Source organism: Amblyomma americanum, chromosome 6, assembly GCF_052857255.1.
Source record: "Amblyomma americanum isolate KBUSLIRL-KWMA chromosome 6, ASM5285725v1, whole genome shotgun sequence".
Taxonomy (NCBI): Eukaryota; Metazoa; Arthropoda; class Arachnida; order Ixodida; family Ixodidae; genus Amblyomma; species Amblyomma americanum.
In genome coordinates, this window is record NC_135502.1 from 91,823,343 (window position 1) to 92,111,700 (window position 288,358).

The 288,358-nt window shown below is 48.2% G+C and overlaps 6 protein-coding genes, 2 long non-coding RNA genes and 6 pseudogenes across 9 annotated transcripts; 7 read left to right on the top strand and 7 right to left on the bottom strand.

Annotated features, from left to right (window-relative positions):
- The first annotated feature begins 27,929 nt into the window (after positions 1-27,929).
- Positions 27,930-28,900, top strand: LOC144094829 (uncharacterized; annotated as a pseudogene).
- Positions 28,901-38,359: 9,459 nt separating this feature from the next.
- On the bottom strand, positions 38,360-67,798 carry LOC144095371 (uncharacterized). Its single transcript, XM_077629132.1, has 5 exons — positions 67,736-67,798; positions 39,624-39,683; positions 39,470-39,535; positions 39,109-39,263; positions 38,360-38,398 (listed from the first exon to the last, which is right to left on the bottom strand). The coding sequence occupies exons 2-5, from the start codon at positions 39,670-39,672 to the stop codon at positions 38,360-38,362; spliced, it is 309 nt and encodes a 102-aa protein (XP_077485258.1). The 5' UTR covers positions 39,673-39,683; positions 67,736-67,798.
- A 4,384-nt stretch (positions 67,799-72,182) lies between these two features.
- On the top strand, positions 72,183-75,121 carry LOC144095372 (uncharacterized; annotated as a pseudogene).
- A 27,084-nt stretch (positions 75,122-102,205) lies between these two features.
- On the bottom strand, positions 102,206-125,232 carry LOC144094830 (uncharacterized; annotated as a pseudogene).
- A 173-nt stretch (positions 125,233-125,405) lies between these two features.
- LOC144094832 (uncharacterized) lies at positions 125,406-127,786 on the top strand. Its single transcript, XR_013306595.1, has 3 exons — positions 125,406-125,734; positions 127,222-127,315; positions 127,435-127,786. It is a non-coding gene; the product is annotated as an uncharacterized LOC144094832 (long non-coding RNA).
- A 5,698-nt stretch (positions 127,787-133,484) lies between these two features.
- On the bottom strand, positions 133,485-134,848 carry LOC144094833 (uncharacterized). Its single transcript, XR_013306596.1, has 2 exons — positions 134,630-134,848; positions 133,485-134,356 (listed from the first exon to the last, which is right to left on the bottom strand). It is a non-coding gene; the product is annotated as an uncharacterized LOC144094833 (long non-coding RNA).
- A 593-nt stretch (positions 134,849-135,441) lies between these two features.
- On the top strand, positions 135,442-138,456 carry LOC144095373 (uncharacterized). The gene is made up of 3 exons (XM_077629134.1): positions 135,442-136,173; positions 137,021-137,104; positions 138,272-138,456. Exons 1-3 carry the CDS (start codon positions 136,101-136,103, stop codon positions 138,454-138,456), a joined length of 342 nt encoding a protein of 113 aa, XP_077485260.1. The 5' UTR covers positions 135,442-136,100.
- Positions 138,457-142,412: 3,956 nt separating this feature from the next.
- On the bottom strand, positions 142,413-152,456 carry LOC144095374 (uncharacterized; annotated as a pseudogene). The gene is made up of 6 exons (XR_013306723.1): positions 152,256-152,456; positions 151,454-152,096; positions 151,139-151,273; positions 144,787-144,906; positions 143,744-144,004; positions 142,413-142,579 (listed from the first exon to the last, which is right to left on the bottom strand). The product of XR_013306723.1 is annotated as an uncharacterized LOC144095374 (transcript).
- Positions 152,457-174,701: 22,245 nt separating this feature from the next.
- On the bottom strand, positions 174,702-176,528 carry LOC144093849 (uncharacterized). The gene is made up of 3 exons (XM_077627574.1): positions 175,990-176,528; positions 175,508-175,710; positions 174,702-175,126 (listed from the first exon to the last, which is right to left on the bottom strand). Exons 1-3 carry the CDS (start codon positions 176,162-176,164, stop codon positions 174,746-174,748), a joined length of 759 nt encoding a protein of 252 aa, XP_077483700.1. The 5' UTR covers positions 176,165-176,528; the 3' UTR covers positions 174,702-174,745.
- Positions 176,529-177,337: 809 nt separating this feature from the next.
- On the top strand, positions 177,338-181,482 carry LOC144095375 (uncharacterized; annotated as a pseudogene).
- A 10,082-nt stretch (positions 181,483-191,564) lies between these two features.
- Positions 191,565-195,453, bottom strand: LOC144093844 (uncharacterized). The gene is made up of 2 exons (XM_077627566.1): positions 192,100-195,453; positions 191,565-192,028 (listed from the first exon to the last, which is right to left on the bottom strand). The coding sequence occupies exons 1-2, from the start codon at positions 192,132-192,134 to the stop codon at positions 191,746-191,748; spliced, it is 318 nt and encodes a 105-aa protein (XP_077483692.1). The 5' UTR covers positions 192,135-195,453; the 3' UTR covers positions 191,565-191,745.
- A 7-nt stretch (positions 195,454-195,460) lies between these two features.
- On the top strand, positions 195,461-197,500 carry LOC144093845 (uncharacterized; annotated as a pseudogene).
- A 10,778-nt stretch (positions 197,501-208,278) lies between these two features.
- On the bottom strand, positions 208,279-212,789 carry LOC144093847 (uncharacterized). The gene is made up of 4 exons (XM_077627572.1): positions 211,646-212,789; positions 211,362-211,569; positions 209,907-211,300; positions 208,279-209,471 (listed from the first exon to the last, which is right to left on the bottom strand). The coding sequence occupies exons 1-3, from the start codon at positions 212,366-212,368 to the stop codon at positions 211,011-211,013; spliced, it is 1,221 nt and encodes a 406-aa protein (XP_077483698.1). The 5' UTR covers positions 212,369-212,789; the 3' UTR covers positions 208,279-209,471; positions 209,907-211,010.
- A 55,521-nt stretch (positions 212,790-268,310) lies between these two features.
- LOC144095376 (uncharacterized) lies at positions 268,311-270,613 on the top strand. The gene is made up of 4 exons (XM_077629135.1): positions 268,311-269,166; positions 269,219-269,405; positions 269,594-270,226; positions 270,469-270,613. The coding sequence occupies exons 1-4, from the start codon at positions 268,311-268,313 to the stop codon at positions 270,611-270,613; spliced, it is 1,821 nt and encodes a 606-aa protein (XP_077485261.1).
- The last annotated feature ends 17,745 nt before the right edge of the window (positions 270,614-288,358 follow it).

The following is a 288,358-nucleotide window of genomic DNA, read 5'->3' on the forward strand; positions in this document are numbered from 1 at the left end:
TTTCCCCTGTGTAGGAGTGATAGAAGTCTGAGCAGGGGAGTTTATAAATTACGCCGGGAAACTTTCCCTTTTTCAGCTTGTCTTTTACGGCCACCACCTCGTGACGAAGCGTGCGCGCAGGAGCATGAGCCACATGCACATCGTAGGTGCGAAAAACGGGGGCCAATGACTCACTCACGCCTGGCTCATGAGGTATTGCAGCTCGGGCACGGCAAGCTAGGCCGACGGGCTGAGATAGTCTCGCTAGCTGTCTCTCGTATTACAGGGTCCACGAAGTGCTTTGGGTAGCCGCATTTGTTGAGCGCTTGGCGTAGGTCAGAGGCTTTATTTACAGGTTCCGGGCATATGGATGAGGGTAGAAACGACGGAGCACTTGTGGGACGTAGGATGGACCGAGTTAAAATGAAGATACCGGCCTGTGTGCGTGTCCTTTCTGTACAGCTTGAATCATAGGCGGTCATCACGTTGCTCCACCATGACGTCCAGAAAAGGAAGACGGCCAGAAATCCCCTCCTCGATGGTAAACTGAATAGAAACTTCCATGCTGTTCAAATGCTTCGTGAAAAAAGCCAAAGCATTCTTTTTGATTATGCAAAAGCAGTCATCAATGTACCACAGAAAGACCTTCGGGTGTGGCTCGAATGAAGCCAGAGCGCGGCTTTCCAGTGCTTCCGTTGTCAAGTTTGCGGTTGTGACCGAGATAGATGCTCCCATGGCAGTGCCGTGAACCTGTTTATAGACAGTGCCCCGAAAGATGAAGTAGGTGTATTGGAGGCAAAACTGCAGAAGCTTCAAAAGGTGCGGTGGATCGTTAGGTGTCCTTGCACTCAGTCCGTCGTCGTCCTGAAGAGCTGACCCACGAGGACGCCAGTAAACAGTGATCTGACGTCAAACGACACCATATCTCGTCGCTGTCAATCGTGACTTCGCGTAGTTTTTCAATAAAATCGAACGAGTTACGTACGAAAGTCGGTCCCTTGCCAACGAGTGGCGAAAAAATATTATGCAAGCAGCCTGATAGCCGGTACAGTGAAGAGCAGGTAAAATCCACTATTGGTCTCATTGCGACGCTTGGCTTCTGTATCTTCGGGAAGCCATATAAAGCAGGCGCAGATCCATTGTGGCAGAGGAGCGTGATGTACAACGACCTGTGCTGTGGTGGAACAAACTGAAAGACGTCAGCAACTCTCGCTCTACTTTGAGTGTGTAGGGTCCCGCTTGAGCCGCACGTACGTGCCTTCATCCTCCGGATGCCTCGTCATTTTTTCGACGTAGTAGCTGTTGTTTAGCACGACGGTGGCGTTGTTCTTGTCAGTAGGTAGGATTTAACAATATCCGTGTTGCTTCGCAGGCTCTTGACTGTATCACGCTCCTCAGCAAGGAGTGGGGTGGGAAGCCGACATTGCAGCTTGGAGAGTATTCTGATCGCACGGGTACATTAAAGAGACCAGACGAGATTTAGTCAAACCTTAGATTTTAATATATAGACATCTTACGCACGACAAGAGAGAGAAATAACATTTATTAGCACCCGTCAAAAGGTTTACGGGGATCCGGGGCTCACCTCGGTCCCAGCCATGTCCTCCCCTTCAGCCGTCTACCGGGATCTCCTGGATGTCAGCAGCGGTCATGGCGAGGCGGATGACTTCACGTTGTCCCTATTCTTCCTGTTCAAGAAGCAGATCCTCCCAGGACTCATTCGTTCTGTCAGGTTATGAAAACCTAGGACGCGTCCATATCATATGGATCATGTCCGCTATGCCCTCGCAACGCTTGCACCTGAAAATCTCAGGGTGCCATTTGCTATGAAGCTGGCAGTTTGGGAATACTTCGGTTTGTAGCTTACGCCACACAACCTCTTCGCTTTTGGTGAGCTGCGTACGCGCTTTTGGGGGTACCACTCTGCCTAATTTGTAAAATTTGTGCACACAATAAACTTTTGAGTCAAATGACTGTGCTGCAGAAGTTTTACACAGGTGCTGCACACTGAACATCAAACCGAAAAGTCCAAGTGTGGCACTCATGAGTCCAGAAGCCATGTTCCGACCGTTGAGAATACATGCACAGCCGCAGTAAAAAGTTTATTGAAAGCAATATGAGAGAAAGAAAATTTGCCGTCAATTACGTGCTATACCTAAGTTACTGCATTGCAGGAACGCATGCAAGCGGTTCAGTCTCTTGACCTGATGCATACATAAGGAACAACACAACAAAGGTTGACCGTAAAGCCAGCTTTTATGCACACAGCCTGGAGTAGGTGTATGCAGTCTAATTCTGAGTGCGCAATTCACTAACGGAACGATTAAATTTCGAGTAGTGCGCCTAAGCCGCGTGAAAACCAAGTCAAGAATATGAGGTGCACACGCCGAAACACGAAAACAATTTTAAACAAGAAACAGTTTGAGAATTAAAAATACTGCTTTGTAAATTTCGCTCCAAGCGGAAGATTTCGTTTTTTTTTCTGGAGAATTGCCGAGGCACCTCTGTTTCCAGGAGAAATCTGGGAAGCGGAGTTCACTGACTAAAAAGACGGAAAGTTTTTTTTGTTAATCTCGGTGCTTCAGCTGCTATTTGATGCTGAAGATGGGGCTCATTACTGATAGTTTTCATGTGACGTCACGGGCACCATCTTTGGATGCGCACACTAGCTTAGCTTTCACAGTGTACGCGGAACCGGTTGGCGATAAGCAGATTATGAAAACGCCCAGGCTTTCCCCGAACTTCATGGACCCAAATATGGCGACCGCTATGACGTCAGCGCAAGCTGTGGATAGAAAGGGAGCCTAAGAGCACGGAGTCGCGAGCGCTTAGCTGACGCCCTGTCACGGCACCGCAGTCACCGCACGGCTGCAAGAAAAGGACTGTGGTGTGGCCAATCCGTTGCCTTTCGCTCTTTGGACAAGTTGGAAACGAATCAAATAAATAACCGAGAATATATATATACCTACATATACCTTTTTACATTTGTTTCTAATCCTCGAATTACATGCTAATTCTATTTTTTGTTTATAGCCTACCTGACCGTACCTCGTGACGACTCTATGTTTCGAGGGAAATGCATTCTCCATCAGCACTGTCCCGAATAGTGAACGACCCATCTGCCTAGAATTAGCCGGACCTGCGCACGAGCAATGCCCACGAAGACTGCATTCTAAGGAGAAAGCTCACGTCGTCACGGAAGTGCGCTTCTTGAAGCGTTTAGAAGTGAGACTAGACACATTTCGGTTCACTTACATGCGACACGGTCTCGCACAACGCTCCTGATGACGAATGTCTCATTTCTTCCTTTATGTACATTTTTCGTTGATTGTACTTCCTGCGTGTGCCAGCGGAAGAAAGCTATTACAACTGAACTATTAAGTTAACATATGCGCGTTCTCGCACACTCATTTTCCGCGGAATGCGATGTCCGTCTGAGCGCAGATGCACATGCGATCAAAAAATAAAAATGTAGATGAGCGAGAATAGCTGCATAATGACGTAGAAGCACGGCTCAGGCCAATGACAACCGACCGGTCGCGCTTGGCAGAGACGCCGCCGAGACGTCCAAGGGCCTGCCTTCTAACATATTATTTCCTTTCGGCGGGCGCAATGCTCGCGGGAATATGCATGCAATTGCGCCGCTCGGACCAAAATTAGACCCGCTTCGCCTCGCAAATGGCGTCCGAGCCGCCTCTCCACACAGTATGCATGCACCAACGAGCTTATACGGACTCGAAACAAGAAAGGAGACAGTGCAGGCAAGCCGAGCCCGCGGCCGAAGGCGCAATTCTTTTATTTTGATTTCGCGGGCCAAGGCAGGCTGTAATTTATATAATGACGGGCCTGCCGCGCGGCGACTGGAGGACGGGCATGCGGCCAGTGGATTGGCTGCCACACATGCCTGCGGCTGCTGCTCGCGGCATTATCAGCTTCGTCGGACCTGAAAATTACAGAAATACCCTGGCGGCGCGCAGCGACAGAGACAATGCGATGCATGGGAGCGCTTGCGCGCGCACACAAACACGGTCACTCCTACCTCCTGTCCGAGGGCAAGAATCGCTAGGCGCCCCGAGGAACAAACACTGCAGGCGTGCCACTCGTTGTCGGTTCGCCGCGGGTCTACTTATCGAGAAGCCCTTCGACAAGAGAGGGAAAAGGGAGAGGCACACACTTAGGGAAGAAAAGGCGGCGCGCACACGCACGCATTCGTGCGCGCAGTTGTTTTCGCAGTAGACGGTCTGGACGCCGAAACTATAGAAAGAGTTCATGCGGGCGAATCTTTTTTATATACTTTTGTTTTGTTTTGGGCGTGTATACAGTCTAGGGTATATACATGCCTTCCGCGTGCAGAAGACACACACATGTACGGCGTAGTTGCTCGTGAACCGCTTGGGGCGCGACGAGCGATCATAAGCCCCCCCTCCCCTCCCTTCTGCCTCTCAGTTGCCCGCAGCGCCAAGTTCGAAACACAGACGTCGCGCCGCAAAGTGAACCCGCGCACACTGCCCTTCTCAGGGACCGACGACCTGCGCGAGCTGGCGCGCACGCTAACTTAATTCGCTCGCGATTACGCAATTACTTTTCCATCCGTCACGCGGCGCGCACTGCGACTTCAGCGGGCGTGTATACCCGCGTGTGTCCACACAGTGCGGCCATCGGGCTGCCCGCGTTCTCGGAGAAAAACGCTCGCGATTAGGAATGAAACACCGCGGGGCCACTACAGACGTGTCGGTGCACCCGGTCCGACCACGCGAAACGACCGTTGGCGGGTTCGCGAAGGGGGCTTTTATAGATACGCTTGTTTAGACGAGCCCCTTAGCTAGATCAGTGTCTCTGCTCGCCCTCTCTGATGCTTTGCAAGTATATTCTTTTGTTTTTTGTTCCACTTTATCGGTCTGGCGTGCGACGTCAACTTTTTACGCCTCTGCATACCCTTCAATTTAACGTCTGAGAGTGTACGGTTCGTCCTGCCCAAGTGCTCTGCAGAGACATGGATTTTCCGAACTGCATGAAGGGACCACGTTTTACAAGGCGGTATGTTTGCTTCAGCAAAATAATGATACCGTGATGAACTATAAGTTTGCAATATGGATAATTTGGGTAGACAACAGGACTCCTAAAATTTAAGCCTTCGTATCGTCCGCTGCCAACAGAGACAGAGTGACTTGTGATGGGTCCTTCACTACGGTTAGTCAAATACAGTAAGAGCAGAGAGAGTCTACGGTCAACTCCATCACAACCAAAATGGAAACCCATTCCTTAAAGTAAACTGTGAATAAACCAAATGTGCAAGCAGTTATGAAAACCAGGGGAAGCATATGGAGGTCTTTATTGAAAGGGGACACCTAGCAATCATGCGATATGCAACACAAAGATACTCCATTGAACGAACGAAAGAAAAAAAATTACAATTCAAAGAAACGTAAGTGAAGGCCGCGATAACAATTTACGAAACCGAAGAGAATCTATGAGAAAACCCCGTTCTCCGTCCACGAGTGGAGAGCTGGTGTCATATGTATTGAGCACTGCGGACGCCTGACCCTGCAATTAAGTTCCCACCTTTTCGTGCTGCAGCCTGTTTCGTAATACGCATGCGCACAGACTCGGTTCATCGCCGCGACAAGAAGGGTGGCAAATTACTATTGTAATTAACGCTTGATTTTTTACTATAGTAGGATACAACTCAAGAACGAAGCGGCATTTCCCCTGGACCGCCTTCCAGCCAATAGCGTCGGCCGACTCTTATGAACCTGCTAACGAGACAATGCAGGGAGGGAGGGGGGGGGGGGTTCTATCTTTTTTCATCTGCCACTCCCTGCATTGTCAGGCCAGCAGGGTGATGAGAATCGGCCGACGCCCTTGGCTGGAAGGGGGGTTCCCCTTTGACGGGGAAAAGCCGCTTCGTTCTTGAGTTGTATCCGACTGTAATTTCGCCCATTCCACCTTTTTCATTCTGTGCCAAGGGCCAGATGGGCGTGAAGAAGAAGAAGAAGATGATGATGATGAATTTTTATGGCGCAAGGGCAGCTTTGGACAAAGAGCGCTATGGCACAAGGTAGTTTTCATTGCACAAGGTGGGGTCAAAGACCCGTTTGCCAAGCATTTCACCCTAATGAAGCCGAGCACCAGACCAAGGAAGAACTTGTACCCATTGTATTACCGGTGGGTACTCGGCGGCACTGGGGATCGAACCCAGCACCCCCCGCATGCAGGTGGATGCTCAAACCACTAGGCCACCGCTGCGGCCACAAATGGGCGTGAAGGAAGCGTTGTCCTAAGCCCTAGCTGTTAGTTGAAACGACTTGCAACAGATGCCGCAGCAGCTGCGGTTCTTCGCATACGATTTATAGCATACGGATGACATTCAAGTTATCGCAGGTGACATGTCAACAACGCAATAGCGGCGACCTTTAGAGTAGGCACATTTCTGGTCCCTTTGAGGTCGGTGAGTCGGAGTGATTCTCAAGCCTGGATGCTGGTTCTGTGAGAAGAAAAGCAGTCATTCTTCGATACACTTGGTACAACAGACATTCACATAAGCAAAGGAGTCCCATCACAAGTTTTTATTTTAATGAGTTTTAGTAGGCTTTCATTTTATTTTATGGTTTTTATTTTCATGGGAGACATCGCTGTAAATAGAGCAGCTGGTACCATGACGCGGGCAGTACGCCAGGAAAATCAGATATGCCTGATTCCTCTAAAACATGGCGATGCGGAAAGTGTCCGCCGCGACTGGCCAACGCGACTGTTTCGGAAATTCTAGCGGCAGATCAGCATTGCTTCACATGAACCTACCTATACGACTTGACATTTCTATTGATGTCAGCCATTCTGGTGAATCGGTAACACATAGAGCGCGCCTCGGAAGGCATTGAAACGTGAACTTCCAGACTAAATAGGCCAAGTCGACAGTGCGGCATGTCCTTGTGCAGAGCGTGAAAAAGCCTTACAGTACATGCTTCCACAGTGTTTGCCGCAAACATGTCACACATAAACAAAAGCTTGACGCCGCCCTGAACCCTTCGGCAGAAAAAAAAAAAAGATGGTTGGTTCAACAAGCGCTTGACAAAACATGCAAAACGCGCGCTGCTCGATTTCTCAGACGTGTCTAATATTTTTGAAGAACGAGTGTCCTTGCAACGAAACACATGCAAAATCTTGCAGTATTTGCATGCACCTCTGGGCGGTACATACCTCATTTACAGGATTCTAAGCACCCCCCCCCCCCCCCCCCCCTGGTCTTCACAATAAGGATGTCCAAAGTGAGAAGGGGTTCGAAAAATTTATAATAAGCACCCCCCTCCTCGCCCACCATTTCCGCAGTGATATCTCGGCGAGACGGCCGGTGCGAGAACTAAATTTATATTTGCGAAATAACATTGCAAACAAAATGTGTTGCGTTGAGTTTTATGGCACATAAGCAACTGAAGCTATCATGCGCCAAACGTGAGGTTAAGTCTGTTTGTTTATTCATTTGACAAAACCTTTTTCCAATCTGTACTTTGTTTAAAACATTTGTTCCTCTGAAACCTAAAAATACGGGACAAATCAACAAAACTACTTCCGTCTAAGAGCAATGTTGGATGTAATGGTATGTGTTGATTGTAAAACAGCAAGATTTTTTCCTCAGTGTCTTAAGAGATACGTTTAATGGTTAAAAGGGCAAAGAGGTCGGCCGGAAAGAGGCAGATCTGCTAGTCTGCAATGGTTAACGGGAAGAGGAGAAGAAAGAGGGTCGTGATGGGTAACGATGCGCTGAGAACAGAGATGAGAACATATACACGCACATTTGATGTCATCACAACCACGAGTCAAAGTCCGTGTCGCTAAGAAAACGTGAAAACGGCCACACTGTGTGAAAGCGACGTCTAAACGAAGTCTATGCATCAAGCATGCGTGAGTCGGCGGAATCCCATGCAGAACCAAATATCTGATTCCCGGAGGATCTAGTCTTTTAAGGCGGACCTGCCGAGCATCTGGTGGTGGTGAAAACATTTATTGCCAAGCAATACAGAGGGGCTGGCTGGGCCCAGTATCTCGCCGTCGGACTCTTCGTAATGTTCGAAAGAAGACGAGTGGTGTCCGGTCTTGAGAAAGGCACAACTGTATACGGAGGCGATTGCTGAGGGCGCTCTTTGCTACAGCATCGGCCCTCTCATTTCCATCGAGCCCGCAGTGTCCAGGGATCCACTGAAATACTATGCGAAGACCTGCTGGGGCAGATGAATGAAGTTCAGTGATCTCTAGTGCCAGAGACATGGTAGGCGGTGTGCCATATAAAACGCCCTGAAATTTGTAGCTCATGTTTTGAATGTGTGAAATTTAACACTGTTTACCGTTAGCTCACTCTCCGAATGATTCACATACGGCTTGTCTTGTTTTGTTTGCATGAACTTATGAGTAAGGTGTGAGTGTGGCCTATACGAAGCCGTCAAAGAATCGCTTACTTGAAATTCCTGGTGTGTGCAAGACTCCCTTTCACCTAAAACTGGCTTTACAAAGTGTAGTTTGTTATTTGCTTCGTTGTTCCAAGCCGACTGCCATTTTTTCCTTAATTTCCGTTGTACTAAGTTTATGCAATCTTTGAAGGACATATCTGCATTTTTGTTTGCTTGCCACAAGCTTGAGCAGCGCACAAATCTACTCTCTCGTTGCCTTTTATTCGAACATGATTCGGAACCCAGCACAGATTTATATCTTGTCTTTGAGCTCTGGCTGTTACTATGCTGTGTAGGGGCTTATTATGTTTCATTCTTTTTAGATTGACCCAACCTATTATTTGTTACTATCCTGTGTGCCATGTCAACAAGTAGTGGAGTGATTGCATTTCTAAAGTGAAGATCTGTACGCATGCTTGGGGAGTTTGTGTAAATGATACTGTTGGCGAGGTTCTCACTTACTACTTTTTTTTTCACATAGATGGCGTAACATTCGGCAGTGAAGATGGATGACACTATGGAAGTATTACTGTTATATTCCAATTCCCTCTTAACACATGCTCTTCTAATTTAAACATCGGTTTTTGAACCATCAGTATAAAAGTCCGTAAATTAAACCACTGTATGTTTCTTCGAGTGCAAGAAATTCTTCTACGAGATGTTATTGCGGAGTTTGTTTTTTACGGAACTGTGCAAGAGTGAAATCACAGATCGTAGGAAAATTGTACCATGAAGGTAGAGGACCTCGACTTTGCGCAATGCCAGGTAAGTGTCCAGTACGCTAAGATTCTGCAACATCTTTTCAAATCGCAAGAGCACTGGCGCAAGAGCTTGAAGTTTGTTGTTAAACAGTGTTCTAGATGGGCACCTTGAAACTAACAGGTATGTTTCGGTAGTGAATGGATTTTTAGAATGTATGAGCATGCGGGCATGGTTCTTCTGGCTGCAAGTGGGGGTTCATTGGTTTCTACATAGTACAGACAGTTTAGGGGCGACATCCTGTATGCACCAGTTGAAAGACGCAATCCTAAATTTTGTACTGGGTTCGGTCGTTTGAAGAATGACGACCTGGCTGAACGTGCAACAGTAGTCGAAGCAGCAGCGCACAACAAAGCGATAATTTTGTAAAAGAAATGCCCTACCATAACCCCAGTGTTTGCGTGAAAGCACTTCGAAACGGAGTATGTTCAGAGATACAACACACCAGATTAACCCTAGCCGCCAGGAAATATAGAAAGACCAATAAGGGAGGAGAGGACAGCAAAGTATTGAGAAAGAAGGCAAGATATTGAGGAAAAAGGGGAGGGTAGGAAAAGGCGACTGCCGATTTCCCCTTGTCAGGTCAGGCTGGAGCTGCCGTCTACGGGAATGAGGCCGAAGCGGTGTTGCCCCCTCCGAGGGCCCTTACAGGTCCAAACATTCGGCATCGCCTGAACCACCAAGATCCCCCTTTCTCCGGACACGCTTCAGTCACGCACGGCTAAGCGTGGGCGCTCGGGTCCGTGGTGGCGCACTGATCAACAGCATCCCCTTGCGCACGCTCAGGAGCCCGTGCATGGGGACGCACCTCACCATAATCTGCACGTTACAGATGCCCATGGGAGGGCAAAAATAAGGGGCGGAGGAGCGCTTAGATTCAAGTACAAACTTATTCCAGATCTTTTTAAGACAAAACGGGGGATGGGTGCTTAGAATCGCGAAAGTAAGGTGTATACTCGATCCCATGAACTAAGTGTAACCTGGTTAGTTGCGCATCTTGTCCTATGTTTTATAGGAAACATGCGCTGAAGTTCGCAGTGTCGATTGCAGCGCCATAACACACTGACTAGTGAGAACAGCAAGCAGTTTTTGGTGCACTCTTAATGCTTCTCCGGGCCACATTCATGCGCTGATTGGCGTGAGCCTCCGCGCTCTGTCGAAGCCACACGTGCCGTGCGTCAGCTATCTGGGCTACGCTGAGAGAAGCTAGGCAATGAATGCTATCAGCCAAACGCGGGTATCTAATCGTGCAGAATGCGGTCTCGCGTTTGCAGCGGCCCAAGTGGCTGACGCTGACAGTAGCAGTTTTTACTCGCAGAATGGAGCAACTTGAGTGCCACCTGGGCAGCGCAGGTTCCCTATAGACTTCTGTTTTATATAACTACACGTGTATTTCCTTGGTTTAAATGAGTGTTGGCTTCATTCACGAGTGCGCCGTAACGAGCCCTTCACTTCCATACCCATGTTTTCTCAATACACGTGCCTTGTGCGTGATCGGGGTCGCATGTGTTGCGCCTTGCAATGTAGCAGAGTTCGGCTTATGTCTTCGGCACTTTTCACGATTTCTGTGTGCATTGTGTTCTGTGCAAATCCCTTCTGCGCGGAGGACAGATGCGCACAAGGACTGGGCAGGCTTCACATTAGTTTCGGATTTGTGTTCCTGTCGTTTCGGCCCTACACTTGTGTTAATTTATTTTTATGTGGCGGCATGATTATACAACCAGAGAAGGATCGTACGAGTTAGAAGTAGGACACCGGCACCTTCTTAGCACACATCTAACATAAATATTAACGGAAATACTACACCCAACAAGTAGGACAGCATTGTAATAGCTTTGCCGCAGGACCGAAGTGCATAGTGGCGGAGACTGAGCCGAAGATCGCATCTTTTTCGACGACATATAAACAGAGTAAGCGATGTACCGGGGCAGAAATATGAAGATAAACAAAGAAATCGCTACTTTTGTTCGGCCGAAGCGCAACGCATTTTTGATAACCACAGTACAAGCGCCAAGTGTGAAGCATGGCACGGACCGAGGTGCTTGTTCAGGCTCGCGCACTGTGCCACCGTCTTGACCGTGCAACTGTAGCAACTAGAAAACAGACGCTGCAAGCAGCATGGCTGCGCTAATCCACGGTTATCATCTTCCTCGAGCTTATCCTCTTTCTTGACAGTGAGCCTCTTCCTTTCGACGTTCATTTCTAACATCTTACGTATTCTTCATCTCTCCTCATCTCATCACAAAACTAGGGGAGCCTTGAGTCCTGCCACTTCGCCCTTATCACTCTAAACGCGAACACGCCTATATGGGAGCATTGTATAGTAGTGAGCTAGAGAACAACTTACTCCATTTTTACTCCTTTCTGTTTATAGTGATATATTAGCATGCTGATTGCCACTAAGCTGCTAAAACAAAGAAAAAGTTAATAGTATACGATCGTTTCAGGAAAAGAGATATAACAAGAAAGAAAAAAAAAGGAGAAAAGAAAGTCGTAATTTCCGTAGGAGATGAAGTTTCTCTGCAAACGCCAATTCCATCTTTATTCTTGTGCCGATTTCAAGGAAAAATAAATATCGAGGCAGGCAAACAGTTGAGGGCAAATTTTGCCATCACGCCCTGTTTTTTGCGCGTGGCGTGCGCGGAGGGGGCAGCGCGATTAAAGTTGACACTGCGAACACGCGTTTTTCGCAGCAAATAAAACGAACGCAAACAAGACGTTTGCCAGTTTTCACTCCTGCTAAAAGGACGTACGCCGAGCCCCACACGACACGTCACGGCAGAACTTTATTTCTTCCCTTCTCCCTCACGCATGCGAGGGGAACAAACAAACAAAAATATGTCGTTAGCAGTTATGGCGTGGCCGAGAAACGAGGTGTCGCGGGCTGATCACGCGCAAAGTCGCTCGATCGCGTTTTACACGTTCGCACCGCGCGACAACACGGCGACGAAAGACGAATAAGGAGGCGCAGGAAATTAAGATGAGGAAAAAAAACGCAAAGAAAGAAGCAAATAAGAAAGCGACTTTACCAGAACGAACGGTCCTGGGGCTTTTTTGCGTTCGACTCAACCAGGGGCGCCTCACGCGACGCCGTTGGATTGGTATGCAAGCCGCGACGGCTTCGAAGCGAGTACGCGCGTAAAAAGAAAAAAAAATCAAAAGGAAGGAAAGAGGCTTACGACAGAACACACGCCACGAGGCACAGGCGACAGGCAGCCTGCGTTGCCCCGAGAGAAGCAACGTAAACAAAAACAAAATCAAGCAAACACGGGAGCCGGTGGCGGCGACAGCAGCGGTGGGCGGACATGAAAACGTGAATAGACTTCCGTCCGGCGCGCATTGCATGCGGCGGCGACGGCGCTGGCGAATGTATATGCGCTCTGCTGCTACAACACGTGTGCCATGCATGGTATATACGGGCAGCGAGCGTGTCTAGGCGGCAGGCGCTCCGAGGACGCCTGCGTGCTGGCCTGCAGGCTCGCTGGAGCCAAGCAGGCCCACGGCCAAGGCGCAAGCAAGGCGGACAAACTATCGGCGGCGGCGCGGCGGTCCACCCCCCGTTCCGAGCGCGCCACCGGGCGAGCCAATGGTAGCCGCGACGCTGTCTTTGAGCCCCCTATTGATTGGACGGCGCGCAAATAACGCGGGATTTCCGGCACCCCCGCTTCCACCCCCCTCCTACCCCCGACAACCTTCGATGCTGGGCAGTAGTTCGCCGTCGAAGCCTCAGGGAAAAGAAACTGCATACAGAGGAAGGAAGCACAGCGGGAGGGAGGGGGGGGGGGGGGGGGGGGAAGCAAGCGAAAAAGAAAACAGGAGGACGGGCGCTGAAAAAAGACTCGGAATGGCCGGCCGGTGCACGGAGCAGTGGTCGATCCCAAAAAGAGTGACCCGTGTTCTGCGTGAAGATAAAAAAAAAGTTATCTTTCATCCTTTTTCTTTTCTTTGCCGATCGTGGCTGTCGTCACGTGGGCACTCCCACAGTGCCCGCTGTGCTTACGTGCCAGCTTTCCCGCGTAGCAGCGGCACCGTTGGTGAGTGCTTCCAGGTCTCTGTGCGCGAGAGTCGGGCCAATGCGTTGCGTGCCGGGTTTGCATGTTGTTTGATTGCCTGGAGCAACTCTGCTGGCGCTCTAACTTCGGCATCGCAGCTGCAGCCGGGTCCTGCCGTGCTGCCGCCATGGAGACATCCGTTTCTGAAGCTATACGTACGAGCTGGAAAGGGAAAGACTTCTAATTCGCAATTTGTGCTAAACATAGAGTGTGCGCCCTGCGCTGTGCAACTCCATGCTGTCGTCAAGCCACACACACACACACACACACACACACACACACACACACACACACACACACACACACACACACACACACACACACACACATATATATATATATATATATATATATATATATATATATATATATATATATATATATATATATATATATATATATATATATATATATATATATATATATATACACTATTCTCGTCTACGCTTTCCATCTCGCTTGCTTTGATCAGACTTCCTGTGCGCTGGTAAGCACGCTCATGCGAGATACATGCATAACTAGAGGCTTACACGCAACTACAACGTTCACTAGACTATAGATCAATAGATCAGAAGCATAGCAGTGAACTCGTTAGACCTTGTCGCCAGATCACAATTGTCTTCCTTCTTTGCGCGAAAAAAAAAATGAATAAAGAAGAGTCTTTTTAAACTGTCAACGAGAAATGATGTGCACACGCTGTTTGATGTCTCTGATACTGGAAAGATAAAGAAAGATGAACACAGTGAAGCCGAACCAGTGGGTACACTCAGAGCGATTTTTCGCCATTTCATGAGCGACGACAACCGTTAACGTATACGGAGTGAGTCGAAGTTTGGCTAGCGAAAAGACTCATTGCGGAACGAGGCAGCCCTGTGCAGATTTCAAGTAATAAAGTTTGAGCCCTCGCGGAAGCAAACAGACGAACCGAGCAACGAACGACTTGATCGATGCCGCCGGGAGGCATCGAGTAAACGTTGCCACGATCACGGCAGCGCCAGAGCTGGCGCGCCAATAACGACGTCTTTTGAGGTTAAGCCAAGTGGCGAAACGGCTTTTAATACATGGAGATGTTATTAGCTCCAAGCCCTTAGGAGAGGCTGTATTGTGGTCGTGCTTGGCGACCAGAACTTCGCTCCACCTGAGGGGCAGCTTGGCAAAGCATGCAGAATCTATGAAATTTACTCACGCTATATCTGCATACATACGGCGCGCAGTACTAGCCCTATGAAACGACCCGAGTATAAATTCTGTCCGGACGCCATTTCTGATTATGAACTTATACGTTTTGCTTAATTTTGATGCTTATAAATACGTGTTTTCCTCCACCAAGACCGTGTCAATCACTACAGCAGGAAAGCGCAGTGAATCAAGACACCTTTTACAGAAAGTACAACTAGGCCATGGGTGTAGGCTTAAATCCCATGGCTGGCGTCACTTTACTTCCGCCTACTGTTTGCTTCGTTCATTGCAGTGCGTCGCTGTATTTAAGCTTAATGTTAGAGACGCCCAGTCCGGCTACATAGATTGCAGGCCAAGCTCGATGCAGAGGACAAAAGCAGCTGTGTTTTCAGAAACTCACTACGACGTCCATTGATAGGGGTAGGGTTTGGTTTGGTTTATAAGACTTTAACGTCCCAAAGCAACTCAGGCTATGAGGGACGCCGTAGTGAAGGGCTCCGGAAATTTCGACCACCTGGGGTTCTTTTACGTGCACTGACATCGCACAGCACACGGTTCTCTAGAATTTCGCCTCTATCGAAATTCGACCGTCGCGGCCGGGATCGAACCCGCGTCTTTCGCGCCAGCAGCCGAGCGCCATAACCACTGAGCCACCGCGGCAGCCGATAGGAGTAGGGGGCGCAGCACAACGCATTAAAGCAGAACTATTTACTTTTAAGCGCTCTCATTCGTATAGTTTTTGCCCCGTACACCGGAGGGTAAAAATGGCTGTGGTTTAGCTCTGGTTAAACCTGGAGTGACGCGATAGCTACAGCTGGCCGAGTGGAACTCGCTCACTCGAATTGCAAAGTCAGTCTTTCGCCGCTCCGTTTCGCTGGGTGTTCCTTCTTCGTTTTCGTCCCACTTGACCCGGCGCATGCGGACAGCTGTTGTTGCTGTTGCGCGCCGCGCCCAGCAGCACCAGCTGCTCCGCACTACGTGACCAACCACGTGACCAACAGCGCCGCCACGGAGCTCAAGTGATACCACGCTGAAGGGTCGAAGAGGTAGCGTAGTGTAGCTATCGCTACAATAAATGTTTAGATTAAGCTGGAACACTGACGTGGAGACCGGAACGCGGTGGCAAACCTCAGACAACGTCGTCACACGACCTGCTTTTGCTCTCGCAGCGTTGTTTAACGGCCATGCACTGTAAAAAGAATGGCTGCCCCTTGGCAGCTGGTTAATTTTCCAGACTGGACCAAAAGCTCCACGCTTCATGACCTTTGTAGTTTAGTTTATAGCTTATGGGGGTTTAACGTTCCAAAGCGACTCAGGCTACGAGAGACGCCGTACTGAAGGGCTCCGGAAATTTAGACCACCTGGGGTTCTTTAACGTGCACTGACATCGCACAGTACACGCTTCATGATCTTTTGCAGTCTTACACGTTCTGCAGGTATTCTAAAAAGCAAATCTTTTAATGAAATAATAAGACATTGCTATGTCAAAGAAACTTCGACGAGGATTTGCGGGCTGTCACCAAATTGACAGCACACGTCCCGGATAAAAAATCGATACTACCGCGAATAAAGAAATTTCGATCTCTACGAAAAACAGCAAGGATCAATACCGGCATGTTTTGCCGCTGAGAATTTTCACATAAAAGGAATTAAAAACAATCCACTACTGGCAAATTATGCTTGCAAGTAAGCATAAGCAGACAAGGGTAGGGAAATGCGGGGTATGGTCGGAAAATTTTTAAACCCTTAAAGGTGTAACGTTCTTATTCCATGACTAACACCATATGAGACTTCACCCATACCTTGAGGGTGTTCAGAGACCATAAAGGTGCTTACGAACACCTGACAATGTGGGACACCGTTTTACGCCTCTAAGGACGTAACAATTTTAAGAGAGATATGATATTCATATAAAGGAAGCCAAGTCAATGAAACCAAGGAAAGCGCAGAACGTTCTATGTCGCCTGCTATGGACGAAGTTGGCGCTTGTGAACCCTTTCAAGATCAGATTAGCGCATCATAAATACCCCTAAAGTTTGACAGCCGCAGCATCAGCTTACTAGGTAGAACACCGTACGCAACTTACGGATGTCTTGTGTTCGGATCCCGCTGGCGGTATGCGGCTGTTTTTTCTTCTATTTTCTAATTATTTTCGAAGCATAAGATAATTGCCCTGATAATTTGCCATTGATGAATTTTAAAAACAAAAAAGAACATAGACAAAATCCCGTAAGTTTTCCTTGGTTTTGGCTACCGTTGACTAGAAAATTGGTTTTTGAGGAAAGGAAATGGTGCAGCACCTGAACCGCGCCGTAAGAAAAGGGATAAAGGAGGGGATGAACGAAGACAGACAGAAAGAAAGAGGTGCCGTAGAGGAAGTCTCCGGAATAATTTCGACCACCTGGGGATCTTTAACTTGCACCGACATCGCACAGCACACGGGCGCCTTTTGCGTTTCGCCTCCATCGAAACGCGGCCTTCCTTCAAGATTAGAGGGTAAGAGATATACCCTACAGATGAAAAGTCTTCCTAAGTTCTGCCTTGAAAGAAAAGGAACTTTTCTGGCCTCTGCGGTGTCAGTTCTCTTTTTTTTAGTCCTGCAGTGTTCCCAGAACGCATTATATGACGTTAATTACCGCAACATACTACCCCAGGAACAGATCAACGCGGATGGCGCAAGGATCACACTAAACACGCGCCCCATGCCGCGAGCGACGCGGACGATGCCGAGGCGACAGCGCAACCCACACCCGTCACTGTCTGCCACCGCGCAGCTGCCGGTGACGTCAGAGCCTCACTGAGCCCCATCACGCGCTACACGCAACAAACACTGCCGTCGCTCTTACGCAAACAAGAGCGCGTGCGCACGGCTCCCTCGCACACCGCGATGGCGTGGGCGCCTCCCGCATTTCCACACAGCGCAGGCAGGGCGCCGGGAAACGCTGCTCTGCCGCTCATTTTTGTGCATTTTTATTTCATACCCTCATCTCGCTTAGCTCGTTTGCCTCATTTCCGTCCAGAGCGCCAAGCCGTATACTTTTTCTTGCTGGTTTACCGCCTCTCTTGTTTTCTTAGTATTTCCTATGAGCCGTCCGCCGTCTCCGTACCTTGGTGCAGGAGAAGCTCACACGCAGTGCACCGCAGCAAGTCCGGAGAGAGGAAGGTAGAGAGAGAGAGAGAGAGGGGGGGGGGGAAGGGGAGACCCATCGCCGTCCGGCGGCGGCGGGAGGAAGCTCAAACTTGCCAGTTTCCTGTGTGGTTAAAGGCACCCCGCGGTCGGAAGGTGGCCGAGCCGCAGGAACCGAATCCCCGGAATCCATTAATCCCCTTGTTTAACTTGGCCCTCGGCTTACGTCGTCTCGGGAACCCGCTCGAGTGTGTGCGCTCTCTTTAGCGCATTTGCTTGGGCGCGTACATATGTGTGCGCGCGCTCACCACGGTGCTTTTTTTTTCCTTAGATTTTTTTTCCTCACTCCGTATTCTCCTCCGTATTTTCTTTTTCTGCCGTTTTGCGCAGTTGCAGATTTCGGAGCCATAATCGGTGTAGAGAAGGGTGTGAAGTTCGACTCATTTGATGGTTATAAAGAAAACATCAGCCCGTCCATTGAATGTGGCTAGCCATCTTTCTTACGACGAACAGCTCTCAGCCGCTTTTCGAGTTCGATGCTCGTCATCTTTCCACCTGCGCAGTCTGGTTGGCGAGCTACGAATCAACAACGCCGCATGTACCGCATTACGATCTTTATTCTCATGTGCAATTACAGCACTGTAGAACTCGTATGCGGCACAAACTTGCAGCCATTCTGTATAAGGCAGGCAGTAACGCGCATAATTTGGAAGGAATCGCACACAGACAATTTTACAAGCAGCAGCCACATGTTCTTATAACACGCACATTAAACAACGCTCTTCATTCAGTTCTGTTCACAACCGGAACATCAGCTCACTACAAATGAATGCTACCCACACCACTCTAATGAAATATCACTTCGTCTGTGAGCTTGTAAAAACGTTCACACACAAATTTAGAGCTGAAATCTATTGATAATAAAAAAAGTCTGAAATTAAGCAAACAGAAACCAAAGGCACTGAGGTAGAAAAGCAAAATTAACACATTTGTAACAGAAGGAATAAAATCGTGAGCTGCATTTATTTGTGTGCTGACGTCCGAAAGTATATTCAGTTAATTCGTATTGCATGGAGTTAAAGTAGGCTTCACGAATTTTCAAAATATTTTGCCACCATTGAATTTGCAAACTTCATGCAATTTCCGCCCACAAATTTTCAATAATACTGCTTCCCCGGTATTTTACTGAACGAAGACTGAACACAGCCCTTACAAAAACTTCTTTAAACAGTCTGTAGACTGCCCATAGACTTCTGTCTACAAAGTCTATAAACTCTCTACAGACGAACCCTGGAGAACAGTCTATAGGCAGTACAAATACTATATATAGTCTATAGACAATCTATAGATTTATGGCCATACACTTTTAGTAGACTTTTTTCTATAGACAGTCTATAGACTATAAGTAGACAAAATATCTATAGGCAGGCAATACAGTCTATAAGAAGTCTAAAGACTGCCTACAGACCATTCTTATAAAGGTAGTTCCGCATTGTTTTTCGCTTATGGTGTCAAGATAATTTCTCAACTGAAGCTTACCTTTGGTTCGTGCTGTGTTAGACCCCTTATCGTTCTAATATCATCTTTGCACGATAATTTCCCCTGAACTTTTTCACTAGTCTCTATGAGTTGAACAAAATTATTTTTAGCCATGACTATCCATACAAACACAGTGTCCTACACTTTTCGCAGGTCAGTAAGTAAGCCTATGCATTTTTTTTATTAGCGTAGCGAAGATATTCAAAATGATGTTATTTGCAACAATCGACTTATTTCTTGGCCGAACTGTAAACAATTTTTCTTAAATTATTATGCTACAATCGCTTGAGCCGTAAGCCTGTGCTCGTGATATTCTTAATTTCCTTAACACATATTCAACACGGCTACTTGACAAAATTTTGCCACAAAACTCAATAACTAAATGCGTGGTTCTGGTGCTGATTTGATTGCAACACACGAGGATTCAATGAGATTTTAAATACGCAACGTGACAAAGCTGGGCTGTGCGTACTGCTTCCGGGAGCACATCGGCATTGCTTCTGTCTGACCGACGAGCATGAAAACGCTTGCCGTATAATTGCATTAGGTTACTTATGTTCCCTTGACGGTCATTAACTGTGTTACTTGAGTGATTGTTTTCATAATTCCAATTCTCCAGACTGGAGTGGCTGATTACCACTTCCGTGCAGTTCGCAAACTAAAGCGTTCCAAATTCGTTCTTCGCATCAGCAAAATCATTCATGTACAGAAACGTACATGTTCAAGCTCCGGGTACATGTACATGTATGAGCTCCAATTGAGGTACAAACAGGGTTACTTTGCAACAGGCTACATAACTCGGACTTTTTCTTGTAATTTCCTGCACGAAATGGCTGTTTACTATTGGCGCTAGTTTTTGTTCGAGACATAAAATTCTGGATATTGTTGCTCATTATACGTTCATAAACAATGTGGAAATGAAACGTGCACTAAGAACTATTTGCGAAATAAATATTTCTTTTACTTACAGAAATTATTTTATCCCGTACTCTCACCTCGTGTGCTGCACTTCCGTGTCCATGCAAGCAAGACCTTCCTTCCTTTGTAAGTTCCGAAAGCATTCATTCAATATCATATCGAACATTTTAAATGCACCAGTCTCTAGGAGCAGTACGTCGCCATCGCGCGTAGCGCTTGAAACAGTGATTACAATAAGTTAGCACCTGTATTTTTGCCTCTCGCTTACAAAACGCAGTTACCAAATTCATCATCAGATTAAGCTGCGTTACGAACAACAATAGTTAAAGGGGCTTAAATTCGCAAGTTAAAGGTCATACCATTTCGTGGTATCTAAGTGCGCAGCCAAGCACTCGAGCCACGTTAGAGTGAACTTTTCTGCCATATTTGTTGAAATGACAGCTACAAAAATTCTGGAGCATCCGCTATTTGCCATCGTGCAACTTGTATAGGTCGTCTCCGCTGACAGGCGTCAACACGGACTCAATGAGATTGCACGTGTGGAAGTTCGCCAAATCAGGCAGAATTTTTAAGCCTATTTTGCTGCGTCGACTATTTCCTGATGACCGTTCTTTCGACTGAGAGCACTATAGGCACTTCTGCGAGCAGTGGTGTGCCGAGCGCATGAATCTCCAGAACTGCTGTGAACTGAGGGATGGCATACAGCTTCTTCGCGCTGCGATGTATCTCGAACTTGCCGATGATGGCAGCTCTTTTTTTGTTGTTGTTGATGGGTATAGGTGCCCGACGTGGGAGAACCTTGAAATGCAGGGCGCCAGTCTTCCAGGTATAGAGCTAGGCTTGCTAGCCCAGATTGTGCCTTCTTCGGTTACTCCATCTGTGATCTTCCTAATACTGCCCCTTTCATGAAATCTGCGGAGGGCCGGGACAGCTTACATTTAGTCGCACAACGCCGCCGTCGTCAAAACCGAGCTTTCCTCGTTCATCGGCAAGATGACGCAAAGAGTGCATCTCCCATGCATTCTTCTGAGTCAGCGTATAGGTTTTTCGCGTGACAAGTCGGGCGATGACGTGCTTGCTAGGGTCACGTGCCCGATGGTAATGCCAGTCGATAGTTCGCTGGGCTGAACTTGATGTACGCGTTTGTCTGAGCGTACGCCAGTTTGATGCAACTGCGCAGTGACGTAAAGACGATCATGAGACGAACATACCTGGTTCCGACATCCACGGTTACACTAGTGATTTTCCACTGATCAATACAACAAACTAATAAATAAATATATAAAAACATTTCCCTATGGTTTCCTCATTCAGTGCCACTTGGCTTTCTTCTTATGTGTGTCGTCTCGAGCCCTTAAATAAAATGATACGTTGAGCAGAGCGCCCAATAGCCAGCCCTCCACTATTAATCTGGTTTCACATAGGTCGCCGCTAGTAGCTGGTACTGAAGTGAAACTTTCCAAAAAAACGTTTGGTTAATAACTGCAACCGTCTTTCAGATAATACATCCCCAAAGTGTGTGAAACAAAGTTGCGGTTAAGCTTAAAACGCTGCATGAGTAACAGTGTTGCATAATTATGTATCTTGAACACCTTCACGGCTATATTTTGAACACCTTCACGGCTATATTTTGAAGGTTACCACGTGGAACCGGATGGGCTGTTTGGTCCAGTTGAGCTAGGCCTAACGCAAGGTTCCACTACCCTAAGCCAACATTGCGCGCACGCACAACCAGTCTTGCGGTTTAGGGTCTTCACATCGTGTATCTGGCAAGCTGACCATTAGCATCGTTGTCCGTGGAAAACGCCATTACTGGTCAGCGACTTTCCCGTTTGCGTCGACGACGCCATTTCGCCTCACAGAAAGTCCTCCCTGCAGCTACGACTAAAATAAATTTAAAAAGAAGGAGAGACTCAGGTGCTCCTTTCTAACAGTGGCATAATGAGGCCCCCACACCACACCCGCGCGATAGTATCGGCGCGCATAAGCAATCCAGCGAAACGGCGCGTCCGCCTCTTTGCACGCATGCCACCCAGCAGAAGAGAGGCATGCATCCGTTTCGGCGAAACGCCGTGAACGCAGCAGGACCGCGGCGCGGCGCATGCCCACCGCACAGGATGCCGCCGGCGGCCGAGGGCCCTCATTAGGTATTTTCCGCACGCGTTCCTATAGCGCAGCGAGTGGTGCAAAGCAGCAGAAGTAACAGCAGCAGCAGCAGCCAGCCAGTCAGTCGGGTGCGCGGACCCAAAGGCGAACTCGCGGGATCGCTGTAAGAGACCTAGGTATGTGCCGCAGAACACAAGCGGTCCACGTGCGCGGTGCGCAGAGGACCCACCGCGCGCGAGTGTCCGGCAGGATGGAGGGCCTCGCTGCTTCCCCAGCTTGGCTCTGTACCGCGTAGCATTGTTTGTTGAGTTGGACGCCCCGACGATCTCCCAGGCGTCCTCCCAGACTCACACGAAGAGCAGAGCGGCGGGTGAAGAAGAAGTGTTCCCGATTCCGCTCGGCAGATGCCAAGTTTATAAATGGTCGCGCGCCGCGGCAGTGACGGCCCGCTCCTTTGTAACGGCAGTGGGCTTTGATAGAGCGCCTGGCAGGGAACTGCGCCGGACCGGCCACGCGCGAGCGTCGGCTCCGTGGCTACTCGGACTGCCGCCTTCTTTGCTGCTGCTGCCGCTGCGGGCAGGAGGCGGCGAGCCCGAACCTACATATCTGCACAGCAGCGTGCCGAATACGCGGAGCATATCGCTGCCTCCCTCTAGCCCGAAATCCTTCGCTTTGACCCGTGCTGCTGACCCTTGTACGCAGCGGCGGCGCTGGTCATCTGCAGCTCATCGTGCGCTCACCATTACAGGGGAACCGAGAACCCCCGAAATATTGAATGGTGCAGAAAATATCGAAGAAAATAAGCTTTTACTAGCAGTAATACGAAATCTATAAACTGTTCACAGAAGTGTACTGCGACTTCAGCGCCGTGTGCTCCATGGTGTTCAACAAAATGTTTTCTCTGTTTTTTTTAGAACTCTGGTTATTCAGTCCTAGCTTTCTCTATTTTTCACGGACTAAATTACCTAAACCGAAGCTTTAATGATTACAGCGGCTTTATTCTTGCTGATCTGTCGAAGCAGCGTTTGCAAATGGCGCCGGCCAGTAGTCCGCGGTTTGTGAGACCAGTTCACATGGTGCACTGGTTGTTCCCGAATACTTCCTTGTTTTGGCGTGTGTTATCAGCCATGAGCATACGTGCAGTGGTGCGCCGTTCTTTTGTCAGACCATGGCTGTGACCTTCACAGCCATGGTGTGATTTCGTTCAAAACTCTGGGCAGCATTGAACTATAAATGTGGTAGTTTGGGCAAACACTAACGTGCTTAAGAACGACGAGGGACCGATGATGGTCAGGTTCAACACAGTCATGTGTTGTGATTGCAGGGCCTCATTACTATGTCTCAGAAGAGCTAATCGGAGATTGGATACTCTGCAATGTCTGAAAAGGCAACGTGTCAAGGAGTGGATGTGGTTAGAGACTCTCCACAAATCTATCCGTTGAAGTGTTAAGGCCGAAGAGTCTGCCATCGAAAAACGCTCGCACGAAAGATTAGAACGCAAACCACTCGCACTTACTGAACAAGTTCGATGCGGCAGCTCCGTCACTTGCAGAGAACGGTATAGACGGCGAAAATCATGTAGATAGTTCTAAGACACGTATTCGTGCCTCCTTGACGGCGGCTCGAATCTCGGTGGCTGATTATGACAGGACGACGACTACATATTACGCGACAGCGGAAGGAGGTCGTTCTGCTGAAAACCCGACGTCGCCATCCGTCGTTAGTGGGAAAAAATCTCAGAAGTTTGGAATGAATCCAACGAATCGGGGGAGGGTCCAAATGAAGCCGAAATTGGCGGAGTGGTACCTCTAATATGAATCCGAAATTGGCGGGGTGGTACCTCTAATGAGGGTATTTCACAATATAGAAGTAATTCGTTAAAAGAAATCAGTCGGCACTAGGGCTCGAACCTCCACCCTCTGCGTACCAGGCGGGCAAGTAGCGCATAGGCCACGAATGGTCGCTGGATCAAGCGTGTTAGAGGGGCGCCTAGTGAACGCATTGTGGTGTGTATGACTTAGCACAGCATGTGTTTGGGATGTGTACTGCTGACGTTATAGTAACTAAAAGAATAAAACCAAATATAAATATACTAATAAGGTTCAGAAATTGCGCGGAACGAAAAGGCGGTCTTACGGTGCTTCATTGTGCCGAAAGTGTGTATGCAGCAAAAATGAGAAAAAAAAAAGAGAAGAAAAGGGGAGAGGCGCTATCGCGTCTACTGTTAAGGCGAAGTTTATGTGCCCTTTTAATTTTTATAAGAAAAATTGGCGGGCGGTCATGAAACCTCATGCGAGAAAGCTGTTTACTCTTGATGATTACTTTGATGCATTAGCTCTAATTAATGATTTTATGCGTTGGTGGTGGTGGGGTAATGAGGCGACTGGTGCCTCTGGACGGCGGCTGGTTTTTCCACTGCGTCTTCGAATTTGATTTCCCCGTGGATTTTTCGTTCACCTGCTTCGTGGGCTTCTAGCGGTTGGAGGCCATGTGATAGGTGGAGGTATAGGTTTGTTGCTGGTGGGCGGAGCGCGGTGCTTGTGGAGGGTGACATGGGATGGGGTGGTTGGATCGAGGGTGTCGGTGAGTAGATGGGCATCCCCCTACAATCTGAACAGAAAGGTGTAAGCTGAAAGGTGTAAGCTGTCCTCTAACCCACTCTCATTTATAAAATGCAGTGCACTAGAGGAGAGTTTACTCCCTTTTTTACACCCATATAGGCATAATCGTGTTTAGAGTGCAGCCACGACGATTCAGTGGGGAAGTGACTGGTGGGTGGTGCTTTTGGGGGACGGAGGCTTCATTCGCCGGTCTTCACACAGATAACGCCACATATTTCGCAAAGTGTCACTGTTAGTGCATTAGCTATAAAAAGCCATCTCTGCTCACACTCCAAGTGATTTTTTGTCCTTTCGGACGAAAAGAGGCACGGGGGATGGTCCTTTCGGGACGAACTGACTTGCCGAAATTAGATCTTCTAGACACTAATTGTAGAGGGTATTAACGTTAGACCTGAATTTTGAAGACCATTCGGAGTAGCGAACGAGAAAGGCGTTTGGCATCGTGTCGTTTCCCTGCAATTTCTTGAGCAACAAAATTAAGCAGCAAAGACAATTAACGCACTTTCCTCGATAACGTTCATTTCAGAGATGGCAGAAATAAGTGCCAAAGCGCCCAACACTGGACACTACACGACCACCTTTGGCAAATACAGAAGAGAACAATGATTTAGTGCTTCAGCAGTTTGTGCTTCATTCATTACAGCGACCTCGTTTATGCAAAGAATAGGTACAATTTCCGTTGCGAGGATGTCGCCAAAATTTAGCAGCAGCAACAAAAGAAAAAAGATTTTCAGTGACACGCTTTGGAAATTATTTTCGGCTTTCTTAATTTGCTCTTTCAGCATTTCCTGCACGTTGCATAGTTTAACTGCGGTAGGTGAGGAGGGATGTCGGTTGTGTTGTTTTATTAGTTTTCAAAAGTTCCCTCTTTAATCTCATTGTTTCTTTTGTCATCGAGAGAATAATGTTCTATTGCTTTTTGGATTGTTTAAAAGGAACGTAGTTTTTATGCATGCTAGAACCTAGTGCTTCAAAAAGCACCGTAAATAGTCAGCTGTGTGTTCGCTTGAGTAGCCAAAGGAGGCGGAGACAGCGTATGAGCTCTTAAGTATGTTTATCATATTAGCATCGCTAGAGCCCATGAACACTGCAACTAATCGCTAATTTTCATGCAGGTTGCAGATGGAGTTTATGTCCAATGTCAAAAACACGAAGTTTGTGTTATTTTTGGTATGGCGTTGTGAACACGACGAGACGAACACAGGAAAGAGTAGGACAACAGAAAGAGCGCAAGGCGCTCTGAAATTCCTTCGACTGCTTCAATTCACTGGTTTCCGCGAAGGATTCCATCGTTAGTGAGAAAAAGGTCAAGGACTAAGCCTGTACATTTCTGAACGCAGGCAGATTCTTTTACCAGCTGGTTCAGATCATGAAATGAATAAGATCAACGAAGGGATCGAGGACACTATACGCCTCTTCACGGGCTCATAGCCGCCAGGGGGAGCCACAGCGCCGCAAACCGGATGGACACCCAGGAAACTTCCGGTCTCCCCGCGAAGCGAGCGAGCGAGCCGCAGGGTCGAGGCGAGTTTTTCTTTTGTGTTTGTAGCACGGCCAAAGTACGGCGCGGTCGCCCTGTTGCATTATGTTTTCGGGTGGAAAAACATCTTCCGTGACCCCATCACGACGTGGACCGTGCTGTTGTGTGCCAGGTTGCAGCTTGCGACCTGGAACCAACCTCCTGTCGCAGGTGCGCACTTTCAGGTTTCCGGCAGACGCCGAGCGTAGAAACGCTTGGATAGCAGCAGTTCGGCGGGACCGATGGATGCCTACGAAAAGCTCCCATGTTTGTTCTGCTCATTTCGTTCAAGGTGAGAACAGATTTATGATGTCTGCTTGTGCCGCAGCTAATTCCTGCACGTCTTATGTGCGCTTTGAGATTGAACGTTGACTGGATTGAACGTTGCGGGTTGGCAATCGTCGCGATTGCATTCGCCTAATCAGCGGCTGCATCTCTAGCAGTAAAAATTGCACTGTGAAGTAAGGAAACACTGTTTTGCGGTTAGTTGTGCGTGCAAGGCGTCGTTTAGCCATTTCCAGGGCAATTAGCCAGCTTGTGACGCTTGCAGTGCAGTTTCGATCATGCAGCAATGCGAGTGTGTGTGATTTACGGGCATTTAAAGTCCCGAAGTAACTCAGCCTATGATAAACGGCGTAGTTGAGTGCTCCAGAATAATTTAGACCACCTGAGGGTTTTGAATGTGTACTGAATTTGCACAGCACACGGTCGCTTTCTAGACGCGTGTCGCGTCAATCAAAACTCTGCCGCTATGGCCGGGATCGAACCCAGGTATACCAGCTTAGTAATCGAGCTCTTAGTTGATGCTTAGTTTATGAGCGGCACTTTTTGCTGCGATGCGGGCCCAACAATCTTATTGTTGTAATGCCTAACTCGGTTGGTGTTCTTTTATGCGCATATCTGGCGCGATTGCTCAGGCGTCTGTTGCTAACCTTCTGGTCGTGTGTTCGATCCCGTTCGCTGCATCAACTTTTCTACAGGGACGAAATCCAAAAACGCTGGAGTATCATTCGATGCACTTTTTGTTCTACTATTCTCAGCGGCTGGAGAAATTCATTCGATCGCCTGCAAGTGCTGGTAAAAAGAGTAAAATGCTTCCAACTCGCTTGATTCAGTATTTTTGTGCAGTTTCTTACTTACAAATGCCGAACGTAAAGTATGTAATCATACCAAGAAACCCTTAGTGTTTCTTCCTTTTCCTAGAGAAGTCCTGGGCAATATTGCTTTGGTCCATTTCAGCGTTTTTTTTGTTTTTTTTTGTTTTGCATTTGGGAGTGCACATGTGGCTACTAATTTTCAAACATTCTTTTCTTTCTTTAGGTAAACCATCATCTGAGCCCACACATCCCGACTATATCCCCTCCATATTTCCTTATCGTGCCTCGGGAAATGTGGCCCAGAAAATTTCTAGGTTCCAACGCGCTGCTCGAAAGGATGGATTGAAGGAAGCATCCAGACCTGCTGCATGTAATCCTGGGCCAAGTGTGCTTGACTGTGGGCTCAACACGACTGGCGCAGGACAAGACGCGGATGATACTGCACTATCTGCGACTGCAACTGTTTCCGTGGTAGAAAATTGCCACATGGAAACAGAAACTGATCTCAGCATGCAGAATATATCCCATCTTATTGAAGAGAATGGCAGGTTTAAGCAGCGTTTGGCCTCTCTGGAGGAAGAGTGTTCAGCAGCTAAGCAAAAGGCTGCTGAACTTGAAAACAAGCATACAAACCATGCTATTATAACCAAAGAAGTGGTAATGCAGTCAGCCAAAACAGTAAAGTTTTACACAGGGTTTGTATCCACAGCCATGTTCACTGCTTTCCTGCAGTTTGTGCTGTCAGCATGGAAGCCGTCATGTGCCACATGGCTTGATGCAGAAACACAACTCATCATGGTACTCATGAGACTTCGTTTGTGTCTCCTTACCCAAGATTTGTCATGCCGATTTGGCATCTCAAATGGCACTGTCAGTTCAATTTTTCATGCATGGCTTGATATTCTTGCTGCAAACATGACAAAGTTGATAATCTGGCCTTCCCGACAGACACTTCAAGCTAATCGGCCAGCGGCGTTTCAGGACCCTTTTTTTGATGGTGTAACTGGCATCATTGATTGTACCGAAGTATTCACACAAAGGCCGATATTAATGACAGCAAGGAGCCAGACATATTCTCATTACAAACACCATAATACAGTAAAAATACTAGTTGTAATATCACCTTCAGGAGCAATAACTTTCGTATCAAAAGCATGGGGAGGCAGGACGCCTGACAAAGAGATTACTCTACGCAGTGGTCTCCTAGACAAGGTCAAGGAAGGGGATGTTTTTCTTGTTGACCGAGGATTTTGATGCGGTGAGATGTTTGCTGCACGAGGTGCAACACTTCTCATGCCATCACTGACTAAGAATCGTGCCCAGCTACCTGGTGCTGAGGTCACAACGTCTAGGAAAGTCTCTAGCGTGCGCATCCATGTTGAAAGGGCCATACAAAGATTGAAAGTTTTCAGAATTTTCCAGACTGTGCTGCCTTTGAACTTCGTGAAGAGGACTGGCGACAAGAACCTCGCAACCATAGATAAAGTGGTGGTGGTGTGCTCTGCTTTAGTTAATCTGCAAACCCCTATCATTAAGAATTCTCAGCGCAGAAGTGCTTCATAACTCTCTTCCACGAAAGTGCGGTTCTGTGAGGAAACATGAATACAGACATGCTGTGATAGAACAGCAAGTGCTCATGTGTGTGTGACCATGCTTTTCATTGCATGTATTTATCTTTTCTACTACATCCAATGTGTCTGCACTGTGTGCACACAATAATTCATGTTGTTGATGTTGCCCACATTGATCTTTTCACATTTGTTTATTCTATTTTCTTGCACTCTCTGCAGTCAATTACTGCATACTGTTTGACTCAGTTTTTAGGTATTTCCTGTTGCTTGTTCTCACATGTTGAGAATTGGGCTTTTTGTTTTCTGCTTGTATAGTTATTCTGTCCTCAGAGCAGGTGTTCAAATTTTTACTTGCTGTTTGCTTCTGTATCAGTTTTTTTTTATATATTCCCTGCATGGGACGTGAAGGCGTACTGTATTTAAAATCTATTATATTTGAGTTTGCACATCCGACAAATGCATCCGACATTAGTCCTTGAAGTGAACATATTTTGTCAAACAAGCAGTGTTTATCTGCCTTTCGAGTGTGATAAAATATAACACTTGGGGTGTTCAGCAAAAAAAAAGAAAAGCTTGTGCTTAAGTTGAGATGCTGTAAGCTACAGGGTTAGCCTTGAGGTTTCTGCCTACAATTGCTCCACCGTAGCGGCGCCTACAGTAACTAAATTACATAATCTGGCACGAGCGCGACCTGTATGCGAGGCCACCCATTGGACATTGGAAGCGTATAGAGAAGCCTCTGCTGCTCAGATTATGCAACAAACTTAGACCGCTAAGACGCAAAGCATCAGTAGGGAACCCACACTCTAACCTTTGAAGGGCAGATTTTTATTCCGGCAGGATAACAACAGGTTGAGCCGTACAAGACCCTAGCTTCTTGAGAGCTGCCTGAATGGCAACGCTTTCAGCTGTTGTGGAGGACACGACTTCAGTAAAGCGAACAGACCCGGTACACTTCAAAGAGGGAATGTGAAAAGCAGCAGCACTAGCTCCTCTGGCCTTGTCCTTACTCATCAGCAGTCTGCCCATTATGTTGACATGCAGTGCAAATCCATTGTCGAGGTGTGCGTCTAAGTTTTACACACTTGAGGTGAAACGTTGCCTCACAGAGTGAGCATTCCACAATGTGGCCCAACTTGGTGCCTCGGCAGTGACATGTCTTCTTTGCACGTTCGATTTGACTGAAGATGTGCATTGACTGTAGTTCCGGGAATATGTGGGTGAAAAAAAAGTTTGCTGCCTTGAGTTTAGTAGCTGCCCAAAATGTCTCGTCAAAGCTTATGATTTCTTTTGTTAGAGAGGAACTTGTAAATACCACAAAATATGCCTGACACAGCCCAGTTAGAGCCATTTGAGCCTGAATTTGTGTGTAATAGGCATGGTTATGCTTGAGCTGCAAGTCTTCATTCAGATATTCCAGTTTAGTTAAGCCCTTCGTCAGTGAAGCATCTTTCATAGTTGCAGGGCATTTCACTTCTAGTACTGATTTTGGACAGCATGAACAAGACACTAGTGCATCTGGAGGTGCTCCAATAAAAGGCATGCTCCTTGCAATAAAAAGACCACAGTCTCGAAGACTGAAGTCCACATGTTTTTGAGACTCCGTTTCTATAAATGCCTGCACAGCTTTCTTCTCTGTCTCGGAGCCCCACCGCAGGTTGGAAACTTGAGGCGTCTTCACGTATCCCATAATCTCCGCAACAAGGCCTGCTGCACCTGTGCTGCATGCTGCGACACGGTGCATTACAGAGGCAGTGATCCTCCCTCGACGTTCTTGTAACCATCTTGGTGACCTTGCTTGGCCTCGAGTAGCTTCCTCAATTTCACTACAGCATGCAGCTGTCAGTTCCACTTTTTTTTCCCTCGTCTATGTCGAGGTCTTGGTATATTTCAGCAAGGGGCGGTTTCGCAGAGAGTTGCTTGCATCTGCCCACTCGTACAGGTTCCAGGGCAGCTGTCTCAGGGGCAGAATCTGTGTCCTCGCTGTCAGAGATTGAAGTCAGGATCAAAGTGTTTGGTGCAATTTCCTGAAAAAACAGTATTAGAATTAGTGCCCTATTTGCAATGTCAGTGGATCTGGTTCTTTACAGTTGCACAAACAGTGAGCATTTTTTGTGTGTGTCCTTTCTCTACGTATGTATCAAAATTTATTTAATGAGAATTCCTTACCTTCACTTGATGAAGAAACCTTGACACTTGCTCATCCGTGAGCACTGGTACTGAGTAGTCTGGTGCCTCGCTGACTTGGGGTGGTGCACGACCTATTTTGGGCTTAAAAAATTCAATCTCCGAGACTGGTGCTGCCTGTGGAAAGTTCAGTGTCAATTACAATTTTGCTCACAACTCTGTTCATGGCAGAATGAAAACAAAGACTTACTGTGCTTCCCTTTGATGCCTCAATCCATTTACATGCAACATCAGTTGGGGACGGGTCATTCACGCCATTCTGCGCAGTTGCCTCAACTCTAAACAAGAGTGCAGCCACGTGTGTGCAGCATTCCCCAAGGCTGAAAAATAAGTAGGAAACATGAGAAATAAAAAGTTCACAAACAACTGTAATTATTGGTGAGAAGTGTGGCCCTTGAAAAAGTTTAAATGCCTTGTACAAAAGAATGCTGGAGGGTGAGATTTGACGACTTTTGTCATCCACAAGGCAACTCGATTAGGATGAATGCAACGTCATGCAGTCAAGCATCGACAAATGATCTGGCTAACTATGACATGAATATTGTCGCAAAGTAGTGGCTTTAATAAAGCAGACTTGCATGGAGACCAATAACAGCTGCCTGAACAAACGGATTATTGGGCTGAGTTGCGCCCCACGAATGAATAATATGCGTCGGTGATCACAAGCGCTCTCGGCGATCCTCGAAATAGACTACTGACAGCACTGGGCCGAGTTGAATTTAAAGACAGTATGGAAAGTTACAGATAACATGTTACAAATGACAAGTACAATCTAGAACAGCCCAGATGCGGCAGCGTGTCACAAACAAAACGAGATAATTCTGGACAAATCTGCCATAGCGATAAAGCCGCGCTCGGGCGGCTGTTAGCACAGGAAACAGTTTACAATGACGAATTACGGCAGTATGGCAAACATTTCATTACACGCGCATAGTTAGGCGAACAGTAGCGCTTTTCTGCGCTGTAACGCAACTAGTACATAATTTTCGAAAACGGGAAAGTCTCCATTCTTTGTGGTTTGATTAATAAAAATGAAAAATAAGGCAAGGTAAAGGCTCATGGCATTGTAGCTCTTATTATGATTCGCCTACTTACCCGGCCATGCAAGTGCAATGCGCACTTTCGATGGTTCCATCCTCCTTCACGATGCAGCACGCCTTGTAAGACTTCGAAGGCGTTTGACTGGCTTCCACAGTCGCCGCAATAACAACGCCGTCTCCGTGCGCTCCCGCCTTGAAAGATTTCACTTGCTTCACCTTCCCGCATATGAATGCGTTGTACGCATCTTCAAGTTTGTAAGACTTAAACTGTTCGTTCGTTTAAAAACACACGCCTTCCACAAGATACAAATAAATATCTGCTGCTGTCACAGGCGGCAGATTTCGTGGGCCCGATGTAAAGGCGAACCGGACAACGTCGTCGTCGGGAGCGTCAGGCAGCTCCTCGCCTCTGAACGAAAGTTTCGCGCGGTACCGCACTTGCGCCTGGTGTCCAGCTTCTTAAAATAATCACTTGACATTATTTTTGTACAAGCGACGCACAATGAACGTAAGCACAGCCTCAAAACACGCACGGATAGTCGGGGTCTCCGTATCGCGCCGCCTGAACAACACTGCCGGAAGTTCTTCGCCGGAAGTTTAGTGGGAGCAGCCAATGAGCGCCAGAGGCGCGTGTTTGTAAACAGTGAAACGGAGAATAAAGGGCATTTAGTCTATAGATATTGGACATCAATGTCGCCAGTCAACAGTAAACTGCAGGAGTGGTTCCTGTAGGCACACAAGAACTTACTGACTTTGTCACAAAATGCACCGTTATTGTTCGGGGGACGGTAAAACGCGCCAGTGATCATGTTAGTCGGTTTGGCTTATGGGGTTTAACGTCCCAAGGCGACTCAGGCGATGAGGTATACGCCGTAGTGGAGGGCTCCGGATAATTTCGACCACCTAGAGTTCTTTAACGCGCACTGACATCGCACAGTAGATGGGCCTCTGGCATTTCGCCTCCATCGAAATGCGACCGCCTCGGCCGCGATCGAACCCGCGTCTTCCGGGTCAGCAGCCGAGCGCCATAACAGTGTGCGTGACGTCAAGTGCATGCCGTCGTCTCACTCTCCAGTTCGGTGGCTGGACGACGGCTGTTGCGACGCCATCTTTTTGGGAGCACCTTTCGGCCTCAACAAAAACAATGACGGTCGCCGACAGAATTTCGTCTCATGGGGATAGTAAGGTTTTCGCCTTAATATATCGCTGCGGCACACAATTTTCTTGAATATGATGATGCTAGGTTTTTATGGCGCAAGGGCATCTAAGGCCACAGAGCGCCAAACATTTTCTTGAATAAAGTGCCTGGGAAGTGCTTACCTAAACGCACTTGAGATGAGCGATGGACAGGAAGTCATGCAGCTTAGCATTCAAGTCGCGCCGGATTTGGAACTTCCAGGCTGTGTCTAGGCCTTCTCGGGATTGAAGAAGCCCGTGAGAGAGGAGAGCGCTGCCTGTGTATAAAGTAAATCCTTCGCGGACTATATTTGCGAGGCGAACGAGATGGTGATATGCTGAGCATGCTTCTTTAAAACCACATTAATAACAAGGGGCGACTAGAATTATGCGGGGCGTAGGAACGATCACAGAATGGGCGCGGGCTACACAGATCCACTTTTCGCCACAGCCCTCGTTGCGTTATCGCTCGAATGATATTCTGCTGACACATGCTAGCGCTACCAGGCGCGTTGGCGCAGTGGCGCGGGCGTCTCGCACCGCGTGTTATCTTGTCCTATCGGGGCCATCACTTCGCAGCTCTCGCGGTTGCACACTGTCACTTCAGGACAGGCGCTTGATAAAACTTGCAGAGTAGCGACCCACGGAGATGAGATGAGATTCTTGATAGCAAAGCCCACATTTAGACCACACCGAACATTTTGCGGGGACACAAGACGCAGAAATTGAAGTGAGCCCTACGAAGATATCGGCGAGGGTGTCTTGGGAAGTTGAAAAATAATTCACTGCAAATCTGAGAACGGCGACTACACGTATACGTACCAGCCGAGTTGTAAAGAGAACCCGAATTCTAGCTTGTGCTGTGCCGGCGAAACTTTCGGTATGCTGCCCCGTCAACTGCTAGCTGTTTTTGGTGATGTGCCCGCCTGACGCGCAGGCAAGCGGCCGTGGCGAACCTCATCGATTACACCAAAAGGTACGTCGAGTGCTGAGCGCGATAGCTACATTACAAAAGCCAGAAAATGCGGCGGCGACGACTCGCTGACATTGGCCGACGGCGAGCTGACCGACAAAGTGGAGCTGTATCCACGTGTAGAGGCAGCGGACATTAGCAATTACCTAATTCGCAGCAGAAACCTGGTGGCTATATGGAGCAAATAAACTTGCAAAAAATCGCTGCAGTCGCACAGCTACCTCACGAGCTGCTTGGTGTGGCGGCCAGAGGTAAAAGCGCTGCGCACTCTAAGCAGAAATGAGTAAAAAGGGAGTAAAACTGTACACTAGAGCGCACCCCTTTATAAAAGGGAGGGCGCTAGAGGACAGCTTACTCCGTTTTTTACTCCCACATAGGTGTATTCGTGTTCGTGCACGAGCAAGGAAACTGCCCGGTTGCAACCACAGATGCTGAACTTGGAGTGCGGGCCCTTCGCGGACATGGACTTTTCATCACCTTATAGTGTGGAGAAAAACGTCGCCTGGATGACGACGAATCTGCGAAAAAACGAAGTGGCTAAGAGAAGAGCTCACCTGTAGCGCCAACAGGGAGAAGAAATGGATGCATTTCCCTCAAAAGCAAGTCCAGTAGTCGTCATGTGCTACTTTCCCTTTTGTCCATGACTGCAGTTTTCGGGACAACGTTGCCTCAAATACTGCTATAAAACCTTCCCCGTGATAGCTGTCCCCGACTGTAGAAGGAAGCCTTACATGAGTGCCGCATCACTTTTGAAAACTTCCCGATTTGCCCCGAGGCATGCATAATTGACGTCGTGCTGTTTGCATGGTCGAAAGATACTCGTCTCACTAAACATATTTGGATGTACACATCAGCACTGTGCTCATGTCACTTTTAATTTTGTTTTTTAGCATAGCAGTTTATGTAATGGCCATCGTTGAAGTTCACTTGGTACTCAACAGGATCCAAGCAAGAAAAATGAAATCGTGCGTCGACATGATTTTAATCTGACTGCCTAGCGTTCTTTAATATGCACTCAATGAGAAAATATATCACAGATTACTAATTCTCTTGCAGGGATGCGCTCTGATTGGAAAACACACTCGGACCCAGGCAACACAGAGGAAGTGGCAACGGTTTCGTATTGACCGCATAAGCGCATCGATTGCCGGAGCAGTGTCTACAACTTCAATGACCAACTTTCTCAGAGGCTCCTAAATAAAATATGCCAGCCAGAGAAATGCAAGTTCGATATACCTGCTAAAGATAATGTAGGCAGCTGGAAGAACCATGTACGAGCGGCCATGGCGACCCACCATGCGAGCTTTCAGTGCGAGCTCTTGAGGCTACACATTCCATTTCCTATCTGCAACACCGGACGGACTTGCTGACTGTGCTCTTTGTGGTAGTGGCTTTCTCGAAGTGAAGTGTCCGTATTCTGCCAGGGATTCGTGCATTGAAGAACTTCAGAAAAAAAAGTGCTCCTATTTCGTTTACGAAGATGCGGATGTCAAGCTCTCAAGGCGCTACCACTATTACTGCCAGATTCAAATGCGTATGTTTCTCTGCAAACGAATTTACCGATTTCATTGTCCGGACGAACGACGACCTGTTCACTGAGAAAATCTCTCTTCATGAGAGTTTTCGCTCAGAAATGTTGGAGAAGCGCACACTTTATTTCGAGAGAATGGTCTTGCCACAGCTTTGCTTTTGTTATTGGAGCAGAACTGCTCAGATTAAAGGGGAACATTTTGAAGACTGTGAGGATAATGAGAAATTGCTGCTATTTTGAGCAACTCGGGTATGGCGACAAGGCGAAGTGTGATGGCAAGAACTGTTCACGAAAGTGGTTCCATTTTGGATGTGTGAAACTGAAGAGGACAGCTGCCAAAATCACGAAACTGGTTCCGCAATGAAAGCAAGCAACGAAGTTCTAAATAAATGCGATTGAGTGTGGCCAAGCCCCTCTAACTCTAGCTGGCTACACATTCTTACATTCGTTAGTGTGTTAGCTGTAACAGCACCAAGCAACTTGATAGGATGCACACAAAAAAATAAAGGGGGGGGGGGGGGGGCAATTAGGCACTTTTTTGTCAACAGCATGCGTCCATTCAGGCACATCACAATATGCAGCCTCTGTAGCTGACGCCCGAAATCATAGCAACAAAGGCTATGTATGTGGCATTATTGATCCTCGTGTGATAGCATCTATCATAGCAAGTGTACGTGTAGTGTACCCTTGTGATGCTCGGCGTATATATATGCGTGACGCGCTCGATGTCTGTGTATATACTTGTCATGTGGCAATAAAGCGGGGCCTTCTCCCTCTGGCGTGGGCCTGGGGGGCCAACGCACGAATCTTCATTGAGGCGTCGTCCTGCGAAACACCACAAAGTAGGTGCTTACGTGCAAACCTGTGGCCATTTTTGTATTCTATGTGCTTAACAGTGACATCAGTGGTGATATCTTAACCCATAAGAAACGAGACGCCAAGGACTTGAGAAATTACAGACCGACCAGGTTATTGTCTGTTGCCTGCAAGATATACTAAAGTAATCGCTGATAAAGTAGGGGCAACCTCAGACTATAATCAACCAAATCATCAGGCAGGTTTCCGTAAGGCTACTCGACAATAGACCGCATTCAAACTATCAATCAGGTGATGAAGAAATGCGCAGTATATAACCAGCCCCTTATATAGCTTTTATAGATTACGAGAACCATTTGACTAAGTCGAAACCTCAGCAGTCATACAGGCATTGCGGAATCAGGGTGTAGATGAGCATTATATAAAAACACTGGAAGATATCTAGCAGCTGCACAGCCAGCGTAGTCCTCCACAAATTTAGCAATAAAATTCTGATGATGATTATGGATTTTTATGGCGCAAGGGCATCTACGGCCGAAGAGCGCCATGACACAAGGTATTTTCCATTTCTCAAGGCGGGGGTCAAAGACCCATTTCCCAAGCATTTCACCCTAAAGAAGCCGAGCACCAGACCAGGGGAAAGCCTGTACCCATTGTATCACCGGAGGTTTCCCGGCTGCACTGGGGATCGAACCCCGCACCTCCCGCATGCGAAATAAAATTCTAATTAGGAAGGGTGCCATGCAGAGAGACGCAATCTCGCCAACGCTACTCACCGCCTGTTTACAGGATATATACAAAGGCCAGAACTGGAAACAGTAACAGGATGATTAACAGGATAAGTAACAGGGTTAACTGGAGAGATATATGGGAGAGGCTTTTGTCCTGCAGTGGGCGTAGTCAGGCTGATGATGATGACCCTTAGAAGGCATTCTGCACTTGGATATCATTAATACAATGCCAAGTGCTTGTTTAGTGCAATAACCCACGAAGGTCTGATTGCAAAGAACATCAGAATCACTTTATTCACAAAATTAAGTCAGACAATAGGGGCAACTAAAAAAATAAGTTAGTCAAAAGGGACAACGGATTCGAACAAATTAGTCATAGCAGCACTGACAAGTGCAATCCCGTCAAGGGTGGTGGCATTCTTGCGATCAGTAACTTCGGGGCTAAAAGAAATGAACGGGAAGAGTGCCCTTTAGTATGGTATAATTATTTCTGACCAATCTAATAACTCGTTCCGCATGTATGCGGACATTTGCGAACCCTTTTTGCCTCAATAGCCCAAGAAGGCAGTTGTGCCTTTTCTTTAGGGAAAGCTGGCACCTCCTGCTTAGCACAGCGCATGCCCACAGCTTTCGAAATTGTGAAGTCACGGTCAGGGACGTGTACGACAAAGTCCGCGGGTAGTGAGTTATCTAATATGGCCGGGACTCCGTCAGCTCCCGGTCCCTTGTGCGCCTGCCCCATCCTTTAGATATACAGGTAATAACACTCTGTGGCGCAATTCCAATCACATCCTTTACAGTATTATGATGCTTGTATATGTACCATGTTAGTGAGCGTGGATCCATAAATGATGCCCGCTCCATAAATACTGCAAAGCAGTCTAAGATGGCTCAAATATTCTTTTCACAGCTCCCCTGGAAAGCTATAGGCACCGTTTTGTGCAGATCTTCCCTCTCTGGCCACCTCACCAGCTCCCTTACTCTTGAGTAATCTGCATCAAAAATACTTGATGCTGTCGACTGAGAAGTCCCAAACCTGAAATATGAAAGTCGTCGTATTGTTATGAAGTCAAACGACAGTGATACAGAAAGACTGCGTAGCGTGCTGAATACTATTACTGTATTAGACTACCTCAAACACAATTATTGGTTTGGGTTATGGGGGTTTAACGTCCCAAAGCGACTCAGGCTATGAGAGACGCCGTAGTGAAAGGCTCCGGAAATTTCGACCATCTGGGTGGTTCTTTAACGTGCACTGACATCGCACAGCACACGGGCCTCTAGAATTTGGGCTCCATCGAAATTCGACCGCCGCGGCCGGGATCGAACCCGCGTCTTTCGGGCCAGCAACCGAGCGCCATAACCGCTCAGCCACCGCGGCGGCTAAACACATTTATTATTTAGTCCGCATGCATGCACTGAAAGAATTTAAAGAGCCGTTTAAAATTTAGAACTAACAGTTGTTTTTATATGCTTGTTTCGTCAAGGGAAGGAAGGTGCTCGGTTAGAATAGCTGACGTGCGTGAAGCAGAGAGAATGCAGATGGGGAGGAAAGTTGTTGCAAGGAGATCAGAACGTTGTAAGTTTACCTGTACGCAAGATCTTACAAGTACAAGTTAAGGCACAACTTTATCAAGATGAGCAACATCCCTTGAAATTTCGTGACGTATGCCTCACATTACATTATACGAGGTCGCACAAGCCTCTTAAGATTGCATAATAGAGTAGCCCTGTGTAAAAGGCTACCATGCTGTCATCGTTCTTGACGGACTCTTCATTTAGACGTCTCTCTGAAAGCTTGCTCTGAGGAGCATATAGGTCCCCCTTGAGCCGAGAAATCTCTTCAAGATGAGATATGTGAGACGCTTGAAGGTCTTCTGCAGCTTCTTGACTCTTCAGCCCTGCATGGTAAAGTTCACTTTGTACAGATATCCAGTGAAGCTCATAATCTCCCCGCAGGGAATTAAATGAAGCAGGACATGAAATATTCTGCTCTGTTCTCTGTGCTTATAACCTGAAAGCACGCAGAGGTCTTGAATGCATGTGTAAGCACAAATGTATGCTTAAAAGGAACAACGCAACAATGGAACTGCAGAAATTCACTTACTATTACTTTGTGTTTCCATGGGAGTTTCATGGTTCACAGGCTGCAAAGCCATAGTCAATTCAGTGGCTGAAAAAAAAAATAAGAGCACGTTTAGATACAGGTTATTTCAGACTCATCCAATTAAGGCGTTCCACGGAACGTACTGCAGACTTACCTTGCATTTCGTCAGAGAAAACTTTCGCTTCAGAAGGCTGCAGGCGCATTGGACCTGCGGCTGGATAGAAAAATGAAAAAAAAAACGTTAAGAATCGTTCGACTACTACAGTTCTCTCCACAAATATACCGAAAGGTTCCATATCGGCGTTCATAGTGTCTACAGCGCCATAGTGTCTACGCCCACTGCAGGGCAAAGGCCTCGCCCATGTGTCTCCAATTAACCCTGTCATTTGGCAGCTGCGCCCACCGTATATCCGCAAACTTCTTAATCTCATCCGCGCACCTAACATTCTGCCTTCCCCTGCTACGCTTGCCTTCTCTTCGAATCCGCTCCGTTACCCTTAAGGACCAGCGGTTATCTCGCCTTCGCATTACATGCCCTGCCCAAGCCTATTTATTCCTCTTGGTTTTGACGAGGATGTTATTAAACATTCTTTGTTCCCTCACCCACTCTGTCCGCTTTTTAACGTTACACCTATTTTTTTTATTTTTTTTTCGATTGCTACACAATATGCTGTCAAGAAAAATAAGTTATCGAAATCAGTAGAAAAGTGTGCTATAATTTCTTTTAATAAAATGATTAAAATTTCGAAACCACAATCAAAACAGAAAACAGAGCATTACCAAATGTTTCACGAAGCTGCTGCCACAGTATCTGTTTTAATTATTTTTTTAATATTTTTTAAATTGTACCTAACAACTTCAGCGAGAACACAGACGTCTTGTTAATCTCAGGGAATTTTAGTTCCTTCCATATATCCTTCAATGTAATAAAAAGAAAATAAACAATCATGGCTCAATCGGTACAGGATCTCCTCTACAGGATACCAAGGTCGACGGTTGGAGCCCTTTATCGCCCAGCTGTCTGTGATTGTCCCTCGGCTGATGGTGACCGTAACACGCCGTTTACGGCCAAGGATCTTCGGCAGGTCGAAACAGTCTTTGCCGTGGCAGCCTCAGAGATATTTCAAGCTTCACGAAACATACAACACAGAGACACGGCATCACACGAATGGTGTCTCAGGCGCCTGCGGCTGGTGGAAGGCACGGAAGCGGCGGCCCCGGCCGACAGAGTGCCAGAGCCGGCAGTATACCGGGAACACGACCGCCTGCGTCAACAAAGGCCATCCCCATGAAAGGCTCTTCGCATGCAGTGGCTTTATATTTCGTTTTCTTCCCTTCTTCATTGCCTTTTTTTCCTCGCCTCTGGTTTCTTCTGTTTTCCTTGTTGCACTCTCTCCCTCTCACCCCGTGTTTGAACAAATGGCCCCTTTGTCTCCCCACGACAAACAGAGCGTTTTCTTTCTCCTTGGCATGGTGCCGTGCCCTCAACCTGCCAGTTATTTAATCGCTATACGGAAAGGCGGCAAGAAAGGCGACGGTGTCAGCCTATACTGTAGACATGCAGACATGTTCCCACGTACACATCAGGTCCTGTGCACTGCACGTAGTTTGTACATACGAATCGAGCCTTTGCTTTCCCTGGAAAGAACGCTGCAGAGGACTATCCAATTGCTTTATCTTTGTAAAAATCAGTCATATGTATGCGTATGGCGATGTGTGTCAGGCACCACAAGGCGCATTTATTGCTGAAGATAACTGCATTTAATATTTTCCGACCACTAAATTGAAACTCGGGGCCCTAAGACAGAAAACGCCTCCGTGACTGCCGTTTCCAAGTGACTGGCGGTGTAGCCTAGCCTCAGGTATCCTCGTTGCGTCTTGATGCCCCGCAGTTCGCCTGCTAAAACGGCCAGAGGATGGTGACACCTGCGTTTCATTTTTTTTCTGTTCTAGCTTAGAAAAGCTCCGTTCCCAGTGTGAGTACAGCGTCTTCGTCGTTATAATACAGTAATTAAAAGATACAAGCAAACTTCAATTTGACCTCACGCAGTGTGACCTTAGTCTGATGTTTCTATGCGTGCAAGGCTGGAATAAAGAAGGGTGCTATGAGTTGCACGTAAAGGTATCAACATTACCCGAATCCTATGAACGTACAGGCATATTGGGCTGTTGCTATTGAAGTTTGTGGCACTGCTCTATTCAGGGCGCACAATTAATAACCAGTCTACGCCCAGCGAGAGTGTCTCAAAGACCGCCATATACCTCAGAAGAAACCTGTCAGCTACGGTTAATACTATCCAAAAACAGCGATAGAAAAATGCGCATTTTACAGTCACATTTTCTATAATGGCCCCATCGCACACCGAAGCTGTAGCTATAGCGTGAAAGTGACAATAATCAACACTATACGACCACATATAAACACTTTTATTAAACAGACACCGCGCGGATAGGCAGTGCAGCACACTGCACTTGTTACACAAAGGCTGTTACTTCAGACGGTGATTACAGGTGACGAGCACAACACAGAAAAAATGAAGGTTCAAGAAAGAAACGCTGTAAAAAAAGAAACACGCGCACAACCTGCATGGCTCTTTTCTCAAAGCCGGCTTTCTTGAGCCCCAAATTTTCACCGTACTAGACAATACGTTTCCTCTTCTTTTGTGGCCAACAAGAACCAAAAGGTGGGCTTATTGCTGCAGTGTCCTTTCTTCCGCACTTATGCATATGCGGGATCAATGACATTTGCATGGGCATCCAACGGCGGGCTGTGCGACCGTGGGCTTTTTCTGTTTTTTTTTTATCGAATAGAATTAAACGACAATGCAAACGAAGCCTTCGTGGTCTGTGCACATAGCTTTTGCATCACCTGGTGGCATCTATATCTTTTTCGATTAATTAGCTGGTTCTTCAGAAAGCTTCTAGTTAAAAAAACAAAACGCACCACATTAAGTTGGCTGTGAGGCATGCATGTACATGAAATGGAGCGATCGAATTTCGACTGAACTCCTCCTTTGGCAACGTGGTAGAAACAATATTTGGTTAATAATAATAATATTTGGTTTTTGGGGAAAGGAAATGGCGCAGTATCTGTCTCATATATCATTGGACACCTGAACCGCGCCGTAAGGGAAGGGATAAAGGAGGGAGTGAAAGAAGAAAGGAAGAATAGGTGCCGTAGTGGAGGGCTCCGGAATAATTTCGACCACCTGGGGATCTTTAACGTGCACTGACATCGCACAGCACACGGGCGCCTTAGCGTTTTGCTGTGCGATGTCAGTGCACGTTAAAGATCCCCAGGTGGTCGAAATTATTCCGGAGCCCTCCACTACGGCACCTATTCTTTCTTTCTTCTTTCACTCCCTCCTTTATCTGGTTGCAAAAGCTCATTTCCTACTTCTCAGAGCGCATATAACGGCTATATAGTTAAGCTGGAGAACGTTACTACGAGATGTCCATACCGCTTTTTTTCTCCTCTCTGTGACACGCCTAATAGAAGTTTTTTTTTCTTTTGCGCAAATGCTGGTCAGAAAAAAAAGAAGTCGTATTTCAGCTAGAGAAGAAAAGTCTCACAGCGCCTGAAGAGCCAGCGGGTTTTTTCCTCGCCAACTCGAAAGAGCCAGCGCAAGCGCGGTGTGGCAGACGCATTCAGAACTACCCTCTCGCCTATGGACGAACGGAAACACCTACCAACCGAGTGGCAAAACCGTTGCAAATAACGCAAGCGCACTGTCGCCCAACAGACAAAATGGAGCACGCACAATGATGTATACGGGACCATAGAGCGCGACATATATAGGCTTCGCGTTTTCAAGAGGTCGGGCCGGGGAACAGCTACAGGGGGCAAGCAAGGAAGTGAACGATCAGAAAAAGGAAAAAAAAGGAAACAACACGACATTCCCACATGTCCACACACACACACATGCAGACGCGTGCGCACGCAGCAACACGCACACCACCGGGCCTGACGACACAAATCGAAGCTGCCAGGCGGCGCTGGAGAGCAACTCGCCCCCCAAAAAAACCTTGCCCGCGGTCCCCCGGGGCGCCATCCTTCACCTTCAGTCGACCGGAGATTAGGGAAAACGACGTCGCGTCGGCGCTGGTAGACCCTCCCAATTTTCTCCCAGCCGCACCGCGCTTCTTCCCCACTGCCGCCAACTACACAGACAGAGCAGAACCCCAGAGACCTCCTTCCCTTTCTTCTCTTCCTTTACTGCTATTCTCTACACCGAGGCGCGTTTTCTTCAAGTGCACGCTCATCGACTCGGCTTTCGGCCTTCCTGCGATCGCAGCGCCTCTCAGCGGCCAACTCATCTCTTTCTAATTTTGCGGCGTAAGCAATACCACGAATAAGATGAAAGAAACAACGAAGTTAGAAAGGACAAAAAGCGGAAAGAGAAGCGCATGCGAGCCTTGTCCCCATTTCGGGAGCGGGTGCCCGCACGCGGGATGCCTGCATAACGAACCGCCGCCCGCGACGTCGAAAACCCTTCCACTCCCATGCCTTTTTTCCCCCATCGTCGTCGTTATGCGGCTTCTCGGAAAAGCGGCCCCGAAACACGCGTCGTAAGGGGGGCAGAAGATTAAAGCGCAGGAGGAGTGAGGGAGTGGGCCGAACAATGGGCTCGGCAACTCCTTTTTACACCTGTCAGCAACGAATGAAGAGGTCGTAAATCAAAAACCCGTCAGTTTTTTTTCCTTCTCTCATCGCGAGTGTTCTCTCTTCTTCCTCTCCCCAAACGGGCTTAGTTCCTTTTTCTTTATTTTTTCCCACTCTTAGGCAGGGCGCGGTGGAGGTTCGCATACTCTGCTTTCCAGGAATGCGCCGGTCCCGTTTATCGCATGCATGCGCGTGCGTTCGTGTTCTGGAGCCCGACGCCTACGGACGGACCGTGAACACTCGCAGGTGGGCACAGCTCGCGAGCGGTGCGCCTTTTAGTGGCATTCCCGCCATCTCATAGTGACCGGATGTGGACCAGTGAGTTGCTAGATATGGCGACAGAGCAGGGCTTAACCACGGCGCAGGAAAAACGCTGCAACACCCGCTAACAAATGAGCGTTGTTTGTGCATTTGTTTTCCCCTTCGCGTGTATTTTGCGGTGCATAAGCTGATGGTGTTCTGGCTAAACCATTTGTAACGGTAGGTAAACGCGTCTATACCGGAAGAAATAAAAAGGGGGGGGGGGGGGGGGGAGAAAGAATAGTGCAAAAAGAGCAAAAGTTTCAAAAACGCATGCGTAGCGGAACGCCGACTTCAGTCTGGTGCTTGGTGCACGGGGGGCACGACCTGAAGCGCTTGGCAACGTTCAGAGGGTCGGGATAAGTAGCGAGCTCTGGCAAGAAGGCGACCCACCATCTGGGGTCTTAGTGTAATTAATTGCACTATAAAGTTATTCTGACTGACCGATATCCCCAGATGTCTTCCTTCCGCCACTGCTATCCGACAGTAAGGTACAGACTGTATTGTCTAGCGGTGCGTACTCAACGAACCAGAAATAATCTAACTTCTCGTGTGAATCAAAACCCATTGTTTTTTCACCACGCTACCGTCTTTTTCGACCACCGACAAGAATAAGAGGAAGGGACATAATTGGCGCCCCCGAAGCAGATTTTTGCTAGAAAGTTGTTTTTCGCTGATATATGCGCCGTTTCTTTCACAACTGGAAACGTCTCAAATAGGCGACATGCGTCTCCAGCATTACGGCTAATGTTATTGCTTGCCGGGTAGGGGCTTCTGAGTTACAGAGCTAAGAGCTGTCAAACTAGAAGAGAAATAAAATTGCCTTCACCACTACGGGAAATATAAAGCAATTGATTTCTTCCCATCCGTGAAAAAGCGCCTCCTAACTTCTGGAAGCGTTAAACTATTGTTCCTCCGTAATATGTGCGCATGCTCTCAAGCCCGCATGCAGTGCAAAATAGGAGCATGCGAGACACAGATAGTGGGGGAAAAATAAACGAGAGCAAGCTATGGCGGAGAAAAGCGTACAACGCATGCGGGAGCAGCACTGGGCTTGCAGACTAGACCTATTGCGACCCCGATGTCTTCGTACAAGGGGAAGCGAAGAGGGCACAGCGGAAAACTGGGTAGGGGGCAAACTTTGCACAGGGGCGATGGCAGCGACAGCGGACTCTGCCCGACGGGACTCGCGTCAGAACGCGGGAACTCGGTTTGATTTATCACCGCACCCTCCCTCACACAGGGAGAAGGGAAAAAAAGATAGGTGAGTGCGTATGTATGTGCTTGAGCACGAACCGGGGGGGGGGGGGGGGGTGAAGGTAGTCGACATATTTTGTCCTTTTCGGCTACGAGCACCGCGCCTGCTTCCCACCCCTGCAGTCAGCAGCGCATTCCCAAAGGCTCCGAGCAAAAAGCAACGAACACCTTCAAACGCAGATGAACGTAGTCAAAGTGAAGTCACTCAGGTGCAATAAAAAAGGCGAAGCAACGGAGTTGCGGTTGGCCAAGGAGCGCGCCGCGGATAGCAAGAACCGTAGACAAGCCAAGCGACGGTCCCGTGAGGGTCACCGCGCAGCAGCAAACGACGCGGCATTCAACGAGCAAGCGCTTGTGACGGTGGCCGCCCCCTGCCTTTCTTCCTTCTCACCTACTTCCCCACCTCCCGCCGCCACGACGCATCGACTCTGCTGTACTCCTCTGAACTACACAGTTGTCGTAGTAGTCGTGCTAGTCAATCATCATCTCGCATTCAGCACCGGAGCGCCACAGAGAACGCGACATGCACGCCTCATCACCTAAATCGCGCGGGCCTGCACCGTCGATGCGATGTGTATGCGTCCTTCCTGAAACCGCCTCTTCCCTTGGCTTCCGATCCTCGAGGACCACGGCGCCAGGAGCGGACGCAGTTTTAACCCGTTCCCGCAATCCTTTCCGACGCCTCGCTCCGCCTTGTGTTCGAGTCGTCGTCGGTCCGCTCGTTAAACTCTCAAGACCGGCGCCTGCACGGCTTGGGAACGTGGGAACAGCGACACCAGGAGGAGTGAGTGACCAGGCTCCAGGAGCCGAGAGAAGAGGGAGAGGAGGGAGTTACAGGCCAGTCGAGCTAGTGGAGTCTTGGAAGTGGGGTGAGGAGGGAGGCAGGGGTATCCCGGCGAAGGAAGACTGGAAGGAACAAAAGAACGCTTGAAGTCAAGAGCATGAGCGAGTGGTCGTCCACTGGAACCGATCGCCTTCCAAAGGGGCTGGCGGTGGTGCTTTGCTTCGGAATCGCAGTCGAGCCGACGGACGAAGCGCCGCGCAAGGACACATACGTACGCACACACTCACAGACAAGACACCCCAACGGACAGAAACCCGCCGTCCGCGAAGCTCGCACTCAGCGGAACTGGAAATCTCGACTCTGGGGAGGGCTGCTTGCAGGTCCCATACGTATACACTGGTGAGCGAAATGATCAAGGACAGTTATCGCTCATTTGGCGGCCCGGTGACAAGAACGGACCACCCGGAAAGACTCTCTCCGCCGCTGCGCTAAGCAAGAAGGATCGCGCGCACTGCGCACACACACACACTTGGCGGCGCGCGCGGCCGGTGCCCGAGAATGCCGTCCCTATATAATGCTGCGGCTCGAAGCATATTAAACCTGGCCGCCGCGCGCGATCTCGCCTTTTCTCTTGCGCGTTTATTAGCGCGCCGAATTATTTCTCGTTTTTTCTCTCGCTTTGTCCCCACGGGGGTGCGCTGCCTTCCATACGCGTCCCCCCCCCCCCCCCACCCCCCACCCCCCTCGCGCGATAAGCATCCGCTGTAATGCGAGCCCCTGATAGCACTTCCATCTCGGCCCGGCTCGAATTCCCCGCCGCCGGAGATGCGGGCATCGATTGGGACTCGCTAGGTGTGCGCCTATGGCGTTCGTTGGCTCGGCCGCTGGTGGGGGAAGCCGAGGCGCATATAAGAGCCGGTGCTGCTTGCGATGACGTAAAGCGGGGACCGGGGCGTTTAAATGGAAGCGCCGATGCAAATGCGCGTGAACCGAGTGTCCAGATTTATAAGCCAAACATGTTTCGTTTTTCTTTCTCTCTCTCTCTCTTTTTAAACGTGATGCAGAGTGGTCAGACCGCACATCTCCGATGCCTTGAACACGCAGTCAGGCACCTTTATGCACGGGATCGTGTACCACAGCGTGACCTATACACCAATCGTCGTTAGTCTGCGCTTTATTTAGTGTCGTAGAACACAGACACATCGATGCGAGCTAAAACGAGGAATATATCGGGAACGAAGTTAAACTGCTTAAAACGGCTTCGTCGACCTATAGTGCGGACAACTTTGCAGGCGAACTGGTGGATCGCTGCGTGTTTTGCAAGTGGTGAACCGCACAGTGCCTTTTTTTTTTACGTTTTTGCGTGTCTATTTATTTCACACAAATTATGACCGACGTATTAAGAGCAGCGTGCTTTCCTAACTATAAGAAAATTTTCGCCCTGCGTTAAGGAGTGGTGCAGAACACGCATGCGTCTCACGATGTAGTGGAAAGGAGAATGGTGGCTTATCTTCAGCAATGCGTGTTGCACCCACCTGGCCTATATGGTTAGCACTGCATCTGAAAATGGCACATAAAGAAATAGTGTCCACATTTTCACATTTTGTTCCACAGGGCTTTGCAATGCCGACACGTTTATATAAAACTGTTTAATACTTCATTACACGCACGGAAAATAGAACACGACATCGTGCTAATACAATGCTTCCACTCTCTAGAAGCAGCGTGTTTCTGCACTGGAGAATTGAGTGTGAAGCGCCGGAAACGTAACTGCACATAGCTGGTTTTCAATATGGAGCATATGATCAGCATTGAAATACTTGCTTGGGCGTGTGTGGTGCTTGGGAAGCGGTACAATAAGACAGCCAAAAGCCAATCGACAGTTTCAACTTCACCAGTACACGAGGCGAACGTCATGGCAACGTGGAAATACTTAGTGATGGTGCCAGCATGACATGTGTGTCGGCGTTATTATAGATGCACCCACTGCTATTTTGATTCGAACAAAAATAGCCCTGACAATTAATACACCTCTACGCGGTAGCTGCCTAATTAAACGCGCACATCGAAAATAGGCATTTATACAAAATACGCAACCAATGTAGCTTTTTAATGCTCCCGAACTCTCGTTGGTATAAATAGTAAGCATAATAAGGTGCGAAAGAGAGGCGTATACGAGAAGTTGGCCTAAATTTGGGTTTATAAGATGGCTCAGACGCTTATTCATGGCATTACGTGTGTGAGTGTACATGATCTGGCGCGAAGTCGTGAGTATTGTGATTTGTGAAAATAGCTGAGTATGTGTTCATGCGCGTAAAGTCATCGCAAAACGTGGTATGGGTTTAACGTAGCTAAAACGAGTAGACGTGCGAATGCAATTGTTTATTCTTCAATTGGAACGTACATTTCAGCTCCGCCTTAAAGGTATGATGAGATAGCTCTAGTGGGTCAATGCCCATATATGTAGAACTGGTCATTCTCTACTTCACATTCATAGACAGCGGCAAGTCCACACACCACTACCAGCTCAGTGGCGCCACGATTAAAGGAGCTCTCAAAGGGGCTCTCATAAAGTTACGGTAGGCTTGAATGTCTGCGCTTGGGTGGATGCCAATGGGTAATCATTTCGCTACTACTATACAGTCACAGCGTATAGTCTCTGAAGGCGTTAAAATTCTTAACGGAGCACATTCTGTCTTAAATGTGTATGACATATTTCATATCAACTTTTTTGTTGAGAGCACAGCGGCCCTCTAGAACGCTGCTCTCACACATTCTGCGATCTAAAAGCTAACAAGACGACTCCGGGGGTAGTCGATAAATGCGCAGTGACCGAATCAGGCTGCCTTTACACACTTTTGTCAGCGCTTTAATTTCCTTACAAACCGAGAAGGTATATTTTTCCGCTAGAAGGATTTGCTAAGGTCTCAGGATACCATGGCACAAAATTTCTGGGAATCGGCGTTTGCAAGTGGAGCGAAGATTAACTGAGGCGTCAGTGCTGCCAACCTTCGAAGACACTTCGCGCACCATTTTCAACGGAAAATTCGACAGATGGGAAATATAATGGTCAGGTGTAAAAAAAAAAAAGACGCCGAGGTTAGCACAAGTCGATTTACTTTGCAGAGGCCCGTTTTCCACAAAATATCTGTAAACTTGAAACTAATTATTTGAAATTTTTATAAACGCTGTTTATTTATTGCACAGTAGGGTGCAAGCAGTAGTGACCACGAAAGAATTTATGACTTGCGCTTTGGAATGTTTTTTGTGCGCATGGTTGTGCGTTCTTGCCAAACAACCCGTGAAATAAGATAAACAACTAACACAGACACGTATACTTCACGTAGAAACCGCAGGGAAGGGACTGCTTATAGAAAAGAAAAGAAATAACACATACTCCAGCGCAGGTATGCATTACCTACACAAAGAACATATTTAACATTTCAGTAACAAAACATTCCAATCACACATTGTGCACTTAGGCTTGCGGTTCACTGGGACACCAAAATGGGAAAGAAGGCCGCAAGTCCCTAATGTGCACAAATAGGGGCGCAAACCAATAAACATGCACTAAAACACAGAAGGCATTTTTCAGCTGGGTGTCCGATTGCAGTTCACTCATGCATATACATGTCTTTTTTTCCATGCGGCCTATGAAGCGTTGTTTCAAAGTTGTGTTTGCTCCTCCGAAGACCTGCTTGCCAGGAAGAATAGCTGGTGTAGCGTTTCTGTCGCCGATCTATTGCTATCTTCATGAGAGAGCACCATCTCCAATGTTGTACCGGAGTGTGGCGAACAAAGAAGCATTCCAATAGAATCGCTGAGCATGAAGAAAATTGCGCTCCCATCCCTTGTCCAAAAGTGCTGAACTTCCGCATCTGCCGGCCGGTTCAGGTTCGTGTTGCGGAGCAGCCTCCAATCTGCGTCAATCTGATTCCCGTTCTTCTTGCCAACAGAAGGAAACTAGCTTGCGAGTGGAGCAATATAGAAGAAACACACTTCTTTATAATAACCTGCAGATCGGTTGCCTCTGGTGTCTTCATCTGGATGTTTTCCGCTGGGAAGCTCGTTAATATCTGGGTAGCCGCTTCTATATAGAACTCGACGCATATGAGGCGAAAGTTCTGTATAACGGCCGCGTCTCCATGAGGCCCCGACAGTGGCGGCATCTCCATTCCCCCGTCCTGCATTTCATCAAGGGGAACGAAATTGGTTGGGTTGGGTATCGCAGACGCAGAGCCCGTACAAACCGCAAACACTGCGGCTTTATATATATATGCTCCCTCGACGGTCTTCAGAACCGCGGGTACACAATCCCGCAGCATGTGATTTCTTATTTCTTCGAATTGCATCTCCTTTCTTGGTTTACGGCGCGGTGGCTCAGTGGTTAGGGCGCTCGACTACTGATCCGGAGTTCCCGGGTTCGAACCCGACCGCGGCGGCTGCGTTTTTATGGAGGAAAAACGCTAAGGCGCCCGTGTGCTGTGCGATGTCTGTGCACGTTAAAGATCCCCAGGTGGTCGAAATTATTCCGGAGCCCTCCACTACGGCACCTCTCTCTTCCTTTCTTCTTTCACTCCCTCCTTTATTCCTTCCCTTACGGCGCGGTTCAGGTGTCCAACGATATATGAGACAGATACTGCGCCATTTCCTTTCCCCAAAAACCAATTATTATTATTATTATTCATGGGGGTTTAATGTCCCAAAGCGGCTCAGGCTATGAGGGACGCCGTATAGTGAAGAAATCCGCAAATTTCGACCACCTGGGTTTCTTTAACGTGCACTGACATCGCACAGTACACGGGCCTCAAGCATTTCGCCTTCACCGAAATGCTACAGCCGCGACCCACGTCTTTCGGGTCAGCAGCCGAGCGCCATAGCCACAGAGCCACCGCGGCGGCTCAATGTCCTTTCTAAGAGCGGTGGACAGCGGAAGAAGATAGTTGGAGGTAGAGCTTTGTCAATGGGTCCTTGAGTTTGCTTATGATGGAGCTGGCAGCTCTATTCTCGCGGTTCTCGACAAACACGACGAGAGAAGGACAATGTTCAAAGAGCTGTCCCACAACAGTATGGAGGGGGCGCCAACCTGTTTGTGAGAGGTGTGGAATCCCGTGAGGCTTCGCGTCTAGGAGCTCCTGCACAAACTGATAAGCGGCTCAATGTCCTTTCTTAGAGCGGTGGACAGCGGAAGAAGATAGTTGGAGGTAGAGCTTTGTAAATGGGTCCTTCAGTTTGTTTATGATGGAGCCGGCAGCTAAAAGTCTATTTTCGTGGTTCTCGACGAACACGACGAGGAAGGACACTGTTCAAAGAGCCGTTCCACAAAAGGGTGGAGGGAGCGCCAACGTGTTTGTGAGAGGTGTGGAATCTGTGAGGCTTCGCGTCTAGGAGCTCCTGCACAAACTGATAAGCCACCGCTTGCTTCTACGGCAGAAAGTAATAATAAACGTTCCGGGCTTAGACCGCACGTCACTGCGTGCGGGTCGTCTGATAAGAGTGCGGTGCACATAGCTGAAATGAATGACACACTCACTTGATGAACAGTCCGGAGATGTCACCGTTCAGAAATGACGACAGTGAGTTCCTATAGCCCCTGTCATGACCTTAGGGCGTTGGTTGAAAAGTCAGTCATGTTCTCCATGTAGTGGAGCTGAGTTGTGAAGAAATCACACAGTATTGCTTGTGGAAACCGGGAGCAGTAGCCTTCTGAACAACAAGCGAAGACAAGACGTCCAGCACGTGTCTTCCCCTTCTCTAGTCACCCTAGCCGCGAAAGAAAGGCTACTCACTCCGGCTACAAAGGAAAGCTGTTCCCAGTTCGAGCTATTGATCAGTTCGCTCTTGCCCTACCATAAGCTTGCCGACCTGCTTAGCTCAGTAGGTAGAACGACTGCTCCGCTGAAGCGGTGGTCCCGGGTTTGAACACCGGACCAGGACGAATTTTTCTTTAACTACGAAGTTTGTGAGAAAGGTGTACAGCTTTCCTTTGTACAGAAGAGCAAGGTTCCGGGCTAGTTGGTAATGCATTTTAGGGGAGAAACAGCGCAATAAAACACGGACACACGAAGAACGGACACACACGAGCGCTGTTTTGCGAGAGTGCATAACAGGGCTGCTGCAGCGATAACCGCCAATCAGTGTGGTCGCGTCACAAAATTTCCAAAAACAGCAACGAAAGAAGTAAGTGATAAAAAACGGTGTAAAGGGCCGCAAAAAGGTGGTCAGGTGACAGTAACAATAACAAGACCAAGGGGGGGGGGGGGCATTAAAACCATGAGGGACACAGATGTGAAAATACAGGTGAAACATGAAAATGAAAGACGTACAGGCTTTAAAAGCGTGCCCAAAAAGGGGAGGGGGAGATAAAAGCGGTAAAATCTTAAGACGCAGCGAAGGATAAAACAAGATAAAGGCACTACCAACAAGGGATCACAGAATCATTAGGCTATAGGTTGCACAAGAAAAATTAAGTGTTCATCAGGCCACCCAGAAAATTTAGCTCTTTTTCCGACAAGGAGAGGGATGCAGTGCTCACGCATTGTTCACCAGCTTGATGAATTTGGAGGGCTTCTAGGATTTCCCTCGTCAACCTATCTCGTCCTCGGCCGATAGTGGTGCAGCGATTAAAGTCGGGGGTGCAGATTCTTTCAGTGTCGTCTTCTGTGATTTTGCACTTCTTACAGTGCTTAGCCAGGTGCCCAGAAATTGCTATACTATTTACGTTGTTTTGATGTTCTTGTAGGCGGATATTGATGCACCTTCCCGTTTGACCGATGTACCTCTTCCCGCATGACACTGGGATGGAGTAAATTATTTCTAGATCACAGGGGACATATTGATCAGAGTGTGCCACCCTACACCCTCGGGTTTTCGGCGGGTTATTCACTTTGGAACAGAGGGCGGAAAGCTTGTTGGGAGCCGTGAAGAACACATCCACACATATTGCTGCCCTTGAGTGGATGAGAATCTGTACTTATTATCTTATTGCAATTCTACCCCACCTGATGGACTCCCCCTAAATATTTGGCCCAACTGTATAATAGCTAACTTGTCTTTAACGAGTTCAGCAGGAGAAGTCAGGTGTGTCCCGATAAGGAGGTGCCAAAAGTGCTTCGGTATTTTCTACTGTTGCCAGTGAACACTAATACAATTAGATATATATTTAAATTTATTCTGCATACGCGTTTACGAAAAGTCATAAAAATTTGTGTACGGTGCAACAAAACGCATCTGTCGACGTGCTGTGGCAACGCCGTTGTTCCCCAAGACACTAGCTTCCACACTAGTTTCAGACCTCTCTGGACAAATATATATATATATATATATATATATATATATATATATATATATATATATATATATATATATATATATATAAAGTGTGCCCTGCTCGCAGGATGGACGCGCTTGTTAGTCTAGAAATCACCATGCGCCTTTCCCAAGCGTGTCGCTTCCACGTCTCCGGGCATACCATTGCATGTAGTGTGCGCAGGTTGCTGTAGCCTGAGCAGCATGGTCATTTCACGGATTGCTCAAAATGGCCCTTGTTTATTAAAAATATCTGTTTCTGCGGACCATACATAGAAACAGTTACATTTCAAAGAAGTTACACTAATTATGTCATGTTTTCGTTTACTGGTAAGAGTACTTCGCGGTACCATTTCAGCAGCATTTCAGCAAATCACCCATGTTTGCTTGCACGTTACATGTTCATGGGTTGTGTGTCAAACATTTTTATGCATTACCGTCACGTCCGAGATATTATGATATTATTATAACGTATGTCCTTTCTTATTGTTTATTATTCATTTATTGCATTTTTAGATCATTTATCACTTGCCGCGATAACGACTTATTATTGCATGTAGTTTATTTTCCAATTAATTTAGCATTTCTAATGTGTGTATTGTATTCTCTGTCTTGTGTGTTGTAGTTGTGTCTTGTTTTATATCATGTCGCCAGTACCAGTGTGGTTCATTCCCTTATGTGAAAAGGAATAGCGGGAGCCAATGCCAGGCACCGACCTCTCCTTACATGTTCCTGTGAACAATAATTAAAAAAAAACGCATGTCCATTTTTCGCTCCACACTTCTCCAACTTGAACTGACAGCGGCGATGGCGACACAGGCAGCGCAAAGCCTTGAGAAAAGCCTGCTTTTTATTTCGTGAAGAATTACACAGGAAAGAATGAAGAGGAGTTAAAATGTGAAATGACAGCTTGCGATGGCGCAAAGTGTGCTCTCATAGAAGATGTCCAGTTTGAAGGAACGGTGCATCTGGAATAGAACTACGCCGCAGGAAGCCGTTTATTCCAAAAGAAATTTTTTGACAAGTCGAAAATTTACTTCAAACTATTGTCGCTAATATGTGGGAGAAACTATAACGCAACAAAATTACTTTTACTACGTGATAATTATATAAGCTACCTAATTTGTTTTACCGAAATATAAACCAATGAAATTTAATATAGTTCTACACAATGCGTTTGAGCGTGTGAGTGAACCAGTGCATGCGTGTACGTCTGAGAAATAGGTTGCAGTGGGCTAACTAGACTAACACTTAGTTTCCGCATAGAGCACGTAAGGGCCACTTATCTTTGCACACTGAAATTGCCCAATATTTCTGCAAAGCCGGTGAACCCGTGCGTGGCCCCCAACGGTTCACTCATACCCCGAAATTCTGGGAAAACGCATTCTTCAAAAGGAAGTTCTTCATGAACGCATTTCTTTCGCATATTCTAAGACTGCACCATGACAATCAATATATTCGCAGATGTCTCCTCAGGACGGTTCTAGTTTTTTTTAATTAATTGTCAAAAACGGACTGCAGTAATTTCTTACGGCAGTGCGAGTGCGGAACTTTAAAAGCAAGAAATTTCTAGGCATCCGAAGATTAGGCTATTCCACAACAATGTTCAGTCATAACAGTATCTTACAATATTCTAAAGCTGCCCCACGATTAAAACTGGTGTTCAAGACAGCTGGGCTTGGTATGCACTCTTGAGGCCGGTTATCACATAGACGGAAACCTCGCATCGCTGGTGACTGGTGGCCATGTGACTAAAACCTAGCGCGTTATATAGTTTATTTGATAAGAAACTGCAAACAGCACGTTAGTTAAATTATAATGTTTTCCTCTGAAAGAGCCAAGACCCCGATCCAAACTAAAACGCGATGCTGTGGGAAGCGTCACAGTTTGGTTAGCATATAACCCTTGATTACTCCTGCTCGTTAAGGCGCGCTGAGCATTTTATTCACACAATTTTATTCTCAGGGAAAGAGAACTTCCTAGCGTTTACTTCTAAGAACAGCGCCTACACGGGGATCCGAAGCAGGGCTCCCCGATGGTACCGGCGAATGCAACTGCCGACGTGTGGCGCCATCTAGTAGTCTTCTGCGGAACTCGCTTTGCACGCTTCGTACTATGGAGGTTTTCACGGCGTTCAGCTTGCGACTCCATTCCCTTTATTCGCTCGTTTGTTCGTGTGGCTATACACACCACGCCGAGTTATCTCAGTCTGGGCATCGCACGTGCCTGAGCCTGACTCACGCGGCGGAATGAGTCGGTAAGGCGTAACATCCAATCGACTCGGACGCCGTAACGAGTTTCTTGGGCTGCGGCTAGGCCCGTGTTTAAATGTACGCCCCAACCTGCGCTCTGGAAGATTGTTGAGGGCCAGATATAATCCCAGAAAATATTGAATGCCACAACTACACGTGAAACAACTTCAATAGCTTGAGATAAAAAAAAGGAAACAAGTCCTTACCTGCTGATTGAGAGAGAGCAAATTTGTACATGGTTCAATCTTTGTGACTTCTGGAAACAGCAACATTAATAGCAGCAATAAATATTGCTGATAATTTTTGACTTCCTCATTTTGTGTAGACTGAATGGAAACACGTATTGTACGTTTTCGATTATTCGTGCTTCGATTCTATTTCTGGGAGCTAATTTGTAGCGCCGTTTCAACTTGTCCAATCACTGACGCAGCACTAGCGAGGCCAATTCAAACAGCCACGTGCAGACGCGGCACAGACCCTCATGCTGTATCGTGACTTTCACAGGCAACTTAGCTCTTCACCTACCATCTAGTACAGGATTTCATTACCAGCTAGCTCTTTACCATGCTTCCAAATTTCTTTTGATTCAAACATTTCGAGGCATAGAATTCAGAACTTTTGAACTGTTATTTGTTCTGGGGCATTCGCTAAACCCCTTCTTGCTTTTTTCTCACAGTAATTTTGGCCTTTTGCAATTGTTTATTTTTGTTACAGCAATATCTGTTTATCGAGATGTAACACTGGCCGCCGCGGTGGCTGAGTGGTTATGGCGCTCGGCTGCTGGCCCGAAAGACGCGGGTTCGATCCCGGCCGCGGCGGTAGAATTCCGATTGAGGCCAAATTCTAGAGGACCGTGTGCTGTGCGATGTCACTGTACGTTTTTAAAGAGCCTGAGGTGATCGAAATCTCTGGAGCCCTTCACTACGGCGTCTCTCATAGCCTCCACAGACTGCGACATATTACTAGCGTTAAAATACAAAAGGACAAAGAGCAGAAACACGCAGGACAGACGCTAGACTTCAACTCCCGTTTATTGCACACCTAGGAGAAGAAATCACTATGCGCATCTGGGCACGCTCGATATACAAGACAAATTTGATTAACACGATCGCTGGTTATCGCCGAATATAGAGTACAAAAGAAAAGCACGCCACGCGGTTTGTTAACTGCATCATTGGAGTGGTCTATCTGATACCACTGTCTTGTGGCAAGTGCTACATAGGCCAGACGGGCCAGTGCCTGGGGTCAGATCCCACTGCGGTTCCGTCCGGGAACCAGTTCCTTTCGCCTCCTCTCATTGGCCGTCCGTCGTCACGTCCGGCGTGACGAAAAACTTCCGGAGGCGGCTCCGCGTTTTTCGTCTACGTCACGGGGCGTGGCCACGGCACCGAAAGGAACCGTTTCGCCGGCCGGCACAAGAACCGCGGCGAGTAGGTCCGTTTCGCGGGAACCGCTGCTGCACGCTTGTAAACAAACATGGCGGCGCCCATGACCCCGTATCTTTTCGCGGCTCTTTGCGGCCGCACTGGGCAGAGAAGACCCAGAAACAGGGAAGATGCCTTCGACCTGCCGGAGTAAGATTTCCGCCGCCATTTTAGGATGAGTAAGGCGCTGGTGCGTAGGCTGTGTGCTGATCTTGAGGGCGAAATCGGGGCAAAGGGGCCGAGCGGACTGCCGACAGAAGCGAAAGTTCTCTGCCCGCTTCGGTTTTTTTTTGCAACCGGGAGCTTTCAGACTTCTGTCGGCAGTTAGGTGACCATCCAACTCTCGCAATCCTCAATGAGCCGCTGCATCAGCGCAGTAGCGCTAGCTGTAACTCGCGACGTAGGCAAGCGAAAAGGGTGGGTAACCTTTACGTCCACGCCAGCGGAAAAACAACAGGCAGTGGCAGAATTTTTGCACCGCGGCCGAATTTTTGTTGGTGTTGTTGGCTGCATCGATGGAACCCTCGTTGCCATCAGTCAGCCCAAAGGCCTCAGCCCTGGTGAAACGCAGGCATTCATGACCAGAAAGGGCTACTACACCCTAAATTAACACGATGTTGGTAAGTATTACAAGTCTGTCCACTCGTTAAAACAAAATCATAATTCGCGAATTTCAGCCGCCTGCGTGGGTTTCGTGCTTTTGCATGCTTAAATTTTAATGCACTCAAAATCGGAGTGAGGAAACGTCATTTACATTGTCGGGTAGCATGTTAACGATACTTATGACAAACAAATTCTGCCGAGGTTTCCACATTACTTTCTCAATATATTGCATTCTGCGTCGCAATACAGTTATTGAGGCCCTACATGAAAACAGTTAAAATTTATATATATATATATATATATATATATATATATATATATATATATATATATATATATATATATATATATATATATATATATATATATATATATATATATATATATATAACAGCGATACTCGGCAAGGCAACATATAAATGGCGTCATTTATTATTATAATAATTTCTGGCGTCAAAACATACGACCCTTTCACGAGCCACAGGGGTTCATTCATTAACTCTACAAGCAGAGTACGCTGTCGCGGCGAAATATGGGGCCCAAGAGGCCGGCGAGTAGCTGCTTCTGCCATTGCGAGTCTTCTTGTCAGAAACGGGACCAAAGGCAGACAAAACTTCAACGCGCGCCAAAAAGCACATGTTTTCCCAGACGGCAACGCGCGCGCGCGTATGCGACACCATCTACCGACAGAAAAGAGAAACATGTACCAAAAGAAACGTCAAAAAAGTTTTTTACTGCACTCTCTTGCACGTGCTGCGACTTCTTATTAAATAATATGTACTACCATTTATTTGTAATATTTGATTTCTTTTTAAAACAACCTATTTTTTAGTGTACGGCCCCCGAAAAAGCCAGGCAGTCGTGGGCCGGGCTCCCGCGAGGTCGCGCGCTCACCGATTGGCCGTTGGCTTCCCCTTCTTTCTCCTCCCGTACTTCGCTGTCGTCATTTTGACGTCACTCCGAAAAGGAACGGTTCGGAAACGGAACCGAAGTGGAATCTGGCCCCTGAATGAAAGATTGCGGTAGCATTGAACAACAGTCGCAGCGCTGATGGGAGGTGGCCATTTGGCGGCCCATTGCCGCAAGTGCGAAACGACGAAAGACGGCGAAATAGAGGAGGAAGAGTGCACCCGTCTTTTTCGCAGCACTCGCGTGCTGAGGCGGTTCGACAAGCAAATTGATAGGGAAATATTTGAGGCTTTCTGTATCGATAAAGTAGGAGAGAAATGCGTGAGCTCCCCTTCAATAGCCCTCACGAGTAAAGAAATTTCATGCCTGGCAAAAAGCACGCACTTCAATCTATTGTGAATTTACTTTTCTTTTTTCTTTTGTACTCTATATTCGGCGATAACCAGCGGTCGTGTTAATCAAATTTGTCTTGTATATCGAGCATGCGCAGATGCGCATAGTGATTCCTTCTCCTACGTGTGCAATAAACGGCAGTTGAAGTCTAGCGTCTGTCCTGTGTGTTTCTGCTCTTTGTCCTTTGTGTTTTAACGCTAGTAATATGTCGCAGTCTGTGGATCAAAAGCACCAACTAGCCCAACTTAATTCTTTAATAATCTCTCATAGCCTGAGTTGCTTTGGGACGTTAAACCCCTATAAACCAAACCAAACCGAGATGTAACAGTCCACATCCAGAACGCTGTCTGAATGCCTTATTCAAATAGTGAACACAGGACGAGTGACATTGGAAAGGTGTGGAGTTACACGTATACCGTATCCGCCTTTGCCATGGCTTGATGGCCATGAGCCACTTCTTTTTGGAGGCCGAACTACAAACGACACGCATGGGGATCAAATACAACCTGCCAAATGATTTTAAATTTCCCGCCAAGTGTGAAAGGTGCTAACATTTTTTTTTTTTTCCTGGATGGAAACCTTAGAGAAAACAGCGTCCATGCTGTAGAAAAGCCTTAAAAACAAACCAGTAAAAGAGAAGAGCCGCTTGGACGCCCTAGCAGGTGCAGCAAAGTAGTAAATTAAACAACTGAACAGCACCGCGCTTGACAGCGCAGCTGGACGGATGCAGCTCTAGTCGAAAGTGCCACGCCTCGTGATAAATGGATTCCTTATCAGCTGAAAACATACGGAAAAATTCGCCTACTGATATGAAGCACGCAACAAAATGAAAGTAAACGGAGCTAAAACAAATGAAGTTCGGGGGCGCGGACGTGACTGGAAAAAATAGGTTCAAAAGTTGAGTGACGCTGTGAACAAAACGCTCGCTCTACTCCACACGGCTTACCAATAATCCTTCGCTGATGATGACGGATGAAAGTTAAATGGTGCGAGGGCTACATAGTAAATGAGCGCCAGGGCAACAATCAAAGGTCTACAACGTTAAGAAACTAAGCAGCCTTAATGCCAGAGCTTCGTGCCATTAATTTGGATGGCAGATGATTAACAGCACAAAACGACTGCTCGAAATGCGCTAATGTCACGCATGCACGACAAATTAACTATGCGCATAGACCTAAACAATTTTCACCGAAACTTCATTCAGGAACTGTGGTCGCATATGCAGGTCTGAGAAAAGTTCCCAGGCCACAGGGTCTCCATTTCAGCATTATGAGTCTGACAATTAAAACGCCTATGAAGCTACCAGGATTTTCAGAGGGGGATAAGGATACTTCTATCCTCTGCAACGATTTTGAGGTTCCGGGCTGTCGTAAATGCCCCAGCTGCACAGCTCAAAAGCGGACCATGTGGCCTGGGAACTTCTGATGTACCCTGTACGCGACAATTAATTGAAGCGCACGTTGCGATGACTCTGTACATGCGCATGTAGCCATATAAATGAGAAAATCCGCAACAGAGTCACGGAAAGAGACTCCAGTGACTCCGTGGCATGCAGTATGCAGGGCAGCCGTCGTAAGACGTTTATGAAACGACACTTTGGAGGAGACCCGTAATCTCTTCGAATCTAGTGGCGCCTCGTTAAGAGGATTAATGGTGCACTGTTTAATACGGATACTCGGAATAGGGCTGCTTATGTCTATTTCAGGCCGAGTGCACAGAAAAAAGTAGAGTTTTTTTTTTCGCAAGTGTCACGTCCTATAAACTTTTTGGTTGCAGGTGTACATGGCGTTTTCATCACACGCTCATCTGCTGCTAACCGAGGTCAAAAATGAACCAGCCTCTAGCCTCTCAAGTAGCTTGATAGTGCTCTTTTTGAAGCTCAATATTTCGCTAATTCGGGTAAAGTGGTAATTTCACAAAATTTTGTGAGCAGTACTAAATCTGGCGAAACAGAGGTGATGATCCCCTTAGCGCTTTTACGCAAATTATTCTGGGGACCAATTTTTCGCAAGGTCTCTATGATGCGCGAAAAACGCGAAGACTAAGTCGTTTACAGTATTTACGCCGGCCGCAACTCCGGTGCCTGCTATTGCCGCAATCGCCGGGGCCGGCAGTATCTTTTTTTTTTCATTTTTATATTTTAATAAACCAGAACTACTACTGCTACTATGGGAGGCTGCCTTTTCTTATCGATATGAACAGGAAAGCAGTAACGAGAAACAACACTGCTCTTTGAGGATGGGCACTCTTTATATATATCGATTTACAGCAACTGTTCAGACTTCGCCATTACAGGCAAATATAACGATAGCACGAAGCAAATAAACACTAAAAATAAAAGCAACAAGAGAAGCCGGAGGAAATCAATATTGCGAGAATCATCGACACAATAAGCAGTGGAGACGTCACACTATACCGTATTCTCATAACAAGGGATCCACAAAACACGCAGCTCACGCGCCCGTCGTTTCAAAACCTATCGTCAGTTGAACATATACTGGGCTTAGTGTATCTGTCTACTCAGGCGCCATCATTACAGCCAGTTAGCTTTTGTGCTGGCGTTGAAAGGTGGGTGTACACCGTGGCCGTCGAAAAAGTGAGCTATTTGCGGTCTGCAGACAGGGACCATCGCACGGTAGCACAAAGCAGCACAACCCGCAGTGAGGATCATTTTTCAAAGTCGCTTATTGAGCCGCAGGTTAGGGAGGCCAAAGCCATTAGCACCACTCCGCTAAACGGGGAACAGAGAAAGGGAAAGAGAGATGGGGTGCACCGCCAGAGTCCCTCCTCCGCAGTGAATGTTTTGGCCGTGCAAAAAGGGAGAGTTCAACAGTCGGGGGCGCAGTAGACTGAAGAAAAACCACCGAGTACCCTTTTTTGGCACGCGCACATGGAAATAGTTTCATGACACACACACACACACACACACACACACACACACACACACACACACACACACACACACACACACACACACACACACACACACACACACACACACACACACACACACACACACACACACACACACACACACACACACACACACACACACACACACACACACACACACACACACGCACACACGCACGCACGCACGCACACTCACGCGCACACACACACACACGCACACTCACGCGCACACACACGCACGCACGCACGCACGCACACTCACGCACACACACACACGCGCGCGCACGCACAAACACACACACACGCACGCACGCACACACGCACGCACACGCACGCACACGCACACACACACACACGCACGCACGCACGCACGCACACACACACGCACACACACACACACACACACACACACACACGCACGCACACACACACACACACACACACACACACACACACACACACACACACACACACACACACACACACACACACACACACACACACACACACACACACACACACACACACACACACGCGCGCGCGCGCGCGTCATGTAGCTACATACTAGGACTGATCGATGTAGGTTGCGAAGAAACCTGCGTCCACAAACTTGACTTTCGTCACATGGGATAGCCAATCGCGACCTGCACACTGGACTACGTGGCACAGGCTCATTGTTTCAAGCCTAGGGCGCCCGCAGCTTACGAAGGACTGTGCCCGCGTTGACCAAACACTCTCTGCACCTCGATGACTTCGAATTTATTCTAATTTGTTACCACATTTGGCCGATTATCCTAATCAGCGGCGATGGTACGTCGTTGCGCTTAATGCTGTCACCGGCACGTATGCTCCCTCCTAATCAGCGTTGTATGTCACGAAAAGCGTTTGTATAAGGAGTTCGCTGGAAGCTAAAGAATTGATAATTTCATCAACATTATCTGGGCTCGATATCGCAGTTTCTCTTTCCTCGACTTTTGCGCACGCCCAAGCGATGCCTCGCGAATTTGATGGCTCAATTTATTACCCTCTCCGTGTCTCACGTTTGCCAAACTATCTGCGACCGCGACAGAGGTGCGTCCCACAGCGTAAGAATCGCATGAGAACATTAGAAACGCCACATTCCATTTCGAATTTTCGTTTTAGTCCGAGACGGCGAGACGTTTCTATTAACTTTCATGTGACCAACGCTGCGAACTTGACACTTTATCGTTAGAGGCAGCACCGCCGTCATTAATCATACGCATCTAGGTCTGCCCCGACAGAGTCTTGCCCTCACGCGTCGGATGCGCGCGGTCACTTGTGGACTTGCATATCGCAAGCGTTGTGGCGCGGCTTTGACAGCTTGCGGCGGGACAAACGAGGCGGGGCGGCCATTTTTCAGCTCTGACAGCCAGTGGAGCTAGCGGACATGCGCTGCTACTGAGGCCGGCGCAGCTGCAACACGCGACGATTTCTAACGAAGCGACCGACCGTCCCAGACACTGGCCGTAGCTTGCTGCCATGCATTATTAAACAAGGTAGGGGCATTTCCGAGATTCCTTCTCCTGTACGCTTCGCCGAAAGAGAACAGTGTTTTAACCACATTTTTTTCTGGTTATCTCACAGGCTAACGCGGATATCTCCACGGCAAGAAAAAAAAATAAATAGACAGGGAAGGAAGCTATTTCATTCATAAATCACCCCGCACATACAAGATATCGATATGTTTCTGCCCACTGGAGAGATCTCACAAGAGCGGCTTTAAAACGATGTCGTACGCGGCAGAACGTGTCGGGAAACTAATTACACGGTTTTCGCCTTAAGCAAAAGGAAAAGTAAGTAAATGACTCTGCAAAACGAAACTCAGCGAAAGCAACAAAAAGTGAAGGGAGGAAGCGGAACAGTGGCCAACAGCTTTGCTCTTTCAAGTTAATCGACTTTTACGAGCAAAGTTGTGCTATGTAAAATGCCGCAGATGGGCTCCTTAGGTTTATTCCGATTAGGAGGTGCTTTAAACGTCCACCAGAATCTAAGGGACTCTATTCTTTTCCCATTTCGAATTTCGCCTCTGCTAAAATGCGATTCCTATGGCTCTAACCCACAACCTTCCGCTTTTCAGCGTGCGTACTTTGAACATTTAATAGAGCTCTCCCCAGTGCCTTTAATAGCAAACAGTGTTTTAGGTCCCTTATCCTGCCCTAGGCAATAGAGACACGCAATGAACTTTTTGTTTGCGTACTTAAAGGACATTAGACATCTTGACAAGTTGCGATTTCCCCTTGCATGTTGTTGCCCTCATGCATTCTTCACGCTGTGAACTTTGTTAGCTCATTTTTCGGACTGTGCACTTCATCATTTCATATTTTACATAATTTCTCGCTGATGCACCTTAGTAAGCATTTATTGGCTGCATTTTATGTTTTCCCTTTGTATCTTCTTCTGTCTTTATCTCCGAAGTTCCATTCTCCGCGCAGAATAGCATGCCAGCGATTTTTAAACTCTGGCTAAATTATCTGCTTTTTCAGTAATGGGTTTCTCCCCCCCCCCCCCTCTCTCTCTCGGCAGTGTTTGCATGGGGGCCGGTTTGCTCCTGTTTTCAAGGCGCAATTCTTTTTAGCGCAACACATAAAGGGGACAATGTCTTGCACGTGCTCTTTATGGGTTGCGCTAAAAAGAATTCCGCCTTGAAAACCTTGTACTTTAGTAGCGGAACGTAATAGCCATTGAGCTACCACGCCAAGTGAAATTTATATTTACGGATCGCGACGGTACCCAGGTAGCGTCGAAACATTACGGAAATGTTATATTTTTGTTTTGCTCAAATGTTAATTACATGCTTTTACAGTCTTTTTTTTTTCAAAGTTGTTGTAATGTTACGAATAAACGTTCGAATAACCTTTCCCTAACATTACATAAACATTTAAGAACGCAAATAAAACATTCCCTAGAACGGTGAAGCAACCCCTGCACGAGCATGCAGGCTCGCCGTTGTGGCAGCACAAAAGTTACAACGCTTTGCAAGAACCAACTAAAGGGGTGCACTTCAGGTCCACAGTACAGCACAACATGCAACTCGCATGCATGCACTCGCCTCCGAATGGATACCATGGAGTCAATCTTATACGCCCATTACAGAGGGGTGTCCCAAGACTGATAGTGGCGAATGGGTAATAAGCAGAGTTTTTGAAGAAAACGATAGGGCTGTGCATGCAATTTTAGGCACGCACAACCTAAGAGATGTAGATATATTATACTGCTGGTTAAATTACATATTTACAGTAAGAAAAGTGGGAAGAGTTCTGGGACCCAGTGTTTGAAATATATTTGTAATGTTGTTTTTAATTATGATTCAAACATTATAGCAACGTTCAGAAGACGATGTTAAAACTTTATTTGGAACGTTAAGCTAGGTTTATGATTCAACACCAATTATGTGGTGATTTTTAACATTGATAATATTTAAAAGTCAGCATTAGAATAACGTTTACCTTCAATGCTAAGCTAAGGTTTCAGATATTGACTAATTGATTGATTGATTGTTCTTTACTTTGAAGACGAAGGCACACGGCCGCTGTGGGGGCAAATGGGGATAGAACGTTAGTCGCATGTCAAGGTCCGAGTCAGTGTACTGTTCATTTTGCTATGGATGGATACGAACAGAAAGGCTTTAGTCGGCACCCTTACGCCGCCCTGATCAGGCCTCTTTGGCTTCCATATACAGCCAATGGGAGCTGTGTATCGGTATCCGTGAGCAGCGTGTTACGGCATTCTGTGTGCTGGATAGTCTGCATGGCCATTCTCCAAGTTTAAAATGCAGTGCAATGCCAGAGTAAATGGGTAAGGTCCGGGCGGCAATGGAGCCCGCAATGCGAGCACGTTACCGCGGTGATGTCGGGCCGTCGTGATTTCGTATGGGGTATATGCCGAGTCAGCATGCACCTTATTGACGAAGACCTCTTTGGAACGATATAATATATAACGTTGATATGTTAATTTTTGTCTTTAACGTAACATTAAAGTCCAACAAATTACGTTGTGCCAATTACATAACATTTTAATAGCATTAATATAATGTTCCGTGCTACCCGAGTAATACGTTACTAGGTTCTTGTAGGTGATTGTTTACAATGCGTCGAAGACAGCCGACCGGCACCGCTTCTGAAAAAAAAAGTAATCATAATATACTCACAACAGGACAGGAAACATGGGAGAGAAGTGTCTCGTCTCTACTCGAATGCTTACCTGGCCACTGCAATTGTAACATTGACTGGCAGTTTTGTTTGTCACCAACTCTTTTGCAGTATTGGTACTCGGTATGTTTAAGGCATAGCGCTTGACGGCTTCACTCTACTGTATAAGAATACAGCGCGACTATATAAAAAAAGCTGCAAAACTAGAAAAGCATGCCGACGGTAGCAAACCCCGACACAAAGCACTGACACGAAAACACGCTCAAAACGACTCCGACGTTCGAATACACAAGCAACCACTGCCAAACGTAGACCCATGCAGATACCGGCTCCCGGAAAATTGATAGCTCGCCGACAGCACTTCGGACAAGAGGCGCGACGGCCCTCGAAAGTTGCTCTCGGAGAGCGGTAAAGAGCACGCCATCCGCGCGTGTGCCGCCGCTCTTTTCACGACCTGCAGGAGCCATCAACGCGACGAGCAGCCTCACGCGACGGCTCGGCACCTAGCGGTGGTGCCCTCCAAGCCCGCGTCTGTTCGCGCATCGGCGCGGTCCTGGCCGCCGTACAAGACGAATAACGACGACGAGCAGATCAGCGTGGCGGTGATCTGTTTGAGTGCTGACAGCCGAGCTGGATCGGCGGAATCGGTCATCATTAGGGACAGCGGCACAAAGGCCCCGGCCGCTGTGATTGAGCACGACCATACCGGTCGCGCGGGAGCACTTGGACGAGACAAGAAGAAGCAAAAAAAAAAAAAAAGAAAACGCGTGAGTGTCGTTACATCCGTTAACCGGGACTTCAAGCACATCGTAGATTTCATAGCGCGTGGGTGGACGTCGGAGAGACCTGACGCGTCAGAGAGAGAAAGGGGATATGTCCACATTCGTGTTTGAACCGGGGGCACGGTACGCCCGGAAGCTCCGATTCCGAGGTGCATTACAAGAAAAAAAGTGAGCTCACCTAAGTAATCAGCCACCCTCTGTACCTCTAAATGCCCCTATTCGCGAAAAATTAAGCCAACGTCGGCCGTCGCATACTACGGCAAGTGAATGCATGATATCTCATGCAACGTTGTCGTTGCGGAGGAGCAAGGCAAGAGGTCTGTACATATATCTCCAAGATAGTTGTAAAAAGTGAAGCACAGAATTCGCAACTCGAAATGCATGTTGCAGGTACAATTGTCAATTGTGCCGGCACTCATTCCCAGGCTCCAATAGCTGCAATCACTATATGGGGCAGGAAGGCCTCGCACTGGGATAGTAAAATTCAATTTTACGCCTGCCATGCTTACCATCGAAGCCCCAACAACAATCGTCGATATGTCCAGACTTTTTCGTGATGCACTTCGTTGGGAAGCTTCGGTTAGCGTCGCAAAGTCGACTCAAGAGCCTCCCTTCGAAAAATAACCCCACAGCGAAGTGGCGGCATCTATCGAGAGGCACCGGAACTACTCTCTTGATCGGTGTCCCGGCATGCCAGCGCCTTCAAACGCGTGTTCTAATTTCAGCTACTGAGGTGGATGGAATCTACGGAGACTAAGTCAAGGGCACGATGAAAGCAACGTGGGGTGTAATGGGATGTATTCATTGTAGAATGTTGTAATATAATTTTTCTTCGTTTGTTGAAGTTTTCTACATGAAATAATAATGTGAAATAATAATCTGAACTCGTCGCCACACATTTCGCAGAAAGGTTTGTCTTGTTTACTCAGTAAATATTTGTGTGTAAGGTGCGTGTGTCCCATGCGTAGACGACATAAAATAACTTTGTAAAACGTTCTTGGTGTTTACATGATTTCGATTCTCCTAAAATGGGCTTTACAGCACGCAGTTTGTTGCTGACCTGCACTTCCCATGCAACCTGCAACGTAGTTCTCAGTTTACTGCACATTATAAACAGTCCCTGTGCGGTATGTTAGCGTGTTTTATTTGATCAAATCATGCCTGTACTGAGCATGCATCAGCGTTTTCATTACACGCAATTCCGACATGGCTAGGTAACCTCCGTAGCTATCCTTAGCTGGGCAACGATATCGAGGCTCCCAACCAATAAAAATAAAAACCTCAGCCTTCTTCTGAGCCATGAGAAAGTGGTTGAGGTGTATTAGAATTCAAACAGACCAGTGGGTAAAAAATTTAGAGTCTCTTGAGAAATCCAGTTTCTTTAATAAAGGTAAGAACACATGATATATTAACATTTGCGTCATCTCCTAAAAGCAGTGCTGGATGGAGAGGAGTGTATTCGTTACAAAATTGAGTAATGTACTGTTTCCCTAGTTTTTCCAGTTTCGCTCAAGAGAATAAAATGTGGTTAATCGTGACTTCATCTCCGCATTCTTCGCAAATAGGTTGATCTTGTTTTGTCAGTAGGAAATTGTGTGTCAGGTGCGAGTGTCGTATACGAAGACAACAGATAATCACTTCCTTAAAACGTTCCTAGTGGGTGCAAGACTTCTATTCACTTATAACTGGTTTTACATTGTGTAGTTTATTTACTTCATTGTTCCACGCGGACTGTCATTTCTGACTTATCTTACGATGAACTAAGTTAACACAATCTTTTAGCGGAATATTTACTTTGCGCTTGTCACTAGCTTGAGCAGCGCATAAATCTACTCTCTCATTGACTTTGGTTTGGTTTATGTGATTTAACATCCCAAAGCGACTCCGGCTATGAGGGACGCCGTAGTGGAGGGCTCCGGAAATTTCGACCACCTGGGCTCACTGACATCGCACAGTACACGGGTCTCTAGAATTTCGCCTCCATCGAAATTCGACCGCCGCGGCCGGGATCGAACCCGCGCCTTTCGGGCCAGCAGCCGAGCGCCATAACCACTCAGCCACCGCGGCGGCTTTAATACCGATATGGCCTGGTACCGAGCAGTTTTATGTTTTGTCCTAGAGCTGTGGCTCTTCCTGTGTTGTGTGTTATGACGCCAAGTATAGGAGTGATTGCATTTCTAGAGTGGAGAACAGTAAGTAAACTTAAGGAGTCTGTGTAAATAATAGACAGTTTTAGCTGTGCGTACGCAAAGAGTTAGCGTACGCGAGGAGTTTGCGGGGACGGTAGTGCGCATGCGCAGAACGCAAGCGCAAGCCTTGCGTCTTGCGTACGGTAGCCTTGCGTACGCTAGCCAGCGGAGTTTGCGTTGCGGCGCTTGCGTGGCTTGCGTACGCTAACTTTGACAAGATGGCGGCGCCCTGCTCGCCCGCTTCGGTATAAATACATGTCGCCGCTGGATTCTCCGACGCAATAGCTCGCTAAAATGGTAGCGGTTCGCTTTTATTTCGCCTAATCTTGCCCACACGTAGCGGTATAAGCGATAACTAGCCCCTGTTTTTCAGATAATTTGGCGATCTTCAAGCTCCTAGGCCTAACTATATTCAGTGTGTTTTCCTCGTAGCAACGACACCTGGCGAAGCAGTTTTCTAACTTTTAGCCAGATCTTGCATTTTCTTCGGTTTGCATAGTTTTTCTTCTTGGAACAAAAAAGGCTCCCAATGCACTCACAGTAGTTATCAGTAATCACGGATGAAATTTTCTTCAACCGAGCGTTGATGTGGTTTGACTTCTTGTCACTAGATGGCGCCACGTGCGCCTGAGGGACGCTACGGCAAGGTCAGCTAAAACTATACTTCGGAGCGGACAGCGTAACGCACGCAGCGCCGTAGCTCTTTGCGTACGCAAGCACTTTCGTACGGACAGCTAAAACTGTCTAATACTAGACAGTTTTAGCTGTGCGTACGCAGAGTTAGCGTACGCGAGGAGCTTGCGGGGACGGTAGTGCGCATGCGTAGAACGCAAGCGCAAGCCTTGCGTCTTGCGTACGGTAGCCTTGCGTGCGCTAGCCAGCGGAGTTTGCGTTGCGGCGCTTGCGTGGCTTGCGTACGCTAACTTTGACAAGATGGCGGCGCCCTGCTCGCCCGCTTCGGAATAAATACATGTCGCCGCTGGATTCTCCGACGCAATAGCTCGCTAAAATGGTAGCGGTTCGCTTTTATTTCGCCTAATCTTGCCCACACGTAGCGGTATAAGCGATAACTAGCCCCTGTTTTTCAGATAATTAGGCGATCTTCAAGCTCCTAGGCCTAACTATATTCAGTGTGTTTTCCTCGTAGCAACGACACCTGGCGAAGCAGTTTTCTAACTTTTAGCCACATCTTGCATTTTCTTCGGTTTGCATAGTTTTTCTTCTTGGAACAAAAAAGGCTCCCAATGCACTCACAGTAGTTATCAGTAATCACGGATGAAATTTTCTTCAACCGAGCGTTGATGTGGTTTGACTTCTTGTCACTAGATGGCGCCACGTGCGCCTGAGGGACGCTACGGCACGGTCAGCTAAAACTATTACTTCGGAGCGGACAGCGTAACGCACGCATCGCCGTAGCTCTTTGCGTACGCAAGCACTTGCGTACGCACAGCTAAAACTGTCTACTGTTTGTGAGGTTCGCGTATACTATTTGTTAAATGGCTACACAGATGGCGTAACATTCGGCAGTGCAAATTGATGCACACTGTGGTAGCCTCACTATATGATTGCAATTTCCTTGTACGACTGCACTTCCAACGTAAGAATCTGTTTTTGAACCATCTGTATAAAAAGCAGTGCCATTACTGTTTTTCCCCGAGTGCAAGAAATTCTTGTGTAAGAGTGAAATCTTAGATTTTAGGAAATTGTACAATGGCGGCAGTGGATCTCGTCTTCCAGCAATGCCAGCTAATGTGTCAAGTACACCGAGATTTTAGCACATCTCATCAAAACGCAAGAGCAGTGGCCTGGTACTTGCATGCCAGTTTGTTGTTGCGAACAGTATTCTAGATGAGCACTTTGTGACTATTTGGTGACAGATGTGTTTAGGTAGTGAACGAATTTTTAGAATGTATGAACACGTGAGCATCGTTCTTCTGTCTGCAAGTGATGGCTCGTTCGTTTCTACATACAGACTGTTTACGGGCGACCTCCTGTATGCACCAGTGGAAAGACGCAAACCTAAATTATGCACCGGATCCAGTCATTTAAGATGCGATGGTCTCGCTGACCAATAAACTATATACATCCATAATCAAAGGTAGAGCGTATTACAGAGCGATAAATTTGTAGAAGACATGTCCTATCAGAACCCCAGTGTTTTCGGGAAAGTACTTTGAGTATGTTCAAGGATCGGGAAGCTCTCTTTTTTTAGAGCAGCATTGATGTGATGTAAGAATGTCAGTTTTGTGTCGAAAATAACGCCTACAAATTTTATTTCATTTTTTTACAAGTAGTTCGGTGTTTAGATGTAAAGTGGGGTTGGGTTGTAGGCCTCGTTTTAGTGTGAATAGAACACTCACTGTTTTCTGTGTGGAGAACTGGAAACCATTTTTGTCTGCCCATGTCTGCAGTTTGTTTTGTCAACCGTATTTGTCTCTCACCTGTTGCTACGTTGGCGGACTTGCAGGCTATTTGCAGATCGTCCACTTATACTGAGTACATAATGGATTTCAGAATTATTTTGTGCTACATCGCAATGACGTCACGCCAGATTACGGCGTGACTCACACTTACGGCAACTGTTATCGCCACTGTCCTCCTCACACTCCTTCTCTAACCGTTTCGCACAACGCCTATATTAACACGCTTCAAAGCAATAAACGTTGTCTTGGCCCAGCCACCGCTGTGTATGGTGCGGATTCTTCAGTGGCGACGAGGATGGGATGACAACGGGCCGCCCTCTTAGTACGCCGCAGCCTTCGCCACCATGGGAGGATATGCCAGCCCGCCACAGTTTGACGAGACGAGCGACAAGTGGCCAGCTTACCAATTTCGACTGGAGGCTTTCTTTGAAGGCAATCGCGTCACAGACGACAAGAAAAAGCGGGCCCTGTTGGTTGCAGCGCTGACGACCTACACCGTGGATTTACTTAGCGGTCGATGCGCGCCAGACAAGGTGAACGAACTTTCGTACGCTCAAGTGGTAGCTTTGTTGCAGCAGCACTTTTCGCCGCAACTAAACGAAATAGCACAGTCGTACAAGTTCTTTACACGCGGCCAGCTGCGAGGCGATACTGCCAAAGATTTTATAGTTGCCATTCGTCAAATAGCGGACACATGCAATTTTGGCGCAACGTTGGATCGCATGCTGCGAGATCGCATCGTTTGTGGGCTGCAAAGCGCAGGAGTGCGTCGACAGTTGCTGGCGAAGTCGCAGCTGACGAGGCTACCAGTTGAAATGGCAGAAGCGAGCGCCCTGCAGATAAGGAGCCACGCCGCTGAAGGAAACGTACATGCAATGGGAGGACAGGCGTATCGCCCAAGAAACCGGCCACGGATTATTTCGTGCAACCGCTGTGGAGCGAAAGGGCAGGAATCAGAGGATTGCCGGTTCCGTTCGGCAACATGCTTCAAGTACCAACAGCGGGGCCATATCGCCCGAGCCTGTTTCCGTCGAGAGGGAGAGTTCATTGAAGGGCCACTAGGCCTGTCGCGTCAGGTAAAATACCCTGTCGTCTCGGGAGGAGAGCACATCTCTGGGCACGGACGGTATATTGGCGTTGGAAGCTGCGGACAGTCATGTAAGCCACGTCGGCATCACGCAACCCATTGTACGCACATTGAATTGTGGGGGCGTTCCAGTGGACATGCAAGTCGATAGAGGGTCACCAGTGTCAGTCATCACATGGCCCACCTATGAGCAAAACAAGACAGTGTGGCCCAAGCTGCGTGATTCGCAATTGAAACTGACTTGCTTCCTGAGAAGACTTCCCGTTCGGGGAAAACTCAAGCTCAAGGTTTCGTGCGGAAACCGGTCGATGGACGGATCCCTCACAGTCCTCGGTTGCTCCGGCCCCAACCTGTGCGGACGCGACATGATCCAGGCGTTCAACATGCTAGAGGCGCCAGTAATGAACGTGAACACGACGGGTGAGCGCAAGCATTTCGTCGCGACGGACGATGTTAACGTGCACCGGTTGGTAACAGAATTCGCTGACGCGTTCGCGTCAGGCCTAGGTCTCATCAGGGGTCCGCCGGTACACTTTGAGATGCAAGACAACCTGGTACTGAAATTCTGGAAAGCACGCGAAGTTCCGTACGCCTTTCACATCGCAAAAACTCTACACACTCGGCTGACAACTACTGAATATGGTTTTCAGCGAAGCATACGGATAATTCTTTTTCACAAACAGCCATCCAATTTGGCAAAAGGTAAGGTGCGTCGACCTGGCACCTCACCGCTGTAAAACATTGTCATGCACACACAGAAAGGCGACTACTCAGGCATTTGCACATTCGCCTGCCTTTCGCAGATGTTCTGCACTCAAATTGTAAGGGGTGGAACATCTGGTAAAGGCAATCGGGATCTTGTTCTCATTGCTATCCATTTTAACAGGACAAAAATACACGGGTCCCAATGAGCTCCGTGCATTTTCACCCTGTCCATTGTCCAGACAGCGAGTTTCCGTATTAACGAGGCGTAAATACACTGAAAAATTTGGTCCCCAGAAAAACTGTCCATAATTCGAGTTTTCCATATTAATGGGGGTCGTATTATCGGGGCACGACTGTAAATGTGTCATGTGAATTTTGCATGAGGAGTATTTGCGCAGACTTCAGATGTGTACGCAATACTTGAAGTGAAGGGGCCATTTCGATACGCGAGTCACTCCAAGAATGTTGCGTGTGACAGACTCTGTCTTTTACCAACGTTTGTGTGCTATATATTGCACATACATGCTTCAGGATCTCTCCAAGCCATGAGCTCTTTAGCTTGGTGCCTTGGCACCTCCATCAAAGTAGTTGAGCATGGCTGACAAGCCTTTTCAGCTGCACTGTTGAAAAAAAACAAACGTCATAACAGTGCAAAGTGATAGCTGTAAACGAAGGAGCACTCGAGTTTGCAGAAATTGCAAGAAAATAAAATTATGGGTGAAGACAGCCTCGGCAAAGTATCAGGATGTGTAAGCTGTGTGTTTTCACGGTCAATAAAAATTCTAAGTGCATACAAATCTGACAGCTGCACAGAAGGGTTGCCAAACGAAATCAGTGAAAAAATTATTTAATTTCATCACCACAATATGTGAAGTTTCAGAAAAGCAAACAACAACAGCCCATGCCCCCGCTGGCCCATAATGAAGACAATCGACTTCTGCTGCTGTAAATTTCTCTCGGCATGTATTTTGACGTACATGTCGTTCGAGTCAACGTTCGAGTAGCATGTAAACACCTGTTTACTGGTAGACATATCTGAGCGGAATGCCTGCGTAAGCGATAGCGCTTGAGGCCCCCGCTCGGGAACGAGTTTATGGTATCCAATAGCTGCGGTGGATACACAAGCGAAAAAGAAAGGTTATGCAGCACGCAGACTTTTCGCGAATATCACCTATCATGTATCACCCCCATGTAAGAGATCTAGGCTTTGACTTCTGCCACCTCCGCTTTCTCAACTTTCTCTGAAGGATTACCATCTTTGATTTAGCATTAGCACAGGCAAACTAACGCCACCGAGAGAGGCAGCCCACACGATCGATCGCGCAAAAAATTTTGTGGGACTACTTCGGCGAAAATGCACTGTGAGCGCTCTATCCATGCACAAGACCGAATCTCTATCTTTGAAAGCATGTTTATCTTTGTGCGATCGCGTTGTACACTTACATTCCGACTTATTTTGCTTCTCCCTTCTCGACGCAGATAGCTGCATAATCTCAACTGAGAACATAACATACCGTCGACTCGACGTGTCCATTGCTGACTGCTATACCAAAAAGTTAGCGGCAAAAAACGCGGCACATAAACAGCGCGACGACCGGAGTCACTTCCGGCGAACGCGGCGTTTTCGTTCCACTAAATAATAGCAAAGCCAAGGTCCTTACCTGTAGTAACGGATAAACACGGTGCCAACACGTTTCCGTTTTTCACAGACCCTGGCGACGCAGGAACACATCGCCTTCTCCACGGCAGATTCAGTAATGACGTTCCTCTGTTAGCGCGATTTTGCGAGTATCGACAGTCACGGTGTCGCCCCAAATTAGGTCTGATAGTCTCTGGTGGCCACAGAAAATGTCAAAATTAAGTGCTTAACGTCAAAGATGCGATTATCCCTCCACAAAACCGCGATAATTACGGCACAAGCAAGCAACGCCCATAAATTCATAAGCGACGAGTTATGTGGGGACATGTGTGGGGACCTCCACTGATGCCATGCTGCCAGACTTCACAGCGCCCCATGAAGTTGAGTTTAGTCGCGAGTAGACACCTAACTTTTTGGTGAGTGTTTTCTTGTTAAGGCTTTATTATACAGGGATTACCACCTGGTATTCTCCTACGACCGCTAAATAATTTAAAATCGAATTGGGAAGGCTGACTTCAACACTGTATTGAATTAACACGAGGATGCAGAGATTATATGGACGCTTTTCCATGCCTCACGTGACACAAAAGCACTCTGACGTCACAAACATCATTCGGCTGTTGAAACCGAAACAGCGTGACAGAAAAATTCGTTATAAATTATTTAGCGCTGATTCAAGTGTAGTAGTGTCTTCCGTATCATTGTAGACGAGAAGACATGCCATTAAAATTAGGTGTCTAAACTCCTTTAAGATTATGTAAAATTATTCTTTAAAGCAGCTTCTGCTCTAAAAAGTTGCCAGTCTGCTAGATGAATGAATTAATGAGCTGGTTATTTAGAAAGGGAGGCTCAAGGACGTTTGTTGGGGAATTGGGTTAAGGAAGGGAAAGTAGGGGTCTGTTGATACATGAAGGGACTGTATGGGTGGTCTAGCCACGCTTTGTAGAGGCCACTTAGCATTTTTGCCAATATGTTCCCAGATGCGGTTCGCTCCGGCTCTGGTCAATGCACGAAATTCATCACCATCGGTGGGAAAACCATGCTTGGCAACGAGGTCGTCGCGTCCCTTGCGGAACTCTAAACAATGCCAAACTAGGTGGTACAGGTCAGATGAAGCTTCCAACGTCGCGGTTTTGATGGGATGACTTGTGGTGGTGATGTTAAACTGATTAGTACAGGGAGGCGATCGCTAATATAAGGGTTGGCGGTGGCATTCCATTTAAAATCGATAAAAATGCCTGAACTAAATGACAAATATAAGCAACTCCTTTTTCCTGACGTTGGGGAACGATATGCGGGTTTACCAGAGTCCAACAAATACTACTGTTTAGAATAAAATCCTCTAATTTAACCTCTCGTATCTGTTTCTGCAGCGAGAGCAACACTATAGTGCCTAGAATATACTGGCTAGTGTGCCGAGCGCGCCCGCAGGAGTGGCGCGGAGGGCAATGAATGCCACCGGCAGCCGTGCGGGGGCGCTGCTATGCAAGAGCTGCTATGCGCGTCGCCGGATTAAGCCTGGACTCAATGTACGCGAAAACTCACGCGAACGCGAGAGAGAGAGAGAGAGAGAGAAACAACTTTATTGCCATAGATTGGCGGGATTTAGGGCAGGTGGGCTTGGTGTGGCCCCCAGGTGGGGGCGACTTCCTGGGCCCACGAAATGAGTGCCAGTTGGATGCTCTTGTCTGGCCTTTTGAGGAGTTCGTTCCATCCATCTTCGGAGGGAGCTGGCAGTAGGGTTCGAGGGGGCGGATTTCCCGCGCAACCCCAGAGGATGTGAGCCTGGGTGGCGATTTCTCCCTGGTAACAATTTTGGCAGACGGGGTCGTATTCCCCGTCTGTGATGAGTGAAAGTCTAGAATGGCTAAGGATAGAGTGTGTCTGCAACCTGCGGAGCAAGGTGGCTTGCGCTCGGTTCAAGTCGGGGTGTGGAGGCGGGAACTGGCGTCTCATCTCTCTGTAGAGGTTGGTAATTTCGGCAAAGGTCTGGGGAGCCTCGGCAAGAGCGTCTGGGTCCGTGGGGCCGGCCGCCCGGTTGGTTAGTCCTCGGGCTAGTCGGTCGACCCCTTCGTTTCCAGAGTTTCCCGCGTGGGCGGGTACCCAGACCAGGTTGATCTTATGGTCGGGAGTGCAGCCGCGAAGGATACGTGCAGCGGGGTGGCAGATAAAACCTGCCGAGTAATTTTGTATTGCTCTTTTGGAGTCGCTGAGGACTGTGCGCGTACGTGGGTCAGCGATGGCCAGCGCGATGGCGGTTTCTTCTGCCGCTGTCGGAGAGTGAGCTACTACTGTGGCGGCGGTGACGAGAGTAGACTGTGGCGTGGCTGCACAAGCCACGTATGTGTTTGCACTTTGCCGTGCAGCATCTACGTATATTGCGTGTTCGTCGGCAAGGTATGTGGCATCTAGTGCTTGGGCTTTCAGCTGACGGCGCGTATCATGGCGGCCAGGTAGCATGTTTTTGGAGATTGGTTTTATAACTAGGCGGCTATAGACCCCTATCGGAATGGGCGTCGTGGGGTGGACGTCGCCTATGGGGTTGATGTTGAGACGGTCAAGTATGAGCCGCCCGTGTTTAGTGCGGGAGAGGCGGTGGATTTGGGCGGTCTTGTGTGCCTCTATGAGTTCTGTGAGCGTGTTGTAGATGCCGAGTTGGAGGAGGTGCTGTGTGCTGGCGTACTGAGGTAGCCCCAGTGCCGCTTTGTAAGCTGAACGTATAATGCTGTTCACAGCTTCCTCGTCCTTCCGGCGGAGGTGATAGTAGGGGTAGGAGTAGACTATCCTGCTGATGAGGAAAGCTTGCGTGAGCCGACAGAGGTCATCCTCCTTCATACCTCTGCGGCGGGTGCTGATGCGGCGGATAAGGCCGTTGATCTGGTTGGCTGTGGTGCGGAGGCGCTGAATGGCCTCCGAGTTTTGCGTGTTGTTCTGTATTAACATACCCAGAACGCGAATAGTGCGGACCGGAGGTATGGGATGTGTGTCGACTTGAAGCACAATAGGTTCTTGCGGGTCGGGGACAGGCAGGCGAGCTCGTCTGTCCCTGATGACTAGTAATTCGGACTTCGTGGAGGAGCATGTGAGCCCGTTCGCCTGTACAAAGGAGTGTACTTTATCGATTGCTGTTTGGAGGGAGTTTTGGATTTCCCCGTCAGAGCCAGAGTTGGTCCACAGGGTAATGTCGTCGGCATATATTGAGTGTTTGATGTGAGGTATCTTTTCCAGGAGCAGAGGGAGGCCTCTCATTGTAGTGTTGAAAAGGAACGGAGATAGGACTGCTCCTTGTGGTGTTCCTCGGGTGCCTAGTGTGATCTTCTCACTGTGGAGGTCTGCAATATGAAGTTCTGCTGTACGGTTATGAAGAAAGTCGGCGATGTAGTTGTAAGTGCGAGTGCCTACATTCATTTGTGAGAGGTTTGCCAGGATGGAAGCATGTGACACGTTGTCGAAAGCCTTGCTGACATCTAGGCTTAGGATGGTTCGTGTAGCTCGGATGGGTCTCGGATCGAGGATGTCGTGTTGGATTTGCCACATAATGTCTTGAGTGGAGAGGCCGGTTCTGAAGCCGATCATAGTGGGGGGGAAAAGGTCCTCTTGGTCTACGTGAGTGTGGAGTCTATTGAGTATGACGTGTTCCATGACCTTTCCCAGGCAGGACGTGAGCGAGATGGGCCGAAGGTTGCCCAGGTCGAGTCGTTTGCCTGGCTTAGGTATGAAAATCACTTTGGCATGCTTCCAAGTGTCTGGAAGGCGACCCTCATGCCAATGTTGGTTGAAGAGGTCAGTGAGTGCTTCGACGGACTGATCTTCGAGGTTGCGAAGCATCTTGTTGGTTATGTGGTCGTCGCCAGCGGCCGCGGTGGTTTTAATCTGGTTGAGGGCGGCGCGGACTTCTCCTGCCGTGATGTCGGCGTCCATGTTGGTGTTCTGAGCACCCGTGTATCCTGAAGGGATGGGAATTTCAGTGGAAGTATTGATGTATTTGTCTTTCAGGGTAGCGAGGAGTTCCTCATTTGTTCCCTGAAAAGCGTGTATGACACGGGTGAGGTTCTTGTGAGATGTGGATTTGGTGTGAGTTGGGTCCAGTAAATGTCTGAGCAAGAACCACGAGTTTTTGCATCCTAACTGGCCGTTAAGACGGTCGCAGGTTTGATGCCATTGCTCCTGACTCAGTTTGACGGAGTAAGCTTCGATCTTTCGCTCGAGGCGAACGAGACGGAGCTTCAGGGGTCGATTGTGCTTTTGGCGGAGCCAGCGAGCCCTAAGACTGCGCTGGGCCTCCCACATGTGTATTAGTTTGGCGTCGGGAGAGGGGCCATCCTCGTTCTGGGTAGTCGTGGAGGTGGCATTGGCGGTGTCTTCGAGAAGTGCGTTAGCCCATGCGTCCAGGTCGTCTATGGGGGCCGAAGTGCGTTTGGCGCGCACGTATCGGAAGGCGTCCCAGTTAGTGTGCCTGATTGTTCGGTTGGGGGCTTTGCTGTGTGTAGCCGTGAAGGTTGTGCTGAGAACATAATGGTCGCTACCTATGTTCATGCCGAGGTTTTCCCAGCGTGCGTCTGGGATGTTGCGGGCGAAAGTGAGATCGGGGCAGCTGTCCTGTGTGACACTGTTTCCAATGCGAGTAGGCCTGTCGGGGTCTAGGAGTAGTGTCAGGCCCAGTGTTTGGGCTGTCTCCCACACTTTGGCTCCATTACGACCGCATGCTTTGCGGGGGTAGCCCCACTCGGTATGCGGCGCGTTGAAGTCACCTAAGATGAGTAGCATCCCTGTTTGTGCAGTCGCGCAGGCCTTACGAACGAGGGTTGCCACTCGTGTGCTTTTGTCGCTAGGGGGGCTGTAGACGTTAAGGATGTGGAGCGGGGCTTGTGAGCGACTGTTCGGTAGGACCTGTACGAAAGTGTGCGGAACCTCGGGGTAACTAAGGTCTATATGATTAGCTGCTAAATTTCGGTGGACCAGGATGGCGGTGTTGGGCCGTTGGTCTGGTGTCGTTTGTTGGTTATATGCGGCGTAGCTGGTAAGTTTCGTGTCCATGTATGTTTCCTGAAGTGCGATGATGTGGGGGGTGTGCGGCTGGGCCTGCAGGGTGTGCTCCAAGGCTCGCCGCTTCGCCTTGAAGCCCCTGCAGTTCCATTGCCAAACTGTGAAGGGGGAGCTAGCCATCGCGTTTCCCGTAGGGTTCGGGGCGCTGTGATAGCGCGACGGGTGATTTAAGAATGCCGCCTGCACGTGAGCGCGCGGTTGCACTCTCCGATGTGGCGACAATAATGGGTGCTGGGTAGTTAGGAGGGGTTGGCGACTGCAAGGGGGTTGCTGATGTCGGGGGATTCGTGAGGGTATCGAGCCTGGCATGAAGGGTTTGGATGTTGGCTGCCATTGTGGCGCAGCTTTCTACTAGACGGTCAATGGTGGGGGCGAGTCGAAGGAGGGCGCCCTCGAATTGGGCCATTCGCGCATCAGCTGCCTCGAATTTGGCATCTATGTCTGCTTGTGAGGAGGGGAGAGGTGCTTTACGCTTCGTGCGCTTAGGCTGCTCAGTGTCCATGCGTGGATCACCTACAGGGTCGGATGTGGGAGCGTGAGCCACCTGCTGTGGTTGCAATTTGGGGTTTGCCTGTGCTGATTCTAGGCTATGAATTTTAGCGTTTGCTTTGGCCAATTGTAGCTGTAGTTCCTTGACCATATCTGCCAGCTCCCTTACCTGTGAATCTGGTGGAGAAGCGGTGACTTGTGCAGGAGTCTTCCATCCAACTTGTTTGGCTGCTTTGGTCCCCGGCCGGGCTTGAGAGCTGGCCCGAGAGCTGGGTGAGGCGGATGTGGAACGGCTGCGAGTGCGGCTGGAAGGGCGGTCGCTGCCGTCGCTGCCAAGCGGGGGGAAGGAGCCGTCCCGCAGTAGGTTGTCGTCGCCGCGTTTGCGGTCTCGGGACCGGGACTGGCGTCCGGGGTTTGCCAAGTTGGAGCCGGTATTGGTGTCAGTGACCGACGGGGAAGACTTGGGCCGAGTGGAGGACGTGAACCGGTATTTGCAGCTTCTGCTGCCTGTAGGGTGGGCACCTTTGCAGACGATGCATGAGGCTTGGCACGTGGGCGGTTGGCCAGCTGGAGGAGGGTCATGGGCTGCGCCACAGCGTCGGCAGGTCGGTTGTCGCGGGTGGGGGCACACATCCGCCCTGTGGCCTAGCTTCCGGCAGTTGAAGCATGCCTCCGGACGGCGTTTGTAGGGGTACACCTCAAAAGTGAAGCCGAGATACCTCACGTAGCGGGGTAGCTTGGCATTGGCGATAGTCACCACGAAATGTCGTGTGCGGCCCATGCGGCGTGCGGCGACTACGGGGAGATCAGGGTTTCGAGCTTGGAGCTCAGCGAGGATCTCAGAGTCGGTCTCGTGACTGTAGGCTCTGTATATGATTCCTCGAACGGAGTCATCGGGGGCTGGGGCGTACGTGGCTACCCGGATGGCATTGGAGTCAATGGTTAACGTTTGTATTTTAGCATACAGGAACGCCCGTTCTTTTTCCGGTGTGCTGATGGTAACAGTGTTGTTTGTGGGGTGGATGCGGACTTGGTCGGCGGTGATTGCAAGGCGGCCGTCGATCTTGGCGGCGTTGTAGATGGCCATCGCCAATTTGGCCGGGCCGACTGCGTTGAGGTCGACGGTACCTTGCGGTCGGAAGACGATTTTGTAGTCCTCTGTAGGCAGGCGAGGAAGTGGTCGTTTTTTAGTCGGCGGTGGTGGACGGCCGCGGGGTCGTTGGTCTGACAGGACAGTGTTGGCTGCAGGCGTTTGGGTGTTGGCCGGCGGCGTTGCCGGTGGTGGCGGGCGTCTGTAGCGGCGTTGCATTTCGAGCGCCGTCCAAGTGCCATCGGCCAGCTCCGCGGCGGTAACATCCGTGCCGGTGACTGTGTACTGCATCTTTAAATGCAGGGAAGCGCCGTCGAGGCGAAGCGGGCGTCGCCGCCGCAGGTGGGAGCAGAGCACGCACTAGGCGTGCTGAGCCGTTAGGCCTAGCTCCCGCGGTCGGGCGTTGCCGCAAATCGGCCGTAAAGTTGAAGACACTCGCCTGAAAGTAGTTAAAAGTCCCACAGGTGACGCCGGATGGGTGGCGGGCCGTCCTGTGAAAAATTGGTGGCTGTAAATAGCCGGAAACTGGTGAAATCGCCGGAAAATCGCAGACCGCATATAAGATGCGTCCGCTCGCTCCGAGCGCAGTCGGCGTTCACCACGCGAACGCGACGGCGGCAAGCGAACGAGCGACGCCGTCGCGCGAAGCAAAATGCATGTGCCGCTTGCCGTGTCGCTCGAATCTGCACCCACAGAAAATTTCGCTCGTCGCCCTGAAGTTGCTTACGCGATTAGCCAATAGCAGCTAAGGCAGCGTACGTCACGGCCGGTAATTTCGCGCGCTTTCTCGAAAGTGCCACATTGTTGGCAAGTTTTTTCGAGTGCTCGTAGGTGTATCAGATTTGCGCTACCATGGCACACGCTCAAGCACAAGCCTTCAATGAAAAACTCATCGACGCCGTGGAGTGCGAGCGGGTCCTTTGGGACCTGCAGCAAAAAAACTATAAGGCCCGCAACGTTTCGGAAGCGGCGTGGCGCCGAGTAGCCGAAGCCGTCGGTGCAACAGGTGAGGTTTTGTAAACAAAGCACTCTGTCGGTGCCATTGACTATACGAAATGCTGACCGTACGCCGAGTGCCGCGTTTCGCAATTGCCGTGTTTTACGACGTGGCAAGTTGTGTAACGTCGAGCGATCGTTATCGTTCGCTAGAAAATGCACTCTGCCGGGCAGCAGATTTGCATGCCAAATCGATACAGGCTTTCACCTGATAGCCGATTATTATTGCGCTTTTCATGCCTTCGCAGTTCCTGACGTGAAGCACCGTTGGAAAAATCTGCGCGACACATTCAGGAGGGTTTTTAAACGGCTCCGCCAATCAAAAAAGAGCGGGACTGGGGCAGACGAGGTTGAAGAGACAACCTGGCCTTTCTTCGAAAGGCTGCTCTTCCTGCGGGACACGATGCTCAGCAGACCGTAAGTCCATTTGGAGGTTATCATTACATTTCACTGAATGTATGCTGTTTTATGTGCAGTTTCGCCGCTGATTTACCGTTTTGCACAGAACAAGAAAACCAAGGCCCAATATTATTTCCTGTCTGCCGTGTTGAAAATTATTGTAGCAAATTATTTGTACTTGCTGCCTCTTCAATAATTCGAGCAGACCATTGTCTTCAAGTGCATTAAACTTTAAAGGGCCTCATTTTCCCGATTGAAACTGGAGGTACTTACTTATCTTTTACCTTACTGGGGGCCACGACGCTGCCACAATGTCTCGTCGCTCATCATCTGTATTTCTACAGGTTCTGCTGCTGCCACTCCTGGGACAGCTGTTGTCGCTGCCCGCAGTACAGCTAGCTGATACCCGTGACGAAGAACCGTGCGTGCGCAAATTCCGTGGCCTGGATGAACCGCCAATCTGCTGCGACTTATCTTCGAGTCTGCTGCTCCGACCGCCGCCGTTTCTGGACACGTTCACTTTGCTCGTCGGGCAACGTGGGACGATGCTACCTACTCCGACCCTTGAAAAGCGCGCACGCTTGGACGACGCTCTGGGCCACGACGCTGCCACAATGTCTCGTCGCTCATCATCTGTATTTCTACAGGTTAGTTATCTCCAAACTCGGTGTTACCGATGCAATGATGTTTGCCTTTTGGCAGTGTCGTGGCCGCCCAGCCCTTTCAAGCGTGCTTGCTCTGCTATTGTTTGTGTTCTGCGCTTGTTGCTTCTCAGTGGGGACGTAGAAGTAAACCCAGGGCCCATGACAAAGGCGCAGGAAGAGAAATTAGACACCGTGGCAGAAACCGTATTACGACTTGAAGCGAGCAACGCCACTCTTATTGAAGCGGTAACAAAAGTGCTAAACATTCATGCGACACTGAAAACAGACCTTGAAAATCTAACCAAACGTGTTCAAGAACTTGAAACAAAACTTGAATTGGCTTCATCTGTTAGTACTTCTGCAAATCACGAAAGTGGGTTATCTAACATCGTCAATAAAATTGATGACTTAGAAAACCGGTCGCGCCGTTCAAATGTTCTGTTTTATGGTATCGCCGATAGTGACTCGTCTGAAAGTTGGGAGACGTCAGAGCAACTTGTCAACGACTTCTGCCTCGATAAGCTTGGAGTCACTGTTACTTCCGTTGCTAGGGCGCATCGTGTGGGCCGTTTCTCGACCGAGAAGGCACGGCCAATTATAGCGAAGTTTATCAACGATAAAGAAATTGAAGCCATTCTAAGTAACGGCCGCAAGCTAAAGGAAACAAATTTTAGCATCGGACGTGATTATTCGCTTGCTGTCCGTAACAAACGTCGACAGCTGCTGCAGTTCTCGAAAACGATTAAAAAAGATGGTGACCGCGTGCGTTTGGCTTTCGATAAATTGCATATCAATAAGGACACGTATCTGTGGGATGTCGCCAGTGGCCGAGCGGTGCCAGTTAGTCTTTCCACGACCGTCTGACCGGTTCCAACGGCCACCTCATCTTTTCTAGCGTCTTCATGCTCGTTGAACACTCGTCTTAATTCAGAGAATAGCAGTAGTTTCCTTTTCACTAATATCCGAAGTGTACTTTCAAAATCTGTTGCCCTTTCTTCCCTCGTCGATTCAACGTGCGCTTCACTTCTGATATTAACTGAAACTTGGTTGGACGATACTATTCCGGATGCTAGCATTCTTCTCAGTGAATCCGAATTTTGCTTTTTTCGTTGTGATAGAAAAAATAGAAAAGGGGGTGGCGTCCTTATTGCTACAAAGAAACAAATATCTGCTGTCCCGATCACTGTCACTACTTTTCTTGAATGTGTTTGGATACGATGCAAAATTGGTATTGCTGATGTTGTTATTGCTGCCTTCTACCGACCGCCAGATATGACTGCCACATTTTCAGGTGAATTTCATAGAATATTGAGTGACTTATACGTGCGTTTTCCTAACTCCATTTTCCTTGTATTTGGTGATTTTAACTTCCCAAACATTGATTGGCCTAATCTTACGGTTAACCCCAGTGACCAGGAAGCCCACATGTTCCTTCATACTTGCTTAGATTTTTCGCTTGTTCAACTTATCACTGATCCTACCCGCCGCTCCGCCACAACGGCAAATATTCTTGATCTCGTCCTAACAAATAACCCTGAGGTTTGTTTCGATATCTTGCATTTACAAGGCCTATCCGATCATGAAATCATCACCGGGTACATCACTCGTCCATTTGGTAGAAAGAAAACATCCACTAAGCGAATTCATTGCTATAACCGCGCTAATTTCGATGGGATTAACTCTGCACTGCAATCATTTTCGGAGGACTTCCTAGCTCACTGTTCATCTCGCTCTGTCGAAACAAATTGGAAATCACTTAAAGACACATTAACTAATCTTGTTGACAAGTTTGTGCCGGTCATCACCATCAGATATCATAAAAATGCACCATGGTTCACAAATCGCCTTCGTCGTCTTAATAATAAGAAAAAACGCTTGTACCGCCAAGCAGTCAAAACAGGTCTTCCATCATCATGGACAAAGTACAGGCATTGCGATCATGAATATCAGTCACTGCTTAATACAACTCGTCATCATTTCTTCAGTCATGACCTGTCCACCATGTTAACCAATAACTGTCATAGATTTTGGCGCGTCATTAATCCGAGTTCCCACCCCGAAATCGTACTAACTAATCCTGACGGTGATCCTGTAACTGAAACTGAGTGTGCACAGCTTCTTAACGACGCATTCGTCTCAGTGTTCACCCATGAAGATACCACTTCCTCGCCCATGTTACAGTCATCTTCCGTCACTTCCATGCCAGAAATTACCATTAACGAATCAGGAATTCTAGCCCTTTTGAATAACCTCAAAGTTACTACTAGCTCTGATCACCTTGGATTTAATAACAAAATACTAAAGAATGCCTCTCTAAACCTCTATCAAGTATTGACATCACTTTTTTCACAATCATTATCATCTGGTACAATTCCTGACGACTGGCGTACAGCGAAAGTAATACCCATTTTCAAATCCGGAGACCGCACCATTCCACTTAACTATCGCCCTATCTCATTAACCAGCAACATCTGTAAACTCCTGGAACACATAATTCATACTCAAGTAATTAATTATCTAGAGGAGCACGATATCATTTTCAAATACCAGCACGGTTTTCGCAGGGGTTATTCATGCGACACACAACTCACTGGATTTACTAACGACATATTTTCCGCAGTAGACGCTGGCTTACAGGTTGACGCAGTATTTTTAGACTATTCTAAAGCTTTTGATCGCGTTCCCCATCACAGGCTCCTAACCAAATTGACGAACTTAAATCTCCATCCCAGCGTTATTTCATGGATAAAACAATTCCTCGATAACAGAAAACAATTCACCTCTGTCAACGGCTTTAACTCGTCTTCTGTCCCCGTAACATCTGGAGTCCCCCAGGGAAGTGTACTTGGCCCTCTGCTCTTTTTAATTTTTATTAACGATCTACCCAAGTGTGTATCGTCTCAAATTAGGTTATTCGCGGATGATTGTGTAATATATCGTAATATTACTAATGAAACCGACCGCCAATCACTTCAAACTGATCTTGACGCTGTAACGGCTTGGTGTTCTTCCTGGCTAATGTCTCTAAATGCATCTAAAACAAAGTTAATGTCGTTTACTAACCGTTCCACTCGAATTGCTACAACATACTTCCTCAATAACGATAAAGTTGAACTTACAACAACTTACAAGTACCTAGGAGTTCACTTTCAGTCTGACCTAACTTGGCATTACCATATTAACACAATCTTAGCATCAGCAAATCGCGCACTCGGCCTTCTTAGGCGTAATCTCAAACACGCGCCTTCACACTTAAAAAAACTTGCTTACATCACGCTAATCCGCCCGAAAGTTGAGTATGCGTCTGCCATATGGGACCCTCATCAAGCTTACATCATAAACAACCTTGAATCCCTGCAAAACCGTGCTGTTCGCTTCATCTTTTCAGATTATTCACGCTTCACCAGTGTCACAGCATTAAAACAACGTGCCGAGTTGGAACCGCTATCATGTCGACGCCATTTCGCTCGCCTAACCTTGCTTCACAAACTGTATCACCATCCCACCCTCCACGACGACTTCTTTTTGCCACACCCTGCAGTCTTTCCTCGCCGCGACCACGTTAACAAAATAAAACGCGTCACATGCCGTTCATTGCTCTACTCGAAATCATTCATTCCTCGCACTATAATAGATTGGAATAACTTGCCATCACACATAGCTACTGAGGTTAACCCACAATCGTTTCAGCATTCGTTAAAACAAACCATGGACTAACAGATTTGGTATTTTTGTTGTATTATGTGCATTTACTGAGTATTTTCTTCTGCGTTGTTTGTTGTTGTTATTTGTGTACATTACTAGTTTTTAATTAATTATTACGTGTATTTTGTTTCTAATGCCTGTGCCATATTTTTATGCTTGTATCGCCCCCCCCTATGTAATACCCTCGCACGAGGGCCCTTAGGGGTATTGTAAATAAAATAAATAAATAAAGACCTCGGGCAACTTGGAACCGCTGCCGCATGCGGAAGCGGTATATATTGTGCCCGAAGAAAACATCGGCGACAGGCCACAGGGAAGTGCAGAGGCGATTTTTCAACAAATGTTTGCCGAGTCTGCCTCTTTGCCATCAAGTTCTGGGACAAGCGCAGCACCAACAGCAAATGCCCCAAATGCCCCAAGTGCCAGTGTTGAGCTTGTGGCTGAAATGCCCAGCACAGGCTCACGTAAAAAAAGGAGCAGAATAGAGAAGTATGATAGTCAGATTGATATGCTTGGAGAAGTGCTAAAAAAAAAAAACAACCGGACAGCCTCGATCATTTCGGAGCATACTTAGTCGACAAAATGAGGGAAGTGCCAGAGAGGCAGCAGAATGAAATGCAGATAAGTTATTGCAGTGTGTATTTGAATTCATACCGGAGAAGTAATTTACTTGATTTATCCTGAGAACTGCTGGAAGCAATATGAGGGGGAACACAGGAGCATGGGGCCTCCGTACTTTGCAAAGTGCAGCCACCAACAGACTACAACAGGTGGCATCAGGGTCATGCTCGGGAAGGATAGGCGGCCATGCTTACTTTGCGTGCGCCTTTTACACTGACAATTCTCGCCTTCTGTCCCTGACAGTACTTTGCAAAGCAAGAAGGCCACACGCTCCCATGTTCCCTCTTATATTGCTTCTAGCTATACATCATGCATGGGAGATCATATGAAGGAAGCTAACAGTCACTGAAAGCAAGGAAAGCATAGGGAACTAGATGCATATACATTTCTTCATATTGTGGTATTGCTCATTGAGAAATTATTACTGTAATATGGTTATGCCTGAAAGATAACAGATTACAAATTGGTTTGGTTTGGTTTATGGGGGTTTAACGTCCCAAAGCAATTCAGACTATGAGAGACGCCATAGTGAAGGGCTCCCTAAAAGGACCACCAGGGGTTCTTTAACGTGCATTGACACTGCGCAGTGCATTGACATTGCACAGTACATGGGCCTCTAGAATTTCGCCTTCATTAAAATTCGACCGCCGCATCCGGGATCGAACCCGCATCTTTCGGGCCGGCAGCCGAGCGTCATAACCACTCAGCCACCGTGGCGGCTGGATTACAAATTGGAACAAAGGCAAGCAATTGCCACCATTGCGATCCGAACCAACGACCCCCATGTCGTGTACGGTCGCGAGCTTGGTTCCCATTGCTGGCATATTCATGTTTTTGATCCGACTTGTAATCAGTTACCTTTCAGGCATAACGAGATTACAGTACTTATTTCCAAGCGAGCAGTACCACAATACGAAGAAATGGAGAACAGTATATGTATACAAACTCACTATGCTTTCCTTCCTTTCGGTGACTGTTGGTGTCACTCGTTTTGAACTGTACTATAGTGATGCTGTGATAACTCTGAATACTGTAGCTTTTACACGTTTGTGCAATAATCGAAATTATATTCCTTTATGGTTTCTTTATTTTATTTTAAAGTCAACTCTGTAATTGCAGTTGCAATGATTGGTTTGATTACTTAGGAGTCTGCATTTTTGTGAAATACAAGTTTTCTCATTTTAGTGTATGATTAGTAATGCCAGACTATAGTGATGCTGTGATAACTCTGATTACTGCAGCTTTTACACTTTTGCGCCGTAATCAGTTATGTTTCTGTACTTATTTCTTATTTTAAAGTCAACTCTGAAATTGCAGTAGCAATGATTGGTTCGATTACTTAGGAGTCTGCATTTTTGTGAAGTACAAGTTTTCTCATTTTAGTGTATTAGTAATACCCGACTATAGTGATGCTGTGATAACTCTGATTACTGCAGCTTTTGCACAGTAATCACTGTTACGTTCCTGTATGTATTTCTTATTTTGAAGTCAACTCTGTAATTGCAGTTGCAATGATTGGTTTGATTACTTAGGAGTCTGCATTTTTGTGAAGTACAAGTTTTGTCATTTTAGTGTATGACTAGTAATGCCCGACTATAGTGATGCTGTGATAACTCTGATTACTGCAGCTTTTGCACAGTAATCAGTTACGTTTCTGTACTTATTTGTTATTTTAAAGTCAACTCTGAAATTGCAGTAGCAATGATTGGTTCGATTACTTAGGAGTCTGCATTTTTGTGAAGTACAAGTTTTCTCATTTTAGTGTATGATTAGTAATACCCGACTATAGTGATGTTGTGATAACTCTGATTACTGCAGCTTTTACACTTTTGAACAGTAATCAGCTATGTTTCTGTACTTATTTCTTATTTTAAAGTCAACTCTGTAATTGCAGTTGCAATGATTGGTTTGATTACTTAGGAGTCTGCATTTTTGTGAAGTACAAGTTTTCTCATTTTAGTGTATGATTAGTAATACCCGACTATAGTGATGCTGTGATAACTCTGATTACTGCAGCTTTTGCACAGTAATCAGTTACGTTTCTGTACTTGTTTGTTATTTTAAAGTCAACTCTGAAATTGCAGTAGCAATGATTGGTTCGATTACTTAGGGGTCTGCATTTTTGTGAAGTACAAGTTTTCTCATTTTAGTGTATTAGTAATACCCGACTATAGTGATGCTGTGATAACTCTGATTACTGCAGCTTTAATCAGTTATGTTATGCGCAGTAATCAGTTATGTTTCTGTGGTTATTTCTTATTTTAAAGTCAACTCTGAAATTGCAGTAGCAATGATTGATTCGATTACTTAGGAGTCTGCATTTTTCTGAAGTACAAGTTTTCTCATTTTAGTGTATGATTAGTCATACCCAACTATAGTGATGTGATAACTGAATACTGCAGCTTTTACACTTTTGTGCAATAATCAAGGTTATGTTCCTGTATGCATTTTTATTCACAGTCAGCTTTGCCACTGTAGACATTGCAGTGGTCATTTTGAATGCTTACATGTCTGCATTGCTGTGAAGTAAAAGGAGTCTTTAAAGTTTCTCATTTTATTGTGCGCTTAGTGATATCTGACTGCAGTGATGCTGCAATAACTGTGAATGCAGCAGCTTTTACACTTTTGTGCAATCAAGGTTACATTCCGTTATGCATTTTTTATTTATAGTCAGCTTTGCCACTGTAGACATTGCGGTTGCAGTGGTCATTTTCAATGCTTACATGTCCGCATTTTTGTGAAATAAAAGGCGTCTGTAAAGTTTCTAAATTTAGTGTGTGGATACAGTGATCTATTACAATCACAAAGAGAACAGTGTGTTTACAAATTCATTTCTTTCCATCAGAAATACGGGGCGAAGCAAAAAGCTGCAGCAGCAGCTTGACTAGTCGTGGCATCTAGCAAGTTACTGCTTTCGAACTCCCTGATTACTGAAGAGGTTGGAAAACATAATGGCATAATGGATTCTTTGCATGGCAATGTAAAGAATGAAGTGTGCAGAGCTTTTATGGTACAAAAATTTAATACACAAGGACATATTCATAAGATGTAAAGGTACATAATCTGAATGCAGAGGCTCACATGCAAAATAAAAGAAAGTCTTCAAATGTAAGAAAATAATTTCCCAATATTTACACACACACGCACTTGAGGCTGTAAATTATCGATATCCAACAAAGTTCGCTGGGGAAAAAAGACAATGTAATACAGAGAATGCAGATGGTCAAACATAATTGCGCTTTTGAACTGACTGGGGACAACAGGGGCGACACAAGCACGGGTGCGCAAACAGTCAACTGAAGTTTATTGCGGTTTGCACACATATGTAAGGGTCACATGTCAAAACATAAATAAAAGAAAACATTGAAAGCAGCAACTTTCCTATCGTATCAACAAGCATCAAAAAAACTCTCCCAGCAGATCGGATATTACTTTTACTCCTTTGATATTACTTTTCCAAGATTTGCTTTTCTTGTTTGGAAAGCAAAAATGAAGGGTCTCTTACACAAGTCCCCACTTTTCACGATTCCAAGCATAAGCTTCCCACAGCTCCCTGATTGTCTTATCTCTGGCATTATGTTTGACCATGTTAACTACCAACTAGCAGAATTTGAAACTCTCTCAATGCAGGTGCATTGCTGCATGGTACTGGTACCCATCTTGTTCAGCGACTTCAGTTACCCTATTACCGTCTCCATTTTGTCTGTCCAGTACATGAGCACAATCTAGGCAATTTTTGAGCCTAGTACAGGATCACTACCTTCAGGGAGCGATGATATGGCCCTCCTGTTGACATCAACCCCTGATAATGTAACAAGTATAAATCTGATAACTGTTATCAGCGATCACAACCTCCTCAAATTTCAAATTAAAATTCATCTTCATTTTCAACATTTCACAATGTTGACGGTCTTACAGGCAAAAAGCTGTGGGGACAGCTTGACGAGGCCTGAAAGCCGGCGGCAGGCAACAGTGACAGCCGTACAAAAGAAAAGTTCTACATGTTCTGCTGCTTCGAAAAAGACACATTTTATCATAAATGTACAAAAATAAGAGCAGAAGTAAGAGTAAAAAAAGACATGAAGCCATTATACAAAGACTAGCGTATGCATGCACACAAGCTTACAACAAACCCGATCACTGCATTCAAGTTAGACATAAAGCTAAGTTAGTTAGTTATATTGATTTTAATGGCGCAAAAGCAACTATGGCTATGATGCGCCAAACACAAGGTTAGGTTCTTGTTAAATGTTACACTTTTTATACCTAGAGTTTGTTTAAAACATTGGCTTCATTAAGAAACTTAAAAATACTTGAAAGATCAACCAGTGCTTGATCACCTAAAAGCAACTTGGGGTGCAATGGGATGTATTCATTGTAGAGTGTTGTAAAATATTTTTTCTCAGTTGTTCCAGTTTTCTGCATGAAATTAAAATGTGGTTTACAGTGAGTACATCGCCGCACATTTCGCAGAGAGGTTTGTCTTGTTCTGTGAGTAAAAAGTTGTGTGTAAGGTGTGTGTGCCCAATGCGTAGCCGACATAAAATAACTTCAGTAAAACGTTCTTGATGTCTACATGATTTCCATTCTCCTAAAACGGGTTTTATAGAATGCAGTTTGTTGTTTGCCTGTTCTTCCCATGAAGCCTGCCACTTAATTCTGAGTTTACTGTGCACTAATTTCAAAAAATCCCTGTGTGGTATGTTATCTTGTTTTATTTGATCAATTCGAGCTTGTGCTGCGCATGCATCTGCTCTCTCATTACCTACCATTCCAACATGGCTGGGCACCCAGCAGAATATAATGTTATGATTTTGTTTTTTTATTTTAATTATGTTATGTATGATGTTTCCTATAATGGGTTCAGCGGCGTTTCTACAGTGCAGCGCATTGAGCATACTCAGTGAATCGGTGTAAATGACGCTATTTTTAATGTTTTCTTTTACTCTTTGGTCTACGGCTACAAAGACTGCATAACTCTCGGCAGTAAAAACCGATGCATACTGTGGCAGTCGTATCATTTTTTCATTTTTGTCTTGAATTACTGCACATCCAACATGACTTTCTGTTTTTGACCCATCAGTGTAAAATTCAGTGAAGGTGTCATATTTTTCTTGTAGTTCAAAGAATTCTTGTAGTATGAGCTGATGTGGCATTTCCTTTTTATGTATGTGTGTCAGTGTGAAGTCGCACACTGAAGGCAGGTTGTACCATGGTGGTAAATTTTCATATTTTTGTGCAATATTCGGCAGGGCATACAGTACTCCTAACTCTTCACATTTATCTTCAAAGCGCATTATTAGTGGCCGGATGGATTGTGGTTTATTGTTAAATAATCTTTTGGATGGGCACTTGGTAACAATGGGATGGCAGAGATGTTTAGGAAGAGTACGGGTTTTTAGGACGTATGCGCATGTCAGTGTGACTCTTCTATCCTCTAGTGCAGGCTCATTAGCTTCAATATAAAGACTGTTTACCGGGGATGTTCTATATGCTCCAGTTGATAGTCGCAGACCAAGATTATGAACAGGGTCCAGTCTTTTCAAGTAGGATGCTCTTGCTGAACCGTACACTATGCACCCATAGTCCAGCTTGGAGCGTACCAGAGAGCGATAGATGTGTAATAGGCATGTTCTATCGGACCCTCACCGTTTTCGCGAGAGCACCTTTATTACATTGAGGGCTTGGGATGCTTTCTTTTTAAGGTTGTTAATGTGTGGTAGAAATGTGAGTTTCTTGTCAAAAGTGAGTCCTAAAAATTTATGTTCTGGTTTAATTGGTAGTGTGGCTTGATTCAAGTACAGGTTGGGATTGAATTGTAGGCCTCGTCGCAATGAGAACAGAACAGCTACTGTTTTTTGAGGAGAGAACTTGAACCCATTTATCTCTGCCCAAGCAGCTAGTTTATTTAGTGTGATTTGTATTTGTCTCTCGCAGGACGATATGCCGGAGGAAGTGCATGCTATCTGTAGGTCATCTACATAAACCGAATACATTATGGACTTGGGTATTACTTTGGCTAACGAATTCATTTTTACTACGAAGAGTGTCGTGCTTAGAATGCAACCTTGGGGCACGCCATTCTCTTGGGTGAAAGTCATGGAGAGAGTTGTTCCTAGGCGGACCCTAAATGTGCGGTTAGCCAGGAAGTCGTTCAAGCAGTTCAGCATCCTGCCTCGGATACCTAGCTCTGCTAGGTCGCGGAGGATGCCGAACTTCCACGTGGTATCGTATGCCTTCTCCATGTCGAAGAAGACCCCGATACACTGCTGCTTGTGGATGAACGCCTCCCGTATGGTGTTCTCTAGGCGGACAAGGTGATCGGTCGTTGAGCATGCTTTTCTGAATCCACATTGATGAACATCTAATAGTTGCCGAGATTCGAGTACAAAGGTGAGTCTAATGTTTATTACACTTTCAAAAGATTTAGCAATGCAGCTGGTGAGGGCTATTGGTCTGTAATTGTCAGGACTTGTTGGTGATTTTCCGGATTTCAGAAAAGGTACTATTACTGCTTTCTTCCACTCCTCAGGTATTCTGCCAGTCATCCATATTTTATTGAAGAATTTTAACAGTGCCTGTACGGCTGTATCAGAGAGATGGGCAAGCATATTGTAATGCACATTGTCTGGGCCTGGTGCTGTCTTTTTACCGGAAGATAATACACTATTTAATTCCTGGAGCGTAATGGGCTGGTTGTAGTCTTCCTGCATGCCTGTTCCGAATGGAAGTTTTTGTTTTTCAGCTATAGCTTTGTGTTTCTGGAATGCGTTTGTGTAGTGGGACGACCTTGAGACTTCAGCAAAGTGCTCGCCCAATAAATTGGCCTGTTCTTCCAACGATGTTTGTGTACCGGGTGTTGTCAAAAATGGAAGTGTGAAGGAAGTACGGTCACCATTGAAGTTAAGAACTTTGTCCCACATTTTTTTTGAGGTTATTGAGCTGTTTATAGAGGCCACATATTTCTGCCAGGAGGTTTTCTCAGCATTCCTGCGCACGTACCGCGATCTCGCCTTGGCCCTTTTAAAAATGAGTAAGTTCTCTGCCGTGGGGTACCGGCGCAAGGTGCCCCATGCTTTATTTTGCTGTTTTTTTGCAAATGTACATTCTTCTGTCCACCATACTTTGTGTTTCTTCTGTACGAGTCCTGTTGTTTGTGGTATAGCGAGTGTTGCAGCAGATATTATGCATGTAGTAAATCTTTCATTAATTTCATCTATGCTGAGGTCTTCAGAAAATTCTTTATCTAGAGTGGCACTTTCTGTAAAAAGTGACCAGTCGGCGAGGTGAAATTTCCAGCGCCGTGGTCTCGTGGGGATGACTGGAGTGGAAGACGAGAGCCTGATGACAGTGGGTAGGTGATCACTTCCCAGAGGATCATTTAAAACATCCCATTTAAAATCGGTAAAAAGAGACGGTGATGTGAAAGCTAAATCAAGGAAGCTCATTTTTGCTGAGCTTGGGCAACAATATGTGGCCTTTCCTGTGTTTAAAAGACAGACATTATTCCAGAGTAGAAAATCTTCGATTATTTTGCCCCTAGAGTCACAGCGTTCGCTTCCCCAAAAAGGGGAGTGAGCGTTAAAATCGCCAACTACCAGATATGGCTCCGGCAATTCATTGATCAGGCCTTCTAAATCTTGTATTGTTAATGTGATGTGTGGGGGGAGATATAAAGAGCAAATTGTTATTGTTTTGTAGGTAACGACGCTAACTGCAACTGCCTCAAGTTTTGTGTAAAGTTTGATTTCTTGAGCAGGTACGCCGCTTTGAAGGACAATCGCGACGCCTCCCGAGAGTCGATTTGCCTGCTCGCGATCGCGTCTAAAAATGTTAAAATGTTTAAGGATATGCACATGTTGTGGACCAAGATTGGTCTCCTGAAGACATAAAACTGTGGGTAGCATTGACCCTAAAATATGTGTTACGTCGCTGTAGTTCCGCATAATTCCTCTACAATTCCACTGAATTAAGAAAGCCATGTTAATTTTTGGGGTGAGAACGCTAAGGCGTTTACTTATGCTCAGGGCCCGTTATGAGGGGTCTGTCTTTTTTTCGCTCAAGAGAGCTGTTCCGCCGCTGCAAAGCGGGCGGACTGGGAGTTGTATCCATCACCTCGCCAGAGGTGCTGGAGGACCGCGCAGCCGCGGTTGTGTTAGTTTCAGGCCTCCCCTGACGGGGGGAAGTCCTGCGGGATGCCGACCCATGGACCGGCGCTCCCTGCTGTGAAAATGGCAGGGCAGCTTTCGCTGACCCTGCCTGGGGCGTGGATGGCCCTGCCATAGGCTCGGTGGAAGTGGCCTCGGCAGGTGCCGGAGTGCTGTGTGGTGCTACACCCCTGCGCACCACATCAGCGAAGTTTGGTTTCGCTGTGAACGAGAATGTGTTGGTTAGTGCAAAACGCCTCCTGGCTTCTTTAAATGAAATGTTTTCTTTGGTCTTTATAGTGATAATTTCTTTCTCCTTTTTCCAGGACGGACACGCCCTGGAGTACGCAGCGTGGTCTCCTTCGCAATTTGCGCAGCGCAGTGCTGAGTCACATTCCTCTGAATTGTGGTCCTTAGAAGCGCATTTCGCACAGGTTTTGCGGCCGCGGCAACTCTGAGAGCCGTGCCCGAATCTCTGACAGTTGAAGCATCTGCGTGGGTTAGGAATGTAGTGCCTGACATTAACTTTAAGGTATCCGACTTCGATGGTTTCAGGTAATGTGCTTGTGCTGAATGTGAGTACCAGGTGTTTAGTATCTATTTCTTTGTTGTCTTTGCGGATTTTAATTCGATAGACATCTGTGACATTTTGGTCGCTGAGACCTTCTAGCATTTCTTTTTCTGTTAGATGAATGAAGTCGTTTTCTGAGATGACACCACGGACGGTATTGAGGGATCTGTGGGCTGTTATGGAGACTGGGATGTCTCCAATAGAGAGAATGTCTGAGATCTTGGAGTTTTGGGTATGGTCACGGATTTCTAGTAATAAGTCGCCACTGGCCATTTTTGATAGCTTATATCCGGGGCCCAGTGCATCTGTTAGGCACTTTGACATAAGAAAGGGTGATAGTATTCTTGCCTGTTTTCCTTCTACTGTACTATGTATGACGTGGAACTTTGGGAAGGTTGTTTTCTTTTTCGGGAAAAAGTCTGTTGCTTCGTTCCGCCCTCTTTTCGGAGAGCGATCAGGTTTTGAAAGGGGGGGAGCCATAAAGAAAATTTAGTTATTCGGTCATGGTGCCAGCCACCCACCACGGAGTCCAACAAGGGGACGGGACAGGAACTTGAAAGCAAGTCCTGCCCACGCCAGCTGTACACCTCAACTATAACCAAATATGACTCAACTCAGGGTAGTTGGTCACACAAGGTTAACCCTCGCCGCCAGGAAAACAGGAAAAACCAAGGAGTGAGTAGGATATAGGAGAGTTGTGAGACAGAGATAGGAAAGTGAAAGATGGAGAGGAGGATAGGAAAAGGCGACTGCCGATTCCCCCCGGTCGGGTCAGGCCGGAGGTGCCGTCTGCAGGAAGCTGGGGCCAAAGTGGTGTGTTGCCTTTGCCAAGGGGCCTTAAGGGTCCAAACGCTCGGCATCGGCTCAACCACCAGGATCCCCTTTTCCCCGGACACGGCGATGCCACGCACGGCGAGGCGCGGGTGCTCGGGTCCGTGGTGATGCACAGTTCACCATCATCCCCTTGCGGGGATGTCCCTGCGGATGCTCGGGAACCCGCGGTGTCGCCACTCACCGTCGCGACGCCTGCAAGCTGCAGGCGCCCCCCTGCGGGGCAGACATAAAGCTAAGATTATTATGTTTATAGCACGAAAGCGCAAGTCATTCTAGAAATATTTAACGCAAAACTTTGCGGGTTATTAAAGGATTAAAAGAACTGGGTACATTGAGCTTATTGAGTAACACTGGCATGTATAGCTTAATGACTGCAGAAGGTAATTTGTTCGGCGGTGTAATAATAATAATTGGTTTTTGGGGGAAAGGAAATGGCGCAGTATCTGTCTCATATATCGTTGGACACCTGAACCGCGCCGTAAGGGAAGGGATAAAGGAGGGAATGAAAGAAGAAAGGAAGAAGAGGTGCCGTAGTGGAGGGCTCCGGAATAATTTCGACCACCTGGGGATCATTAACGTGCACTGACATCGCACAGCACACGGGCGCCTTAGCGTTTTTCCTCCATAAAAACGCAGCCGCCGCGGTCGGGTTCGAACCCGGGAACTCCGGATCTGTAGTCGAGCGCCCTAACCACTGAGCCACCGCGGCGGGGCGTTCGGCGGTGTGCAATTTCCCATTTTTCAGGCACGCGTTTTAAAAATATTGCAGCATAACATTGCACCTGAAAGTGTCAATAAGAATTCTTTATACTTTGCATTACCAAAATGAAACTGGTGGAGGAGACGGTAATTATAAAGGGAGTGAATATTGATTATATGATGCTGACTAAATAGCTCGGCTGAGGGATGTAAATATGATACATAGTTTAAGCAACGTATGACTTTTTTTTATATCAGTATTCCTTTTCTATCACACCACTTTTTCATTATCAATGAAAAGCAGACCACCTTCTAGAAAAATACCAGATTATGGCAGATCAAACAATGAAATCATTAATGGTACCCTTCGCAGTGGCTTAGTGGTTAAGGCACTCATCTACTAAGCCGGAGTATCCGGGTTCGAACCCGACCGCAGCGGCCGCATTTCAATGGAGGCAAATGCACAAGGCGCCCGTGTGCTGTGTGATGTCAGTGCACGTGAAAGAACCCCAGGTGGTCGAAATTATTCCGGAGGCCTTCACTACGGCGTCCCTCATAGCCTGAGTCGCTTTGGGACATTAAACCCTCATAAAACCATAAAGCTAATGCAAGATGATGATAGACTGTCATCTAAGAGAATGGATGAGAAGGAAACGTGCAACTACAATTAGTAGTCTGCACTCGACACACACATGGCTGAGCCACTGCCCAAGCCTTACGGCTTGCTGACACCAGGCAAGCTCCACTGCCAGGGTACTTGGCCTTCAGTACTAAAAAACTCCAAAAATGTGTTGCGCACAACAGTGGCACCCTGTGCACAGTTGCGTGCCCTCGTCCTCCGCAACTGGAACATTGCAGAGGTAGACGCAGCCTCCCGCCAGGAGCCCTCGTGAACATTTCCGAACGTGTCGGTGCAGTCAGCGTAGCCAGGAGGGCAGTAGTAGCTAGCGGAACTGCTCTCCATACAAAGAAAATTATGGAGCACACATGTTGCCTTTACTACACTGTCCACATTTTTGGGCTCGAGGTTGATCTTTCTCTCGAAGATGCGCCACCGAGACACCATGATGCCGAATGCATTTTCGACACATCTTCTGTAAAAGAAACAATCACAATTTTGCTTGCAAAACTAATATGCGTCTCACTTTTCTCACACCAAGCAAAGCCCTTTTTGTGACTCAATAGGCTGGTTTTAGCACTTATAAAATATCGCATGCCTGCAAGTCAATGATGCTAACTGGTGACTGAGTGAGGCTAGAAACACAGTTAAATTTACTGTTAGGTTCTCACTTGAGTGATACATACCGTGCTCGGCTGAGGCGGTAGTTGAACACCACCTCTTTGGCGTCTGTGCGGCTCCCGGGCAGTGGCCGCATGAAATCTGGGAGCAACTGGAAGGCCTCATCGCCAACGAAAACATGAGGGCACACCTTCTCCGACTTTGGCAGTCGAGCTGCACGAGGCAGATTGAGCTTGCCCTCATGCAGACGTTGGCCAATGGGGGAATCTTTAAAGATGCCCCCATCACTGAGTCTTCCAGGTGCGCCCACGTCCACCAGCCGAAAATGATACCTGCTGTCCACCACGGCCAGCAGAACAATAGAATGGGTACCCTGCGAATAAGTGCGAATACAAACACTGAAGGCTGGGGTCCACAGGTGTCACCAGAGTGAGCAGTAGCAAGTGCGGTGATATGGCATGTCATCCCACCCTCTACCACGTCCTGATGATCGCTCTGCACCCACAGCAGTTGACCCTCCCCTCGTACTGAGTTTACTGCTGGGGTGTCATGAACTTTGTTTCTTGCAGTGCGTTACAATTATTATTGCAATGCAGTAGTTTTCGCAAAAAAAAAGACTGCCTCCTCAGAATACACACTTGCAATCACGCCACACAAAACACCAGCTCAGTGTGACTGTTTCACAGTCAGATGTGACCCTTTCCACAATGCTCTTTGGGCCTTGACAGCAGTGCAACAAATGGATTACTCCCTTTTTTACATCACAACATACAAATACTTTGCTTTCATACCTTGTAGTTGAAATAAAGGCTTCCAGCATTCTTGGGGCATTTGATTTCAACGTGCTTCCCATCAACGGCTCCCAGGCAGTTCGGAAATTGCCACAGACTCCAGAAGTCTGCAGCAATTTCCCTCCACTCGTTCTCTGTTGGAGCCTGCAATACGGAGGACTAGTGGTTAATGAAAACTGAAATGCCTATATCGTAGCTGTACTGTACTAGAGGGCAAAATTAATTGACACACCTTCATGTAAATTGGAGCAAGCACCTCCCAGAGCACTGTGCATGTCAGATGGATTGCCCGTCTGGCTGTTTCGATCCCCACCCTGAACGCCATTGCGGCATCTTTAATCAGCATTCCGTCTGGCTGTTTCGATCCCCACCCTGAACGCCATTGCGGCATCTTTAATCAGCATTCCTGATGACAGGTACCTGAAAATATAGACAATAACAAGAATTCCATCAAGTTCCAAAACGCACGCACACGCGCACGCGCTGTGCTACTCTGTGAATTATTACAGGCAAGCAATCTCCTGTACAATGTCCACAAACAACCGTCGCCTGCTCAGAGGCGCTCGTCGCACAGCGTCCCTTCAGAAACAGTACGTCCTTACCGCAGCATCAGGGCGAGGCGCTCGCCACACGATATGGGCTCTCTGCACAGCCACTCTTTTGTTAGACGACTTGCAGCCATTGAGTGGAGGAGGTTAAATGTCTCCGGGGACATGCGGTAAAACTTGTGGAACAGCGATGCGTCCCCGTCTTGCATCACCTTCATCTGCAAGAATGCATTGAACCATATGCAGTTGCGCTGCTTTGATTTCTTCGCCAGGAACAACTTACCGCTGTAAAGAATTCGCTTTCCTCAGCGCGCCGCTCCCAGACTGGTCGAACCCAGTACTTGCGTGTAAGGGCCTTCTTTCTTTTCAAAATTAGGCGCAGACGTAGAGCTGCTACTTTCTGCTGCCACTCCATTTCGATCGGGGAAAAGCGCGGGGAAAAGCGCGCGGGGAAAACAGCCGAAAACAAACTCCACAACCAAGTGCCAAAAAGTTACGTGAGTGTTCAGTTAAACAGTCTACACTCAATGCACAAAGCTGTAAACACATTTTATTTTGAATTTCATGCGCAATATTTTAAACCTTGCACATAATGTGACTCTTGTTATAGGCGCAAACAGCGTTGTGGTGTATTATGCCAGCAACACTGATCGTCGTCGCCATTTCGCGTTCGCGTCTGTTTCGCGCATGGAGCTTGGCCGGTGGGCGACGGAGCGAACGCCAGCCGTCGCCGCCGCCGTCGCCTTCGCGTTCGCGTGAGTTTTCGCGTACATGGAGTCCAGGCTTTATGCTGTTAGATGCGGGTGCCAGGTTGCAAACAATGTTCTCAGGCGTTATGAACAGTTTCTGTCAGCACCGCTGAGTCACTGGCGGCATTGTAGGTGTCTTTATATACTCGGGGTACTGACGCGGCGTTGTACCTGCGTCAGGACCCAAATTTTTATCTTCTTCCACCCTTATTGGAAAAAGCAGCTATAGGCGATACACCTACCGATGGCTGTTGTCAGCACGGCCATTCCACTTTGTGTTTGCATATTTAACGATAACATGGACACGAACGAAAAATGGGGCCCGAAATAATTAAACATTTTATTTCATAGCCATAGAATGTTTTTTTAAATCTCAACACAAGACAAAGAAGCTAAATACAAATATGAAAACCTGCATCCAAATCTTTAGCACCAATTTGAACAAGGACAAATTATTGGCAGTGCAGCAACTTGCAGCCTTTGTCCTTCGCACTCTCTGTTCAAACCCTTTACAAATAATCGAAATCTTAAAAGCATACAGAACTTCAGGACAGCTCCTAAAGTTTTTTCCATGCTCGGCACACCTCAATGGAGGAAATGTCAGACTGGAGAATCTGCACAAACTCCTGCATGCTTTCCTCATGTAGCTTGTTTTTACTAAAGAAACTAGTGAATGCATCCTCCATGACCGTTAGTCTTTGCAAGGCCATCCGCGGGATAAATAAGCCCGCCGTTGTCAAAATGAACTGTGAACCAAGAGTTCGCATCTTTCCTTGCTTCTTTTTGCGGTGCACACAACTGGGCTGCACAGCTTGTACATGCATTTTTAGCGACAGCCTTTCTAGCCACGTAATCCGCAGCATACTACACTAAAACCGAATTGCTCTTCTTTTGAGAAAATCCCTCATGATCGTCTTCAGACTGAATGGACTGAAGAACATCCTCTGCTTCGTCAATGTTCCCATTGTCGAGAAGGCGGTCCAAAGTGCACGAAAGGCACTCGCCTGTCACTTCAGGAACATCATCAGTAGTCAGGAGCGATTTAACTACTGCAGGAGAGCAATTGTCGCCTTTTGGTGACTTTTCAAGGTTATAAAGACTGAAGGTTGACAGTTACTAAAAGCTGCGATACAGTAGGGTGGTCATTGCCCACTGCAGACTGATTATCCCAAAAAGATTTTCTAATTTATCCTGGCTCAACCGAGCAATTAGAAGGTATTTGAAGCCTGCAACAGAGTTCAGGTAGGATAACAGGTCTAGAGTACTTTTAATTGGGACCCTCAGCCCTGCAGCTGTACTTCCAGTCAAGAAGCCCCCTCAAGCTGGCTTTGCATGAGTCTCCCACTGAGCAGGTACGCTAAAAATTTCTTCAAGAACATTGCATTTCGACTGTCAGGCCTCAGTTTTATCATGTTCACTCTTGCGGTCATAATATGGATGAGTTTGTTGAACTCTTGAATAATGCCTTCAGTTGGCTGCACGGTTCTATACAATGAAGTGACATATGAGTTCTGTGCACAATGTTGGGATTCAGGTAGCGTGACTGGGCCGGAGAAGAGACGAGGACGATCGGAGGAAGAAAACTTGGAAAACTTTATACAAGGACTATTTACATTATGTACAAGTACGAGCAATTGAGAGGGCTTCTCAGTAAAGAGAGCTTAGGAGTTGGGAGTCTCTTATAGCTCTCAAAAAGGGGGCTCCCTCTGGCATCAAACCAGCAGCTCCTTAAATACTCTTCGTATTCCCCAGATTCCTAGCTGGGGAATACAGTTCGAAGACTGATGTCCAATCACACGATGGCACTCATGGTACCACCCACGGCAGGGCGGTCCTGATGTTTCTTCTCAGCTCGGTCGAGGGAAAGGGAACAGGACCCGGTCACGTTGTCGTCCCCGCGGCTTCCAGGTGGCCGCGCACGTGCGTCCGGGGGCACCTGCATGACACAAGAATGCAGGCTGTCTCCCCGAAGGCGTCGAAAGAGCTTGACTGGTGACCGGAACGCGGAGGCTCTGTCGCAGGTGCGGCGCTCGGGCAATTGTTCAAATCCAGCGTGACTGAAGGGGACCACACTGATACCGCACTTCGTCGTGGCGAGGACCGGAACGAATACGCTTATGGTCGTCGCTGGCATTCCTGTTGAACGCTATCGTCGCTGCTTCCGGCATTCCTGTTCGAACACGTGGGGACGCTATTGTCGTCGTTCCCTCTGGCACACCCACCCTCGCGGTGGTCTTCAGGAAATCCTCTCCATGCCCAACTTCGCCGAATTCCACAGCAGGAAGGAAGCGCGAGCACAACAGCACCCCCGCCGCCAGATATATTGCGCCCGGAAGATGAACTTCTCGCACGTAGCTCGGCTGACTGGGCATGCCAGGAACCAGATGCTCTTTGGGAGTCTTCTGATGACCTTCAGTGCCGAAGCTCGGCATCGCTTCCCCTCGTCAGATGGCCGTTTTGAGAAATTCTGTGCAATGCTAGCCTAAAGGCATCACAGACGCCAAACCACACCTGACAAAAGCACGTGCCCTCAGAACCCCCTCATCCCGCCAGACCAAAACTCAGGGCCAAAACTGCACTTAGCAAAAAAGTTCAACTAAAACTTGAAGAGATCAAATGTTTTGCCTGAATGAACACATCGTGTCCCCCGACGAGTAGAATTGACACGGCACCTGTCCAAGGCGTGTGCTCCCGTTCGAGGCGCACTTGATAGGAAAAAAATTTCGCTAAATGAAATCAGGTTGGTGCTTAGAGGGCACGCGGTACGGGAATAGGTGACTTGATTTGGCCGACGTGGCGTTCAATTTTGCCCGCCCCAATACCTAGAGTCAAGGTACGTTACACCACTCGCTCTTACTTATCCTTGGCCGAAATAAGAAAACGTACTCCTAGGTATGTTACTTCATTATGAACAACATTACTGCGAAGAAAGTGGGAGAAATGCGCTCTCCATTAGGAAGAGAATATGAAATAAACCTCCAAAGCTACAAATTTGGGGGACATCCCCTTTTGTAAAATCTTTACTAGCTAAAAGGCTCGGCTTACTTCGTCGGAATTTGTGTGGAACTTGCCTTTCTTGTAGCGAACCTCGAAGCTGCGGTGCTGGAGTGCCAGGCTCCACCTCAGTAGACGACCATTTTTGGGCGACATATTGTGCAGCCGTCAAAGGGCAATGGTCCGTTTCTACTGTGAAACGGCACCCGGAGACGTAGCATGCCAGTTTGTCTATCGCCCAAACGAGGCATGCGCATTCTTTTTCAGACGTGCTATACGCCTCTTTCCGCGTGCTGAGCTTGCGGCTCAAGTAAAGGACAGGCCGTGTGTGCCTGCCATCGCTTTCCTGGCAAAGAATAGCGCTTAACCCGCGGTCGCTGGCATCACATTGTATGATAAAGGGTTTCGAGAAATCTGGCGCAGCCAGTATCGGGCGCTCGCTTAGGGCCTTTTTCACTCTGAAATGCCTTCTCTTTCTTTTGGTCCCAAGAAAGATTGGCAGGCCCACTTTTTCTCAGCGCGTCGGTCAGGGGGCTGGTTAAATCAGAGTAGCCCTTTACGTAATGCTGATAATAGCCTGCTAGGCCAAGAAAAGCCCTGAGTTCCGATTTTGTGGGTGGGCGACGGTACTCCACCACGGCAGGCAGTTTAAGTTCTGCAGGTCTGCGTTGGCCTCATCCAACCACGTGCCCAAGATAGTTCACTTCGGCGCACCCCAGGTGGCATTTTCCCGCCCTTACCGTTAAACCAGCCTCAAGCATTCGGCTCAACACAATACGCAGGTGTTCAATGTGCTCCTCCCTATTTTGTGAGAAAACGGCCACGTCGTCAAGGTAGGGGAGAGCGAAATCTGCAAGTCCCCGCAGCACTTGGTCCATTAACTTTGAAGAACAGTACGGAGAATTTTTCAAGCCAAAGCTCAACATTACAGGGCGAAACGTGCCCGCGGGGGACACGAATGCTGCGTACCTGCTGGCGCGCTCAGTGAGTGGCACCTGCCAGTAACCACGAACTAAATCCAGTGTGGATATATATTCTGAGTTAGCGACTGTTTCAACCCTCTCCTCGATGTTCGGAATGGGGTAGGTCTAGTCCACTGTGATTGAATTCAGTCTCCGGTAGTCCACGCAAGGTCTCGGATCCTTGCCTGGAACCTCTACAATAATGATTGGTGACGTATAGTCAATTTCACAGGGCACTATGACGCCAAGTTCGCACATACGGCGGACCTCCGTCTCAATGATTTCTTTTTGTTTTGGAGAGACACGGTACGTTTTGCTCCTGATTGGCTGTCCGCTGGACAGCTGAATGTCGTGTTGGACGAGGGTTGTTTTTCCTGGCTTGTTTGAAAACACCTCCTCAAAGTCGCGGACGACATTTTTCATGTCTTCTCGTTGATTTTCCCACAAACGTGGCTCTCTGTCGATTGAATTTAGCAGCTCATTCGTTGCCTGCTCGTCCTCATGTATGACATAAAGTATGTCTGAGATCTCTTCCTCTGGCATGTTCAGCGCCATGTTAACCATGGCCTGACGCTGCACATAAGGCTTCATCAAATTACTGTGGATTATCCGATTGTTTGTTCTTAAATTTGACCTCATAATTGGTGTCCGAAAGCTTGGACACCACCTTAGCTGGCCCTTCCCATTCCACCTCAAGCTTGTTCCTTTTTGACGGACGCAGCAACATCACCTGGTCACCAGGTTGAAAGGTGCGCTTGCGTGCCGATTTGTCGTAGTACACTTAAGACAGTGAATGCGCTGCTCTGACATTTGCTTCCACGAGGTCTCTGGTTTTCGCAAGGCTTTCCAGTAGTTTCAGGACGTATTCCACTACACAGGGATCCTCTCCGTAACCCTCCCATGACTGCCTTAGCATGCGCAATGGGGTCCTCAAGTCACGCCCGTAGACTAGTTCAGCGGGGCTAAATCTGTGCTATCGTGGGGGACGGATCTCATTGCAAAGAGTGCTGCTTGTGGGTTTCTCAGTAGGCACAGGCCACTACCCACCGCGGGTTCGAGCTTCGCGCGAGCCAAGGGCCCCGATCAGCCGTCACCACACGCACCCTGGGGCACCGCTGCGGCGGCGTTCAACCTCTGAAGAGAGGAGAGCGGCTCGCCGCAAGAAACAGGCCTCCAAGTTCACGAAGGAGACGTTTATTGACGCCGTCCTCCAGCGGTACATACACACACTCAACAGTCACCCCGTCCCGGGGCGCGCTCAGAGCAAGGCTCCGGTGCGCGCTCGGGGCAACAAGAGAAATGCGCGCCGCTAGCACGCCGCTGCAGGAGATTGTCCCCGCGGCAGTGCTGTGATCTCTCTCGTGTCGGCCGATGGGCCGTTTGCGAGAGAGAGTGGGCAGTCAACGCAAGGTGCGCCTGTCAGAGGTCGTTGGACCCCTGGACAGGCTCGAGCCGCGGCGGATCAAGGACCCACGCTGGCGAGCTCGAGTATGAACTGGTCCGAACGGCAGAGGCCGGCTCGGACGAACAGTAACGTACGCACCTTACGCTGTCTCGGAGGGGTCTCCTCTCTCTGGGCCCCGCTCGGAAGGTCGCGCGACCACCCCAAACGGGTCCCGAATTCCCGCCAAAAGTCACCAATGGCAAAGGCCCTTGGGAAGCCGGGGGCGGAGCTGCGGCCGAATGACAGCGATTAGCCACCAGCCGTCTCTCCGCCGCCCGAGGCGGGAGAAAGGGAAAGAGAGCGACGCGGGATGCCGCGCAGACGCCACGGCGGGAATCTAGCAGGCTTCCCACATCCTCCTCTCCTTAAATGCCCTCCTACCCATCGGCGAAAGCATGCGGCGAAATAAAAAAAGAAAAAATTAAAAAATTAATCCATATAAAACTACCACACTTCAGTTCCAGCCATACACTCAAAAGACAAACAAACAAGAACAGAAAACAAACAACACTTGCATACGTTCCAAGGAGAAAAAAAAAAAAACTAACTACACTGTACACTGTACACAAGGCCAGCTTACAGGTGGCCTGCAGCCTCATAATGTTCGATGGCGCGGCCCATTGGGCCTGTCGGCGGCCAACTCACGCTTTTGCTGCCTTCAGGGTCCTGGTAGACGATTTATCGACGGCGGTCCCATGTCCTCTACAAGGTCGTCAAAGTTGAGCATGAGGACGTCGACGACGCTCGACGATCCCGAAGAGGACCCGCAGCCCGACACCTCCTCGCCTGGAGCTTCCGATCCCGGTGGACCACTTGCCTGGCCGCCGCTAGGCGCCGGCACTCCGGGCGCCAACAGCGCGGCGAACGCCGGGCTGGCCTCCGCCCGCCGGCGGCACAGCGCCGCAAGCTCGACGTCAGACTACAGCGACCTTCGGTGCTGTCCTTCCTGCCCCCCTCTCGGCGTTGCCTTTGATCTTGGGAACACGCACATCATCCAGGCACGCACCGGCACAGAAGCGGACATTCATCAGTCACAACGACCCGCTTGTCGGAATCGTCCCGAGGCGCCGTGGCAGGGGTCAAAGGTCACTCTTCAGACGCACTCTTCACACAAAAACCATTCCGCGAGACACTCGCTCCTTAACGAGCAAACCACTCCCCAGCCGGAAGGGGAGACTTTCGCCGACCCCTCCGCGAACCAGCCGGTCCCGTGTTCGCAAGGAAGGCCGCACCGGTGGGGTCAGAACATAAATGAAAACCAAGGCGCGCTGTACAAAAGAAGGCCATCTCTGCGCTACAAGAAAAATGCAATCGCGAGTAGGCTGAACTTTACATATGTACAAGTCTGGTTTAAAAAAACTGAACGCCAACGCAAACGTATATTACATATGTACAGATCTCAGAACGTTAGAAGAAACAACGAATAAACTGGAAACAAAAATATGCTACAGACTGACTAAAACAAACAAACGACTAAATAACTGCACAAGGCTGGAACTGAGCATGCGGAAAACAAAACAAAAAAGAAATCGCCGTGCTTCACCTGGGGTAGGGCCCGGCGAGAAAGCTCGCCAGCTAGCTGAGGCTGCGTGCCTTCGGTTGCGGAAGAGTCCGCCATTCGGCATCAATCACATCGGTGACCGTCGCCTCAGATTGTACCGGTGCTCGGTACGAGTGCGTTCCGCAGCACCAGTTGTGCCTTTGCGCTTGCTTGTGATACCAATGGGTACCGACGCAAACTCGTCAGACCGTGACGCATAGGCCTTCAGGTCTGCGATGTGGGCACGGCTGGTTTTCCCCGTAATGGGATCCTCCAGCAGGTACGCGAGCGGCGACCAGACTCTGACCACTCGGTACGGACCAAGCCACTTAGGAGCGAGCGAGGCTGAGAACCCCTTGCTCGCATCACTAAGAACGTGGTTACGCTTCAGGACAAGATCGCCCGCCTGAAAAGTCAGGCTGCGGTGCTTGCGGTCATACTGAGCCTTCTGTTGGGCTCTGGCTGCCGCCAAACTCTGCCTTGCTCTATTGAGAGCCCGACCAAGCCGGTCCCGAAGCGTCGACGCATAAGCAGAGCAGTCTGCCCGCGTCTGCTCATCCCCGAGCTGGCTCTGCACGACGTTTGACATCGGATTCGCCAGCTCCCTCCCGAAATTGAGGAAGGCGGGAGAGAAACCAGTTGAGCGATTCTCAGCGGTTCGAATGGCGAACGCAAATTCGCTCAAATGGTCTGCCCAGTCCTTTTGACACTCGGCAAAGGCCGCCAGCATTGGCTTGAGCGTTCGGTTGATTCGCTCGGTCAAGTTGGACTGGGGATGGTAGGGTGAAGTGGTGTAGTGCTCGATTCCGAGGGAACGGCACGTGTTACCGAACACCCGAGCGGTGAAATAGGACGCATTGTCCGTGATCAGTCTTTCCGGAAAGCCGAACCGACAGAACACTTCCTGGAGTTTATCCAGCACCGCTCGTGCTGACACTTTCCGAAGCGGGTACAACTCGACCCATTTGGAAAAATGGTCAGCTACTACCATCAGGTGAATGAACCCCTGCTTACTCCTGGGGAAAGGCCCCATCAGATCGCAGGTGGCCATCTGCCACGGACGCACACTGTCAATTGGTTTCATCATTCCGGGCGGCTTGCCGCCCCTTGACTTCACCGCTTGACAGACATGGCAGGAACGGCAATAGCGGAAAATGTCACGCTTCATGCCGGGCCACGTCACCGATTGACTCAGTTTTGCAAAAACTTTGGAGCCACTCAGGTGACCGGCCAGTGGTTCGTCATGAGAAAATCGCAACAGTGCGCCTCTCAGACTTTTGGGGATAACCACCTTGAACGGGTCAATGGACTCATCATCGGTGGCTATGTATTTCAGCACGAGCCCGTCATGGCCCAGCAAATATGAATCCCCCGGGGCTCGCCGCGACACACGCTGGCTTTCACCCCCTGCGCCCGCTACAATACAAGTAGCGTCCCGGCGCTCCGTCTCCCTGAGACCGTCGCTCATCTCGCGACTTGCCCGCTAAGGGCCGTTGTACGATCGTTTTGGAGCGCCTTCCGCCTCGTCCGTTTCGGGAGCGGTCCGCCAGTTTTCGGCCGCCAGGCGGACGTGAGGCGGAAAGGTGTTGTACGATCACTTTGGCGCTTGCGAGCGAGACGGATGGTCCCAGCATGCCGATTGGCGCGCCGGGCATATCCGTCTGTCCAATAGCCTTCTCCGGCTGGTGGCAACCTAGCCGGCGCGAGCGCACCGCCAGCATCGCTCCACGCGCCGAAACGGGCTCCCGCATCCCAAGGGGCAGATCGGTATGCGCCCGACTACCTTGCACGGTACTCTAATGGAAATGTTGAAGGTGATGGTCTATCCCTTCAGTGTCTTGTAAGTTTTCCATCGCTCGCATCGGCCAGTTGACGATACCAAAACGTTAATAGCAAGCCTGTAGATGCGTGATTGTTATAGCCAAATATTCCAATATAAGAAAAAATGTGTCTATGCACCCCTCTTCGTTAGAAACGAAACACTTTTTTTGCCAGTAAAGCCCTGCGCCAGTCCAGTCCGGGAATGCGAAATATTGTTTTGGAGACTGACATCAACAGCTGCGTTATGCAGACGCATGTGAGACAAGGGCAATGATCGGCTTATTGTTCCGGCGTGTGATGCCCGGCTTAATTTCCGAAGTTACTTAACTACATCTAAACAATTACTAAAAGTAAAAGTAGTCGAAATGTCTGCTTGCACTTGAATGAGCATTTGCATATCAGCGACGGCTCTGCACATTCATCGTTTTGGGGATACGCGTACGCTGTGATCGGCATTAAAATAAAAACACCAGCCGTTTATCTCAGTGGTAGATTAACTTTAGATCATTTTTCCGTTAGCCATAAGCGAGCAGCTGCTAGGCGCATTTCGTGAGTGTTTTAGTTTTTCTCTTCAGCCTCGCGTATCGCCTTATGGGCACTTCATTTTATGCTGAAATAAAAAAATATTGCAATTCTTATGCAGCGAAGAACGAAACGAAATGCCAACTATTTCGCCAACAGAGTTGCGTGCACCGACCTGCTCAGCCACACCTACAAAATTAAGTATTTTGCGAAAATGACCGCCCCAAAACAGAAAAGGTATTCACTTTGAATTCCACATTCCCTTTACTTTTTCTCTCCTTTTTTTTTCCCTTTTCTTTTTTTCAAGTTCGCGCTGGGAAAAGAAATGCGAAGCTGCGTTCTCTCCCTCGCGTGCTCGCGAGGGACCGATGCATAGGCGCCCCCCCCCCCCCCCCCCCCCCTCCGCTCCCCAAGAGTGATGCCCAAAGGAACGACATGCGTCGGGACCAGATCCCCCTCCCCCCCTTCATAGCAACAACCACCACCACCACCACCACCGCTGCCACTGCCCAGGCCGCGCTCCCCAGTTCAGTCGACGGATGGCCATTTTGCCCCGGCAGGCCGGGGCAGAGCAGAACCGAGGCGGAGGGAGGAGGGGCTCGGACGTCACTGACGTCACGGGAAAAGCAGCCAATAGCTGCAATCCGGTCCCCGGCCGGATGCGCTCGTCCGCCAGAAAGTTGAAGTTCACCAACTTTCCATCCGTTCGCCGAACGAGGCGGATCCGCCAGCTCCGCTCGCGAAACGGACGAGGCGGAAGGCGCTCCAAAACGATCGTACAACGGCCCTAACGGCTGCAGAGGCAGCGTGTGCGGGTGGTCGCCGGTTGGGTAGGGGCATGGCCCCTCTCCATGCACAGCGTGGCTCGAGGGCCTCGCTTGCCGGCGGTGGCGGACGATAGGCGCGCGCGGCGAGAATGTCGCCTTGAATGCGCTTTGCCTCGGCGGCCAGCTCCTCAAAATCTCGGAACCGGCCTCCGCGCAGGTATGCCGAAAAAGTCGGATGTGCCTGCCTGATCGTCCTTTCCACACGTTCCTCGTTCGAGGCTCTGGGCTCGGCGATTGAGAAAAGGTCCTCCATCGCACGTACGTACTCCAGCAGTGACTCATCCGGAGCCTGTGTACGGAGCTCCAACTCTCGCCGCATCCTACGCTCATAGTCAGCGGGCAGGAATTAGCGCAAGAATGCTGCACGGAACTCCTCGAGAGTCGCTGCCCGGTGGCCGGAAAGCCGATGCCACCTAGCTGCGGTGTCAGTCAGTGCTGCGGGGATGATGTGTGCAAGCACAACCTGATCAGTGAGACCCAAAGCTCTCTGGTAATGGGTGAGGGACTCAAGGAAATCCCGGGCACTGAGGAGGTCATCATACCCGCGGTATGTTGGCATGGGCAACTTGACCGCGGGGTGAGACACCTTCGGCGCGGCCAAAAGCGTCTCAACCGCCCCTGACAGCGACTGAATCATCTGGGCAGCACTTTTTAGCAGCGACTGCGCCCCGGCCTCAGAGGAGGCTTGGGCGGGCTGCACGAACGCAGGAGGCAAGGCGCCCAGTTCGATGAGCGGCGCGGTTTCCACAGGGAGCCGGGCCAGCGCCTCACCGTTCCCAGAGCAGAATTGACTGCTCGCGGGGCACGGCTGCTGCTGTGCAGGACGGCCGGTTGCGGCAGCGTCGCACGCACCGCTTTCGCACTGGGTGCAGAGCACGCACAGCGGAGGCATGTGATTGACGGGTGCACCGCAGGGTGCTCCCGATACAGCTCCAATGGGAGCTGCGTGATCGACGTTGGGGATTGTAGCGCCGTATGCCCCAATGGGGGCCGCGGCCAACCACGGTGTCTGGCTATTCGAAGAAACAGCCGCCAACGGATCAAAGGACGCTTCGACTCCTAAGGGAGCCGACACGTAGCTGCCGAGTGCCCCGATGGGGGTGCGCAAGCGTGATCGTCAAGGCGACCTGCTCGGCAAATGTGCTATCAAAGGCTAAGAGCCAGTGACTTAGCACGTTGGGCGCCAGTTGTGGGTTTCTCAGTAGGCAAAGGCCACTACCCACCGCGGGTTCGAGCTTCGCGCGAGCCAAGGGCCCCGATCAGCCGTCACCACACGCACCCTGGGGCACCGCTGCGGCGGCGTTCAACCTCTGAAGAGAGGAGAGCGGCTCGCCGCAAGAAACAGGCCTCCAAGTTCACGAAGGAGACGTTTATTGACGCCGTCCTCCAGCGGTACATACACACACTCAACAGTCACCCCGTCCCGGGGCGCGCTCAGAGCAAGGCTCCGGTGCGCGCTCGGGGCAACAAGAGAAATGCGCGCCGCTAGCACGCCGCTGCAGGAGATTGTCCCCGCGGCAGTGCTGTGATCTCTCTCGTGTCGGCCGATGGGCCGTTTGCGAGAGAGAGTGGGCAGTCAACGCAAGGTGCGCCTGTCAGAGGTCGTTGGACCCCTGGACAGGCTCGAGCCGCGGCGGATCAAGGACCCACGCTGGCGAGCTCGAGTATGAACTGGTCCGAACGGCAGAGGCCGGCTCGGACGAACAGTAACGTACGCACCTTACGCTGTCTCGGAGGGGTCTCCTCTCTCTGGGCCCCGCTCGGAAGGTCGCGCGACCACCCCAAACGGGTCCCGAATTCCCGCCAAAAGTCACCAATGGCAAAGGCCCTTGGGAAGCCGGGGGCGGAGCTGCGGCCGAATGACAGCGATTAGCCACCAGCCGTCTCTCCGCCGCCCGAGGCGGGAGAAAGGGAAAGAGAGCGACACGGGATGCCGCGCAGACGCCACGGCGGGAATCTAGCAGGCTTCCCACATGCTGGAATGCAGCCTTCCCAATCTCCCTTATGCTCAAAACACAGAGACCTAAGTATCCGCTTTAGCACTGAGTGCATATGCTCGACTGGATTTGACTGAGGGTGGTGAATGGAACTGCGGATTATTTTAATCCCACACTGTTCAAAGAACGTTGTTGTCAAGCATCTTGTGAACACGCTCCCGTTATCGCTTTGTATCTCTGCAGGGAACCCCACGCGAGAGAAAATTGACAAAAGGGCGTCTACAACACATGCGAAACTTAGCTCCTTCAAGGGAATGGCCTCGGGAAATTTGGTTGCCACGCACTGTGAGGTCAGAATGTAGCGACAGCCAGAGTTGGACGCTGGCAGTGGGCCGACAGTATATATTACAAGATGCCGAAAGGGCTCTGTAATTATGGGAACTAGTGTCATGGGTGCTTTCCATTTATCCGTCGACTTGCCGACCTGCTGGCAGGTGTCGCAAGATCTAACAAGCTGTCCCACATATTTGCAGCAGCGAGGCCAGTATAATATTCGAGGGCTAATCTAGCTTTTCTTTATGCCCGGGTGGCCCGCCCATGCATTTCCGTGTGCGAGCTCTAGAAGCTGCCGCCGGCACTTCTCAGGCACTAGGAGTTGCTCATATGCACGTCCCTTTGAGTCGCAGTATTTCCGGTACTGAAGTCCTGATTTCTCATGAAAGCTGATGTTCTTTCTGGCGACTCCCTCGCTCACCTTATTGCTTAGAGCTCTTAACGATGGGTTGTTTTTCTGCTCTGCAATAAGTGCTTTCCTATCAACCTTAGTCAACTCCTCCCAACAAGTCGAAGCAGGTGTTAATGTCGAACCCTTCGCGTTGGTTCCTGTTGCCCCATTCTCTATGGAATCGGCAGTTCCTTGGATTTCATGAGCTACCGCTTGTTCGGGAACACCTTCATGGTCATGGTCATGCGGTTTAGACGGATCAGTTTTTCTGCAAGGATCCCCCGGCTGGTCGGGAGAGTGGTTCGGTGCCTGCTCATTTATCGGAGCGCAGTCGAGTTTCTTTGCGAGCTTTCGCGCTCGAGAACGTGTTAGCGCCATGCAAGCCAAGCCCGAGGTGAAAGAGAGACCTTTCTCTTTCAGCAGCTGCTCAGATTTGTTCGGAAACAGGTAGGGCAAGTGTGTCGGAAAGTTTGCGCTAACTGCCGCTTCTTTGTCTAGCCTGCCAAAAGTGCCCTCTAGGGTCACCTTCGCTATAGGCAAGCATGCACTCTGTTCTTCGGCGACCTGCTTAGGCGCATTCGCCGGTGTAGTCCGTGGAGGAAACACAGGACGGGTGAGCAACATCCATGGTAGCCGCTGAATCCCGCAGTGCCCTGAATTTCTTGTCATTTATAACCACGTCCCGCATGTATGGCTCCAGCAATTTAAGGTTTTCCTCCGACTCTCGCAAGCACGCGAACGCCATCTTTTGCTGCTTGCAGGTCACTGAGATGTGACCCTCCTTGTTGCAATTATAGCAGACAATGGGCTTTCGCGCTTCAAACGCGCGAGCTCCAGGTACCTGCTGTTTCGGCGAATCGGCTCATTTGGGTGACTCCATCTTGTTTTCGGTACCTCCTCCTTTTGATCCCGCTTCCTCTATTTGGTGATCTCGGCGAGCTCGTGGCACCCTTCGGTCGGGGATTCTCTTTAAATAGGTTTCTCCCTTTCTTAACCTGCTATCGTACCCTGCCTTGCTTTGGAGGTTTCGGCGAACGTAATACTCGTCTGCGAGCTGTGCTGCTTTGTCTAGGTCTATATCTGTTAGCCTATCTTGCAGCCATATCCTCGGATCTTCTGGAATCGCGCTATAGTACTGCTCTAGTGCATGCACTCCAGTACCTTGTCATGACTTCCGTGCACCTCAGCGGTCTTAAGCCACTCGTTTAGGTTGACTTTAAGCCGGTACGCGAAGTCAGTATGCGACTCTCCGCCTTTCTTTGCCTGCCCGAATCGCTGCCCTAAAGGCTTCAGCAGAAAGCCGGTACTTTCTAAGCAATGCGCTATTTACCTTCTCGTAGTCATCCCACTCTTCCCGTGGGAGGCGAGCCACCACTTCGGCCGCCTCGCACGGAAGGAGAGGAAGTAACTTCTCAGACCAAGCGCTCTTGTCGATGTGCACCTTCCCGCATGCGCGCTCGAAATTTACCAAAAAGAGTGCAATATCGCCTCCCACGCGGTATGGTGAGACGAGATCCTGAAATCTCTGCCTCCCTTGCTCTTCTACCGAAGCTACAGGGCTAAGACGCGCCATATTCCCTCCGTTCGACACGATTTCGAGCTCGTTCATTTTTCGAGCATGTTCACGGACTTCCTGTCTCTCTTGAGCCAACCGAAGCTCTTTTCTTTCTTGCGTCCAACAATCGTTTCCAAAGCCTCGTCGACCTCCTCAGTAGTCACCTCCTCCTGCCGCATAACCTCGAGAATTTTTTTTCTTCTCGCAGAACGTAGCGAAATCTCCAGCTCCTGGCAAATTTCGAGCAGGCCCTGCACATTTAACTTCTCCATCGTGAGTTCCACCATGCGTTAGCAAGCCCACTAAAACAAAAGCCCTAGCTTGAAGTGGACAAAACAGTGGTGGTGGTGGTGGTAGTGGTTTTGTTAAAATAATAGTAAAAAGGAAGGAAAAGATTTTTGCTAGCCTCGGCATCTGCCATCGATACTGAAGCACCTGAGCTGGGGCAGCGGAAATAAAGGACAGCAGGCAGAATGGAGAAATGAAATGAAAGAGGTGAGGGGACAGGAATAGCGGATAGGGGGAGAATTAATATAGGCCGAGAGGCGACGCACTGTATGGTCACTCCCGAAAAAGACCGGTCCCCCGATCGAAACGTCGAGCAAAACAAAACTGTTTCCTTAAATGAAGTGTATACTTCGATGTATATTATTTTAAGCAACCAAGTACCTCACGTTTTCGCAACTATATATATATATATATATATATATATATATATATATATATATATATATATATATATATATATATATATATATATATATATATATATATATATATATATATATATAGCAGACAAGGTAAAGGAAATGAGGGACTCGTTTAGACAAACTTAGGTAGGGAGCCAACAGTCACCGAAACAAAGCAGTTTCCCTAAATCAATTTTCCAGACAACAGGAATCCACACCTAGCATTTGCCTGTGCTAGTACGGTCTGGCGAAGTGAACGGAACATTGGGCACTCACCCTGCCAATGTATAGCTGACGCCTGTCAGTCCCGTAGCTGCCGAGGTCCGTAGGAGCCGGTAACTTCACGTGGACGTCCCACAGCTGCAATCCAGTTGTTGGGATTCAGGTAGCGTGACTGGGCCGGAGAAGAGACGAGGACGATCGGAGGAAGAAAACTTGGAAAACTTTATACAAGGACTATTTACATAATGTACAAGCACGGGCAACTGAGAGTGCTTCTCAGTAAAGAGAGATTCTTAGGAGTCGCTAGTCTCTGATACCTCTCAAGAAGGGGGCTCCCTCTGGCATTAAACCAGCAGCTCCTTAAATACTCTTCGTATTCCCCAGATCCCTAGCTAGGGGATACAGTTCGAAGAATGACGTCCAATCACACGATGGCACTGATGGTACCACCCACGGCAGGGCGGTCCTGATGCTTCTTCGCAGCTCGGTCGAGGGAAAGGGAACAGGACCCGGTCACGTTGTCGTCCCCGCGGCTTCCAGGTGGCCGCGCACGTGTGTCCGGGGGCACCTGCATGACACAGGAATGCAGGCTGTCTCCCCGAAGGCGTCGAAAGAGCTTGACTGGTGACCGGAACGCGGAGGCTCTGTCGCAGGTGCGGCGCTCGGGCAATTGTTCAAATCCAGCGTGACTGAAGGGGACCACACTGATACCGCACTTCGTCGTGGCGAGGACCGGAACGAATACGCTTATGGTCGTCGCTGGCATTCCTGTTGAACGCTATCGTCGCTGCTTCCGGCATTCCTGTTCGAACACGTGGGGACGCTATTGTCGTCGTTCCCTCTGGCAGCCCTGCAGTCACGCCTCCCCCAGAGGGCTCACCCACCCTCGCGGTGGTCTTCAGGAAATCCTCTCCATGCCCAACTTCGCCGAATTCCACAGCAGGAAGGAAGCGCGAGTACAACAACAAAGAGCCCCTTGATAACTTCGTCCCCGAAAAGCTGAAAAGCAATATCAACTTTCATTGTCTCGAAGCAGTTAGGCTTGAGATGTGCGTGTAATACTAGGCATGGCCTTTAGCGTTACGTTTCCGCGATCCATATCCCAAGCGGCCTGTATTATACCGCTGTGAACTGGCCCAGGTGGTGTTAAATAGCCCTTTGCAACAATTACGTTCCTAACATTCTTAATAAGACGAGTGAAATCCGAAATGAAGATCTGCCTCTTTGGGTCCACAAGGTGCCATGTGCTGTTCCTGATGCGGCCATCTGGAGACTAAAATAAATGGGTGGTAATTAGTTTCCTTTCACTAATTGCTTTTAACATCACTTCAAAAATACAAGGAACTATTATTAAGCAGTTTTAGTAATAATTCATATATAGACAAATTACCTAAGGGACTCTACAGTGGAACAACTTGCAGAAGAAAACAACATCCACTTGAATGCAGATACAGAACAACAAAGGGGAGCCGCCGCGGTGGCTGAGTGGTTACGGCGCTCGGCTGCTGGCCCCAAAGACGCGGGTTCGATCCCGGCCGCGGTGGTCGAATTTCGATGGAGGTGAAATTCTAGAGGCCCGTGTACTGTGCGATGCCACTGCACGTTAAAAAACCCCAGGCGGACGAAATTTCCGGAGACCTTCACTACGGCGTCCCTCATAGCCTGAGTCGCTTTGGGACGTTAAACCGCGATAAACCAGAACAACAAAGGCATATCAAGCAGCTTATAAATCTTGTAAACAAACGTACCGTGATAATTTTTTTGCACTATTAAATTTAGTTAAAAGTTATACGGCTGTCCTTATGTGAATGACGATTCATTGATGAATGTCACACATAATTCAATATACTTGATACAAGGTACAGCATCGAGCAAGTGCTCAATTAAAAACTAATAATTAACACTGTATAAAGCGGTAACGATTTCCTATATTCTTTCCTGGCTACTTTTTTAACCCGCTACAAATCTACATGACACTCTTACCTTGTACACCGAAGTGCCGCCACATGCTCTGGTTAGAGCTGGCGCCGTCGCAAGTTAGACAGTCAACAAATAAGCCAGGTTGTTCTGCAAGAATTGTGGCTTCTATAATGATCTTGGCCAGAATGGGTGCCTTCACGTTCCCTCTGGAGGCAAAACTCCAAGTATCTGTGTCCGGTTTCCTGGGACAAGTAGGATTAATATGGGGTATATTGTTGGCAAGTCTTCAAGTTATAGCTCAAAAGGAATGCATATTGAATGCAGGTTGCCTGTGAATGGCTGGAAGAGAACAGCCATACCGTGATCAGCCACAATGCCTTTCCGGTTACTTGACGATTGGTCGCCAAGATCAACGAAGCCCTCAATGCCACCTGAATTGGAAAAAAACACAAAAATATTCAGTCGTTTATTTTCCCTTACACTATTTACAAATATTGCCTAGCCGCAAATTCAGATTAAGCATATATTGATGAAAATATGATTTTAACGTGCTTTCCGTACTGGACATCAACAAATTTTATTAATGCTTTCATGTAGTAACACGCTATATTTCAGTAGCGTTCCGGACACACCAAACTCACCATTAGATTTCACATCAAGGTGCTCTGATAACTTCAGCTCGTCTATTACAGGACCACCATGGCAGCTGAATTGATCCATGTTCTTTTTTTTTTCCTTCAAAGCAGCATACAGTTTAGCGATTTTCGTTGAGCAGCAATGAGGCAGTTCTTCACAGCAAGTTGCTGTTTCTGAGGGAGGGCCCGAATCCTTGCTTCCAGTGCCTCTTAGGTGATTGATTTTTTTCATTCATTCATTATTTATTGCATATCTTGCGAAATACAAACACTGATGGACTCATAGCCACTGGCCAGTAACAGGTCCATAATCAACATAGGATACAAAATAAATAAAAATAAATAAAAAGCACGCGAACAAATGAAACAAGAAATACAATCCATAACACAATAACTCATAACATGCATAGTTTATGCAAAAACGAATATTAAGTCACTTATTCACAATATTTCTGAAAAAAGAACCTCTTTAAACGAGGAGTAAAATTAGGGGCTTGTTTTATGTTTAGTCGCAAAATATTCCAAATAAGAGCGCCGCTAAGTTCTAAGAGCCTTTTCCCGTACAGGTTCTGACATGGAGGTAGATTAAAACTTTGGTTTGTGGCAGCTCGTGTTTAGTAACGGAATTTTGAACAAAGTGATGGGAAGTGGATCAATAGTTGCTATGATTCTATGAATGATCTTAGCAATTTTGAATTCGTACAGTGCATTTAGTGGCAGAACATGGAGAATTCTTAATGCGCACTTTTGTAGAGAGAATACAGGTTCCAGGTAAGTAGTAAAGGTGTTTCCCCATGACTCAATGCAGTAACTGAGGTGACTTTGAATAAAGGAAAAGTTAAGAATGCGTAGGATCGGGTACTGGAAACATTCACGAGCCTAAGTAAAATAAAACATCCGTATGTCAGCTTCGAACAAAGATGTGTAATATGTATTTTCCAATGCATGTCAGATTCAAAAGATACACCTAAGTACTTGTAGGAGACGACTTGTTAATGTTTTGTTCCGTGTAATGATATATTGACTTCAATATTCAATTGTTTTTTCCTTGAATGAAAAATTGTGTATTTTGTTTTACTAAGATTTAAGGTCCATTGATTAGACGTGAACCACCTAAAAACATTTTCTAACTCAGCAGAGAGTTTATCTTGAATTTCACGCAAATTCTCTCCAGTAAACAGAAGAGCTGTGTCGTCGGCATACAATAACGGTTGACTGTACTTTTAAGGTTGCAGGGAAATCATTTATGTAAAGTGAAAAGAATACGGGCCCAAGAACTGAACCCTGCGGCACGCCAGTTACAACAGTTTGAGACGTAGAGGTAATTTTTCTTATTACTGTATGCTGTTGACGGTCGCTGAGGTAGCTTTGAATTAAGTTAAGGATTTTACCCTGAACCCATAGTTGTTAATCTTTCTCAGTAATACCTGGTGGTTAACTGTGTCAAAGGCTTTTTTATATTGAGATACACCATGACAGCAATCTTATTCTGGTGGAGAACTGTATTTAGCATTTGTGTAAGAGCAAGAACAGCGGTGGAGGTAGATTTATGACGTCGGAAACCGTGTTGGTGGGGGCTCAGGATGTTGTATTTGGATAAGAATTTATTTATGTGCGCGCAGAGAATCTTCAGAAACTGTGTTGATAACACTAATAATTGATATCGGCCTATAACCTGATGAATTGGAGCGATCCCCGTCTTTAAAAATTGGAACAACCTTAGCTAAGTTTAGTTCAGAAGGATAAATTTCGCATTCAAGGGAGCGATTGAACAGATGAAGGAGGGGGTCTGCTAATATGTCTATATTGTCCTTAACCAGCTTTACCGCAACTTGATCAAGCCCTGCTACCTTGCTGGTTCTTGTGGGTTTCTCAGTAGGCACAGGCCACTACCCACCGCGGCAGGCGATCAAGAAAACGGTGCAGCGCAGGCTGTCCGTCTCCTGTAGGAGTAGGGATCGAGAGCTCTATCGCTCAACTCCCATACTTCGTATTGCCCGCTAACGGCTGCAGAGGCAGCGTGTGCGGGTGGTCGCCGGTTGGGTAGGGGCATGGCCCCTCTCCATGCACAGCGTGGCTCGAGGGCCTCGTTTGCCGGCGGTGGCGGACGATAGGCGCGCGCGGCGAGAATGTCGCCTTGAAAGCGCTTTGCCTCGGCGGCCAGCTCCTCAAAATCTCGGAACCGGCCTCCGCGCAGGTATGCCGAAAAAGTCGGATGTGCCTGCCTGATCGTCCTTTCCACACGTTCCTCGTTCGAGGCTCTGGGCTCGGCGATTGAGAAAAGGTCCTCCATCGCACGTACGTACTCCAGGAGTGACTCATCCGGAGCCTGCGTACGGAGCTCCAACTCTCGCCGCATCCTACGCTCATAGTCAGCGGGCAGGAATTCGCGCAAGAATGCTGCACGGAACTCCTCGAGAGTCGCTGCCCGGTGGCCGGAAAGCCGATGCCACCTAGCTGCTGTGTCAGTCAGTGCTGCGGGGATGCGGGGATGATGTGTGCAAGCACAACCTGATCAGTGAGACCCATAGCTCTCTGGTAATGGGTGAGGGACTCAAAAATCCCGTGCACTGAGGAGGTCATCATACCCGCGGTATGTTGGCATGGGCAACTTGACCGCGGGGTGAGACACCTTCGGCGCGGCCAAAAGCGTCTCAACCGCCCCTGACAGCGACTGAATCATCTGGGCAGCACTTCTTAGCAGCGACTGCGCCCCGGCCTCAGAGGAGGCTTGGGCGGGCTGCACGAACGCAGGAGGCAAGGCGCCCAGTTCGATGAGCGGCGCGGTTTCCACAGGGAGCCGGGCCAGCGCCTCACCGTTCCCAGAGCAGAATTGACCGCTCGCGGGGCACGGCTGTTGCTGTGCAGGACGGCCGGTTGCGGCAGCGTCGCACACACCGCTTTCGCACGGGGCGCAAAGCACGCACAGCGGAGGCATGTGATTGACGGGTGCACCGCAGGGTGCTCCCGATACAGCTCCAATGGGAGCTGCGTGATCGACGTTGGGGGTTGTACCGCCGTATGCCCCAATGGGGGCCGCGGCCAACAACGGTGTTTGGCTATTTGAAGAAACAGCCGCCAACGGATCAAAGGACGCTACGACTCCTAAGGGAGCCGACACGTAGCTGCCGAGTGCCCCGATGGGTGTGGCAGACATGGTGCGCAAGCGTGATCGTCAAGGCGACCTGCTCGGCAAATGTGCTATCAAAGGCTAAGAGCCAGTGACTTAGCACGTTGGGCGCCAGTTGTGGGTTTCTCAGTAGGCACAGGCCACTACCCACCGCGGGTTCGAGCTTGGCGCGAGCCAAGGGCCCCGATCAGCCGTCACCACACGCACCCTGGGGCACCGCTGCGGCGGCGTTCAACCTCTGCAGAGAGGAGAGCGGCTCGCCGCAAGAAACAGGCCTCCAAGTTCACAAAGGAGACGTTTATTGACGCCGTCCTCCAGCGGTACATACACACACTCAACAGTCACCCCGTCCCGGGGCGCGCTCAGAGCAAGGCTCCGGTGCGCGCTCGGGGCAACAAGAGAAATGCGCGCCGCTAGCACGCCGCTGCAGGAGATTGTCCCCGCGGCAGTGCTGTGATCTCTCTCGTGTCGGCCGTTGGGCCGTTTGCGAGAGAGAGTGGGCAGTCAACGCAAGGTGCGCCTGTCAGAGGTCGTTGGACCCCTGGACAGGCTCGAGCCGCGGCGGATCGAGGACCCACGCTAGTGAGCTCGAGTATGAACTGGTCCGAACGGCAGAGGCCGGCCTGGACGAATAGTAAGGTACGCACCTTACGCTGTCTCGGAGGGGTCTCTCTCTCTGGGCCCCGCTCGGACGGTGGCGCGCCGCGCGACCACCCCAAACGGGTCCCGAATTCCCGCCAAAAGTCACCAATGGCAAAGGCCCTTGGGAAGCCGGGGGCGGAGCTGCAGCCGAATGACAGCGATTAGCCACCAGCCGTCTCTCCGCCGCCCGAGGCGGGATAAAGGGAAAGAGAGCGACGCGGGATGCAGCGCAGACGCCACGGCGGGAATCTAGCAGGCTTCCCACATTCTTAACTGTTTAACTACTGCTATTATTCCGTCCAAGGAAATATCCTCAAAAACAAAAGTATTGACAACCGATTTCATTGACTGCATGTATTCAGTGACTGGTGGTAGTTAGGCCTCCAGTTGTGGCCCAAAATTGAAAAATATTCATGAAACTCATCTGATGTTTGATCATTAAAATCAGGCAGCATGCGTTCGTCTGAACGGAGCTCCAATGCGCCTGTTACGATATTCCAGATTTTATTTGTGTTGCCATGAGCGTTATGAATAAGAGATGAATAGTATTGTCGTTTCCTTTCTCGAACTAGAGATACTGACAGGTTTCTTAAACGTTTAAATTGCTTTAAATAAGTATTAGTTTTAACACGTTTCCATTTATCATGCCATTTTTCTTTCTCCTTTAGTACGCCCAAGATTTCGCTAGTCATCCACGTTTCGTTAGTCATCTTCCTTCATTCGAGCCACTTGTGCCTGCACACTGGCCAGCTTCTTTTTTGCTCTTCTCAGGTTGCGGGAGATGTTATGGAATTAATCTTTTTTCATTGCTGCTCCCCTTCTCTTTTTTCATCTGGTTTTGAGCAAGCACTCGCTGATATTTGCATTCGGCACAGGAATCTCCTTCAGTTTCTGCAGTTAATAAGCACCTTGCAGCAAAGAACATTTTCCTATGCGTGGAATACTTTCCTGATACTGGCTTTATGCCACGCCCACAGCAAAGCGCCATCGTAGAAGTCTTCTGTACCAGTAATTCTGCTCCGCCACGTGTTGTAAGCACGTGCTTCTAGTGCTCCCTTCCTCGCAGGTGCACGGTAGCTAAAACAGTCCTCCCATCGGGCAAGGGCTTGCTAAAGGTAACCATTCTTTCAATGACCAGGTTTCCAAAATCATTCGCTTCGGCATAGCAGAGTGCATAGGACAAATTGTCACTACACGCATTTGGGACTTTCATCTACGTTACAGGGATAGCGATTCCACTAAATGGGTGACCACTCTCGGCTGATGGTTGCTGTGCAGGCTGGCTGACACTTTACGAGGGTGAAACCACTCTTCCACTGAGTCGACGCTTTCGTTGTGTTTGCTGCACGCGGTTGCATCCTCAGAACAGGCGGAACTTTCAATCTCACCTATTGCACTGTTGTCTATCACATCCAGCGGCCCGGATTTGTCTCTGCGTCTTTTTGGAGGCGGATCTTGCATGCAAATGCTCCTTTCCCTCCTCTTGAGTGCTGTTTTGGGCACTAGATGCTTGGGATATAGTTCAAATAATGTTGACACTGCACTGGGCTTCAAACGCTGCTTTTCTCGAGCGATCTCGCTCACCACGCCGTTTACACTGATCGTGAACGAACATTCAATTCAATCCTCCTCAAAATGTTTCTCACATACCACAGATGTAGGTGTTAACCTTCTGTCTTCTCTTTTTATCTCTCTTTCCCACTCCGTCAATCGCGTAGTGTCGGTGGGCGCCCTGAACAAAGAAACACGCTGCTTATTTGAACGGTAGCCACTCGTGCACATCGGAACAAAACACGTTCGCTCCTTGCTCTGTGTCTTTGGCATGGACATGTTGTGCCTACAATACTCGAAGTAGCATCAAAAGCAAGCGCTTTGCCTCGGTGAACAAAAAAGACACGCACAAGCAAAACAATCACGGGCGCACACGCGGCTTTACGATGCGATGGCAGCGAGTGAGTAGTTTTCTGCTGCAGCAGACAACTATAGGTGCCTAGGGTGCCTCGATGCCAGCGCCGCCGTCCAGGGTGGTGACACGCTTTGGCATGCGCCGCGCCGCCGTCTTCTCCGCGCTCGCCATCTTGGGGCAAGTCGCTTTTCGTGCCGCTGCTGTGGAGGGTTCGAAGCCGTGTTTTGCGCTGGATTCTGAGCTGATGAACTGCTTTAATTCACGAAAAATAGCATGCCAGGGTGTTGTGTTCCATTGTGTGCCGGCTCGGCGAAGAAAGGAGCGCGATGTTTTCGTTTTCCACGGGATGAGGGACGGAGAAAAATATGGGAGGCGAAAGTGAAGCGTGAGAACTGGAAGGCGAATGACAACGCGAAGATCTGCGAGGTAAGCCACAATGTCTGTGCTCTTTTTATGCATCATTAAAACTTCAATTTTTGGCTAGTTTGTTCATATAGATAATGTAAAAAAATTTAGCGCGAACAGACACAGACCACGAGGAAGATGAGACACACACACAAGCGCTTGTGTTTGTGTGCCGTCTTTCTCGTGGTCGTTGTCTGCGCTAAAGCTTTTAGATCTTTTTCTAAATGTCGCTCACAGTTATGTGCTTTCAGTAGGAATAACATTATACCACACCGCTTCGCCCATCCGCTCGTAAGCACTGACTTTGTGCGGTTTGAATACATGTTTTTGCCTTGTTCACCAATCTCGCACTGTGCGCAACAGGAATTTTTGTGTGCCTTCAAAGCTGCAGCTCGAAGCCTAGTTAGAAACGTGAGTACAGCACGTGTTGCATCGCATTGCCTGGCATTGGAAGTAGCGCGCTTTGTTCTTGAGGCGGAGCATTTTGAATTACCAGTTATGTGAAGGCTTACAAGCTAAATATATGAATCATTGCGTCTTTTCACTTTCAGTGAGCTACACTGAACTTCCGTATCATTCACGGAGTGTCTCACGATGATCTTTACTCTCTCGCGATCGAACATTTTTTTTTGTTCAGAGCCGCGGTGAAAACATGTGAAGCAGGTGGACCCCGGTATTTGTCGAAGGAATGCGCCATTGTACTCTTTCAACAGCTGCCCTTTACACTCGATCTTGAAAGCTGGTAGCAGCCGTCGAGGCTTCCGGTTCACGCAGATTAAGGAGCATTCCCCTCTCCTTTTCAAAAAAGAATATAATAGAGGCTGACGGGTGAACCTCCCACGTGCTACCTACCCACTTTTGTGGCCAGAGTAGGAAGTGAAAATGTAGTCTATGAACAGGCAGTTTCGGTTGCAAAAACCTGCCTACGAGTCAGCCGTTCTGGAATTTTGCAAGTGGTCTTTTCGCAAGTGTTTAATTCTGCGCAGCACAAATAATAGGCCCCTTCACTTTCCTTTTCTCAAATTATTCACGGGAATAATTTTTCAAGGTATTTGCGATTCACAACGAACCCAAAGTTAGGCCCTCGCGAAAATTAAGTCGTTTACAGTATATGGCTGGCAATTCGACTAGTCGCGAAGAAACTTCTGTTGTGAACTGTCCGTCGCTTTAAGAAAGCGGTCGCGAGGAAGCAAGGTGCCTGCGCAGTACAGAAGTTCATCCCGAATACAGCTCTTTCTTCTCCATGTAATGACACATCGCGAGGCGAAGTGCACCGTTGTCAAACGCGCAAATACAGGTCCGAGGTTAAGCCAAATTTAAGTGAAGTTAAATTTGCCCGTCCGACACCCGAATTAGTGCTGTCGCTTGGTTGGCGTCCACAGAAATACTTCGTGATCCTGTGCTTGTAATATCGCACCGCTTCCTTAACGTTTTTTTATTATCTCATTTGTTTGCGTGCACACGACCAGAGGCGCGAAATGACAGTTTCATCGTCTCTCTCATTTTAGCGCCACTTCGAGGAAGATCAGTTTGAGGGCAACAGAATGGATGGACGGCGGCTCCTCAAGTCAACGGCTGTCCCGACGTTGTTTGATTTTAGACGTAAGTGTTTGTCCCCATTCGGTTTGCTAGCCTAGTATCCGCATCAGATAATCTGAGGAGCACTAGAGCCTCGGATATGTTTAGGTACTGATGAATTAATTTCTTTCTTGCGCGAACAGCTGAGCCGAAGCGAAGAAAGCCGCCTGCACCGCGGCTTTTTCCTGGTAGTTCTACACCTGACGCTACAAAAGGCTCTTCGCCAACCCCTGAGACGACACCTGACCAGGAAGAGACCCTAGCGATGCCTGAAAACACGCGTGAAGATTCAGGAGAACAAATCGACATTTTCTCGCTGTCCACAAGTGAGCTGCGAAAAGAGCTGCAAGACGAAAAAAGAAAACGCAGCCAGTTAGAAGAAAGTTTGTTGCAGGCAAACAAAAAGCTGAAAAAAGCTGCAAAAAGAACAAAGCAGCTCGAAGAAAACCTTACAACGTTGACGGCAAATTTGAGCTTCCTAAACCAGGACCAAAAGGCTGCTTTGGAAAAGAAAAACCGGAAGAATTGCTCCTGGGGTGCCAACACGATCAAGAAGGCGCTACAGCTTAAGTTTGCATGTGGTTCGGCCGGTTACGACCTTTTATTGGAACAAGGGCAGCCGCTTCCATCTAGAAGGACTCTGTGCCGGAGACTGCAACACTTAACCTTCCTACCTGGTGTGCTAACAGAAATTCTAACTTTAATGGAAGCCAAAGTGGCTGCAATGTCTGAGATTGAAAGGGACTGCGTCCTTTTCCTAGATGAGCTGGAAATTCGGAGAGGTGTGGAGCTGGACCGTAGCAGTGACTGCTTTCTTGGCAAGACCACGCTCCCCGAAAGTGACCAGCCTGCCAACCATGCCCTTGTTTTCATGGTAGGTGGTTTGAATACCAGATTGAAGCAAGTAATAGCCTACCACTACACAGGTGCGTTTGTCAGTGGAGATAAGCTCAAAGACTTTGTCTTTCATTTAATACAGTTGTGCACCCAGATATCACTGCGCGTGGTATGTGTCACTTGCGACATGGGTAGTTCAAATCGTTCCATGTGGAGGTCACTGAACCTGTCGAGTTCTCGCAGTTCTGCAACTGTTTGTTCTGTGCCACATCCATGTGACAGCGAAAATGTTTTGTATTTCATGCCAGACCCTGCGCATGTGCTAAAAAATTTGAGAGGGCATTTGGTGCGAAAAGATGTGATGCACCTTAACGATGCCATCGTCGCAAGGTTCAAGTTGCCCAGCAATGAAGTGTCGATCGCGCATGTGGAGGCTGTTTTAAAACTCGACACAAACCAGTTGCAGGTCGCATCGAACTTGAGCAACATCCACATATCTAACGGTCATTTTACAAAAATGAAGGTAGGGATAGCGGTTCAGCTGTTTCGTGAAGCCCCAGCAGCGATTAGATATTACATCGAAATCGGGAAGCTGTCACCTGAAGCAGAAACAACTGCGTGGTTTTTTGGAGTAATTTTTAAATGGTTCACAATAATGACTGCTCGCCATCCCTCTGTCGCTCTCAGTTTGAAGAATGAGAGTAAATATGAGGAAGCCATTGCACATCTCAAACTCACAATGGAAGTCATCGAAGGCTTGGGAATAGGAGTAAGAAAAGTGTGGAAGCCAAGCCAGGCAGGGGTGCTCATGTCAACAACAGTAGTCCTGCAGCTGCACATCTTTCTGCTGAAAGAACGCCGGTACAGTTTTGTTTTGACTGGGAGGATGGTCCAAGATTGTTTGGAAAACCTTTTTTCGGTCATCAGAATGATTTCACCTGTGCCGAGCCCATACGACCTAAAAAATGCACTCAAGATTGTAACTGTCAGCCAGTTCCTCAAAGTTCCGAAAACTTCAGGCTACGACATCGATGACAGCACTTACCTGGTTGATTTTTTTTCGGCCGAAATCAAAGAAGTTCAGCACGAAGCTGAAGTGCACGAAGGACTTTCAGCATGTGATGAAATTGAAGCAATAGAGTCATTGACAAGAGCTGAAATCGACATCGTCGCTCACCTGGCCGGGTTCTTGGTAAGGCCCCTTGCGCTTTCCGCAAGGTCCTGCGCCCCGTGCACACGAATGCTTCTTTCTGAAGAGGTACGAGAGGAGCATACCCTAGTGCAGTTAAAAGAATATAATGCTGGAGCCCGTAACCTTGTATATGTGAGCGAGCAAGTTCTTGACTTTGTTTCTTCGTGCGAAAGTCTCTTTAAAAACCTATCGGAACAAAAAGACATCTGTCGTTTGAAGAGTCCAATGAAGACCATTAAATGCCTTATCGAACAAATCGTTCCCATTCCGGCGGTTGATTGCGCGGAACACCCAAATCTTATGAACAGACTGTTAGAGCGGTTTGTGACGATGCGCCTGCGCATTTACTTGCGTTGGCTAAGCCAGCCAGAAGAATCGGATGATGGGTACGGCAGCAAAACTGTCGCTGGCACAAACCTTGAATAAACTGTTTAAGAGATGTCTCCTCCTAGGCATGCAGCCAGAGGCAGCTTCAAGCGGTTGATTATTTTGAAATAAAATGCTGTGTACATCACCGTGTGGCAGGAGTCAAAGTTTGGTCTACTCATCACGGATAATCTTTTTCTGCTGCGTCTATTTTACTGTCTACAATAGATGACTGCGATGCAAAATATTTTTGATATGCGCGGCTGAATAAAACGTCAACTAGTTGTTCATCTGCATCAACAGACGCAGTTAAAGCCGTTTGCATGTCATGCACCTTATAAACTCCGTCATGTTCTGGCAGTACAAAAGGCGTTGCTCTATAAAACAGTCACTTCAGTTAAAATAACCGCTTTGAGCATCTGAGAAGGCCAAAAAGTAAGTGCTGTCCTAGCTGCACAGTGGTCATTTGCTCTAAAAGCTGCGCTTGCAAGCAAACGCTAGCTCTTTTTTCATTTATATCACTAAGCAAAAAGTGCTCAGAACTGTGAGCATATATGCAGAAACCTTATACAGCTCAGCCTGCTAGCGAAAGCGCCTTCTAAAGAAGGATACCGGCCGACGCTCCGTAGCCCCGCATTTCAGCGCTTGCCCCAAGATGGCGCCCACGAAGGTCGTGTCTCCACCCTGTACGGCGCACCGCTGGCATCGAGGCACCCTATAGGTGCCATAATGCGAGCGCCCTCTTGGAAGGTGGAGTCATTCGAGAGTTCTAGTTTCGCGTACGCAGAGGCTTCACGTACGTAGAGCTCTTACGGGTGACCAGTGCGCATGCACAGGTCTCACGTACTACGTGAGATTCGGATTTTTACGTTGCGGTCTTTGCGTTGCTTGCGTACGTAGCGTTGACAAACATGGCGGCGCCCTGCCCGACGCTTCACAGCGATAACAGGTTCGTCGCTAATCCCTTGACGCGATATTGTGTTCTAAACTGTTGTATTCGCCATCGATTTGCCCATTCTTACCCTCGCATAAAGTTTCAAGCGACAACTAGCTTTTGTTTTTCAGACACAAGGGCGATTTTTCAGCTGTTAAGCCTGACGAAGTAGAGTTGGTCGTCGTCATAGCAACGGTCTCATGAGATCTCGAACTGAGAGTTCTAAACCAGCCAAATATATCAAAACCGCCAAACACAAATCGGCAGCCGAGACGTGCACAAAGATGAGTGGGGCAGTTCCACGCCTTCGTTTTGCTAAAAGCGACGATTTGGATCTGTTGCGCGATGTAAGGGATTGCAACCCCAACGAGGACAACATGCGATATGCAGGGCGATGGATGAAATCGCTCTGCGCCTATCAGAGAAGAAAAAATAAAGTTTTCACCGCCCGCACTGTGCCGACTGCACGGACCTGCTGCTTGCGCAGTACGCACATATGGATCGACGAAGCCTCCGCAGGTAAGTTACTTTGCCACTTTGCTTCAGTGCACAGTGCAATATGACGACAGGAAATGCCAGAACAAACTTTTCTTTTCATTGGTGCCACTTCTTAGGTCCGGAACCGAGGAGGAATACTCGGAACAGGACCAGCTCCTTGAGGAAATCTTCGCAATCGCTAAAGAGAACGGCTACAAAATCAGAGTGTGTAAGAAAGCCCTAGTAAGCTCTGGGGGCCGAAGTCATCTACGGGCACGAAACGCGCAGCGGCATCTGCGAGGAACTAGGCAGCGGAGGCTCACATGGCAGGAAGCGTCCTCAGCACTGCCGGCTTGCGTGCAGAATGTAAGTCTGTCATTCTTCCCTCGACGTTTTTGCATAAAACGCGTCTGCATCAGGTTTCACGGCTTTTATTGGTACGATTCCAGCTCCTGGCGGAACCACGACGTCCCAGGTGTTCGCCGAAATCGTAAACGGCAACAACGATCAGGACTCCGTCCGGGAGGCACCTCAGCAGTCACTGCTCGCCAGGGACGACGTTCTGGCCGAGCTCGGCGTGGACGACGTTTTGCCCGCGTCCAGCCCAACGCCTTCGCCTGGAAGCATTGCTCGTCAGGCAATGGAGGACGATGTCTATACGTCGCGGTCAGCTATAGGAGCGAGCCGACACGAAAACCCGGTCTCTTTCCCAGGTAGCCAGCTGTAACTTTTCAGCCGCACATATGCAATGATTTTCTATCTGCACTGTAGAACATGTTGACTTCAGCAATTTTCTCAAAGGCAAACATAAAGGCATCTTGTGAATTGGTCTAGCTTAACATAACAGCACATTATGATGTAATAGTCATTAAGCACTCAATGAATGCTGTGTATTTTCGGTAATTGAAGGTGGCACATGTGGCCAACCATGACTTTGAACCTTGTGTACAGCCATCAACCATCAACATAACTTAGGGCATCTAACTTAATTTTGTATTCACAGCACCCATTTTTGATATATTCTTAAGCATAGAATGTGCCTAACTTCATCCTGCATTGCTGTTACCTTGCTTGAAGCACAAGTGTATGTAAAAAGCAGTTTATTATGCTTGTGCAGCATTGAACTTTGCCTCAAGCAATGTGACCACATTTAAAGGGACACTTAGGAGAAATTGAAGTTGGCTTGTATCGATAGAATAGCAGCTCCTGATCACAAAAACGCTACTCTTACTGAAAACAAAGCTCTTGTAATGTAGAAAATAGCAAGAACGAAAATACAGGTGTCGCCGCCACAGGCCAATCTCGCAAGTACAAGCGTGATGACTTCCTAGGACAAGAGGCGCCACCTTGGAGGAATTTTCCTTACTTCATGGAAGCCACGAATTTCTGAGGCTGGCAAAGGAAGGTTGCGCACTGCACCGCTAGCTGTCAGAAATCACGGAGTCTGCATTTACGTCACGTATCACGCCACTCCGTTCTGAGACGTCATAAGAGTTGGCGTGGCGTCATAAGAGTTCCCCGAGTTTGAATCAGAGAGGCGGGAAAAACTTTTTCATCTTCGAATCCAAATTGCTTTGAAATAAATGCATCTTTCGCGCCCGGAAAAGCGGCAACAAAGCCATGAAATGCTGAACTATCAGATTTTGCTAACAAAAAAGAATGATAGAGTTCTCCTCAGTGCCCCTTTATTGCAGTGTGATCTCATTTGCTTTTTGCTGCATGTACGAGAAACTGAACAACAGTGCTTGTTTTTAACCTAGAAATGAATACAGCTGGCAGAAATTCAGCTTAAAGGAAATCAAATGTGTGCAGTTATGTTTATGCCTCATTACTGAGCCTGCAGTTTTTTGTCACTGCTGCCCCCTACAAGGAAAAGGACTCAAGCTGCGAAGCAAGAGCAGCCAGATTATGAATTCATAGAAAAAAGAATGCAACATGATGAATTCATTAAAGAAAGAGACTTCTTGATAGAATCTAGGTGCACTGTGGTAGAAGAACGTCTCGCCTGGGAGAAGGAGAAAACCCTAAAAGAACTGGAACTGAAGGAAAACGAAATGAAGCAAAAAGCCCAAGACCAGGCAGAAGAGCGAGCTGAGGAAAGGTGTGAGAGGGCAGGAGAGCGCCGCATGGCTGCAGCCCAACAGGTAACTTTTGTTGGCCTGATGGAAAATCTGCTGAACAAGATGGGAACCCTTGAAAATATGATGACAAAGGGTAAATAAAAAGGCTGTGGATATTGACACTGCAGAAAGCCATCTGAACATTGTATACGTCTTAAAATTCACTCTTTATTACAGCAGCTGCACGCAGGGGTATGCTTGACACTGACACCAATTAGAAAAAAAAACTTGAACAAAGAATGGACTAGGCGACAGGTGTGCCCACACAGACTCACATTTAATATACCCTACGTGACACAAACACTAGCACGCAAAACTAACAAAACAAACATAAAGACTACAAATACACACGACCCGGGAACACCCAGTCTACTAGTGCCCGGTGTTCGTGCTCACGGTTCAGTGCTGATGAAGCGCTGCATGGGTCGTCAGTGGCATCCAGGTAGCCAGCGTCAAGGTGGAGGTCGAAGTGCTCAGGCTGGTGTCGCTGATGGTGTCGTACGAGCTCCCGGTCCTAGTGCCCGTGGGAGCGATGCTGGTGATGTTGGCGTTGTGGGCACCACCCTGATTCTTGGGTCATACACGTCATGCTTATCGCCATCCTCGACGTCTTCTCCAAACTTCGTTAGTTCATACTTCTAACACAAACTTCCCACCACATGTGACGATAGTTGTAAAATAACTTGCACAAACAAGAACAACAATTTGCCAAGTGCTACAAATGTAAAAAATACATTTATGTGCGTGGCATGGAATGTGACCCGAGGTACTCAAAAGGCTATGAGGATCAACTCCAAACTACTGCGACACCTGACTGCCATACATGCATGTATGGCAGTTTGTAAGGATAGTGGCAGCTTACGCATATTGTTGGCGCAGAAGCTCTTGATTTTTTTTGTAGTGCAAGAACGCAAATTCAGCCACCACCTTCCCAATGCCCCACTCAACGGACTGGCGAACCCAACTCATGCTATAACTGAATGCCAGCTGTGTGGCTGTCAAGGAGGAGCCGCCACCATAGGGTTTTATTAGGAGCGTATTCAAGGGATAAGCAGGGTCGCCATATATGACAAAGTCATGCGTCCCTCGTCCCATCAGCCTCTACAGTTTTGCATACAGGCCGCTGCTTTTGAGTATGCCTGCGATAAAAAAGAGTTCAGTTGAGTCACTTAATGAGAAAACTACACGAGCAGTGTTAAGGAGAAAAAGGTCCACCACCAGAGCTGCCTCTATTTGTGCTTTCCTTTTGTAAACAATTGTTGTATGTGTGGAATATTTATAATGTGATGTAAATAAGCACTGCCCATGCTTCTCCATGACACACAGTAAGTGTCACTGATGAGTCTGAATCATTACACCTATGATGGTTATGACTTAATAGATTCTTTTACAGCGGAGACAACACAACCCACCTGCATCATGACGCCTTCCAGGGTATGGGCCATCCAGTTGGCATACAATGCCATTCGGGCACATGATGGACTGATATTTCACACAGTGCACCCGCTTGTGGCCGGAAAAGTAGTCCCGCTGGTTCCTCGTAGGCCGGCATATGGGGCGTGTGGTTCCACCGATGAACCCCCAGCAGTTAGGCAGTGCTGCACCACGACTGTGGACGGCCTGCGACATGATACAAGAAGACACACACTCCAAGTCGTTGGCCGTAAAATAGGAGCATCATTTCCTTTTAGGTAAGCTCTGTCACAAAATCTTGTGCTATACATGACACATACCCTAACACAAATACACACGTTAATAACAAGTAAATTTCATACTTTGCAATGCCAACAAGCAATAATAACATATAAATCAATTGGCATGGCTAAATTTATGTAAAGCTTGCTCACGTAAAACGTTGAGATTATAAAACAGTTTTCAAGCGTAGGGGAATTGTGCGTGACACACTACTGCTGTGTATGCCTCATGTCTCAAGTTCAGGAATTTTTCTAAGAAATGCAACACTATGCCATGTGGTGTGTGTGGTTATTTTTTCTGTATAATTTGCCCTGCCACATGTTGACAGCAATTTGCGAGACTTGGGATTTACGTTTCGATGTCTTCCGTTCCCATATACTGTCGCCAGCTGAGATGCCAAGCATTTAAGCAAAAAATAATTCATGAAGACAAGGCGGGATATCCTGCAGTGTAAAAAAAAATTGGGCCTTGCGGCTCCGTGCAGACTGCTGCAAAAGGGTTATAACAAAGTTAACTTACCTTTGCAAGCTCTCCAAGGTGAGCAGGAGACAACCAGGCATGATTGTTGCAGTTGTTAAGCAGATGCCTGAATCCATTTGCAATATGAGAAATCACCTGTGAGGCCACACTATCTGTTGCGTAAGCAAGGTGCCGAAGCGTGATGCACAATGCTTCCCGACCAGGCACAGTCACGTTTTGTGCGCTCTTCATAGTCTCCGGCACGAGGAGCGCACTAAACAGTTCATCCAAGTGCACCTTCTCAAACCTAAACTGCTGCCTAAAAAGTGTGGGCTCTATACTTCCAATGTCGAGCAGTCCTTGGCGCGACCAGTAGCGAAACACCTCCGACTCTCTGCTGCGCCGCAAGTGGCACTCCACGTCGTCGAGTGAGCCATACAAAAGCTGTCGCTCCGCCCCGTGTGTGTGTGTGTGTGTAATACCCCTGCCACACGGCAGATTTAATGTCATTCCCATCGAATGCCATTCGTTTGACTTATGGCGTCTTCGGCTGGTCGCTTTGAGGCTCCAAATCAGAGCAACCCAGGAGCAAACCAATCTGCGGGCGGGTCATGATCCGAGCCGGAGGCACGGCACCACAGCCGAACACAAGGGTGCATTTCGGAGCGGCCGGAAGCGCTCGACAGCAGCGCCAACATTTCGCGGTTTCGCCACTCAGCAACAAACAACATGGCGTCCTTTTACGGTGGTGGGGATTCGAGTCCGTCTACGGCAGAACAGCTACTGTACGCAATGCTGGACGGTAAGTTTACAGCGACTGCAATGCATTCATTTTAAACTCAGAACCAGTTGCTTTGATGTAAACGTGCAAACACGAGTGCTGGCACCAAATTTCTTATGTGTAGCAAGAACTCGTTGTGGCGTTGGCGCCTAAATGGTGGGCTATTTTCAAGAAAGAAGATGTTCTGCGCAAGCGACATACGGAAGGTTAATTTGCATCTAAACCCCAGACGCATATGTTTGCGTTTGGATGAATCATTTTTGCTCTCTTCCTACTTTGCCGGTGTTCGCCTGCGCTTCCACTTGCGTGCTCCGTAGCACGTTATATGCAGGCGCGTTTCGTCAAGCTCACTGCTTTTCATTTTTTGTTGATACTCCTCAATGACGTGGCATATTAGGGCCTTCACAACAGACTGATAGATGATAGATACAGTTGTCAGCGTTAACCATAAATTACGAAATAATACTTATCTAGCGGTTACAGTGACAAGATCGCTGCGTGGGAAAGCTAATGACCCCGCTTGTATTTCCTTGCCAGCATTTAATTTTTGTTTGTTTTCGCTTTATTTTTCCTTAACTGCTCACCCAGTTTTTTTACGCGCATGTAAAGATATTTGCAAATAAAAAAAATCATGCTATTGCCTTAAAAAGTGGCCACTTTGTGTCGTTCACATCGCTGAAAAAATGTATCAGATTTGTTTTCTTCAGCTGTATTGATATCATCTTATAGGCATATTTATAGGTCGGGACCAATTAATGCTGCTCTTCCTCACACACTGATGTTGGTAAAGATAGAACACGGTGTGGGTGAGGGTCGTTGCATTGAGCGATCATATGATGACTCTCCTGCCTTCTTTATGTTCTCTCAGGTAGCCAGCCAAGCACATCTGATGAGCCTCAGTACTCAAGCCCAGAGCATGGACAGCCAAGTAGCATGGATGCTCCACCAAATGGTATGCTGAAGCGTCTTCATGGTCTAGCCTGTTTCCACGGACTTCATTTGCTAATATGGAGATGGTGGACTATTTCAAATGCAGCACTAGTGCGCCCTTCCCCACGTTTACTTCTTCGTCTATTTGTGTTATCTATCGTATTAGGCATCTACTTCCACTACAGGTTAGAAGACAATTATACTTTGCCCTTGTTCATTCCCATCGTGTGTATACTGCAACCTGGTGTGGGGAACTTGCAACAAGACTGATTCGTATAAATTGCTTTCTCTTCAGAAAAGAGCTCTATGCTCATTATGTTCAAGCCCAGTTGTCGAAAATAATCTTTTCGAAACATTTCATGTTCGCACTTTCTTTCATTCCTACAATTTGAGTTTGGCTGTTCACATTTTTTATAAAGTAAACCATAATTTCAGGTCTTTCCAAAATGCTTATAATTCAAGAAATGTTACGTATGGTTTACGTGCGGTCGCCTTATCCACTGAAAGACCTAGAACAAACTATGGAAAACAAACTATAGATAACCAAATTGTAACATTGTGTAATGCTTATCAGTCTCTAATAAAAATCGCCGTAGAAAGTCATAGTGTATCTGGTTTTAAGAAAAAACTGAAGATTCTTTTTCCTCTATAAATTCAGCTAACTTTGTATATTTTGTCTTTTGCGTTGCTTCCTTTACTGCCGAGTGTGCGTATCGTGTTTTATGCCAATTGCTGTTTATTATCTTTGCATCGTTTTTTCAGTGTTTGCTATTTCTATCGTATAACTTTTGTTGCTTGTTTTGAAAGTGTTTTTTTTTCATGCGGCCACTGTTCGATGTATTATTCGGGGTGTAGGCCTCGTCAGAAAGTTTGCCTCGTCTTCCTCCTTTTGCCTCGCCTCGAGGGCATATTGTATTATATGGTCAAATAAAAATACTACTACTACTACTTATTTAATATTTTCCATGGCCATATTAGAGCAGTTGGGCTTTGTGCACTTAAAAAGTTGTGCATTGCAGGGAATAATGTGAAGCTGCTGTGCATGAAATCGATTTTATTGTACTGCAGTAGCATTAAGCATGTACTGCAGTAGCTGGCATTAAGTAGCTGTTCAATTTCTGCGTCACTGTTTTGCCGAGGCCCGCAAGTACACCCAAATGTATTAGTATTCTCTTTGTTTTCCACACAGCGCCCTGGACCTTTGGGGAAACGAAGTACCTCCTTGACAAATATGCGCTGTATAGGCCGAAAGTGGGTCCACTGATGAGGTTCCGGACAAAGCGCGCCATGTACGAGCAGATTGCTCGTGAGATAGAGGAGGTCCTTGGAACCAAGCGCACTGCAATGCAGTGTGAAACTCGATTTAAAACGTAGCTAAAAGAAAGAAGAGCGAAGAGAAGGTCAACAGAACGTCGAGACAAGCTCTCTGTCGGCCAACTTTTGAAGAGGAATTTTCCGCTATAAGGGCCATTGATGATAGCTTGGAGCCCGAGGTGCTACGAGGCATTGGAAATGTCCGTTACAAAAACACAGCAACACATGTGCAAAGTTCATCCCATAGTAGTCAGGGCTCTGCAGAGCTTGATACTACATCTGAGGGTTTGTTAGCCGAGGATCTGTGTCAAAGTAATTTGGAGGAACCAGATACAGTCAGGCCGTGCAAAAAGCGCAAAGCAGATAGAAGCATGCGGCCAAGTACTTCATGAGCAAAGCACATGGACTTATTTTTTGAGAAAATGAGAGAAATTGTCCAAGAAAACGAAGCCAAAAAAGAAGAAAGAGAGAAGAGAGAAGAACGTCATAAGGAATTGCTTAGGGCACATGCAGAGCACATGGAAACGCTGAAGAAAATTTTGCATCACGAAGGCTGAGAAGACATTGTCACATCGTGGCAATGTTTACACTACTAGTCTACTATTACAATAGTCAGCATATTTATCAATATTTTATTTATTGCTGTTAAGCTACAGTTGTTACTTTATCCTTTTCTTGTTTACACAGAGTTGTGGAGCAGTTCACAGCTGTTTTTAACTTTTCCATCCACAACCATATGTTACGAATTCCTACTTTATTTTTTACAGCTTGTTTTGTTTGTGTTTGGAGCACAATTGAATATTGTCATTTCACCTCTTTGCAATAAAGTACTGTGAAGCAGAAAGTGAGTTGAATAATACACTGCAACTGCATTGCTAAGAATGAAACAGCCAGGTGCAATTTATTGACTGCAATTTCTAAGGTCAGTGTGAAGGCAAATGTAAAGAGCACAGTATAACAGCTTGCACAAAATAAGATAACATTTAACTCAAAAATAAAAGTGATAAACTAATGCCTTAATGAATGTAAAGAGAAAGCCACAGCCCTGTACACGGGTGCAAACAAGGGGAGCATTGACTAGTTTGCATCATGCTGCACCCTCATTCTAGCACGTCTTAGGAAGAGGTAGGCTAGCTTCTCTCGTTTCAGCGCCCCCAGATGACGTAGCACACTTTCACGTGTCGTCTGACCCGCTCTACATTGCTCAGGGTCCACTTCATTTTGCCATGAGTGCTGGGCGAAGTGTAGTGCTCTTTCTACCACCTCCTCCTCTGTTAACCGATCATCTGTAGAGTCTCCAGCATCAATGCAAACATTGTGAAGGACACAGCATGCTATTATAAGCTGTGTTATCTTGCCAATCGTGGTTAGCTCAATGTATCTGAGTTGCCGAAACCTCTGTTTTAGCAGCCCAAACGAATTTTCTATTTTCACTCTCGTGGCTGTGTGGCGGTTATTGTAAGCAATTTTTGCTGCAGTAAGGTTGCCATAGTCTCTATATGGGGTGAGCAAATGCTCCCTGACAGGGTAAGCCGCATCACCGAGCAGATGATATTTGTTTACTTCACAAATTTTTGGAAGATCACTACTGATAGAGGATAGCCTTAGCACTCTAGCATCGTGAATTTTTCCAGACGTGCCAGTAAACACATCTTCAAATCTTGCATTTGCATCACATATGCCTTGCATAGTGAGAGACACCTGGCCGTGCCGGTTTCCATATGTGGACCGCACTTTGTTCTTTGGGCAGCGCATGGGTATGTAGGTGCCGTCTACACATCCTATCACATTGGGGAAGCCAGCAACCTGGAAAAGGTAAGAAAATCAAGAAGATAAAAACGATACCTTGTGCTATTACGCATGCAAATATTTTTCGTCCATAATGTAATTGCGGTACCTTCAAATGAAGCGTTGAAAGCGTTTGCATATCAGTGCTGCTCTAGAAAGTGATTTTTGTGCAAGATAGGTCGTTAACTACACTAGATACTTTGAGCTACCTCAACCTTCACCAGGCTGTCAAGTCTACTGCCTGCGCTTGCATAGTGCTACTCAATAGAACAGTAAGTGTACATACTTTTTCAAAATCCTTAGCGATGGCATCCTTGTCGGTTCCGAAGTTGATGACTTCTGGTGCTATAGGACAGAGAAACTGAAGAACTCTGTCTATCACTGCCATCTGTGTTGATTCTGCCATGTTAAAGAGTACTGCAACCTCTCGCATGGATGCTTTGTTACTTGCATACCTGAAAAACAAGAGTAAAGCCGTTATTTACCGCATTCTTGAGTATGTTGATGCATTGCAAGTGCTACATAAAATTAAGATTGCTTTGATGCGATTACAATTATAAAGCAATGTTACTCATGCACGTCGCACGTTTTATGAGTTATCAATGTAAAAGTAACCCCTTTAGGCCGACGTGTGGGCTATTTAACTGGGTTGGATTCAGGAAAGCAGTGCACTAGCGACGAAAAATTCTAATCACTGCAGTACCAACTAGTCAGCTTATTATGCTGTAGATTGCCCACTTTTAAACATAGCCAACCAAGCAAATGACACAGTCCAAGAAATCTAGCTACAGACAAAGAATGCTTTAAAGATGTTTTCAGGCGGCAATTCAGCTCGAACCCGGCAAGAATGCCTAGTTGTAAATTCAAATCGCGTGGAGCAAGAACACTGTTTCACTACTTATCATGCTGGGGAAATTTCAGAAAACTTACCAAAGAAACGAAAGAAGATGCTCCTCTGCCGTCTTGGCGGGTGAGCCACCGTGATTTCTGCTTGAAGGATAGAATTTGGAGCCCTCGAACTTAGAGACAAGCTCGTAGCAAGCCTTGTGCGGAAGGCGAAAATTCCTGCGGAACTGTTGGACATGTAAATTAGCGCTAGCAATATTGACCGCACCTTGGCGCTTACCTCTGATTCAGAATAATGTCGCACCGTCGTGTCCACGTAACTTGTAACTTTGGGTATTTTAGCCGGCACAGTGAACAACTCTGTGAACATCGCTGTATACACGTGAGTGTCATCTTCGTCGGAACTGCTGTCGGTGCTGTCATTTGCAGCTAACAAAAGAACTGATGGCTTTGCTAACGCCTACCGCTTCTACATGATGCTGCGAAACTGCGTGCACTCAGCAGAGCTAAAACAACCAAGAAGTTTAGCACAGCGGTACCCGGTACACAACTTCGGTGCAGGGGCAACTCGATCTGTTCATGCGTTGGCGCCAAATTTTGCAGCAGGTTAGGGAACTGGCTTGGCCTGACTTGGCACGGATTCCTACACCGGAAAACGTGGCTATCACGTGATGCGATCTCCAGCCGAGCTTTCGTTGCTCCGTGGGGAAAGTGAGAGCAACTCGGAGCCCTCTGGCACAGAGCGCTTCAAGTCAGAGGCGCTCGAAAAGAACCAGCCGAATACATGTCAATTGCTCTTTTTCGACCAGCCGAATACAACCACCCGTTTCGTAGCGCTCTAGAGCGCTCAAAAACGACCAGCCGAAGACACCATAAGTGCTCTGCCAGATGAGACAAAGCACTCTTTGATGTGCGGTGGTGCAGCATCCCTGTCTGCAATGATTATTGGTCTGCACATCAAGACGCAAATTTTGGCCTCTAGTAATAATATTTTTTCGATGCGCTCGTATGAGCCACTGCATGTTTTGATGAATGTTGAGTCAGAACGGGATGGTCGCTAGTATGCAGCGCTATGAAAGACCTGCTTTGCTTGTACAAAGCGCTCGTACTGAAGTGCTGTAAATGTACTCGTGCCTAAGCGATTATTCACAGCATCCTGCTCTTCAGCGCTTAGAGCAACGTCTTTTCCCTTGCCTAAAAGGCACAACTTGCCAACATGTGTAGCCTTCTGTAAACGGGGATACCCAAAGGTCTCCATGCAAAACTCTTTCTCGTGGAGACACAGAAAGCTGCTGCTCATCACCTTGCGCAGTTGTTGATGCATAATAATGCATTCAACAATTTGCTGAGGGATGCCATTTGCAGCTGACACCTGCCGAACTATGTGTCCATTTCCACCTTCAAAAACAAAAGCAGAATGTGCCCACAGTGGCCCAAGTGACCGAGCACAATTAGCCAAATGAAGAAGCACATGAACATTAAATGTCAAGCTGGCAACCCCATATAATCTCTTGCACTGAATGACGATCGAAGCTCTCCAGAAGCAGCTCTGAAAATAAAAAGTAACAAATATTAGGTGAAGTTGAGAGCCATTAAAAATTTCCTCGACAAACACAGTCAAGTTATTCTCAATCCACCTCATTGCAAGATTTTTTTTCTTCATGCTTTCTATGCAAAGGTTCATTGAAAACAAGCAGTTCCATGTTCAGGAACATGAAATCTCTCTATTCCAGAAAGAGCACACTATAAGATTGCATGACACTAGCTGATAAGCAAAAGCTGCACACGGCTAAGCCAACATAATTCGTCTTTAAAGGTGGCTCCTACCTCTAATTTGGCCCTGCATTACAGACACAGCGAACTTAGCAATTCTAACCCGTTGGACAAAAATGCATGTGTACCTGTGTTCAATAGTACAAACATTCTGTATAGGCATTCCAATCAGCTAACGAGGGAATTATCAGAGGCATATCATATTCACAAAAACTCTGACATATGCGTCAGCACACCATCTGTTGTAATCCATGATTGTGAAATTCGGTATCTTAATTCAACACAGTGATTCGTTTTGTCATTTTGGGGGTAGGCGCATGCACTGCTGGCTGCCTTGCGTGAGCTATTTAACCTTGTGTTTTTTTCCAATAAACTTCAGTTGATAGTAGCGCTTGTCCTTCGTGTCTTTCTCTTTGTGTCCCCTGTCACAGCGCTTTCTAAAGTTTTCAAAGATTTAGCAACTAGCTCAATTGTCTGTGTTACTGCAAAAGAATCATTACCCAATTTACCACATCACAACTTTTAACAGGCAAGCAATGGATAATGTTTCAGGAGTGTTGTAGTTAACTACAAGAACAAATAGCAGAAAAACAGAACTATATATCTAACATGACGAATACTATGACATTGGAGAATATGAAAGGCACTCTAAAGAAGAGGAAAGGGGGTTACAAGATGGCAGGAGTTATTTTTGAAGTTTATGCACCAACCAGTTCGTGCCTTCTGTGAATATTTTAGAACCACAGTTCACAAAATTAACTATTCTGAATATACTATGCAGGAAGAACATATGATTGTAAATAATATTTCAAAATGGTTTGCAGACAGTTGTACAAGAGTGTAAAAAGTTCAAAATCTTACATAGTCAAAAAAATTATATGATTACCTCAGTTACTTTACAGCTATGCCATATTCGCAAATGAGACCTGTAATAAGTTACCTGCTTTGGCAATTTCAGACAGAGTGAGCTCCTCTCGCAAAAGGATGTGGAGAGCCTCTGACAGTTTGCGGAGGTGCCTCCAATAGTCCAGGTGCAGGATACCTTCTAGGCACGGCAGAGCATAAAACAGTATCCACTGCCTCCACTCAGATGCTTTCCAATGTCCTCGTTCTCTAATTGGCCTAGGCAGCCTTGTCACACAGTGTGGAGGTTTGATGGCCAACAGCCGTGAATCAATGTCTTCAAGTGTAGAAGGACGACCTGCAAAATAAATGTGCATACTTTTGTTGTGAGCAGAGAGAATAAGGCAAGGTGATAATACCCTGTAGAATACGAAAATCCCAACAGATGAAAGGAAAAAAATTAAAGGCAGAAGCACTGCTATACACACTATATAAATACCTGTACATGCATATGGTCGCAACTTGCTTCTACCAATTAAAATAAGATTAAATGCTGAGTACACTGTAAAGAAGATTCAGCATTTTATTTTATGCAGCACGTTTTCCTACCCAGCAGTTACCAGCAGCCTACTAGGCCCTAAGTGTGCCGGTTGATAATGAAATATGCTACCACCATCTTATGTCATCATGGTTTCTCAAAATATGTCCAATAGGAAGCCAGCTTAGTAGTAAGTACTAAACGGCTGCATCATACTATTTCACCACATTTTGTACACTATGTAGAGGCACCATCAACAGTGCCTTCCACTAATCATACTCAGTAAAGCCAAGGCCACAGATTATAGCATGTGCATGGTCTACGATCTCTCAGCTGCCATTTCCCTGCCATAAGATACACATTTGAAAAAGTGACGATAATCAGTAATAAATGCAGTGCCACAAAAAAGCAGTAATATCTCGGCAACTTCCACAAGTAAGTTTTAATTTTAGTTTATAGGGGTTTAACGTCCCAAAGTGACTCAGGCTATGAGAGACGCCGTAGTGAAGGGCTCCAGAAATTTCGACCACCTGGGGTTCTTTAATGTGCCCTGTCACTAGTAAGTGAATCACGAATGAACCGCTTTGTGTGCATTGCCTTACCAACATAGAAGTGTTGACCCGAGTTCGACGTTGACAAAATTGTCTCGGTCACTTGTCTTACAACGCCTAGCAGGACGGAGTGCATATATTCCACACTGAACCCATTGACAAGGTCTAGACCTGAAATAAAAGAGAACGGCTAATATCAGTAAAAATACAGCACAATTCCATGAGATAAAGTACAGGAATGAGCAGGGGCTGTAGAAACTAAATACTGGAAGCAACCAATTTTGCATTGAGTGTTGCACAGTTTAATAAACAAGGCAGCAGCCTGATGCTATCGTTTTATAGCTGACGAAAACCATGGCCTGGTGGAGACATTTGGAATGCGTAGAAAACCCCGGGGATAAAAAGCAAGTGAAGCTCCTCCTTTTTGAGGTAGAAAGGCTGGAGCATTGGGAAAGCATGCAGGCGAAATCTCTTGTGCTTATGTAAATGCTGCACTGATCTAGGCTTGTGTATATGACAGGCTTGGCTGCCTTGGTGCACCACAAATCCGGCATAATGACGTGGAAAAATGGCACATATCATGGCAAGCACTGCCACCCAAGGGAGTTTCCATGAGTAACTAAGGAAAGAATTCGCAGGTTACACATTACCTCTCACCACCTAAATGGATGTAGTTTGCATCACTGTTCTTAATGCTCAAAACAAGAAATGAACTTGATCATGCAGGAATTTAAATGTATAGTGAGGGCAATTAACCTTATTTTCCTTTTTACTAAGCGACCGTTCATACCTCGGACATGTTTTGCCACATATGTAGTAGTTGTGACATCGGTCAGTCCATGCCAGCTAGAGAAGAAAGGAAGAAAGGAGAAAAATGCCCTTACCTCCCAAATTCATGAGTGCAGATGGCCCTTTGTTGTTGTTGTTGTATGGGGTTTTATGGCGCATAAGCAACTATGGCTATCATGCGCCAAACACAAGGTTAGATGATGCTATGTCAAGTGTACAGAGGTTACATTATAATAGATTTAAAACACTGGCTTTCTTTAGAAACTTACAAACAAGTGAAAATTCGACGAGTGTTTGCTCGCCTAAAAGCAATGCGGGATGAAATGGAATGTGTTCATTGTAAAATACTGTAAAAACTTTTTGCCTAAGTTCTTCGAGATGCGAACATGAAATTAAAATGTGATTTACTGTGAGCTCTTAACCACACATTTCACACACAGGTTTGTCTTTTTTTGTTAATAAGAAATTATGGGTGATGTGTGTGTGACCTATGCGTAAACGACATAAAATTACTTCGATAAAACGCTCTTTATGGTGGCATGATTTCCATTCTTTTATAATGGGCTTTATGGTATGCAGCTTGTTGTGTCCTTCATTTTCCCAAGAAGCTTGCCACTTGTCTCTTAGTCTGCTATGCACTAACTTCATGTAATCCCTAGGAGGCAAATTCACATGTTTTATTTCCATGGTTCTGGTTTGTGCAGCACACATGTCGGCTCTCTCATTGTCCTGAATGCCAACGTGACTGGGAACCCAGCACAATTTTATAGCATGTTTTTGTGTTGTGACCTTTACTATATTATGTATGATGCTTCCAATCAGTGGTTCCGTGGCATTTTTAGAGTTTAATGCTGTAAGGACGCTCAGTGAATCTGTATAGATGATGCTGTTTTTGATGTTTTCATTTGTTATTTTCTGCACCGCAACACTAATAGCATAACACTCCGCGGTGAAAACTGTAGCACATGAGGGAAGTCGTACTGCATTTTCATTTTTTTCTTGTATTACTGCGCTTCCTACATGAGCATGAGTTTTTGACCCGTCAGTATAAAATGGAGTGTAATTTCTGTATTTTTCTTGTAGTGCTAGATATTCTTGTATTATCTGGTCGTGTGGTGTACAAGTTTTCCTGAGGCGTGTTAGTGTGACGTCACACACTGTGGGAAGAGTGTACCACGGTGGTAGCGCTTCGCATCTTGGGGCAATATTTTTAATTTCATTTAGTATGTTTAGTGCTTGGCATTTTTCTTCGAAGTGCAAGAGCAACGGCTTAATTGCGTGAGGCTTGTTGTTGAAGAGTATTCTGGATGGGCATTTCGTGACGATTGAGTAACAGAGATGTTTGGGGTGAGAAAGGATTTTGAGGATGTATGTACAAGTTAGTGCAGTTCTTCGATCTTCTAAGGAAGGTTCATTCGTTTCCACATACAGACTTGCTATTGGTGAAGTTCTGTAAGCACCGGAAGACAACCTTAAACCAAGATTGTGGATAGGATCTAGTCGTTTTATGTAGGACGGTCTTGCTGAGCCATATACTATGCACCCATAGTCTAACTTAGAGCGAACAAGAGAACGATAGATATGTAATAGGCATGCCCTATCAGATCCCCAGCGTTTTCTTGACAGTAGTTTTAGCACATTGAGGGCTTGGGAAGCTTTTTTCTTTAAGGTGTTTATATGTGGCAAGAAAGTGAGCTTTTTATCGAAAGTTATCCCTAGAAATTTATGCTCTTGTTTGACAGGTAATTGGGTTTGGTTTAGATATATTGTGGGGTTGGCCTGTAGGCCTCGTCTCAAAGAGAACAGAACCGCTACTGTTTTCTGAGGGGAAAATCTAAATCCGTTTCTATCTGCCCAGGTAGCCAGTTTATTTATTGTTATTTGTATCTGTCGCTCACAGGTGGGTATGCTGGATGACGTGCATGCTATTTGGAGGTCGTCTACGTAAACAGAGTACATTATGGATTTTGGGATTACTTTTCCTATTGAAGTCATTTTGATGATGAATAAGGTCGTGCTGAGGATGCACCCCTGGGGTACGCCAGTTTCTTGTGTAAAAGTGTTGGAGAAGGTTGCACCTAGGCGGACTCGGAACGTGCGGTTGGTTAGGAAGTCATTCAAACAGCTCAGCATCCTGCCGCGGATACCTAGGTCCGCTAGGTCACGGAGGATACCGAACCTCCACGTGGTATCGTAAGCCTTTTCCATGTCGAAGAAGACCCCGATACAGTGCTGGTTGTGGATGAACGCTTCCCGAACTGTGTTCTCAAAGCGAACGATGTGATCGGTTGTGGAACATGTCTTTTTAAAACCGCACTGGTGTATATCTAAAAGTTGCCGGGACTGAAGTATGAAGGTTAGTCTGATGTTTAGAATGCTTTCGAATGATTTTGCTATACAGCTAGTGAGTGCTATTGGCCTGTAACTGGTGGGAGTAGTTGGTGGTTTGCCAGGTTTTAGGAAGGGTACTATGATTGCTTCTTTCCATGCTTGGGGGATTTCTCCACTCATCCATATTTTATTGAAAAATTTTAGGAGAGCCTCTATGGCAGTCTCAGAGAGGTGAGCAAGCATGGCATAATGTATATTGTCTGGGCCTGGTGCTGTCATTTTACCGGATGTTAGTACTGTGTTTAGTTCCTGCATTGTAATAACCTGATTGTAGTCTTCGTGTATGCATGTTCCAAAGGGAAGTTTTTGTTTTTCTACTATTGTTTTGTGCTTTTGAAATGTTTGTGTATAGTTGGATGAGCTTGAAACTGTGGAAAAATGCTCACCCAATATGTTGGCCTGTTCTTCTAATGTTGTTTGAGTACCGGGTGTTGTTAGCATTGGAAATGTGAATGGAGTAAAATTTCCAGTGAATTTCCGCACCTGCTCCCACATTTTCTTGGATGTTATTGAGCTGTTTATGGAGGATATGTACTGTTGCCATGATGCCCTTTCTGTGTTGCGTCTGATGTATCGTGCTTTGGCTCTAGCCCTTTTGAAGATGAGCAAGTTTCCTGCAGTGGGATATCTGCGAAGGTTGCCCCAAGCCTTGTTTTGCTGCTTTTTAGCCGATGAGCATTCGTTTGACCACCAAACTTTATGTGTTTTTCGTGCAATTTCAGACGTTTGTGGGATGGCTTCTATTGCTGCAGATATTAAGCATGTGACAAATTTTTCATTTAGTTCTTCTATAGTAAGGGTTTCGGCATATTCTTTTTCTAGTGTGGCCTTCGTTCTGAAATGTCCCCAATCGGCGAGGTGAATTTTCCATCGCCGTGGCTTCGTAGGGATGATGGATGTAGCTGATGTTAGCTTTAAAACTGTAGGTAAGTGATCACTTCCCCGAGGGTCGTCTAAAACATCCCAAATAAAATCATTAAAAACCGATGGTGATGCAAACGCTAAATCTAGGCAGGTCATTTTTCCAGAGCTGGGGCAGCAGTACGTTGCTTTTCCAGTGTTCATTAAACATATGCTATTTGAAAGAATAAAATCCTCGATGAGCTGACCCCTGGAATCAGTATGCTCACTTCCCCAGAATGAGGAGTGTGCGTTAAAATCTCCAATTATGACATATGGCTCAGGCAACTGTCCCAGAAGTTCTTCTAGGTCATGCATAGTAATTGTGTTGTGTGGTGGCATGTACACAGAACATATTGTTATTGTTTTATGGCTAATGATGTTTACTGCGACCGCTTCTAAGTTCGTCTTTAATGATACCTCTCTTGCAGGGACATCGCTTTGCGTAATGATAGCGACGCCTCCTGAGAGTCGGCTAGCTTGTTCTCGGTCTTTCCGGAAAATATTATATTTTTTTAAGATGTTTGTGTGCTGTGGCCCAAGGTTCGTTTCTTGCAGGCACACAGCTGTAGGTGCCATTGTTTTGAGCATATCGGTTATGTCTGTGTAGTTTCTGTGTAGACCTCTACAGTTCCATTGTATTAGATATGCCATTGTGAGAAGTTGGGGATTGGGGAAAGTCACTTATTTTCAGGAGCAGTGATTCGTGGTTTCCCTTTTTTCTCTAGGGAGTCTCGCCGCCGCTGTAGCGGTGGCGAACTAGGAGTTGTATCCATCGCCACTTTCGTGGCGCCGGATTTCTGCGGAGATTCCGCGGATGCGTGTTTTTTAGATGTCCGCGGACTTTCGCTGACATCCATCTCCTCCACGGTGGACGTGGAGGATGCTTCTTGGTTGCGATGGCCCGTGGCCTTCGCATTCGTCTTTTTTGCTGGCACCGCTGAACCAGGCCCTGCTCCAGCGGCAGAGTCTTTTGGGCCAGTAGTTGCCTTCTTATAGGGGTGGGGCGACAGGTCCAGTTCAGCATAGCTGTTCTGGGTGTCTATCGCCGAGGATGCCACTGCTGAAAGTAGGGCCTGAGGGCCTCCGGCGAGGATCGCGTGGTCTTCCCGCGAAATTTTCAGCCCTGTGGACTGTGTCATTGACTTCTGTGGTGGGGACTTGGTTGTCGACCCCAGGTCCTTCGGATCGACCTGTGTGCCGACAGAAACCGAAGGCGGCGGCGGTCCCCGCGTCACCGCTTCGGAGTATGTCCCTTTCTGTTGGAAAGAGACGCGTTTTTTTGCTTCAAAGTAGGACAGGTTTTCTGTGGTCTTCAAAGTTATGATTTGTTTTTCTGTTTTCCAAACTGGGCACGACCTGGAGTACGCGCCATGTGCGCCATTGCAGTTGATGCATTTTGGAGTGCGTTCGCATCTTTCTTCTGTATGTGCGTCTTCTGCGCATGTGACACACGTGGGTTTGCCCCGGCAAGCCAACATGCTGTGTCCAAAGCGCTGGCACTTGAAACATCGTCTCGGATTTGGTATGTATGGGCGGACTTTACAATGGAGGTATGCGGCGTGGATGGAATCAGGGAGAGTTGTACTATTGAAAGTTAGGACGATGTGTTTTGTCTTGATTTCAGCATTATTTCTCCGGATGGTTATTCGTCGGGCTGCTATTACTCCTTGTTCAGCTAGTTCTTCTTCCATTTCCGCATCCGTACTCTGTAGGAGTTCATATTCAGATATGACGCCCTTTGAGTGGTTCAGGGTGCGGTGCGGGGTTACCTGTACGCTCATTTCTCCAAGATTCTGTAAAGACATCAGTTTCGCGCTCTGTTCTTTTGTGTTTATTTCTACAAGGAGATCTCCGGTTCGCTGCTTTTTTGCTTTGTAGTTTTTGCCTACACAGCTTTTTAGGGTGTTGGCGATGACAAATGCAGACAGGTTGGCTACCGGTTCATCAGTGTTTGAGTGAACCATGAAAAACTTCGGAAACGTTTCTGGTTTCTGTGGCATCAATTGTTTCGCATCGGTGCGACTCCTTTTTGGGAGCCGATCAGATTTTTTTGAAAATTTTTCCATACGGCATGTACTGGCTAAGGGTTCCAAATACTTTGTCGCCTCTGATTCACCCTTATACACAGAGGAAGGTCCCGGGACTCCCCCCCTGGTAGACAGACGAGGAGCCCATCGGCCGAGGATTGACCACTTCCTCGACCGCCACCGTTCAAGGTTCCTTCCCTCTACCTTTCAACCTATCGCCACGGTACGGATGACAGCTTCGGTATGGGGGCTAAGGGTCCGTGGTGGCGCCAAGCACCAACACCTCGTTACACAAGGTGCCCTTGCGGGAGATGGCCCTTTGAAGCCATTGATTATGTCATCATAACCTTCTGCAAGCTTCATGTCGCGTATAACCATGTACGTGGTTCTGGCTTCTGGCTGTTCTTTTATGATGTACCGCATGCTCCCTTCAGGCAGCAAGATAATACAGCACTTAAGCACATGAACAGTACTTTCCATAAGCTGGCACCCTTAAAAAAAAAAGGCTCTTCTGATTTCGGTTCTGCTGATACCTCTGATAACTGTTCAGTGTTCAGCAATCACCCAAACCACTGTCGAGCTGTTAAGAACCATCAGGTACTGCTCACCTTCAACATGCTCCCCTCGGACGAAGCACCAGGGGCATCCAAAGTACCCGTTGAAGGGGACCATATTCAGTACCGCTGCCCTTGCTGGCGCATCGACTGAGCAACACAACACAGCTGGTTTAGAGTAGTGTGTAGTTGTCAGATATGTCCACTTAACTACTTCGGTAGTGTTGACTTCAATTACAAACTTCTTCAAGAAAAGTTGCATGTTCGGATGTTTCTTGCCGAACCAGAGCCCAGCAAGTACAGGATGCTTAAACCGCAAGTGCGGTGGCAGTTCATTCACAATGAACTGTAAGAGCCACACTGAGGTCTTTGACGATTTCCAAACTGGACTCCCGACAGTGTTGATAGTGAGAGTGAGCTAATCTTTTGGAAGCCTTTCCCGCATTCTGCTGTAGCACTGAGCACTTGTAACGTCAGAAATGACAGACTGTGGCTCTTGTAGCTTCTCCGTGCTTTCAATTGCAAAGCTGAGTTGCTTATGCAGATTCACAATGATGAAAAATGAGCCGCGGTCCTTGAGCTTCTGCAGGGCACTGGTGTACCGGCAGTTGGGGCACTGTGCCGACTTCTCAATCACATTTAGAAGAGCACCGCATGTCTCGCAAAAATAATGGTACTGCACAATGTCTTGTTTTTCCTTGCACCAAAGTTTGCGAAAAGCATATGTGCTTTGGGGCAAGACATTTTGTCCAAATAGGAAATTTATTAGCTTTATTAAGTCCCCTAAAGCAGCCCATGTTAGGCCATAAGATACTGCATATGCCATAACAGCTGCTATAGCGCCCATCTAGGTCACCTCTGCATTTGGCAACTTTTCGTTACTGAATTGTGCAAAGGATGACGGCAACCCATCATCTCCATCTTCAGAACTCTCAGATTCTTCAGTGAGACTGCCACTGCTGAGGCCAATGTCACCACCCACATCAGAACTGGCTCTGCTGCAGGTGTCACTTTCTGGTTGTAGCTCATCATTTTCAAAGTCGTAGTCACTGTTCATGCCAACGTCACTACTCATATTAGAACTGGCGTCGGTGCAAGAATCACTTTCTGGTTGCAACTAGTCATTTTGAAAGCCGCCGTAGCTTGGAGGCTCTGCGTCAGCCGCTGCACCACTGGCTCCGTTTTGCGCGGCACCTTCAATGGGCAGAACGTCTGGGTAGTCAGTGGAGTGCACGTCATCCCTCGGCTCCGTACTGCCCGCTACGTCGTACGTGTTGTCCCACGCGGTGCTTTCAGTGGAAGGTGCGCTTGGTTGACCGCTGGAGGCACTTCCATTACTTGTAGGTTTGACCGTGAGCACGGTGGCACTTAATGGACCGACAACGGCTGCCCCAAAATGGCCCTTTTGACGCCTGTAGAGAGTTGTGCTCAGCACGTCAAAGTAAGCGCCGAGCTCCAGATACTGCTTACGCCGTTTCTTCAGAGCAGATCCCGACATCGTCAACGTCAGTAAACCTCAGGTACGTATGACCAGCAGAGTACGATCTCGGTGGATTTCGCAATCGCGGATGTTGAGAGTTCGCACCGGCGGAAGGCTACTGGCAACCTAGCAGACGCTTTTATACACACAGCTTCGGCCACGAAATAGTAGCTGCCAGCACGTTTCGTACACGACCGGCTTTTCCAGCTTGCCTGCCCTCAATACTCAATCGCGATGCCGTAATGGGCGCTTTCTAATCTGAGCAGTACACCATTGAACGCGTTTTTTCAATTGTTTCAAAGGATTAATTTCATCAGTTATACGCACTAAATTTTTAATTAGCATCATCATGCTTTTCAACCTCCCTTTTCATAATACTTATTTTATTTTTAATTAATCAAATAAAAACAATGACTTGATTAACTTGTCATTGCCCATCACATGGCAATCAATTATCAAATACTAGAGCCGCCAGTTACCATGATAAGTTTTTTTTACGCAGTCCCTGAATATAGGTCGCTAGTTCGAATCCCTGACGCATGCTATAGGCTTTAACTTGACTAGTAACTTTATGCTGCACGAAACGCTGAATCGTATGACGCCATCCGGAACAGCAGACTGTTAGCATGATTCGAGTTTTTTTTAAGCAGCACCCGATTATTTGCGACACGCACTCGCGCCGACAGCTTTTCGACGAAACGATCGTTCCTGTCGCGTAATATGAAAATTTGTCTGCGTGTATTTAAAGCACCCTTGTTGTCAAAAATGCCAAGAATGGTTGAATAACTACAGTTCACGCTTCACGCACAGCGCCTTCTTCCACGCTCAAGGAAGGAACTGCAGCACATTTATGCGAAATTAATTTCAGTATCATTCCAAGCTGTTTTCGCAAAAAAAAATCAGCTGCAGTGTCCTTTACTAAATCATTCCGTCACGTTAGAGAGGAAAGAAGTTACTCCGCCAGACAGCACTCATTTTTATTACCTGAGTACAGGTGAATAGCCACCCGATTCTTGGCCGATCCCCCAGTGTGGGTATGTGCCATCTTTTGATAGCCTAACAACAACAACACTTCCAACAACAGCAGCACTTCCCAGGCCTGCTGCAGGAATTTGTGGTGTCCGTCTAATTTGCTTTGGAAAGGCATTTCTATAGTGCTCTAGAATACTTTGTGTCCAGCAGACATTTTAAACACAGGCGGCACCACCGACTTCGTGAAAACGACGCTAGGCGCTTCGAGAAAACATGTGAAAAGTTGCTTGCACTAACGCAGACACCGTGCCACAAAGGGCTACAGAGTTGCGGCGCGAGCACTGCGTTATTTAATATGATCACCGCGGTAAAGTCCTCGTACTGCACTGCATTTGAAACCGGGAGAATGGCCATACAGTCACTCCAGCAAATAAATTAATTGCCGCACCACGCTGCTATGCTCACGGATACCGACACACGTACAGCCCCTATTTGCTACATACATGGCAGCCAGAGTGGCCTGATCAGGGCGGTATAAAGGTGCCGACTAAACTACACTGTCTCGGACCTCGAGTGTGATTAACGTATATTTCCCCATTTCCCCCCACAGGCTTTGTGCCTTCCTCTCAAAATAAAGGACGTTTACTCAGTTATTATTAACGAATTATTAAAGTATAGCATGCCTCCTCTCTTTGCCCTAGCTCTGCAGTTCAACGTACCCCAAAGTTCTTTGAAGGCTCAGCCTCTGTGGGGTTATTTAGAGCACACTGACATATGTACCCCTGTCCAAGGCAAGAATCAAGTTCAGGAAATGAGTCATTAATTGTACCAGCGCACGAGTAAAATCCTCTCTTTACCTAGAATCGGTATGCATGTTGTCGTGGACATACTGGACTCGTTTTCATGTCATGCAATGTATACATGGGACGCTCCCTTGTACTTATGGCGAATTCCACTGGTGGATCTGAAGCGAGGCGCTCGAATCGCAAAAGAGCGCCCCAAACCGCCTCGGAGCACAGCGACCGTTGTCGACCAGCGCTCCGTATTGAACGGAGTTGCTCCAAACAACCAGCGGAATTCGCGCGGTCGATCCAGGTCAACCAGTGGAACTCGAATTTGTCGTCGCGGAGCTAGAAAAGCTGCTCCAGCACGACCAGTGGAAATCGCATTAGATGATTTGATATCTACAAGGAGTAGAATTTTCTGTGTGTCAACCTGACTATGTACTGCACTGATATTCGTGACGAATGTACCGGAGCTTTATTGATAATGTTCAGTCCGCGTATCAATACTAGCAAAGCAGAACCGAATTGAGGTATGGGTACAGTAGCCACTGCAGTATGGTTCCAAATACCGAACGCAGCCATTCAGGGATGTAGCCGTAGCCATGCCGTAGCCGAAACGCATTGTCACCGTCGTTCAGAGGCAACGACACTCGTGCTTTTTCTTTCATAATGCTTGCATTTGTGAGATACGAGGACAGAGTGAAAGCAATAGTGCCGGTGGCACTAATTAAGCGATTTTCGCCTACGAATGAAGGCGACTTCAACAGTGAGAAAAAACATGAAATATATTGATGTAGTGAAGACGGAGCGGTACTAGGGTACTACCCAGCGTACGTTCTCGCGCTTGCAGGTAAGCCTGCCTTTGTATGATTTGCTTAACCGTATCTGGAGAGAGCTTAGCCTGTGCCAGCACTTGTTTAGAGCGCGCGAGCTGTTTGCTCCAATCCTGAGTAGCAATTGCCGTTGGCCGCAAATGTGCCTTGAACATGCCTGTCACCTGCCGGCCTGTGGTTGGCTGTGTGCGCTTTGCTTCTGTTGGCTGTGCAGACTCAATCAGAGGTACTGAAATTCACTAGTAACATTTGCGTTCGAGCGCAGTCGAGTGGACAATTTATAAATTTTAATTTGTGGGGGTAAACGTACCGAAGCGACACATGGACGATGAGGGATAAAGGAGGGCTCCGGATTAATTCAGACCTTCCGGGGTTCTTTAACATGCGCGTACATCGCAAAACTCTAGGCCGATTTGTACTTAGCCTCCATCGCAATACGGCCACCACGACCGAACGCCAAAGCCACCAAGCCACGAAGGGGGGGGGGGGGGGGGGGGTCCGAATAGACATGCAAACCGTACAGGTACAGTTTGGCCCTAGCAGATCAGCTACACTAATGCATCGCTTCATTTGCTTCTAAGCACACCACTCGAGCACTCTTCACAAGTGTAGTGCGGTCCTGTTCTGTACTTGTTTGCGGTCCCAGGCGCCAGGCCGCAAGGCATTGAATACGGCTGTAGCGATGCAGCACCACTACAGCCGTGTTCGCCTTGCAGTCGTGGTCAAATGGCTGCCATCGAATGTGTTTAGCTATTTGTCCACTGCTGAGAGCACGATGACCAGGCGAAGTGCAAGCAGTAATGTTCCGCTCTTGCGTTCCCAACACGTGGCTGTACCTACAATAAACGATACCTACAGTGTACAGAATGTGTTCTCTACCTCAAAAATTGATACCACCATACTGATGGTCAATGTACAGCTGCACAGATGGTGTAATATTGTGACGTTTTGAGTAAGGCACATTTGGTGTTGCCAAGTTGTGAAGCTTTGCGTCTGTGCCGAGTTCTGTTGATGGCAGCTTGATCAGGAGCACAAAAGCAACAAAGTTTCTCATCTCATAGCTGTATTAAAGCTAGAAAGTTACCCCATTTTAACCCATGAATGCAACAAATTCAAATCTGGACAACATTCTCTTTTCAGATACATTCGATTCATTAAGGAAAAAAATAAAACTGATGCGGGAACCGCTGCCGCGTTTCACTGAAAAAGCGGAAGAAAGGGTGCCAGGCGATGAAACGGTGCCAGGTGAAAAGAGGGTGAGTATGCAGTCACTCATGTGTATTCTTTGTATTCTGTAGGCTTGCACCAAGCGCCTTTGGCATACATAACCACCTATCTTGTAGGTCTATCTCAACACTATTGCTTATTCAAAAAAGGCAAAAACCATGCAGAATTGAGACTTATAGTACAACAAATAAAGTCACCGTATTTTCTATACCAGAGCTTGCCACAAAGAAAGGAAGCTGTCAAGAAGCAGAAAGCTGCGAGCAGCAGCCTTCATTCTGAAATTATTGAGGAGCACGAGCAAAAGGTAAATTTATTGGAGGATTTTTTTATTTTACGAGTAGCATCACTGGCGGCAATATATTGGTGCACATTATTTCTGTTGTCTACGTTATTGTTCTTGTGCATTCTAAATTTTAGACTGCAGAGTTCGGCAGCATAAAGGATGCCCTGGCCCGAAAAGATAAAGAAAACAGGTGCCTGCGTAGGGAATTGCAGGCTGCCAATGAATTAAATAGGCAGCTTACGAGTACCCTGCTGGCAAAAATTGGTAAGCACCTTTGGTTTTATTTTTGTGAGTCGGTTGGCATAATACTTTAAACTTCAGTGAATTACACAATTCATGCTGTACTCAGATGCGTCTCTTAGCACATATTGACCCTTTGGTCTCACCGAGCATCAGGTATGGTTTCACTGATGGAGCACAGGTTGAAGGAACGCAGGCAGGGCACAGGCAGCAGGAGTAGAAAGAGGCAAACTATTCACTTATTTATAGCATGGCTCAAGATGGAGACACGTCACGTTTTCTCTCCTTGAGGTTTTTCGTCCACTCTTGCAGACTGCATTTTTGGCCGGTGGTCACGATATCCCCCATCCAGCTGAGTTGTGACCCTTGAAGCCATTAGCAGCAGGTTGCAGTAGGCGATCATGTAGAAGCGCAAAAAACAGGGACAAAGAAGGACTGGACAACATGAGCGCTTCGTGTTGTCCAGTCCTTCTTTGTCCATGTTTTTTGCGCTTCTACATGATTGCAATGCAACAACTCGCCCAAAGGTCTGTGCTCCTGTGCAGTAGGCCTCCCAGTTCCACATCATACGAGTCCTAGGCCCATGTACTGTGCGATGTCGGTGCACGTTAAAGAACCCTAGGTGGTCAAAATTTCCGTAGCCCTTCCCTACGGCGTCCTTCATAGCCCTTGTTCCTTTGGGACGTAAACAGCCATAAACCAAACCAAACCAGTTCGACATCATCCGAGGGAACAATTCCCGGGAGGTTCTCCTTCAAACTGGCCACCCTCTGGGCCCACAGGTCACCCAGAATATGGCCCAGAATGTTCACTGAGCAGCACATAAGGTTCTTCTCTCCCACATGCCGAGGCCGCCCAATTTTCCCATCGTCGCACTGTCACGGTATCTGTGTGACTTCTGAAAGAATCTTACCAATAGCCATTTCTTAGCAGATATACGCAGATGCATGAAATAGAGGAGGGCGTGAGTTTGAAAAAAATGGTGGATGATGTAGCGTGGTTAGGCCAAATTCAAATTAGCTGCACTAGCACTCCTGTTTTTAGTTTCGGTTTTCAAGGTCAAGGTGGCATAAGTGAAAGATTGGCGAAATTGTTGAGTGAGGGCCTATTGCTAGCGTACTAAAACTGGTTGAGACACTTAAGCTCTGCCTTAAGGGTATGACACGACAGTGCTAATGAATTATTGCCCAAATATGCGAATTGTTTGTACTATATTTTACATTCATAGATCACTAGGAATCTTGATACCATTCCTGGCACAGTGGTTAAGCAATGCGCCACTGCCTTGTGATAGCACATGCTGACACTGGTGGGGCTTGAGAGCCCCAGAGCAACTTCTCGTGACAAATCATTAATGAAATTGCTACGGTAGGCATGATGGGATTGGGACTGACAGTGGCCAAACCAGCGAGTAGATTCTGTAGTGGTAGCACACTACAAGTTACCAGAATTCGCTTGCAAACTTTGGCAGTCCCAAGAAGTTTTAGGGGGAAAAGCCTCCGAAACAACAACCCAAACACTGGGGCCTCGCCGAGGGCTTCTCAGCTGGCGATTTATGATGACGGCTTTCGTCAATTTAGTTCCTTCGTTAGCACTTGGACATCTGCTGTGCGATGGGCGCGGAAGGCTCAAGGTACAGCCACAAAGCCTCTGCTTATGGAAAAATGGGCCGTTTCCTCTAAGATGAGCACAATAACACATGCCTTGGAAGAACAGGAAATAGAAGCTGTTTGTTTCTCAGCTTGCTTGGACAGATGCAGTAGTTGCTTCCAGCCAGAGTACTCGCTTTGTCATAAACATTTCAGTATTCACGAGGCCCTGCAAGTGTAAATATAAAGTGCAGCAAATTTTTGGCATTTTTTGGCCTAATGATTGCTTTAATATTACTGGGAATGCTCAAACTATGCTCCCTTCTTTATCTCAATCTTGCTTCATGCAAATAAACAGGCACGAGGCACTAACTTTCTTCTGGAACTTTGCACTGCGGTTGGGATGTGCTCAGGAAACGCTCTGTATTGGTGAAGGCAATGCATAGATCGCTCGGACATTTGCATTTCAGATTTTAATTGCCAAAGTGCTTGCCTGTGTTTAATTTGCTATATTTTCATTAGCCAGAAATGCAGTGAAGTGGTGTACAGTATTTTTTTTTTGACAATGGTTTTGTTTGTTTAGATGTTGACTCGGTCCTGGCTTGCGTGTCTCCAACTGAAGCTGATGTACATTGTGGTGAGTGTTGGATTTCTCTCGATCCATTAGTGACCAGTTCTGAGATTGGTTTTGTTTCATGGTGATTCAGCCCCGCCTTCTACATCTCCAGAGGTGCTGTACCTTGTGGTGAGTCTAGTATTTTGCTCATTCATTAGACCCATTTATCCAGCAAATTTCGGAAGAAAAAACAATTGTGCAATTGTTCACCATAAAATGAATTTCCAACTATTCTGAAAAAAAGCTCTGTGAACCATTAAAATCAAGCACACATGCTTGTTTTGATTTATTTGCATCATTTTCTTTTACAATGAAAGCTCGTTAAATCTAACCCGAAGGGGACTGGAAAATTGTTTGAATTAAGCGAAGTTCGAATTATCGAATGGCAGCAGGAATGAGCCGTCATTGCGTCCTATCACACGGGTTGAATTCTAAGCAGTCGCACCTGTACTCATTATCACGATCTAGGCGCTACTATAAGTTTGTGGCGGGCAATTCTGAGAATCAAATTCATGCGGTCCTGATGGCAAATAAAATTGATTGGCCAGTTATGCACCAGAAACAAGTACTAAAATGCATACGCATAAGCAGCAAGCTTTAGTGCTACAATATAGGACACTATTTATGCTCCAAAGCATGCTTATTGATGGGGAAGGGTTTTCAAAATTAAAAGTAATCGGTGATGTGCATTTGCTTGTGTTCCTTCTGCTGAGGCTCCATCAGCATCATTTGGAGCTTGCCCAAGAGCTCCAGTGCAACGTCAGAGTTCTCATTGGCAGAGAAGTAGCGTGCTGCAACATCGAGTGCCGACACTATTGCACATGCGAGTGGAACCTAGAAAGCTTTGTTTCCTCTTCTCTTTTTTTACTGAAAGAGCACTGCCCGCATCCTGCACAATGGGCGAGTTGCAGAAATCCTGAAGTCTGCTACCGTGCACAGTGAATACTCCTTAACCATGGTGACTAGACCTGTTTTGGCTGAAGAAATTGGGTGCAGCACTGGAGACTTAGGGAGGCACAGAAATGTTGCACATCTTTTCTGCACGCTCCTGCTGTATGTTGTGATAAAAGGATTAAGCACACCCGTGCTAAGCCATTACTTGCGATGGGAGATGAAGCAGAGCTGTTCCTACCTGCTGCTTGTCACATGCATGTGGGGCATAAGGCGATCATCTCCAGCACTGCACCCAACTTCTGCGTGCAGGGCAACACGTGCCATGACGGAGTTCTTGCTTTGCTGGGTAGCTGACTTCCAGATTTCTGCAGCCCATCATCGAGTTATGATCATGGTTTCTGAGTTGGCCAAACTGCATTTCATGTCAAAAGTGCGATGTCTTCTGACCTCAATATGTGCAGAGGACACTACTCAAGCAAAGGCTCCTGCGACCCTGCCACTAAACACACTTGATGCCGTGAATGGACAGGTGAGCATGTACATGTTTATTTCAGTAGCAAGAGATTGCAAGTTGCATATCATACTAAACCCATTTCACAATAAGTCGTTAAGACTGCTTTGTTTTGTTGCATAGGGGTGCATAAAAAAATGCTTTCTTTCCTGGAAGCACAGCTGACTATTCTGTTGGTTCTGGCAGCTTTTGCACAAAGGCACACTAGGCTGGCTACTGTCACTTGCCACTGTCATTCCTTGATGAGAAAGAAGACGCACAACATTGTTCTGGCATGTTTGTTGCTGCAGCCACAGGATGGCTTGCCTTGGGGTAAACACCGTGACTGCTGCCTAAGCGGCCAATCGGTGGTATTTTGGCTACCAACTTCTTTCTGGGCAAGTTGGTGCATTCTGAGCCTAAGAAATGTAACAGCCCTAACTCATGCATCCACAGAACGAGAGGAGAAATACGAGGCACAAACGCCGACTGTCAACTTAAATTTTATTGATGGAAGGCAGGCACCTTATAAAGGCGAGGAACAGGTAAGAAAAGGATGGCAGCGATACAGCTGGGGATAACTACAGCATCGAAGAATGCACACGCTAGCAAGCAGTATAAGAAAATCAATCCATACCAAAACACGCACAAAAAAGAAAATTGTTGGCCACTTGTCAAAAGTTGACCTCTGGAGCAAAGAACAATAAAGAGTGGTGCTAATGCACCTACTGCCATATTTCTTATATGGTATGCTTCCAGGCTGACATGCGCTGTCTTGTCGGCACTCTTAACGAGAATCTTGGTCTCTGAGCGAAGCCACGCACCCTTTGCACTTCCTAGCCTGCATGCATAACCAAATGAATGTACTTGTCCTTTAAATCACTTAAATTTTGGGCATGCTCCCCCAGACGTTCCCGATGCACCGGCCAGTTTGGCTGACAAAGCTTTCCACATGTCAAGGCAATGGCGTAGACCACTCATGTGGAACACTTGAACTGAGTTTCATGTTTTACCTAGCATCCACATTTTTTGGAACTGAAGCGATTTAAAGAGGCGAGTACATAGGTTTGGCTGTGCACGTTGGTTAGTGCAAAGGATGCATGGCTTGGTTGGGAGAGATCTGGATTCTCTGTAATAGTGCAGACAAAATGGCGTGTCAGCTTTGAAGTACACCATGTAAGGCAGTAGGCGCATTAGCAGCCTGTCTTTATAACTCTGCAGCAGATGTCGGCTTTTAGAAGTGGCCAACAAAATGAGTTTTTTCCTTTGTTTTGCTTTTTCTTATGTTGCTTGCTTGTGCTTACATTTTTTGTTGCTGTTATCCCCGACTGCATCGCTCCCATTTTTTTCCCATCTGTTCCTCACTGCTATACGGCATCTGCCATCCATCAATAAAATTTCAGTTGACAGCCAGAGCTTCTGTCTCGTATTTCTCCTCTCATTCTGTGAATGCATGTGTTAGCACTGTTATATTTCTTAGACAGTTGCTGTTGCTGGTGCAGCAGAATGTCAAAATGGCATGTTGCAGGCACGTAACCAAGATTGTCAACACTTTTACATGCAACTCAAGTCTTTAATGCAGTTTTTGCCATCTCCAACCAAGTGTTAACATGCGCTGTGGAGAAAAATTTCCATGAGGACTGACAGACAGAAAAACTTTATTTCTGCAAGTGAGTTTTAGAACCTGCTGGGTCCCTGGGCCACTGCGCGGTCCTGCACTGCATCATGTAGATCATGTCGGGACACGACGTTGGCAGCCCGAGTCACCGCAGCAAGCTGCGATGTCAAGTCTGCAGATGTGAGCAGGACCTCCCAGTCCTCTCAGCTCGAGATGCCGTGCTGTCCTTGCGGGGGAGGGTCAGTAGGGCAGCCGAAAAGGATGTGGGGGAGTGTGGCCTGAGGGTCACCGCATAGGGAGCATGCAGGGGACGTGCCACAATAGTGGGATAACAGCTGAGGGGATGACAGAGAGCGGGTCTGGAGGCGTCTGAAGACGATCTGTTGGAAGCACGGTGCAAGAATACTGAGGTGTTGACACTGCGCCCGCTGGAGCGTCTCGATTATGTTCGGCCATGGCGGAGTGCGCCATGCAGTTTGGCTGCAAGCCGACAGATGGCGCCGATGTCAGCGGGCCCAGTTGAGCGGTTCTGGCGCCTTGAGATTCCGCTGCCCAAGCTCGATTTTCGCTTTGGTGGCGTGAATTGAATTCAAAACACAAAAGAAATTCGTTGCTTAAAATTAAAATCAGTAGTGTAGCAGTCATAAAATTTTGTTTGCATGAAATTATCTTGTCCAAAGCAGTTAATGATATGGGCTCAGTCGAGCAGCACTCGAAGCTCATTCACGTTTCGCTTCCTCGCTCAATTCATGTTTCATTCGATCTAATCATAATAAAGATAAGTGGGGGTCCTCGTGCCCTTTTACGCTCACAAGGGCAGAAAATTATTGCACCAGAAAGTTTTTGCTTGACGCTTATCGTTGCTTCTTCGCTCTGTATGAAGACCGTTCAAACATTGTTTCGTTGAGTGGGCTAATTTTCAAAATGCAGAGCACTAGTATAGCGCGAAGCTATTTACAACTCGTTTTAGGTAAAAACTTTCTCACGCTGGAAATGTATCAGACGGGATGAAAGGGTGCGTCGTATTGTGTACAATAACCCAACGCGAAAGCTTGAGAAAAAAGCATTTTTATTCCGATGCAAATTATCATAGAACGGGCACATTTTTCAATAAGCTCCTTTCCACTGGACGCTAAATGGCGATGCGGTGTATTTGTTGAAGCACCATCAAGTGCAGGCATCAGAGTGGAAGAGTCAGAGTCAAATTGCTGTCGCTTAACCGATGGCTACAAGGCTGTTCCCTTATTTGCAGGCATCACAGCATGCAAGGAAGCTTGGAGAGGCTGCATCGCCTTGTTGTTGCCGACCTTCGGCTCACGTAGCTTGGATGCTTGCGCAGGAGGTCTCTTCCGGGGTCGTTTTCTATGTCTCTGTGGCCGTGTAAGATGTCCTGTGGCCGTGTGAGATACTTAAGACAGTTCGGAAACACAGTCACCGACCAATTTTTTGTAATCGAAGGGACCCGGAAAATGGTCCGAATAATCGAACAGACCGAAAAATCCGTGAAGTACAAAAAAACCACTTTATTGAGATGAAATCGGCTTAAAAACTTCACTGATTTTACCTCGCGACAAGTTTCTCTTGCTGGCGACGATTTGCGCCTGTATTTGCTCCAAACTTGTGCTTTCACTGTATACGCTAGACAGCAAGGTCACTACATTTAGTTGGAATACTTCCCACACTTCTTTGATGGACCCGGCAGTGCCATGTTGTCCACAACCCGAGTGTGCACCACATTGCTCGTCAAACACACGCAAAGATAAGGCACTTTTCATTCAAAGAGGCGGAACCGCCGGACGCAATCACAAAACGGCGAACGGATGTAACTTCGTGAAGACAGAGCGCCACTCGGTCGACGCGGTCAGAGAAACCTAAGTGACAAAACGACGAATGGCAAACGTATGAGACCCGCCACGGTGGCTTAGTGGTTAGGGCGCTCGGCTACTGATCCGGAGTACCCGGGTTGGATCCTGACCACGGTGGCTGCGTTTCGATGGAGGTGAAACGCTAAGGCGCCCGTGTGCTGTGCGATGTTAAAGATCCCCAGGTAGTCTAAATTATTTCGGAGCCCTCCATTACGGCACCTCTTTCTTCCTTCTCTCAGTCCCTCCTTTATTCCTTCCGGCCGAGATGCGAGATAGCTCCTACACAATTTCCTTCCCCCAACAACCAATTTTCAACGTATGGGACAAGCAATAATTGCCCGCGACAACGTCGGCGACAGAAACAAGTTGACAGCGATGACAATCTGGCTGCAACCTCGAAGTGTCGGAGATCGCAGGGACCTCTACTGGCAACAATGAGGTACCGAAAGTATGTCAAGCCAATCCAACTGCACCGTAAATCCACCTCAATCCAAGATGGCACCTTTTGTACAGTGCTCTAGAATATGGGTAGTGGGTTCAGGAGCCGGCGCGCTCCATGCGATGCGGTGAGGCGGCGAGTGTCGACAGGTCCCGGATGTAAGCGGTGGCGCTGTTGTAGCGTGGGCTGTAGGCTCGGCGCGCCCGCGTGCGCGGCTAGCAGTCCCTCCAAGCTGCCTGCAGCTGTTTGTTGCTTTTTGTGCGGTGCATTTTTCCTCTTGGTGAGTTCGCGGCGTTAAGACTACGGTCATGCCGAATCGTCGGCGTCAACGGTATTGTTTTGCTCCCGGGTGCAAAACGGGATACCAGTGGACGAAAGGCGATCAGCCGTCGCTCTTCGCTGTGCCAAAGGATGAGAACCGACGGAAGCAGTGGGAACGCAACCTTCATCGAAAAGATAAGGTTTTGGACAAAACCTGCTGTGTGTGTGAGCTACATTTCGAGCCATCATGCATTGTGAGGGACTTTATACATGTCATTGACGGCAAAGAAGTCCCCATCCGACGTGGAAAGCCGGAACTTTTACCCGATGCGGTGCCAACTTTGCTGCCGAACGCGCCGAGCTATCTGTCAAAGAAAACACCGCTACAGAGACCACCTAGAAAGAGGAAAAGCACAAGTACATATCCTAATGAAGTGAAAAGACCACAAAGTAATGCTTCCGACGTTAACAAGGAATCGAGGTGTCCGGGCATTGACACTGAGAGTAGCGTGTTGGCGAACGACCAAGACCCTTGTGAAGTTGACGAAGCATCTGTGCCGGACGATTTTTCTAAGCTGGATGTTCCTTCAGAATACTGGAGCTGCCATCGCATACCTGATTACAGTGGTACTGTGTACTGCAAGCTAAGAATGGGCGAAAATCAATGCGTGGAGTCAGAGAGGGTGGTGATGCTTTCACGCGATGATGGGCCCGGCGCCACATATAGTGCGCTCCTTTGCGGCCACTTAGTAGAAACGGGGCGCAGTGTCGACCTATACCGCCTATGTAAAGGAGCACTCTCCGTTAGCAGCATGCCGAAAAACAGCCTTACCAAAGGACTTCAAGCGCAGTTTACAGTACACGACGGCACATACTTCAGTAAACGATGCGCCGGAAAGGAGCCATCTGAAGGTGTGCAAATTTCTTTCAAATTAATTATTTCAATTTTGCTTCGAACTTCACAAATGTAATGCATGTACGATTAGAGCCGACGTTGTGGTCAGTTATTTTTCCTCTGTTTTGTTCTACTTCGCAGGACAGGCATGCGTATCCTGCCGCTACCTCAGAAAGGCCTTACTGACGCGGTGTTCAAGGGTAAAGCGGTCAGTTAGAAAGACTGTGCAAAGTACAACGCAGAAGCTGCGTTCAGTGCGACAAAAGAACCGGAGGCTATCATCACGAATGAGTGACCTGAAAGATGAGCTCTGCAAGATGCAAGAGAAAAATGCTTCTAAGCCTATGGAAGTGATCGAGGCAGAGATCTCAGCCCTGGATCCTAAACAGCAAGAATGCGTGAGACAATGTTTCTCAGCAGCGAAAAAAAAAGCAGCAAGGGAAATGTGTACAGTAAAGCTTGGATTCTAGAATGCATATTAATGAAGATGAAAAGTGCCAAGTTGTATGAACATCTCCGAAATCACAACATTATTTGCCTGCCAAGCAAGAGTACACTAAAGCGCTATTTACGGGCTTACAAAACCACTTTTGGGTTCAGCCACTGAGTACTTTTCCAACTGAAGAAAAAAACTCGACGCATGGTTAGCTTCAAACTTCGTGGCGGCCTTTTGGTTGATGAAATCAAATTGTCTGAACACCTAAATGTGACATCATCTGGTCGTATTGAAGGATTTGTTGACTTGGGCCCGTTTACAACTGACGGACAGAATGTTCCATCTGACCATGGGATGGTCGTAATGTTTGTGCCCTTTACTGGACGATGGTCGGAAGTTATTGGCACTTTTGCTACTAGCGGCAATGTCAAGGCTGAAATGCTGGCAAAAATTCTAATAGAAGCCACAATTGTCGCCGAGGCCAGTGGACTTCTGGTTGATTTCATTACATGTGATGGTGCGCCATGGAATCGTATGTGAAACCTATTGGGAATTGGCGTAAAAAATGGAAATATTACGTGCAGCCGAGAACACCCTGTGGACCCTTCTCGACAGCTGTTTTTCCTATCGGATTTTCCACATCTCCTAAAATGCCTGAGGAACTCTCTACTCAAAGGTCCCCTGAACACTCCAACTGGTATGGTAAGTGCCCATCCTTGTATAATAGCAGTTGTCCTAGCAAGTCTTATGAAAGCTGCGTTCTAGCTACTACATTTTTTGACAGCTCAACATGTGGTATGTTAACTGTTCCAGGTTTCCATCCAGCCTGTAAAACAGGCCTTCAAGCTCGACTCGAGCCAGCTCACTCTAAAGGCAATGCCTGGCTTGACATCTGCACACTTGGAACCTAATGGGTTTGAAAAGATGAGGGTGACACTTGCATTCCAGCTATTTGGAAATCGTGTTATCAATGGCCTACACTTCTACAAGGTTAGTTAGTTATATTGATTTTAATGGCGCAAAAGCAACTGAGGCTATGATGCGCCAAACACACGGTTAAAGCTTTTGTTAAAGGTTACACTTTTTATGTCTAAAGTTTGTATAAAACATTGGCTTCTCTGAGAAATTTAAAAATGCTGGAAAAATCAACCAGTGCTTGATCTCCTAAAAGTAACATGGGGTGTAGTGGGATGTATTCATTGTACAATGTTGTGAAATATTTTTTCCTCGGTTGTTCGTTTTTTGCATACAATTAAAATGTGGTTTACCGTGAGTTCATCGCCACACATTTCGCAGAGAGGTTTGTCTTTTTTTGTCAGTAAGAAGTTGTGAGTAAGGTGTGTGTGTGTGTCCAATGCGTAGTCGACACAAAATAACTTCTATGAAACGCTCCTGATGTGTACATGATCTCCATTCTCCCAAAACAGGTTTTATAGAATGTAGTTTGTTGTTTGTTTGTTCGTCCCATGTAATCTGCCACTTATTCCTGAGTTTACTGTGCAGTAATTTAGAAAAATCCCTCTGTGGTAGGCTAACTTGTTTTATATGGCCAATTCTAGCTTGTGCTGCGCAAGCATCTGCTCTCACATTACCTAAAATTCCAACATGGCTAGGGACCCAGCAGAATATAATGTTATGTTTTTGCTTTGTAATTCTAACTATGTTATGTATGATTTTTCCTATTATGGGTTCAGCAGCGTTTGTAGAATACAGCGCTTTTAGCATACTCAGTGAATCGGTGTAACTGATGCTATTTTTTATGTTTTGTTTTACTATTTGTTCTGCAGCTACAAAGATGGCATAACACTCCGCAGTAAATACCGATGCATACTGTGGCAATCGTATCATTTTTTCATTTGTTCCTTGAATTACTGCACTTCCGACATGACTTTCTGTTTTTGAGCCATCAGTGTAAAATTCAGTGTAAGTGTCATATTTTTCTTGTAGTGCAAAGAACTCTTGCAGTATGTGCTCATGTGGTATTTTCTCTTTGTTTACATGTGTCAATGTGAAGTCACACACCGAAGGAAGGCTGTACCATGGTGGTAGATATTCATGTCTTTATGCAATATTAGGTAGGGCGTCCAGCACTGCTAAGTCTTCACATTTATCTTCAAAGCGCATTATTAGTGGCCTGATAAAATGTGGTTTATTATTGAATAATCTTCTAGATGGGCACTTGGCAACAATGGGATAGCAGAGATGTTTAGGGAGAGAACGGGCTTTTAGGATGTACGTGCATGTTAGTGTGACTCTTCTATCCTCTAGTGTGGGCTCATTAGCTTCAACGTAAAGACTATTTACCGGGGATGTTCTATATGCTCGAGTTGATAGGCGCAAACCAAGATTATGAACAGGGTCCAGTCGTTTCAAGTAGGATGCTCTTGCCGAACCATATACAACACACCCGTAGTCCAGCTTGGAGCGTACCAAAGAGAGATATATTTGCAATAGGCATGCTCTATCGGACCCCCACCGTTTTCGCGAGAGTACCTTTAATACATTGAGGGCTTGGGATGCTTTCTTTTCCAGGTTGTTAATGTGTGACAGAAATGTAAGTTTCTTGTCAAAAGTGACGCCTAAAAATTTATGTTCCTGTTTGACTGGCAGTGTGGTTTGATTCAAGCACAGATTGGGATCGACCTGTAGGCCTCATCGTAATGAGAATAAAGCAGCTACCGTTTTTTGAGGGGAGAACTTGAATCCATTTTTCTCTGCCCAAGCAGCCAGTTTATTTAGTGTGATTTGTATTTGTCTCTCGCAGGACAGTATGTTGGAAGAAGTGTATGCTACCTGTATGTCATCTACATAAACTGAATACATTACGGACTTAGGTATCACTTTGGCCAAAGAATTCATTTTTACTATAAAGAGTGTCATACTTAAAATGCATCCCTGGGGTACGCCATTCTCTTGGGTGAATGTCGTTGATAGAGTTGCTCCCAGACGGACTCTGAATGTGCGGTTAGTCAGGAAGTCGTTCAAGCAGTTCAGCATCCTGCCGCATATCCCTAGCTCTGCTAGGTCATGGAGGATGCCGAACTTCCACGCGGTATCATATGCCTTCTCCAAATCGAAGAAGACCCCGATACAGTGCTGTTTGTGGATGAACGCCTCCCAGATGGTGTTTTCTAGGCGGACAAGGTGATCAGTGGTCGAGCATGCTTTCTTAAATCCACATTGATGTAAATCTAAGAGTCGACGAGATTCAAATGTGAAGGTCAGTCTAATGTTTATTATGCTTTCGAAAGATTTAGCGATGCAGCTGGTGAGGGCTATCGGTCTGTAATTGTTAGGACTTGTTGGTTGTTTTCCGGGTTTCAGAATAGGTACTATTATTGCTTTCTTCCACTCCTCAGGTATATTGCCAGTGTCCATATTTTGTTAAAGAAGTTCAACAATGCCTGCACGGCATCCTCAGAGAGACGGGCGAGCATAGCGTAATGCACATTATCTGGGCCTGTTGCTGTCTTTTTACCAGAAGATAATACCCAAATCAATTCCTGGAGTGTGATGGGTTGATTGTAGTCCTCGTGCATACCTGCTGCAAATGGAAGTTTTTGTTTTTCTGCTATTGCTTTGTGCTTCTGGAACGTGTTTGCGTAATTGGACGAACTGGAAACTTAGCAAAATGCTCACCTAGTATGTTGGCCTGTTCTTCTAATGATGTTTGTGTCCCGGGTGTAGTCAATAGAGGAAGTGTGAAAGGGGCATGGTCACTACTGAATCTTCGAACCTTTTCCCACATTTTTTTTTAGGTTATTGAGCTGTTTATTGAGGACACATATTTCTGCCATGAGGATTTCTCCGCATTTCTCCGAACGAATCGCGCTCTGGCCTTGGCCCTCTTAAAGGCAATCAAGTTCTCCGCTGTGGGATACCGACGCAGAGAGCCCCAAGCTTTATTTTGTTGTTTTTTTGCCAATGTGCATTCTTGCGTCCACCATACTTTGTTTTTTTGTGTACGAGTCCTGTTGTTTGTGGTATGGCTAGTGTAGCGGCCGATATTATGCATGTAGTAAACTTTCCATTAATTTCATCTATGCTGAGATCTTCACAAAATTTTTTTTCTAGTGTGGCACTTGCTGTAAAAAGTGACCAGTCGGCGAGGTGAAGTTTCCAGCGCCGTGGTCTTGTGGGGATGACTGCAGTAGACGATGAGAGGCTGATGATAATAGGTAGGTGATCACTTCCCAGAGGGTCATTTAAAACATCCCATTTAAAATCGTTAAAAAGCGATGGTGATGCGAAAGCTAAATCGAGAAAGCTCATTTTTGCCGAGCTTGGGCGACAATAAGTTGCTTTTCCTGTATTTAAAAGACAGATGTTATTTGAGAGGATAAAATCTTCGATTGTTTGCCCCCTAGAGTCGCATCGCTCGCTTCCCCAAAAAGGGGAGTGAGCGTTAAAATCCCCAACTACCAGATATGGCTCTGGAAGTTCATCTATCAATTCTTCTAGATCATGGACTGTTAATGTAAAATGTGGAGGAATGTATACGGAACAGATTTTTAGTGTTTTATAGCCGACGATGCTGACTGCAACCGTCTCAAGTTTTGTATTGAGCTTGATTTCTCGAGCAGGGACGCCGCTTTGGACGACAATTGCGACGCTTCCTGAGAGTCGATTTGCCTGCTCGCGATCGCGTCTAAAAGTTTGATAATGTTTCAGGATATGTACATGTTGTGGACCAAGATTGGTCTCCTGAAGACATAAAACTATGGGTAACATTGACCCTAAAATATGTGTTATGTCACTATAATTCTGCATAAGTCCTCTGCAATTCCATTGAATTAAAAAAGCCATGCTTGTGTTTTTGAGAGAAAATGAAAGGAGATTTACTTATGTGGTGGGCCCGTTATGAGGGGCCTGTCTTTTTTCCGCTCAAGAGAGCTGTTCCGCCTCTGTAGTGGAGGCGGAGTGGGTGCTGTATCCATCACCTCAACCGAGGTGCTGGAGGACCGCGGAGGGCCCGCGGTTGTGTTAGTTTCAGGCCTCTCCCGACGGGGGGAGGTCCTGCGGGATGCCGACCCATGGACCGGCGCTCCCTGCTTTGATGGTGGCAGAGCAGCCTTCGCTGTCCCTGCCTGGGGCGTGGATGGCCCTGCCACTGGCTCTGTGAAAGCAGCCTCGGCAGGTGCAGTAGTGCTGTGTGGTGCTACGCCCCCGCGCACCACATCAGCGAAGTTGGGTTTTGCAGTGAAAGAGAATGTGTTCGTAAGCGCAAAACGCCTCCTTGCTTCTTTGAATGAAATGTTTTCTTTTGTCTTTATGGTAATTATTTCCTTTTCTTTTTTCCAGGACGGACATGCCCTGGAGTACGCTGCATGGTCTCCTTCGCAGTTTGCGCAGCGCAGTGCTGCGTCACATTCCTCAGAATGCTGGTCTTTCGAAGCGCATTTCGCGCAGGTTTTGCGGCCGCGGCAACTTTGTGAGCCGTGGCCAAACTTTTGACAGTCGAAACATCGGCGGGGATTGGGTATATAATGTCTGACGTTGACTTTCAAGTATCCAACTTCGATCGTTTTGGGCAAGGTACTGGTATTAAATGTGGGGACCATGTGTTTGGTATCTATTTGTTTGTTATCCCTGCGGATCTTGATTCGGTGAACGTCGATTACATTCTGGTCGGTAAGCCATTCAAGCATTTCAGCTTCTGTGATATGGATAAAGTCTGATTTCGAGATTACACCTCGGACTGTGTTTAGAGATCGGTGGGGGGTTACAGAGACAGAGATGTCCCCTATAGACGCAATGTTGGAGAGTTTTGAACACTGGATGCTGTCGCGCAGCTCAAGAAGTAAGTCGCTGCTGGACATTTTTGAGACCTTGTAGCCAGGGCCCAAGGTATCGGTTAAGCATTTTGACACAAGGAATGGGGATATTATTCTTGCCTGTATTCCGTCACTTTCACTGTGGATTACGTGGAACTTTGAAAATGTTTGTCTCTTTTTTGAGAAAAAATCAGCTGCTTCGTTCCGCCCTCTTTTTAGAGAGCGATCAGGTTTGGATAAGGGTGGAGCCATGAAAAAATTTAGTTTTTCGGTCATGGTGCCAGCCACCCACCACGGAGTCCAACAAGGGGACGGGACAGGAACTTGAAAGCAAGTCCTGCCCACGCCAGCTGTACACCTTAACTATAACCAAATATGACTCAACTCAGGGTAGTTGGTCGCACACAAGGTTAACCCTCGCCGCCAGGAAAACAGGAAAACCCAAGAAGTGAGTAAGATATAGGAGAGTTGTGAGACAGAGATAGGAAAGTGAAAGATGAAGAGGAGGATAGGAAAAGGCGACTGCCGATTCCCCCCCGGTCGGGTCAGGTAGGAGGTGCCGTCTGCAGGAAGCTGGGGCCAAAGTGGTGTGTTGCCTCCGCCAAGGGGCCTTAAGCGGTATTCACACGGGGGACCTCGGCGTGGAGGGACGGGGAGACGAGGCGCGCTACGTCACCGGCCGGCCAAACCCCTCCCCCGCTCCAAAATTTAGTATTCACACGGGCAGCGGGGAGCCGCCGCGGGGGATCTAGATGCGCGAAGCGGCCGGGCGGCGTGGGAGGGGTTAAAGAAAGGGCCGGACGGCCAGTTTTGCTGTTCTTTGAAGACAGCGAAGGCTAAAAAAAAATAATAAAGATTGAAGGGAGATAAGAGGGAAAAGAAACCGAAAAAGGGAAACAAACAGACAGTTCCCAGCACCGGAGCTGAATACACGTCGAACTTTCTGGCGCTAGAGGATCCAGAGCAGGAAATGGACGTCGCAAAAAGGCGCAAGTACGTGTTGTTGGCGGCTCTGCTTGAAACCGAGGATGACGACGATCTTTTCAAGAAAAAGCGGCGGTGCTGGGTGAAGCCATGGATGCAAGAAAAGTCCCTTGGTGTGCAGCACAGTCTGTATAACACGCTCCGTGAAGATGACCCGGACGAATACCAGAAACTGCTTCGTGTGCCGCATGAAGTTTTCTTGTGGATGCTGGAACGCATCAGACACCGGATTGAAAAGCAGAGCACAAACATGCGGACCACCGTCAGCGCGAGAACACGTCTTGAAGTGACGCTACGTTTTTTAGCATCGGGTGAGTGTTTGGCTTCGTTTGTTGGGATAAGCGAGCTATTGACAGGGGTAGCAAGAAACTGTAAATGTGACATCGTTGCTTTGCTCTTTTTTTTTTGCAGGAGAAAGTCAGTTCTCGCTAAGCCGGCAGTTTCGGTTGGGCCACAGCACTGTTAACAGCGTAATATCAACAACATGCCAAGCAATCTGTGATGAATTCAAGGCAGAGACTTTGAGAGCACCCAAATCTGAGGCTGACTGGTCGCTTTTAGCTGAGGCTTTTAGAGATCGTTGGCAGTTCCCTAATTGTGTGGGTGCTATCGACGGTAAGCACGTCGCAATTGTGAAGCCAGCAAAATCGGGCTCATTGTATTTTAATTACAAGAAGACCTTCAGCATCATACTGTTCGCTCTTGTTGATGCCGACTGCAAGTTCTTGTATCTTGATGTTGGGGCACCAGGATCAAAAGGAGATGGGGCAATATGGCAGATAACACCACTGCAGAAAGCCATCGCATGCAAGAAGGCAAATATGCCCGATCTTGTATCTATGTGGAGTTCCACAAACCTGCAGCTTCCGCCTGTTCTGGTGGGCGACGACGCTTTTCCCCTGTCACAGAACCTGATGAAGCCTTTTAGTGGAACTCAGCTCTCTTCTGAACAAAAGGTCTTCAACTACCGGTAATGCACCTCTTTCTGCTACTCTTGTGTTAATAACATGAAAAATTAATATTAGATAACAATGATGATATATAATGATATACAATAACAGAAATAAACATAGGCAGTTGCGTGATTGATGTGGAATTTCAGCGCAATTGATTCTTAATTTCGCTTTTTATATTTTGTTTAGGTTGTCAAGGGCCCGACGAGTGTCTGAAAACGCTTTCGGCATTTTAGCTCACCGATTTCGATTCCTTCTGACTACAGTTCATGCCAAGCCGGAGAAGGTGACAATTATGGTCGAAGCAGCTTGTGTGATTCACAATATCCTTAAAGGACATCATCTTGAGCGGCCAGAAAGCATAAATACAGGGGAAAATCCTCAAGCATTTTTCGCCTTGCAACCGTGCCGGTCTCGCCCAAGTTCTCTCGCTGCAGCTGTGCGCGAACGGCTGTGCGACTACTTCAACGGAGACGGCGCTGTGAGTTGGCAAAACACCCGTGCGGGCGTTGACATCAGCAATTTAAGGAGGAGTGTTTAGGTTAACATGGTTGGCATTCTGCGTTGAAATGGCCAGCTTGAAATGACCAATTGATGTCACTCAATGAAGACACTCTTCTACAGCATGATGGAAATTGAAATGTTTGTTTATTCTGAATTAGCTTGTACTCTCAATGAAGTTGAATAAACTTACACCATTTATGCACTTGACTTACGACTCATCCTCTAAGTAAGTTTTCATTAAAGTCAGGACTGCTGCCTGGCACTTCGCCCTTTTAGCTAGCGGCAACTTCCTGAAATAATGAGCTAGTACAGAAGCGAATGCGCTGCAATCGTCCGGACTAGAATTGTCAAGGGTCTTGGCCATCTTGGACAGCGTGTCAGTCCGCTGCTGCAGAAGAGCAAGCTGGTGGTCTGCAATTCTTTTTCTTTTCGGAGCTGCCTGGTTTGCGTTAGCCAGAGCCACCGCTGATTGTGCCTCGGATGCTTGTGGCACAGGTGCTTCTGCCGCCGCTGTGTTGGACACTGACGCGTCGACCGCCGGGTCCTGAGATTCCACAACAAGGCTGTTCTCTGGAGATTGCCCATATTCCTGCAAAGAAATTACCGCAGTTAACACAAACAGTGATTTGAACAATGTAGCGTTTGCATGTAAAACAGATCAGTTCTTCTGTATCTGAACAATTTAAATGTCATGAATTCTTGCACGCTAGAGGAAGGTTGGGATGGGGTAGCGGCTGTGATCAACGAACAGAAGCGCAGTAAGAAAGAGGCTTTCAAAATATTCTACGGTTAAGCTCAGAAAAGGCGGGAACAAAAAGTACGAAGCAGCATGCAAAGACGCTCTCATTTTCGCGCGAGAAGTACGTGGAGAGAAAAGCAGGGCTAGCGACCGAACAAATTTCTCAGATTGCGGCTGGAAGAACAAGTGTAGCTTCCGATGAAGGAAGGAGTGCGTATACCGCTTTCTCACCTCTTCTGTGGCCATCCCGTACGTTTCTGTGTACGTTCGGCTCTCGGCTGGGGCTCCATTGTCTATGAACATCATTGCTTTAAAGAATTTCCACTTCCCTATGTACACATCATCTGCCCCTTGGCCACTCTTCGTATAGAGCATTTTCTTTTTCTCTTCTCTGTACGTCCTCCGTTTGTTCTTTAACAGTGTTTTTACGTAGTCTGTACACAAGGAGAGGGAAAAGGACATTCGTTAGAAGGGCAACACTCCACACACATACACACACGCCAAAAAATAGTACATTTTTGCTCTCGCCATGGCCTGTGAGGCACGAGGACAAGGAGAATGGACAGCAAGTGCAGTTGTCACAACAAATTCCCTTTGCCCCTAAAGAAAACCTGGTTGTCATGCTGCGGTAAGATATGTGGTCAACACGAAGACTTAGACACATCAAATACATGATGCGGCCGTATTTACTAAGACAAAGCAATTGTACTCACCAACAGTGTACGGCTCAAACTGGGGGAAACGAGTTGCCATCTCCCGACAGATATTCTCCCAGACGGAGGCTTTCAAGCGTGTCTTGTTGTAGTCGCTGTTGCTGACATCCCACAGTGAAGGATACTGCTCAACTAACGACAAGAAGAAAAGCATTGCTTCGTCGCTCCAATGCATCTTTCGCTTCTGGCGCACGCTGAAGAAAGGCACAAAAATCGACGCACGAAGCTCGACAGGAACGTTGACGTACACAAGACAGGCGCTTCTGAAAACGAACGAATACTGACTACACAGCGAAATATTGCAGGAAAGACCGGAGGTTCAGCACAGCTGGTCCAGTTCGTTCACAGAAAGGCCAACTGCGAAGCGTAGCTGGTCTGAGTCCCCACGAGAAGCTTGGAAACCATGCGCACTGCGAACGTCAAACTGATGGGAACTATTCCGTTCCCACGCTGGTGCCGACAGCAAGCAATTCGACAAGGGAGATTATAAGTCTGCGAAGACACAGCTCAAAGGGTTGAAAAGGAAAGAAGGGGCTGTCTGGTGTACCTTATCGTTCCTATCGTGTTTCATGCGTCTCGAATTTTGTGCATTCCTTCATTAGGGAGAGGGGGGGGGGGTTAAAATGCTAAGATGCTTTGCAGCGACGAGGCAGTTATTTTTTTTTTTTACAACAAAAGCCGCCATCTGGGTTTACCATGCTCAAGGAGCGGGGCTGTGCTGATCTGAGGAGGGAAAATGCCGACAGTCGAGGGGGGAAAAATTAGACGAAAAAAAAGAGATGCGTGAAAGATAGAAGAGAAGAAACTCTGAGAAGATGCAGACAAACACAAAGACGACGTATGCCACAAAACGCATCTTGCTCTAACCAGTTCATAAATATTGGACTTCAAAAATGTTTTTATTAGTGCACGCATTCCTCTTCGTCCAACGTGCGCAAAATCCACGGCAAGAAGTAATACAGCTCCGTCGACAGCGCAGCGCCACTCACAGCGACCCCAACGCGCGCCCTGCCAAGTGCCGCCTAATCTCCCGGGGACGCGGGGACTGAACGTAGCGGCCGAGCGAACGGTCCCCTCCCCCGTCGGCGGCGGCCGCCGGACCAAAACCGGAAACTGCGTCGCCGCGAGCACTCTCGAAGGCGTGACGTGTACGCAGCCGCCGTCAGTTCGGGAGGGATTCCATCCCCCGTGTGAATACCCCTTAAGGGTCCAAACGCTCGGCATCGGCTCAACCACCAGGATCCCCTTTTCCCCGGACACGGCGATGCCACGCACGGCGAGGCGCGGGTGCTCGGGTCCGTGGTGATGCACAGTTCACCATCATCCCCTTGCGGAGATGTCCCTGCGGATGCTCGGGACCCCGCGGTGTCGCCACTCACCGTCGCGACGCCTGCAAACTGCAGGCACCCCCCTGCGGGGACGACGCGAACTGTGGTCGCGAAATATCAAACGTGCTGACAAGGAGCTAACAACAGAGTGTGTCGTTTGTGAACGCCACTTCGAAGTGAAGTACATCGAAAGGGCCTTTCGGCATGTGATAAATGGGGACGTAGTCGATATTCCACGTGATCGGCCACAGCTGACTGACGACGCTATCCCTACTGTCTTTCTGGATGCCCCCAAATACTTCACCAAGAAAGCACCCGTCAAACGGAAGGAGAGGAATTTGTGCAACCAAGACATAAAATGTTCAAAACGCAAAAGGATAGGCACGGCCAACGACGCGCAGTTGGCGCAGTCATCGGATCCGCTCGACATAGCCGTCTTGTCAACGGGCCAGTCACAAGCACAGGACAAGAACGAGGCAACTGTAGAGAGCATTTTCCAAAACCTTCAGCTGCCAGATAGCTCCTGGAGCAAACTGAGATTCGCAGCCGAACCGCACTTTGCGTTCTTCGGCGTTTGCGAGCGAGACGGAGATGAGATATGTCGCATGCGGCTGCCAAAAGCAATCAAGTTTCAAGAAGACAACAACCAGCTGGGATCAATTCTGTGCTGTGACTATGTGCGAGGTGTAAAGCACTCGGAGCGCATCGTTAAATCCTCTGTTGAAGCTCAAGCAGTCCTCGACGCTACTCACTTGCTTGTGATGTGCACAGATTGTGGACTTACCCCCGAAAAATCAAGCAAGTATGTATTGTTTGCTGGCGCCCACTTTTCCTCCATATGCTTTCTCACATGCGAAGTGCCGAGACCCTGTATCCACTGTAAATATTTAAGGAAGCTGATTCAAAACCAGCAGTCACGGAGAAAACGGCCGCGTGCGGCAATAAGTCGGCTAAAAAAGCACGCAAATACACGCCGTCGCTTGCAAGCCGCGCAAAAAAAACTGCGCAACACAGCGAGGTTGCTAGAGGCTATGAGGCAGGCAAATGAGCAAATGGGGGATGAAGTGCTCAGTGACCGCATCAAAGCATTGCCTCTTAAACCACGAATAGCCATTAGGACCTGCTTCAAAGCAGGAACAAGAAAGTCGACGTCTGGCATGTATTATGAGAAAGAATGGATTCTTGAATGCGTACTCTTACGTATGAAAAGCCCTAAACTCTATGAATACCTTCGAAAACAGAAGATCCTGATCCTACCCAGCCGGACCTGCCTACAGCGCTATGTTCAAAACTTTAAAAGTGGCTTTGGCTTTAGTGAAAATGTATTTGAGGCCATCGCTCTGAAAACTGAGCATATGGACACGAATTGTGCACGGTGGCATAGTGTTCGACCAAATGAAGTTGTGCGAGCACTTCAGTGTCAACACTGCAGGTAAGCACAGCCACTGCAACTACCCCTCCCATGACAGTTGGTATCTCTAGCATGGTAGCATTGTAATAAAATATGACATGCAGCACTGTGTAGTCATGGAATTTTATAATTTCAGGTGCAGTACAAGGTTTCGTAGACCTCGGAAGACATACACCCGAAGAAGAAAGAACTGTTCCAGCAGATCACAGAATGGTGATGCTCTTCCAACCATTTCAAGGTTTGTAATGCTGCTTATTTTGACTTGTATGTGCTTATAGGCCTTGTGTGCCACTCCGTTTTGTTGCGCACAAAGAGAAGTGGTTTCCCAGTCTTCATTTACTGCAGCCTTGTTGTAGTAAGGAGTGTTAGCCCCAGCTACACACACAAAATAAGCACTAAGCAGAGACAAGGTCTCCATTATGGTTGATTCAATAAACATTCTGTGCCGCTGACTGAATATACAAACAGTGTTCCTAGAATAAGTTATGCATGCTGCCTATGTGGTTTTTTTATTTTTGTGCAGGTGACTGGACCCAAATACTTGGTGTCTTTGCGTCAAAAGGCAACATCAAGGGCGAAATGCTTGCAAAGCTTTTGCTGGAAGCAATAGTGCTGGCTGAACGGGCTGGACTGTTTGTCGACTTTTTGACTTGTGACGGAGTATCATGGAACCGCAGCATGTGGAGGTCATTTGGAATTGGTGGTAAGAAACCACTTGGTGTTCGATTTATTTGGCATGGCACTCCAAGGCTGGAGTGCAGTAATCTGGAGAACACATCTTGATCTAAACATCTAGAGGACATACGACAAGAGTTGGCTCTAAATACCTCCATTTCTCTTTCAGCATCCTCAAGCCATGTCACATTCAAGAAACGACATCCTGTAGACTCTACAAGAGAGCTTCATTTCTGCTCAGATTTTCCGCATTTAGTGAAATGTGTTAGAAACGCATTTGTAACCACTGGTTTCTTAACTCCAGATGGCCGAGCATGTGTAGAGCATATAGAACTAGCATGGGAAAAGGATAAAAGCCCTTTAACGCTGAAGGCAATGCCACATATAACCAGTGCACACATCAGACCCAACTCGTTCGAAAAAATGAAAGCAAATTTAGCCTTCACACTCTTTAGCGAAGAAGTGATAAAAGGCCTCTTTATACTTAAAGCACACCTAAAGCACTCTTATGATTCAATTACGCCGACAGAAAAGCTTGTGAAGTGCATGAGTGGCCTCATATCCCTTCTCACGTCAAGGTTTCCATGCAGTGGACTAAGACCATCCTCTCAGGGTGTTGCCGACCTGGCGGCTTTTCTGGACTATTTAGATAAATGGGAAGATGTGGCAAAGAGAGTTGGAGGTGGCTTTCTTAGCAAGAGCACTGCTGAAGGACTGCGCGTTACAATTCGAAGCACGCTGTCACTTTTGACTTGCCTAGCGTCTTTAGGTTTCAAATACCTATTGACGTCAAGGCTAAGTCAGGACAAGTTGGAAAACTTGTTCGGTATTATCAGGCAGTACTCGGGGACAAATGATCATCGAAGCCCTGCACAGTTTCTCGTAACTGTGAATTGCCTCAGTTTCTATAACCTTGCTCGTCTGCCCAAGTCAGGAAACAGTCCAGCCCAGCTTGTTAATGCCCTCCTTAGTTCACCAAGTGGTGAAAATAAGTATACATTTAGCATGTAGGACATAATTGAGGACATGCTGGAGGTTGGCAACATTGATGATGCTGGCTCTGTGATGCAGCAGTGCCTCAGTTCGGACCACAACAGCTATGTGGTTGAGATAAGTGATAGCCGGCTTGTCTTTTACATGGCGGGATATGTGGCCAGGAAGTTTAGTGACAAAATTTCTTGCCAACGTTGTGCTTCTGGCCTCACGGTCACCAGAGAAGCAGCTGAATGTAATGCAGACAGTGTGTTCACTCAACAATTTGATAGGGGAGGCCTGTTGTACCCTGGCGATGAGTTGGCCACGCTCATTAAAGTGCTAGAGGGTGCATTCACATTGTTTTTCTCAACAGAGAAGCTTTATGCTTTCAGTGTGCATGATTTTATGCAATTTCTGAGCAGTCTGACGCTCCACCAAGTAGGATGCGAGCTTCATCGCAAAGAACTTACTGCCAGAATTATTCAGTTTGTGGTGCTAACTAGGCTGCATTTTTTTACAAAATCCTTAAATACGGACAAGGTTGTTCAGAGGGAGCGCCAGAAACATTTGAAGTTAAGAAGAGTGAAGTAGAGCACACTGCTCCACTCGGTCTGATGTGTGCATATGGTTATATGGTTTGCTGCACTGTTAAATAAAAATCATTTATTCTCTTGTGGACATTGAAGTGTTTCCTCTGGCCTTGTGGGCCTGTACAACAAAAGCAGTGACGGAAAATATTTACTGCATATTGAAGTTTGCCTCTGCATCCACATAAGCACCTAATTTTTTTTTTGTTTTCACAAAGCTAAAGCTTCTGGTGCTGGCGAATGCTGACGCGGACAGAACAGAACGAAGATTTGGTGATGTCGCCGAGTTTTATTGCGCGCGGCCACAACGTAGTATTTGCCTGTTTCCTTGTGCGTATTTTTTTTTCTGTGGCCACTGACTATATTACGGCGGATGTGTGAATGACAAAGTTGAAAAGCGTTCCGAGTCGTTCGTGTTTGCTGTCCATGTTCGCTTGGGTTAACACCATGTCTTTTCTTGGAAACCAAGGCGTCCAGCAAGTCAAGGTTCTACTTTGCGTTCAAGTGCAAAATATAATCCTTTTTTTTTTAAGTCGCACGTCTAAGCTCCTGCTGCGCGTTACGATGAAGCAAATTACGCCTCGTTTTATTCTTTGCTCTCCAAAGAAGCTTCACTCTTCTTATTAATGAATCTGAGCAGAAAACAGCTTGTAGTACTTGCGCCGCGCATCATTTGTTCTTAAGCGACTATTAAAAAATGCGACGCTAGCTAGACGGGCGTCCTAGCTGCCCAGCGCCGCCCCCTGAAACAGGCGCGATGGCTGCACACCAGCTGCAGGTAGCGCCATCTACAACTTTCATCGCTCTTCTGGGCGCCCCGCCTGCTCCTGCCCGTCACACTGCCCCCTTCCAGCCACCATACTTTTGCGCCGGCGGAAAGCCGATAAGATGGCCGATTTTGGCTCGCAGGTGACTGAAATTAGTCCGAAAAATCGAGCTTTTGGACTTTTGATATCCGAAATATCCGTCGCGAATATGTATGTGCTTCTATGGGGTGACTGACGGCGCCTCATTGAGGTCCGAGATATCCGACAAGACCGAAGTTTTGGAGTCCGAATTACCCGTCGGCTACTGTAATGTAGGAACTGCATCTCTGGAAAGCACGGGCATTTCTTCCGCGGAAAGTAGCACTTTTATCGAGCTCCGCATAATATGCCCGGGATATCGCATCCTCTGCAAAATGCTTGGCGCAGACATGGTCAGTGGGCATTAATGTCTGGTCTCCCTAGGAATCGCACGGCGCCACTTCTCCAAACGAACATTGTCGGACGGAGCTTTGAATAATGGCACACACTCCGCACATGTCTGGTAGCCCGAATTGCAGTTCGGCACGAAGCACTTTCTTCCCATTGCGCTGCACTCACCTGCTGTGGGCTACTCTGCCGACGATAGCCAAACACAAGGTCTTGGTGCAAAATAAAACAACTTGTTAAAAACAGCACAGCAGCGCAGCTGCACACTCCGAAATGTGCCAAAAGCACGTGCTCAGTGCCGCGCCACGCCGGACCGAGCCGCCCAGCGTGGGCCCGCCTTTCGCATCACCTTTTAAGTTAGCGACCGGTTCCCATGGCAACACTTCCCTCTCCCCCCGAACATATTGTGGCTGCGAGTGGGCGGTGCTCTTGGGCACGGCGGGGGGAGAGTGTCAACACCTCCATATGCTATCCTTAAACCGTGGTTGGGAGTGTGTGAGAGGGGTGGGGAGACGGGTAAGTCCGACGGTCCAAACGCGGTATTTGCGTGAGCTCCGCAAAGGTGTGCGCCCACTCCCTTGATTGATTGTTGTGGAAGTGCAGCTTTTTCTAGCTTCATTGCTGGTTTTTCACGGCTGTGTTGCTCAACTAGGATGTGTTTTCACGGTCAATATTGCTTTTCGTTGTTTCCTCTTCCTTGCTGTGGTGACCTCTAAATTGGTGTCCCCAAATTAACATGTATGGAAAATACTGATAAGGTAGGTGAGGATCTGGAATATGGAAGGTGGCTGAACGTTCTGGCGTTAGGTGTGCCCCAAAGATCTTGGCAGGACTCCTGTACCATGTTTCCTCACATTATTCCGTGTTGCCGTGGATATCGCAGCCAGTGAACTGCTTCTGTGAAAAGGTGCATAACGTTCAATAGGTAGCATGCTTTCACTGTCACTTTGTGCATTGTCCTCTTGATCGATGTCTGTTTGTTTCTGTCATTTGTGTTTTATTCAGACCTTGCCATCGGCTGTTACCATTCACAAGGTACACTGGCAGACTGCTTCATTGCCCTCGCACTGCTTGTGACTGACAGCGTTTTCAAAACCTCTGTACAATTGCCATAAAGTGCTGTAAGGAAAAATGCGACTGATTGTTCTTTAATGACTGCAGGTGCAGGTACTCCCGGGACTTATCATCACAGAGGCCAAGTGGAATTTCCTGCTGAAAAATTAGGCCAAGTGGAATTTCCTGCTGAAAAATCGCTCCGATGTGAAATTCACACTTGAACTGGCACGTGTAGTTTGGTCGCGGGAGGAGGCTGCTGCACGCAGTCTCACCGGCGAAGCATGCAGGAGCATGGCAGGCTCATTGAGAAAAATGCCTGCCACACCGGAGAAGGTAGAGGCAGTTGCAAGTAAGCACACTTTGGAAGTTGAAGTCCTACTGTGGGCACTATTGCATCTTTGTTCCCCCTTTTTTATTGTTTTTATTCAATCTTTCTCTTAAATCTGTACAGCTTTTTCTGATGTCACAGTGCATCCTTTATAAGAATATTGTGATGGCACCTTGGAAATAATTGTTAGTGTGTGCGTGTGTTGTCCTTTCTGAGAAAAATTAGTAATTCACGCAGTGATCGAGGAACTATCCATTGACTGCGAAAGCATTAGTGAGCAGTGCCAAATCTATTATCATTCTGGTAAAATAAGCCTCCGTGCACAGCAGTCTAGTGCAGTAACAGCATATTTTTTGTCTTTCTAATCGCTCCCTGCATGTATGTTGCCTTCCATGTTGATACATTTGTCATCTTGCACGTGGCTGTGCCGTGTCCTGTGTAGTTCCATGTTGACAAAATTTGCCCAAAATGTGCCAATGTGGCTGCGTAAAAATAATAGTTTGATTCAGTTACAATTGGTGTTTGAGCATTCTGTTAGACCTCTTTCTATTCTGCTCGTGATACAGCAAGAGCTCGTTAATTCAAACTCTGTTCATTCGAACTGTTGCCTGGGTTCTGGCACAACCCTGTGTATTTCAGTGGGGGAAACTCGATATTTCGAACAAGTTGGCATCTGCAAAAATTAATTCAAACTAGGAGCTCATGGCTGACATCGCTTCTCATAGCTAGAAGTTGACCCACAGTGGTTACAGTGCGCTGCAAATTTACTAGAGATGCAAAGCAATGAAAAATTAAAAAAAGCCAAGCGCACGATGCTGGCGCAGCCCGCACTCCGGTGCTTGCCATAGCAGGTTTTCGCTGCAGGGGCACTCGCCCGTGCTGCTAAAGCTTCGGCACAAGCCGTTCCTGGTTTTATTTGTGCCGCAGTCCCTGCGTCACTATCACATGGTGTGCACAAAGCAGTTCGGCCGCCGCTGTCATGCTCTTTGTGCCGCAAACTACACGGACAGCGGTGTGGAGACATTGAAACCCTTGAGTGACGCCGATATAATTGAGATTGCATGCTGTCAGCAGACGCCGCAGGGCTCTCCGGCGGTGAGAAGGACCGACAGTGATGAGGCAGATAGCAGCGACGGCCTATGCCACTGTCAGGTGCATGTGAAGAATGTCAGTGCTTGATGTTGCAGCATGCTACTTCTCTGCCAGTGAGAACTCCGAGTTGCGCTGGAGCTCTTGGGCAAGCTGCAGTTGAAGCTGAAGGCGTCTCAGCAGAAGAAACACTAGCAAATGCTGATCACTTATTACTTTTAATAGTGACAACCCTTCCCTGTAAATAAACGTGTTTTGGAGCATAGATGCTGTCATCTTTTCCAGCACTAAACCTCACTACTCACGTGAATGCACCCCAATACTTGTTCTTGGTGCATAACGCAAGAATTCTCAGAATAGCGGCCACTAACGTGTAGTAGCGGCTAGCTCGCGATGTGTGACTGCATGTGTCTGCTTCGGGTGCTACCTGTGTAGTGGGCGCAACGACCGCTGACTGTAGCGCCCATCCGATAATTGGAACTTCGCTTAATTTGGACATTTTTCCGGTCTTCTTCGAGTTCGAATTAATGAGATTTTACTGTATTTCACTCTAAATGCCATTATGATACAGCCGCACATTTCTTTACAATGAGCACTGCATGTTTTGATGCTGTTTACTGCTAATTTTTGTCGTGTGTGTGTTGATAAATTATTCATAGGCCATATTTTCTTAAAAAGATGAAGTTGAGACCCAATTTGTGTTATCTGCATTGCTCTTTCAGATTGCTTGCAGAAATACGTGGAACTGCATCCTGCTGCCAAACCACCTGTACATTCCAGGGTTGGGGCAGCAAGGAAGTATTTGCGCAGCTTTTTCACGGAAGCCGGTCGACAGGGAAAGCGCGGCAAAGCAGTAAAAACCAAATCCGCTGTTGAAGTTTTGGAAAATGCATAACTTTCTTTTGCAGTCATGTGGTAGTGCTCGGATGGTACCTCGTAGTAAATTTATAATAAACCAGTCGTGAGCTCTGAACCTCAAAAATTGGTGTGCTTCCTTTTACTGCTACATGTCACCTCAAGAACAATCACATCCAACGGCTGAAGTGTGGCTAGTCCGTCACTATTCCAGCATTCAGCTTGCCGGCATAGTCGCTTGCCATTATGCCAGCAACCAGCTTGCCATATGCTGGCATAATGGTTTGCCATTATGCCAACATTCAGCAGTTCCCACTACCATAATCCATCAAGATGGTGGTTTCCACTTCATCCACCACTGGCCAGATTTCTGACAGGCATTGCAATGATGTGCTTGCGTTGATTTTCCTGCTTTGCATGAGCACTGGCACTGAAAAAAAGAGGGGGGGATTGCAAATCAAATACTGCAACTGAGCTGCCACAATGGCTGAGTGGTCATGATGCTCAGCTGCTGAGCTGAAGAACGTGATTTCGATCAAGGCCGCGGCAGTCGCATTTCGCTTATGTGCGATGTCAGTGCACGAATCCCGGGTAGTAGAAATCACGGAGTGCTCCACTACGGTGTCTCTGATAGCCTTGAGTCGCTTTGAGACGTTAAACCCTATAAACCAAACCAAATACTGAAACTGCTCGCAAACGGCAATGATTTTCATTCAATTTTGCGTGCATGCCTTTCTCCCCTAACACCTCTGCAAGCGGAAACATCGTTACGGGTGCCGCGAACGTGTATGCACGGCAATGATTTTCATTCGATTTTGCAACGTAGTAAATGTAGAGCACTCGAAGTGGCGTGCTGTAGAGCAAGTGAACTTAAACCATATCGCGGCACTCTTGGCTGTGCGGTTATTTCTGCTCGGCTGCGCTCGTGCGCAAATATCAGTACTTACTTTAGAATTTCGCTTCATTTCACCCGCACAGCACAACTCGCGTGATCGAGAGAGAGTAATGTGCATATCCGCTGCTGCATGCACGCGCTTTCACTGCGATTCGGGCACCGCTTGAGACCGCACTGCCTATGAAACGAGATCTGGCCTCAGTTATCGCAGGGTCGTTTCACATGATGCGATTGTTGCCGCAGTGCAGTGCGATTTATGCCGCTGTGCGACAGAAATGCGTGTCGTTCTCGTCGCAGGGCCACTGCGACAGACTTTCAACAAGGTGGTCGCACTGTCGCAGCGACGGCCACAGTAGTCAGCCTGGTTGTCTGCTTTGGAAAGGTGAAAACGTATTACTGAACATAATAATACATCATGGCTCGATATTATTACCCATGATTACGAAATCAACGCTTGCCACGATGTTTGACATTTATTGCAGCCGAAGAATTTTCGGCCACTGAAAGGCCGCACCGACGCTAGGGCGCTGGTGCCGATGGCACCGACTAAATTCATCGTTGTCATGTGAAGGGCGGTTCACATGCAAGCGATTGAGCGAACTCAGCAACCAGCAGCATGGCGCAGCGATGCTTTTCGCAGGGTTCCGTTTCACATGCGTCGCTCCACAGCGTTTACTGCCGCTGCGAATCTCAGTGTTGCCGGCAAAGAATACGAGCTCGCGGTTGGTTTCGGTGGTTTGCAAACATCAACATGGACAATGTTTATGCATTATTTTGCCACGATTACTCAAATTTTGTTAAGAAATAAAGAACTCTTCTTTTTTAAATATCAACTACTTCTTATCTTGATGGTAATAACATCATTTTTTAAGTCCGTACGTGCGGTGTAACTGGCGCCGTTGCAAAATTCTGGTCATTTGCAAACATGAACGATCGTGCAATCGGAGGGGCAGACGGCGGAGCAGACGTGGAGTCGTCCGAAATGGATGTATGCGAAACATTTGAGTCGTCGTACACCCATCTCCTCTTGCTAGAGGAATACTTTCAAGAAAAAAGGCGTTGCTGGAGCTCCCAATGCCGCGGCGCTGGTGGGTGCGGCCCGTCTGGGAGAACCGCAAGCAAGAATCCGGGTACTACACCGCGGTGAGTTGCATGTTGTAGTTTGCCTGATACTGGTGCCTTAAACTGCAAAGTTTTCTGTACAGATTCCACTCCTCATGAGCGGAGACAGTGAGTACTTCCACAAGTACTATAAGATGTCCCCAAGCAAGTTCGAGGAACTTCACACCCTTGTTGAGGGGCCTCTCACAAAGCAGTACGTTATACGGGAGCCGATACCATCACGAGCAAGGTTTGCCATGACACTGAGGTACTATAAACGCGTTTCATTGACGACTACCTGACCATTGCATGCAAACGGATATTGTTTTTGCGATTCCTTCTAGGTACTTGGCATTGGGAATGCAGATCCAGGATGTTGCCATGGCGTTCCGCGTGGGCATCTCCACTGCGAACGGCATCAACTGCGATACCTGCAAGCTGCTTTGGGAAGTCCTCCAGCCGATTTGCCTCAAGTGCGTTGCAGCTGGAGTGAAATACTCATTAAGGCGAAGGGAATCTCGATAGAGGGGAAATTCTAGAGGCCCGTGTACTGTGCGATGTCAGTGCATGGTAAGGAACCCCAGGCGGTCGAAATTTCCGGAGCCCTCCGTTGCAGCGTCCTTCATAGCCCGAGGCGCTTTGGGACATTAAACCCCCATAAAACCATGAAATCTTTCAGGCGAAGCCTGCTGTGCTTACTGGGATCTTGCGACCTATGTGTTGCTACCATTTAAAATGAATAGTATATTTAATGACTACTGCAGCTTACATGCCTTCCCCTTGCTGTCAAAAAGGAAAAGAAATTTTACACGAGCAGTTGCTTGAAGTACTGAAAACATCTGAGTAGTGCATGTTGCTGCGCTCGTTTTGTACTACAGGGAAAATGGGCACAAACTGAAGGCACGCATTGGCAGAGAAGACCGGATGAATGCTTCTCACTGCACCGTCGTTTTGCTGCTACTAGTTTTAGACTAAAAATACTTTCATGTTTCTACTTCATTGCCACTGCAGATACCAACCATTGCTGACTAGGAGAAGGTTGCCTCCGGATTTTGTCAAAAGTGGAATTTTCCACACTGTGTTGGTGCCGTGGATGGCAAACATGTACAAATTCAGGCCCCACCACATTCAGGCAGCCTTTATTTCAACTATAAGGTAATGTACACATTGAATGGTCTTTTTTCAATTAATTATTTTTCTGTATATATAAACTCTTGTCATTACAGGGTATGTACTCAATAGTACTGATGGCTGTGGCCGACAGCAATCTCAAGTTCGTCATGGTTGACGTTGGGGCTTATGGGAGGAAGAGCGATGGAGGGACCCTTAGCGCATCAAGGATGGGAAAATGCCTTGAGCATGGCCTCCTGAATCTGCCACTTCCTAAATTGCTACCAAGAACATCGACAGTGGCACCTCATGTTTTTCTTGGAGACGAGGCGTTCCAGCTGCGCCGATTTTCTGCGACCCTACCCGGGCAGGGGCCTGGACGACTCTTAACGAATATTCAATTACAGGCTCAGCCGTGCAAGGTTTGTTGCGGCACAAAATTGATCTACTGCATGGATTTCATCACTATCCTGGTGGCAATGAATGCAGATACTTTTCATGTGTGTGTGCAGTTGACAGAAAAACAAAGCACTCAGTGATGTTTCATTCTTTCCAGAAGGTGCGTTGAAAACGCCTTTTTCGTTATGGCGTCCCGGTTCCGGATCTTCCGCCGCATCATTATTCTCCTTCCGGAAAACGCTGAATACGTTGTCATGGCATCATGCGTTCTTCATAACTTTCTTGTGGAGGATGGCAACTATATGCCGGAAAACTATGCCGACGTGGAAGATGCCTATGGCAATGTTACTGCAGGCCAGTGGCGGGCAGCAGCAGAAGACGCAGCCGTGCTCAATCTTGAGCCACCTGTAGGGCACAACTACAGTCGTTCCGCAGCCGAGACAAGACATTTGTTCAAATCTTAATTTGAGTAGCCAAGGAGCAGTGTCATGGCATTGGGCATCAGCTGGGCTGCGGCGATGATGATGATACACTGCTGATTGTCATCATCAGCCTTACTACACCAATGGGAGACACGGGAGAGGCAAAGGCCTCTCCCATGTCTCTCCAATTAACTCTGTCCTTTGCCAGCTGCGCCCACCCTGTGCCTGCAAACTTCCTAATCTCATCTGCCCACCTAACCTCCTGCCGCCCCCTGCTACGCTTACCGTCTCTTGGAATCCGCTCCGTTTCCCTTAAGGACCAGCGGTTATCGTGCCTTTGCAGTACATGCCCTGCCCAAGTCTATTTCTTCCTCTTGATTTCGACTCTGCTGTCATTAACACACGTTTGTTCCCTCACCCACTCTGCCCGCTTCCGGTGTCTTTAAGGTTACACCTATCATTTTCCTTTCCGTGGCTCGCTGTGTTGTCCTTAAGCTGGACCCTTTTCTTTACCCTCCATGTTTCTGCCCTGTAGGTGAGTATCAGTGAGATACAGCTGTTGTGCACTTTTCTCTTGAGAGATATTGGTAACCTGCCATTCATGATCCGAGAGAACCTGCCATATGCGCTCCATCCCATTCTTATCCTTCTAGTTACTTCTTTCTCATGATCCGGATCGGCTGTCACTACCTGCCCGAAGTAGACGTCCTTTACTACTTCAAGCCCCTCGCTGCCAATTGGGAACTGTCGTTCCCTTGCTAGACTGTTGAACATTGCTTTGGTTTTCTGCATGTTAAATTTTAGACCCACCGTTCTCTGCCTGTCTAACTCATTAATCATGATTTGCAGTTCACGTCCTAAGAGACTCAGTAAGGCAATGTTGTAAGTGAATCGCAGATTATTTAGGTATTCTCCATTAACTAGCTTTTATCCCCAACTGTTCCCAATTCAGGCCTCAGAATACCTCCTGTAAACGGGCGGTGAGTAGCATTGGCAAGATCATGTCTCCCTGCCTGACGCCCTTCCTTATTGGAATTTTACTGCAGACTTTATGGAGGACTATGGTACCTGTGCAGTTTATATATCTTTCAGTATTTTGACATAACGCTCTTCTACACCGATTCTGCAATGCCTGTATGACTGCTGAGGTTTCCACTGAAAACCTCAACTTGATGTGTGTATTCTGCTTTTCATGTATATACATGTTTAAAATATGTATTACTGAACGTAAAGTTCATTTTTGTGATTATATTACATAAGCATTTCTTAATTACGTATTCTTTTGCACTATATGAGGCTAGAAGTTATAGTTTTAATCATACAGTTGTATGTATTAAGTGTACTGATTGTTTGTATTTGATAGTGTATATTTGTTCTCCTTTGTTGTATCTTTATTATGTTCATTTCCATCAGCTGATATTTCGAACCCACTGCTATGCTATGTAAAGGTTTTCTGGGCCTAGTCAAGCTGCAAAGCAGCTTTTTGCCTGGAAATCCTTCCAGTTGTTCTGGAGAAATAAAGTTAATTCAATTCAAATGTTTTCTCGTAATCAATGAAGGCTATATATAGGGGTTGGTTATATTCTGCACATTTTTCTGTCATCTGATTGATAGTGTGAATGTGATATATTGTGGAATATCCTTTATGAAAGCCTACCTGGTCATTTGGTTGATTAAAGTCTAAGGTTGCCCTGACTCTATTAGCGATTACCTTAGTAAATACTTTGTAGGCAACGGACAGTAAGCTGATCAGTCTAATTTTTCAAGTCTTTGGCATCTCCTTTTTTATGAATTAAGATTATATTTGCGTTCTTCCAAGCTTCTGGTACGGTCGAGGTCATATGACATTGTGTATACAGGGTGCCTGGTTTTTATAGCAGAATCTCCCCTCCGTCTTTCAGCAGGTCTGCTGTTACCTGATCCTCACCAGCTGCTTTTCACCTTTGCATTGCTCCTAAGGCTTTATTTACTCTTTTGTTACGGGCGGGACGTCCCACTGCTGTGTGCTACTGTCTCTATCATTAACATTCTGATTAAACTGGCTACTGTATATATGTGTGTTGAATTCTTGTATGCATGTGTGACATGTATGCTTCTGTGGTAGAACAACTGCAGCAAAAAATAAACAGACATACAAAAATTAATGCTCATTTATTTCCTTATGCACAGCCAGGTTAGAAGGGTATTCACCCTGGCTGTACAAATGGCAAATATGTAGTAACTCCATCTTAAGATGCACGAGCATGTGTGGTGGAGTTGCCTCCAATTGCGGCCGCAGGGACAGAAGAAAATGGCTGCAGGCATCCATTGGCCTGTGCGCTGCAATTGCACTTTACACGGCCTGAAAGTCCCTGTCAGCAGCCTCCACTTCCTGCCACCTTTTCTTCTGTCGCTTGTTTCCCCTATGTGGGAGAACCTCTGGTGAAGTTGCTGCCATACAGGATGGTCCTGGTTCAACAGGAAGACCTGGGACACTATACATGCTTTCAAATTCATTTGGCAATGCTTCTACTTCTTTCGAGCCTGGCGATGCTGGGCTGCAGCTGGCATGGCTCGTCTCGGCTGCTGCGCTGGCCACCTGCACGTGGCTCACTGCGTCGAGGTTGCAGAAGCTCCTGAGTAGAATGTACAGGCTGTTAATTGCTGTCACACATTCAATTCATCATTAGTATTAGTCATTGCTTACCGTCTCGTTTCCATGGAGTCCCTCAGGAACTCCATCTGCTTTAAATGTGGCCAGGCCGTCTTTGCAGTGGCTCCTGACCCACTCTTCCCATCTTTTTCGTCTTTTTTTGCCTGTACGTATCTTTTAGATTTTTCCACCGAGCAATAATCTCAACTGTTACTGAAATATGGAGCAGTATAGAGCATAATGTTAAACAAGCAAATTAGGAAACAATGGCAGACATGTGGCCCAAAGTTTAGCATGAACATGTACAAATGCTACTCAACCTCAAAACTAAAGCGTCCGCTGGACCTGACGGGATACCAAATATTTTTTTGCGCCGTTATGCAGAAGCCATCACAGAGTTCCTGGTTGTTATTTTCCGCAAACCATTTGAAACAGGAAACATTCCTTCCGACTGGAGGAAAGCGCGGATTGTGGCCGTGCTGAAAAAGGGTGATCCTGCCTTGATTGCTAATTATCGTCCCATATCAATAAGTTCCACATGTTGCAAACTTGCTGAGCATATCATAGCTAACTACATAACTACATTTCTAAACGATAATAAGGTACTTACCCCCCATCAGCACGGGTTTCGAAAAGGCTTTTCCACTGTCACTCAGCTAACTTCTGTCATTCATACTTTTGCAAGTGTACTAAATAGCGCTGGTCAAATGGATGTTATTTTTTTAGACTTCAGCAAAGCCTTTGATGTTATTTCTCATGCCAAACTAATTTACAAACTTGAACTTAATGGTCTTTCTAATTTCATAATTCGTTGGATTTCCTCATACCTTTCTGACCGCACACAATTTGTTTGTATTGATGATTGCTATTCAAACCACCTGCCGGTCACTTCAGGCGTCCCACAGGGAAGCGTCCTCGGACCTCTTCTCTTTTTGATATATATCAATGACATTACTAACGTTATAACTACCCCTGTTCAAATTAGATTATTTGCAGATGACTGCGTTTTATTTCACCAAATTACTTGCCAAGATGATCAAGTTTTACTAAACTCCAATCTTCAGAACATACATACATGGTGTAATAAATGGGACATGAAGCTAAATTTAGAGAAAACAGTATACATGACAATAACTAACAAAAAGGCTTCCTTCTCATTTCCTTACAATATTTCATCTCACCTTCTGACCGAAGTCAGCGAGTACAAGTATCTAGGAGTTACAATAACGAAAAACCTTAGCTGGAATAAACATGTATCAAACGTATGCTCCTCAGCCTTTTGTAAACTTTGCTTTCTTAGACATAAACTAAAACTTGCCCCACCTGAACTTAAAAAATTAACCTACTTTTCAATAACAAGGCCATCACTAGAATATGCATGCACCGTCTGGGATCCCTACACTAAACGTAACATCGAGGCCCTTGAAATGATTCAACGCAAAGCCATCCGTTTTATTTTTTCAAAGTATCGTGTAACTGACTCACCAACAACCCTCATGCAAACTCACGGTATTGAAACATTACAGATGCGCCGGAAAATTCAAAGACTGAAACTACTTTTCTTACTAAAAAACCATAAACTGTCTATGAATGCAGACCCCTTCCTTAAACCTAACACTACGTGCCAAACACGAAATCATCATACACAATCATTAACCCCTTACAGTGCTAGGATTAACGCCTTTAAATACTCATTTTTTCCACGCACCATTGAGGAGTGGAACAGGTGTTCACCAGATCTTTTAACCAGAGCTGATTCTTTTGACTCAATGTTTTCTTCACAGCATTTAATTTGAGAGCCGTTCACTTTTTGTATTTTGCATCTGAGCCTTGTATTTATTGCTGTATTTTGTGTTACAACTTGTATTTAATATTTTTTCAATTTTGCTAAACCTGTTCTTTTTTGCATATATTATGTACTCGCCCCACCTGCTTGGGCCTACTGTAGGCCTGCAGTATGTTCTAAGTAAGTAAAGTAAAATTCTCATCTGTTAGCACACAAGAATATTGCAGAAAATGTTTACAACACACGATTCAGTACGGAAGCACGAGTTTTTTTTTCTTCTAAAAGGCAGTTTTACTGATTATGCATGCATGCATGACTGAACTGAGACACACACATGATGAATGATTTATTTTGCGGACATGCACGAGATGATTTTGCGCGGTTCAGAAGCTGCAGATTAATGCTACGTACAAGACTACGATGAGCGGGCGGTGCCGCGGGATGGAGCGCTCGCTCTACATACACGCAAGAGACGATTTTACTAGGCTCTCAGCGCCCCGATTAATTTCACGCCTGAGAAAGGTCTCCTCCCGCATTTACAAACGTAGCTGAGAACATGAAAACGTGCACGTCGTGCATTTCACGATTGAAGTGAAGGGTACAAAATGATGCAGCTAGCGTGTCTTAGGAACCAAAAACATTTCCTCACAGCTGCGTGATGCCGACAATTTTCATACAGCTGATCTACGCACAATAGCCGGCGCACCGAAAAAAAAAACACCGAGCAGTACGCAGGAATGCGCGGGGACATAAAACAGTTTTTGACACGCTGCAGAATCCTGCCAGTGTGACGAGGAAAATTTGTTGGCTGCACAATGAAAAAATATGGCTGATAATCTTCGAGCTCGCCACAAAGCGTGCTTTCACTTACTGGTGTCGTCAATTGCTCGAATTGCGTCCCTCACTTCTTCCCAAAGGGACTCCTTGGTCGACTTATTGGGGAAGTTGTTATTTTTAACATCCCATAGAAGTGGGCGCTTGGATACTTCGATGATCAGCACCTCATTGAACAGTACACGCGACATGTTGTCGTGGTGTTGGAAGCACGTGTAGCAAACAAACATTGTCGTCTTTCCCACATGAATCCTCTTCTTGTCACGTGGCTTTTCCGCTGTGCAGTCATTGGTCAGAGGGCGGAGCTATCGCTCTGTCGCTGCGAAAATTTCCAACTTGTTGGAACCCCGTCGCTCCGGCCCGCCGAGCCGCCGCGACGGGTCGAAACAGGTTTTTCCGTCGCTGCGACAGGATTCGCTGGCATTTTCGCATTTTCGCTTGCATGTGAAACGGGCTTGAAACGGCGGCTGCGATTACCGTCGCAACGACAGTGCGACCGGGCCTTTTTTTTTCATTCGCGTCGCACCATACTACAATTTGTATGCAAAATGTACTCACATACCTGCAACGAGGCATCAATTCCATAAACGCACTTCACTTTGTGCGGCTTCTGCTTCCCGTGCGATGTTTGCAAGCAGAGGCCTTGCACTGTCGCAGACGCAGGGGAGCAATCCTTCAGGCCACAGCAGATCAGGCGGCCAGCGTTGAGGACTTCTTCGCCTTCAATCAAACACCGGATTCGTCTTTTCTCTTGTCCAATATGTTTCATTATGTCTCCTAGACACAATGGCCGAAGGTGGCGTGGTTGCTAGCGAGCGAAGAGCACAACAAAGAGACCAGCCGTACGCTGCGCTTATGGACTAGACCAGCAATGCGGCCGCACCAAGGAGGATATATAAAACTTGCTGGAGTGGAGAGGGCGTGCTCCGACCGAAGCCTTCGTCCGCCATCTTACCAGAGGCAGAAAGCGCGCTCGGCGCCAGCGGCACCGGCTTGCGCTGCTGTTTTCGTGAATTGGTCTGCAGTGCAAGTTGATGTGCGGGGCATGTAAACACCATCGATTTGATTATGGTTGCCTCTTGCGTTGCCTACGGATGTGCGAACAGGCTGAAGAAGGGTTGTGGCCTCACGTTTCACCTGTTAAGTATACGAGAACACGTTCATTGAGCCACTACACTCGCGTTGCCGATGGATGTCAACTGATAAGTTGTGTGTGTGTGCAACGACTAATAGTCCTGGAATTGCCGACAGGTTTCCAAAAGATCCGGAGCTGCGGAGCCTGTGGGAGCGAGCTGTTCGCCAGGAAAGGCAGCATGCGAAAGATGGAGATCGCCTTTGCTGTGTGCATTTCGCGCCGGAGTGCTTCGACCACACCGGACAGACAACGCGACTGCGTGCGGGTAGTGTTCCTTCTGTGTTCCCTGCGTTTCCGGAGCATCTACAGAAGCCCGTGAGTATGTTAGAACGTCGCGCGATGTATTTGTGGCGGTCTCATTTTCGTTGAAAAGAGTTTCTCGAGCTCATTAGAACGCGGATGTCGTTTTCAACTAATGTCATTAAATTTACCATTGTCACATCTAATGAAGGGCATTACCTTTGAATGACATTCTATGAAAATTACATCAAATTTTCCGTCTGGCAGGGTCGCCTCAGCTAGGCTGTAACCATGACATTGGATAGAGACCGCTATTGCGCCTAGAATTTGCACAGCTTCAATTTTTTTTTTCATTTTCATAGGATAAAAAGTACGAAAACTGCTACTCATAACCGTAGGCTGCAGATGCGGCTTCAGTCTGCAAATCTGTTCAGTAAGCGTGCGTCGGTGGTGACGTGAAGAGATTTAATTAATATGCAAGCTCAGATGCTAAACAAAATAAACAGACTAATGATTTGAAAAGATGGTTAAGCGAAATTTGAAAATAACATACATCCACCTTTATGAAGCAGTAAGTTTTGTTAGCAAACGAGGCATAGCTTTACAACAGCTCTTATTTTTCTGTGACTTGAGACTCATCAGATGTACATATGGCGTCTATTTCAGGTGAAAAGGAAGCGTCCAGGCCGCAAGCATGAAGACACCCCAGCCAATAACTGCTCACCGCAGCATGAAAAGTCTGAAGCTGAAGAAGAGCCGCCTGTGCCTTCACCCACCAAACAATGGTACAAAGAAAAAGTCAGTGCCTCTGAGGAAGAAATAACTCAGCTGAAAAAGAAAGTTAAAACTTTGCAGCAAACGAAGCGAAGACTCACAAAGAGAAATGAGACAGCAAGAAATTATCAAGGAAATCAGAGATCAAAAACTCCTTTCAGAAGAAAGATCACAGGTGTTCACGTCTTCATTTTCAAGTGATATTCAGAAGCTTCTGAACAAAGCGGGCAACAAGCAAAAGGGTGTATACACACCCGAGCTCCGCGCGTTCGCGCTGACTTTGCATTTTTATTCCCCGGCCGCGTATGACTACGTCAGGTCCAAATTCAATGATGCCCTTCCTTCACAGCGGACACTTAGGCAATGGTATCGCTCAGTCCACGGAGCTCCTGGCTTTACAGATGAAGCATTTTGCTTCCTTCAAAAATTTACACAATCACGGAATGAGCCATTCTACTGCGTTCTGATCGTGGACGACATGCCCATAAGAAAACCTGTAGAACTTGTTGGAAACAAAATAGTCGGGTATGTGGACTTTGGAACAGGGCTAGATGACGACAGTCTCCCTGAAGCGAGAAATGTGTGTGTACATGATTTTTGGTGTAAATGTCAGAATCAAGATGCCTGTCGCTTACTTTTTGATCGACACACTCACTGGTGCAGAGAGGGCGGAGCTGACTAAGCAGTGCATTGACAAGCTTGAGTCAGTGCATGCTAATGACATCTGTCTTACATTTGATGGTGCCTCCTATAACTTCAATATGGCGAAATGTTTAGGCGCTGAGCTTCTACCGTGTTCTCCCCGGTTTTCTACAAGCTTTGTCAACCCTGCTGACTGCACCAAAAACATTCAGTTTATCTTAGATGCCTGTCACATGATTAAGCTTGTGCGGAACTCATTGGCAACTGTAAGCCACCTTACTGACATGGAAGGAAATCACGTGAAGTGGGCTTACCGTATTTATTCGAATCTAGGCCGATAGTTTTTTCAAAAAAAACGAGATGTAGAACTCTTATGTCGGCTTAGATTCGAGGATTTCGTTTCGAGGTTTCGTATTCGTAAAATACGAATAAATGTAGCACGCAGGTGGCGCCCCCACAAAACGCCAACGAAAGACAGCACTGTAGCCGTTGCTATCCGTAGCCGATACTGATCAAAGCACACATGAGCACTGGCTGCCATTTTGGCCTTGTTCTGTTCTCGTGCGGTGGCGTGAGCACATTCGCAGCAGTGAAGTTTTCGTGCGTAGTTTTTATCACCAACACCATGGCACCAAACAGGCGGTGCCATTATAGTGCCGCCTTCAAGCGGAAAGTTATAGTTGCTGCAGAGCAGTCGTCAAATCTTCAAGCCGGGCGGGACTTCGGCGTGGATGAGAAGAATGTTCGCGACGTAAGAACAGTCGTGTCGCATCATAAAAATAATTGTGATAATGAGGTATAAACAGTGTTGTTTTTTCGGCCGGCCTACAATCGAGGTAAGTTTTTTTTTTCTGTGGCCTTCAACTTTCGGGTCTCGGCTTAGAATCGTGGCCGGCCTAGATTCGAGTAAATACGGTATATACTGGCATTGGAGGCATTGCAACGTGGAGAAGGGTTGCGGCTTGGAAACAAGCTCACAAAGGTGCATGTCCAGTGGGAAAAGCAAAAAATGAAAGTATGATATGCAGTACAAGCATTGAGTGCTTCAGTTGCTGACGCCTTGGACTTCTGCGAACAAGTGCACCCCGAACGTGTTCCTAAAATATCGGGTAAAACCCGATTTTTCCCGATTTCTGAAACAACTCTGCCCACGAAATTGCTATGCCTCCAGTTGGCGCGCAGGCGAGAGGCGGCCAAAGTGGCCGACAGACAGACAATCGTTGACTGCAGGCCCCGTGGCGCCATCTAACGTCGGAGTCCCGAACACAGCGCCTGCAGCTTGGGCACGCGCAGCGGCGGTGGGCGGGTTTACGGCCAGCGGAGCGGGCCAGCGGGGACGCCACTGCGCATGCGGACAACGCTGAGGAAGCGAGCGGGTTTACGCAGCGGCGCTTACGTCCGCTGGGCGGCCTTTCCCAGCGGAGCGTACGCGTCGCGTGAGCGTCTCCCAGCGCGCGGGGTTTTTCCCCGTGTTGCGAGAGCGTGCGGACGTGTTTCGCATGAGCTTTGAGGATTACGGCTACCACCCGTGGAATAGCCCTCGACCGGCTGCTGAAACCTTTACTAACGCCTTCAGGATCTCGTCCGGACCACGAGGACGACCGGTGTTTACGTGCAAGTGCTCGTGTGCCTATTTTTCGGCGCATTTTGCGTCGACCACGTTTTTTCCGCCGCTAGGCCTAATAGGCCTAGCACGAGTACGGCCGCCTGGCGGTAACCACTCCCGACGACCTCGGCTCCCCGGAGGGAGCTGACACGCCTGCAACATGGAAGTCACCGTCGAGGGTGAACCGATCACAGAACATGATTTGAACGACGGAACATGGACCTCCATGGCACTCAAGAACCAGCAACGATTCCGCCGGCGCAGCGTCGACAAAGAAGACGGACGCTCGGCGCCGGGCCGAGCCGCCATCGGGACGCCCGGCGTTGAGGACGAGGCCGCCGCCATTACTGGCGCCCAAGGCTACGCGAAGAAAGGCAAGCCCCTTGACCCTACCCATAGGAAGCCTAGGCCTCCCCATAGAAGAAGACCCCCGATCCCGAGGCTACCGGCAGAGCATTACAAAATTGTAATCAGACCGCAGTCTCCCCTTGACCTTCCCACCCATGACGGAGCGCTACTGCTCGAAGCGTTTCGTCAAGCCGCCAAAATTACCGACAACAACACCCTTACCGAAGATATACTTCAGAAACACCCAGTAAACCACACCTTCACGATAAGCACGCCCAACGAGAAACGTGCGAACGCTTACCTCAACCTGCAAGCGTTCGTCATGGGGGAAAAGAAGTACCCCATCAAAGCTTACGCGCCTTCCCCGGATCTCTCTGTAAAAGGCCTCATCCACAACGAGTATTGTGGCGAAATGGACGCGCAGCTTGTTCATAACTACAACACCTACAACCCCGACTGGACTATCCTATCGGCAAGACGGTATGGGAGAACAAATCATATCATCATTACGGTAGCTGGAACGGAGCTCCCCCGACTGCTCCGATACCCCGGCACAAGACATAAAGTGGTCCTCTTTCTCAACCGAGCAGAGGCCTGCTTCAACTGCCGCAAGACAGGACACCGACAAGACGTCTGCCCACAAACAAAAAACAAAACGAACCCGCTGCGTCAGGTGCGGAGAAGAGCACCCCCCACCACATGAGGGACAACCACCAACCTGCGTCCCCGTTTGCATCGTCTGCACGGGGGCGCACAGAACCGGGAGCACCAGCTGCAAGTTCAAATTCGTGAAGCAGCAAGCCACCCAGAAACCCGACCTGGCCAGGAACGCCGACCAAAACGCCGGGCAGAGAGACACCTTCGGATGCCAATCGAGGGACAGAACCCGACAAAAAGAGACGCTGACCCTAGGCGACGAGAGGGAGGAGTCCTTCCCGCCGCTGCCACGAAGTAGAAGCAAGTCTGCTACACGACGCAGCCAGTCGCAAGACCTTCGACAGGACCTACCATCGTCCAGCCGGAAGCGGGACCCCAAGAACCCCTGGACAAAGACAGAAGAAAAGGCTCTCAAGTGGCAGGAAGATCCGGAGAAGCAGGCACTTTGCAATCAGGTGAGGGAGCAAGCCATTTTAATAGAACGCATGCAGTCCCAGATCAGTGAGCTAGGCAGTAAACTCGCGAGCCTCACGCAAATTTAACAGGTCTCAATCCCTCCCTCCTTCCGAAGGTGCGGGTATGGACATAGAACAACCGAAGGCTCAAAAAAGACAGGCCCCAAAAGACCAGCAAGAGGCCCAGAATCCCAAGAAGCGAATTGAAACAGACGCGGCGTCCCAACCGACGTCAACTTTCGCTGTTAAAGCCAAGCTAGCTCTCCAGCAGAATGAGAGGGTCAACAAACTGGAAGCCCGAGCAGATAGGCTAGACGCGACATGCACAGATATCTCCAAGAACCTACAACAGACCAGAGAAATGATGGACGCCATCAAGACATTACAAGCCCAAGTGAGCGCAATAGCGAGCGCCGTTACGCAGCTGACAGTGCCCCAACATGGCAGCTCGTAATCAAGATATCATCATCTGGCAATGAAACTGTAGAGGTTTTCGAGGCAAAAAAATCCAATCTGCAGCTTTATATTCAAAACTTAGAAGTCAAACCGGACATTATTACGATCCAAGAACCGATGGGACCCGTTAGTTTACCAGGATACAAAACCATATCACAAAAAAACATACCACACAAAGCAGCAATGACAGCCACGCTAGTGGGTAACCAACTCACGGTCATTCAATATGAATTCGACGATTCTCAAGCAGACTACACGCTCACCGAAATTATTCCCGCCAGAAAGAGGCAGTGGAGCCTATACGTTCTTAACCTATACAGCTCCCCAAAAGATCAATCCAGAGAAATCCCGGCATTACTAGAGTCCACCACGAAATTAGCCAAGAATGGGCAGCTAGTGATTACGGGCGACTTCAACGCGCCACACGTAGAGTGGGGATACCAGAAGTCAAGCAAGAAAGGCAACATCCTCTGGAACAAAATCCAAGGATTAGGACTCTCGCTACTAAACGATCCTAGCACAGTGACCAGAACTGGCAACAGCGTTAGTCGAGACACCACCCCGGACCTCACGCTAGCCAGGAATGTGCAGAACCCCGCCTGGCGAAACACAGGCAGGGATCTAAACAGCGATCACTACATCCTGGCCATTACGCTTCGCACCGAGATTCGGAAGAAGGGCTGGAAGGTAACGAAATTTACAGACTGGGAAAAATTTCGGAAAGAACGGGATCAAACGGCCCCGACTGAAATCGAAGACATCCAAGATTGGGTTAAATCAATATGTAAGGATGTAGAGTCGCACACAAGCGAAATAACAACAGAGGCCGCACAACCTAACCTCGATTCAAGATTGGCACACATGTGGGAGGCAAAAAATAGTCTTATGAAGAGGTGGAAGAGACAGCGACTCAACAAAAGGCTACGAAGTCGAATCGCCCAACTCGAAAGAGAAATTGAACAATATGCGATAGAACTTACCCGGCAACAATGGTATCAAACCTGCGACAGCCTGAACAGACAACTGGGTAGTAAGAGGGCGTGGCACCTGCTCCGCCACCTTCTCGACCCCACACAGTCCAAGTCGGCTGCGCAAGGACAGCTCGCTAAAGTCATCCATCAACACCCCGGGGACGAACACTACTTCTTGGACCTCCTCAGGGACAAATACCTAAATACCGCATACGACGGAGAAACGAGCCCACAGTATTCGGGACAACCAAATCCGCAGCTGGACGAGCCGTTCAGTGATGCAGAAGTCTGGGCAGCGCTGGGCCAGCTTAGAACAACCTCAGCGGCAGGACCAGATCTGATTACGAATAAGGTCCTCCGTAACCTGGACCTGAAATCTGTCACTGCAGTCACAGATTACTTCAACGTATGCTGGGAGACAGGAATCATTCCCAGCAGCTGCAAACATGCCCGAGTGACATTTATTCCAAAACCCAACAAGAAACTCAACGTGGACAACGTAAGACCCATTTCCCTCACATCCTGTCTCGGGAAACTCATGGAGCACGTGGTTCTGAACAGACTACGGGACTACACCGAAGGCCGCAACCTCATGCCACACTCCATGGTGGGCTTCAGAAGAGGACTCTCCACCCAAGACGTCATGCTCCAGCTATCACGTGACATACTCGACCCATCCATTAAGAACACAAGAGCAATATTGAGCCTCGATCTCAAAAAGGCATTCGACAACGTGTCACACAATACCATTCTGAAACACCTAGCCGACCTCAACCCAGGTGAACGGGCGTACAATTATGTTAAAGCCTTCCTAGAAAATAGAACGGTGGAGATCACCGTTGGACCCCTGAAATCCACCCCAATCAGGCTCGGAAACAGAGGGACACCACAAGGAGCAGTCTTGTCGCCCTTCCTCTTTAATCTGGCTTTAATCAAGCTTCCAGACAGGCTCAACGCAATTCAAAACATCCATCACACTCTGTACGCAGACGACATAACTATCTGGACGAACCGCGGCTCCGATGGACAAATTGAAGAAGCTATCCAAGCAGCGGCTGAAACGGTTGAGTTGGAGGCAAGGAGAGCCGGCCTCGAGTGTTCCCAACCAAAATCAGAACTCCTAATCGTACGGCGGAGCAAGAAACCTGAAGACAGGATCCCCATCAACATTACGATCCAACGCAAAAACATAGATGAAGTGGAGAACATACGGGTCTTAGGACTCCACATCTCCAACACCTCCCGCAACACTGTAGCACTGGGGCGACTCGAAAGCTCAGTACACCGGGTGGCGCGCATGATCAGGCGCATCGCCAACAAGAGACGAGGCATGAAGGAGCACGACCTATACAAACTCCTTCAAGCATTCGTCATCAGCAAAATTACATATGCCTTCCCACATCTCCATCTCAAGAAAGGAGAAGAACAAAAGATCGATACCCTAATACGGCATGCATACAAAACGGCATTTGGCCTTCCTAAATTCACAGCCAACGAGAAACTCCTCGCCCTGGGAGTACACAATACCTTTTCTGAACTTAAGGAAGCCCACCTAACAACACAGACGGCTCGACTCTCCAGCACTGCAGTGGGCAGAGTCATCCTGGACAGACTTGGCATCGAAGGGGAGCCTATGGCGGACCATTTAGGCCCCGCTCCTAGCCATATCCAAAAAAAGATAAAAATATTACCTCTACCCAAGAACATGAACCCGCAAACCCAACAGGGTCGGCGGGAAGCAAGAGCCAGAGCTCTGCATCGACGCTTGCAGTCTTCCAGACGTCATCTACGTCGATGCAGCCAACTACCAAGACAGCCCCCACAGATTCGCCATCTGTGGGGTATCTCATCCTCAGGATCCGGACCCGGCCACTCCACTCATGGCCGCTACAGTATTTACCAAGAACGCGGAAACCGCGGAAGAAGCTGCAATTGCAGCTGCTATCGCCTTTACGGACGCTACAGCCATCGTTAGCGACTCCAAATATGCCATTGCGAACTTTGCCAAAGGCCGCATCTCACTCACGGCCAGAAATATCCTGGAAAATGTTAAAGACACATCCCCCCTCCGAGACATTGACCTGGTATGGGCCCCGGCGCACGCCGGAAACCTGGGAAACGAGGCCGCCAACGCACAAGCTCGAGTTAAAGCCGGCCGAGCAGTACACGGTCCGAACCCGGAGGCAACCGGTGAAGCGCTAACCTCCTATCACGACCACACCACCCATTTTAGACTCGCACGTAGGCAGTTCCCGCTGCCGCACCCCTCCCTGTCAAGGGAGCAGCAGGTGGCGTGGAGAAGACTACAAACCGACTTTTTCCCCAACCCAAATGTGTACTCGCACATATTTATTACAACCTCCAGCCCTAACTGCCGCTTCTGTGGTGCAAAAACTACTTTAGACCACATAATCTGGGACTGTAAAGCACATCCCCCACCCCCCGATCTCATGGCTGCTCCCTCACCTGACGCGTGGCTTTCAGTAAAGGTCAGCGACGACCGAGGCACTCAAGTCAAGGCTGTCGAATGGGCCTGTGCGGTACGAGACCTACATGGTCTGGACCTCACTTACTGACCACGAATCTACACTTTCTTTCAATAAAGTTTTTACTCACTCACTCACTCCCAGCGCGCGCGGGCGTGTATGGGTAATTCAACATGGCGGCCTGCTACACAGACGCATCGCCGACTGCGCGGACCGCGGCGCAGGCCTGTTTGCAAGCGAAGAAGTCGCGTAAGTGCTACACCGCGCAGGAAGACCTCTGTCTGATACGCGAAGTTGCAGCGACGAGGCCATTTGGTGATGACATCAAGTGGATGACTGTAATCGCAAATGTAAAGCAAGCGATAAGCCGCGAGCTTACACTGCGCGGTGTGAGAGACCGGATCGATCTCCTCATAGGATATTGGAGGCAACAAGACGCAAAAAACCTGAAGTGAGTTTTGTTGTTCTTTACAGCAAAAATGGTCATGCGCTCTAGTGCACTTGTTTGTGTGACGTGCATGTTGTGCATTCAGGTCGGGGACTGAGGAGCAGTACTCCGAGAAGGAACAGATTCTGCAGGACCTGTCGGATTACGCCCAGGATATAAACTATGAGCCCCGGATAATTCCCAGAAGTGGCGGCAGTGTACTTAACAGGAAGCGACAAGCAACTACTGACCGCACTACCTCCGTGAAGAGGTCCGTAATGGACACACGGGCAGGTAGCACCACCCTGGTGCAGGCAGCGGAAGGTGACTGCAGTGCTTCTGTCGCGGCGCCTTCTCAGAGTTGCATGCTTGGAGAGATAGCTGGTAAGTCTTGTCACGCGCACGTCCAGTTTCGCACGTTTCGGCTTTTGATTTTCGCCGGCTGAAATTTAAAAGCGCATGGAAAACGCAAAAGTTGTGGGTCTTAATCAGGAATATGTCTTTGTACAAATGAAACACTGGACTTCAAGGGCTTCGTCTGTGTCGCATGCATGTTCATACAGCCGAAAAAAACGCATTGAGGTGTGTGGACAGTCTTTGTAAGCCCTACTTCCAAGACGGCTAGCCTTAATGTTTAACTTGTATTCTTGTGGGGTTATGCAATTGTAATTATGGTTCTGTAATTATAAAGTGGGCTCACTTAATACTCGGCTGTTGAGGCTTGGAAGAATTAATAGGCGAGCTAGAGTGTGCGAGTGTGCTTATTTTTATGGGATCGAGTCGCAGGAAAAGATGCTGTCAGGATGACTGCTATCATTTCGCCTCTCCTTTTTCTCGTACATTAGAGTCAGAATCTCCTGCTGCTCGGCTCCTTTTAAGCACGATTGGGCAAAATCCTCCGGATACGCCACCTCCTGCTGATACTGCTGCTTATGGAGAGGCCGAGCAGCCAGAGACAGATGGACGAGAAGGTTCGCCCTCAACAGGTGGCCTTCAGCAGCAGCAGCAGCAGCACCATGACTCCGCAGGGCAATCCCACCAGCAGACAAGTGGATCAGCCAGAGGGCCGCACCAGTCTTCAGCTGGGCGACAGCTTCTGCCTGTCACGACTACAGGCAAGACATGAAAGAATATTTTTCCACTGCGTGTACAGTCGGTGACAAAAATCTCTGGACGGCTCGGATAGAAATTTATGAACATAGCTGCCATGTATGTTAGCAATCGTATCATTCCGCTACCACAGAGTACAAAATGCGAGTTTGTCTTTGCCTTGCACAAGTGTTCTCTTATGTAGCGGCTAGTAAGGGAGAAATTGGCGTTTGTCATTCACACATTCTGGCGACTTTCGTTCCCGACTGTGCATGGCAGAATGACGTATATAGAAGCACCATAAACGCAAATTTAAATGACGTCGTCATTACGGTTTCTGCAGTTAGCACACAGGACACACTGCAAGTGAAACTCTGTTGACTGAAATCATAATGAAAATGTCACACAAGCAGAAACACAGGAATTGTAATATTTTTACTGTTCTTGCTACACAATTTTTTTCCCCATTTTATGCATGTTCATATTGTAATACACATTGCATACAAACAAGCTGAGCTCAGCTGCACTTGTAGCCTGCCAACTCATTATGGCTGGTCGAAAAACACTATGGCAGCTATTTTGCTCCAGTGGATGCACTTCCTTGAAATAAAGATTGAACTAACCCTGTCTGCCTGTCTTTGCAGGAATCCGAGGACTACAGAACTTAGGACTTCAGCTGCTAAAAATGCACGAGGCTAATGAGTACGAACTACGCCAGAGGGAGATTCAAAATGAAAAAGAAAAGATTGCTATTGAGAAACAAAAAAACGGACAATGAAACACGGCGCATCGCTCTAGAGGAGCGGAAATTGGACCTCGAAGAGCGTAAGCACCAGTTGGAAGTTTCTCGGCATGAAAGAGATAATGGGCTTCTTCGATTATCAGTCCCGGACTCACCGCGGACTCGCCATGACGCCAGACCGACGCTCGTTTTTCTCCGGCAGGGCGCGAAGCTCCGCCCACCAGTCCGCTGCCTGCCGGAAGCGCGCTCGATTTTCTCCGTCCGGCTCACCGTGGACTGCCGGAGCTGCCGGCACCCGCATGAGCCGGCAGCTAGCAGACGACGCTGCCAGAGACGATAGCAGACGATCGATTCACGCGCTTGCGCATTTGGCGCCTCTGCGCTCATTTACGCGCGCTTTCGCTCCTTTGTTTGCTCCTTTGTTTTGACGTGAATGGTTGCGCGACATGGCTGCTGAAATCGTTGTGCTGGACGGAGTGCAGACGCTCGTGTACCCGGAGCTTGGCCCGGACGGCATGCCCGTCTTTGAAGAAGGATTGCCAGTTTATGTCACTGATGGTACGTACTGCTTTTCATGCGTTTGCCTCCTGCTTGGACTATCATAATTCTTGTCGCACTTATGAGCTAAGCATCGCATTTGCAGGTGGCGTTCGACTGCGGCTTGCAATTCGCAAGCAGGAAGCTGCAGGTGCAGTTGGCTCAGACAGCGCCGAATCTCGCGAGCAGGAAGCAGCAGCTGTCAGCTCAGACAGTGCTCAGACAGATGAGCTTTGGCCGAAGCAGAAGACTCTGCTCCTCATTCAACTCTATAAGGAGTTCAAAGAGAGCCCCGGGAGGCGACTAAAGACCAAGAAACAAATGTGGGAGATGCTGGCGGCGAAGATTACCGAGGTTTTCGGAGGCAACCTGACACCAAGTCAAATCGAAAATAAGTGGCGAACGCTAGAGCGGGGTTACAAGCGACTGCGGGAGCACAATTCTCGTTCTGGCAACGACCGTAGGTCGTGCGAGTTTGAAGAGTGAGTCCACTCTCATGATTTTCCTCTGAGTTGACACGTATTTAAGCATTAATTCGAATCACTCCTTTAAAACTGACGCGCCTGCTAACGTAGGTGGGTGTCATTTGTTATGCCCAGGGAGTTCAGTGAGCTGCTAGATAAAAGCCACGCCGTGAACCCGCCGTGTTTGCTGGGGCCCGGAGTTGCGCGGACCCAAAGCGAGTAAGTTTATTACTCTTTATCGCCCAATCACTGGTTTTATTTAGTCATATATGTTTCTTCCGGGAGTTGAAGCAGTCGAAAGAAACGTCAGAGAAATGCTGGGATTTTGATAGTGATTATCCGGGAATTTTCGTTTACTCTTTTTTTTTTGAAGTTGGTCGATAAATTTGAATAACTGTTCCGTAAGCCCACTTAGTTTTATCCTCACAGTGCTAATTTATTTAGTTTTTTAAATTTATTTTTCTCCTCACCTACAGTGCTAACACGAATGAAATTTAGGTTGTCGATACTCCTTTAAAGAAGCACTATAAGGGTTTTTATAAGGGTTTTTAAGCTGTAAATCATGGACATAGCTAGATTCATGAAAAAAAAGATAAGTTTTCTTCAAGATCATTCAATTAATATCAGCTTTACTCAAGTGAGATTTTTTCATTGGCACTGAACATTTACTACCTACATTTACTATCATCTCTGCAACCTGCACCCGTCAGCGTTCAGCAGAGTCTGGCTTCGGCAGTAGGAGACGAAAGCACCGGTGGCAGGGATGTACCCGTTGAGTGTCCATCCCAAGACCGACCAACTGCTGCAAAGAGGGTCCGCCTGGACTCAACACGTGCCGTGGTACAAGGCTTCTTCAACCACCTCCGCGAAGTTGAACAGAACCGACAAAAAAGGCACGAGGACCGCATGGCTGCTCGCAGGCAGGCCCACGTTGATGGTCTTGCTGCGCTCGAAAAATTTGCTGCAAGATTCGAGCGTCAGCCACCAGATGTTGAGCCTGAAAATGAGTAGGCTAATTGCTTACAGTTTGGGTTTGTTTTCTTACAATTACAGGGTGACAAATAAGGCAGCTTGACTGGTCCGTCTCCCTTATTAAGGCAATCCGTGATTTGTTCCTCAGTTATATACGTTGCGTATTCGTAGTTACTGTTTTGGTTTGTTGCTGTTCAATCATCTCACGCATAGAGTTCCATGCAGGAAGTACAAATTTTATTTCCATTTCTGTTTGCTGTCAGTTTACATTGCACTGTGACTGCAAACGGTATTATTTACATGTTCAATAAAAATATTGCACAATAGTTTTGGCTCAGTCTTGAGTGCATATCTGAAAATATTCACTGGGGCACTTCACATGCAAGTTCTGCACAAGAAGCCTCCGTTGGACTACCGCACAGATTTTGCGCTATGCTGTCCCTTAAAGCAACAGCAAAAGCAGGTGCTTCGTTTGTTTCAACGGAATCAGTGGATTCAACGTCGGCGTCAATGTCTGTGGCATCTGGCAAATCCTTCAGTGCATCAGCACGGCGCCTTGCCATATTGTGGAGCACACATGCTGCCAAGACAACATACGCAGCCTTCGATGTATCCCACACATCTATGTAGTTCAAGCGCTGAAATCGAGCTTTGACGAGGCCAAATGTACCTTCAATGACTACTCGTTGCCTAGTATGGGCACTGTTGAAAGTAGCCATCCATGGCTGCCAAGCTCCTGTCTGGCGATATGGAGGCAGAAGCCATGGCAGTAGTGGGTAAGCTGAGTCTCCTAGCAGGTAGCCGCCTGGAAATGATGCAGATTAATTGTTACCATGACCCTGAGCTATTGTATATACTATGCAAAAATAGCACACAAATTCTATGCTAAATATTTTGATCCTTGAAAGACCTTTCAGCCACTCTAACCACGAACTGAGTTTTGGTTTGCAGTTTTTGATGCTTTAAAATTATTTAATTGTGCTTTGACAAATGGGTCGTGATATGGAGAGAAGAGAACGGTCACCAAACAATGTCAACTCGAAATGTTTGAAACAACACCCCGAAGATGCATTTGAAACAGGAACTGGGACAGAGAGTCAAAAGTGAAAAAAAATGAACATAAAGCCCCTTCTCGCACTCTTACTTGTGTGTGGCTACCCCCCCCCCTTTTTTTTCTTATTCTCTTCATACTGTTTCTACAAAGCGCCCTTAAGTTGCCAAGTTATAAAATGCTCCTTACCTTCGCATTTCAAAGCTGCGACCTCGAACAGGAAGCTGTGCCGTAGGACTCGGGCGTCATGAGCACTCCCAGGGAAACCGATGAACACGTCCGTGAACATCATGTCCGCATTGCACACGCCTTGCAGTAATATTGAGTGAAATTTCTTCCTGTTGTAGTAGCTCTCTTCCGATTCGGTTGGCCTCGAAATGCGAACATGGCACCCGTCAATTGCGCCGATCACGTCTGGCAGGCCAGTTGGCTCCCCTTGGCGAGTTAGCAGAGCTCGAAATGCTCGCTTGTTTCTCGCCTGCTCTTCTCGATCCGGCCAGCAGATCTCCCGTGCACTTATGGACCACAGAAAGTCCAGTACTCGGCTTACAGCGACATGAGCTGTTGACTCACTGACATCAAACTTGTCAGCGATCTGATATAGCGCCCACTGCGTCCCGATGTAAGTAAGCGCTATAAGAACAGTCTTCTCGGCCGATATTTTTGGCCTCCCTCTCAGGCCCTCGGGATAGAAACACGAGCGCTGAAACTCCTCCACTAGAGTAGCTGCTGTAGAGCGAGAAAGGCGAAAAAGCTTGCTGAACTCAAAATCCAAGTAGCGCGGCACAACCTCTTCGACATATAATTGCACTCTGTGCCGGTTCTGCCGTTCCAGTTGTGCAAGTAGAAGGCACATTATAAATGTGTCGCCAAAATCCTCCTCGTCGGAATCTTCCGAGTCGGAACTATCGGACTCCAGCAAGTGGTCTGCTCCGAAAAGCGCGCCAAATTCCTCGACCGGCATTCTCGCGCCCCTCCTCATTTTTTTCTGACTGCTGACTGCGCCGACTGCCCGCGGACGGCCGGCTGGCACCGCTCGCACGTGATCATGACGTAGCTTCCTGCTTGACAGGAAACCGCGAGCTGCCCGAGGACTATCAGAGCCCGGTAAATCGAAGAAGCCCAATGAGAAACTGCTTGACAGCATACAAAAAATGTTCAATGCACAACACAATGAAATGCTGGAATTTTTGAATGGAAATCATACTTAAAATGAATGTCATGAATAAAGCCACCATTTCTGCAACTGTGTGTTACTACAGAGAGGTGAGGCAAGTCTCAAGTTCTGGTGGATCAACGCCAAAGTAGTGCGATACCTGGGCACCATACAAGCAGCTTTTGGTTTTCTTTAAAGACGACAAAGGCGAACAGTCCCGCAATTTTGCAAAACCCCCACTCCACAGCCTGCCTCACACCACTCATTGCCTTGTTGAATTCGCATTGCTCCGGAGTCAGGGACACACCGCCATAGGGCGTCAGCAGAAGTGGTCGCAGTGAATAAGCAGGGTCTCCGTAAATGCAATAACTCTGGCCCTGAACAAGCTTTTCTAGCTTTGAGTAGACCTTGCTGATCCCGAAGTTACCTGAAAGAGTAAAAATAAATTGTACATTATGATGTAACGGGGCTGCTCGTTATTTACTTACCAGCATCATGTTTGCTGCCGGGGTAGGATCCATCCAACTGGCAAATGATCCCATTAGGGCACATTATTGATTGGTACTTCAAAGCATGGAAGCGCTTGTGGCCACTGAAATAAAGTTTTTGATCTCTTGATGGCCGGCATATCGCCCGTGCGGTGCCGTCGATGAACGCCCAGCAATTAGTCAGAGGGGCACCTTTAGCATGAATGGCCTGAAGAATGAGCAAATGTGTTAGAAATGTCGACACACGAAATTCTGACCCTAAATATTTTGTATTTGCGACTTACCTGCGAGAATTTCTCAAGCGTGTTCAGGTTCAGCCACTTGTGATTATTGAAGTCGTCCAGCAAGTGGAAGAAGCACTCGTCGACGTGCCAGAGAACTTCGTTTGTCAGGGACGATAGCGCTGAGCTGTGCCGCCCGAAAAGGTCCTCGAGGTCGCACAGGCGGTTCGGATAAGCCAGCCGTCGAAGGGTTGTACACAGAGCCTCGTGCCCAGGAACTGACACTTTCTGCGGAGTTACCACCATTTCAGGAATGCGCAAAGCCGACTGCAGTTTGCGTAAATCGTCCTTTTCGAAACGAAAATACATCCTGAAGACGCCACTGTCCATAGCATCAATGTTGATAAGTCCACGAACTGACAGCGGGTCACGCCGTGTTTCACCAAACACCTCTAGGCACAGCAGATCTTCAATCTTGGACCATTTTAGTCGAGAAAGAAGCAGCGGGTCCTGCAGTATGCTCTTCGGCATCGTGCAAGCAGCTGTAGCTGTAAGCAGCAACAACCCGAAGAAACAAAAAAAGCAGCTTCTTTGGCGGCTGCGGCTTGACTGCACTGTTTCAGTGCTCAACACTTTTCTAACATACCATCCTCGCGATAACATACAATACAACACTATTATAAAGCAATGTTTAAAAGAAAACGCCACAACACAGTTCTCTAATCCGCTCGTCTTCGCCATGCAGGTGCTCTCGCCCCTCATCGTCTGCGTCATGCTCCCTGGCATGTTTTGCGCTCCCTGGTCGAGCGCGATCGAGCATGCGCCCCTGCACGACGCAGCTTACGGAGGTCCCATCAACAAGGCAACCAAAAACGCCCCTTTTCCTGCAATATCGGCTCAAAACAACTGGATCCTCAGACCAGATTGGAAGGCCCCATCGTCAGCGACTACATTCAATGTGTCAACTATAAATGAACAGTGACCGTCACCGGCACTCTGTGGGCTCGGTGGCTGTGCCACAACACAGTTCTCTAATCCGCTCGTCTTCGCCATGCAGGTGCTCTCGCCCCTCATCGTCTGCGTCATGCTCCCTGGCAAGTTTTGCGCTCCCTGGTCGAGCGTGTTCGAGCATGCGCCCCTGCACGACGCAGCTTATGGAGGTCCCATCAACAAGGCAACCAAAAACGCCCCTTTTCCTGCAATATCGGCTCAAAACAACTGGATCCTCAGACCAAGGCCCCATCGTCAGCGACTACATTCAACGCGTCAACTATAAATGAACAGCGACCGTCACCGGCACTCTGTGGGCTCGGTGGCTGTGCCACAACACAGTTCTCTAATCCCCTCGTCTTCGCCATGCAGGTTGGTGGCCATTACAGTCTCTTTTCGAAGAAAATGAGTAACTATTTTTTGGTGCAGCTTTCGAGCCCTCAGTGCTGCCTTGTTATCAGTGTTGAGTGTCTTCACATTGTTCATTCTTTGTTACTGTCGTGTGGTGATATTGAGAGCAACCCCGGTCCTGACAAGCTAGACATTATTCTTGACGAACTAAAAAAGATGTCTTCTGGCCAGACCACATTAGTAACTGAAGTGCAGGAGCTTAAGAGCCATCTTCTCTCAATGGACCAAAAAAATGGCAGATTTCACCACCCGTCTCAGCACTTTAGAAACTCACTGCGGAAATCTGTCTACAATGCGCACTGACCTAGAAGCAATCCAAACCACTACAACCGAAACGACTCGCCTAGTTAGTGTGCTAGAGGCTTGCCTGGAAGACGTTGAAAACAGCTCCCGGCGAAACAACCTAATTTTCTATGGTTTACCTGATACCAACCCCTCTGAAACCTATTCGCAATCCGAAGAAATAATCACTCGCCACTGCTCTCAATACCTTGATATCCAGTTAAGCCCAATCGAAATTGAACGTGCTCACCGCCTCGGAAGACACTCTCAGGATCGGCAACGCCCGATTATCGTCAAATTTACATACAAGTTTTATTCTCCACAAAGAAGTGGAAGGAGGCGGAGGGAAAAGCCGTACATTTGCGGCTTCAAAACATCCTTCAAAACAAAAGAATCAGTTCTTTCCAAAGGTCCAAAGTTCAAAGATACAGGCTACAGCGTAGGTGAAGATTTTTCGCGCCGCGTCCAGATTTTCCGAAAACAGCTTATAGCTTTCGCTAAGGCAAAGTCTGTGTCTTATTCCCTGCGGTTTAAAAAGCTGCATATCGGCCCAAAGCGTTACATTTTTGATGAAAGTTCTGAAACTGTTAAAGAAATATCTTAACAATCAACTCACCCCTGCCGGCCACCGCATTATTCCCCACCTACTCCTCGTGCCAACTTTTCCCTATCGGTTATCTTTACTAACATCCGCAGCTTCTTGCCGAAACGCGATATCGTGCCAAACCTTATTTCATCATCAGGCAGCGATCTACTTGTATTAACCGAAACGTGGTTGAACAGCGATATAAATGACTCAGAGATCTTGTTTGATTTGCCAAATTTTCGTCTTTTTCGCGCCGATAGGAAAGAAGCCCGCGGAGGGGGAGTTCTAATTGCCGTCAAAGAAAAGTTATCATGCTCCGTCATTAATGTCTGCTCGGACTTGGAAATACTATGGCTCATGTGCCGTGCTTCACCCCTGTCACTTCTAATTGGGGTGTGCTATAGACCACCTCGAAGTAGTCCCGACTTTCCTCGCAAGCTTCACAATATCCTAAATCAACTGGTTTCAAAGCTCCCTAAGGCACATATCCTCCTATTTGGGGAATTCAACTACCCCAATATCGACTGGAATAGTCAACCTCAGCCCATGGTCAGTCAGGAAGGGTCGAGAGAATTCCTTGATGTCATTCTTAATTTTAATTTGACCCAATTAGTATCTGAACCAACACGTGTCGCAGGAGAAGCAGCTAACACTCTCGACCTCATTCTGACCACTCATCCAGATAGCTTAGAATCCCTTACGTACCTCCGCGAAATCAGCGACCGTAAAGTAATTCATGTCACTTTCAGCTTTACACCTGTGTTAAAAGAACCTTCCCGGAAAACTATTATGCTCTACGACAAGGAAAACTACGAAGCAATCAGCAATGAATTAAATAACTTCTTGTCAATGTTTGAAACATCCTTTCATAGCAGAAGTTAGTTAGTTATATTGATTTTAATGGCGCAAAAGCAACTGAGGCTATGATGTGCCAAACACACGGTTAGAGCTTTTGTTAAAGGTTACGCTTTTTATATCTAAAGTTTGTATAAAACACTGGCTTCTGTGAGAAATTTAAAAATGCTGGAAAAATCAACCAGTGCTTGATCTCCTAAAAGTAACATGGGGTGTAGTGGGATGTATTCATTGTACAATGTTGTGAAATATTTTTTCCTCAGTTGTTCCAGTTCCTTGCATACAATTAAATGTGGTTTACCGTGAGTTCATCGCCACACATTTCGCAGAGAGGTTTGCCTTTTTTTGTCACTAAGAAGTTGTGAGTAAGGTGTGTGTCCAATGCGTAGTCGACACAAAATAACTTCTATGAAACGCTCCTGATGTGTACATGATCTCCATTCTCCCAAAACAGGTTTTATAGAATGTAGTTTGTTGTTTGTTTGTTCGTCCCATGCAATCTGCCACTTATTCCTGAGTTTACTGTGCAGTAATTTAGAAAAATCCCTCTGTGGTAGGCTAACTTGTTTTATATGGCCAATTCTAGCTTGTGCTGCGCAAGCATCTGCTCTCTCATTACCTAAAATTCCAACATGGCTAGGGACCCAGCAGAATATGATGTTATGTTTTTGCTTTGTAATTTTAACTATGTTATGTATGATTTTTCCTATTATGGGTTCAGCAGCGTTTGTAGAATGCAGCGCTTTTAGCATACTCAGTGAATCGGTGTAAATGATGCTATTTTTTATGTTTTGTTTTACTATTTGTTCTACAGCTATAAAGATGGCATACCATTCCGCAGTAAATACCGATGCATACTGTGGCAATCGTATCATTTTTTCTTTTGTTCCTTGAATTACTGCACTTCCGACATGACTTTCTGTTTTTGAGCCATCAGTGTAAAATTCGGTGTAAGTGTCATATTTTTCTTGTAATGCAAAGAACTCTTGCAGTATGTGCTCGTGTGGTATTTTCTCTTTGTTTACGTGTGTCAATGTGAAGTCACACACTGAAGGAAGGCTGTACCATGGTGGTAGATATTCATGTCTTTGTGCAATATTAGGTAGGGCGTCCAGCACTGCTAAGTCTTCACATTTATCTTCAAAGCGCATTATTAGTGGCCTGATAAAATGTGGTTTATTATTGAATAATCTCCTAGATGGGCACTTGGTAACAATGGGATAGCAGAGATGTTTAGGGAGAGAACGGGTTTTTAGGATGTACGTGCATGTTAGTATGACTCTTCTATCCTCTAGTGTGGGCTCATTAGCTTCAACGTAAAGACTCTTTACCGGGGATGTTCTATAAGCTCCAGTTGATAGGCGCAAACCAAGATTATGAACAGGGTCCAGTCGTTTCAAGTAGGATGCTCTTGCCGAACCATATACCACACACCCGTAGTCCAGCTTGGAGCGCACCAAAGAGCAATATATTTGCAATAGGCATGCTCTATCGGACCCCCACCGTTTTCGCGAGAGTACCTTTAATACACTGAGGGCTTGGGATGCTTTCTTTTTCAGGTTGTTAATGTGTGACAGAAATGTAAGTTTCTTGTCAAAAGTGACGCCTAAAAATTTATGTTCCTGTTTGACTGGCAGTGTGGTTTGATTCAAGCACAGATTGGGATCGACCTGTAGGCCTCGTCGTAATGAGAATAAAACAGCTATTATTTTCTCAGGGGAGAACTTGAATCCATTTTTCTCTGCCCAAGCAGCCAGTTTATTTAGTGTGATTTGTATTTGTCTCTCGCAGGACAGTATGTTGGATGAAGTGTATGCTATCTGTATGTCATCTACATAAACTGAATACATTACGGACTTAGGTATTACTTTGGCCAAAGAATTCATTTTTACTATAAAGAGTGTCGTACTTAAAATGCATCCCTGGGGTACGCCATTCTCTTGGGTGAATGTCGCTGATAGAGTTGCTCCCAGACGGACTCTGAATGTGCGGTTAGTCAGGAAGTCGTTCAAGCAGTTCAGCATTCTGCCGCGGATCCCTAGATCTGCTAGGTCATGGAGGATGCCGAACTTCCACGCGGTATCATATGCCTTCTCCAAATCGAAGAAGACACCGATACAGTGCTGTTTGTGGATGAACGCCTCTCGGATGGTGTTTTCTAGGCGGACAAGGTGATCAGTGGTCGAGCATGCTTTCTTAAATCCACATTGATGTAAATCTAAGAGTCGACGAGATTCAAGTGTGAAGGTCAGTCTAATGTTTACTATGCTTTCGAAAGATTTAGCGATGCAGCTAGTGAGGGCTATCGGTCTGTAATTGTTAGGACTTGTTGGTTGTTTTCCGGGTTTCAGAAAAGGTACTATTATTGCTTTCTTCCACTCCTCAGGTATTCTGCCAGTCATCCATATTTTGTTAAAGAAGTTCAACAATGCCTGCACGGCAGCCTCAGAGAGATGGGCAAGCATAGCGTAATGCACATTATCTGGGCCTGTTGCTGTCTTTTTACCAGAAGATAATGCCTTAATCAATTCCTGGAGTGTGATGGGTTGATTGTAGTCCTCGTGCATACCTGCTGCAAATGGAAGTTTTTGTTTTTCTGCTATTGCTTTGTACTTCTGGAACGTGTTTGTGTAATTGGACGAACTGGAAACTTCAGCAAAATGCTCACCTAGTATGTTGGCCTGTTCTTCTAATGATGTTTGTGTCCCGGGTGTAGTCAATAGAGGAAGTGTGAAAGGGGTATGGTCACTACTGAATCTTCGAACTTTTTCCCACATTTTTTTTGAGGCTATTGAGCTGTTTATAGAGGACACATATTTCTGCCACGAGGATTTCTCGGCGTTTCTCCGAACGAATCGCGCTCTGGCCTTGGCCCTCTTAAAGGCTATCAAGTTCTCCGCTGTGGGATACCGACGCAGAGAGCCCCAAGCTTTATTTTGTTGTTTTTTTGCCAATGTGCATTCTTGTGTCCACCATACTTTATGTTTTTTGTGTACGAGTCCTGTTGTTTGTGGTATGGCTAGTGTAGCGGCCGATATTATGCATGTAGTAAATTTTCCATTAATTTCGTCTATGCCGAGATCTTCACAAAATTCTTTTTCTAGTGTGGCACTTGCTGTAAAAAGTGACCAGTCGGCGAGGTGAAGTTTCCAGCGCCGTGGTCTTGTGGGGATGACTGCAGTAGACGATGAGAGGCTGATGATAATAGGAAGGTGATCACTTCCCAGAGGGTCATTTAAAACATCCCATTTAAAATCGGTAAAAAGCGATGGTGATGCGAAAGCTAAATCGAGAAAGCTCATTTTTGCCGAGCTTGGGCAACAATAAGTTGCTTTTCCTGTATTTAAAAGACAGATGTTATTTGAGAGGATAAAATCTTCGATTGTTTGCCCCCTAGAGTCGCAGCGCTCGCTTCCCCAAAAAGGGGAGTGAGCATTAAAATCCCCAACTACCAGATATGGCTCTGGAAGTTCATCTATCAATTCTTCTAGATCATGGACTGTTAGTGTAAAATGTGGAGGAATGTATACGGAACAGATTGTTAGTGTTTTATAACTGACGATGCTGACTGCAACCGCCTCAAGTTTTGTATTGAGCTTGATTTCTCGAGCAGGGACGCCGCTTTGGACGACAATTGCGACGCCTCCTGAAAGTCGATTTGCCTGCTCGCGATCGCGTCTAAAAGTTTGATAATGTTTCAGGATATGTACATGTTGTGGACCAAGATTGGTCTCCTGAAGACATAAAACTATCGGTAACATTGACCCTCAAATATGTGTTATGTCACTATAATTCCGCATAAGTCCTCTGCAATTCCATTGAATTAAAAAAGCCATGCTTGTGTTTTTGAGTGAAAATAAAAGGAGATTTACTTATGAGGTGGGCCCGTTATGAGGGGCCTGTCTTTTTTCCGCTCAAGAGAGCTGTTCCGCCTCTGTAGTGGAGGCGGAGTGGGTGCTGTATCCATCACCTCAACCGAGGTGCTGGAGAACCGCGGAGGGCCCGCGGTTGTGTTAGTTTCAGGCCTCTCCCGACGGGGGGAGGTCCTGCGGGATGCCGACCCATGGACCGGCGTTCCCTGCTTTGAGGGTGGCAGAGCAGCCTTCGCTGTCCCTGCCTGGGGCGTGGATGGCCCTGCCACTGGCTCTGTGAAAGCAGCCTCGGCAGGTGCCGTAGAGCTGTGTGGTGCTACGCCCCCGCGCACCACATCAGCGAAGTTGGGTTTTGCTGTGAAAGAGAAGGTGTTCGTAAGCGCAAAACGCCTCCTTGCTTCTTTGAATGAAATGTTTTCTTTTGTCTTTATGGTAATTATTTCCTTTTCTTTTTTCCAGGACGGACATGCCCTGGAGTACGCTGCATGGTCTCCTTCGCAGTTTACGCAGCGCAGTGCTGCGTCACATTCTTCAGAATGCTGGTCTTTCGAAGCGCATTTCGCGCAGGTTTTGCGGCCGCGGCAACTTTGTGAGCCGTGGCCAAACTTTTGACAGTTGAAACATCGGCGGGGATTGGGTATATAATGTCTGACGTTGACTTTCAAGTATCCAACTTCGATCGTTTCGGGCAAGGTACTGGTATTAAATGTGAGGACCATGTGTTTGGTATCTATTTCTTTGTTATCCCTGCGGATCTTGATTCGGTGAACATCGATTACATTCTGGTCGGTAAGCCCTTCAAGCATTTCAGCTTCTGTGATATGGATAAAGTCTGATTCCGAGATTACACCTCGGACTGTGTTTAGAGATCGGTGGGGGGTTACAGAGACAGAGATGTCCCCTATAGACGCAATGTTGGAGAGTTTTGAACACTGGATGCTGTCGCGCAGCTCAAGAAGTAAGTCACCGCTGGACATTTTTGAGACCTTGTAGCCAGGGCCCAAGGTATCGGTTAAGCATTTTGACACAAGGAATGGGGATATTATTTTTGCCTGTATTCTGTCACTTTCACTGTGGATTACGTGGAACTTTGAAAATGTTTGTCTCTTTCTTGAGAAAAAATCAGCTGCTTCGTTCCGCCCTCTCTTGAGAGAGCGATCGGGTTTTGAAAGGGGGGGAGCCATAAAAAATGAAGTTTTTCAGTCATGGTGCCAGCCACCCACCATGGAGTCCAACAAGGGGACGGGACAGGAACTTGAAAGCAAGTCCTGCCCACGCCAGCTGTACACCTTAACTATAACCAAATATGACTCAACTCAGGGTAGTTGGTCACACAAGGTTAACCCTCGCCGCCAGGAAAACAGGAATAACCAAGAAGTGAGTAGGATATAGAAGAGTTGTGAGACAGAGATAGGAAAGTGAAAGATGGAGAGGAGGATAGGAAAAGGCGACTGCCGATTCCCCCCGGTCGGGTCAGGCCGGAGGTGCCGTCTGCAGGAAGCTGGGGCCAAAGTGGTGTGTTGCCTCCTCCAAGGGGCCTTAAGGGTCCAAACGCTCGGCATCGGCTCAACCACCAGGATCCCCTTTTCCCCGGACACGGCGATGCCACGCACGGCGTGGCGCGGGTGCTCCGGTCCGTGGTGATGCACAGTTCACCATCATCCCCTTGCGGGGATGTCCCTGCGGATGCTCGGGAACCCGCGGTGTCGCCACTCACCGTCGCGACGCCTGCAAGCTGCAGGCGCCCCCCTGCGGGGCATAGCAGAAGTGTAAATGAAAACTGGACACTCTTCAAACATAAAATAGCTGACGTAACCAATAAATATATCCCGACGTGCAGTTTTAGGAAGCGTAATCAAAAGCCGTGGTTCACGAAAACACTAAAAAGACTCGAAAATAAGAAAAAATGCACATTTCGTACAGCGAAGCGACAAGGGAACCCAAATGCGTGGGTAAAATACCATGAAGTGGAACACTTGTACTTGGCCGCGATTGTTAAAGCTAAGCGCTCCTTCTACGAAGTCGACCTACCAAAAATGATAATCAATAACCCCAAAAAATTCTGGAAAGTGATAAACCCAAAAGAAACGCGCGCTATCACCCTCACTAACAATGCCGGTATTACAATGACTGATACCGAATGTGCAAACGCATTTAACACTGCTTTTTCGTCCGTTTTTACTGACGAATCCGAATTGCCCTGTTCTACACTACCACTTGTTATCACCACAGCCATGGAACCCATAACTTTCAACAGTAGCGGAATTTCATGCATAATTGATAAAATAAAGAACTCATCCGCTACCGGCATAGATGATATAAACTCAAAAATTTTAAAGAACGCTAAACTAGCTTGCTCCAGTATCCTTTGTGCACTGTTTACGCAATCATTGTCTGAAGGAACCATACCTGACTGGAAAGTGGGGAAGGTCGTTCCCATCCACAAAACAGGTACTACTGACTCACCTCTTAATTATCGCCCTATTTCATTACCAAGTGTACCCTGCAAATTAATGGAACATGTCATTTACAGCCAAATCATACAATTCCTAGATTCCAATCACTTCTTCCATCCGTTCCAGCATGGATTTCGGAAAGGTTTTTCCTGCGAAACTCAGCTAGCCATTTTTCTTCATGACATTAACGCCAACCTTGACACTAACCTACAAACTGATGCCATATTCCTAGACTTTGCTAAGGCTTTCGACAAAGTACCTCATCAACGCTTGCTTCTCAAACTCTCTCAGCTGAACCTAGATCCAAACATCATCGCGTGGATTAAAGAATTCCTCACGCATCGTTCTCAGTCTGTCTTCATTAATAATCAGCCCTCCCACCCGCTTCCAGTAACCTCCGGCGTCCCGCAGGGTTCCGTTCTCGGTCCTTTGTTATTCCTTATTTAGATTAACGACCTACCCTAGCACGTATCTTGTCATATCCGTCTGTTTGCTGATGACTGCGTTATTTATCGTTCAGTCACTAACCCTTCTGACCAAAATCCCTACAGGCTGACCTAAACCATGTGCAAAACTGGTGTTTGCAGCGGCTGATGACACTCAACCCTAACAAATGTAAGTATATGTCTTTTCACCGCCGCCGAAATCCTTTTGTTTTCCAGTACACAATTTCTAACTCCTCTGTCGACTTCGTCCAGTCGTACAAATACTTAGGTATCACCATTTCTAATGATTTATCCTGGCGTCTGCATGTGACTAACCTGATATCATCAGCTAATAAAACACTTGGCTTCTTGAAACGTCACCTGCGGGATGCCCCCCAAAATGTAAGACTACAAGCATACATTTCACTCATCAGAACTAAACTTAGTTAGTTAGTTATATTGATTTTAATGGCGCAAAAGCAACTGAGGCTATGATGCGCCAAACACACGGTTACAGCTTTTGTTAAAGGTTACGCTTTTTTTATCTAAAGTTTGTATAAAACATTGGCTTCTCTGGAAATTTAAAAATGCTGGAAAAATCAACCAGTGCTTGATCTCCTAAAAGTAACATGGGGTGTAGTGGGATGTATTCATTGTACAATGTTGTGAAATATTTTTTCCTCAGTTGTTCCAGTTCTTTGCATACAATTAAAACGTGGTTTACCGTGAGTTCATCGCCACACATTTCGCAGAGAGGTTTGCCTTTTTTTGTCAGTAAGAAGTTGTGAGTAAGGTGTGTGTGTCCAATGCGTAGTCGACACAAAATAACTTCTATGAAACGCTCCTGATGTGTACATGATCTCCATTCTCCCAAAACAGGCTTTATAGAATGTAGTTTGTTGTTTGTTTGTTCGTCCCATGCAATCTGCCACTTATTCCTGAGTTTACTGTGCAGTAATTTAGAAAAATCCCTCTGTGGTATGTTAACTTGTTTTATATGGCCAATTCTAGCTTGTGCTGCGCAAGCATCTGCTCTCTCATTACCTAAAATTCCAACATGGCTAGGGACCCAGCAGAATATGATGTTATGTTTTTGCTTTGTAATTTTAACTATGTTATGTATGATTTTTCCTATTATGGGTTCAGCAGCGTTTGTAGAATGCAGCGCTTTTAGCATACTCAGTGAATCGGTGTAAATGATGTTATTTTTTATGTTTTGTTTTACTATTTGTTCTACAGCTATAAAGATGGCATAACATTCCGCAGTAAATACCGATGCATACTGTGGCAATCGTATCATTTTTTCCTTTGTTCCTTGAATTACTGCACTTCCGACATGACTTTCTGTTTTTGAGCCATCAGTGTAAAATTCGGTGTGTCATATTTTTCTTGTAATGCAAAGAACTCTTGCAGTATGTGCTCGTGTGGTATTTTCTCTTTGTTTACGTGTGTCAATGTGAAGTCACACACTGAAGGAAGGCTGTACCATGGTGGTAGATATTCATGTCTTTGTGCAATATTAGGTAGGGCGTCCAGCACTGCTAAGTCTTCACATTTATCTTCAAAGCGCATTATTAGTGGCCTGATAAAATGTGGTTTATTATTGAATAATCTCCTAGATGGGCACTTGGTAACAATGGGATAGCAGAGATGTTTAGGGAGAGAACGGGTTTTTAGGATGTACGTGCATGTTAGTGTGACTCTTCTATCCTCTAGTGTGGGCTCATTAGCTTCAACGTAAAGACTCTTTACCGGGGATGTTCTATAAGCTCCAGTTGATAGGCGCAAACCAAGATTATGAACAGGGTCCAGTCGTTTCAAGTAGGATGCTCTTGCCGAACCATATACCACACACCCGTAGTCCAGCTTGGAGCGCACCAAAGAGCGATATATTTGCAATAGGCATGCTCTATCGGACCCCCACCGTTTTCGCGAGAGTACCTTTAATACATTGAGGGCTTGGGATGCTTTCTTTTTGAGGTTGTTAATGTGTGACAGAAATGTAAGTTTCTTGTCAAAAGTGACACCTAAAAATTTATGTTCCTGTTTGGCAGTGTGGTTTGATTCAAGCACAGATTGGGATCGACCTGTAGGCCTCGTCGTAATGAGAATAAAACAGCTACTGTTTTTCGAGGGTAGAACTTGAATATATTTTTCTCTGCCCAAGCAGCCAGTTTATTTAGTGTGATTTGTATTTGTCTCTCGCAGGACAGTATGTTGGAAGAAGTGTAATTCGCATCGGCCATCTGGAACCCTCACCAAGCATATCTAACAAACGCCCTCGAAGCTGTGCAGAACAGGGCCACCAGATTCATTCATTCCTCGTATTCATACGACGTTAGCATATCATCTCTAAAATTGCAATCAGGTCTATCTAATCTTTCTGCTCGCCGTCGCACTGCCAGTCTCGTCTTATTTCACAAGTTTTTTTATTCGCCACTCAGACAAGAACCCTACATCTGCGCACCCCCGCCGCGCAGATCCCATCGCATCAGTCACCATCTTCAAGTTTTGCGCCCACGTGCCCGTACCACTGTTTTCTCTAATTCATTTTATTGCCGAGTAGCAGCTGACTGGAACAGCCTTCCCCACGATATCGCTGCCATCACCTGCCCTGGAACATTCATGACTGCATTGAACACCTGTACTTCATAAAAACCCACCCCTTATGTAACACCCCGCAAGGGGTCTTTAAGGAAAATAAAGTGATGTGATGTGATATTTAGCAGTTCTACCAAAATAAAAGCAAGTGTGATTCATATTCTTATCACGGTAACTCCACTTTTGACCACTAGATGGGGCAGCAGAGCGCTCCGCTAGAGCCGCTGAGGGTTCCGCCAGGCTAAAACTCTTCTCGCGCGACGTATCCGCTGGCCCGCTCAGCTCCGCTGGCCGTAAACCAGCCCAACTAAAACTCTCTATTTACACGTCGTGCATTCGCAGCACTGCTGACTAGTGTTCACGATGGGAAGAAAACGAAAGACATTGGATGATTGGAGCAAAGAACACGAGGATTTACAGACTACAACAAAAGACTCTGAAGGCGGCCGCGCGCTGGTGTGCAAGTACTGCAACACCGAGATGGTCACCGATCCAGCGAAGAAGCCCTACGACCGAATTCGTGAGCATCTCGTGTCAGGCCCGTTTCACATGCATGCGACTGGACCAAAAATATTCGGTGAGTCGGTGTAGCCGCAGTGCTATTTTCGGTCACTGGTTTCACATGCAACACTGACACACCGAATTCGGTTGGAGCGACACACAGTGTTGCTTGATGCATGCATAGGCAACCGTTGGTTAACTGCAATATTAACACAGCAGGGTGTGTGTCGACGTTATTTTTATGCGTGTTTTTAGTTATGACAAAACCTTTCACATGTTTTCAATGGAATAAATGATTTTGTATTAATAAAAAATTACGTTGCTGCGCTGCTTGAAACTGCCGGGACGTGAAAATAGTGCCAGCCAATAAAGCGTCTGCTCGCTCTTTGTCTTTCCACTGGCGGAGCTTGGAGTGTGCACTCGCGCGATAACTCAGCTCCTAAGTTCCTCAACCCCTGCGATGGCATCAACGCTCTGTCCCGGTAGCGTTCGGCTTCTCCAAGAGTATTACTTGTTGGAGAAGAAGCTGCTTCTTCAGGAAGACAGCGACGACGACGTCGACACTCCAGTGGTCGCGTCTCCGCTCGACTCCCACCATCGGCGGCTGATGCTACTGGAAGAGTACTTCCTGCTGGAGAAAAAAAAATTTCTGGAGAGCCTGCGGAGCCCGAGGCGTTGGTGGGTTCGCCCTATCTGTGAGAACCGAAAGTCGGAGTCAGAGTTCTATACTGCCATGAGTTGAAATATATATTTGGCATAGCGTATTTACTTTGCACAGCGTGCTTTCAACGTATGTGCTTCTACGCGCACGCTGCTCTCTGCAGATGCCACTTCTGATGTCCGGAGACCGGGATTATTTCCGGAAGTACTACAAAATGACTCTGGAACGGTTTGAGGAGCTACATGCGCTTCTTGAAGAAGCGCTTACGAAGGAGCAGTGCATTTGTGAGCCGCTCCCTTCTCGGATGAGGCTGGCCATCACTCTGAAGTCAGTAGGTTGGTTGCAGGATTCTCGTGCGCCTGCTTCTCAGTAATTTTTTTTTTCTCCGGGGAAACTGCTGTCAGGATGATTAGATAACCGCTTATGTGACAATCACGTGAATAGGCCACAAAAATTTTAATAAGAGGTACTCAAGTTTTCTTGTTTTGCGCACAGCCACAAATGTTGCATTTGCACTGACAGTCTGTTCCATTTATGTTTTTCAGATACTTGTCATCTGGCATGCAAATGCAAGATGTCGCCCTTTGTTTTAGGGTGGGAATTTCAACCGTAGGAGGGATCGTCCACTTTACGTGCAGACTGCTATGGAAGGTGCTGCAGCCTGTCTGCTTAAAGGTATGAGACATTGCAGTTCCATTTAAGGGCCGTGCTTACTTTCTTCGTCATACATGTATCTTAGCTATTTGTCTACCTATATCTGCTATGCTTAGCTGCCTCATTTAATACTGAAAATGGCGTGCACTTCACTATGGCCCATATTACTGCGTGCCTTATGTCATGGCCAATTTCTGCTTCAGATGCCAACCACCGAAAAGTGGCTAGAGGTGGCGTGGCAGGTTTCCACCACAAGTGGAATTTTCCTCACTGCATGGGTGCAGTTGATGGGAAGCATGTGCAAATCCAGGCCCCATCACGCTCAGGGAGTCTGTACTACAACTATAAGGTACTAATCGTAATTTGTCAATTTTAACAGCAATTCTTATGGTGCTGGTTACTTGCAGGGCACGTACTCCATCGTGCTGATGGCTGTCGCCGACAGCAACCTGAGATTTGTTACGGTTGACGTCAGCGGCTATGGCCGGCAGAGCGATGAAGGGACCTTGAGTGTCTCAAAGTTTGGCAGCTGCCTCGAAAGACGAGTTCTAGGTCTGCTATCCCCCAGGCAGCTCCCAGGCTCGGGAAGATGTCAGGCCGAAGAGAAAAGGATCTTCAATTACCGCCTAAGCCGAGCTAGGTAATCTAACCAAAAAGTGCTTCCCTGAGAACATGTATTACTCATTGCTATTTATTTGCAGGAGGTGCGTGGGAAGCGCCTTTGGTGTAATGGCCTCAAGGTTTAGGATTTACCGGCGGGTTATTAATTTAAAGGTGGAAAATGTCGACTACGTCATCCTTGCAACGTGTGTGCTCCACAATTTTTTGATGGAGGACAGTTTTTATGTGGATCCACTGTACATCGATCAAGAAGATAGCTTCGGAAATGTCGCGAAGGGCCAGTGGCGCACCAACCTTGAAGCCGACGGGGCCTCTGCAATGTTTGAACTGCAACCTCCTGCGGGCCACAAGTTCTCGAGAGCTGCGGCAGAAGCAAGAGACATTTTTTGCGAATATTTTTCAAGCCATCAAGGTGCTGGGCTGCGGCCGTAAGGCTTAACAGGGTAAAGTCGTAGGCCAGTTGGTGCGACACTATGACTAAAAGTCAGATGTTGGCGGCGCTGTTTGGTTTCAGAATTTCCATGGCGTATCTGTATCTCCTGTTTTTTTATCTATGTTACACTATTGTTTCCTTGTACGATGACTTGTATGTCCAAAAGAAAGGAATTTGTATTGGTTTCAGTGTGGCGCCTGTGCTTTGTGAAATTTTTCTTGCCCATATGGACTGCATATGCTCAAGCTTAAGCTCTCTTCCCTTCATTGTAAATGTCTTTAGATATGTTGACGATTTAATTATTGTAAAGCTTTCACCTAATGACGTGCTATCTAAAGTAGCTCACAAGGTTTTAGTTGGTTTTTCCAGTTGCTCTAGCACTCTTAAATTTACCCTCGAGCTACCCTAGGATCAAGTCAATCCAGTTTTTAGACTTGAAGCTATTTTTTAGTCACTCTGAATATGTCCTGGGCCTTCCAACCCAGGTCTAAAAAAGCCTTGTTGCCTTTTGATTCTTCCCACTCTAAGGTGATAAAAAGGGGTATAGACTCTTCATGTCTGCGATCAGCGGTTTTAAAGTCATGTGTACATAAACTGCACTCTAGTTTTGCCTGCCAGGTAGAGTGGTTGGAAAATGCAGGCTTTCCAAACCCACTGTTATGAGCAGTTGCTGATTCCCTTGTCAATAAGCTCCAGAACTCCCTACTTGCATAAGATTTCACACCACATTAAGAAAATTTCAGGCAGATATGGGATTGACAGTTTTTTCAGTGCCATGTAAACTTTCGAAACTGTGTGCAATGGTGGGGGAGGGGAACTTGAAACTAGGCAAGAGTGCAAAGAAGCTCTTAGAAAAGAATAAGCGTGTAGGATGCACAACAGGCGTTATCTATAAGATCCTTCTCGGGTGTGGCTGCACTTATATCGGGCAGATGCCTTAATGATCGTTTAAGAGAGCATGCGTGTTCCTTAGAGGAGGCTGGCGGCTCAAATCTGCCAGTTCACTGTCGCAGTTGTGGAGGTTGTTACCCTGATTTGAGCCGCACACAGATAATAAGGAGGAGGAAGGGTCAACTTGAAAGAGAGATTTGAGAGGGAGTGGCCATTTTACACTCACAACCTGAGAAATGTGTTAGTTCTCCTTCGGTAGCTGTCTTGCAAAAAAAAAATGCGTTTTCTTGCAGTCCGAGTTCTTTGTTGCACACTGGTATATCTATGTTCATTCTGTGGCATCACTTCCACGAGCGTTTGTTGTCTTCTGTGTTTCTGAACCTGGATTGTTATTATCAGGAGTGTTCCATTTTAGTTTTGGTGCTATTATGCTGTTTTCCAATAAAATTTCAGTTGTAAGTAACACCCTGTGTTGTCTTCTCCCTCTGTCCTGCGTCTGTTGCGGTTTTTTAGTCATAAGGCTGCAAGGCACGGTTTGAATAAAACTTACACTATGACGAAAAAGATGAAACAGCGAAGCTGGCAGTGGCACGGACGGAGCGCTTGTGCTAGGCCAGCTCTCATTAAACCATCTCATTGCCATCGCTCATCTCGCCTCATTCTTGAGCTGGTCGTCACGTAACAATATGTGGTCCCATAAACAGTACACTTGTGTCTTCACGTTCTTTGGCATTTAATGTTTTTATTGATGTATTGTGATTCACAGGTCAAACAAAAAACATAGCACACTAGATTTATTTGCATGACTGGATTCTTACTTTTATTTACATATACTGCATTTATAGGGCCTGCCCTGAAAGTAATGAGACAAGTCGCAGCTTGCGCATGCACTAGATTGGGAAACTGGTTTTGGAGGAAGGAGGGGGAACCTTCAGCTTCACAATGCAACGGGCTCAGTTGGCTTCGAGTAAGCAAAGCGACTGGAGATTTTTTAGCGTGTACCCTTATTCATCACTGCATCATAGAAACCATGGAGCGAACTGCGGAACAGCGAAATGCTCCGAGGCTTTGCATTAAATTGAGAAAGTCGCCTACTGAGACATTCGACATGATTAAGACAGCATGTGGTAATGATACAATGTCCAGATCGTGAGTGTTCCAACGGCACAAAGCATTTGCAAGCGGCCGTGAAGACCACAACGAGCAAGGGTCTGGGCGCCCGTCAACGACGGTTACGGTTGGTAATGTTGATTGTGTCGTCCTGAACGTTTTCATGGCCGTTTCACGGCTGAACATTTTCATGGTATCGGTGCATGTTAATAAAACCTCAGGTGGTCGAAATTTCCGATGCCCTCTACCACGGATCTATCACACCCGATTCTACAAAAGCACAAAGGCGTGGATGTGATATTAGGAATTCGCAAATGTTGGCACAGGTAACACAGACACAAATGAAAAGCTACCACATTCACTGCAGTTTCCATGACCCCAAAACAACCATTCAACACTGGTAGAACATCACTTACACACGGCCTCGTTTCAACCGTAGAGTGGTTATTTGACTGTTATGATCATTGCTTTCTACTCAGCGTTGCAGCATTCAGCCCGTAAATGGGCTAACTGATGACTGATTCAAAAACAAGATTTTAAAGTAGGGTGTGCGATGACAATTATTCTCTTGTCCCGTGGCGACACGCGGTTTGTTAAACAAATTCGGGTTTCAGCTGGCAGCCAAACGGTCTTTATGCTTTGGTTAAAGCCACGAAACACACACAGACACAGCGAAAGACGGCGGGACTCATGCCTGCGTGTTTCGTGCCTTTAGCCAAGGTGGACAGTCACCAGATAGCCCAACAAGACGTTCTTTTAAGGTCTGCGCGGCTGGCATAGACTGCAGTTTTCTGCCGGAAGCAAGTCCAGTTGGAAATTCGACTTTAAAAATAAAAATTACAGAATACTAAATTGATACCTTCCCACTGCTGATGCGAAAATTTCGTGTTCTTGACATATCATTAAAGCAACACACGCTATCAAAGCGAACTCCGTCCGCCATGGAGTGTATTTCAGCAGCAACTGTAATGGTGCAGTTTCCAAACAAGGTACTTGTTTTTCATGACCTATTAGATAGAAATTGCGCTGAAAAATAAGCTCATACTGGGGAACAGCGCACCAAACGCGGGACAAGGACGAGACCAGCGCTTGTCCAGTCTTTGTTTCCCTGTTCTCCAGTGAAACCAACTACCCAGTGATACCAACTCGCCTAGGTCTCAGCTTTACTCTGTGTGAAAAAATAAGCTGCCTATAATGTAGCGTAGCTTATTCATGCAACATTATTTTGAATGAGTTGATGCGACTCTAACTTCCTCTTTTTTCGCAGGCGTGCAGTGCGTGTCATGCAAGTATTTGAGGCAAGCATTGCTCATGCGTAAATCAAGGACTAAACGCAGCAACACAAAGACCAGCCTTGCTGCTTCAGAGAAACTCAAAACTGCAATCCAGAAGAACCGGAGGCTTCTGTCTCGTATCGGCCATGCCAATGAGCAAATTTTGAAGCTGCAGAAGATGAACTCCGTCATCAAAGCAGAAGTCCTTGAGGAAAACATTGCAAGCCTTCCCGCGAGACAGCAGGAAGCTGTCAGGCAGTGCTTTTCAGCATGTAAAGTAAAGCCCAAAGGCTTGCGATACAGCAAGAGTTGGGTGCTTGACTGTATCATGATGAAAATGAAGAGCCGTCGCCTCTACGACCACCTTCGAAGGAACAAAATTTTGTCCCTTCCGAGTAAAGCAACGCTTAAAAGGTATATGTCATCATACCGCACAGTTTTCGGCTTCAGTGAAAAAGTTCTGCGGAAATTGAAGACAAAAGCAACAAACCTTAACAGCTGCAAAAGGCATGGAGGCCTGTTAATCGACGAACTGAAACTTTCGGAGCACCTGTCTGTTAAGAACTCTGGCATTGTGGAGGGCTTTGTAGATCTCAGGCCCCTCCCGACAGCAAAAGATAAGCAAATACCAACTGATCATGGCATGGTAATTCTCTTTGTGCTATTGCAAGGGAAATGGTGCCAAATTATTGGCTGTTTCGCTACAAATGGGAATATGAAAGACAATACCCTGGCTAAAGTTGTGACAGAGGCTACGATACTAGCCGAGAAGAGCGGTCTCTTTGTGGACTTTATTACCACTGATGGTGCTGCTTGGAATCGGAAAATGTGGAGAATCATGGGAGTGCAGGCAACTGCAAAGTCGACCACCTGTAAAGTGCAGCATCCTGTTGATTCAGACCGACATTTATTTTTTGTCTAAGACTTTCCACATCTCATAAAATGCCTCCGGAACTCTCTCTTGAAATGTGGATTCAACACTCCAGCTGGTCATGTAAGTTGGCTCAGATGTTTAAGACAGCAGCATATTTACAAAATTTGGATTATTTCTGATAATTGTCTTTCAGGCACTAAGGTAGCACACAAAAAACTATGGTAATGATAATGCCAGCAGGCCTCGCTCGAGCAAACGCGCAAGGTGCCCAATGGCATGACATAACATACACATGCATGGAACAGAGGCGATGCGGGGACCACTTTCCTGGCCTTTTAGTGACCTCGCGTTCCGGCCTTGAGTGGCGAGTGTCATTTGATGGAGAACGGAGGTCGGTGACCCGCGGGAACCGTCAGCGGGCCAGAGACCGTCTACCACAGCCGACGCTACCTCGACAACAACCTTCTTTCCCTCGGACTCAACACGTGACGGGGGCGAGACCATAAGTGCGGTGGTGTGTTTGTGCGCCCAAGTGAAAGCCCTAGGCCCCTCCCACTCCGGCGTGGGCGTCCTCAACCTAGGGAATGTGGGGAATAAGAAGGATATAAAAATTGACAAGGAGTACGGAAGAAACAACGCTCAGGACGACATCGTTCGCCAAGGGGGCCTTCAGCGCCGAAGCCCGACGGCGTGCAGCTTCTGCCAGCAACCGTTCGAGCTCAACTCCGGAGCCCCTCCATCGTCCCCATGAAGTCGTCGGCACGTAAGCTCGGACACCCCAGCCTCTGATGTATAATCATAATCATGTATAATTATTGAATATATGTTTGTTTAAACTGAGCCATGCGGTGTCTCTTTGACTCTCCGTCACGTTTGGACCTGCGCATTATGGGGGGTCGTCACACTGGTGTCAGAAGTGGGATCTCAAAAGCAAATGTCCTCTGAATGCTGCGACATTCATGACTTCAAAATTGTAATCAAAAGGGAATCACGGGACTGATTGTGGGACTTTTACCCCCATTTGAGAGGCTTGAGGCACTGGAGGGCTTGAGCGAAAAAAAAAAAAATGTCTGTATCTGAGGGAGCTCCCACTCCACAGCCGTCGCTCGGAGCAAGCATGCTGGCATTAGGAAGCGTCATTCCGACGTTTACGGGAGATAAGACAGGGGTTCCAATCTGCGATTTCTTTTCCATGCTAGAAGAGGGGGGATGGTCCGATGCTCAAATGCTGGGAATGGCGAGGTGTAAGATGGCAGGAGCTGCTCATGATTTTGCATGGCGAGACGAAAAAGTAAAATCCACAAAATCACTTGTGGAATTTAAGAAGCTCGCGTTTGAGCATTTCGACACTGAACCACGTCGTGTGCGGGTACAGAGGTTCCGTGACGCCAGACAGATGGTAGGGGAGGACGTGCGAACGTTTGCGTCGTGGCTTCAGCGCCTAGCACGCGATACGTTAAGCAGGGAGGAGGAAGGAGACCAGCTAAAGAAGAAATACGCGGAGGATCTACTTAAAGAGGAAATGACCGCTTTGTTCGTGGCTGGTCTGCAAGACCCCGTGCGCCGGTTCGTGCTCTCGCGCAAGCCGAGCAATTTCGACCAAGCCGTGACGGCCGCATTGGATGAGGAACGAAATGAGGCGTTAACGACAGCCGCAGCGAGAGTACGCGCCATAGAGAGAGCGGTGCTCAACCCTGAGGTTGCTCTCTTGACAGAGCGGTTAGATCGCTTAGAACAGCTGCTATCTCAGCAGGTGGAACGCCAGGTTGAAGCGCGCGCTCAACAGCGCCCATTCGCTGGAAACCGGAGACCGCCACAAAGCTACAGGCGCGGTATGCGAGATTTTGAAGGAATCGTATGCTTCGCTTGCCAGGGTCGCGGACACATCACCAGGTTCTGCCAAAACGTGCGCCGTGGGGAGCCACAAAGAGAAGCAGGCGAGACACGCCCTAAGCAAGCCTACAGCGGGGCTCCAGATACCGAGACAAAAAACTAGATAGTCCTCCCCATCCTGAGGAGCGTGGGGAGGGAGCAGTGGATGATGAGGTGGTGGTGGTTTGTGTGGCCGACGAGGCATGCCCTGTTGTGCATTGCAAGTTAAATGGTTGTTGCATGGAATTGTTGATAGATACGGGGTCAAAGGTGACATTGCTTGGAAGCGTCTGGTGGTATGGCAACCAAATTTGCAGGCATAACGGGGGATCCTCTTGGCATAAGTGGACTCTACCGGTTACACTTCTCTCTCGGCGGAATTGCATTGGAGCACCCCTGCTACGTATGCCCGGACACAGTGTCTCTGCCAAACGGAGTGTCAGGTATATTAGGGCAGGATTTTTTGAGAAAAGGGAAGGTAGTAGTCTCATTCTCTGAGGAAGAGGTTAACCCATATATGCCTAGTGTCCTATATGTAGGACACTGAAAATTTTTCAAATAACTCGAAAATTTTTTTTGTCAAAAAGCTAGCGCCCCCTAGGGGGTGTTTCTGAGGCTATGGCCTTCTCGCGTGCAAGTCTTGGTTAACGTGGGAGCACAGCTCGCCACGTGCTTGCAGTTTCAAAATCAGCGTTCCGCGTGAGCTTCGACGAACGCCATGCCGAGAAAGAAAATGTAAGTAATATAAATTGAAATGATTTTCGATGTTTTCGAGATTTTTGTCAGTTATTCCTGAGTAATTGAATATGCTGTGAAAACAATGTCAATGTGGTATAGGCAACATTTTTTTGTTTACGATCTGTCAAACAGCGGTGTCCTATATGTAGGACGCTAGGCAGATCGGGGGTCGCTGTTGTGTCACTCTGGAACGCGCGATGCGTCGCGCGCGTAGCGTTGAAGTAGCATAGTAAAATACATATGGACGTATGGCAGAAACTTTTTTTTTTTCCAATTGCAGTCAGAAGATTCCCTGCAGTTCATTTTACCGCAGAAGAGATCCGCAAACGCTCAACGACATTCTAAACCAGATTGACGCTGGGGAAGATGTACCGTCTACGGTGGCCATTCTTTCGCCCGAAAATCACGCGGCGGCAGTGACAGATGAAGAAAGCGGTGATAAAGAAGGCACCAGCATGGACCATCTGCCGGGGAGCACTCTTCGTGCTGAAGTTCTGGACACTTGTTCAGAGTCAAGTGAGGACGAGAACGACCAGGAGCCACCAGCTAGGCAACAGAAACGACGTGTCAAGTGGGATAAACGCGACTTGAACGCGAGTTTCCCAACTCGCCACTCGTGTGATTCAGACTCCGCTGAAGGAGCACCGCTAACTCCAGTGGAGGCATTTGAAAAATTTTTCGATGATGAAGTCATCAACCTGCTTGTTGCAAACACCAACACCTATGCACAACAGAAGAATCGGTTGTTGAACGTGAACACAGGTGAGATGAGATGTTTTCTCGGCATTCTGCTTCTCAGTGGCTATGTGCCGGTTCCAAGGCGTCGCATGTTGTGGGAAAACTCACGTGATTCTCATAATGAACTCGTCGCAAACTCTATGAGGCGGGACCGATTTGAAGCCATTTTCACCAACCTACATGTGGCTGACAACAACAACCTAGTACAAGAAGACAAATTCACAAAACTGCGACCACTGTTTAGGCTCTTGAATGAACGGTTTCTGTTGTATGCTCCATTACTAGACTGCTTCAGCATTGATGAAAGCATGTGCGAGTACTTCGGAAAGCATGGATGCAAGCAGTTTATGAAAGGGAAACCAATCCGATTTGGCTATAAATTGTGGTGCGTTTGCACCCCATTGGGCTATTTGCTTTCTGTTGAGCCCTACCAAGGGAGGTATGGCGTCAATGTGGATGATAAAAACAAGCTTGGTCTAGGAGGATCTGTTGTTACAGAAATGGTGTCCAGGTTGAAAGAAAGGCTTGATTACTGTTTTCATGTGTTCTTTGACAACTTCTTTTCAAGTCTCAAACTTGTTAAAATGCTTTCGTCAATGGGTGTCAAGTGCACAGGCACCGTGCGGGATAACCGAAAAGAAAACTGTCCCATCCTGACACAGAAAGAAATGAAAAGCAAGAATCGAGGCTTCTACGATTACAAAGTCGACGCTGAATCTGAAATTATTGTATGTTGCTGGAAGGACAACAGCACAGTGACCGTCGTCTCAAATGCTCACGGGGTCGAGCCAACACAAATGGTGAAAAGATATTCGAGAGAAAACAAGTCCAAAGTCACGGTGGAGCAGCCGTTCTTGATTTCGAGCTATAATGGCAACATGGGAGGAGTTGACAGACTAGACCAAAATATTTCAAAATACCGCACAGCCATTCGAGGAAAGAAGTGGTATTCTTCACTCCTGACATATCTGGTTGATGCATGTGTGAATAATGCATTCCAGTTGTACAGAATTGGAACGACCAAAAAAGAGCTCCTCACATTTCGAAGGACGATAGCGATGTCGTATATGAAGAGTTATGGCACCAAGCCATTGCGTGGAAAAAGCCGGCAATCTTTACTGGAAGCCCAAAGCCGATTTGACCGCATTGACCACACAGTGATCCCTCAAGAGAAGCAAACAAGGTGTGCTCATTGCCATGAGAAGACCACAACACGTTGTGAAAAATGCGACATTGGAGTCCATGTGAAATGTTTCAAATTGTACCACTCAAAGGAGTAGTATATGTGCCTAGTGTCCTATATGTAGGACGGCTACAAAAACGCAGTTCTAAAAATTTTTTTTTTGAATAAAAGGTTGATTCTACTTTCTGAGGTACCAGAAGCAATTATTACGGGAAAATAAATCACTTTTCTTAATTTCCCCAAGTTCAGGCATATATGGGTTAATGCGGGTGGCTCAAAAGTTCCGTTTTTGAACAGGAGAGGGGCTGAGATTCGCATTACCGATATTGACACCCGTCAAACAGTGGGATCATTGGAGAAGGTATATTCGCGGGTTGCCGTCAGGCTGGTCGATGAGGCGGTCGTCCTTCCTTGGTCGGAGCACATTTTGTACGCGTGTGTGCCTTCAGATGTAGAGAGCGGCACCGTGGGAGTGCTTGAGCCGGTCGACTATCTCAGCAATGGCCTGAAGGAAGCCGCGTGCCTCGTGACAGTTAATGACGCCCACAGAGTGCCCCTACAGGTGGTTAACTGTAGCCAGCAGCCACTGAGCCTTCCCAAGAACAAAACATTGGCTTTCTTCACCTCTGCGATACAGAAACGTGAGCCCACCGATACGGTACTCGCAACTGTAGAGCATACTAGTCCTTCGGCTGCTCCGAAGGCGTCGTTCGATCTTTCTCACGTAAAATCCAGGGAGAGGGAGGCTCTGGCTGGTTTGCTGAACGACTACTCGGAGGTATTCGCCGCGTCCAACCTGGATTTGGGCTGCTGTGGCATTATAAAGCACAGGATAGAAACCGGCACTTCATCGCCCGTTTACCAGCGTGCGTACAGGATTCCTTACTCCCAACATGAGATGGAGCGGCAGGTGCAGGACCTGATTGATCGCGGCATTGTCGAACACTCAAAGTCACCCTGGGGAGCACCAGCACTATTGGTGGAAAAGCCAGATGGCTCGTATCGATTGGTAGTGGACTACCGCAAACTAAATGCCGTAACTCGCATCGATCCATACCCCATCCCCAATATACAGGAGACGCTTTCTCAGCTGGGCTCTGCTAGGTACTTCCCGGTAGTGGACATGGCGGCGGGATTCTGGCAGATAGCAATGGATCCGGCAGATGCCGAGAAAACGGCATTCAACACGCCCTCAGGGCACTATGAATGGAAAAGAATGCCGATGGGTCTGGCCAACAGCCCTGCTGTCTGGCAGAGAACCGCTGATGTTATCCTGGCAGGTCTTCAGGGGAGGCTGTGCTTCGTGTATATGGATGACATAATCATATAGAGTGACAGTTTTGAGAACCATTTGAGCGATATTGAGCAGGTTTTGGTGCGACTAAGAGGAGCGGTGTAGAGCCGCTGAGCTCAAGAGGCAGGTGTTCCCGCCGGCCGGCGAGCTGTTTGCCGACACGGAGACGCCGACAAGTGCCCGCGCCAAGGTGCTGGCCTGGTACTCGTTACTGGGTGATAGCGCGGCGGCATGTGTCGTCCCATAAACGACCCTTTCCCCCGCGGCGCGTTCCGGGAAACGCTCCCTTTCTTTTCTTTGCGCGGGCGGCGGTGCCGACCCCGCGTATTCACCGTGGGAGCAAGCGGCGCCGCTTCTGGGCGACGCGCGGGAAGCCGGGAGCACGAGCGGCGAAGAGAGATGAGCACCTCGATTACGCACACGGCCCCGAACTTGCAGACAACGCTGGCGACGGGACGACCCATCTATTGGCCATTTGTTATGTCTCTGCTGGCCGACGCCGTTTCCAGGAAAAGGGGACAGATGACAGTTCTGTGCGTGTGCTGATGTGCCTGCCTCGAATTGTCAGCGCAGTCCGACTTCCTGAGGGGAAGGTGCTGTGTACGACTGCGCTTGCTTTTCTTGTTTTGTGCTTTCTTTTGTGGGTCACGTGGGTCTCGCTGGAAGCACGGTGGGCCCGCCTAAATGCCCAGCTATTGGCGACTTCTACGACCCAATCAGCGATGAGCTGAGGGGTTAAGAGACGATGTTGGCGGGAAGCTAGGGGTTCTCGCCAGGAGCTTTTGACAGAGAGAGCTCTGGCGGCTCCACTCTGTTGTTGATCTCCCTTTGTCCTGTTCTGTCTAAACTCGATCATCCATGTTACTCTAATCTCACCTGTATAAAGTTTTGTTTGTTCGTCCAAAGACGAAAATCGTCATCCTCCTTCGCTCAACTGCCAATCAGAATTTCGGGCCGTAACGACAACGAGACGGCCTGACCTCGCTACGCAACAGCAAGCGAGGAAGAAAAGAACCTCAACTGGCGCAGCCGACAGGATTGGCAGCCATCGCCTCCGGCTCGAGCGAAGACCCAGAGGTGTCGGGTCCTGAACACCGGAAGACAGCGCTCGACGGACCGTCAGCGACAGCAGAACTGCGTGACAGCGGAGCTTCAGAGGCACTGGGACCCAGGGACCTTCGGGGTACAGTCGTCCCAAGCGGCCTGCAGGGAGTGGCTTCACGGCAGGGAGCAGCAGAGCGCACCGACGGGAGCGAGCGTCGACGCAACACTGGTGAGCGGGATTTCTTACGATTCGCTAGAGGACTCTCGGCTCGAATTTAAAGGGGTGTATGGTTAGGACGCGGGGCATGATGGCGAGCACGGCGGACAGTGAGAGAGAGGAGAGCGGCATGACACCGAAAACATCCACAGATGAAACATCTAACCTAGGGGAAAGCAGAGCGCCCCCGGGAGGGACAGCTCAAGTCAAGACAGGCGGTGAGCTCCTCGGGGTAGCTGCTGATATAGAACCGGATTCTTATGCTTTGCGACGCCTAGAGCTAGATTTTGAGCTGCAAAGACTCAAACTGGAGGCAGAGGAGTGCATAGCGATGAGGAGGGCTGAACTGGAGTTTGGGGGTGCCAGGCAGTCCCCACCTGTCTCGGATGGGAGCGGGCAGCGGCAGACAGGCCTGGACCCGACCACTCAGTGTGCTAAAGTCCTTAAGGGACTAAGGCTGCCAGCTGACTCAGATGTACCTATGTGGTTTGATGAAGTCGAACGGATGTTAGCAACTTACAACGTCCCCGATTCCAGTAGGGTGCACTTGATTATTCCGACTCTAACGGAGCGGGTGAGGTACTTGTTGCGTGGACTGGGAGACGAAGCGTGCCGTGATTACGAGGCGGTGAAGGCGGCGGTCTTGAGTGAGCTTCAGCTAAGCCCGCCCGAGTATTTAGAGAGGTTCGAAGGAGCGTCTAAACGGATGGATGATACATGGGCACAGGTCGCATCACGGGTAAAAACCTATTTCGAGTATTACCTCCGTTCAAGACAAGCGAGCTCCAAGGAGGAAGTGGTTTCGCTCATAGTAGCTGACCGAATGAAGGCGAGCCTTAGCGCGGAAGGCCTTGAGCACATTCGCTTACGCGAGGGCGAGAAATGGCTTAGGCCAGATGAGGTTGCGCGGGCGATGCAAACTTTCGAGCAGGCGAAAGGAAAGAACCGCGCAGTGAGACAGGCGAGCGCACAGCCAGCAAGCAAAGAACAGGCTGGCCCATGCAGCGCGTCGCTGGCCCCATCACGGGCTGCACACGATGGGAAACGGCAGCCCACATGCTACGTATGTCGAGCTGCAGGTCATCTCGCTAAAGACTGCCCGCGAGTCATTCAAAAGAAAGACGATAACCGTAGAGACGCCCGGGCAAACGCTGTGACAATAGCAGACCCAGGGACTGTTAGGGACGCCCCGGCGAGTCACTTGGAGAATGTTTTGGTCGCAGAAATCAAGGTGCCTCAGCGAGAGGAAATACGAAAGTCCAGGCTGCAACAAGTGCAGCTGGACTGCGCTGGCGTACCCACCGTGGCCATACTGGATACCGGCAGCGAGGTCACCGTTGTGAGGGAGGACCTCGTGCCGCACACGTATCGTGAAACAACGGGCAACATTAGGTTAGTGGCAGCCTTCGGAAACACAATCGAAGCAAAATTAGTAAGTCTCCCCATCGGTCTGAGGTCGTCCGCGTTACTGTTAGAGCCGCAAAAGGTGCGGATTATTTGTGCACTGACCAATAAGCTTGCCGAAGGAGTGGACTGTCTTCTGTCTAAAGAAGACTGGGAGCTGTTATCACAAGGCAGCCAGGGTGAAGCAGTGGCAGTCTTTGCTGAGACCCCTAAATCTGACGCGACAATCGGCCAGCCCGGTAGCGAGTTTGGTACAGGAAGCGAAACGGTATCTGAGGCGACTATACTTGAAACAAGTGCGGAAACCCCGCCGGCCGAATTGCGGGATGAGGAAGTGACGGACGCACGGAGACTCTCAGCCAGCGGGAGAAATTTCGTGCAGCGCAGGTGAGCGACGAAAGTCTCCGAAAGGCTTGGTCTGACGCGAAATCCGGAAAGGGGGGCATGTTCATATCGGAGGGACTGCTGTACCACTGGGACACGATCGCTGGTGCCAGGGTTAAGCAGTTGGTGTTGCCCTGCGAAAGACGTCAGGAGGTACTGCTGCTGGCGCATGAGTCCCTGTGGGGAGGCCATCTCGGGGCCAGGATAAAATACAGCTTTTATTGGCCTGGCCTCGAACAGGAAGTGAAGCAGCACTGTAAAACATGTCACGGGTGCCAAATCCGATCAGACAGGTCGATCCGAGATAGGGTGCCTATCACTCCCCTCACTAGGCCGGAACACCCGTTCCAGGTGGTTAACGTGGATATAATAGGGCCGATTGACGTGCCTTCCGTGCGAGGGCACAAGTATGGCCTGGTGGACCTATGTACGCGATGGCCTGAAGTGATTTGCTTGCGTTCACTAACTGCAAGAGCGACGTGCGACGCGTTGCTGACAGTGTTTAGTCGCACAGGTGTACCCGAGGTCATATGTAACGATCAGGGAACAAACTTTACCTCGCAGCTTACACAGGCGTTCCTCGCTAGGCTGGGATGTTCGGCCCGCTTTTCTACGCCGGAACATCCAGAGAGCAACGGGACCGTCGAGAGGTGGAACCGTGTACTCAAGAACATGATATTTCATGTTATGGGAAAGGACGCCAAAAACTGGGACAAACTAATCCCATTCGTGCTGTGGGCATACAGGGAGGTCCCCCACGACACAACAGGCGTGGCCCCGTTTCGTTTGCTTTACGGCAGGAATCCGACCGGACCGCTCGTGATCCTGCAGCGCACGTGGACGGGTGAGATACGGGTCCCAAGTACACTCAGAGAGGCGCCCGCGAAATACCTTCAGCAGCTTCGCGAACAGATGGAGATAGCGGCTGAGGTAGCAGGACTAACGGCTACCGCTCGCCAAGGTAGCTACGCTCAGGCATACAACAGGGCTACACGTGTTAAGAGCTTCAATGTCGGCGACCAGGTGCTTTTGTTCGACACAGATCGTGGCGGCAAGCTCTCACCGAAATGGCTGGGGCCGTTCCCAGTGGTAGGACGAGAGAGACAAAATTCTTACAGCATCGATACTGGGGCGCGAAAGACGTCTGTTGCACATGCCAACCGGCTCCGGCCATATTACGCGCGAGTCAGTCACGTAGGCGTAGTGTTCGATGAAGATGAGGAGTTTGGAAACGTAGAGTATGCGCCTTGCGCGGAAGCCGGAATTCAAGGACAAACTCCGATTGAAGCAACAAAATTGGCCCATCTCAAAGAAGAACAACGTTCCGAAATAGCGGAGCTCTTCGCGAGGTACCCAGAGGTGTTTAGCGAAACCCCCGGGATCGCGGAAGTGGGAACCCATCGGATCGTGCTCGAGGACGGTTACAGACCTAAACGAGCCTTCCCGTATCGAGTGCCCGAACTTCTCAGGAAGGAGGTCAGCCGCCAAGTGGAGGAGCTATTAGAGCTAGGGCTGATATACCCAGTCGAAAGCGGCTGCGCACATCCCGTGGTATGCGTGGGCAAAAAGGATGGCTCGGTCCGTCTATGTGTTGATTACAGAGCCCTCAATGCTGGGACGAAAACAGACGCTTTTCCTATGATGAACGCCCAGGAACTCATCATGAAAGTAGGCCAGTCGAAATTTATCACTGTGGTAGATTTACGACGCGGTTATTGGCAGGTTCCGGTAGAACAAGAGAGCCAGCACTTAACGGCCTTCGTGACGCATGACGGCCAGTACGCCTGGCGCGTCATGCCTTTCGGACTAAAAAATGCTGCAGCAACGTTCCAAAGAATGATGAACGTACTTCTGTCCAAGCACCAAGGGTATGCCACGGCGTACCTTGACGATGTCGCGATCTTTTCGCAGTCATAGTCAGAGCATCTCGAGCATTTGGAGTCAATCATGAGTCTTTTACGTGAAGCTAAGCTGAAAGTAAGTAGTCAAAAGTGTCAGATTGGCCAGGCGCGCATAAGGTATTTGGGGCACGTGGTGGGGGGAGGCACGCACGGACCAGACCCTGACAAACTCGCCGCTATACGGGACATACACGCGCCAACGACAAGAAAGGAGCTCCGTAGCTTTCTTGGGCTTTGCGGATACTACCGTGAGTACGTGAAAGGTTACGCGGAAGTCGCCTCACCGCTGACAGCTCTCACGAAGCGTGGAGTACCAAACCCAATCCCTTGGTCAGACGAAGCCCAACGGGCGTTCGAACAAATGAAAATGTCACTCTGTCGTGCAACTATGCTGAGCACTCCGGATCTTAACAAGCCTTATTGGCTGTTCACAGATGCGTCTGAGATCGCAGCTGGCGCCTGTCTGGCACAAATGGACGATGGTGCTCGGGAGAGGCCGATTGCCTTCGCCAGCCACCGCTTTACTGCGACACAGTCAAGGTGGTCGACAATCGAGCGCGAGGCTTTCGCCGTTATCTGGGCGCTGAAAAAATTTGACTACTGGGTATTTGAGGCGGAAATAAATGTCGTCTCCGACCATAACCCTCTGTCTTATTTGACCGCGTGCACGCCGCATGGGGCAAAGCTGACGAGGTGGGCTCTCGCACTGCAGCGCTACAACGTAGCGGTCACCCACCGGAAAGGGGCCAACAATGCGAATGCGGACGCGTTGTCTCGCCTCCCCAACGTAACATGGGAGAGAGCAGATCGAGCCTGAGCCCCCCGGCGAACGTGAACGTTCCCGCAAGCCAGTGTGTATGTGCTCCTTTTGTGTTTTGTGTCCACGCTGGTGCCGTGAAAACTGCCCGACTCCTACTCAAGACTGCAGGACTGAAACGGGCGGGAAGGAGGAGGGACAATGTGAAAGACGCTCGTACCCCAGCATATTTGTGTGGTGCGTTTTCTTTTTTTTTTGCATGAACTCAGTGTCTCATTTGTCATATTTTCGGCTAGTCTGTGCTAATAGCCCAGATATCCTCTTGAGGGGGAAGTTGTAGAGCCGCTGAGCTCAAGAGGCAGGTGTTCCCGCCGGCCGGCGAGCTGTTTGCCGACACGGAGACGCCGACAAGTGCCCGCGCCAAGGTGCTGGCCTGGTACTCGTTACTGGGTGATAGCGCGGCGGCATGTGTCGTCCCATAAACGACCCTTTCCCCCGCGGCGCGTTCCGGGAAACGCTTTCTTTCTTTTCTTTGCGCGGGCGGCAGTGCCGACCCCGCATATTCACCGTGGGAGCGAGCGGCGCCGCTTCTGGGCGATGCGCGGGAAGCCGGGAGCACGAGCGGCGAAGAGAGATGAGCACCTCGATTACGCACACGGCCCCGAACTTGCAGACAACGCTGGCGACGGGACGACCCATCTATTGGCCATTTGTTATGTCTCTGCTGGCCGACGCCGTTTCCAGGAAAAGGGGACAAATGACAGTTCTGTGCGTGTGCTGATGTGCCTGCCTCGAATTGTCAGCGCAGTCCGACTTCCTGAGGGGAAGGTGCTGTGTACGACTGCGCTTGCTTTTCTTGTTTTGTGCTTTCTTTTGTGGGTCACGTGGGTCTCGCTGGAAGCACGGTGGGCCCGCCTAAATGCCCAGCTATTGGCGACTTCTACGACCCAATCAGCGATGAGCTGAGGGGTTAAGAGACGATGTTGGCGGGAAGCTAGGGGTTCTCGCCAGGAGCTTTTGACAGAGAGAGCTCTGGCGGCTCCACTCTGTTGTTGATCTCCCTTTGTCCTGTTCTGTCTAAACTCTATCATCCATGTTACTCTAATCTCACCTGTATAAAGTTTTGTTTGTTCGTCCAAAGACGGAAATCGTCATCCTCCTTCGCTTAACTGCCAATCAGAATTTCGAGCCGTAACGACAACGAGACGGCCTAGGCCCCTCCCACTCCGGCGTGGGCGTCCTCAACCTAGGGAATGTGGGGAATAAGAAGGATATAAAAATCGACAAGGAGTACGGAAGAAACAACGCTCAGGACGACATCGTTCGCCAAGGGGGCCTTCAGCGCCGAAGCCCCACGGCGTGCAGCTTCTGCCAGCAACCGTTCGAGCTCAACTCCGGAGCCCCTCAATCGTCCCCATGAAGTCGTCGGCACGTAAGCTCGGACACCCCAGCCTCTGATGTATAATCATAATCATGTATAATTATTGAATATATCTGTTTGTTTAAACTGAGCCATACGGTGTCTCTTTGCCTGTCCGTCCCGTGTGGACCTGCGCATTATGGGGGGTCGTCACACTGGCGTGCCGCTGTGGACTGAACTGTGCAAAAGGCAAGTCATGGAACAACGCGGCAAGCTCATCCCAGAAAGCCCCGCGATGTTTTTTTTGGATAACCGTTGAACTGCTCACCATGACTTGTACGCATGAATTGCGTGCACATTGCATTTCGTTCCGAATGTTAACACTGTTGGAAATCTCATTCTGTATTAAAGATATAAAAACAATGCTGATTTCACAAGCGTATTTTTTCTCGTTGCTTCCTCATAACACGCCCGAGTTAGGCTGTTATGCAGGGTGACGCACGGTCCATTTAAGTGGAAGCAATGGAGCTTGCTGGTTGAAATGGTCCCTGTAGGGCACCAACTGATTTTTTGCTTGGATCTACTGGTCCCGGAAGGAATGCCTTCTGGTTTTGTGCTGGGGTCTACTGGTCCCAGAAGGAAGCCTGCTGGCTTGCACTGCTGGTTGAAATGATCCCTGTAAGGAGCCTGTTCTGGTTCCTGGTGGGAGCTTCTGGTTCTGAAGTGGGATCTACAGGCTCCTACAGAAAGCTTTTTGTTGGCGATTGACAACTTTTTTCTGTTGTTTACGTTGCAATCGTATTCTTCAATTAACAATATTTTGGACCTAAATCCCTTGTTTTTCTGCTATAAACTGCAAAAATGGCTGAAATTTAATGAGAAAACTGTTTATTAACTCTTCCCCACTAACACCTGTGGGATGCTCTTAATGAGGGAGTATATAAATAAGCATTAACTCATAGTAACAGTTTGTATTAACATGAGTTTGTTTCTCATATAAGTTATGTGTATTGCAGTGCTTTGTTGTTGGGCTTGTTGGCGCTTGCTACTATTAAAGCTTATGTGTTCTCACTATACATAGCTTGCACTGAAGTCGTAGCTAGGAACTCTGGGATACTATTCCGCCATGTTGGTGCAGTCACAGCGGCCGTGGTGCAGTTGATGCAATTAGCGCGTACGGTGTACTTCGACTGCATTGCGATCGTTACAAGGAATTGTCAACTTCATCTCTGAAGGCTGGGGAGGGCGCTGTAGTGACAGGCACATAACCGAGCACTGTGGACTTCTAGATAACTTACTTCCAGGTGATGTAGTCCTTGCGGACCGAGGGTTCAATGTGTCTGAAAGTGTCGGGTTTTACTGCGCTAGACTTCATGTACCAGCCTTCACAAAAGGAAAGCAACTGTCCACAGCAGACGTTCTGACCACGAGGAAACTAGCAAATGTAAGGATCCACGTTGAGAGAGTAATCGGGCTTATCAGAAATAAGTATGCTATTCTGAAAGCGACACTGCCAATTGACTATGATTGCAGATCTGGAAACGATTTGACACCTCTCGACAAGATTGTTACTGTCTGCTGTGCCCTTTCCAACCTATGTCCTTCAATAGTAGCATCACTAAAACAGTACAATGAAGAACAGGTGCCTCTCTTGCCTGGGGAATGATGAAATTTTTAGGCTTCAATCCCACTAAGAAACCTTTTTTTTTATATGGTGTACTGCTGTGCACCTTTTTTGCCGCTCGTGCTCTAAGAAATGCCTGGCCGTGTCTTTTCATCAGTTCCCAAGTGACGGAGAGTTGTGCGCGAAAGGGCAAAAAAACATCGCAAGAAAGGACTTAATTATCAATGATACGTCGCCGTCTACGGTCGTGTGTAGCCAGCACTTTCTATGGACTACGCTCCAGAAAGCTGCATCAAGAAACTTGCCTGGTGCTGTCCCCACCGTTTTCGAAGGCTATCCAACCTACCTGGCACCTCCTGCGAAAAAGCCTCGCAAAGAACCTGCTGCTTGTGTTGTTCCAGTTAAAAAACGAACCATGTGGAAACCTGAGCCGCTTGAATCACTGCCATTGGAGTGCAATCTGTCGGACTGCGTCGATGAACATACTAAAAGCGTCAGTACGCAAGCCACAAACAATGTTCGCCAGTGAGCAAGTCGTTACCTCTCTCTGATCTCAAAGCTTCGCTCTCAAGTTTCCTATCTCCGCTCCAAGAGTCAGAAGTTAGTGGAAAAACTCGCGACGGAAGAACAACGCACTGCATTCTACCATAAAAACAAACATCAAGCTTCGGTCGGGAGAATCGTGGCGGACTCACAGAATGAAGACAAAAAGGCCATATTTCTGCTCCACCAAAGAGCGATACGGAAATCAACATCAGACAGATCCTGAAGAGGTTATTCGAGAATGCATCATGCTCGTAGGTCAAGGCTCCTGAATTTTCCAGCAAAATGCACCCTCCAGAAATACATGGGCCCAAGTCCGACCACGTCCTGAATGAGCGCTGCGATGCGAACAAGACTGGTTGACGAGGCTTCACTTCTGAGCAGCAGGCAGCACATGTCATCATTAATTATTGATGAAGCCAGCATAAATCCGAATGCATTTATGACCAGAAAGCAGGTGCTGTTTTCGGTCTTAAGGACAGACCCGACAGCAGCACGTCGAACACGCAGGGGATTCTAGCAAACAGGGTTCTGTGCTTTATTCTGTGCGGCACTAACAGCCAATATAAAATACCCTGCTCTTAATGTTTCACAAAACAGCTAAGTGGAAAAGACCTTTTTCAATGGACTAATGAAGTGATTGCTGCTGTCGAGTCGTGTGGATTCGTCATAGTTCGAATTGTGACCGATAACTACTCGGCGAACACCACAATGTTCAAGCACATAGGAAATAGTTGCTTGCGTACAGTTGCAACGCATCCGCATGACCCTGAGCGTATCATCTTCCTTAGCTTTGACCCGTGTCATGTGATAAAAAATGTCCCAAGTCAGTTCCTCGAAAGGCAGCTCATGGATGGCAGCAACCTTATAATTGGCACATACATTCAGAAGTTCTACGAGCATCAAAAGCCAATGACTGTAAAACTTGCTCGAAACCTAACAAAGAAACGTGTATCCATCGACTCTGGAGAAGCAAAATGTGCTGCGTGCTGTTCAAGTGTTTCCACCGCAGGTTTGTGCGGCGCTATAACACCTACAGAAGAACTACGGAGGAGATAGAGCCTTGTATGATTTTAAAGAAGCAGGTGCCACCATTCGTTTCCTGAAAACGTTGAAGGAATATACGACACTTGACTCTCTCTCTGGCTTCCGAAGAGAGAGGACGTATTTTTCGGAGCTGGTGCGGTGGGGCCGATAGGCCTATCTTTTGTTTGGGGGCTCCACCATGCAGCCCACATGCGAAAGTGTTAGGGCAGCTGCACCGAGCACGATGCGCAGGATGCCGCGTTCGTGGAGCGTAGGAGACAGTGCCCGTGACCGCGCCACCCTGAGCACGCTGCTGGTGGCTTTGGAGCGAGCGATCGTGGGTTTACAGCAGGCGGGCTTCTCGCCTGATCGGGCGGCCGCGTTCGTGCAGGCCCCGCATCTCCCTGGTGGAATGCAGCCACCACGTGCTACTGCTGCATCGACACCTGCGGCCATGGCAGCGACGGCGGACCGTCCCGCGAACACCAGCGGGGCTCCGGACAGCGGTTCCGAGAGTGCGGTGGAGGTGCCGGCCCCGGAGTCCGAGGCCATGGACGAGAGCAGCCTCCGCAAGCGCCATCGCTCGCCTTCCCCAGCAAAAACAGCTCACGTCTTTATGGTACAGTCATTACTGTCATCATACAAAGATGTTGCACACATACTTCCTGTGTCTAGGATAACTGCAGAGGAACTTCATCGTGTTCTGCGAGGAGTAATTATGAACTTGGAAGATGCTGGTCTTCATGTAGTTGCCGTCATTACCGACAACAACTCTATTAACAGGAAGGTAATGTCATTGTTTGGTCGAAATCATAAGCCACTAATTGTATACCCCCATCCAGCACAACAGCAGCTGCCTTTATTTTATATAATTGACACAGTTCATTTGCTCAAGTGCATTCGCAATAACTGGTTAAACCAAAAGACCTGTGACAAGTGCCAGTATTTTCCACCTTTTGAAAGTGAACAAGAACAGGGTGTAAAAATGCAAGGGGCTTCATTCACTTCGCTAAAGAAGCTCTACGAAGCTGAACAAGACAGTGTTGTTAAGGTTGCGTATGGCCTCACTTATAAATCACTGAACCCCACGAACCTTGAGCGACAGAACGTGAAGCTCGCTATGAAAATCTTTAGCAGCTTCGTCTCGTCAGCTTTACGGCTTAGAGGAACTGAGCTGAAGCTATTTCTCCCTGAAGAAACGGCTGAATTTATCGACCTTGTTTTAAGGTGGTGGAACATAGTAAACGTAAAAACTCCCCAAAAGGGATGGAGACTGCGCGATCCTTGGCAAGAACCAATAAGTGCAATGAGTTGCAAGCAGATCGAATTCTTAGATAAATTTGCTACCTGGCTTGACAACTGGAAATCGAGAGGCATGCAGACAGGCACGCTTACCAATGAGACCCATTCCGCTCTGAGACAGTCAACGTACGCATTAATAGAAGTAGCACGATACTGCCTGGATGAACTTGGTTTTAAATATGTTCTTTTGGGGAAGTTTCAAACTGATGCACTTGAGGCAAGGTTTGGAAAGTACAGACGATTGTGTGGTTCGCATTACAATGTCTCAATAACTGAAGTGTTTGAAGCGGAAACAAAGATACGCATCCAAAACACACTACTGTTGAAAGATTTCACTGATTCATCTAAGGAAGAGAACGAGCCAGAGCCATGCCCTGAAGCTCTAATTAAAAAATACAAGGTTTGTTTATCTGACGCTGAAATAAAGAAACCGCAAAAGGACATGCCAGCTATAGTATATATAGCAGGTTTCTGTGCACATGCTGCGCTACGGCGTCAGCCTTGTGATGACTGTTTACTGCAGCTCACAATCAGAGAGAGAGAACTTCAGCCAAGTGACCATGTTCTAATCGATGATATGAGCAGAGGGGGTCTGAAGTTTCCTCAGCCATTTGTTGTGCATACGGTATTATGTACAAAGATTGTTTTGGAGCAAGTGACAGCCAAGGAGTGCGAGCATTTATTTCATGCTGAAAGTAACCAGAGGCTGGTTCTACTAAGCATCATGAAGTTTCTGCTGGCTGATAGGGAAGATGTTGATGTTTGTGCAAATGGTCACTGTCCAGATCTAGTTCGTCACAATATAGTGAAGCCTGCCATCAACACATTGCTAAAAAACTATGCAGCTGCTAGAAATGATGTCCTCACCAGAAAGCAGGTGCATGCTAAACAGAGAAAACTGATGACCCTCAAATGAATTTCAAAACAACCCCTGTAATGCTAGGCAACTGGCTTTCACATTGGTTGTATGTTGGGTTATGTTTGCATGGGGCAGAATACAAAAGTAAAGCATATGGCTTGCACATCGTTATATGTTGCGCATGTTTGTAATAAAATGTCAAGTTGTTTGCTCATTAGATGTGTCTCATTGCGAGTGACCATGGAAATAAACGTGTCATTTAACACCACCAACTGTCTTTTCATGTCATAATTGTGTATTTCTGTGCTGTATTTCTACTGATTTGTAAGCAGCCAGAAAAACTTCCACTTCCATGCATTTTCACCCCTTAGTATCAGTGGTTTATTAATTGCCCATCATTGGAAAGCTGTAATCAGCACCTCTAATTGTCACACAACTTGCTTCAAGTGCAAGCGACCCGCGTATGCTCGCGGGTCAGCGGCGGAGTTGGGCGTGTACAGGCAGAGCAGGGCCTGGTGTGGTGACGTCACGGGGCGAGTGGGGAGGCCTTCTCCCTAGTCTAGGTGGCTTTGACCGGCCGTGTGCACCGGGCCACACTCTCTCCCTCCGCCCTCTCACCGGCGTCACCCCCTCTCCAGCCCCGGCGGCCGGGGCGGCTCAGCACGAAACTGCTCCCGAGCGGCTTATCCCGTGGAAGCAGGTGACCCCTCGGGCGCGGCGGCGACGCGGGGCTGCCCTCGCTAGGGCTGCCACCGCGGTGCAGGTCGCCGACAATGTACACGGGACCGTCCTGTACCGGCCAGCCCAGCGGGACGCGGCCTTCTCCCGGGAGCAGGGATGGGAGCTGGCAGAGGAGTTGGGACCACGGCCTGGTGTCCTGGCCGTCCGCGCCAACACTCGTCGCGGTGTTGTGGCCGTGGACGTCGCGAATGCGGGCACCCTGCGCGAGCTGCTCGCTCTCTCTGTCATCCGCGGGGTGGCAGTCACCGCAAGGGAGCCAGCCCCCCGCAACCACTGCTCCGGCCTCGTTTTCGGGGTGGACGGACGCCGGACGGTGGCCGAGCTGCTCGCCGCGACCGAATCGACGGTGCCGATCGTGTCGGCGTCGCTATCTGACAGCACCCTGACTGTCAGATTTGCGGCGCCGGTGCCACCGGCTCACATTTCTATTTGCAGGAGGCGCCTGGCTGTGCGAGCCTGCAGACCTCGCCCACTGCAGTGCGGTAAATGCGGCGGGCTGGGCCATACCACCGGAGCCTGCCGTGCTCCAGACCGCTGCATTCGCTGCGGGGGCCCCCACGATCAGGGCGCCTGTCCGAGTCGCAAGCCGCGCTGCCTGAATTGCGGCGGGCAACACGCGGCCACGGACCCCGCGTGCCCCCACTGGCAGCGCGAGAGACATGTGGCCACCCTGCTCGCCACTTCGCACGTGCCACTGTCTCGGCGCGCGGTCCGGGCCGTGGTGACAGCGGAAATGGCGCCCCAGGCCACCCAGCAGCACCGCATTACACCGCCTGGCGCTCTCTCATATGCGCAGGTGGTGACCAGTGGACGCAGTCAGCACAGCCAGCAGCCCCTGCAGCGGGGCCGGCAGAGACCGGACCCGCGCACATCCCGCCAGGCACCGCCTCCTCCCGCAGCAGTTCCCAGGCCAGCCTCCGGATGCACGCGACACCGAAATCGCGAAGCTGAAGCTCGCCCTGCGGGCGCTCAGCTCGCTGCTCCCGGAGGGCTCAGACGGACGCCGGGCATGCTTAGAAGCTGCAGGCTCTCCTCCACAGGATGCCAACAATCATGGCTAGTCGCCGGGCTTCGCCTCGGATCCCCACAATCCTGCAGTGGAACGTGCGCTCCCTTGCGGCGCGGTACTCTGAACTCCGCGTGCGCATCGCGGAAAGCGCACCGGAGGTTATCGCGCTGCAGGAGACGTACGTGCGGGTCCACGAGGAGGAGCCCCAAAGGCGGCTACCCGGATACATTGGCTACCACTCGCCAACCAAATGTGAGAAGTCCTGTGCTGCAGTGCCCTGTGATGACCACTCCCATCGGCCTGGGAAATCGAGGTGCGCGGTGTATGTGCGGCGGGATGTGAAACATACTTTCGTCGGTTCGGCGGCGGCGACAACCGATGCTCAGGAGTGCGTGGTGGTGACAGTGCGCGTCGGTGGTGTTGACACGTCGGTGGCCTGTGTTTACGTGCGCCTAGCTGTCGCGTGGAACGCGCTGTGTTTTCGTGCAGTGTCTTCGTGTTGTGCCCCACGCCAGATCATCTGCGGTGATTTTAACGCCCATCACAGTGCGTGGGGCAGTGCCCACCATTCAGCGCGAGGAGACGACCTGCACGACGCAGCAACGCAGCTGGGACTCATCGCCTTGAACACCGGCGAGCCCACCTTCCGACGACGCGGAACACCAGGCTCCTGCATCGACGTTGCCTTCGCATCCAGAGGCATTGAGGCGACATGGCACCGATCACCATCTCTCTGGGGCTCGGATCACTACTCCATCCTGATCGAACCCACTGCGGCGGAGGCCCGCGCTAAACGCACCTACTCCATCGTGAACTGGAGCGCGTTCAGGCAGGCTGTAGACGAGGCGGCTACCTCAGGCGCGCCCTTTTTCACCAGCTTGGTCCGAAGTGCCCTCGCAGCAACCCGAAAAGCAGAGGTGCGGGCGGGCCAGCCCGCACCAGACAACAGACTGCTTGAGCTGCGCGAGCAAAGGGACCGCGCAGAGCGAAGGGCACGACGGACCGACAGGGCCGCCGACTGGACAATATACAACCGCCTGGACGCGAAAGCGCGGCGCCACTCCAACAAACTTTACCGTCGCCAGTGGGCTTCATTATGTCAAAGGATGGAGGAAGACGCAAGCTCGCGGAGGCTATTCGACACCTTGCGGCGCATCACGGAACCTCAGGCAAACCCGCAGCCGCTTGCTGCACTGGCAATATACAGCGGGCTCAGCGACGAAGAGCTCGCTGAGCGGTTCGCCGACCGGTTCGCGCCGCACAGCCCCGCAGGCGCAGCTAGCAAAGCTGCGCTCGAGAGCCCCGGATGCGGCGCCCCTCCCTCTCCCGTCACCTCGGAAGGCCCCTGCGACGCGCTGTTCACCGCGGCGGAGTTGAATAACGCGCTGCAGCGCTGCCGCCGTCGGTCGGCGCCCGGCCTGGACGGGGTGACCTACCAAGTGCTACGAAACCTGGATGCGAGGCAACGAAAGATCCTCCTGCAGCAGATCAACCTGGTGTGGGAACGCGGGGAACTACCGGAGGACTGGCGCACAGCGGTCGTCTGTCCCATTCGCAAGCCTGGGCGCCCACCCACGGAGCTGAACGGATACCGTCCAGTGGCACTAACATCGGCAGTGGGTAAGCTCATGGAGCATATGGCGTTGCAGCGTTTGAACGAGCGAGCCGCGGAAGCTGATTTGTTTGACGAGCGGCAGACGGGTTTCCGCGGGATGCGGTGCACGGCAGATTCGATTTCGGACGTTGTCACAGCGCTGGAGCACGCCAGGGCGGCAAAACAGGTCGCGCTGCTGCTGCTGCTGGACGTCTCGAGCGCTTTTGACAACGTCCACCGCGCACCAATTCTCGCGGCGCTCGAAGGAGCCGGTGTGAGCGGGCGCTTGTTGCATTATGTTCGCGGCTTCCTGACGGGGCGCACTATGCGCGTGAGAGTAGGGGGCAAGTTCTCCGAGCCTCGCCCGGTGGAACTGGGCGTGCCACAGGGCTCTGTCTTGTCACCGTTTCTGTTCAATGTGGCCATATCGGTGGTGCCGGCCTGCCTCCCCGCGAGCGGCCGACACCACGTGTACATGTCCATATACGCGGACGACATAGCGCTGTGGTGCCGGGGGCCACCGGGCGAGGCGCTCCGCGTGCGGGAGTGTCTTCAGGGAGCGCTGACAGCAATCGACGCCCGCTTGGACGGCATAGGTCTGTCGCTGTGCGCGAGCAAAACGGTAGCCATGGCTTGCGTTTCGCGCTCGCGCGCGCGCCCTGCGCCACTGTCGCTGGGCGGGACTCCGATTCCTTGGCGCAAATCGGTGCGGTACCTTGGCTTGGACATCGACTGGCGCCTCTCCTTCCGCCCCGCGGCGACCAAGGCCTGTTTGCAGATGAAGAGGATCACCGCCGCCGTACACAAGCTCACCGCTCGAGGCCATGGCATCAGCCAGCAAGCCGCGCTGCGACTATACAACGCCGCAGCATTGGGGGCGGCACTCTACGCGTTGCCGCTCGTCTCGGTGCGCAAACCGTGCTGGAGGAAGCTTGAACTCCAGCACCGCAAGTCCCTGCGCGTGTGCCTCGGCCTGCCGAAGGACTCGCAGTGCGCCGCAACACTGGCCGAGGCAGGAGCATGGCCGCTTCAGCTCCAAGCGGCGCGCAGGGCACTGCACCACATTGATCGTTTGCATCGCGCACCGGACGGCGGCCCGCTATTGCAACGAATGCGCACGCACCCACGCTCGCAAATGGGTGCGGCGCTTTTGGACTACGAGCGCCTGACAGAAGCCGCCCCCCCCCTACGGCCCCTGCCAGCCATGGCCTGCTGCCTCGGAGATAGAGCACGAGATCGTCGGCATCGCGGGAAAGCGGAGCACGCCCCTCTGCGCTGTGCAGCAGCTGACCAGAGCCGTCATTCACGAGGATCTTCAGGGCCATGTCCTCGTGTACACAGACGGCTCAGTGGTCCGCGACAGCCGCTCCATCGCAGCGGCGGCTACCATCCCAGCCCTGCGATTGCACAGCCAGACCCACGCCAACTTCCTGGGATCCTCTACCACGGCGGAGCTGATGGGGATAAACCTGGGCCTGGACCTGCTGCTCTCCATCGCACCTCCGCCACCCAGGAGTGCTCTGCTCTGCGACTCCCGCACCGCCCTCACCCGCCTACAGTGCATCGGCCGCGGTACCCCCCTAGTGCGCGGCATTCGCGCAAACATCGAGCGCCTTGCACAGCAAGGATGTGTTGTGCGCGTGCAGTGGGTGCCCGGTCACTGCGGCATCGCGGGAAACGAGGAGGCCGACGAACTTGCGACCGCCGCACATCAACTACCTCCGAGCGATCCCCCGCTAGCGCTGGAGGACGTGCGAGCGGTCATACATGATCATCTCCGACAGCAGCACCCCGACCCACGCATCGCGGGAGGTGAGCGCATTCCAAGCATCAACGGCTGCCGCGCCTTCTCGCGGGCGCAACGCGCAATGATCCTCCGCGCGCGCATCGGCTGCGTGTGGCCTGGGGACCGACGGGTGCGCCACGGACTAGCGACGAGCGAAGTGTGTGTTAGATGCGGTGCAGTGGAGACACTGGAACATCTGCTACTTCGCTGCACCGCGTTCGCTGACGCTCGTCGTGATATGCTCGCGGCCTACAGGGCGCTGGGCATCCTACCAGACTCGCTCAAGACGCTGTTGTGGCCGCAGGGCAGTGCGCGCACCCGTGACCGAACAATGGTGAGCTTGTGTGCTTTTCTCGAACTGACGTCCCGTCTGTTCTGCGCCAGGTAGTGTTAGGCAGTGACGGAACGCTCCGCTTGTGCTACCTCGGACGCTTAAAACAGCTGGCCGCCCCACACCAGCTGTTGTGTACAAGTGCTGTGCGCGTGTGTCACGGTGGTTTCGGTTTGTGGGCGCACGCGCGCAGCCATCTTAGGGTGCCTCGATGCGCGCCCGCTCTCCGCTGAGGGTGGAGCCACTCTTTGAAGGGGTCGCCGCCGCCAAAACCGGTTCTCGGGAGGCGCCGCTGCCATTTTCTTGCATTCCGCTCCCGCGTCCCGTCGACTGCCCACGCTAGACACGGAAAGCGGCATTCTTCACAGTCTTTTTGCAGAATGCCTGGGTGCTGCGTTCCCCAGTGCACTAACAGCGCTAAAAATGGCTGGAGAATGCTTTCGTTTCCTAGAGCATGGTTCTTCGATCTGGTGTCAAAGTGGTATGCCCTGATGTCATCACGCCATCCCACTTTAGCTTTAAGCCACCGAAATATGGAGAAATATTACGCTGCTCTGAAAACCTTGCGCCTTGCAGCAGAAACTATACAAGGGATGAATATGGGCGCCACCTCTCAGTGGAAACCATCCCAAGCTGGGCTGCTTATTTCCACGACAGTTGTCCTTCGCCTCCAAGAAGTTTTTCTGGGCAATGAACGCTACGAGTTTTTCTTAACAAGCAGGCTACTTCAAGACTGCCTCGAAAATCTTTTTTCAGTAGTACGCCTAAGGAAGCCAGTGCCGACGGCATATGATTTAAAATGTGCTCTGAGGCTTGTTAGTGTGAGCCAATTTCTACACACGCCACGAACAACAAGCTATGAGCTTGATGATCGAGAGTACCTCGTCGATCTCCTTTCTCAAGCAAAGAAGCAGCACTCAGAAAATTTGCCTGAAGAAATAGATGACTCTGAGATTTTGTTCATCGAAGAACTGACGTCAACGGAATGTTCCATTTTGTACTACCTGGGAGGGTTCATCCTGAAAAGCGTCTTAAAGTCTGTGTCTTGCTCCCAGTGCAAAGATGCTCTCATCGGAACAGCTTGTAATGAATATGCCTCTTTGACAATTCTGAAGGAGTATGTGAGGGATGGAGGAAACTTGATTTATCCTAGCAGTGAAGTGATGCGCACTCTCAAGAACTACGAGGAGTACTTCACAGGCGCTGCCGCGTGGTGCACTAACAAAATACACACGATGAAGTCCCCGCTGAAATCGCTCACTGAATACTTTGCAAAGATAGACCGACCATGCCTGAACACATGTGCAGATCACAAGGAAGCAATAGGAAAAATGCTGATAGCCGCCTACACAAGACTGCGGCTACGTATACATCTACGTCAGTACCCAGCCACACGTGCTGGTGGTCACGGAAGTAAAACTTGTGCTGGTGTTTCTCTTCCTTGAAGACGCTGTAATAAGTGTGAACTTTTCGTGTGCATGCACATAAGCGTGAGAAAAATTAAAGCGTAAGACACACAAGTTGCATTACGCTTGCATTGAATCGTCTTTTGTAATCATTTTGTAGATATTGTACTTGTGCATTAAGGCATTAAATGATTGTTCTTGCGTGCGCCTAGGTTTTTATGTTTTGACTGCAAAATGTTTTTGCCACCATTGCATAATAGTGTAAGTTAACGTAAGTATGTCATGCGTTCGTACTTGAATATGCAGCTGTTCACTTGGCGCACTTCACCCTCTTTCCGCTATATCCACAAGTAAGCGCAATGATAGCAACTCCGTGGCGCCGGTATTCCAACGACGACGATCAGCTGCCCGCCGTGATCACCTATAGCAAAACAAAGAAAGATATCCGCTATACTTTCGCTAATCGTCTCGAAATAGCGAATGCATCACCGAATCTTTACTCTTACTTTTCATCTAAACTATAAAATGAATGATTTTCAAAAGTAAAGTCAAATTCAAGCTCCCAATGCAAGCGGGGCCACCTCTATCTAGGCGCGCCACGCAGCAAACGAGCGTCTCGCGACCAGCGGAAGCAAGAAAATGGCGGTCGCGCTAGCAGACGACGCGGTTGTCCTCACCCTAAGCGGAGAGCGGGCGCGCATCGAGGCACCCTAGCCATCTGCATTCCAGGCGGCGCCTGGCGGCGACGACACGGGCACCTCCCCCCTTGGAGACGACGCGGCGCCCAACGCAGCCGGCCGCCTCCTGCCCAACGCGGCCGGCCGCCTCCTCATCGGCGACACCCCCCTCTCCCGCCCGGCGGCCGCGGCGGCTGAACGCGCGGGGCCTGAACATTTGACTTGTAAATAGTGTATATATGCCCTCACCCCTATCTCTTTCCTTCTATCCCCTCACCTCTTTTGTTTCACTTCTTCAAACTGCCTGCTATCCTATATTTCCGCTACCCCAGCTCAGGTGCCGCCGTTTAGTGATGGCAGATGCCGGGGTGAGCAAACATCTTTTACCTTCCTTTTTGTTATTTTAAATAAATAATCACTATATATATATAATATACGACACTTCGTACGCAGGAAGTGGCTGTAAGGCGCCGATCTCCAATACGGACAATCATCGTTTGCTGTGGCTCGAAAACGAGTTCAGTGTATCCATAAAGCATGTGCAGTCATGTTCCCTCGCCTCAGGCAACAGCGCACTTACCGAAGAGACATTCCAAGCCTCGCTCTTCACAACGCAGTCCACTATGGAAACAACACACTTCCTGCTGCAGAAAGGCGTCAGTTATGTGCCGACGAAAAAGTTACAGTGATCCAACTGAGGAACTTTTTGGAAGAATTCGACAGATGTGCGGCGGCAACAACCAACTGGATGCCAGGGCCGTTACGGCTGCCCTTGCTAAGATTGTGAGGGCCAAGTTGTTAAGCCCAAAGGAAGCCGAGACACTCGCTATTGATGCTGAACAAGTGGCTGCAGCACTGTCTGAAAAGTTTCACGACGAGCTGGAAAACCTAAGGGAATGTCAAGACGCTGCAACAAGGTCGGTAACTTACTCAGGCTTGTCATATGTTGGTGGTTACATTGCTAAGTTGATAACAGATTTTGGTTGCGGGTCCTGTGGAATGTTTGTAACAACATGCAACAAAGATGATCCTCTGTACGCACTGTTACAAGGCCAAGACAGGAGTGGGCTATGCTACCCAAGGCCAGAGTTTCTTGCTCTTTTGAACAAAGTAGTGATTATTTTTGAGCACATGGCAAAGGACTTGCCACGAACAAATACACTTGAAGTTCTTCAATTTCTCATGGTGCGTCTGCTTGAAAGCGCTCCAGTAGTACTATGCTGTCCAGAGTGTGTTGACAACAGCCACGCAAAGCGATCAGCGGCTTTAATTGCTGAAAAATTAATGAGAATACTTCTCATCAACCATGCAAACAAAATCACAGACGCACAAGATAAGCCTTCCAAATATGTGCACAAGCCATCAAGGAAGTTAATCAGATTATGACCATGACATATATGAGCTCAGGATCTTTGATGAAGAAAAGGTCCAACTACAAGCTGCTTATTTACGCAGTCTTTACTGGCTCTTCTGAGTGACTATTTTTAATCGAAGTTTGTACAAAACTTTTCTCAAATCATGATGTTCGAAATGAAGCAAGTGTGATTCAATAAAAAGTACAGTGAAAAGTAATTTGCATCATTTGGTTCATCTTCTGTGCGTTGAGCATTTCTTCCAAATTTTTATGATTCGAAGCTTCTCAGAGATAATGCTGTTCCACCCATAAGCCAAGAATTCCAGAAGTGTGAAGGGAATCACCCATTTTCAGGGTGTCCATGGTAAAGAGAATGTAAATTGGAGGGGCGTCCGGTTCAGTCAACTGAACTGGTCAGGGTTGGGTTGCAGCGCCATAAACTAGCGGCGGTGAAAGGTGGGAACTTGCCCCGAAGCGCAGGTCATAAGAGAGAGCATGCGCTGCACCCCTTTAGCACGGCCATGGCTCATTGAACCTCATCCATTGCAAGCTCAAATTGTCAATGAAATCCTACGCTCGTTTAGCTGAAGGCTGCATAGATCCTGAGGAACTGAAAAGTTTCCAAGGTTTGTTCGGTGCGGTTGGGTGCGCAGTGATCGTGACCTGGGTTCCATCCAGGACATCCAGTTCTCATACGGTGCCACCTCCATCTGAAAATCCGGGTAATCATGCCTGACGGGGTGCTCTACACTTGGCTGCCCCGTGTTCCTCATGAGGTGACCCCCTTTGTGGTGACAGCAAGGCCAGACGCCGCAAGTTCTTTAATTTCTGGAATGGAAAACAGCTATCTGGCCTCGCCTCCAGGGTATGATGGGCCATATTTCAACGACCCCAATAAGACAGTGCTCGTGGACGACTGGAAATGGCAAACCTCACTGCAGAATTCCAGCAATACAGGCTCATGCACTCTCAAGGTCCATTCGTTTCGGCTGCACCTCCTGAACTGGTTCACAGCCGGTTCACTGCGGTGCACGGATGGTTCAGCACTCTTGCAGCCGCAGTACAGTGGTGCAGCTAGAGCGCGATATTAGCGCCACTCTGAAACGAATCCTGAGGTGCAGATGTTTTGCAAAAGATATGCAAGCCTTCTGCTCCCTGTGCGCCGCTGTGCGTGGTTGTGCCTTGCACTGTCCGTACATACGCTCAAATTTTCGCGTTTTCACCAGAGTGTTTGTGTTCCCTTTTTTTCTGCTCGTGGCGCCTAAAGGACGATGTTAACCTGTGATGCACTGTCAACTCTTGTCGACGTAGCCATGGAGCTCATAGACTCGGACAGCGACGACGAAATCGACATGGCTGTGGTATTGGCTGAAAAGTTGGAAGTTATTGTGATTTTGAATTCAAGAGACTCTTCCGGCTTTCACGCGATACTTTCTGCAATCTAGCAGCCCGCTATGAAACGTCTTTGTTCTTTCCAGAAGGTCACGGCAGGTGCCCTCGTATCAGTGCTGAGAAGACCTGTCTCATTGTGTTAGGTTATCTGGGAAGCCAGTACAGCATGTATTCTCTCGCAGACAAATTTGACATATCGGAGTCCTCGGTGCATGCGTGCATTGAAAGGCTGCTGAATTTCCTCAATAGCATCAGTGGAGAAGTCATCTCATGGCCAAGACAGCAAGAACGAGAGCGTATCAAGGCAGGCTTTTTGTCAAAAAGTGCAGGCAAGGGACCGCGGAACACCATTGGCTGTGTGGATGGTTGCCACGTGGAAATAAACACCCCGACGGAGTCGGCCGCCTCATATTTCAACCGCAAAAAGTTTCCCTCTGTGATCCTCCAGGGAATATGCGACGACAGGAATAAATTCATTGATGTGTTGGTCGGGTTCCCAGGGTCAGCCCATGATGCTAGAGTTCTTCGTGAAGGCCCCTTCTACGACGAAGCAGAGACAAAATGCGGCGATGACTACCTGCTGGGAGATAGTGCATACCCATTGCTGCCTTGGCTGGTTACTCCCTACAGAGACACTGAGCACAACTTCCAGGTATGGAAGAAGAAATACAATAAATGTCATTCCCAGCAAAGAACTGCAATAGAGAACACATTCGGCCTTCTCAAGCAGCGGTTCAGAAGGTTGTATCTGGCTGATGCTGTTACCATCAAGCAGTGCTGTCTGATCATCATGGGTGCATGCGTATTGCACAACATGTGCAATGATGAACGGGACTTCTTCGACGAGCTTCAGCAAATTCATCAGCCTGAAGAGGTAGGGAATGATGATGAAAATGACATTGTCGACAGCAGTTTGGTAGTGTAAAGCGAAAGCCTGCGAAAGGCCATAGCACAGAAGCAGTGCTGAGTATATATTCTCCTGAAGTGTGTGCCACTGTCAGCGTTCTTGTGAAATGAATAGTGCAACATCGCATGTTTACTATTGCAAATAAAACAGTGTTTAAGCACATTGTCTGATGGAACACAAAAATTTATTTATCTTTATTAGTGTTTTCCACCTTCTCAACAGCCGTGACGAGGCGCTCAAGTAGTGTCATTTTTTGTTGAAAACGCTCAGCTCTTTCTTTTCTTGCCTCCCTGAATTCATCAAGGAGGCCCTGTACTGAGCTTTCCTTGCGCCTTTTTTTTTCTGGCAGGTTTTGCTGTGCCGATGTTGATGGCTGCGGCTTTTCATCCAAACAGCTTGGTCCTTCAGTTTCGTCGCTACAATGTGAAACAATGGCGGCGAAGCAGCGTGAGAAATCTGCCGTATGTCCTTCGAAGCCGACGCTCGTCAATTCCATGGAAAAAACTGGGACACACCAAGTGGTGAAAAGTGTCCCAGAGTGGGCTCAAGTGTACATATGGACAATGCCAGACTCAATGCAGTCATGGCCGCATCAATCCAATCCAAGTGTTGCGGTTGGGCCAAGCAGAACTGTTTGATAATATCATGATTTCTTTAGCCAATCGAGGACACGATTATGACAGAGGACTGGAACGAGACAACGTATCACAATCTAACCCCCGAATGCAGAAATGTAACTTCGCTTGCGCTTAGGCTTGACTTGAGGGAGTACGCTCGAAGTACAAAGCTGACTTCAAAACGCCGAAGTCGGCAGTCGCGTTTCATAGACACTCCGGCTGACTTGCTTCGTCAAGTCAGCCTCAAGTCAAGCGCTTGATTGAACGCGAAGGCACATTGCTCGTCTGTGACCGAGATTAACGAACAATGTATTATTTTATGCGCACTTTACGGCAATAAAATTATGTATTTCGCTTAGCATTTATAAATGAACTCAATGTATGAGTTGTTTATGTACAAAAATACATCAATGCAAAGTATATATCAGTGCTACCTGCCGCTTTCACACGAATGATGTGTTTGGTTGGCAACATGCACCACAGATGAGCCAAGTCAAGTCGCGAAGTTCAACAAAGCGTCCCCGTGCCATTCAGTCAGAGGCAACAGCAGCAGCATTTGCGAGTGCGCGATTTATTTGCCCTGAATCGAAAATGTCCGAGCTGTTGTCGGCGTCATCGCAAGATGATGTCCCCTCCCAGCGGAGGGCAGCGCCTCGCTTTACTGCGCAGGAGAAGACGCTGATAACCGATCTGGTGAACAAATTTAAACACATTCTTGAGTGCAAGAGAACGGACGTGGCCTCCCTGGCGAAGAAGACGGAAACCTGGATAGAGGTCACCAGAATGTACAATTCACACCATGGAGTGACCCGGTGCAACCCCAGCCAGATTAAAAAATGCTGGAACAATATGAAGCAGAAGTCGAAAGACGAGCTCGCAAGGCAAAAGAGGGACCGCCACAAGACAGGTATGCGCAGCTTGCAAGTCGTGCACGAATACCTCCTCCTGCATGCATTGTATGCCATGGATAAGTGCGTGAAAATTCCGCTTGCTTTGCACAAACAGGGTTGCAACTGCAGGTGCGCTCGGAATCACGCTTTCTGCGAAGTGTAGTGCTGCTACTTTATTTACGATTGGAGACCACGACCTACTGCATATTGTAGGTCGTATTGCTGATACATGCAACCTGCGTTAATCATTCCAGCAGTGCTCAAGCAATTTTAAATATTGTGCCGCACCAAAGTTAAAACGACGCGAACATCGTCATGCTCTTGAGGCATTATGCCGCGCAATCTACAGTCGCGTGATATTGTCGCCCAAAAGTCCAGGAGGCTGTACATAGAGCAAACGGCCTTTACTGGTTCCTGATGCTGTTGGCTAGGCAGTTACGAGTGGCACAAAAATGTAGTAAAAACACACACTGGTGTGTTCTGCATAGCTTTGGCGTGGGACGTGTTTAGGAACAATTCATAACGAAGTAAAAACGATGGTGAAAAATCTTGTAATGGCACTTTTTCTATTCATTAAAACTGGCTTCACTCTATGCTAATATAGCATTTTTTTTCTATTTAGGAGGAGGACCAGCAGCCGCCCCCCCCCCCCCCCCAACCCCAGAGAGTGAGTGGGTGGTGGCCATTGCAAGCCACATTACCACCCGGATCAGAAATGAATATGATTCAGATGGGGTAGGTGGCTTGCCACCTGTAGAAGCAATGCCAGCTGTGCGCCTTCTACACTACATGGTTGATGGATCTGGTGGCACTGCTTACGAGTACACAGGTACGGTGTTTTGCATGTGTGGAATAATCATTGCAGGAAGAAAAGGATTTCCCTCCTCTGAACGCCTTTTTTTCAATGTCAGTGGCAGCGTGCAATGTCACAGTTCACGCTCTGTTTCAATTTTGTTCTAGGCTACTGTGTGGAATATAAAGTTGCATCCGTGGTGGATAATAAAAATGCGATAACTTATAGCAATGCTATGTAAAGCTGCTGTACACCTGGTCGCTGAAGTTTCTCCATGTAGAGGATGACTTGCTTCAAGCTTTATGCGAATCTGTTAGCATTTTGAGGGCGTTTTATGTCAGCGCCATGTTCACAAGTGGTATGCTGCTTCTCTGTAGTGGAAAGGAGAGCGAGCTCTCGGGTGGTGTGGTAGCTCGTCTTCCCAGTGCTACAGTCTGAACTGCATCCACTGCAATATTCCCACCTGATTTGTCATTTTTGCATTTGGTTTTGGCATCCTTGCATCACTGTTCACAAATGCCAACCTAAATGTAGTTTCATTATGCTTCTACTTCTGCACATACATTGTCACATCTTTATCTGCTTGCACAACATGTCGCTACATAGGCAAGTTAACAACCATGTTGTTGGTAATTCTTGCAGGTTTCTTTTTGTTTCTCAATGCTCAGCCTTTCATAATCCAGCTGCTAATATCAAGCACGTGGTGTTGGTTTCCTTCTACAGTAGAATCTCGATGATACGATTACGGCTGATATGAATTTCGGGATGATACGAATTTTAAGAATGCTTAGAACAGACTACATTGTATAGAATACATTAAGATTCGGGGTGATACGAACGGTTTCTGAACCCGCCGCGGTTGATACGAACGTGCAAACCAGTGGCGCATGCGAGCGGGCCGGCACGGCTGGGCTCAAGAGGGGAACATAGCCGCCGCGAGTCCTCTCCACCGCCCGCCCCTTGCCGCGACGAACATTGTACGCTCACAGGGGGAGAGGGTACCCACCGCGGCCTCTTCTCCCCCCCCCCCCCCCCCCCATAGCCACCCTACCCCCACCTCCCTTTCGTAGCAACCATGTAGCAACCCGACCAGCACGAACCAAGGACGGCCAAGGCGAGGCACGTGCCCAGTCGTGTACATCACCCATTTGCTGTGCTGACAGCTCATTGGTCTATCGAAAAGTTGTCTCGCCGGCTGTTCCCGGGAAGCCTGTGCCGCTGGGTGCCGCCGCCGCAGGGACTGCAGTTCTCAAGTAAATGAGAGGAAAAAGCGGCTGTAAATATGGGGGAAAACTCGACAGCGAGAGGGGGATAAGTACAGGAATGCGCGAGAAGGAAGCGTGGAAGGGCAACAATCAAATCAGTAGCGGGGGAGGAGCGATAAAGGGGGACTAAAATTGAACCGTGAACACACGCGGCAAGACAAATCACCAAGTCACAGTCACAATGAATTTCAACAAAGTGGGCATTGTGGTTGTGATTAGACTCCCCGCGCTTGTGCCCGATACAATTTAGTCTCCTCTTCCACTCCTACTACCCCACTATTGCGTTTTATTTATTGCGTTTTATTTATTGTCGCTTCCTTACTGTGATTTTCTGTATTTTGTCCCCGTCGCTGTTGTGCTTTTCCCCGTGTCTCCTGCCGCCTTTTCCTCTCGCACTGTTGAGATTTATGGTGATTGTGATTTGCCTCCCCGCGTTTGTTCCCTGAGCAATTTAATCTCCCTCTCCCGCTCCTATTCCCCCACTGCTGTTTTGTTCGCTGTCCTTCAACGTGTTTTTTTTTTTACTGCTTTGTACCCTTTTGTCCTCTCTCGCAGTCCTTTTTCTCGATTTCCTGCCCCATTTCCACCTGCCTATTCACCTCACATAGTTGAGATTCATTGCGTTTGATATTTACTTAGATTTGACTTCCCGCACTTGTTCCCTGTGCACTTTAACCCCCCCTTGTCCGCTCCTATTTTTAGATCCTCCTTTTCCACCCCTATTTTGTCGCACCTGTTTCTCACAATCCTTTTTTGTCTTCACCTGTTCTGTCTGTACTTTGTGTGGTCTGTGCTCCTTTTCCTTTCTCCCCATCTAACACTTGCCTAATTGTATTGTGTTGCCGTGATCCCTCGGTGCACATTTAGAACCCCTTCCCTTTCACACCTGTTTTCGTTAATCGTCCTCCAGCTTTCTCTTGGGCATTACTCCCCTGTCTTGTTTTTTCTTGATCCATTTCTCTTCCTGCCTTTCTCTTGGGCTCTTTCTCTTTGTGCCTCGCTTACCCTCACTCGCAGGGGTCCCCATACCTCCATGGAGGACCACCCTGAGGAAAACGAGCCGCCAACCACCACCGGCCACGCCCCCCTGCAGCCTGTGGCGCACGCCCTACCACCAGCGGTTCGCAAGCGTGGAGTGCGAATCGCGATTCATCTTGCGCCACCTACGCCTGCGTGTGAGATTCCTCTTGGAGGAATATAACAGGGGGCAACGAGCCCTAGAAACGCTTAGCGTTCCGGGCCCCCCCAAGAGCCCTCTCCCAGCTTCGGACAGCCCAGCTGACGATGACTCCCTGGACGCCACCCTCCCCTCCAGGCCCCCGTCCCCTTCTCCATCACCGATGGTGACGCGCCAGCGGGCCCAGTACCTGAAGGAGCACCCAGACCAGCTCCCAGGACCTAGGCGCCAGCCTAAGAAGCCTCGCGGCGCCAAGCCCCGGCCCAAGCACACGACGGAGGACACGCAGGAGCAGGTGAGCCCTTCTGCGGCAGACACCGCTCTTACCGCTTCCCCTGCAGGTTCCTCCCAAGAAATGCCTAGCCAGCCCCCTGGAGAGCCAGACAGCCTTGTGGACGTTGCTGCCACAAGGACAACCCCTGCAGCCAGCGCCGAACACTCCAGCGCCCTGCAGTCCCTACTGGTGGCGGCCACCCAGCAGCCCCACCTGCAGTCCTCCAGCGCACAACCACCGCGCGAGGCCCAGCCTGAGGACTCTCTGCTTTCCTCCCCTGTCCAGAATGCGCAGGTAAGTAGGGAGACTGCCCCCTCCCCCTCCTCCCCCCCTGATGCAGGCAGCCAGGACCACCGACGCGAGGGAGGCTGTATCCTGGTCCAGCACAAGGCCAGGAGCTCAGCGACTCGGAGACGCCCCCGTTATTCAACGGTCCTCTTCTAGCCACAGCAGAGGTCCCTCTCCCTCCGTGACGTGGTGAGGGAGGATTACAGCGCCTTCCTCTACTCGCTGCCTGGCGTCCTGGAGGTCAGGATCAACCGGCGGCGCAACATCATTGCTGCTGATGTCGCCTCGGAGTCCCTGGCCGGTCTCATGGGCCTGAGGACACTCCTCAACACGACGGTCAGGCCATTTGAGGCGTCCCAACCAGACGGCTGCCTTGGGACAATCTTTGGCGTGGATCCAGCGGTGTCGGATACGGACATCGCGGACACCATCGAGGCCTCCGTCGACATCCAGAGCATCCGGCGCCGCGGCGACGCTGTAACCATTAGATTCAGTGCTGCCCCGCTTGAACAGGTCCTTATCGCAGGGATGCCGTTCCGGGTTCGTCCCTTCAAGGCCCGCCCGCTGCAGTGTTCCCAGTGCGGCGGCTTCAACCACGCGGTTGCCACCTGCACAAGACCCCAGCGCTGCACCTTTTGCAGCGGCCCTCACCATCGCAGGTCCTGTACTGGACAGACCCCCAGGTGCCTCCACTGCGGAGGGCGTCACAGCGCAGTGGACCACACCTGCCGCCGCTGGGAGGAGCAGAGCCAGCTCACCACAGCCCTCCGGGGGACAGCCAACCCTGCCGCCCGCCATGCGGTCATGGCCGAGGTCCGCCAGCAGCACCAGCCCTACCGGGAGCAAAGGTCCCCTGCAACCAGGACCACCGGCGGTATAACCTACGCGATGGCCCTGCGCTCACAAAGGTCCAGGCCCTCCCGCCCTGCTGCCCAGGCCCGAGCCCCTGCCCCGGACGCACAGCCGACAGTGACCGCTGCCCTGCGGATGGCTGTCCAGTCCCTCCTGCCACAGCTCCCCCCTAACTCAGGGGCTCGCTGGCTGTGTGAGGCAGCTCTCGCTGGAGCGAGCCCCTCAAGCTACAGTCATGGCCAGGCGTAAAAGGTCCCGGAGCACGGCCGCACGTTCTGCAGTGGAACGTGAACTCCCTGCGTGCGCGCCACGCCGAGCTCAGGGACCTCCTATTGCAGGGCACATTAAACCCTGATGTGCTTGACTTACAGGAGACCCGCGTCCCAGTCGATGCCGCCCGCCTCCCTGGTACATGGGCTATGCAGGCTGCTGCAGCTGCGCACTGCAGACCTGCAGTGCGGCCCCCTGCCTGGACAGCTCCCACCCGCAGGAGAGGCCCCGTGCTGCCATCTACGTGCGGAGCAACCTGCCCCACACCGTCCTGCACGTGGCCTCCCCAGACATGAGCCCGATGGAACTCTCCGCCATCCGCGTCCGCCTTGGTGGCAAGGACACATCGGTGGCCTCGGTCTACGTTCCCCCTAGCGTTCCCTGGGACCCTTCTTGTCTAACTGTGCTCTACTCCCGCTCAGGCAAGGATGCCCTAACCTGTGGCGATTTTAATGCCCACCACAGAGACGGGGGCAGCCAGACGACCACCTCCCGTGGCAGGAAGCTCCTGGACGCGGTTGCGGCTGCTGGCCTACACCTCCTGCGGCCTAAGGCGGCCACATTCATCCGCCCAGGCCACTCCAAGGTCATCGACCTGGCCCTCCACTCGGAAGCCTGCCGATACTCTTGGAAGCGGGCAGCAGACTCCCTTGGATCGGACCACTTTCCCATCCACCTGAGCCCTGCCCAACAACAGCGTCCAAAGGACAGGGAGTATCGCCTCATTAAGTGGCCCCAATTCAGGGAGCTCACTAAAGAAATCCCATTCGCAGGTGACTTCCTGGATTGCTTGAAGTCCTATGCCCAGGCGGCCACGATGTCGGTGTCGTGTCATGCGCAGGCCCCTGTCCCCGCCCTCCGCCTCCTGGGTCTCCGCGCTGCCAGGCGCCGTGCGGAACGCAGGGCGGAGAGGACGTGGGCTCCCGAGGACTGGAAGGCGTACCGCAGGATCGACGCCACCTGCCGCCGCCAGGCCAACCGACGGACAAGAGAGAGCTGGGCCGGCATCTGCCGCTCACTCCAGTCTGCTCGGCAGTCCTCCAGGGCCTGGGGACTATTCCGGTCCCTCTTGCAGGTGGCCACCAGCCACCACCCTGTCCTGGGCGCAGCCATTGCCAGGGGGTTCTCCTACCTGGCCATGGCTGAGCAGCTGGCCGACCACTTTTCTGCCAGCCTCACGGTTTCCGTCCCTCCTCTGGTCTGCCTGGCCCAGCCCCCTCCCGGACAACCCCTCTTCCGGCAGGCGTAACCAGTTCCGTTGCAGCCCTGTGTGAAGCTCCCATCACTCCTCATGAGCTCCACTGAGCCCTCCACCGCTCCAAGCAGCGGAGCGCTCCTGGGGCAGATGGGCTCACTTTGCAGATGCTGCGGAACCTGGGCGCCCCAGAGCAGGCCCGCCTCCTGGATGCCTTCAACATCATCTGGGACAGCGGCATCCTCCCGGAGAGCTGGTCCACAGCAATCGTGCTCCCGATCCGGAAGGTCAGGAAACCCCTCAGGGCTCTTTCCTCCTACCGACCTGTGTCGCTGACTTCAGCAGCCTGCAAGTCAATGGAGTTCGTGGCCCTGCAACGCCTCTCCTGGATAGCCAGGGCCAGCAACTTCCTCTCCGAGTGCCAGACGGGCTTCTGCAGGCACCGCTGCACAGCAGACTCCATTGCCGACGTGGTCTCCTGCCTGGAGGAGGCCAAGCAGCAGGGAGAGGTCGCCCTCCTGGACATCCAGGCAGCCTTCGACAGCCTGCCCCACTCCACGATCGAGCAGGCTCTAGACGATCTTGGAGTGACCGGGCGGTTGCGCCGTTTCGTAACCGCCTTTCTTTCCAACCGGTCCATGCAGGTTCGGGTCGGGGGCACCCTGAGCTCTCCTCGCCCCATCACCGCCGGGGTTCCACAGGGCTCAGTCCTCAGCCCCTTCCTCTTCAACCTGGTCAAGGCTGGCCTCCCGAACGCCATCCAGCAGGATCGCCTCCGAGTCTTCTGCTCTCTTTACGCAGGTGACATCGCCCTCTGGGTCCGCGCCCCCCGCAGGCACATCATCTCTGCAAGGCGGGCCCTCCAGTGGGCCCTCGTCGCGGTGGTCCTTCCTGACTTCCAAGGGCCTGGTGCTCTCCGCCACAAAGTCGGAGGCCCTCCTCGTCCACCCACGAGGTGCACGGGCCACAGCCGGGATCCGCTCCTTGCAGATCGACGGCACCAACCTGCCCTGGAGACAGCAAGTGAGGTACCTTGGGCTTACCATTGACCATCACCTCACTTGAATCCCGGCAGACAAGCCCCTCCTGCTCCACCTGGACCGCGTCGGCCGAACGGCCGGGCGCCTCCTGGCACGTGGGAATGGCTGCTCTGCCACCTGGGCCATCCGGCTGTTCGAGGCTGCCGGGACTTCGGCAGTCCTCTACGCCCTCCCCCTGGTGATCCTCAAGGCCACTCGGTTCAACCGCCTCGAGATCGCTCGGTGGAAATGGGTCCGCCGTCTCTTGGGAGTCCCACGGACCTCCCAGACCCCGGCCACCCTTTCCGAAGTGGTGGTGCTCCCACTAAACCTTCTGTTATTGCAGAGAGGCCTCACACACACGGACCGGCTCCACCATGTACCTGACGGTGAAGCCCTCTTTGCACGTCTCTTGGGGCGCCCCACTCCAGGATGGGCATGCTCGCCGGTGCTTACCTGGAGTCCCTGGGCCGACCCAACAGCCATTTGGCCCTCCCCCCGCTCCCTACGCGTCCTCCTCTGCAGGTCTCCTTGGACTTTGGAGGCATGTCCAAGCACCGCACACCGGCTGCAGCCATCAAGCAGGCTGCTGCTGCCTCTCTGGAGGAGTGCGGAGGCTCCACTCTCCTTTTTACCGATGGGTCGGTGCTGCTGGCCTCAGGCCGGGCGGCTGCGGCTCTCGTGGCCCCGCAGTTGGGCGTCACCAAGTCTTGCAGGCTCTCCTTCCCAGGCAGTTCGACAGCTGCCGAGCTGGCAGGACTACGCCTGGCGGCTGACCTCATGGCGGCCCTGCCAACTGGCCCTGTGGCAGTCCTCTGCGACTCCCGGCCAGCCCTTCAGCTGCTGACCAGGCCTCACGATACCGTGGCCACCACTTCTCAGCTCAGGGCCCGTCTGCACGCCCTGGAGGATGCGGGCCACCGGATCACGCTGCATTGGGTGCCGGGCCACTCCGGCATTGAGGGCAACGACCTGGCCTATGCTTCGGCCAAGTCAGCTCACGCCGACGGGTCCCCGGTATCTTTAGCAGTGACCAAGCACGATTTTGCCCGCTCTCTCCTGTTGTAGGTGGTGCGGACCCTTCACCCGGACTGGAGAATAGCGGCCCGAAAGCCCTCCGCCGGCTCTCGGACCAGCTGCCCCGGCGGCACCGTTCCCTCCTTCTGCGTCTCCGTATCGGATGCACGTGGACGCCTTCCAGGCTATACGTCCATGGCCGGGCCTCCTCCCCTGCCTGCCCTTCTTGCGGTGACACGGGCACTCTCGGTCACCTTCTGTTGGTGTGTCCGACCCACGACCTCCCCAGGCAACGCCTGGAGTCGGGCTACCGGGCACTTGGTCTCCCGACCACCACGGAGGACGACCTCCTGTTCCCGGTCCGCAACCAGCTCCAAGCGCACCGGGTCCTCCTCTCCTTTCTTGGGGAGTCTGGCCTGAGCCTCCTACTCTAGTCCGTCACCCCGTCTAGCACGAGGCGATGGCTACAAGAGGACTGCGGCTCCTTCCCCGGCCTGGCGCTTGCACTCTATCCCAGTGCACCAGGTCTCTCCCCCTCCCCCCGCCGGTGCTTGCACACTCCCAGTGCACCGCGGTTTCCCCCTACCAGGTGCGAGCTGGAGTTGCTGCTGCGGCGACGTGATGGCAGGACCAAAAGATCCTCCTGACGGACCCGAGGCCACGGCTTCCCCCGGACACGACGGCACCCACCTCCCCCCCCCCCCCCCCCCCCTACATCCACCTAACCCCTACCCCTGGTCCCCAAGAGTGATGCCCTAAGGGCCAACATACGTCGGGACCAGTACCCCCCTCCCCAGAATATCCCATAGCACCTACCACCACCGCAGTTCTCCGTTCGCCGGTTCTTTCTGTGCTTCGCTGTGACGTGAACTGCCCAAACCTGACAAGGACGCAAGTGTTCGCTGTTGCCGACATGTCGCAGAAGCGTAAAGTCCTTTCTTTTAAGGAGAAGCTCGATGTGATGAAGAAGGTTGGCGAAAACCCTAAGAAGAAGCGTGTCAACTTAGCAAAAGAGCTAGGTTTGGCACCGTCGACGCTCTGCACCATTGTTGGGCAGCGAGATGTTATCTTAAAGAATGTGCAGCACTTCAGTGTGAACGTGAAACAGGCGAAAACAGCGACCCATGTCAAGCTGCAAGAGGTCCTGCTGACTTGGTTCCGCGAAGTGACAGCGGCCGGCGTCAACGTGGACGGCAAGATGCTGCGTGAAAAAGCCGACACCATTGCGCTTCCGCTTGGAATTGAAAATTTCCAAGTGTCTGGGGGATGGCTACACCGGTTTAAAGAGCGGCACAGACTTGTCTACCGGGTCGTCTCAGGTGAAGGCAAGAAAGTGGACCAGTCAGCTGTGGACGAGTGGCTGAAAACGCTGCCGGCGCTGATTTCGGAGTACGCGCCACGCGATATATTTAATGCCGACGAGGCGGGCCTCTTTTTCAATCTTCAACTGGAAAGGAGTTTGTGCGTAAAAAGCCAGGCATGCCAGGGCGGCCAGAAAAGCAAGGAGAGAGTAACAGTACTCTTTTGCTGCAACTCGGATGGATCCGAGAAACTCCAGCTTACCGTCATTGGCAAGTCGAAGAAACCGAGGTATTTCCGATCGGCGGAGCGTTTGCCTGTCTTTTACAAAGGTAACCGAAAGGCGTGGATGACTGGAGATTTTTTCCGCGAATTCTTGACAAGCCTTGATCGGAAAATGGCGTCAGGAAACAGGAAAATTTTGCTTTTCGTGGACCAGTGCTCTGCCCACCCAAAGGAAATTATGTTCAATAACGTGACAGTCAGGTTCCTGCCGGCGAACACTACCAGCCATCTTCAGCCACTGGATGCTGGGATAATTAGAAATGTTAAACATCATTTCAAAGGACTTCTAGTGAGGCGTCTGCTGGCGAAAATTGACCGTGAAGAAGCAAACTTGCGGATCAGTCTCTTGGATGCTTTGCACTTTCTAGCCATGTCGTGGGATAATGTAACTTCAGACACAATCTCGAACTTTTTTAGAAAGTGCAGATTTGCCATCGGACTTGATGCGGCTTCGGCGGGAGATTGTCAAGAGCCAGGTGAAGACTTCACAATTGATGGCTGGGACAATCTGGAAATTGAAGCTTCGGCTCGAGACTTCGTTACCGCGGACGACAATGTCGCGACCTGTGGGCTGATGTCTATTGAAGACTTGGTCAGCGAAGCAGATAATTGCGAACATGAGCCTGACAGCGATGGTGACGCTGACGACGAGTGTGATCAACCGCCGTCAACGGCAGATACTCTTCATGCTCTGGACGTTGTGCGCCGCACCGTAAGTGCCGGCAGCGTGAGCGACGAAACCGCTGCACGGTTTTATGCCTTTCAGGCAGGGCTTGTCCGCGACATCAACGGCGAAAAAGTGCAGGTAAGCATTACGGACTTTTTCAGCCGCAAGTAGTTCGCCGTAATAAAGTTTGGTTCATTTTTCGGTTCATTCCCATGTGGAAGTTGGCTTGTTTTGGATCATACGAATTCGGGATGATACAAATATTTTGCATGCTCCCTTGGAATTCGTATCACCGAGATTCTACTGTATCAGTTCTTTGTGTAGCTTTGCATTTTGTTGCCTATGGATGTACTATCATGAGTATTGAGCAGGAACAGAGGAGTGAGTAGCAGATAGCCTCAAACCCTCCTTGTGGCGATGCACGATGGCCGCTTTTCGGAATACTGGGGAAAGGATTCTGCTGCGTTGCCTGCTTCTGATAAATGGGAGAACGCTGTGTTCCCGCTCATTACAGTTCTTGTTTCTGTAGCAGGCTGCTGCATATCTTGTGTATGTAGCATGAGCTCGGAAAACCTCTGCACACACAGGAAAACAGAGCAGTAGTGGTTAGGGCGCTCGACTACTGAGCCGGAGTTCCCGGTTTCGAACCCGACAGCGGCGGCTGCGTTTTCATGGAGGAAAAACTCCAAGGCGCCCGTGTGCTGTGCGATGTCAGTGCACATTAAAGATCCCCAGGTGGTCAAAATTATTCCAGAGCCCTCCACTGCAGCACCTATTCGCCCCTTCCTTCTCTCAGTCCATCCTTTATCCCTTCCCTTCAGACGTGGCTCAGGCAATACCACCTAGATAACTTTACAAGGCCCCCGCATGACCTCCTCGCCAAGCGTCTATGTCACTGCTAAGAGATGCAGCGCAGCAGGTTGACGTGGCGCCATCTGGGAGAAAACTGACTAAGCGGAAAAATTCTGTTCCCTCGATCGGATTTGGAATTATCCTGGCTTGGCTCGAACTTGGCTATTTTCTTGTCGCTTCAATTAAAACTCAAGAAAGCTCTTTTCTTATTTTTGCCACGCTTATATTAACGAGTTTATAGTTTGAAATATTGAAAAATAAATGTCGTGTTAAGCCTTGCATCCTTGCTGTCAACTGCGGCTTTAACAATGTTTAATATCAAACTCTGCTTGCGCTTGAAAGCTAATGCCAGTCCGCATACTAAGTTGGTTGGGAACACTGAGACAACCAGTACGCACATGGTCATGGTGCTAGCTGACGTGAATGTGTCGCGCTTTCACGGAAGAGCTCAAGAACTGTGCAAGCTTTTTCATCTGCAGAGGCTTCGTTTGCGTGTTTGAACCTGCGTAGCCTCAGTTCTGAAATGCCTGGCTGCTGCTGCGCCCCAGGCTGCAGATCAAATTATGATGGTGGTCCGAGTGTCCGCGTCTACAAGTTTCCTGCCGACGAGACGCAAAGGGCAGCATGGACAAAGGCTATTTCTCGCGAAGATTTTGTGCCAACCAAGCACACTGTGCTAAGCATCGCTTTTGGTGCTGTTTTTCAGGATGCTTGCCTTAAACTTTTTGCTTCAGTAAAACTTTTTAGCCTAGTTAGTGCATTTTGAACCAAGGAAAAGGAGCAGCGCAAAAGCATGCAACCACGCAAGAAAAAACAAGACACGAGCGCTGTTTTCGCGTTTTGTGCCGTGTCTTGTCCTTTCTTCTCTTGTGGTTGCATGCTTTTGCGCTGCTCCTTTTCCTTGGTTTTGTGCTTCACACGACATTTTTTTTTATGGCTTGCTTCGGAGAGGGGACTTTTTCTTCACTTTCTTATTACTTCGCTTGTGGAGTTTTATTTCCCAGTTATTTCGCTTGCCGAATTTTGTAAGCCTGTCGCCCAAACCTAATGGACTTGTGGTTTTACTTTGTTTTTAGGCGTGTGAAAAACACTTTCAAACGAGTGACTTCATCAGGTTTGCAACGTACACGGACGAGAACACTGGAAACGTTATCGAAGTTCCGCTGCAGCGTGTCCGCCTGAAGCCAGCTGCTGTCCCGAGTGTGTTTCCCGGCTGCCCGAAATACCTCTCTCAGCCACCATCTTCGCGAGAAGCTCCTGCAGAAAAGAAGGCCCGACTCGAGGCAGTGTCACTGCAAAAAGCGATAGAGCTTTCTGTTGCTGCTCAAGAGGAAGAAGATCGCAGGAACAAAATTTGCAGTTTTGGGGAGCTGTGTTCTGCCCTTCCGAAGCTTAAGACTTCTGACTTCTGGACTGTGGTCACTACGCAGGCAAAGGTTTTGTTCCTGGAGCTCTCCCTCGACCAAGCTCCCGCAGTGCGTTCATCAGTGGTGGTTTTAGACGACCTGTCTGTTCAGGTGTTTCTCGGAGGGTCCCGTCTCCACAATCTTGGAAACGAATGTGTGCCGTCACAAATGAAAGATTTAAGGGAGCTTGATAAAGTGATGCAGTCTGGTGAAAAGCTGCAGAGTTGTGCTAGTGGCAGCGAAAAGGAACACCAGCTTCTCGCAACTGTGCTAATGCTCCTGGATGAGGTGAACAAGAATTATGAGCTCCAAGAACATCATGAATAAAGCTTACAGGTACTGAAATTTGTGCGAAGCCAAGTCGAGCTTGTTTTGAAAAATGTGCCTCGATATCCACCAGATGTACTCGTGTTTTCAGGTCTGCTGTATACCCTTTGTCCACATGCATACAGGTTCATCAGAAGCTTGCTTAAAATTAAGCTGCCGCACCCAGACACTATTCGACGACTGTGTTCGTCATATCACATGAATCCAGCACTTGAACAGCAAGATCCTTGTTTCTTGAACTATGCTAAAACTGTATTGCAAGCAATGGCCGAGCATGAGCGCACTGTGACATTAATGATGGATGAGATCCATCTTCAAACCTATTTTGAGTACAAAGCAGGCTTCGTTACAGGTGCCGCAGCCAATAGTTCCGATCCGGCTAAAACAGCATATGCGTTCATGCTACAAAGCCTTTTGTCAAGCAACAAGGATGTTGTTCACATTTTGCCAGTCGCACAGATAGATGCAAAAGCACTGCATCTATTTTTGCACAAGCTCATTACTGACCTTGAGTCACTTAGATTTAAGGTACTAGCTGTTGTTTCAGACAACAATGCTATCAATCGGAAAGCCATGACATTTTTTGCTAGCCCCCCCAAAGCCAGTATAGTTTACACACACCCAGCTGATTCCTCTCGTCCACTGTTTTTCATTTTGGACCCTGTGCACCTTTTGAAGTCAATTAGGAACAATTGGCTAAACCAGAGAAACAGTGGAAAGTGTATATATTACCCTGATCCGAGCAGCAATGACCCAAAGCCACCTATTCTTATGGCATCATTTAAATCTTTGTGTGATCTGCATTAGGCTGAGCAAAAGAACCTTTTAAAGCTGGCACCAACACTCTCACTGAAAGCACTGAACCCATCAACTATGGAGCGCCAGAACGTTAAGCTTGCTCTCAGGATTTTTAATGAATCGACAGCAGCTGCACTGCAATGTTTCGCTGTACAACATGCTAAAGGAACAGCAGATTTCATAAACACCATTTTGACATGGTGGCGAATAGTGAATGTAAAGACGCCAAGAAAAGGTGAACGCCTGCGTGATGAAATGCAGTCTCCGATTGCGTCAACAACATGTCCACAGCTTGAATTTTTGAGGAAAATACCAGAGTGGCTAGACTACTGGGCTAGCCTCAGACACGATGCTGGCCACCTGACGAAAGTAACTCACATGGCTTTTGGCCACACGAGCCATGCTCTGCATGAGATCGCTTTATACTGCCTGGAAGAGCTGGGATTTCGGTATGTGCTCGTTGGAAAATTTCAAACAGATTGCCTTGAGGATAGATTCGGGAAGTATCGCCAGCTATCTGGAGCCCAATACCATGTCTCGATCAGGCAGATTTATGAATCTGAGAACAAGCTAAGGCTTCAAAAAGTACTGGACATGCCTGATCTTGACATTATTGCAGAACCGATCTCCGTCATAAGTGTTCAATCACTTTGTGCACAGTTCAGTATAGCAGTGACCAATGCTGATGTAGCAAAAAAATCGGCGATGATTCCCGCTGTTATGTATGTTGCGGGATACTGTGACCATGCAACACTGAAAAAGCTCGTGTATGTCGTGCAAGGACAAGCTCGTCCTAAGTAACACCAGTTTGGACCATGATGACACACTGCTCATTTCAGGCATGACAAGAGGAGGATTAAAGTTTCCACGAGATGTCGTAGTGAACGCTGTACTTTATACAGAAATAGTCCTTGACAAATTGAGGAGTGAGCAGTATGCATCCAAATTTCTGGCTCTTCCAAATCAGAAGGAGGCCCTTGTTTCTCTTGTGTCAACCATTCTCCACGATTCTGGAGACCTTGATACGTGTGATTCTGGTCATTCGCCAGAAAAAGTCATGCACCATATTTTGAGTGCTGCTGTCAACACGCTGTTAAATAATCTGTGCAAAACGAAAAACAACACAACAGTGTCGAAGGGGCAGGGAAAAATGCAAACTCTAAAGAGTTGAGGATTGATGACTGTATCGTTTCATGGCAAGTGTTTCTGAGATAGCGGACCTTTCTTGCACACCTGATTACATTATAAAGATAGCTTTGTATTAAGGCATTTTATAACCTGTACATGTTCTTTTCATACTTAGCAACTGCAGCTATAGAACATTTGATAGAACTGTAGTGAGTGGTAACTTGTGTACCAAATTTTTTTCCCTTCTGTATGATGGACATGTAAATGCAAATGGGTATGTTTGTTCCTGTTTCATACAGTATGGCACTGAACAAATTGTACTGGATTCTTGTGTGCGCATCTCACCAAATCACACAACTTGGTGGTAGCTATATTCTTTGTGTATGTGTGTGTGAGTGTGAAGTGCTTAAATAAACTCTTTATTCACTGTATTCGTTGCAACTTTTTTTAGAAATCTTGCTGATTTGTTGAGAAACATCCGTGCAACGTGAAGTAGTATAGAATAACATATGAAGGAAGCTGACAGTCAATGCAACCAAGGAAAGCATAGGGGAATGTTCGATTTTTACTGAAATGGTTATGAGTGGGAAGTGAATAGTGTAATCATTTTATGGATGCAAGACAACCGACTAGGAAGAATTAAAAAAAAGTCAAAGGAGCTACAACTGGGGCTAGTTGGAAATGCATTCTTGAAGATGATAAGCGCTGTCAAAATACGAGAAGGGACGAACAAACAGGACAAAGCGCTTTCTAGCAACTGTTTATTCTATGAAGAAACATGAATATATATACACATGTTAACGTCAAATCATGCGCAGAAGAGGGAAGACCGCATCGCACTGACAAGAGAGATATGAAGAAAGAAATAAAATAGAAACGAACAACACGTGCCTTTACAACAGCCGAAGATGACTTATCTTGAGGTAGTTTAATTCAGTTCTCCCTAACAGCACCGAAGCGGAGCTGACGCATTGCTTATCTGGAGCAACATGCATAGCGAAGGCGTCGATTATTTCGCGTTCCCGCCTGTTCCTGAAGAATACATATTCTAATCAGAAACCGTTAAATACTAATATTACGCTGGCACAAAACACGTAGTATTTTGAGAAATGGGTGCCCGACGGGCAACCGGAAAAACCGCGTGGGGTGAAGCTGACTTCCAGGCACATCTGCTGTGTGTGACGTCACGGACGCGTGCGGAGGCCTCGAGCTAGTCTAGGTGGTATTGGCTCAGGTGTACTCTGAGATGTGAGGCAGATACTGCGCCATTCCCTTTCCTCAAAGAACCAATTATTATTATTATTATTATTATTATTATTATTATTATTACCATTCATGTAGGCAACAAAAGATTTGTTATTATCCTTTATTTCACTGACACATAATCATGAAAAAACGAGGCTGCCAGTTATGCATACTTTATTTGCACAGTGCACTATGTTTGATAGCTACAGTACTGGCTACAGAAATGACACTGCTTATGGTAGCATAACAACAGTGCACTGCAACAGTTTTCAGTCACTTTTTGGTTCAGGACTGCCACCTTAGGTCATGAGAAACAGCAACATATGCGCCTGTTACAGGCTGTGGCATGGGCTGCGTAATTTTATTTTTCACGCTCTTTTGTGTGCCCTTCCATAGCGGTTGTATCACATATATGCAACTAACAAGGTAGACAGGTTTTATGAGCTTCAATTTATTTTGTTTTGCATCTGCTGTGTTTATTACAGATGACGACCAGTGGGAATGCAGCTACATTGAGGGCCCCCCAGCAGCTGTTGCTCACACAACTGCGGCAGGTTCAGAAGCAGCCGAGGACAACAGTGGTTCTGTGCAGACTAATGCTGCAAGTAACACTGCTGCAGCAGTGTTACAAGCAGCGTCAGTCTGCACAGAGGCACTGATGTCCTCGGCAGATGCTGGACCAGGCTCCAGCAATGCTCCTGCTGCTTCTGGAGCTGCTGCTACCCGCACCACTGCTGAAGCAGTGACCATTGGTGACAGTGCCAGAGCACCAAGAGGGCGGATGGCCCTTCTGGAAAAAGCACTGGAGGGTGAAAATGAAACAAGAGCTGCTCTCTTCCATGAAGAGCATGAAGTCAGACTTCAGTTGCTTAGAGAGGACCACGAGAGCATCCTTAAAGAAAGGGAACAAAAAATGGCCTTCGTCAACTAACCACAGATTGGGGAAAGAATATTGCCTAAACAATGGTCGGAGAAAGGAAAGGCAAAGCTCTGCAATTCCCTCGACTAGACAAACATTTCAGAAAGGAGATGTTGCAAACACGCAAACAGCACATACACGGCTACCATTTCACACTGCAAAGGCAGGGACGGGACGGATGGGTTCCTTTGCTGGCGATGCGCTGATCGCAATACAGCCGCTGCCGAGTCCTCATCGGGCGTCCTTCTAAGTCTATGTGTCTCCACAGGTGCGGCATTCCTCGCGAGCACAAGACCGGCTGGCGCCACGGAAAGTTAATCGAACTTCACAACCACCCAGCCACATTCCTTTGCAATGGTGTACTATTACAGTAATCATATTCAATCCTACGTCTTCACACATTTTGACACAATCATGGCGTTGGTGCTGACATGTGCCCATGAGGACTGCAGATGATCACCTTTAACCATTTCCCTTCTATATGGCATACTGAACTACACTCGAAGGCAAGATTCACACACAATGGCACAATCATGTTGTTGACAACATAGGACTTGGCATGTACCCATAAGGAGGCTGCAGCAAAACACCGCTGAATCACTTTCCTTTTATATGGCACACAATGACTCTATCACAATGTTCAAAAGCACGTCTTCACACACTGAAGGAATCATAGTATTGGCCATATTAGAGTTCGCACATCCTCAAAAGGGATTGGACAGTGCTAGGGAAGAAAAAACTTTTTACTCTGCCACTCCCTTGAAATTCCTTCTCAGGTCATACATCGAATGGTCATCTTCTCTTTTCTTTTACTCGTAATCTTGGTCCAGCACAACGCTGTAGCAGACCTGGCATTAAACTACATTTAGTGCCCACCATAGATATTTTCTTTCCTCTGCTGGCCTTACTTAGTAGAAAGACAGTGTCAAAGCTGTAACATATATTTGTGGAATAACTGCAGCCAGCTGAGTAAAATGTGGTTTGTGCAAAGCAGAGTTCATGTTCTCCACACGTGATGAACACCTTGAATGCTAGCATTCATGAGAGTGTTTGATATGTGTACAACTCCTAGAACCAGTGTCTAACTGGTTTTTGTGATTATTTTGCCATTTTCATAGGCATTCGTGGACTTCAGTACCTGGGAATGGAGCTGTTGACAAGGCGAGAAGACAGCGAGTTTAAAATAAAAATGAAGGAACTAGAAAATGAAAAAAAAAAACTTGAGCAAGAGGACGTGCGTCTCGAACTAGAAAGAGAGCGCCTTGCACAAGAAAGAGAGCGCTTCGCCTTAGAGGAGCGAAAAATAAAGCTTCAAGAGGACAGGCTTGCTCATGAAGCCCTATGCAGGCGAGAAGATAAAGAGAACAATTCCGACAGCAAGTTGAGCAAATGCTCATGGAGCAAGAGAAAAGGCTTGCTGCTCTCATTGAGAAGACACCACGGCAGTGATTGCTTTCTCGATTAAATTCTTAAGTCATTATCAACAAGGCACCTCTGCGATTGTTTTCTTATATGAAATAAGTGCAAAAGACTGTTCGACACAGCTGTGTTGTCTAGTGCAACAGTGATGGGAAGACATTTTAAAACGCTGATGCTCTTCCCACTTGGAAAGCAGTGCATTTTCTGCCTTCTCACCATTTCTTGTTGCACATTTATTTTCAAAAAACATACTTGTAATGATAGGAGTGGAAAGTACTACAGGACTGTGAAAGCAGTGATAAGGGAAAATGGTTTAAAGATAGATAAAGCGTGCATGCATATACAAGAAAACACGCATCACTAGTATTCTAGCCACCCAGAGGAGCAAGATATTGCTCCAGTGTTGGAGGTTCTAGTCCAAAGTAACTAGACACCTGAGAGCTGTACAAGCAGGTGTGGCAATTGGCAAGTATTGCACTCACTTTATACATGCATTCTAACTTCTGTTTGAACAGTTTTTGATTTTTTCGAAAATCCAAGAAAGCAAAGTTGCTGGAGATTTTTCCAAATCCCCACTCCGCACAGAACTCATGGCCTTATTGAAGGCTAACTGTTGTGCTGTCGCACGGGTTTTGCTATAAGGCTTCATCAAAAGAGCCCTCAAAGGGTACGCTGGGTCTCCGTAAATGCAATAACTGCGGCCCTGGACAAGCTTCTCAAGCTTTTCATACGTGTGGCTCTCCCTCAGGATCCCTAAAAAAAGTACAATTAGTAACATAACTGTTTCACATTCTCATAGCTTTGTACTGTCTCATATAGTACCAGACAAATTGAGGTCTTTAGGGAAAAAAATGCTATAAAGCAAAAAATGAAACATGCTCATTTTGCAAGAACATTTTTTATTTGTTTGCTGTGTCTTATGGCACTTAAGCTACTAAGGCCATCATGTGTCAAACACAAGGCTTTTTGTCATGAGTTTTTCATAAGAGCTGTAAGTGGGATTACCTTCGTTACATCAACCTAAAACATCTTTAAACATGTGAACATTTTCAAGACCTTTTTTTTTTCTTTAGCACCTCTCTGAGTTCGGGCAACATTGATGGGAAGGAATGCTAGACACTGAATGCATTTATCGGTGTCCTGAACTTACCTGCATCATGCTTGCTTCCAGGATATGACCCGTCCAGTTGGCAAATAATGCCGTTAGGGCACATAATGGCCTGATATTTTAAAGCGTGGGTGCGCTTATGGCCAGAAAAGAAAAGCTTCTGGTCTCTGGATGGAGAGCAGATTGCTCTTGCCGTGCCATCAATAAAAGCCCAGCAGTTTTCTAGTGGCGCCCCTTTAGAACGGATGGCCTGGAAAGAAAAAAATAAAAGACAAAAGTCCTGTTAAAAATATTTGCAAGCAAAGAAACTAGCGTGAGAGCGCTACCTGGGAGAACTTTTCCAGAGCCGCGAGGTCCAGCCACGAATGGTTGTTCATGTCGTCCAACAAGTGTTTGAACCTGTCCTGGATGTGGACGAAGACTTTGTTCGTTATGCTCGAAATGACTGAATAGTGCCGTCCGAACAAGCGCTCCAGGTCACACAGCCGGTTCGGGTAGGCTAGTCTGCGCAAGGCTTTTCAAAGGGCCTCATCGCCGGGTACCGGAACCTCCTGAGCCGAGTATAAAACGTCGGGCAGCAACAGCGCACTCCGAAGCCTCCGCAAGTGGTTCTTCTCAAACCGAAACAGTGTGCGAAAGACTCCGTCGTCAGTTTCTTCGATATTGAACAAGCCATGCGAAGAAAGTGGGCTCCTTCGTTCCACGCTGAAGACTTCCAGACATAGAATGTCTTCAATTTCTGTCCACTTCAAAGTGGACATTAGAAGCGGGTCTTCAAGTATGCTTCGCGGCTTTGGCATCGTTTTTGAAGACGTAGGAAATGTAGATCTAAGTACGTAACACAGTGGTTCATGAAATCGGCGTCAGAAAAACTAGTAAAACAGTGGCTAGAGCTACGGTTGGCTTGCTTTGGATATCCAGAAGACCCGACCTGTCGAAGTACATCAATATATGTTAACATTTCTGCTACCTAAATCATTTTCAGCTTCATATAAAATGGTACAATAAAGAGTATGCTTTACAGTGTAAACAGAAATAATGACCCTATACCGTTTATCAGATCGGCGTCAGAAAAACTAGTAAAACAGTGGCTAGAGCTACGGTTGGCTTGCTTTGGATATCGAGAAGACCCGACCTGTCGAAGTACATCAATATATGTTAACATTTCTGCTACCTAAATCATTTTCAGCTTCATATAAAATGGTACAATAAAGAGTATGCTTTACAGTGTAAACAGAAATAATGACCCTATACCGTTTATCAGATGTAGTGCTTCCAGTTTAGTTGCACAGAGGGCGCTACGATAGCCCTCCGCTAAGGAAAATAAGTTTCACGCGCAACTAAAAACAATCTCGGTGTCTGCGCTCCGCTACCGCTTACCGTGCTACCGTGAGCGGAGCGGGACCGCCGCTCCGGTCAACTAAAACTGTCTAATAAGAGGTCGATGTGGTCTCACGTCGGTATATCAGGCAAGCTGTGTCAACCAATCAACAAGATCCCGCACCCGACACTTGAAGAGGGACGTTCTCTTCACTTCTTGTGCGACGTGCCACATATTGTCAAGTGCGTGAGAAACCATCTTTTGACCCACAAGTTTGGAAAGGTAATGCCCGTCTAACTTTTCAGAAATTTCTCGTACATGTGAACGTTGCGATGTTTCACTAACCTGAATGCTTGCTTTTTTTTGCTTTTTGTAGGCTGGTTCTGACTTGGTGAATTTCGAGCACTACAGGAAACTTCACGACATTGAAGAGAAAGAACAGCTAAAGGTCGTTCCAAGGTTGACGGCATCTCATGTGAATCCGAAGAAGCTCGAGAAGATGAACGTCCGGCTTGCAACACAGGTATGACAAGTGTGCCTTCTGCTTTGTATCATCTTTTTGCAGTTGCTATCTTGGCACGGTAGCAGCAAAGCCTTTGCCTTGAAATGTACTGTCCACTCTGATCACGGGTTTTAACTGAAACATATAGGCGATAATGAACATTGTTCTTAGCTATTCAGCAGGAGCGTCGCTGTGGGCCTGAAGTTCTACCAGGAGCAACAGAAACCTGGCTTTGAGGGTACAGAAGGCACGGAGAGCTTCACAAGGCGGATGAATGACCTCTTTGATGCATTAAATGCCAAGTGCCCAGCCGAAGGCATACGCAAGAATTCGCCACAACTCAAGGTACAAAAAGTGTTTTTACGTGCTTAGGGTGTCTACTAGTTCAAAACGACATGCTACATGCCATTTCACTTTGAAATTCAGGTGATCATTGACTTCCTCGACATGCTGAACTCAACAGAAAAGGAGAGTGTTAAGAATAACACAAAGCTGTTTGCCTCTCAAATGACGACCGAATCTCTTCGAGTGACGCTAATGTCAGTCCTCGACATCGTAACTTGGCTACATGACAAGGGCGTCAGATATGTGTTGACTGCGAAGCTCAACCAGGACCCGTTAGAGGTAACCCTTATCGTGTTTCTTTGTTTTGAAATTACCATGTTTTGGCGACTGTGTCCAAAGACTGACCTTTTTTGTAGCGCTTCGTTGGTGTGGTGAGAAGCTTCGGTGGTGATGAAGACCACCCTACAATCACACACTTTGGGCAAATTTTCAGGCTCCTGAGCCCTTACACACCATTAAAAATGGCACTGAAAGGCAACTGCTCCGGAGATGCTGATCCGGTTCTTGTGACTGTGGAGGAGACCCTTAGCAAAAAGAAGTTGGAGGCTTTGTCCCGAAAAGAGGATCGTCAGCGGAAGCTCGCCGCAATTATTAGCCAGATTGACCTGCAGGAGGAGGCAGACGCTGATTCCCTCCAACAGAGCGACAGCCGCCCTTTTGCATCTACAGCTGTTCTCCACTATCTTGGCGGCTACGTTGCTAAGAAGTCTGCGAAGATGACGGACTGCAGTGACTGCCATGCTACTTTGGTAGCTGCATCAGATGTTCCACCGGCAGCCATTCTCACCGAACTTAGGTCATTTGTGCCTGGCGCTCTGAAGAACCCCTCTGGAGCCCTAACCTGTATGTTGTCAGGAATTGAATGTATTATAGAGCGGCAAACAAAGTCTAACAAGGTGTTTGGTGACTTGTTCTGGACCATCCTAGGAGAGCTGTCAGAGAATACGCTCAGTCGTGTTGGGTGCCCAATGCACTTTCAGGAACTCAGTGCACGCATCATTCAGTTTTATTTAGCCACGCGCATGCATTTTTATGCTAGGTTCCTGGAGCAGCGGCGGGGATCCAGCCTCGAAGTAAAGGCAGCGAGGAAACGTGCCAATCTGCTTTAGGTGTAAATGGCCCACGTGGGCTCAAATCATTTGGCCTAGATTATTTCCCTTATGATAAGGTTTATCTTAGTTATATACGTGGGCCATACGGTTGTTTTTTACTTCATTTTCTTTAATAAAATGTTCGTTGATTCACAACAAAGTTGTGCTGTTATTTTTGTGGGTCACACATTTTTCTTACAATGTGGTCTATAACTGCTCCAGATCGAAGTGATTAGGCCACAGCACAAGACCCAGAAATTGCACCGCGACTTCTGAGCTCTGCAATTGGCCCTGAATTGGTATCGGCATAAACAAGCGAACGTGTGCTGGGAACACATTTGCTTCTGCCGCACGGGGACGCGAGACCAGCCCGTAAAGCATGAAGGATGGACCGACTAAGAGAGCTTCAGCGCTGTCAGAGAATACGCTCAGTCGTGTCAGGTTATGCCTGCACTTTCAGGACCCCGGTGCACGCGTCATTCAATTTGATTTAGCGACACGCGTGCATTTTTTGCTAGGTACCTGGAACAGCGCCAGGGATCTAGTCTTCCAGTAAAAGCAACGAGGAAACGTGACAAGCACCTGTATGTGGATACCGATTTTGCCTACTATCACAAATACCACAAGGAACAACGCGAGCGAGCGTGAAACGCACACAAGCTGCTCGTCTGCACGAACGCTAGGCTACGGCGGGGCGTCTGCTGTGGAGCTGGATGGAGCGGCGCCGCCATCTGGCGGCGGGCAAGGGAGTGGAGACACCGGCAGTAAGGGCGCAGACGGAGAGTTTGACAACTGAAGCTAGTCTAGTAACATTGGATCGAACAGCATGCTTGAAATAGTAATATATGTCTATTACTAGAAGCTCAACATCAGCACCAAACGCACTAAGGCATATGCCAAAAGCATTGTGTACCTTATATAGACAGCATTCCCCAATGCCAAGAATGTTAAGTTCATTGCTTATTTCAATTTCTTTTTCATACTTTTCACAGCGCTGGGCCCATCATTGAAGAAGCACGGTAGCTTCTCTTTTGGTAGTTCAGCGAGAGAGCTTTCAATACAGCCCACTATATTAGCTGTAGCATGGCCCAAGTGAAATGACTGCAAATGGTCCACCACAGTTTTCTGCTGCTGCTTTGAAAAATTGCCCCATTGCTGCCTCAGTTTTTGATGTATCAGTTTCATTCCTATTCTCATTTGCGGGAATTAACTCAAGTGTGCATTTGCCCTCAGAGTGGCTATATTTGGCGGAAGGCAAAGAAACTTATGAAAAAGACGTCACAAGTGAGGATATGGGTTTGCTGGGCTCTCTCCTAGGAATGAAAGTCAAAGGCCCTGGAAACGTTCCCCTTCCAGGAGAGCACGGCTTTGTGTTCACATGTTGTGGAATGTGTGGGAAGTAATAATGGGTTGGCGAGGGAGTAGGGGTAACCCAGAGAAAGGTCGATCTGGGTAAGCGCGTTAGCTCGTGCATGACCCCCACATCCACTTGGCCAGTGCCCAATCAGCTTTCAAGTAATGCAGATTCCCAGGCAACCAGTTTAAAAGGCGTGTGGCAGTGTGCGGGTTATTGTTCTGCTTGAAGCAGCATTGTTCACTTTGTAAGGAAATGATGACTGTCATGTGGCGCAGAACAGTTTGATAAGAGCTAGAACAATATGTGCTAAATAATGGAAGGAAAAGGAGGCCCGAAAAAACGATGGCACTCGGGGGAAAAGTTTTCACAACCCATACAGTGAGCATTTGGTGCTGTAGGTGTAATGGCGTTTGCCTTCGTGTAGATGTTAAGTGGGGTCACTAGTGTTCGCAGTGATCTCTTGATATTTTGGGATACTTCTTAAAGCGAGCAGGGTCTTTGTGCACTTAAGAATCCGCCTAAATACGGGTTCTAATGGCTAGCCAAAGGCAAAGGTAAAAGCCGGGATACTGATTGTACAAAATTTAAAAAAAATGATTTATTTACACTACTGCACAATAGAATCGTAACTTAAAACACCACAAACAACAAATTGTCTTGCGAAACAAAATGGACAGCAAATTACTTTACACAAAACAATACACTATGTACTAATTTTATGTGGCTATGTCCGACCAAGAAAACTACAAGAAAAAAACAGAAGACAACAGGAGAAAAAATGACAAATCACACAAATCTCCTTGGGTCACTTTGGTCTTCCCAAGATGCAGCCAATACTGGATAATGGAGAAGGGTATACTAGTAAGTCCCAATACCGATGGCGACGCACATAGGCATTCCTGGCATTGGGCCCCGGCCCCTGCCACTGGGCTGATGGATTGGCACTGTGTACTGCTGCACTTCTTAGTAGAAGTGTGGTCACTTTTGCTCCTTCTAGCCATCATATTGGTTTACCAGTCTTGTTGCCATGTTATCTGATGGTTTTTTCACGGCATTATCCACACAGATTCCATCCTTGCAATTTTTTTCTTTCCTGCCCGCTTTCCCCGCACCTGGTACGAGTTTCCATGTTTGTTGCTGGTCTTGTTAGCAATGAGTCTGCTCACTTTCTGACAGCGGCTCCCTTGGTACATATATACCGGGTGTTTCTTTAACTGTTCACAAATCGTTGTTTTCAACCCAGCAAGAGAGACATCGGTGCGGTCTGTGCAGCTGAATTGTATGGCAAGGCGGTCATTATGCACATGACAGAGCTCAGTGATGAAACGATTAATTAACTAAAATTAACTTATCATTTTTTTACTTTCGATTTCAAGTGTCAACGTTAAGAAATTGAAAGCTGTCAACAAGCCGAGTCCAGTTTTAAATTTTGTTTATCCGCAATGTGTTTTGAAATATTTAACACCTTTGTATACGCTATGAGTGTGTACTGCCATTCGCTGTTTGTGTTGAGATGCCAACAGGACAGGTTTATTCCGGCCGGGCGAATACCGGCACAAGCACGCAGCAGTGCAGCCAAGCTAACTGGCCTAGCTACTGCATATGGCTACTGCCTACAACACCTCCTCTGACAAAAAAAGCAAACTCTTGGGAGGAATTCCGTAACGTGGGAGGCATCAGCGCAGAAAAGGGATAAGAAAGGTTTGATTTCGCCGTACAGTGCCATTCCCAGTGTCAACTATATATGATCTAGGCTCGCTTGCGGGTGCCACCACGCTCCCTTTTCGCTTTGTCTGTAACCCAGACTTCATCCCCTTCTAGAAGGGTCGGAAGTTGCCGTATGCCATGTCTATCGTCATTTCTTTGCTGCTGTTCGCGGTATTGCGTTTAAAATTCCAAAGTTTAGCGGCACATGGTAAACGAGGAACAAGCCTTCCGGGAGTCAGAGGAATCTTAGTCCGCAACTGCCTCGCCATCAATAGTTCAGAGCGGCTGTAGCATTTTTCAGTGGAGTTGACCTATAGGACAAGAGGGTCAGGTACGAGTCTTGGGTCCTCTCCATTGAAGTTTTGATGATTTTAACAGCAGCCTCAGTGAGTCTGTTGCTCTG

Coding starts and splice junctions, on each gene's coding strand:
- LOC144093844 (XM_077627566.1), bottom strand. CDS start 192,134: ATGGAGTTCCTGAGGGACTCCATGGAAACGAGACG. Junction 192,029..192,099: donor GACTCCATGGAAACGAGACG/GTAAGCAATGAC, acceptor CATTCTACTCAG/GAGCTTCTGCAACCTCGACG.
- LOC144095373 (XM_077629134.1), top strand. CDS start 136,101: ATGGCGTCCTTTTACGGTGGTGGGGATTCGAGTCCGTCTACGGCAGAA. Junction 136,174..137,020: donor ACTGTACGCAATGCTGGACG/GTAAGTTTACAG, acceptor ATGTTCTCTCAG/GTAGCCAGCCAAGCACATCT. Junction 137,105..138,271: donor CATGGATGCTCCACCAAATG/GTATGCTGAAGC, acceptor TTTTCCACACAG/CGCCCTGGACCTTTGGGGAA.
- LOC144093849 (XM_077627574.1), bottom strand. CDS start 176,164: ATGCATTGGAGCGACGAAGCAATGCTTTTCTTCTTGTCGTTAGTTGAG. Junction 175,711..175,989: donor GTTTGAGCCGTACACTGTTG/GTGAGTACAATT, acceptor CCTTGTGTACAG/ACTACGTAAAAACACTGTTA. Junction 175,127..175,507: donor ACGGGATGGCCACAGAAGAG/GTGAGAAAGCGG, acceptor ATTTCTTTGCAG/GAATATGGGCAATCTCCAGA.
- LOC144095371 (XM_077629132.1), bottom strand. CDS start 39,672: ATGCGCCTGCAGCCTTCTGAAGCGAAAGTTTTCTCTGACGAAATGCAA. Junction 39,264..39,469: donor CATGGAAACACAAAGTAATA/GTAAGTGAATTT, acceptor TTTACCATGCAG/GGCTGAAGAGTCAAGAAGCT. Junction 38,399..39,108: donor TCAAGAACGATGACAGCATG/GTAGCCTTTTAC, acceptor TTCATATTTCAG/GTTTGGGACTTCTCAGTCGA.
- LOC144093847 (XM_077627572.1), bottom strand. CDS start 212,368: ATGCCAGGGAGCATGACGCAGACGATGAGGGGCGAGAGCACCTGCATG. Junction 211,570..211,645: donor CGCTTGAGAAATTCTCGCAG/GTAAGTCGCAAA, acceptor CTCATTCTTCAG/GCCATTCATGCTAAAGGTGC. Junction 211,301..211,361: donor CGGCAGCAAACATGATGCTG/GTAAGTAAATAA, acceptor TTACTCTTTCAG/GTAACTTCGGGATCAGCAAG.
- LOC144095376 (XM_077629135.1), top strand. CDS start 268,311: ATGCTGCGGAACCTGGGCGCCCCAGAGCAGGCCCGCCTCCTGGATGCC. Junction 269,406..269,593: donor AACCGCCTCGAGATCGCTCG/GTGGAAATGGGT, acceptor GCCCCACTCCAG/GATGGGCATGCTCGCCGGTG. Junction 270,227..270,468: donor TTTGCCCGCTCTCTCCTGTT/GTAGGTGGTGCG, acceptor CGACCTCCCCAG/GCAACGCCTGGAGTCGGGCT.